This window comes from Podarcis tiliguerta (assembly GCF_965153285.1).
Source record: "Podarcis tiliguerta genome assembly, chromosome: 7".
Lineage (NCBI taxonomy): Eukaryota > Metazoa > Chordata > Lepidosauria > Squamata > Lacertidae > Podarcis > Podarcis tiliguerta.
Genome location: NC_139540.1, coordinates 69,515,892 through 69,804,249, shown reverse-complemented (window position 1 = coordinate 69,804,249; position 288,358 = coordinate 69,515,892). Strand labels below are relative to the sequence as shown.

The 288,358-nt window shown below is 43.3% G+C and overlaps 1 protein-coding gene across 23 annotated transcripts; it reads left to right on the top strand.

Annotated features, from left to right (window-relative positions):
- Positions 1 to 85,636: 85,636 nt before the first annotated feature.
- Positions 85,637 to 278,244, top strand: LOC310681635 (uncharacterized protein). Of its 23 annotated transcripts, XR_014513418.1 has the most exons (7): positions 85,641 to 85,697; positions 95,447 to 95,545; positions 139,655 to 139,772; positions 212,379 to 212,450; positions 248,695 to 248,948; positions 250,434 to 250,636; positions 259,751 to 260,061. XR_014513418.1 is itself a non-coding variant. In XM_083449721.1 (5 exons), exons 1-4 carry the CDS (start codon positions 129,856 to 129,858, stop codon positions 276,722 to 276,724), a joined length of 330 nt encoding a protein of 109 aa, XP_083305847.1. In that variant the 5' UTR covers positions 129,805 to 129,855; the 3' UTR covers positions 276,725 to 276,757; positions 277,918 to 278,244. The 23 variants fall into 23 exon arrangements, 2 of the variants coding, with proteins under 2 accessions (XP_083305847.1, XP_083305848.1); XR_014513417.1 differs by lacking the exon at positions 250,434 to 250,636; XR_014513420.1 differs by lacking the exon at positions 250,434 to 250,636 and having other exon boundaries at positions 139,655 to 139,777.
- Positions 278,245 to 288,358: the final 10,114 nt, after the last annotated feature.

The following is a 288,358-nucleotide window of genomic DNA, read 5'->3' as shown; positions in this document are numbered from 1 at the left end:
ATTTTACTATCTGATTGGTGCAGGTGCCTCAGAAACAATAGCCAACAACTGCATCGGATGTTCAGCTTCTGAAAAATGTTCGAAAATCAGAATACTTACCTCCAGCTTTTTGACATTTGAGAACCAAGGCATTTGAGAACCAAGGCACCACTGTATATTTCTGGCTTTTTAAATGTATTTCCTTTAGTATAGAGCCGATGAGGAAAGCCTACCTTCAGAAGAAAAGAGGGCTAATGGTTATTTTCAAAGAACTGGGCTAATTCAAGGAGGACAAGACTATCAACATCAATTTGCTCAAATAGTTGGAACGATCCATCCTCATTGTTAATCTGTCAATTAACTTGTAACCGGTAGAGACACAGAGTGAATGATAAACTGAGTGCTAGATTAGTATTCAGTCCCGTCGATGCTTTCTTAAGTATCTAGATCAGGATGCTGTTGGAGGAGAAAGGCACAGTTCTTGAGAATGAACTGTGTCTCAACCAGCAGCACATGCATACTGAACTGAATCTTATGCTGATCTCATGCTCCAGCTCCATTAATTGTGGTGCTTGCGGAAGGTATTTCTCATCCATTATTCAAAAGAGGGAAAATGTTCAGGTCTTTCTTTCAAATAAAAATTAATAATGATTTCCAGAAAATGAAGAGAGTAACATGACAGTAATTATTATGTCCGGTATGAATCGTGTGATGAACACTAGATGCACACATTTGGTACAATGGATAACAAACACAATTTCTAGCATTGTTCTTTTGCATCATCTCTTTTCCGGTTATTCTCTTTTGCTCCCTGCAACAGAATTTTAACATACACTGAAAGAGCAGACCAAACAGTATCAAACTTGTTTTATCACTTTCTTGTATTTTTATATATGATGGCTGACCTATTCATTGTCTGATCTGCCAAGTGGCAGAGCAGTCCTTTATGACATTCATGTTTGGTTTAGATCCTGACTTTGCTTCCTATGAATGGGGACTATTTCCATCTGCGAAATGTTTTTGATCCATTGGAGGAATCCTTGTGGTAAAAGGAGGGAAGAAGAGGGAAGAAGAAATATTTGTCGATTCCTTCCTCCATCTGAAGCCCTCTATGACCTCAATATGTCTGCTCCTGAGGTTCAGGAGACCTTTCAGAACAGCATAGGTTCAAGGGGTTGTAGGGGGAAACTGGCAAGCATTTATTTCCTCCTCTCCCCCCCCCCCTTCTGCCACTGAGAGCATCTTGAGCAGAATTTCATTTTAAGGGAAGGGAAGCCTTTGGTGCAACCCAGTGTCTCTGATCTTGAAATGGATTCCTTTTGTCCATTGTGCCCCAATAGTTATTGACACTGTGATGAAACTAGACATCATAGTGGTGTCAGGGAATGGTCTGAAGACGAGGCCTGGGGAATGCATTCTATGGTCGACCAGCTTCTCTCTGATGGAGAGCTGGATGGAGAAGAGTCATCCACATTGTCCACAGCATGTTCAGAAGCAGAGAGAGAGACTGAAGCTGAACAGCTTAGGGAGGAGTTACCCAGTTTTGAGATAATGACAAGAGAACCAGAAGGGAGGGGACAGCTAGTTGAGATGTCTCTTGAGAGTGTGGGGGACCCCCCCCCCCAGTATAGACTTGGAGGTCCAAACGTATCAGAGAGCCAAGGAGTCAGAAGGAGGAAGGAGCTTCCCATTGGTGCCCAAAATGTTGCGGAAGTTGGAAGTCGGATTAGACTAGCCAACTGCCCTCCTTGCGGAGACCTGTGTGTTTGTGCTCACAACATGATGCTGTAATAAAAGGACTATAAATCTATCAACCGCTCGTTAATTCTTATCTGTGAAGTTACTGAAGGGAGGGGAGGACTCTCCACTCCTGACAAGTGGAAACACAGCTGCCATTAAAAATGACAGCCCAATTTCTCACACTTACTCTTTCCTCAGTAACAACTAATAAAATATCTGTTGATAAGAGTGCAAGAAGAGCTCTTTTGTAGAAGATGCAAACACCCTGTACTCACAGTGGCCAACCAGATCTCTATGGGAAGACTGTAAGCAGGACCTGGGTGCAAGAGGCAGAAGATATCTATCATGACCATTAACCAGTGATAGATGACACAGAGTTAATATTGTATGGTGGTAGTCAGTCCCATGTCTGGCTAATGGTACCCTGACTATTTGCAGTTGAATGTTACAAATCAGCAAGAGTGTGGCCAGTTGCAAAGTTGTCTTCACATTTCTCTGCAAGGTTGCCAATCAGGTTTTGCTGCAAATCAGATTGGGTGTTTTGAAGAAGCCTTCAGAATTTAATTTTCCGCTCAGAAGAGATTATCTATCCTACTTATTTCTTCACCACAGGACACTGGAGCAAATGACATTTTTATATTCTAGATGGCAGAAGGTGGGTTCAAATATTATTTGGCAAGCATGATAAAAAAAATGATTTGATTTATGTGGTCTATCCATCTAGGGAGTCAGACACTGGACAAATACTTCAAGATAATGTTTTGAGGTGTCAAATTCACTGTAAAAGCAAACAGAGAGGTTGCAACTGTTGAATAGGGTAGTTCACCTATGGGAGAAATGTTTCTCCAGATGGTGATATGTTATGATACAAAATGCCCTGACAAATACTGCAAACTGAAAAGAAAAGCAGAATGTGGTGGAATTCAGTACAGTATATTCTAACAGAAAGCAAAAGCCAATGTAGATTTTTCTTGTAGAAGAAAATATTTAATTAACAGGAAATAACATCTTGTTTTAAGACAAAGTTTAGGGTTGCCATATTTTAAAGAGCAAAAAAGAGGACACATTTGCCCACTTCTACTTTTAACTATAGGGATGCGGGTGGCGCTGTGGGTAAAAGCCTCAGCGCCTAGGGCTTGCTGATCGAAAGGTCGGCGGTTCGAATCCCCGCGGCGGGGTGCGCTCCCGTCGCTCGGTCCCAGCGCCTGCCAACCTAGCAGTTCGAAAGCACTCCTGGGTGCAAGTAGACAAATAGGGACCGCTTACTAGCGGGAAGGTAAACGGCGTTTCCGTGTGCGGCTCTGGCTCGCCAGAGCAGCGATGTCACGCTGGCCACGTGACCCGGAAGTGTCTCCGGACAGCGCTGGCCCCCGGCCTCTTGAGTGAGATGGGCGCACAACCCTAGAGTCTGTCAAGACTGGCCCGTACGGGCAGGGGTACCTTTACCTTTACCTTTACTTTTAACTATAGGGATGCGGGTGGCGTTGTGGGTTAAACCACTGAGCCTAGGGCTTGCCGATCAGAAGGTCAGCGATTTGAATCCCCAAGACTGGGTGAGCTCCCGTTGCTTGGTCCCTGCTCCTGCCAACCTAGCAGTTCAAAAGCACACCAAAGTGCAAGTAGATAAATAGGTACCACTCCAGTGTGAAGGTAAACGGTGTTTCCATGCGCTGCTCTGGTTCGCCAGAAGCAGCTTAGTCATGCTGGCCACATGACCTGGAAGCTGTACGCCGGCTCCCTCAGCCAATAAAGCGAGATGAGCACCGCAAGCCCAGAGTCGGTCACGACTGGACCTAATGGTCGGGGTCCCTTTACCTTTTACTTTTAACTATGGATCACTATGTTGACTCTCATTTTACATACCCATGAGAAAGAGAATGCATCCTGGGGAAAAAGGAAATATGGTAAGCCTAACAATGTTTGACTTTTAAATAACTGGGTCAACTGTTAGAATATATTGGCTGAGTATTTAAAAGCTTTTTTTTTTAAAAAAAAAAAAAAGCTTTTCTGGAATGAGTAAGAGAGAGGGTTTTTTCCTTTTCTTTTCAATATGTGTGAATCTCAGGAATAAAGGGGAAAGATAGCAAGTGCCTACCTATTTAGTCTTCCTTGTTGCTAATAGCATGAATTGGGGTTTGTTTATGAAACATTCATATCCCTATGGAGAGCTCAGGAAAAAAGCCAGCAATCATCAAGTGCTATAGGGCCATAAACTGTCTCAAGCTTTGTGCAAGCCTAACCATAATCTAAAATAAATTTCCCATGACCAATAAGTGCTGTCTCCAAATTGTGCCTGTATCCAAATGAGCCAGCAAAACTAATAAGCCAAAATATAGCTATTTTTGTTTCTGTTAGAATAATGAATGATGCCCATACTGTGTTTATATCTTGTGCTTCTCCCGTCTATAAAATCAGGGATGAATTAAAGCCTCAAGATAAATATTTTATCAATCGGATAACCAAGCTTTGCAAATGTTTCTGCTATAATCCAGCTACATTATCACATGTGTAATTTGCGAACTGAAGATCCAGAAATACTTAGTCCCTTACCTTTTGTTTGTTTGTAAAATTTCCTGTGCTCACCCTTTTTTTTCATCCTCTCACTTTCACTTCTCCTGCATGTATCTCTCTTTCATGCACACAGGTCAGATTTAGGTTTGATGAGGCCCTAAGCTACTGAAGGTAATGGGGCCCTTTACTGTATATGCCCGGCTGTCCTTTATCAACAACAAATTGTCACTGTTTTTTGTGTTAAATATATGCTGTATGGTAATTTATGGACCTAATAGGTATCTAAAGCCATTTGCACATGTTGCCATGCAACCAGTCCATGCAGAATGTAGGCACCCTAAATATAGAAATGAGCAAACCAGTGATATTTTAGGGAGCAGGCTAGCAGGCGGGGCCCATTACTTACATCATAGGAGCCTACACCACATAAAACACTGTTGCCGTATGTAGGTTTTATTTTATTTGTTTTTTATCTTATATTTTGGAAATGTACATCCAGTTTTTTTCCTTTAATTTTTTGGGGGGCCCCCAGGAGAGTGGGGCCCTAAGCTATACCTTGTTTAACTTATACGTAAATCTGGCACTGTGCACACCCTTCACACATTAAGTCAAGCAATTTCAGTGTGATGTTGCAGGCTACTCCCTTCTTTGCAACCCTTCCCGAAACAACTCCATCTGGTTTCTAAATCTAATGTGTTGGCAGATTTCTCTAAAAATGTATGAGCAGCAGCAATGTTTGCAAACATTCCATAGCACCTCAGCAGCTGAGCCAGTGGCTAGGGAGGGTTCACTGCATAAGACAGAAGAGAGAGTGCTGATAACCAATTGATATGGAAGCTTCCAAGAATGCAGACTGTATTTAGCTCAATTCACTTCTCTCATATATTTATTTGACTTTTGAACTAAGTTCTTCTGCATATCTACATAGGGCATATTTATTTATTTATTTTTATTGCAAAACAGTTTACTGCAACGACCAAAAGAAAGAAAGAAAAGAACAGCACATCAGTAACAACTACACACACTCTAACAACAAATCTTCTAACTTCACACACCCTTTTGACTTCCGATTCACCTTATTGTGCTTTCTACATATTCTTAGCCTATATGCACTTCCTGTTGTATCTATTGCATATCACAAAGAAATTTTTAAGTTTCTAGCATTCCTTAATATTCAAGATTTGATCTAAACCTGTCAGGAGATCTGCATTTTCACAATATTGTTTTATATATTCCTTAAGTACTATCCATTCTTTACTCACTTGCTGATTATGTTTCCTCTTACTCCCCCAGTCATTTTTGCAATTTCCAAGTACAGCGGTACCTCAGGTTAGACGCTTCAGGTTACAGATGCCTCAGGTTACAGACTCCGCTAACCCAGAAATAGTACCTCAGGTTAAGAACTTTGCTTCAGGATGAGAACAGAAATTGTGCAGCAGCGGTGCGGCGGCATTGGGGGCCCCATTAGCTAAAGTGGTACCTCAGGTTAAGAACAGTTTCAGGTTAAGAACAGACCTTCGGAACGAATTAAGTTCTTAACCCAAGGTACACTGTACATAGTACATATTTTAATTTGATTCATCTGTGGCAGACCCCGATTTGAGGAATCTCCTCTATATGAAAGTGGATCTAGCCAGAGGTGTAGCGTGGAGGGGCTGTTACCCTGGACACAGGTTTTTTTTTGGGGGGGCACATTCCTCACAATGTCCTGCCAGCCTGCAGGGTGAGTAAGGGGAAGTCCCTAAGTCACCAAGGGTTTGAGACTCATCAACTAACTTTACCTGGTTTAGCTGGTCAGTCAAAGCTGTTTCCCAGGGTGTGGCTACTGTTGAATGCTGACAGCTTCTAGGAGCCACAAATGAGAGCTGAGCACAGGGTGAGGCACTCAGTATTGCCCCTCCCCTAACTCCTAAAAACATTATGTTTTTAGCACCACAATATTGCATAAAATGAGCAAAACTGCAGAGAAACAGGTAATTTTCAGCAGTACAGATGGGTACGGTACTGCCATTCTAAATGAGCATCCATCTTTCCTTTCGTTGTAGATGGATTCTACAACATCAGGCTTTTTGTAAAAGCTGTATTCTGCAGGGCTCTGGAAAATCTTTGGTTAGGTGCATCCTTTGCTAATTTGCCGTTAGTGCAGATAAAAGAAAGAAATGAATAGTATACGGCAGTAACATCTAGCTCTCTTCATTCTCCATCTATGGTTCTTTAGGCTTGGGGAAATTACACTTTAGTTATCTTGTGACTCCATCTGCTTCTAGTGTAGTGATGTAGCTTGAATTGCTGCTTTTTTAAAGGTTTCTTTACCTGTTCAAACTGAAATGGATATCTTGCCAGAGTAAATGAGTCAATTCTGTACTGGACAGTCTTCAAGGCAGCCAAAAATGCCTCTCTGATGATGACGATTTGTAAGCGCTATCCTGAAGTTTTTTGTTTATTTTTCTCTGCAAAGGGTAGGAAACTGGTTGCTCCAACCCTTAATTTTTTGCAGGCGAAGGTTGTTCCCTCCATGCAGGGACGTCCAACTCCCAAGAGACTGCAATCTACTCCCGGGAAAAAGAACTGGCAGTGATCTACCCATGGGGGGAGGGGCAGACCGAAGTTGTTGAGCTTTTTAAAGAACTTTTAGAAGTTGTTTACCTTTTTTAAACAGTAAGTGTGCAGAATAATTTTAAATCGCTCACCAACAACGCTATGGCTAACGGACGGACGCAGCACTACAGCAGACAACAATGGAACACACAATGAACGTGATGCATGGAAAGACAGAGGGGAGTGGAAACATGAACAATGAACAATGAGAGCCATAAGGCAACTGCGATCAACTGCAATCATCCAGGGATCGACCTGTCGATCACAGTCAACTTTTTGGACACCCCTGCAATCAATTACTGTATTTGTTCAGGTATTCTGTTGCAAGTTGAATGTTTTGGGGAAGATAAGTTCATGAAGCTGCAATGCAGGACGAATCACCAGCTCAATCAGGACCATCAAAGATTCTTCAGGTTCAAGAAAGTTTCCGTGGGACGTGCTATGATGAATCATGCGTATTGTACAGAAAGCCAAAGTTCACTTTCTCAGGATTGCAGAAATAAGTTGGAAGGAGAAAAGCAGAGGAAGGGATTTCCGAAATCTGAGTGCTGTTGTAGGGATGACAAGTGGTCTGGTCCCCTCCCAATATTTCAGACACTGATGAGCGATCAATGGACTAGGGACCCCTGCTATAGGGTATAGAGCTTTAGGGTCTCCGCTGATCCTTAGTTCAGAAATTGATGAGGGTTTGGAATTCCTCTCTAAATAAATAATTGGCCTTGCTTGCTATTATTCCTACTGCATATGTCTGTGCAGAAGTATGTTGGTCTTCTGTCCAAATAGAATACACAGTGCTTTTTTCTAGGGGGACGCAGGGGAACACGTACCCCTAAACATTTTGTGAATCTTTGTACTTTTGTCCATTTACTGTAATTATTCTTCCCGATTTGAACTATAAAATGGTGATTTTATTGAGTCAAAATGATAGTACCCCTAAGCATTTTTTTTAAGAGGGAGAAAAAAGCACTGAGAATACAATTCCAGCTCTTAAAATTACATAATGGAATGCTAACTCTGCCATCTTCGTGTTTGGTTCCTATAGCTTATGGCTCACTTTTCCATAGCAACTCACTGATTTATATACACCTGTTAGAGAATGTGATAGTAGCTGACTGTGATCCAATCAATGTCTTAATCGCAGTCAAAATTTCCTGCGTATGAGACAGCTTCTGTGAACAACATGTTAAGTATCCATTCTACAAGATTTCTTAGGTTGTACCCACTTATTAGGACAGCCCATCAGAAAGCTATCTAGTCAGTTGTTTTGGCTGCACATAGAATTGCTCTTAAAAAAATAAAGACTTAATGTTATGCCCTCTGCCTTTCTGGGTGACTGTTATTAAAAAAACCCAACTATCCTTGCAACAGCATTTCTGTGTGTTTAGTAAAATAGCTATAGAGAATATTGTCCACATTATTAACCAGTGTCCTTTATATAAAGATCCTCATGAAAATAACTACTTGAGTTTAGCACAGGAATAATTTTGTTTAAACAAAATGAGTTTTGTGTGCTTTTTGCTATTAGACAAGGAGAATTATGTCACCTGCATGTTTCTCTATTTGCACAGGCAGCTAGAAAGTTAAGAGCCAAATTTGTAGCTCAGCTCTGATGGTCGTCTACCTTTGTCATGGCTTATAGCTAAGAAAATAAATTTGCAGCTACCACTACTCTTGTTTGGCTCACTGGGAAGGGCTGTGTGAGTGTGTGTTGAAGGCACTAGCCTACTCTGTACAAAGGCAACCTGCATATTCATCACTGCATCCATTCTCGCCTCTTTCCCTGCCCACCACTGTTATGCCCCCCCAAGAAGGTTTCCCAGAAGGAAATGTGGCCCTTCGTCTGAAAAATGCTCCCTATACCTGCCTTACGTGCATTAAAACAACACCTTAAAATAATTATTAATATTTATTGTCGGTGATAGCACCTTTCCAACAGGATTTAGGAGTTGGCCACACAGTCTTTGTGACATGCTGGTGGGGTGGATGCGCATATCTGTAGGAGCGTCTCCACCCCCATTGTTCTACCCAGACACTGAGATCCAGCGCCAAAGACCTTCTGGCAGTTCCCTCACTGCAAGAAGCCAAGTTACAGGGAGCCAGGCAGAGGGCCTTCTCTGTAGTGGCACCCGCCCCGTGGAACACTCTCCCACCAGATGTCAAAGAGAACAACAACTACCAGACTTTTAGAAGACATCTGAAGGCAGCCCTGTTTAGGGAAGCTTTTAATGTTTGACGGACTACTGTATTTTAATATTTTGTTGGAAGCTGCCCAGAGTGGCTGGAGAAGCCCAGCCAGATAGGCAGGGTATAAATAACAAATAATAATAATAATAATAATTATTATTATTATTATTAGGCATGGAGGGAGTCTTGCATAGGATGCAACAGGGCAGACAAACGCCCTTCCAATTGGTCCAGTCGCATGACTGTTGCTTCCTCCTGATGCTGCCCTGCCAGCATGGGCTGGAAAAGTCACATGAGGAGGCAGCATGGCAGACATGTGCCCTTCCAATCAGTCTGAGTGGAAGCATTCATGCCTGTTGTGGCCTCCTCATGCTCTGCCAGCCCCATGCTGCTTGGCGAGGCTGGGATGTGGGATTGGATTCACAATGCAGCTTGGGGCTGGCAGGGGTGGTGTGAGGAACAAAATGTGCCCTTGGAAAAAACTGTGCCCAGGGCAACAGCCCCCCCTCACCTTGCCCATTCTACACCTCAGCATTTGATGTTGTGGAGCATGAGCAACCCACTCTGTCCCAAAGAGTTTAATATTCAGCCACATTTTGCTTCTTATTTCACCCTCCCCCCCCCCCCAAAGTTGGAGTGCTGAAATAAAACATCTAAACCAACTTGGAGGTGGGTACATCAATTGTAAGGAAGCTTGTGATCTAGGAAGTGAATTGTGCATTAGAAGTATTCTAAACCATGCGGGGAGAAAAGGAAAGACCTCTGACACACAGATTATAGGCAAGAACTGAAGGCTACAGGAACTCTTGGAATATTCAGCATAATGCCAACAAACTGTGACTTCAAACATGTTCCTTTGACATGCAGAAAGCTAATCTCTCTTTCTTAAAAAATAAAATAAAATCCTCATTTCTTTTCTATAACAAACAGCAAGCAAAAAGATCATGTTCTTCAGTTTTGCATAGGTGGGAAGTGCAATAATGATGGTCTGAGCCCTAAGAGGATTAGACCTGCATAAAAATCCATGGAGATTCTCTTATTTTGAACAGCTGGCTTCTTTTCTGTTTGCCAGGAAGAATAGTCAAGACCACCAAATGTAGATAAACAGATTATATTGATGAAGTATAACAACTTGAGGATCAGCAAAACAAATTAACTAGTCAGATTCAACCAATGTAACCAAATCCAATTTAGTTTGGACAAGTGTTTATAATACATGGGGTAATTTATATCCCAGTCATTTGGGCAAGTTAACAGCCACACACTGTGTGCATGCAGCAGGGTTTCCTAAAATTCCCTCATCCCCTCTGCATACACCTTGGGTGTAAGCATCCAACAGATAAACTGTGGCCCCTTTAGTCAACGTTCATCCCAATGTGTCCATCAGGCTAAAGGGCACCCCCAGCTCCTGCAGACCATGACTGAAGACAGTGACTAAGGGATGCCCACAATTCAACACTGCTTCAGGGTTCCATTCTTCCTGCAATCTTCTCACCTCCCTAGACTACATGCTGGTTAGCCAGACTGAAGGAACAGCACTCAGACAGACAAACATCACCCAACTGCGTGCGGTAGGAGAAAAGATCCAACACCAAGCGAGGTCTCCCAAAAGAATTCCTACTCAGCCCCTAGAGAACTGACAACTAGCTTGTAGGCCCATACCGTGAAAGAGTTTGGAGCCAAATAAAGGGGTAGAGCCAGCTTAAATAGCCTGTCACCACATCTCCGCCTTGGATGAAATCACCCTCAGGCCATAATGTTCTCTCCTAGGGAGATACCATCTTTCCTCGACTTCCAAGGAAGAAGAGGTGTGTGAAATTCATCTAGCCCCCCTCCCCCATAAACGGAGAGGATGGCATTGTTGCAATAACACGTATTTTCTCATTGTAATACATCATGCTGCACCAGACTGAGAGCTCCCTGAGAGTTCTGCATATAGTCCCCGGAAATGATTGCACTGGGACCACCAGCTCTAATGATGGGCCCTATGAATTTGAAAACTGACCATGCAATTCTGCACACATCTACTCAGTGGTGTAGCATGGGGGGTGCAGGGGGGGCCAGCCGCACCGGGCGCAACATCTGGGGGGGGGCGCTCGCACTCGCAGCTCTCTGCCCCTACCTGGCTCACTCACTCTCTCTCACTGCAGTGCTGGTTGTGCGAATCCGATCCGAGCCGCCGGGTCGCCGCCCGCTGTGGAGGGGAGGGTGCCAGGCGTGTGGTGCGGAGAGAGAGCGAGGGACTATCTGGGGGAGGGACAGTGCAGCGGGGTGGGGCGCAAATTACTTGCCTTGCCCGGGGTTAGGGGGCGCAAATTACTTGCCTTGCCCTGGGTGCTGACAACCCACGCTACGCCACTGCATCTACTCAGAAGTCAGTTGTGCTCAGGGGTGCCAATTTGAATGAAATATCGGGGGGGGGAGTAAGTCTCACCCCACATAATCACAAGACACACTCCATTTGAATGGCAATGCCCATTATATTAGTGGGGGGCAGGCCTATTTTGTTGAGGGGTTGAAGAGACCTCGGACCTAGGAGTTGGCTCCTATGATTGAACTGAGTTCAATGGGTGTTACTTTCAGTTAAGTGTGTCCAGGATTGCATCCATGTTCAGGGATGCAGGAGAGGATATATTGACTGATTACATCCTTATCCAACTTGTGCTAACAAGTTCCCCAAATATCAGCAGAGTAAGACATTCCCCTTTATTTAAGTTCGTGTGCTCAGGTTCACTAGAACCTCTATAATAATCACTCTGGTAATTTCCCCTTTGTTCCCTCTTAAAATAGAAGACACGACACAGTCCTTTACAAAAGTATAAAAAGAGTTTACTCACATTCTGTTCACAATCGGATCCCAGGAGGCAGACAGCTTAATAAAGTAATATACATTTAAATCTACCTTATAAGAAGATAGTCCCTTTGTCCTCTCTTGGCTGGGAGCCAAGAGGGCATCTTTAGCAGATGTTGCTGCTTCGAAGGAAGAGAAGAGAGAGAGAGATGACTGCCCCTGCCCTGTGCTTTTGTCATTACCTGCACAGGTGAGGCCACACCCACCTCTAGTCACATGCGGAGGAAGTCTGTCCCAGGACGTTTACCTGCTGGCTGGACAAACATCCCTCCCCATGTCTAAACATGTACACTCTAGGAATATTGTAATTGACTGCTCCTGTGTTTTACATCCTACAATCCCAAGGCTGCAGTGCAATGTACACTCACTGGGAAGATTTAAGACCCAGGAATGCACTGTACTGCATTCCTCCCTCTGAGACAATGGTAGAATCTACACACACATATGGCTGCTTAATGTGTGCTCTTTAAGCAAAGCAAGCACTTGCACTGCACTTCATACCTGCAACATAAAGCGAATTGGGTTTCATCCTTATTGATTTCTATGGGATTAGGTACACTTAACTATGGATGGGCCATAATGCACAAAGCAGCACAAATTATTTGCAAGGTGATGCACGGTTCCTTGACCTGTGTATTGAAGCCCCCTTCATAATGTTTGCATGCAAAGTGGCATGATGGGATTAAAGGGACAGTGGGAGCACACCTCTGGCAACATCCTTGAGGTCATGTGGTTTTCTTCACCTCCAGCATCCATGCATAAGGTGTTCCTGTTTGAGCTGCAGTGGCCTCCAAGTATAAACTTGTCCAGGAGATGGAACACAATGCCTTCAACCACATGAAGGGGGATACATAGCTTTAGCAGAGTGACATGGTAATATTAATTGGGCTATGGTCTATGGCAGAGCTAAGTGCCTCATAAGCTTCTTGGGGCTTCCTAGGATTTTATGCCTGGCTCCTGAATTGCAAAATGAATGAATAAATAGAAATCATTCTGTTTACTCTGGGGAATAGCTGTCCATTACAAGCAATGTTTGTAAGAGTGCCCTGGCGTATTATCTTTTAAAGCTAAAGTGATTCATCCAGGAGTATGCATAAGTGATAATTGTGCCATTCTCTCCAATCCATTTTATATTAGAAAGCGCAGTGTAGTGCGGGAAAATTGTGCAAGTGAATAATTAATTAGTTGGCATACTTTGGTCTGTTCCCTTCAATTTTATATTTTATACACCTTCCTGACCAGCGTAACTTATCTCAGTTTATTAAGCTGAGAAATGCACAAGCATTACGCCTTGTGCAACCATATCACTTCTCATTTCTTGGCGTGCTGCAGCTGAAGATTTATAGGGCTAATTAACCATGGATTCTCATTACAGTCAAATGGGGAAACTATGGTTATGAGAATTGGGACAAACCAGGGTCTGAAAACACAGTGCAAAGAGTTTCATCTACATGGGACATTCTGAACTTCATTCTTAGAAAGTCCCAAGTGAGTGATCTAACAGGCCCTATACAATACAATAGGTTGGTGTGATGGGATGAAGAGCTGCTTGTGTGTAAATTGCAATCCCTCAGAGTTTGAACCGCTTCTCAAACCTCTGCCTGTGACGGAGCCCCTCCAGCATGGCTGCGTCAGTCGCTAGCAGAATCCGAAAGTGGCTGCTTTCGGAAACGTTTCCAACATAAAAGCTCCTTAACGGAAACACGTCTTCTGGACTCTCTGCGTGACAGTTTCCGCCGAGGAACGGGTGTTCCTATAGGGGGCCCTGAGACTTCCCCACTGTTTTCACTGGAAGCATCTCTGAGCCATTCCTCCGACTCCCCTTCCCTTGACGTTCCTGTTCGCCCCCTACTGGTTCCCTCTTCAGGTGTCAAGTCTCTCTCTACCTCAGAGAGCCTTGGCACCTCCTGTCCTGCCGATGGCAGTTCCCTGACATCCACCTCCCCTCCAGGGCCCCCTTCACCCCCTCCCGTCTCCTCCCCTACGGGTTGTGAGGAGGTAAAACCCCGGAAAGAACCTTCCTCATCGTCTGAAGTTTCGAACACCTTTCTCCACTCGTTGTGGTTCCTAGTCTCTCGGTACTCCTCGTCATCTGAGTCCGTTCCTTCTTCCAACTCCGACTCCGCGAATCCTTCCAGTTCCTCTTCCTCGTCTGTGGTGCCGAAATACTCCCTTCTAAACCTTGCTACCGGCTGTGGTTTCCGCGGGAATCTTTGGTGGAACGTTTCTGTTAAAACCTCGTCATTGACCTCCTCTGCAGTCACCCAGGTGTTTTCTGACTCCGGTTCCCCTTCCCACGCCACTAAATACTCCACCTGATTGCCCTTCCACCTGGAATCGAGGATTTCCGCTACATGGTTACTGCTTTCCCTCTCCTCCAAGACCGGTCCCCTGGTGTGCTCCTCTTCACCTCCCCCCTTGTACGGTGACAGTAATGACCTGTGGAACACTGGATGCAATTTCATGTGGTTGGGTAACCGGAGTTTGAAAGCCACTGGGTTGACCTGCTGAATGACCTCAAAGGGTCCCAATCTCTTGGGTCTTAATTTCTTACAACCCCCTTTGAACGGCAACCCTTGGGTGGACAACCACACCTGATCCCCCACCCTTATGGTTTCACCTTCCCTCCTGCTCTTGTCTGCCTGCTTCTTATATTGAGCCTTGGCCCTTTCTAAGTTGAGCTGAAGCTGACGATGGATCGCTTCCATCTCTTCTACAAACTGTTCGGCCGCTGGGACGCTCCATCTCTCGCCCCCCTCCCCCGGGAATGCCCTGGGGTGACACCCGTAATTGGCCAAAAAGGGGCTCATCCCTGCGGACACATGCTCCGCATTGTTGTAGGCAAATTCTGCCAGCGCCAGCTTTTCGACCCAATCATTCCCTCTGTCATTGACATAGCACCTCAGATATTGTTGGAGGATGCCATTTGCTCTTTCCGCCTGCCCATTGGTTTCAGGATGCCGGGCCGTCGAAAAATTGACTTCCACGTGCAGCAAGCTCATGAGCTTCCTCCAGAACCTGGAAGTAAATTGTTTCCCGCGGTCCGAGACAACCCTCAAGGGGGCGCCATGCAGCCGGAAGACGTGTTCTACAAACAACTTCGCTGTTTCTTCCGCTGTGACTGCATGTGAACATGCTACAAAGTGGCACATCTTAGTTAACAGGTCCACTACTACCATGATGGCCGTCTTCCCTTTGGATTTGGGCAGATCCGTCATAAAATCTATTGATACCGCCTCCCAAGGCCGTTCTGGCGTGGGTAGTGGTTCCAATAACCCTGCCGGCGCCCTTCTTTCCCCCTTGGCCCTCTGGCATTGGTCACACCCTCTTACATACTCCTTTACATCTTCCCTCACCTTGGGCCACCAAAACTCCCTGGTGACCATCCACATGGTCTTGTGTTGTCCAAAATGTCCCGCCGTGGGACTATCATGCAACTGCTTGAGTACCCTCCCTCTCAATTCACCTTCTGGTATATACAGTGCCCCTTTGTAATACAATGCCCCATTTCTTTCTTCAAAACCCTCCGGGCTCTCACCCTCTCCCCTGAGGCCTCTGAGCTTATTTTGGGCATATTCGTCAGTTTCCGTTTCTTCTACCAGCTCTCGTCTCCCCACCAGCGCCGCCCCACACACCCAGCGGTCCTCAGGAATGACATGTCTTTCTTCGCTTGCCCCCTCCCCTTCCAAGTACTCTGGTTTGCGTGAGAGAGCGTCCGCCCTGACGTTCTCTGGGCCTGGTACATAACAAATCTCAAAGTGGAATTTGGAAAATTCCTGTGCCCATCTCACTTGCCGTTGGTTGAGTACTCGAGCTGTTCTCCAATACTCCAAATTCTTGTGGTCGGTGCACACTTGCACCTTGTGTTGTGCCCCAATCAATAAATGTCTCCACCTCCGGAACGCTTCGTGAATGGCAAGTAGTTCCCTGTCATACACCGTGTAGTTCCGCTCGGACTTATTCAGCTTCCTCGAGAAAAAGGCACACGGTCTCCACCCTGACGTATTTCTTCCCGGCTGAAGAAGCACAGCCCCCACCGCTCTGTCTGACGCGTCTGTCTCCACCCTCATGGGCTTCTGTAGGTCCACATGCAGAAGTTGTTCTTCCGAAGCGAAAGCCCTTTTCAGTTCTTCAAAAGCTCTCTCCGCCTCCGCCGTCCAAACAAATTTCTTCTTGCTACTGAGGCAGTCGGTGATGGGCGCCGTCAAGTGTGCAAAATTCTTGATGAACTTCCGATAAAAGTTCCCAAACCCCAGGAATCTTTGCACATCCTTCTTGGTTTTCGGTGTCTTCCATTCCAGCACCGCCTGGACCTTGCCTGGATCCATGGCCAATCCTTGGTCTGACAGGCGGTACCCCAGGAATTCCACCTCCTTGGCATGAAACTGGCACTTCTCCAGTTTCACCCACAGCTGATTGGCTTGCAGCCGGCCCAACACTTCTCTCACGTCCCTCACATGCTGCTCTTCATTTTCCGAATACACCAACACGTCATCCAAAAAGGCCACACAATTCTTGTAGAGCAACGGCCCCAGGACGTGGTTGATGAAAGCTTGAAAACATGCGGAGCCGGCTTGGAGACCGAAGGGCATTACGAGGTATTCAAATGCTCCCAAAGGGGTGAACATGGTGGTCTTCCATTCATCCCCCTTCCTTATTCGTATCAGATTATACGCCCCCCGCAGGTCCAGTTTTGTAAAAATCTTCCCCTTCCTCACCCTGGTCAGAATGTCATCAATTCGGGGCATAGGAAAGGCCAGGGGTTCCGACACGGCGTTCAGGGCCCTGAAATCCACTACAAGTCTCGGCTTATCTGTGTTTTTTTTGTCCACAAAAAACACTGGGCTGCCCCCCACCGCTCGGGACTCTCTGATGAAACCCCTCTTCAGGTTTTTGTCAATGAACTCCCTCAGCTCCTGCATCTCCCTGTCTGACATGGCGTACAGCTTGCCCACTGGGAGTTGAGCCCCCGGGAGTAGGTTGATTTGACAGTCAAAGGGTCTATGCGGCGGCAGTTTGTCCGCTTCTCTTTCGCTGAATACGTTGCTCAGATCTGCATATTGCGGAGGCACCTCCCCTTGCTTCATTACCTCCATCCCAGCTAAGGTGATCTTGGCTCCCCCTGGATCCTTCCCCTGCTTGCAGTGTTCCAGGCAATGCGCCGACCCAAAGGAGACCACCCTCTGGTGCCATCCCACTAGAGGATCGTGAAGTGCCAGCCAGCTCATCCCCAAAATAATGGGAGCTCCTCCCAATGTGGCCACATTAAACGCTATCCTCTCGGTGTGTCTTGCCACCCTCATTATCATGGGAACAGTCTGTTGGTTCACTTCTCCTCCCAACAGCTCTCTGCCGTCAATCGTGGTTACCTGCAGGGGTTTACTTAAGGGGAGGGTTTGTATCTGGTGCTCAGCTGCGAACTCCTTACTCATGAAATTACAGGAGCTGCCTGAATCCAGCAGGGCTTTGATCTGTAGGGGGTGTCCATTTGGCAGCTCTAGCAACACCTCTATCACTAGAGCAGGCCTGGGAGGTTCTGGTGCGGGCACTCTCACTGCTTTTGAGCCTGGCTGCTGTGCCCCGACGGTGGCAGCCAGGCGTTGGCTTTTACCTGCTCTGTGCTTTCCTCCTCCTCTCCCCCAACAGCTCCTGCCATGCCTTGCCATTCCTTTCTCCGTGGACAGACTCTGGCAAAGTGTCCTGGCTGTTGGCAGAGATAGCATTTTTTCCCGCCCTTTCCCTCTTTCTTCCGCCCTTCACCGATGTTTGAAACTGTGCGCGCACGCGCTGTTCCCACTTCCATCGGCTCTGCCGGCGGGAAAGGCTGCTCTGGAATGTCTGGAATGCGGAGCTCCCTCCAACGTTCTCCTTTCCCCTCCCGCTTCTCCAAAGCCCTCGCCTCCTGGCGCGCTCCAATGGCTAGCGCGGCTTTAGTCAGCTGGTCCATAGACTCTGCTCTGGGGTTCCGGGAAAGTTCATCTTTCAAGGACGAAGACAGACCCTCTTCAAAAAGCATTTGAATGGGCTCAGAAGCCAAGTCCCACCCCAATCGATGAATCAACATAGTGAACTCAGTCCAGTACTCACGGACAGTCCGGTTTCCCTGTTTGCAAGCCATTAACTGCCTTCGCACTCCTCCCTGCTCAATGTCACTGGAAAACATCAGGTCCATGGCACGAAAAAACTTCATCGCGTCCTTTAGGATCTCATTATTTGCTGCCATCAAGGGTCTAACCCAGTCCTTCGCCCCTGATTCGAGGTGGCTAATTACAAAAGCCACTCGCGATTCCTCATCAGGGAAGTCATCGAATTGCAGATTGAGAGCATATTGCATCTCTGTCCTAAAGGCATGGTAGTTCCTGGGGTCCCCCCCAAATTTCTGCACCAATCCTGGCATCTTTCTGTTGAGTGGGGTGGCTTTCTCCCTCCCCCTCTCTGCATCCTGAGCCCTCCTTTCTTCCAGCCTCGCCGTCTGCAAGGCAAGCTGGATTTCCAACGTCCTATACCTTTCCTCCAGGCTTGGACCTCCAGCTGCCCCTCCGGTTCCTGCTGGTTCGCTCATGATGCCTCTCCCTGGCACAAGCTAGCTGTCGATGACTTTCGGATTGCTGTGATGGGATGAAGAGCTGCTTGTGTGTAAATTGCAATCCCTCAGAGTTTGAACCGCTTCTCAAACCTCTGCCTGTGACGGAGCCCCTCCAGCATGGCTGCGTCAGTCGCTAGCAGAATCCGAAAGTGGCTGCTTTCGGAAACGTTTCCAACATAAAAGCTCCTTAACGGAAACACGTCTTCTGGACTCTCTGCGTGACAGTTTCCGCCGAGGAACGGGTGTTCCTATAGGGGGCCCTGAGACTTCCCCACTGTTTTCACTGGAAGCATCTCTGAGCCATTCCTCCGACTCCCCTTCCCTTGACGTTCCTGTTCGCCCCCTACTGGTTCCCTCTTCAGGTGTCAAGTCTCTCTCTACCTCAGAGAGCCTTGGCACCTCCTGTCCTGCCGATGGCAGTTCCCTGACAGTTGGTTTCCTACTAATTTAGGTGGATTGGTTCCTTTTTCTGCTAAATTGCAAATAAATAAATAAATAAATAAATAAGGCTGTGCTCAATGACTTTTTAATGGTAATGTGACTGAATAGATAATTTTGATTGGATGGCTTCAAGGTTTTGAGCTTTTTTTGACGTTTAGATATTTTGCCAAGGAACAGAAGAGATTAAAAAGTAAGTAAGGTTTGGTAGGGGAAGGGGTGCTCATTTTTTATTTCAGTCCTGACTGTTTGCCTATACTTTCCAGAATTTTAGAATATATTTTTTCCTGTTGGGTGCCCACCATTTCCTTGAGTTATTTCTACCTTGGTAAAAATATTGCTAAAGCTAGTTTCTCATTCTGGATTTCTGGTGAGGTGTGGGTGGGGAACTAGCATACAAACATTTGCAAAAACCAATGGTATTCATCAGCTCAGCCAGAACATCAATCAAGGCAGGCATTTGTAAAAATAATATAGCTATGCATATATGCTCTTGTAATTGATTTATATGCTTCCATCTCACATGGCTCTCTACACTTGTATTTCCACTGCACTTACCTGCTGGTCTCTCACAGATGAATCGTGACTATGTCTGTTTTGACAAATGTAGTTGTGGCATATTAAAGTAGATTTTGGAATATAAATACAGTAACTTGGCTCAGGCGGGCCCCTTCGCCTCTAAGAGTAGCTTGCCGCTAACAATGAATCACCAGCTGTTGTGTGTGGGTTCTGCTGAGTCTTTAAAATTGTGTGTCGCAAAAAGGTGATGATTTGGTCCCTCAGCACAAGTCCGCTCACCCTTTCAGGTGAGGCGGCATTGCGGGATGGCAGGGGCTCATCACATGGGTTTTGTTTTACTTAATTGAAGGTTACAGCTTCTTCCTTAAACATTCAAATAAACTGCATCTTTCTCTCTTTCCAGTCCTTGCTCTCAGCCTTCTGTACAATGTCAGTGTTTGTAAAAGGCAAAAAAAAGAAGGAAAGGGTTCTGACCTCCCTTTTTCTCTTCAGTCTCCTTGTCGGCACAAAAAGAGTCCACGAGAATATCCTTGCAGAGTTTTATTAAAAGTCCTTGTGCAAAACACGACTGAATAACTATACACACCAGCACCAACCAACCAACCCAAACACCAGCCTCAACACAAACTAACATTTCTCACTTATATATACAACTTGCTGCAGGCTGCTGAGTCATGCTGACCCAGCTTTATTCGCATTAAAGAAACAGCGGCCATTTTAGCCGTGACACCCCTTCTGTTTCTTAAATGCGAAAAACCCCAACAGAAACAATACATACAATACATTATATACATAAACCCAGTTTTGTCATCAATTCATTATGACATGTTGCTGGCAAAGGCTTGGTAAACAAATCAGCAATATTATCTTGTGATTGACAATACTCCAGTTTGATTACCCCATTCTGTACACAATCTCTCACATTCGCATGACGGATAGCAATATGTTTTGATGCAGATTTCATTATTTCCGAGCCCGCTAATGCAATGCACGATTGGCTATCTTCATACACTTGGATAGGCAAATCTACTTTACAATCTAGATCTTTTAGTATCTGTATAAACCACATGATTTCGTTGCATGCTAGCGATAGGCTCCCATATTCTGCCTCACAGGATGAGGTCGCAACAAATCCTTGTTTCTTTGACCTCCAACCAATTATGGAATTGGCAAACATCATAACCATTCCACTTGTAGATTTTCTGGTAGCTACACAGCTTCCCCAGTCCGCATCAACAAACACTTCTAGTTTTTCATCTTGTGTACTAGATATCTTCAAACATGCATTTAATGTCCCCTTTAGATATCTGATAAGCCTTTTCAAAGCACACCAATCAGCAGTACTGGGTTTAGATACACGTTGGCTCAGAACATTTGTAGCACATGCAATGTCTGGCCTTGACCACTGACTTAAATACAACAGTGATCCTATTTTTGAGTGATACAACTCAGGCTGATCAAATTCATCATCACATACTGTCTTTGGGAAATCTGGTGTCATGGGAGTCTGAACTGGCTTGCAGTTTTCCATGCCAAACTGCTCTATCAAATGAAGAATTTTCTCTTTCTGGCTCAATAGGAAGCTTCCATCTGCTTCCTGCCTTACTTCTACTCCCAAGTAATTGCTTACAGGCCCTAAGGCTTTAAGCTTAAACCTCTTTTCCAGTTGGCTTGTGAGCTTCTGGATCTCATCTGTGGAACTCCCTGCTACAAGCAAATCATCAACAAAGACTAAGAGCATTAGATATTTGTTGCCTGTCCCCTTGGTGTACAGGCATGGATCAGCCACACTCCTTTTAAAACCAAGTTTTACAAGGGCTTCATTTAAACACTGGTTCCAACACCTTCCACTTTGTTTGAGACCATAAACAGCCTTTTTCAAATGCCAGACTGCACCATTCTCCTCTTCAAACCCAGGGGGTTGTCTCATTAACACTTCATGGTCTAAATTTGCATGCAGATATGCAGCATCAACATCAAAATGGTGCACTGCTAGTTGTCTTACAGCAGCAATGGAAAGCATTAAACGAAAAGTTTCACTCTTTACAGTGGGAGAAAACACTTCATCATAACTCTCCCCTTTAATCTGAGTGAACCCTCTGGCTACTAATCTGGCTCGAAAACGTGGTTCCCCAGATGCAAGGGTTTTCCTTTTGTAAACCCACTTGCATGACACCACTCTGCCACCAGGTGGCGGCATTATGACCTCAAACACTTTGTTACGTTTGAAAGAGTCCATTTCTTCTTTCATGGCTTGTTCCCACAAAGCACGTTCCCCAGGGGGTAAGTCTAAGACTTCATTATAACTTTGTGGTTCCACACAACTCACATTGCATACTCTCACTCCTCCTAGGGTCAAACGCTGAGGAGGTACGCCCTTGTTTGAACGTTGGGAGCGCCTAGGCAGAACTACTTCTTCTTCCCCCCTTATCTCTGTCTCTTCTTCCTCTTCCTCTAGAGAAGAAGTATTATCTATTGCCACATCTTTTGGGGAAATCTGTGCCTCCTCCTCATCCTGCTCCTGTGTTGCCAATGACTGAGAAGAAGCCTCTTCTCTTACTTGCAGGGGCAGTAGGCAATCTGGGTTGGCATGGATCGCAGTCCATCTGTCCTGGTCAGCGAAGTCTGCACTTCGTGACAGAACCACGCGTCCTGGGCATAAATTGAAACGCCACCCTTTGCCATAGGACTGATATCCCACAAACCGCAGTTTCTGCGCTCTAGCGCCCCCTTTCTGGCGCTGAGCTTTGGGAATATTTACATGTGCCCAAGAACCCCAATTATGGAGCATTTTCCACTCTGGTTCTTTCCCAAACAATACACGATAAGGAATATCTTTTATAGAGCTAGACCAGGTTCTATTAATCAAAAAGTTTGCTGTGAGAAAAGCCTCGCCCCACAGCCTATGGTTGTGACCCAATCCTGCATCCACTAGCAGGCAGTCCTTTACTGACTGTATTACAGCCCCACGTCTTTCACACAGACCATTTTCAGCAGGGCTATAAGGGTTAGTCAAACGATGGGTGATCCCCTTACGTCGCAGCCATGCCCCAAATTGTTTGTTCAGAAATTCTCCGCCCCTATCTGTTTGCAACTGCACAACAGGGCGAGTGAAGAGCTTTTCAGCTTGGGCAACCCATTCTCTGAATGTGGGGAAACACTCAGATTTCTGCTTTAACAAAAACAACCAACTAAAACGTGATTTATCATCTATTACCAGAAAAGCATATCTGGCGCCCCCTTCAGTCTTCTGTGGAAAAGGGCCTATCACATCACAATGGACAAGTTCTAAAACCTCTTTAGATACTCTGTCACTTTTAGAAGCCACAGGCTTCCTCTTAGATTTGGCCATTTTACATACATTGCAATCTAGGAAACAGTCACAGCTATTTACCTTTAGATTCTTGCACACCTTTTGCATCTCTGAAAGCACACGGAAATTGGCGTGACCCAGTTTTCTGTGCAGTTCATGTACACACCCCTTATGAACTGGCAAATTATCCTGAACCACCTGGGCTGCTTTAACAGGCTTGTCCTGCATTACATATAACCCATTTTCCAACTTTGCATGGCCACATACCTGAGTTCCATTCTTTATCAGACAGCCATCCTGCGTGAACTTAACACTATACCCTGCATTAATCAAACAGCTTACAGACAGCAAACAATAGTCCAAACTGCTGACAAACAGAGTCTCTGGCAGAGTAGTGTTCAAGCACTGCAGGAAACATGTTCCCTGGCCATCAATCTTGCTTCCACGACCATCAGCAAGATAGATTGAGTCTTTTCCATCAGCTGGCTTCTCCAGGGTCTTAAAGTCCTCCCGACTGTTGCAGATAATCCTGCTGCTGCCAGAGTCCAGCAACCATGTTCCTCGAGGTATCTTCCTCTCCTCCCGAGAAAATGCAGACACAAACTGAGCAGAACGCGTGTTCTTCTTCCCTGAAGAGAACCCCTTCTGCTTACATTTCTGCGTCGATTGCTGTCTCTGCTCCACGTCGTCTCCTGGAAGTCTTGCCCTGCATTGATGTTGGAGATGCCCGGGTTGGTTGCATCTATAGCACCTCCTCACCGCCATGGCCAAGTCCAAACCTTGGTGTTGCTCCATTGGCAGATTCTGCTGCTGGCCCCCTCGGCTGTAACTCCTTCGCTCTTGGAGTTCAACCTGTTTATCTGACCTTCTTTCTGCTTCTTCGGTCAATCTGCCAACCACATACTCAAGGGTCAGATCTCGGGGGCGCATACTCTCCATGCTGTTAATCACAGGCAATCAGCTTTCAGGCAAACTTGAAAGGATAATGTAGGTTTGGTCAGTCTCATCATAACGCTTACCTCTCTGCTGTAGTTGAAGAAACAGAGATTTCAGCGTTTGAAGATGAGTTGCCAAACTCTCACCTTCTTTCATAACAGTCCTGAACAGCCTTCTGGTCAGAGAAATGATAGTTCCAGAAGTTTCTCTGACATGCATTGCCCTTAATAAATTCCAGCACTCAAACGCTGTGCTGGCATTTGCTACATGCAGTAACTGAGAGTTGCTCAAACACAGCATAATTTGGGCACGAGCCCTTTCATCTAGCCGTTTTTTCTCAGCACAGTCCTGTCTCAAAACCTCAGTTTCAACACAGTCCCATAGTCCATCTCTCCTTAACAACTGCTGCATTTTAATTGACCAGCTCAGCCAGTTGCTTTCTGAGAGAAGTTCAAAAGGGATGCCTCCCCCAATATTTACAACTTGGGGAGACTGGAAATCTGCCATCTCTGCTGGTGCTTGCTGAGCCCCTTCTGTGGGGCCTCCAGCAATCTCTCCTGACTCTCTCTTTAGAGTCCAACTGGATGGTCCTGGCTGGCACTCACCGGCTTCTAGCTGCTGCCTCTGTTGACCCTCAGGTCCTGCCTGGCTCTGCAACTGGTGTAGCCGCTCTGTGAGTCGCCTACTGTGGTCCTCTAGCAGTTCAAACTGTTCCAGTAGCCGACGCTGAGTGCTTTCCTGATCCTCAGATCCTAGCCGCTCCAGCGTCGCTGCAGACAGTTACAGCTTGCCACCAACTGCTCCAACGCACGGCCACTGGCTCCATACACCACCAGGACTCACCAGCTCCCTGTTCAGATGCTGTCAGTCGTTTTGCACTCTGCACATGCTCAGAAACACTGGGCCCATAACCTGTCACTCTGCTTGTAAAAAAAGCAAAAAAGCAAAAAAAGAAGGAAAGGGTTCTGACCTCCCTTTTTCTCTTCAGTCTCCTTGTCGGCACAAAAAGAGTCCACGAGAATATCCTTGCAGAGTTTTATTAAAAGTCCTTGTGCAAAACACGACTGAATAACTATACACACCAGCACCAACCAACCAACCCAAACACCAGCCTCAACACAAACTAACATTTCTCACTTATATATACAACTTGCTGCAGGCTGCTGAGTCATGCTGACCCAGCTTTATTCGCATTAAAGAAACAGCGGCCATTTTAGCCGTGACATACAATACCCAGCCAGGCCATGCAGCTCCTTCTGAGAGGTTTCCACATTTTCCTTCTGGCAGACTTCTCCTTACCTCTTCTTTGGGAGAACATCAACTTCTGTACTTCTTTCTGCCACTTACATTCACAGAGAATCATTAGCTCACCTCTCCTCTATTGTGTTTAGAGAGAGAGAGTTATCTAACACTTTCTCTTCTTCAGTGTTCATGGAGATGCAGCCATTGCAGTGAAGTCCCTCACACGCAAAACAATAAGAAGAATGTAATGTGATACCCTTCATGTGACCCAAATGAACCAATCACGTGAGAGATACTGGGGAACATTCCAGAATTAAACACAGCAATGCATTTGAACATTCCCAATTTCAGTCAATGAAGCCACTACACTTAACCTGCTGATGGCCAGAGATTGGTAGGAATTGCAGTCTAATGGCATCTGGCGGACCACCAGGTTGAGAAAGGCTGGACTAATTTGACAGACACTTGGGCAAAGGCATTTTAACTGGAGATAGAACCATGCTCCAGCCCTGAATTAGACCTCTTTCCCACAAACAACCAAGCACTGGAGATGCACTGAGTATGAGCAGCCTGAAGGCATGCTAAAGCATGCGAAGATGCTCTCTCGATCCCCTTGCCAATCAACGTCATGCTGTTTTACTTTCCCCCTGCAACTGATCTTACAAGCTAAGGGGTCGGGAAGGTGAAGTTTGAGCAGCTCCTGTCAGCTATCCTGGACTCCCCTCTTTAAGAGTTGCAACTCCCTACATGATTTATCATGCTTGAATAGGGCCCTAAATATTCCACGCTATTAAGGAGGCAAATGATAATAGGCTAGTCATTGGCGGTGAATGTCAAGCCGAGTGGAGCGTGGCTGTCAGCGATGTCAATCTACCCCCTCACCACATGCTCCCTGCTTTGCCATTAAGCTGGGATTCCCTGCCTTGACATGTCAATTCAGACCGCATTAATAGCAGTGTTGGAGCTCCCTTAAATTGCCTGCCCCGGCACCAAGCAGATAAATTACAAGGGCAAAATAACCTGCCACTGGACCAATTCTCTGAGTCTGAAAGATAACCACTATCATAGGGATGGAAACAGGGTATAAAAACAGTTTAACATTCTTGGGAAACTTCACCTGTTTTCTTCCTTTTTAGCCTTGAGGTAGCTATATATTTGCATGTGTGTATTGCGTGCTGAGGTCCCCAAAACACCCTAACCCAATAACTCACACTTCACACATTATTTTTGTTTAAGGTTTTTGGCATAATTTTGGCCACAACTTTATTATCATACAAATTGTGAGTGGTTGCTTAGGCATTGGTTATGACTAGCTGTCCCCCCCGCCTTGGGGACAGCACTGACACCCGGACTCCGGCGGGAGCCAGTGTGGAGGAACAGGACCCAGGGATTACTGGAGCTGCGCCACAGACCCTCAGTACCATCCCTGCCTGCTCCCAGGAGCATACTCGGCCCGCACCCTGCACCAAGGGTTTGGACGAGGGGGATGGTAAGCCCCTGAATTCCTTTAACGGAATTCCCGTGCAGCAGCATTGGAGGGGTAGGCACAGCCAATCCACACCCCTCCACCAACCAATTTGAACCAATGCCTAACCGCCAACCTTACAAGTTGTGACGATTTGCTACACAGTAGGCAAAACCCGATTGGCACACACTAATCAGCCAAAAGGTAAATTCCTACCAGGCCCCCACACCAATGCAGGCGACCCCTAGACAGGCAGTAGCAAGGTCAAGGCGCAAGCCCAATCAAGGGAGGGCGGGCGGGTGATCCGGTGTCCACAGCGAAAGAGAAAGAGAAATGCAGTGCACCCTGCTTAAATAAGCACTGATCCCACCCCTAAATTTGCAACATCAAATTTACCCCAGTAACATCAACTGCCAATCAAGTTCCAACCCTTTGAAACTAGCCTGCCTGATAACCCTGGGTGCTTTGTCTGGCCCCATCCGCAACACATGCTCTCCTTTATTGAGAACATGCTTTGTGCTTAGACTACCAGCAACTTTTACCCTTTCAAGCTAGTTCCATCAGTAATATGGTAGCGGATGATATATTTTGTTCCACAGTTCATTCAGCCTGCTTCTACTGAAACAGCATTCCACAACTTAGGGCCTTTAGATCAGGGGTCAGCAACCTTTTTCAGCCGTGGGCCGGTCTACTGTCCCTCACACCATGTGGGGGGCCGGACTATATTTTGGAAAAAAAAATGAATGAATGAATTCCTATGCTCCACAAATAACCCAGAGATGCATTTTAAATACAGTGGTGCCTAGGGTTTAGAACTTAATTCGTTCTGGTGGTCCGTTCTTAACCGGAAACTGTTCTTAACCTAAGGTACCACTTTAGCTAATGGGGCCTCCCGCTGTCACCGCACAATTTTTGTTCTCATCCTGAAGCAAAGTTCTTAACCTGAGGTACTATTTCTGGGTTAGCAGAGTCTGTAACCTGAAGTGTCTGTAACCCTAGGTACCACTGTAAAAGGACACATTCTACTCATGTAAAAACACGCTGATTCATGGACTGTCCGTGGGCCGGATTGAGAAGGCGATTGGGCTGCATCTAGCCCCCCGGGCCTTAGGTTGCCTGCCCCTGTTTTAGATAGCTGGTACTGCAACTCCCATTCTCTCTGGCTATTGGGCCATGTGGCTGGGATGGTACCAGGTTAGATAGGGTTGCATTAAATGCACCATAAAATGTCAGTTGCATATCACCAATTCAGATGAATGAGCAGTTTAGGCTGGTTATTGTCCCACTAAGTTCAGTCTGCCAACCCACACCTGCTTGCCTCCCCCCCCCCCCTAAACAGTGCTGCCTTTGTAGAACTGTCCATTTCAGATTTAACACCAATTCCCCATATCTCAGCCCTGTAGAGCATTTGATTTTAGAAACAAAGATCTCAATAGCTGGGTTGATTAACTGCCCGCCCTTTAAATGGAAGAACATATATAGCTGCCCAGTAGAACCACCAGATATTAGCTTGCTTCCAGATGGGGTTTCCATGATGACTTTCCATCCAGATATTTAAATCTGGGTACTTCCTCTAGGGTGTGACCCTCTAGAGTCCAACTGGACGTGGTAGTCCTCTCGCCAAACACAGTGACCTTGGTTTCCTTGAAGAACTCAACAAGGAAGAGGAAATAGTTGATTCTGCATCACTGGCTTTTCATACCCTCCTTCCACCCTACTAGCCCCAATGGGCACCGGCCATCACTGTCAGTAAGCCATTTTAGTTTGGACTAATAACAGAACTGATTGATATCATTTATGATGATGATGATGATGATGATGATGATGCAGCAAAACATCAACATCACAGGAAGGCACAAGACATGTGAATGGTGGCCTGGAAGGCACAAATTCACAGCTCCAGGCCATTACCATTCGTTTGGAGGGAGAAATTTTGGTTGGCTTGCATATGTTACATATTTTGCGTTCTCATTTTGTGTTTTTATGTCATGAACCACCCTGTGATCATCAGATGAAGGGCGGTATACAAAATAAAGAATTAAATAAATGCCTCAATTTGTCTAAGGGGTTGTTCATAAAATAGAGGGAAAATAGCATGTCAGAATTGGCTTTCAGTGCTCAGCAGATAACAAACATAAGGAGCTGCTCTCCATCCTCAGACATGATTCAGGTGCTATAGGAAATGAAGCTTGGATGCGTGTTATATCTGCCTATTTGCTTTTCATAATTCCCCTATTTGGAGAAGGAAATGCGCGAGCTCCAAATCTTGGCAGACCCCCCATCACACCAGAAGAAGGAAAAATGGTTTTTGCGCTGTGTGTCCTGAGAAGCAAAAGTTGCCTGCAAATAGTCTTTAAACAGAAGCCACTGGCAAAATGATACTTTTTAAAAGGGGTGTGTGTGAATTCTAGATTCTATTCTGAGGATTAGCACTACAGATTGGTAGTGAAAACAGATATGTGCCATTGGTGTATATAGATATGTTTTAAGGTGCATGCTTCCAAGTAGTACTTTTTTCTGAGGCAGTGGAAAATTGATTTTGAATCTGCTCCAGGGAAGCCAGATGGCATCACAGCATGAATCCTGTGCCTTAGTAGAAGACTATGGTACAATCCCAAATCGTTGACATCTACTGTGAAGGGGGTGTTAAAACTGGGTCAGTATAAGATGCTGCTACATTTTCTTTTTAATGGCTCTCCTCTCACATTGTGCTTTAAAGGACGGCCTGAACTTATCCTTGCATTCCCATCATTATTACAAAGAGTGTTTTCTGAACCTTTGATAGACTCTCCTTGCCCACAGCCATGAGAGCTAGCAACCTGAACTTGAGGTTTTCATGGTTCTTGACTCTGTACATCCATATGCTGAAAACTTAGTTTTGTATATACAGGTGGTGGAACTAGTACAATCAATATAACAGTGCTTGCCATTTTTAGGGAAAACATGGGTAGGGCATAGGTTGTTTTGGAAGATCCGGATATCTGCAGCTGGGGTATTGCCAGCCATTCCTGAAATCATTGCTGTCCATTGTAATTTGCTGTTTTAATTGATGCATTAAAGTGAGATTTAATTAAGTTTACACGGCATGCACTGAACAACAATTAGGAAGTGAGAATCAAGTTTGAATGAGAAAAACCCAGGAGGTTCTTGATGTACTGTTTTCACATTTTAGAATGCAATGCATTGGAATGCTGTGCAGATGACAGAATTGGCCTGGTTTCAAAGTACAAACCATTAGTGCAATTATGGGATAGATGAGACTGGAGACATCTAGACCTCTCTCTTGGATGTGCTTGGGACTTTATTATGAATTTAGTTTATGAGCTTAGAATAAGTGCTTGTGGCTTAAGTGCTGTTTTATTTCAAGTATCAAAATCCTGTTTGATGTTTCGCCTGTATGCACTTACTGCCGTTAAGGATCCACTTAGCATACATACAACTTCTTAAAACCATTTTCATTTTTTTTCTCCCAAATGCAGGTATTTTGGCTTATGGTGTTTGCTACACATTTTGTGAATTAATTCAACAGAGCATATTCTGTGCTCCTCCCACTTTAATATTGGAGATATTGTCAGGATCAGGCATTAATAAGCATAAGAAAGCAAATGTAAGGGGAACCCGCTAGCTAGTAGAGCTGTGCGTGCTCCCTTGCCTTGATCCTATTTACAATCTGATCTGGTGATCCACCCTGAGATGATTTGGGGTTGACCCAACCTGACTCAGATCCAGGCCCTAAACATAATGGGGAATTTGCACAGTCATGCAATGCAGTGCGGCAGGTGAAGGGGAGAGGAGACGTGCCCCTCCTCTCACCTCCCAACCATAGGTTAAGATAGGGTGTGCTGAAAAACTCCAGGCATGCCTGGAAGAAGCGGACCATTTGGATCCCTTCCAGTCGGGATTCAGGTCTCATCATGGGACTGAAACTGCCTTGGTCACACTGGTCGATGATCTCTGGCAGGCTAGGGACAAAGGTGAAAGCTGTTTCCTACTTCTGCTGGATCTCTCAGCGGCTTTTGATACCATCAACCATAACATCCTTCTGGACCATCTAGAGGGGCTGGGAGCTGGGGGCACTGTTATACAGTGGTTCTGCTCCTTCCTTCTGGGCCGTGTTCAGAAAGTGGTGGTGAGGGATGAGTGTTCAGCTCTGGGCTCTCACTTGTGGGGTACCTCAGGGTTCTGTCCTCTCCCCCATGCTTTTCAACATTTACATGCAGCTGCCGGGAGAGATCATCAGGCAGGTTGGGCTGGGTGTTCATCAATATGCGGATGATACCCAGCTCTACCTCTTTCAAATCAGAACGAGTGAAGGCGGTGAAGGTCCTGTGTGAGTGTCTGGAGGCGGTTGGAGGATGGATGGAGGCTAACAGATTGAGGTTGAATCCTGACAAGAAAGAAGTACTGTTTTGGGGGGACAGGAGGCAGGCAGGTGTGGAGGACTCCCTGGTCCTGAATGGGGTAACTGTGCCCCTGAAGGACCAGGTGCATAGCCTGGGAGTCATTTTGGACTCGCAGCTGTCCATGGAGGCACAGGTCAATTATGTGTCCAGGGCAGCTGTTTACCAGTTCCATCTGGTATGCAGGCTGAGACCCTATCTGCCCATGGACTGTCTTGCCAGAGTGGTGCATGCTCTGGTTATCTCTCACTTGGACTGCAGCAATGCACTCTGTGTGGGGCTACATTTGAAGGTGACCCAGAAACTACAACTAATCCAGAATGCGGCAGCTAGACTGGTGACTGGGAGAGGCTGCCGAGACCACATAACACGAGCCTATATTGGCTCCCAGTACGTTTCCAAGCACAATTCAAAGTGTTGGTGCTGACCTCTTCTCTGCCAACTACATGTTTAATCAGGGTTTAATATTCTGGTTAAGCATCCTCACTGACAGTCCATCCTTCTTTTGACAGCCTTGGATTGCTCCAGGTGGGCACAATTCAACCTGGGGAAATCCATGGCTGCCTCAACCCAATCTGCCTGAAACCCAGGTTGACCTGAATTTCATTCAGCATATTGTTTCTAGCCAGATGCAGTGCACAGCCTTACTAACTAAACCTGTCCCTACCAATGGCATGAGGGGCAGCCAGAACCTTTCGTGGCCATGCACTTTTGCATTTAGGGCTCCTTCACTGTTGGTGGTGTGGGGCAGGGACCCCCTTCTGTATGCTCTTAGTGCATTGTACTGTCGAGCCCTAACTGTCTGAAGCCCTCCAGTGTTCCTGATCATTCGGATTCCTGCTGCTCAAGATGCTGGGAATTGAGACACAAATGATGTACTCAACCAAGCTGCAGCTAATGCCCCCAGCTGGACCAGTGTTTTAGAAAACTTCAACTTCATTCCACAGAATCATCTTAGCACAATCTGTGCATGAGCCATTCTAAGAAAGAAAGAAAGAAAGAAAGAAAGAAAGAAAGAAAGAAAGAAAGAACCTTTTCATGTGCATTGGAAGAAGTTTTGTTACAAAAGCAAGTCCATGCACCACGTTAGAACTGACCTCCAATTTTACCCCCGAACTATGCAGAAGTCACAATGCTAAAACCATCAACAAAACAGCAATAGTAAATGTGTTGCATGCAGATGCACAGAATAGATTACACAGAAAATGATATTGTTCTCATTATTCCTTTCTCTTCATCCCAGGAAGGATGCCTAGGTGCTAGATCTGACTCAGATAAACCAGGTGAGAATGGCTTTTGTGCCAAAGATTCGCAGGGAAATGTAGTCAGGTTTAGAATTCCCCTTAGAGAATCCTTAGCTCCTCCCTCCTCCTTTATATTAAGTATGTGATATGGTTATCCCCAACCTCAATTTGAGGTTTTGCTTTAGGAAAATGACATGACTTAAGCATGTGTGTTAATCTCCTTTCCCCTTTCTCTCTCCTATCTGCCCCGATTTCAACTCTGGTTTGGTCTGTCCTGTGAATCTAAGAGCTAAAGTTCACATGACATTAGCCATGCTAATGACATTAGCACATGACATTAGCATGCATTCCTTGTAAAATGTAAATAGCACCTAGAGATCATGTCTGGAACCACAATACACAGTGGCTTTATCATTTTTTCCCCCTTTTGCTGTGATGAAAATCCCTCATCCCACCATATCTGGTTTCTATTTCATATGTGAGGGAAGTTCTCTTTGGTGCCAGAGGGGGGTTGTCACCAGGACCATTGCACAGGAGGAAAGGATTAGTCTTCCTTCCCCACCTCCAAGTTATACAATGGCCAACCAGCAGGTTAAGAAAGGATTTTCATTGGACCACAATGGAGATGGAAGAGGTTAAGGCCTTCTTCCTACATACTGTCATTCCAATCTGAATTGGGTGATATTTATACTTATAAAAAGATTCATTCACATGTTTAAATGACTCCTCGCTGTGGTCAGATATGATTAAGAATTAAATTTAAAACTTTGCGATGCATTGCAGGCTAAAGAGTTGGATCAAGCTTATCATTACTGAATAAATTGTTCATAGATGTTAGTAAAATATTTTCTTTTTGCTGCCTTTTTAACTGTGTGAGACAGGTTGTGTAGAAATGGGCAAAGGAATTGTTTTAGACATTCATTTGTTCCTTATTAAATAGGCCACAGGAAGCCTTGAAGTTACAGAAAAAGTGTTTTGAATGCTAATTTGACTTTCCTTTCCCACGGCACATTGGAGCTAAGGGTCAAGGCACGAAAAAATATCTAAACCCAAATATTTTATCATACAAACAGCTGTAAATGGATAATTTATAGCATGTGGTTTGACCCACTCAGCTAATAATGATGATTGCCAAATGATTTAGCTGAAAGAACTCTTCCCATCTGCTCAGTCAACAGATGTGACTTGGGTGTGTTGGCACCTGGACTGAATGAGTAATAGTTAAAAACTCTCTCATTTGTCCCAATAACAAGAGATGAGCAAGTTGATGACATTGAAAGTGTATCGGAAGGACTCAACCTGTACAGATGTGCTTGGCAGCATTTCACAGAAGTTGGTAAAGATCATGCTATCTGGCCTGCTTGGCTGAAGATGGTGCCAGGTGGGATAAAATCGGAACTCTGGGCTCTTTTCTTTGCAGAACAGCTCAAGGAGGTTGGAATACAGTCAAGCGCAGTGCAAAGCTAATTGTGGCCATTTTTCAACCACTCTGAAAAATGTGAGAAAGGGATAGAGACATTTTTAAGCTTGTCCTTTGTAGATGCATACACTGATTCCAGCAAGAGCATTTTTGGGACTACAATTCCCATCATCCCTGACCACTGGTCCTGTTAGCTAGGGATGATGGGAGTTGTATTCCCAAAATAGCTGGAGGGCTGAGTTTGGGGATGCCTGATATAGCGTATGTGTTGGGTTTTGTGTCAGCATCAACTGGGTAGGTTCTATTTCTATTCATTTATTACATTTCCTTGGTAGTGAGATGTATCAGGGGGTAGAATATGGTTAGTTGTCTGTGGTTGGCTACAGTGGGGTTTGTTTGTATTTGTGGAGGAAGGGCTTGTTGGGTCAGGTAAACCAGATTGATTTGTATGCTGTTGGTGGATTCTTGTTGTCATCTTGTCAGGCTGTGTATGTGATAAAGAGGAACCATACTGGAGTGAAGGCATCCTCTTCTATTTGTCCCCAAGTCAGTTTCAGTTTATTGGTTAGCTTTTCTAGGAAGGCTGTTTCCCATACAATTTGATACCATTGTTGTTGTTGTTTAGTCGTTCAGTCGTGTCCGACTCTTCATGACCCCATGGACCAGAGCACGCCAGGCACTCCTGTCTTCCACTGCCACCCGCAGTTTGGTCAGGTTCATGTTTGTAGCTTCGAGAACACTGTCTAACCATCTCATCCTCTGTCGTCCCCTTCTCCTTGTGCCCTCCATCTTTCCCAGCATCAAGGTCTTTTCCAAGGAATCTTCTCTTCTAATGAGGTGGCCAAAGTATTGGAGCCTCAGCTTCACGATCTGTCCTTCCAGTGAGCACTCAGGGCTGATTTCCTTAAGAATGGATGCGTTTGATCTTCTTGCAGTCCATGGGTCTCTCAAGAGTCTCCTCCAGCACCATAATTCAAAAGTGTCAATTCTTCGGCGATCAGCCTTCTTTATGGTCCAGCTCTCACTTCCATACATCACTACTGGGAAAACCATAGCTTTTACTATACGGACCTTTGTTGGCAAGGTGATGTCTCTACTTTTTAAAATGCTGTCTAGGTTTGTTATTGCTTTCCTCCCAAGAAGCAGGCGTCTCTTAATTTCGTGGCTGCTGTCACCATCTGCAGTGATCATGGAGCCCAAGAAAGTATTTATTCCTGACAGGTCCCTCCAGTGTTTGGCTATGAGGCTTCTGGCTGCTGAGAGTAGGTGGATTATAAGCTCTCTATGATGTGAGTGGCCATTATGATCTTGGAAGATGTTCAGTAGGGCCAATTCTGCGGAGAGTTCTAATACCTGCTTAGTTATTTTGCATATCTCTTGTAGGACTGCTGTCCAGAAGAGTTGGATTTTAGGACATTCCCACCACATGTGGAGGTATGTTGTTTGTGGACTTGACCTGACTTTGACTCACCTTCACCAGATATTGCCTGTTATCCCTGAGAGCCCCCAGCTCTGAAGAAAATGAATAGGAACACAGGAAGCTGCCTTATACTGTGTCAGATCATTGGTGAATCTGGCTTAGTATTGCCTACATTTAGTGGCAACAGCTCTCCAGGATTTCCATAAAGAGTCTCTCTCAGCCCTACCTATAGATTCCAGGGATTGTTCCTAGGACCTTCTGCTTGCAAGGCAGATTCTCTGCCAATGAACTATGGTCCTTCCTCTATAAACTAGTAGGGGCTGCATAGTATCTTGTGGATAGGCATGGAAAACCACCACCTTGATGGAATCCAAAACAGGAGCATTTGATCATTGCAACTGAACTGTTGATATTTATTATGGGCATTTAGTAGACAGAAACATTATTGATCGTAAAATCCTATGCATATTTACTCAGAAATGACAACCAATACAAGCTTTTTCTCTGAGAAGCATACATAAAATTGCACCCCCAATCATTTTTTCCTAATGACATATTTTATAGATTCTGAGCCTAAAAGCTGGTAGGTACAGACTACATATATTTCAGGCATGTCCAATGAGTTGATCAAGATTGATCAGTCGATTGTGTCCCTCCCTCTTCCAGAGACGTGCCTAAAGGGCTGTTTCGATGCCACGCACACACACATGCACACCCAGTTGGGGAAAGCAGGCACCATGTGTGCCCCCCCGCACCCATCCCTGGATGACAGATCACTGCCAGTTTTTTATATTAGATCATTGATCACATCCTACTTCAATTTGGACATGCCTGATATATTTGGTCCAGGGATGCAGCCGCAAAAGGGAGACAGGAACAGTTGTTGTGAAGAGGAAGAAAATGCCATTTGTGTTTTAGACTGATGCCCCTGCCAGTGTCATGCTTAGGATTGCACCTCTTCCTTCCCATTTTTGTGTTAATTGGAAAAAAGTAGGATTTTCACTGTGCCTTGTGTAGGAAAGAACTAAAATGTATTGTAATTGTTATGGGCATTTTAATGCATTGGGATGTTGTTTAGCCTGTGCTGAGTTTATTGTGTGGCAAGGTCCCCAGACCAGCCCCTCTTTAAATAAATTCACACGGACACAGAATATTTAGTTTAAGGTTATTGGCAAAAAAAATTAGGCCACAATTTTATTGAATTACAAAAATGTGAGTGGTATTGGCTTAGGCATTGGCTTAGACTATATCAGACTCCTGCCCCCTTTGCAGGAAGTCAATAAGGGTAAACCACCCACAGAGGAAGCCACATCGGAGGAACCCACCTGCAGCTTTCATCGGTGTCCCCAGAGGCCTGGCATGGCCCTAGCCCCTCAAGCGGACTTCGGACAGGAACCAGGCCCTGGATTCCTTTAACGGAATACCCTTGGTCACTGGAGGGGCAGGCGATGGCTGTCCTTCCCTCCCCCACAAGTCAATGAGCCAGTGCCTAACCGCCAAACCTTACAATGTTGTGACGATTGCTAAGAGGTAGGTAAAAACTAAGTGGCCAGTGCCAACTTGCCAAATGGAAAAAAATTCTACCTGCCCCCTGTCCCAAGACAAGCAACCAGCCAACGTCCAAAGCAAGGCCAAAGAACACATAAAATTACAGGGTGGGAGGGCGGGTGTTCGGCAGCGTGACACAGGTGCTTAGCACACGTCACACTGCCCCTTTTAAACCCCCCACAATCACCCCGCTCAAAATGATTGGCCAATAGACCTGGGGTGATTGTGGTGCCATCCTGGCATGAAAGCGTTGCTCTGCCCATGCCAGGGTGGGGAGAGGAACCGGGTTGGGGGCCTGCCAGCAACCAGGACCATTCTAAAGATGATCCCACTTCAAGTAAATATGTTCATATGGAATTGCCATTGTTCCAAAGGTTGCATAATTATTCCAATCATACTTTTTGGAACGTGGCCTCTGATGACAATTTATACTTAAATAGAAACTCTCTAAGGGTTTGGTGTGGTTTTTAAGGGTGGGTGGGTGATGTGTTTTATTCATCCTCACCCTTGCAACCTATATGCATAAAATACATTTCCAAATATAGCTTCCCATATCTGCAGATATATTTAATGCATTCTGAAAGGGACAAAAAGAATAGATTTTTGAAGAGATAAATATAACAGGAGGCAGATGCAATGGAAAATAATTTGATTAAGTGAGAGCTGAAGAGTCACACTTTTTAAAACATGTGCATCGCTGGGAAAGTCTCAGTTGTACATAAGCCACATGTGCAGATGACGGCATGATCTTAAGGAGTAAAGTAACAGCTCTGATTCATAATAAATCTTCCCAAAGGTACATCTGTGCATCTGTTATGTGCTAAATCAGATTTAGAAACACACTTTTGTATGTATGGTTGGATGTGAGTAGCAATATCAAATCTGATAAAGCCACTACATAAAAATAGCTTTGTGAAGGAGGTGTAACAAATAATAATGCTTGTTTGAATTTTATTATAATATCCATAAATGCCCCATCTAAGGAAATTGTTGAAAGCTATGTATTTTCACTTTATGTGTTTGGCTGTCAGAGGATCCTGAGGCCCCCTTGGGCTTAGAAAAAGCAACATTTGTTTAACAGATTTGTGCACCAGATTTGGCTAAATCATAAACCAAATTGACCAAGTCTGTGTACTGTCTAGGTCAAGTTGAAGTGGATACAATTTCCTACAGAGCAGATGGAGTAGCCCCAAATCGATTTGTAGAGACTAGTGCCAATCTGTAGCTCAATACAGGCTCTCAGAAAGCCAGACAGTCTCTGAAATGTTGCATTTATGTTATTATTTAAAGCAACCGTGGTTTTGTTAATAAGAGATCTTGCACAAAGCCGGTATATTAAAAATAAAAGTAAACATTACTCTGTGAAAATCTGGTATACAGTGGTACCTCGGGTTAAGTACTTAATTTGTTCCGGAGGTCCGTTCTTAACCTGAAACTGTTCTTAACCTGAAGCACCACTTTAGCTAATAGAGCCTCCTGCTGCTGCCGCGCCGCCGGAGCACGATTTCTGTTCTCATCCTGAAGCAAAGTTCTTAACCCGAGGTACTATTTCTGGGTTAGCGGAGTCTGTAACCTGAAGCGTATGTAACCTGAAGCATATGTTACCCGAGGTATCACTGTACTGAAAAACATGCATTTAATAATAATAATAATAATAATAATAATAATAATAATAATAATGTTCTTGTATACAAATAATCAAATTCTTGCATAAATGTCCATAATGGACCTGATGTTTCTTGAGCTTTTAGGGTGGGTGGGGCAGTATTGATGGAGTCTTGGGTACAACAACTCACAGTGCAACTATATGCCGTCAAGTTCTGTTCACTATTGTGGACAGGAAACACCAAAATTGAAAGTGCTCATTTATGAAGGCACAGTGAGCACTTTGGCCTGAATGCTCTGGTGTGGACAAACCTGTCAATTAGTGGAGTTTCCAAGGCAGTTTAGAAAAACAAAGATGCAAGGCATTAATAAGATTTAATAAATAACATCTTTACAAGTGTGCAGCTTCTCTATATAGCTTTTCTGCCCCAGGACTCAAAGCAAAATAATAGGAAAAGAAAAGAAGATCAAAAAGGGCCATAATACTACCTGATTTTCCCCGCACCAGTCATTTGGTACTCTGAAGGATATCCTGTGTGACTGTATGCAAAGAACCCTCAACTCTGCTCTTAATCATTCTCTTTCAATCCTGATTTAGGGAAGTTTTTAATATGTGACATTTTAGTGTATTTTTCATCTTTGTTGGAAGCCGCCCAGAGTGGCTGGGGAAACCCAGCCAGATGGGCGGGGTACAAATAATAAATTATTATTATTATTATTATTATTTAATTTTCCACAATATTGTTTGGAGAAGGAGAAGGAAGTCATAAGTACACACACTGCATTCCTTGATTGACAGGGCCATTCACAATCTGCTAAACTGCTTAGCTGATTATATCATGAAGTTTTCTTTCTGGCAACCAAAGTAATAAAGCATGTCCAAACAGTAATTGTTTCTCACGAAATGCAATTGTTTATGTGCCCCTTAATTAGATAAAAATAATCAGATAACCATAATTACAAGCAAATTGCACACTGAACACAGGTTAAGTATATCTTACGCTAATTAATATATTTCTCTTTTGTTAAAACTGGGATGGCTTGTTTTGCGGGAAACTTTGGAACCTGATATCAGGCAGCCAGGAAATCATAAGAACATCTCATGATGTAACAACAACAACAGCAACAGATAATGATGATGATGATGATGATGATGATGATGATGATGGAACATTGGCCCAGCAAGAACTTTGGTAAACTGAAGAGATATATCACCATTGTTATTTGTTGACATCAAACTGGATCTGAAATACTAGCACAGTTACTGGACTTCGGACAACTTGCTATGACCTTAGCCATGGCATTATAACATTATTATTATTATTATTTATTTCATTTATGAATCACTTTCTTCAGAAGCAATTTCACAAAGTGTGTTCTCCCTCATGGGGAGCACGAGCTGTGGTTGGGGCTGACAAGACACCTCACTGTTGCTAGGCAAATGGTTTGGCCATCTTTTAAGCAGGGGCGGGCTGTTACTGGGGAAATCTAGATGTTGCCATTTGTTGATTGAGAGCCCTATTTGTTAAATACAATGCACGCAGTGACGAACTTCCTCTTTTCGCTGTGTGCTTCGGATCACCCGCCCTCCCTTCCCTAATGTTAGGCTGTTTGCTTGACCTTGCTATGCCTGTCATGGGGTCGTCTGCTTTGGGGCAGGGGCCCGGTAGGAATTTTGTCTATTTGGCTGATTAGTGTGTGCCACTTGGTTTTTGCCTACTGCGTAGCAAATCGTCACAACTTGTAAGGTTGCGATTAGGCATTGGTCTGGGAATTGGTTGGTGGAGGGGTATGGATTTGGCTGTGCCTGCCCCTCCAAAATGCTGCTGCTGCTTCAAGGGTTTTCCGTTAAGGGAACCCAGGGGCTCCCCATGCTTTTGTCCGAAACCCCCTGGCAAGAGGCTAGGGCCATGCAAGCCCCTGGGAGCTTTCTGGGGAGAGGTGAGGCATGGTTCCCAGTCCTGTCTCTCTCCCCAGGTGACTTAACCTTTCTGACTTCACGGGGGGTGCGAATGTCAGAGCTGTCCCCGTGCGGGGTCAGTTAGTGCTACCAATGCTTAAGCAACCACTCACATTGCTGTAATTTGAATAAAGTTGTGGCCAAAATTATGCCAAAAACCTTAAACAAAAATTAAGTGTCAATTGTGTTTTTCTTTGGGGGTGTCTTGGGGACCTCGACGCGCAATGTAATAAAAACCATTAAGATACAGTAGATCACTTTACGCACTGATCCAGTTAACCATATCCAAATGGGGTACGAGCCACATTGCTGGGGAATGTCCTTGGGCATTTGGGACAGGCATGTAGGAAGAGGCTGATCACCACTGAAATTATCCATTTTCTCCCTTTTAGGTCTTGGACGAGAAAACAGCAAACTGTAAGAAATGTTAATGCAAATTGCCTGCGATTTCCGAACAAAGCCCCAAAGAACTATAGACTCCTGAGGTATGACTAAAATAGATGGTGTTTTCAGTTTACCTTTCTTTTGTAGGCTGTTCAACTCTAGATCTCTAAGGCCCCTACTGTTTACAGAATGACAGGTAATTTGTCATAGATGAGCAAACATTAGCATTGCTGGTACTCAAGGGTTGTTTCTTAGGTCGGCTGCATTTGCTTCTTACTGGTAGTGAATCTTTTCTCTTTTTTTTCATATGTTTGTACAGACTTTCAAGTAACAACTGCTCTGGTTACATAGACTTGTCCTTCCTTTCAATCCTGCTTTCACTTTAAGGTGTGTGAAAGAGGGGAGGGTGGATTTCAGCAATGCAATAGAAAAGAGTTTGGGAGGAGAATTATGACGGAATTATTGGAGATGTTTCTTCGGAGCGCATGACTTGTCTGAGAGGAGTTCTACTTACCCAGGCTGCGTGTAACAGAACACTTCAACTCCCATCTTGATCATTGTAGCTGTATGGTAGTTAAAAGTTACATCAAGCATTTCCCTGAAGCAATTATTGTTGGAACCCTTTAACACATCCATCTTCAGCCCTGGTGCTTGCAAAATCTGGTTGTGTATTAGACAGAAACCTCCTGTAGGGCAGCCAGATGTTTTCCACTGGGGCAAGCTTCCCATATGTACTCCATTTTAGCCAAGTAAACTGATATGATGTTTGTTTATTCCTGCTGACAGGAGCCTGTTTGAAACTGTCTGTCTTGGGAATGGCTGATGGAAGTGGGGCACAGGAGATTATGAATATTAATCTTGTTCCCCTTGAGTCATTTACACATTGCCATCCTTCATTTGTGTGCGTAAGAGGACGAGATTCTGTCGCACTCTCCCAATATTTTGTTACACTGTAGAGTGACCAAGAATCAAGAGCCAGGGTAGGCCTATATTGATGAAATTGTGGGATTATACAGGTAGAGACAGACCACATCTTAATTGCTGTGTAAAACATGTTTCCTAAATCAAGGCTGTTATCAAGTGCACTCCTTTATTTTCACTTATATAAAGACACCGCCCCTATATATATATATATATGCTTGTAACTGGATTAGATCTGAAATTGCTTTAGTTGATTTTGTACATAACATTGTTTTAATTGCTTGTATATATGAGATTGTATTTTATATCCATGATTATTTTTATGGTTGATGTTCTTAATGTTAAATCACTTTGAGATATTTTATAGGAAGCGATTCCTAAAAGAAACAATTAAATTAATAAATACACATGTGAAATTTGAGATGGAATAGTCTGCATAGGAGGACTGTACCACTTCAATTATACATGTTCCAATAAGCCTTTGTGTGGCAGAGCTAAGCTTAACATGTTAAGGGGTTTGTTAGCTTTTTCTTTTACCTGAAATTCTGAAGTGTAAATGCAGTGAGGTTGTTTGAAAAACATATTTTTTATAAAGGCACTTTGGAAGCAATCCTGTAGGAAGTTATGTCTGGATGAATGGTTAAGATCCACTGGACCCCCAGCTGTTATTTAAGGGAGCACAAAAACTGACATAAAGCAAAGTGGTGCAAAATGGAAAATGAGCCTTTAAAATAGTGTTTGGTTTGCACCCCCTTTTTGCACTAAAGCAAAGATTCACACTGGTGTTGAGGATATGAAAGCTGCACTGGAAATCTCCCAGCTAGGCCACAGATATGCTGGATTTTAATCTGATGATTCTTGTGGATCTTTCGGTAGGATTGCTCCCTTGCTTTTTACCTCTGTCATGTTTAGGCTGGCTCAGTCAGCAACAGCAGTGCCGCCAAACTGAGTTTGGATCAGTCGTAACCTTATGCCAGATAATTTACACTGCCATGTTTTGCACCAGCTTCTTTTGCACACCAATACTCCTTTATTAGAGAGCCAGGACTTGCTGTGACTGGAGAGGGGGAAGAAATCCAATCCAATTTGCATTTAAAGGCAAACCTACCTAATTCACACTTTCTAAACAATATGTGAACCGAAACACAGGTGTCCTTTAAAATTTACACTTCTGCAAGTTTTGCTGTGTGGTTTTCCAGCCCAGTAATGTTTGCAAAAATGTGTGTATTTGCTGATATGTGCTTTAAAAATATATTAGTGAAAATAGCCTGCAAAATGCATTATAGAGTCGTATCTTGGAAGCCAAATGCCTTGGTTCCCAAACAAATCGGCTCCCAAACGATCAAAACCCGGAAGTGAGTGTTCTGGTGTTTGAACGATTTTTGGAAGCTGAATGTCTGGCATGGCTTCTGCGGCTTCCAGTTGGCTGCAGTATGCTCCTGCAGCCCATCGGAAGCCATGCTTTGGTTTTTGAACAGTTCTGGGAGTTGAACGGACTCCCGGAACACATTATGTTCAAAAACCAAGCCACCACTGTATAAGGAAAGTCGCTTTGCAAAAATGGCTCCATTAGGCAAATATGCCTACAGTGCGAGAAGTGCAGTAAAAAATACTGCTGAATTTTCATGAGGACTTGCTGGTTTTATTTTTAAAAAATACCAAATCTAATGTGAAAAACTGCAGTGGGGGGAGGGATGAGAAACTGAGAAAAATTGATAGATTTGTCTATCAGTAGCTGTGACTCCCTATATGAGTGGGCATTGAGTGGCAAATCTGAGTATTTTGTCCTTCTTAGGGTCACATGTTGCAAAACAAAAACCCTGTGATTTTTCAATTGACTTACCTAAGATCCAGGACAAGGCGCCACCTTTTGGAAATTCTCCCCTTCTAACTCACTTGGCAGAAGCCTGTAGTTTGATATTCTTCTTTCTATTCCAGATAGTGAACTGGAAGGGGAATTTTTCTTTCCTTTCCTTTATCTTTATCTCTCAAATGGGATGTGGAGTGCAGTGACTTTAGAGGAGAATTGCTTCCTTTTGTGGTACCATGCCGCTCAACTGCTGCTTGAAATGAAGAGGGAATGGTGTGTGTGTGTGTGTGTGTGTGTGTGAAAACCATGAAAATAAAGCTCTTGGCATTCAAAAGCCTGCAAAAATTAACTTGAAGTCAGCTTGAAGAGACGAGCCTTACTCTCTGAAAAATAATAAGAATGCTCGAGATGTGCTGCAAAAGTCTTTCTTGAAGCTCTAAATTGGACAGTTCCCTGAGTATAATGAAAGCTGAGCAAGCAGTCAAGTTTGTAATGCCCCGAATTTTAATGAAAATGGGAGAAAATGATGTGAAGAGGGGTTGGAGAGGAGTGGGGGCGAGGTTTATGGCATTTATCTCCCTTCTTTGCTAAAAATGTAACAAGAAATAGTTTCAGATGAGAAGCTTCAAAGAATGTTGCTTGCACAAGCCCACCAATACTTAGATGGACAAGAATGAAGTGTTAGGCAAGGATGATTCATTTGTGCCATTTTTATCGTGTCCCTCTTCCAGGCAGCCTTTGGGGGGGGGAGGGGGGGTCACACATCCATGTTCATACCTTGTTTCATATGAAGTGATTGTCTGCATTCATGAATGAATCAGAACAGACCTATAATTACAAATGTTGGCATCTGTTTGTCTCAGGAGACAATGGAGTGTGAGCCTTTGGGGGTGAAGTCAGTGTCAGCTACAGCCGTATAGACTAATATGGGAGAGAATGATTCAGATGCAAGATAGCAGTTTTTCTCTCTATATTCTTCATGTGGTCATTCCTCCTTTGGTCACTGTTATGGGTGAAAGACCTGATTGTCTGTCTCAGCATCCCCACAGCAATACGATTCTCAAGACCACTGGTAGTTAAGTCAAATTCAGACCAATCTAGTTTTGTAGCACAGAAGTGACTCCAGAAATCCTAAAGCTTGCATATTCAGCACGCAGACAGAGACAGATCCAATCAAGGCATTGCAATACCTATTTTCTCTGTTGTGTTTCTTTGGCACAATTCGGCAACTGCTCTTTTCTTGCCAAAAACATTGAGTTGGGTTCCTTGATGTAGTTGACTAAAAAGAGTAATTTCAGCTAGAAGCAGCATGAAGATCCATGGATGATAAATGAGACAAAATATTGCTGCTATTTACAGAATCTGCTCATTAAGTCTGAAGCAACGAGGGCTTAATGGTCTTACCTTGGCATGTGCCTAGGTGAACCAGCTGCCTGGAAAGCCTCAGCATTGTGCACCTGTTCAGAAATCATTATGCCTCCTCCAAAGTCTTGTCAGAGTTTATTGGCTTTATATTGATATTCTCTCTTTATCAAAGCACAGTAAAAAATAAAGTGTAATGGAAATGACCTGGGTCCATGAAGAAAACTTGGAACAAACGGTCATGCTTGTGGCGTATTCTCCTCCCTCTCTTGTAATCGGTACCATGTTAACCCATGTTATAATGTGTTATATTAAGTGTTCTCTACCGCGTATCCACATCAATGGTTGGGGAAATTATTGATAGCATTACTGGGGAGCAAATGTGCTAGCAGAGAGGAGTAGAACTTGGCACTGTTCTACATGATCATAGAAATAAATTGCCAAAATTGTTGTGCCATGATTGCTAGCACAAGAGTGAGCTTGTTTTTCGATATCTGAATATTTTGTATCATGTAGCCTTGGGGTTGTTGTTGTTTAGTCGTTTAGTCGTGTCCGACTATTCGTGACGCCATGGACCAGCGCACACCAGGCACTCCTGTCTTCCACTGCCTCCCGCAGTTTGGTCAAACTCATGCTGGTAGCTTCAAGAACACTATCCAACCATCTCGTCCTCTGTCGTCCCCTTCTCCTTGTGCCTTCGGTCTTTCCCAACATCAGGGTCTTTTCCAGGAAGTCTTCTCTTCTCATGAGGTGGCCAAAGTATTGGAGCCTCAGCTTCACGATCTGTCCTTCCAGTGAGCACTCAGGGCTGATTTCCTTCAGAATGGATACGTTTAATCTTCTTGCAGTCCATGGGACTCTCAAGAGTCTCCTCCAGCACCATAATTCAAAAGCATCAATTCTTCGGCAATCAGCATTCTTTATGGTCCAGCTCTCACTTCCATACATCACTACTGGGAAAACCATAGCTTTAACTATACGGACCTTTGTCAGCAAGGTGATATCTCTGCTTTTTACCAGTATCCCTGCCAAGAAAACTTCATGGGCAAAAACAACAGCCTTGGGGGTACTAACACATATTTTCCCATTGCATAATTCTGTGATAGACTGTGGAGCTTGAAATGTATTTAATTATTAAGAAATTTATACCCTACCTTTCCATTAAGATGTATAAGTGTCATGCTCCAACACCTTTTTGGCAGGGCCATCCCAGAGAAGAACTTGGTTGCTGGTCCCAGTGCTGAGCAAGTACTAGGGGGAGTCGGCAGAAAGCAATAATCATCCCAGGAAAATCACCCAGGAAGATACCTTGCTTGAAGAAGGCACATATTTTGAGAAAACATTGCATGATGGGTCATCTCATCCCCTTCTCTATAAAACCAGCAGTTCACCCCTTTGATCAGTTGCAGCATACCCAGCAATGGAGTCACATTTAGAAACCTTAAGTCAACTTGCCCGTGAAGTAAACTTGATTTTCAAGTGCTCCAGATAAGAGTTCTGATGACAGGCCAGGAAGGGGTGAGGCATTAATTATAAAGCTGATAATTGGAAACCTAACTACTGCTGAAGCAAAATCTATCTTGCAGTGCTCCTTATAACTCGTTGGACAGCTCCCCTGCTAATCCAAACATCCTTATAATAGGACATTTGTTGCTGTATAAAATAATGTAAAAGAGGCAAAAACATAGCCCCAACTCTATATTCACACAGCATGTTATATATATCCTTTTGAAGCTGTTCAGAATTGGCATCCCACCCTCTATGATATGTAAAAACAGAACTGGGGCCTATATAAATCCATCATAATTCTAAGAATGAAACAAACACAATCAGAAATTTATCAGATGGTCCCCGCCCCCAATGAAGATTGAGACTACAATTCTAGACACATTACCTAAGAGTAAGGAGGACTTACTTCTGACTAAACATGCATAGGGCATTAATGGGGAAGTTTTATCTGATCATTTCTTATGAATGCTAATTGGCTAAGGTAAAAGGTGAAGGGAAAGGGAAAGGACCCCTGGACAGTTAAGTCCAGTCAAAGGCGACTATGGGGTTGTGGTGCTCATCTCGCTTTCAGGCCGAGGGAGCTGGTGTTTGTCCACAGACAGCTTTCCGGGTCATGTGGCCAGCAGGACTAAACTGCTTCTGGCGCAACGGAACACCGTGACGGAAAACAGAGCGCACGGAAACACTGTTTGCCTTCCTGCCACAGCAGGACCTATTTATCTATTTACACTGGGATGGTTTCAAACTGCTAGGTTGGCAGAAACTGGGACAGAGCAATGGGAGCTCAACCCGTTGCACAGATCCAAACTGCTGACCTTCCGATCGGGAAGCCCAAGAGGCTCAGTGGTTCAGATCACCGTGCCACCCATGTCACTTGTTGATTGAGTATGGGGAAGAAAGATAGGAGAGTCATTCTTCAGGACAGCATGAGCCAAAATCTGTTCTTGCTATACAGGAGGGGAGAAGAAGGGGACTGGATGATACACAGAATAACCCTTCACTCTCTCTCTCTCACACAGCACCACGCAGGACAGTCCTCACTGCTCCATTTTGCTACCACTCAGGACAGTCCTCACTGCTCCATTTTGCTTTAGCTTCTTCTGGCCCTGTTCCTTCAACTTTCAGCATGCTGCCATGTAAGGGAAAGGTGGAAGGAGGGTGGAATAAGAGGAAAATTCCCCTCTGACCTGTCAGCTAACAGCTGAAGCACACAGGAGAGAAGAGAAAGATATTTTTTTACAGTAGTGGGGTGCTGAGCAGAGGAGCCAAATTGCTCCATTTCAAATTACTCGCCCAGTGCATTTTAAAGCCATCCAAGTTATTGGCAATCACTAAACCTTGTGGGAATGAATTCCATAGTTTAACTATACAGTGTCTGAAGAAGCAATGTATTTCATCTCTCCTGGATCTTTCAACATTCAGTTTTATTGTGTATCTCTAGGTTCCAATATTATGAGAGGAGAATAACTCCTTATTCGCTTTCTTCACATTGATCAGTACACAATGTTCTCTATGTGACAATTAACAATTTTCGCTAGCATTTAAAAGAATATGTCACATAGAAGAGGCATTTCAGATTCATGAGTTCCTTGAAGGAAAGGTGGACTAGAAATATTATAAAATAATATAAATACAAAACATTGTTTCTCCTGCCTTGCTGTTCACTTTTAATTTCTCGTCTCTGCTGTGCCATTTTATATCTGGCAGTATCTCTCTGTTTGTTTCTGCACTTATTTTTCCTCACAAATAGACAAGCAGTGATATGGAGTTTTTGTAGATGTTGGTTAAATAATAAAAATAAAAAAGCAACCCATAAAATGGACGGGGAAGAAGCTTTTATAAGCACTCTATCTTTTCTGAAAAGGGATAAAGATTGAGATCTCAGTCTGAGGCTTCCACATTTTATGTCATGTGCAGTACAGAAAGATCTGGCTCTGCTGGTCTCCTAGAAATTGGAAATTCTTTGCATATTCAGTATTGTCCGGGTGGATGAAGTGAATTTTGCAAAGTGATTGGCCTACTGTAGTTCATGATCCTAACACCTATTAGAGTTGCACTTTTGAATTACAGGGACATTCCCAATACAGTTCTGGAAACCTGACAATAGAATCATCGTCTGAGCTCCTTTGGTCCTTTTGAGGTGCCCCAGTACCTTCTCTTAGCACCTTTATGGCACTCAGGCAATACTTACAAGCTTTTGGGCAGAATTCGCCCCACCAAGAGGTAATTTCAGGGATTGGAATCAAAAGGTATGGTGGAGATTGCTTCCCATTTCTCCTGTAGCTGACAGGTAGGTAAGTTTGAATTAGAGCTGAGCTATGAGGGAGATAACAAGGCAGAGACTGGTGAACTGCCAAGTTATGAAGTGTTAGAAGAAGCGTGGGGGAGGGAAAATGGTCCAGTCAGTAGACACTTCATTAGACAGCATAGATCAGGCACATCCAACTCTATAGAGACTGCGATCTACTCCCAGTATAATTAAACTACAGTGATCTACACATTGTCATTGCCCAGAGTTGTTGAGGGTTGTTTTTTTTTTGGAAAGGGTTGCATAAAATCGCTCACCCAACAGTCTGCAGCCATCCCTCCTTCCCCAACTTAGCCACCAATGGAGGGAATATTAGAAACAATACAGCATCCGACATTTAAAACTTCCCTAAAGAGGGCTGCCTTCAGTTGTCTTTTAAAAGTAAAATAGTTGTTTATTGCCTTGACATCTGCTGGGAGGGCGTTCCACAGGGCAGGCACCACTACCGAGAAGGCCCTCTGCCTGGTTCCCTGTAACCTTGCTTCTTGCAATGAGGGAACCGCCAGAAGGCCCTCAGTGCTGGATCTCAGTGTCTAGGCTGAACGATGGGGGTGGAGCCGCTCCTTCAGGTATACAGGACCGAGGCCATTTAGGGCTTTAAAGGTCAGCACCAACACTTTGAATTGTGCTCAGAAATGTACTGGGAGCCAATGCAGATCTCTCCGAACCGGTGTTATGTGGAACTCAGTTGTGGGGAGTTCTGGCTGGATAAAAGCCCTGTGTTCAGGTATGAAGGGGGTTCATGAGGTGCTCTGTTTGGCTCAGAGGCACCAAGATGTCTCCTGCTGTCTCAGTTTGTAGAGGTGAAGTAACTCCTGTGGGGAAGCCTCTGGTTGGGTACAGTGTCTTCTGCCTCTCCAAAGGCCTTTGTCTCTCTGAATATCTTCACTTTGTTTGATGCATTTGTAAAGAAATAAGACAAGTGCCAAGCTACCAAGATGCAGGAATTTCACCTTGTCTTCTACTTCTGCAAGCAATTGCTGAAGTCTTGATGAGTTTAAAATAGTTTCACCTTTTACGGCTGGAGGCCGGTAAATAACTGCAAGCCATTAGTGACGAGAGAGTACTTTCTTGCACACACACACACAAAAAAAAAACAACCCAAGCCGCTACATTTAGCACTAAGGATCCTTCCTTTGAGTGGCAGTGGAGATGGAAGTCTAATGATAATTTTCAAAACAAAACAAAAAAGGTAGCTTCAAAGAGCCACTTAAGGCTGCTAAGTGACAAGCTTACTTACTGATCACATCCTTTAGCACCACCCTATTACTTTTACAAGCAGGGAACCAGATAAAAGCTTAATGTATATCCCAAATAAGGGAAGTCAAAGGAACTGTTGCCCATTACTTTGCTGAAAGTAAAGGAAGCACATAATATTAGCCTGCTGTTTTAAGCCAGTAGTAAGGAATTGTTTAATTACAGCAAACAGTTCAATAGCAATTTGCTTGAAAACACGGGTGTGAGTCTCCACCACAAATCTTGCCACTGCCGTGAGCTCCTTCATCCATTGCGTGGACAGGCAGAGTCCCCCAAACCCTGGGCGGCCCCATGTGGAATAACGACTCAAGACAATGTGCTATGGGATTAAAATTGGCCACAACTTTATTATGTTTATTATATACTGGGGATCTGGGAACATCAGGGTTATCCAGTGTATGGGGGGGGGGATGGGCTGGCTCTGGAAAACATATGTTCAAGCAGAGAGAGCCCGCCCCCGTTATGCCGCCATCGCAGGGGAGAGCAATGACAACCTCTAGGCGTATGGCCAAAGCCTCCCCTCAAACAACCCCTTTAACAGGGACCCCTGGTATCACCGCTGCAAAGAGGGGGTGGGTCACTGCCACATGCCCACCCCCATTTAGGGAAGATAGACTAAAGGATTCCCCCCAAGGCTTGATACCGCCAAAGTTGTGACGTTTTGCTATGGGAAAGCCAAACCTGCCAATGCAAGAGAATTCAACAGCGACTTTGATGTAGCAGCACCTGTGTACCTGTGGAGAAAAGGTTAACCTGCAAAAGAAGTCTTAACTGAGGGTGGGTAGGGTGGGAGAAGCTCTGGAGCCAACTGATGATTCCCAGGTAAGATCCTCCCCCTATTGTGTGGGCAAGGTGGTCCTCCCCCTACCTGGCTCGATCACCTTGGCAACACCTCACCAGGCGGGATTGGGCAACTGACTGAGGTAGGCGGATACCTCCAGGTATCCCACCTGGGGGAGGCAAAGCCAAGCCTGTGCTAATGTTGCCACATAGGGTCCAGGGGGCTGCGCACGACCATGCAAAGGGCGCCCCCCATTTAATGTGGGGAGCGGTCATTCTTCTTGCTGCAGCAGCCAGCAGCTTCAAGATGGAGGCAGCAATGAAACCAATCTAACCTTATCATTTATGGTGAGGATGACTAATCTAATTACATGGAGCACTTTGAACACTCAAAAGGGATGCATGGAATCCACTCTTAGTATGAATGCATTATCATTTCAATAGTCTCTTTTCCTTCCCCCTCCCTGCAGAAAACATAGAAACCCTCTACAATGCTGGAATCTCAGCTAAAGCATCCATGACAGATGGCCATCCAACCTTTCTTTAAAACCTCCAAGGAAGGTGAACCCACAACCTTGAAAAGCTGAAATATCAACCCTTAATTTGGATTTGAATGGTAGCAGCTTACGGGCTAAATTTTACTCCTATCGATTTCTGTGCTGTAATATTAAGATTATTTTATTTTATTCATTTTACCACCCTATACTCGGAGGTCTCAGGGTGGTTCACATAACAAAATCAAAATTTGAAACCACAAAATATAGAATCAAAATAAAAACAACAACCCAATAATACCCACCCCCCCATCAAATCAACCAAGGTAAAGGTAAAGGTACCCCTGCCCGTACGGGCCAGTCTTGACAGACTCTAGGGTTGTGCGCTCATCTCACTCTATAGGCCGGGAGCCAGCACTGTCCGCAGACACTTCCGGGTCACGTGGCCAGAGTGACAAGCTGCATCTGGCGAGCCAGCACAGCACACGGAACGCCGTTTACCTTCCCGCTGGTAAACGGTCCCTATTTATCTACTTGCACCCGAAGGTGCTTTCAAACTGCTAGGTTGGCAGGCGCTGGGACTGAACGACGGGAGCGCACCCCGCCGCGGGGATTCGAACCACCGACCTTTCGATTGGCAAGTCCTAGGCACTGAGGCTTTAACCCACAGCGCCACCCGCGTCCCATAAATCAACCAAAGGCCTGGTTAAAAAGGAACGTTTTTGCCTGGTGCCTATTCTGAACAGAATAGAAGGTAAGAGGTTGGAGGGGCACTGAATTTTGGCCTGGCACAGCTTTGCCTTTGTTCATCTACCCCCACCAAACCTTACAATACTCACCAATTTCATAGGCTGCAAATGGGATAGCAAGTTTGTTTGTTTTTTGGCTCTGCTCTAATGAACAGGCATTTCAGATGGCAGGAAATAAGGGAAAAGAACCACAGCAGGTGGGCATGAGATAAAAGGGGAAGGGATATCTTATTTATCTTTTCCTTCCCCTCCTTCTAATTGTGGAAAATGCACTGAAGCAGCATCCATCTGTGTGTATTTTAAAGGAGACTGAATGAAAAATTTGCACACAAGCCCTTTGTACTTGGCAAGCATCCACACCCATACAAAGAGAAAGGAGAGGAGTGATCCAATTAGAATTTTGCAGTGTCCTGTGTTCAGAGGAATGCTTCATCAGAGGGTCGCTTTTATGAAGAATCATGTTCACGTTCTGCTAGGGATGGTTGAATCTGTCATTTTTCAATCCGCTCAGTTTCAGATCCTCCCCCCCATCTTAAACTAAATTATGCAGCAACTTGTGATTATGATTCTTTTGAAATGCAAACTATTCAGCATTTTATCCCAATATACACACTTTTGTATGCAGTTCTGAGAAATAGAACCCTTTCTTGGCAAACAGTTTCCTCTAATACAATGCATTTTTGTGATATCTCCACCAATATAGTGGTACCTTGGGTTAAGTACTTAATTCGTTCCGGAGGTCCATACTTAGCCTGAAACTGTTCTTAACCTGAAGCACCACTTTAGCTAATGGGGCCTCCCGCTGCCGCCACACCACCAGAGCCCGATTTCTGTTCTTATCCTGAAGCAAAGTTCTTAACCTGAAGCACTATTTCCGGCTTAGGGGAGTGTGTAACCTGAAGCGTATGTAACCCGAGGTACCACTGTATATGCATTTATCTGTAGACTTTACCCAAATACATGCATTTTTTTCACACACTGCTTGACTGAAGAAGTGCATTGCAGAATTCAGAAAAATGTGGATTTTGGAGGGTGGCTGTGTTTCAGTTTGCATACTGAAAATGTAGGTAGATACGCTGTTAAATGTGAACTGAATCAAATGTCTCATCCATCCCTACTTGCTGCCAATGTCTGTTGCTTGGATTTTGCATTCAAACTGTTGTTGCTCTCCTAAAAATTAAAGAGCGAATGTGACTCTTTGTAAGGTTTTGAAAATACCTGCACCACTCGAGGACTTCCATCAGAGAGCTGGGGTGTGGCTGTGGACTGCTTTTGAGTTTTGCTGCTATTTGACGTCTGTGTAAAATAGCTGAGAGGGAGAAAGATAGAGGAAAATGACCTCAACTGCAAAGTTTTTAAGCATTTCCTTCTGAGCAACCTTGCCGGGGGTGGGCACATGCCAGTGGTAGGTGGGGCCAGAGGTTGAGCTTTGAGGCCCCCTTGAAATAACTTCACACTGACACTTTAGTTTAATTTTTGGACAAATTTTGGCCACAACTTTATTTAATATAACCATGTGAGCAGTATTGGCTTAGGCATTGGCTCCAAACTAAAACTGACTCCACCTTTCTGATTGGTAGTCTAAAAGGGTAAACCAAACATGGGAACTGTTACGATATGAGAGCAACGCAGCTGCAAACTGGCAGCTTGGTGAAAACATCACATGATGTGACTAGTCCTGGGAAAGAATGTAACAAGCAGTTCTTATCAGGACGGTTCTCAGGGATTTGCTCTGAGTGTAATATGAGACCTTCCGTTTGCGCATGTGAAGGAAGTTTGAGTCACTTGCTTGCTGAAGACTGAACTGTTTGGTCATGTTTTCTGTAGTGCTGCAAAGTCAGAAATAAAGAGATGTAAAAGGATTTCTGACTATCTCCTTTCTCTTGCCGGTATGCAAGGAGGGAGGGGGTGTGCATTTTCCACGCTGGGAAATGTCGCCTATCAAAATCTCCCTGCTCTGTCCAGGATGATGATGAAGAAGAAGAGTTTGGATTTGATATCCCGCCTTTCACTCCCCTTCAGGAGTCTCAAAGCGGCTAACAATCTCATTTCCCTTCCTCCCCCACAACAAACACTCTGTGAGGTGAGTGGGGCTGAGAGACTTCAAAGAAGTGTGACTGGCCCAAGGTCACCCAGCAGCTGCATGTGGAGGAGCGGAGACACGAACCCGGTTCCCCAGATTATGTGACTACCGCTCTTAACCACTACACCACACTGGCTCTCACAATGTCAGCCAGAGGAAGATTACCAGTAGACAAGCTCCGAGAGGAGGGAGTGGGGCCAGCCTCTCTGGAGGGGGCTTGTTTTCCAACAGGAACAACATCGATAAAGACCAACCGAAGCTCACCCCGGGGTTGCTGTGATCCTGGCATGGCCCTAGCCCCTCAAGCGGACCGGGCGAGATCCAGGACTCCCAGATTCCTTTACTGGAATACCCTGTTCCTGGAGGGGCAGGTGACGGCCACACCTCCTCTTCCCTACATTTCAATGAGCCAATGCCTAACCGCCACCTTACAAGTAGTGATGATTGCTGAGGGGGTAGGCGAAAACCAAGTGGCTAAAGCCAATCTGCCAAATGGAAAAATTCCAGCCCCTGTTCCAAAACAGGCAACCCAAACCAAAGCAAAACTTCCTAACACAAGGGCAGGGCGGGTGTTCGGCAGCTTGAAGCAAGCGTCCCCAATTACGTCGCGCTGCCGTTCTTAACAGCCCCTGGGATCATGCCACCCCCAGGGGATTGGCCCCCAGACAGCCTGGCGTGATCCCAGGGCTATGGCTAGGGCTTGGATCTCACTACTCCCTCTAAATTAACCCTTGGTGTGCCCTGAGTGCCCGTGGGCATCCAGAACCCTCAATTAGAAGGATCCCATTAAACGTAGATGGGCAATTTTACCTTTGTGCTGTTGGGCTAGTTTGTACACACATCCATCCAGACCAACCAGAGGAACGATCAGAGGTCAGAGGTAAATCCTAGCCAGGCATAGATGCTTGGGGTGCAATGCAGAGTAAACGGGGTGTGTTTGTTTTGAGGACAGTTCTGCAGAAAGGTCCAGAGGGTGAGTTTTTGCACCCTAATATGCACCCTTGCTTGAGAGTTAGTACCACCGAATTCAACAAGGCTTGTTTCTGAGTACACAGAATCTTGGCTCCTGATACTGGAGACACCAATACAGTGGTACCTCGGGTTACATATGCCTCAGGTTACATATGCTTCAGGTTATAGAACTTCCACTAACCCAGAAATAGTGCTTCAGGTTAAGAACTTTGCTTCAGGATGAGAACAGAAATTGTGCTCCAGTGGCGCAGCAGGAGGAGGAGGCTAAAGTGGTGCTTCAGGTTAAGAACAGTTTCAGGTTAAGTACAGACCTCCAGAACGAATTAAGTACTTAACCAGAGGTACCACTGTAGTTGTTTTGTGTGTTTTCTAACCTTGGTAGCTTTATTTTTTAGAAAAAGTTTTCCATCACCTCTTCCGGTACGTCTTCTGGTTTACTATTGTTTAGTCGTTCAGTCGTGTCCGACTTTTTGTGACCCCATGGACCAGAGCACGCCAGGCACTTCTGTCTTCCACTGCCACCCGCAGTTTGGTCAGATTCATGTTTGTAGCTTCGAGAACACTGTCTAACCATCTCGTCCTCTGTCATCCTCTTCTCCTTGTGCCCTCCATCTTTCCCAACATCAGGGTCTTTTCAAGGGAGTCTTCTCTTCTCATGAGGTGGCCAAAGTATTGGAGCCTCAGCTTCACGATCTGTCCTTCCAGTGAGCACTCAGGGCTGATTTCCTTAAGAATGGATGTGTTTGATCTTCTTGCAGTCCATGGGACTCTCAAGAGTTTACTATAGAGGTCCGAATAGAATTTTAGGAACTTAGTATATGCCAAAGGTCAGGGCTGACCCACCTTAATGATCAACCAGCATACATACCCAGTGTCTTTGCCAAACCAGCTTACATCTTTAGTTAATAAAGTTGTGGCTAAATTCAACCCAATTCGGATGTTATGCATCTTATTTATACTCTGGGCTGGCCTCATGATGAGTCACTCGCTTCCTGTACCTGAGCCCACAAGTCCAGTTTCTCAGGAGACTTTTCGCACCTTGTGAACCCTCTTAAATGGTGGGTTTCTGGAAAAGAGCTTTTGCTTCTCTTAACTTTGAACAATAACTTGTGTTGAGGCTGGGAAATCCAGGTGGTGCTGAAGAAAACAGCAAATGAATACATATTTGCTGACTTCTTTTGTTTTCTGTTTTGCTTTTGAAACTCTTAATTGCTTACCATTTTAAAATGCAGGCATCTTTAAAATGTCTAAGCTCAATCTGTGCCTTTTGATTGTACTTCTCAAAGCTGAGCTCCTGGATTGTGGGGAAGAATGTGCATTTAGCCATTTTTCAACAAAAAAATTATGTATTTTTAGGTTCTGATTATTATCAACTCATTTGAATTGAATAAATCTTGGAATCCAACGAACATCTCTTTATTAGGGTTAAAAGAGCCTCAGAGTTAAAGCAGTGCTTATTTCCCCACAGTGACAACAGGCATTGGAAATATTTGTACATATGCCATAGGAGTAAAAATGGTGAAGTCTGCTTTAGGAGTATTCCCTGTTTTATTTACAGTGGTACCTCGGGTTACATACGCTTCAGGTTACAGACTCCGCTAACCCAGAAATAATATCTCAGGTTAAAAACTTTGCTTCAGGATGAGAACAGAAATCATGCGGCAGCAGCAGCAGGAGGCCCCGTTCAGGTTAAGAACAGTTTCAGGTTAAGAACGGACCTCCAAAACAAATTAAGTACGTAACCAGAGGTACCACTGTATCCTTCTTCCTTGAGAAAGATGAGATGAAAGCTTCTGGTTTCCTTGCTCTTAACATCTCTCCCTCTCCATCTTATTCCTCAGAATTCTTGCCAGGGGGAGAGATCAATGTCCAAATGGGGAGATGCTGCAATTATTCAGATACTCTGCATCCCTAGAAATTCATTTAATTTCAAAGAGGGTTCAATCTTCCAAGGTCTTTCTCCCTCTCTCTCTCAGACTGGATCTACACTGATCTGTGAAAAGACTATTATTTATTTATTTATTTATTTATTTAAAAAAATAGTTCTCAGTGCAATTTCCCATTGATGACAGATCGCTGCTCTATAGCACCCTCTGGTGTCACATTTTTATAACACATTTTTTATGTTATCACTGATCAGTGTAGATTAGTGCTCCCCCCCCCCCCAAAAATGAGATTTTCCAGTTTGGATGAATTCACCATTTTCTTTACTAAAAAGCGTTATTAGCAAAGTATTCCTGAGTCCGGTGCAGAAAACTGCAGGGCCTTGGGAAAGCCTAACACGAATGAAAGGTGGCATTTGAAAGCCTCTCTCTTATTCTACAAACAGCTCAGATCAAAATAAAAGCTATGGGAGAACTCTTAGTTTTTTCCCCCTGGTTCCTTCCAGCCTTCCCCATCACCTTTACCAGCTACTTCCGATCACCAAATCCCTCCTTCCATTCCCTTGCAAAGTATGGCAGGAGCAGCGAGGTATGAGGAGTAGGAGAACAGTCTTCCATCTTTATTTACTTGGTGCAACAGTTAGTAGTGTTATCAAGTTAAAGTTAAAGGACCCCTGGATGGTTCAGTCCAGTCAATGGTGACTGTGGGGTTGTGGCGCTCATCCCACTTCAGGCCAAGGGAGCTGGCGTTCGTCCACAGACAGTTTTCTGGGTCATATGGCCAGCATGATTAAACCACTTCTGGTGCAATGAGACACCGTGATGGAAACCAGGGTGCACAGAAACGCTGTTTCCCTTCCTGCTGCCTCAGTACCTATTTATCTACTTGCACTGGTGTGCTTTCAAACTGCTAGGTTGGCAGGAGCTGGGACAGAGCCACAGGAGCTCACCCCATCACACGGATTCGAACCACCGACCTTATGATCGGGAAGCCCAAGAGGCTCAGTGGTTTAGACCACAGCACCACCTGCTCCCTAATTAGTAGTGTACTGGGGTGCAAAGCCCTAGGGTTTGGGAGACAAGCACAGGACAGGGTCATTTTCTTTTTTTCAAATTTTGAATTGGCTCTGAAACATGTTGAGTTCTTCTCTCTTATTTATTTTTTATTTATTTTAAAATATCATTTTCAAGTGATACAATGCTTGAGAGAGCAAACTTATCTCTAAAGGGAGAAAAGCAATATCTAAACCAGTGTGAGATTGAAACCTATCCCCAGTCTGTGGAACAAGTACATTAGATGCCATCCTAAGGGTTGTATCCAAAGCTAGTCCTTTTCAAAGTAGATCCATTGAAATTAATGGACATGATATGCGCACATTCATTTCACTGAGTCTACTCTGAGTACAACTTTACTGGATATAACCATTTCATTGAGTTCAAATCCAGATGTGTGTCTTTCCAAATGGAGGTCTTGGACTAACATTTCATTTCAACATAGCTTGTAACACAAAGTGCTCGTTTGTTTTAGGGCAAGCCTGCACGGACTTCTTTTTTTTTCATCTGATGTTTCCAATATGATACTTCAGGATAATGTCTGCTGTAGAGGTTTTGCCCAAGCTGCTGTTAAAATATTGATATTTTCCTTTTTCTCCCTATTTGTCAAAGTTTTTGTTGATGTTGCCTTTGTTTTATTCATTATGTATCATCATTCATTATTAAACTGGAGGAATTCTGAAGGAAGGGCAACAAAATGCTAAAAGGTTTTTTGAAAAATCATTTCCCACTGAGTTCAGAGAGAATGGAATTCGTAATGGCCTTAAGAAAGGATTACAAGGGAGGACACCACCTGTGTATAATTCGTAAAGATTGCAGCTAAGTATTTCCTTGGCTGAATTTCCTCTTTCCCTTTGTGCCATGGGAAATGAGCTTTAGAAAAGGACAGATAAGATAATGCTTGAGGAAATGCCATGCATTCTGCCAACCATATTCTGGTTGAAAAAGATTTGGAAGTACCGTATTTTTCGCTCTATAAGACGCACCAGACCATAAGACGCACCTAGTTTTTGGAGGAGGAAAACAAGAAAAAAAATATTCTGAATCACAGAAGCTAGAACAAGAGGGATCGCTGCACAGCGAAAGCAGTGATCCCTCTTGCTGTTCTGGCTTCTGGGATAGCTGCGCAGCCTGCATTCACTCCATAAGACGCGCACACATTTCCCCTTACTTTTTAGGAGGGAAAAAGTGAGTCTTATAGAGCAAAAAATACGGTATTTTTACCCCACCTGATGTTCTCAAGACACCTTTCAATGGACAAAATCCAGTGATGTCTGCCTGGAAATCCACCTATTCAATGGGATCTCTTATTTCCTTTCTCCCCAGTTGCAGTGAAATAATCTGGAGAAGTCCTCCTAGGGTGTTCCATAGTTATATCCATTTTGTCTTTACCTGAGCTAAGGCTATTCTCATAATGGCCCCACTACTTTGGAATACTGTGCCTACTGAAATCCACTAGACACCTCCAATTCTGATGTTTTGTCAGTTTGTTGAAAGGATTTCTGTTTTAGAGATTTGATTTAATGTTGGCCATTTGGTCTGTCTTTTATGCTTTTATAAGTTTGTGATATTCTGTTACTAACATAATCTTTTAAATAAATTGGTGGTTTGCAAATCCTTTTATAAATATATACAACAAATAGGGAAAAGTCTCGTTGCACAAGCTTGCACATGTGTCTACCAGTGTTTAGTTTATTAATTTTGCTTCTTTATGATTGACCTATGAGCCAATGGCTACTTTGTAGCAATATTTCCCTGTTCGGGTCACTTTAAGTCAATTATATCTGACATTCTAAGTCGCATGGGATTTGACGTGCAGAGTGCGAAGTCTCAGAAGTAACTTAAAGCAGACATTGTGGTCTGGCCACAGCACACCTGTTAATGGGCAATATATTTTATTCTCTCCCATAAGTGGCTGATAGCGGTTTCTCAGTCCAAGTTTTTTAGACAATACATTTCAGCTTGTCCCTGGTCACAGGGGAATGGCTTGCGGGAATTATATCGTGTCTTGGGCAGTGAGGGAGGGAAGGAATCTAATGTGAGAAATAGCCCTAAAAGCATTCTGGATCAAGGTAGAGTGACATTCTGAAAGATTTAATGTTTTCTTGCAGAACACAGACTGCATGTTGCTAAATTGGTTCTTTTCGAGAAGGAATTAAACAGGAGAATATGACACAAAGCCTGTGGGTCCCAGGCACATCAAAAGCCTAATTACAGCTTGCCAGTGCAATGCATTTCCCAAAAGAATCTTATGGCGCCTATATTGAACTGCCTGGGAAGAGAGAGAAAAAAATATGGGTCATGTCTCTAAAAATAAGATGGAAGCTCGGTACATATCAGAGGCTGGAGGTTAGGGCCTCTTCTGTGGGGGGTAGAATAATGGGAAGAATTCAACTGGTAATTTAATCCAGCTGAATGTGGATGTTTGAGAATGAGACAGAGGAAGTATCGAGAGCTACTTTGCAAGTAACTTTTTCTGACACTTGAGGCTGGAGCTACACATTTGGCCGACCCTAACGATGCAAACTGCATGGTGGGATATCACGTTGTGCTGTGCTTCCCTTCTCAACTTCATTAGCTGTTTTCTGCCGGGGTTGGAGAACCTTTGCAACACAGGGGTGCCACTCCAAGCATTTCTAAATTATGCAGGATTTCTAATTTTCTAAATTTTGCATTTCTAAATGATGCAGGAAGAAAAGAAAGAGATGTTGGCTTAGACTCACTGGCAGAGCTTGAGTAAACAATCACAATTGTATATAATAAAAAATAAGATTATATGTATTGGGGAAATTTTGGGAAAACAATACACAGGGTGAAAAATATGGAAATAAAACAAAATGGGAGTATGAGAGAAATCCAGGGGGGGGGGGGGATATGGAAAACTGTTAGAGAAATATTGTTAGAGGATGTATATATGGAAAAAACAATAAAAACTTTTTTTAAAAAAAAAAGAGAGAGAGAGATGCCGGCATAGCTGCTGCTTTTTATGGCCATTGTAAATAGGCTGCAACATCTATTTCCAACCTAAGGTTAGGCCCATGAACAGGACATTAATAAAAACAAAATATTTTGGAACTTGCTTTGGGTGGTGAATCAGTTCAGTTTGGCACTTTGGACTGACATTTTGCTTTGGTTGGTATGCAGAAGCTCCGCTTCCTCGTTTGCTACGATGGGGAAATCAACAACGGTCCATAACCAGAACTGATGAAATTTGCAGGTATATTGGCTTTGTTTCATGGGCGTAACAAGGATTTACCGTATTTTTTGCTCTATAAGACTCACTTTTTCCCTCCTAAAAAGTAAGGGGAAATGTGTGTGCGTCTTATGGAGCGAATGCAGGCTGCGCAGCTATCCCAGAAGCCAGAACAGCAAGAGGGATCGCTGATTTTGCTGCGCAGCAATCCCTCTTGTTGTTCTGACTTCTGAGATTCAGATTTTTTTTTTTCTTGTTTTCCTCCTCCAAAAACTAGGTGCGTCTTATGGTCTGGTGCGTCTTATAGAGCGAAAAATACGGTATGTTGGGGAGGAGCAGGACACCCACTTGCCATTATACCCTGTCTGGTTCTGTCTAACAGATTTGGAATGAAACAACAGTTATTTTAAATTACTTTCTTTTGACCCAAGTGCTCAGAAAAATCTGTCAAGATCTTTCTACAATTTCTACTTTTAGTTCAGTATTTCTATTTATTTACTTGATTTAGGGAGGTCAGCTGCCCCCCTGCCGCCTGGCTATGTCCATGATTCTTTTGAAGGGAAAGAACATGGCAATTTGTGTGTGTGTAGCCTTTAAAGATTTGCATGGGGGGGGGGAGAGATGCCCTTCCATCTCTGTGTTTTTGTGGGCAATCTGTATGAACTTAGATATTCCCTAAGTACATTCCTTGCAAAACTTCAGAGGAATGAATGCAGGGATTAAGGAGTTATGATGACCTCACAAGATCTGAAGCCTCCTGCAATAAGCATACAAAAATACACAACATTAGGGGGAATTGCTTACACGAAATGTGTGTATTAGGCAAAATTGCATTGGGAATTGGTGATGAATTTTCTTTAGAGATAAGCACAAACAAACAGATATGAATTGAACTTAAGCCTAGAAAAACGGGAACCTGAGAGGAAGTGAAACTGATTGATTTTTCCATCCCTACTGAGCTATCCCCAGAATTAGGTTTGTCTGCCCCACTCTTTTCTTGTCCATGAGAGATAGCGGACATACTCTGTCCCATTAGAAACAAGTAGTGCAGCACTGAGGTTAATTCTGAGTGCAGGAATGGTTCTCTGTTTATTCTGAGGCAAGTTTTGTTAGTTTAGGCTAATTTGGGCATATTTATTCTACCTTAGAATAATGTCTCAGCTACTTCCCACTATTGATAAAATATATTATACACAACAGGGTTCTGAATTAGAAACTGAGCACACCATCATGCAACCTAATAGCGTGCATTTTGAAAACAAAGTTTGCTATAAGCTAGACTTCCATCCGGTACCTGCTGAGTCTTCCTCTAGCTTCCTCCATTTCCCTGGAAAAGCTGACGTTGCTAACAGCAATCTAGGGCATATTGTTTAAGCAAGTTGTGTTGGTGTAAGCAGTAGCAGAGCAATTATGGGATCCTTAGTGCAAGGCTTGGCAGGAGGAGATAAGCTCTGGAGCGCGATGGCCTGATTCTCCTTTCCCTTTCTGCAATGTAAATTTCTATTCAGCTCTGGAGGTTTGCATAGGATTTAAAAGCCGACGTATGCAAGTGGAGAGCAGGGAATGGATGATTATGTGCTTTAAAATGGAGCAAGCAGCAAATGCTTAAAAATCGTGGCATGGAGTGGACAGGACAGGCAATGGTTGAGATTCACTCCACTCTGTCATCCATCCATATTGGTGGTAACAGGTAGCTTCACCAGGTTTAATGGAGTATTGGGCTTGACACCCTCTGAACAGCACTCCTTAGCATAGCTGTCAAGCGTCCCTTATTTGGAGGGACATTCCCTTATCCCAGCACCATGTCCCGCTGCTGTCCCTTATTGATGGATGTCCCTTAAATTTCCCGGGTTTCAAAGAAAGCATCTCCTCTCCCTCCCTCCCTGCCAGCCAGGGAGGAGGAAGGCTCCAACCGTGTGGCTTGGCTGCCTGGCCCACCCCCCTCCGGCCTCCTCTCACCAGCCTCAGCCCCTGGGAGCCCCTCCCTGCCAGAACTGGTGGGAGCTTCAGGCCCTTCCGCCGCCATCCTCCTTGCGGCTGCCGAATTGAGCGTCTCTGCCTGGGGCCTCCCCTCTGCCAGTTGTCGCTGCTTCCGTTCCCCCTAGGCCATACTGCAGCTGTGCCACCGAAGGACCTGGATGAGATGGGCAGCCTGGCATGGCCCGCAATCGCTTCTCCCATAGATTTGTAGTGGTAGACTAGCATAGATGGCCTGATCTGCGGGTTTACTTTGGGCACTATTCCCCCCCTTCCTCCTGCCCCACCTGATGGAATTGAGAGCTGCAGATGGAGCACGAGAGAAAAGATACAGAACTGAAGCAGCATCTTCGTAGCTTGGACTTCGTTTTCCACAAAAAGTGGTTGCTGCTTGTAGTTATTTAATTGCAGTGTTTCATCAGCTGGTGTCTTGAGCAGCAACCTCTGGAAACGAAGGGCTAAAAAGCGGTGCTGCTCTCCAAAATTATCTGGTCCCTTTTAACTTCGTATTTTAGCTGGTCGACTAAAATTTTAGCTGCTGGTCCCTTATTTTCAAGGCTGCTGGTCCCTTATTTTCAAATCTGTAAGTTGACAGCTATGCTCCTTAGTATGCCCCACAAGCTTACCAAGACCTCAGGTAATAATGGGAACAGGCGGTAGTGCTGGAAGCAGTGGCTGCAGATAACAGACCCTCCTTCAGTCAAACACTATAAAGGGAAATTCTGGGTGAGACTGCTGCTGCCACCATCCTATCATGGGCGAGGAGTTGGCTTCACCAGCAGAGCAGCAGCCTAAAGGAGCAGAAGAACTGACTCCACCTGCTGCTGATCAGCCTTGCTCCTGATGAGAACCAGCTGTCTCCAGCTTTGTTCAGCAGGGTTTCCAATCTCAGTCAGTTGCTGGAAACAACATTTGTCCTTCCTGGCCAGACCTTGTTGCTTCTTGAGACCTTGGACTTTCTTGACCCCTAGATTGTCTGACTACATGAACTGACATACTCCTGATCACTGGACTGGACCTTGCCTATGGACTCTGCCTCCAGGCAAGTACCCCTCTGAGCCTTGGCTGGCTGGTTGGCTGGCTTCTCCCTACTGGGCTCTGCCATGGTTGGCAGCCCAGGACTATGACACATCCCTATTTAATAAACCTCCTTGTCCCCAGAGTCTATGGGTCCTGACTCAAATGTGTACATCACTTATGGGGCCTAGAAGCATTGGGAATAAAGATGGCAGTAGTAGCTACTTGACCTGCCCTCCCTTTTTTTGTATAGCACCAGGTCATTTTTTTAAGGACTTAAGGGGGAAGATGGAGGCAGCTGAATTGGGCCTTGGTGTTTGTCCCATCATAGCTTCTCTATGTTCATTTTTTGTCATGTCACCACAACTCATTCTCACATACATCACAGTGTAGGTCTGAAGAGGAAGTGGAGCTGACAGAAGAGTGGGATATAAATGCAATTTTGGAAAGTCGTTTGCTAAGTATTTGGTTACCTCTTATGATATTGTAACCAAATTTTGTCCCATGATTCCTGAGATTAAAGAGCATGGGTGGGTTTTGTTTTTTGGTCTGTTAGGGGATACAGTGAGGCACCATTTTGAATCCACATGGCTGGCAGAACCTTTCAAAACTACCCTGAATTTAGTCACTGATTTTAAAACTGTACTGGTCTTGGGGGTTTCTTGATAATTCCCATGCAATGCTGGTTACGAGGTTGCTTAGTAAGTAAATAATAATATATGTTTGTATTTCTCTCATCAAATGTAGAAATGGTTAAGAATGGGTGGTTTGTGCCCGCACATTATGCAGAGACTAGACTGTTAACAGACATTTTGAGTGGAATGCCACATTTTGTAGTGGCAATAAGACTGATTTACAGAAAGATTGCTTTGCAACTGTCTAAAGGTTGAAAAGTGAAGTGTTTGTAAGCAAATTGTATGGTTGCCTTTAAAAGCTATTTGCTCGGGGGAGATATATTTGATTTTGCCGTATATCTTCCTTTTGCACAGGCATTTCTTCACCAGTCCATTATAGGGTTTCAGGTCCATTTGCATTTTGCTAATGTGTTTCTGATACTTAATCCCCACAAGCTATAAAAAAGGACAATTCACTTTGACTGAAATTCTCTATGAGATTGGCTACTTGGGAAACTTTGTCTTGGAAAAGACAAAGATTTAGCTCCAGTTATCTTAGGCTGATGTCAGTAGACCTTGAGCCTTAGTTTAGCCTATTAATTTAATCTTAATTTATAATTTGGGGGCAATTAATAAGCCTGTGCTGCATGACGAATCAAAACTTGGCTGACATTTTGATACATTTGAAAGGCAAATGTTGAACCTGTCTATTAAAAGAAAAACAGAAGTCTGGATTTCTGCCATATATATTTAACCTGCAGTGCACATAGGAGTCATCCATTGTGTTTTGAGTCCATACTTACAGCTGATTAGAAAAAGGGGAATGTCCTTGGAATTGTCAGTTCATGCTTTAAGTCCCCCTGTGAGAAGAAATGTAAGTGATTTTTTAAAAAGGCACATGAGCATTTTAGGTGGATTCCGGAACAGTAGCCAGACATCTTGGCTTGATTTACATGACAGCTCTTGTCAGGGAAGAGCCCAAAGAGAGAGGGGACATGTTGGCAAAGGATGCACATGAGGCCCAGGGAAAGAAGACAGTGATTTGTGGGGTTTTGTGGCACCTGTGTAGCAGTTGCCAGGGGTGGTGGATGCAGGGAGAGTCAGGAGGAAGAGACCGGGCAGCTAGACTTGGGAACAGGAGACAGTAGAAGAGCTGCAGGGGAGTTAAGAGGCTGGAGAACCTAGAAAGAGTTGCATCTTTGGAATCCCATCAGTTGCCCCCGCCCTCCGCTGTCTCCATTTTCAAGGAGGGGTGTGGCGATCACACAGGGTCCCCGGACGTTTGACGGTCTGTTGATCCCTGTGCCACCACTGTGATTGCTTCCCCACTGCCACCAACCTGTTTCTCTCAGATACACACAGAGTCCAGACAGTTAACATTAATTAAATAAGCAAGTTTATTTTATAAGCATTAAGGTTATGGTTTCAGATAATTTTTCTTGTCAGTTTCTTAATCTTAGTTTCTTTACTGACCTATACCTTCCTAATAACATCTGATTATCCCAACTGTCTATCTGACTCCTCCTAACAGTTTCTCTCACTCTCTCACATCAAAACTAGACCAACCCACAGACCTATCCTCCCTCTTCCTTCTCCAACTCCCAACTGACTTCCCAACAACTCCAACTCTAACTCTAACTCCTCCCCTTGGGTTCCCACTGGCCAATCACTTCCCACTCATTTAACCCTTTCCTTATGACCCACCTAGGAGGGCAAACGCCACAAGGGGCTTAAAGCAATGGGAGCAACTGGAGCTGCCATTGGAGAGGAGCCGTCACGTGTTTAAAAGGAGTTTAAGAAAGCAGGAAGGGGCAGGGCCACAATATTGCTCCAACTGTCCAAGACAGAGCACAGGTCTGCAGCTAGGGCTTCTACACGTTTTTCTTCCTCCCTGAAAACTCATTCTTTAAAGCTGAATTGGAGCAAATGGCAATATGCGGGGGACCCACATTGCTGTTTGTGAAGCTTCAGTAGAGGGGCTAAGTGTGGATAAGCCGCTAGTTAGTAGTCAGTGTCATGTGTATCACTTGCATCCATTTGCTCATCCTCATTGGGTGTACTCGAGACAGCTCTACAGGAGGCATAGGCAAACTTGGCCCTCCAGATGTTTTGGGACTACAATTCCCATCATCCCTGACCACACGTCCTGTTAGTTAGGTATGGTGGGAGTTGTAGTCCCAAAACATCTGGAGGGCCAAGTTTGCCTATGCCTGCTCTACAGAATGGCTCAATCTTCTCTTGTGACCAGCTCCCTGCTGGTAGCATCTGAAGATGATGATGAAGATGACACATTACATGGGTACTGTAAGTAATTCCTAAACTTCCCTCTGAACTTCAGCTGCTGGAAAATACAGTACAGTAGAATCCCACACTGCAGGGGCAGAAAACCTCAGGCCTGAAGTGATGGGAAGCTTGTGTGTTCAGGAGAAACAAGAAAAGGAAACAGGCTTTGAGCATGATCTTCAAGCCAAGAGAGCGGGCTGAAACTCCACTTCCTGAATTATGTACTCCGGAATACTGTGTTTTGTTTCTTCTGTCAGACGTTTAACAATGGGAGTGTATCTATATGCCAATGAAATCACCAACAGCAATAAATGATGCTAGCTGCACAGAGAAGCAATCTCCATATCTTGTCTCGGCAGCAGTTTAACCTGTGTCAGGGATAAGTGTGCCCATTTATGTGTCAAGATTGACTTAGAGAAGCATGGCACCTCAAGTATAAAATCTAATCAATTAGCCTTTAAGTTATAAGCTGGTTACAGTGGTACCTCGGGTTACAGACCCTTCAGGTTACAGACTCCGCTAACCCAGAAATAGTACCTCGGGTTAAGAACTTTGCTTCAGGATGAGAACAGAAATTGTGCAGCGGTGGCACGGCAGCAGCAGCGGGAGACCCCATTAGCTAAAGTGGTACCTCAGGTTAAGAACAGTTTCAGGTTAAGAACAGACCTCCAGAACAAATTAAGTTCTTAACCTGAGGTACCACTGTATCTTATGATTGTGAAATGTAAATCCATATTAAGACCCAGCATGGCTGGGTGTTTGTGTGTGTGTGATAGTTTCCTGAAAGTTCACAAACTGGAAAAAAAACTTATGTATGCCCTGAAGAGATGCATTGTGTTTTAACACACCAGCAACCAGGGTTATGATCATTCCAGTAATGAAGGCACAGATTGGTGAACCAACCTTAATTAAGTGTTAATTAGTATTGAAAAGGAAATGTTTAGTTTCCGCATTCCTTTGAGCAACATTGTAAATATTTTAAATAAATAGATATAATACAGACTGCCTCTCATTAAAATAATACCAAAGCAGTATAGCATAGGACAATTCAATATGCAATCAAAACAATCCTATTAAAAGAGTGTATCACAATTACTCTAGCAGGGAATTGTTCAACTGGTGTCACGGGCCGAAGAAAGCATGAGTAAACAGATATTTTTCAACAGCTGTCAAGACTTGGTGGAACGCTCTGTCACAAGAGACCAGGACCCTGCGGGATTTGACATCTTTCCACAGGGCCTGCAAGACGGAGCTGTTCTGCCTGGCCTTTGGCTTAGACTCACTCTGACCCCTTATATGGGATTTGGCATAAAAAAAATTTCCTTGCCTTTTTTGCTGGCCCATGTAGGACCAGCATGGATAGCTTGCTTGGGTGAATATCTGATGTTTCCTCCCTTTATGGTCTTGATTTATGGGCTACACTAAAATGAGGCTGCATTTTAAGCTGTATTTTAAGCCGTATTTTATTTATTTTTGTTTTTTTCTATTATGTTTTATTGTAATTTATATTTGGTGTTAGCTGCCCTGAGCCTGGCCCTGGCCAGTGAGGGCAGGGTATAAATTAATTATTATTATTATTATTATTATTATTATGAACTGAACAGACTAGGTGATTGTAAAACCTTGATGCAGTGATCACTCCACAGACTGAAGTGGAGAAGACACTCCTGTAAGTTGCTACGATGTGAGCCTATACACATCATGGCATAACTAATAGGGCCCCCTCCTAAGATCTTAGTGAATAGGCAGCTCTATATAGGAGAAGCCATTCTTAGAGATGAACTGGTATTAAATCACATAGGGCTTTAAAGGTTAAGCTAGTAACAAGAACTTAAACTTGTATTAGTAGTAGATTGGCAGTCAGTATACTAATTCCTTTAACACAGGTGTAACAGGTGTGCAGGGACGTGGGTGGTGCTGTGAGTAAAAGCCTCAGCGCCTAGGGCTTGCCGATCGAAAGGTCGGCGGTTCGAATCCCCGCGGCGGGGTGCGCTCCCGTTGTTCGGTCCCAGCGCCTGCCAACCTAGCAGTTCGAAAGCACTCCCGGGTGCAAGTAGATAAATAGGGACCGCTTACCAGCGGGAAGGTAAACGGCGTTTCTGTGTGCGGCTCTGGCTCGCCAGAGCAGCGATGTCACGCTGGCCACGTGACCCGGAAGTGTCTCCGGACAGCGCTGGCCCCCGGCCTCTTGAGTGAGATGGGCGCACAACCCTAGAGTCTGTCAAGACTGGCCCGTATGGGCAGGGGTACCTTTACCTTTAACAGGTGTGCAGTGGGCTTTTCCATTTGAGGTGTTTCCAATGTCTACTTATACGCATCATTTGAGCTGGCATATTGAGGAACTCCTTGATGGAGGGGATCCCCCGGGCACAGCTGGGGCAGGTGGGGGGGGTGTTGCATTGTTCAACTCAATTGCAAGGGATGTCTTTAATTGTCGGTTTACAGTTTAATCTTTGTTGTTAGCTGCCTTGAGCTCTTTGGAGATTAGGTAGGAGAGATGTTCTAGATAATAAACCAATAGCCATGGAAACAGAATTCATGTTCAGACATACACTTGAATTTTAAAGGTAGAGCATACCAGGGATACACACACACAGAGAGAGATACCCTTCCTTTAACATCCCATGGGCAAAGAGGATGTTTAAGCATATTTGGTTGAACAGAATTTAAAAGCTCCCCAAGATTGGGAATGCTGACAAGGTCTGGAGAGGACCTTAAGCTCTTGAGGACATTGGGAACAAGGGCTTGCATGCACACCCTTTCCATATTTTAGGTGTAGGGAACCTTTGGCTCTCCAGATCATAGAATCATAGAATCATAGAGTTGGAAGAGACCACAAGGGCCATCGAGTCCAACCCCCTGCCAAGCAGGAACCACCATCAGACCACTCCTGACATATGGTTGTCAAGCCTCCACTTAAAGACCTCCAAAGAAGGAGACTCCACCACACTCCTTGGCAGCAAATTCCACTGTCGAACAGCTCTTACTGTCAGAAAGTTCCTCCTAATGTTTAGGTGGAATCTTCTTTCTTGTAGTTTGGATCCATTGCTCCGTGTCCGCTTCTCTGGAGCAGCAGAAAACAACCTTTCTCTCTCCTCTATGTTGCTGAACTGCAACTCTTGTCATCACTGCCAATTGGCCATACCTGCTAGGACCAATGGAAGTTCCAGTTCAGTCACATCTGGAGGGCCAAAGGTTCACCACTGTTGCTATATTTTCAACCTTTGTATGCTCAGGCAAATCACCATGTTCAAAAATGGTGTGCAAAAAGCTTATCCATGGGCTTTGTCCCAGGACAAGGTATTAAATCTGGAAGGCAACCTGTGTTTCTCTTTTGCCTAATGCTGCCTTGGGCATACAGTTTGAGTAAAGACATATTGACCCTGAAACTCTATAGCTGATCTGAATGTGGGTGGAATTTTCATAATCCTGTGACAGATCAACTTTGAAAATGTAGCTGAGTCCCAGGAGCAAGGTCAAACAGGAGATGGTCATCACTATCACATCCTGCTTGTAAGCTTTTCTGAGACATCTTGCTGACCGCTGTTGGCAACAGAATGACTTGACCTTGACCATGAAAGCTGCTCTTATGATTTTTTGGGCATCTTTGTGTGACATCTATAACATGTAAACCAAACCTTCTCAGCCTTTTCAGAGAGTAACATTCTAATCTGAAAGCACTTTCTCAATAAGGATGACCTGTGTAATTGTTGCAGTTGTAGTCTTTTCAAAACCTTTTCTTAGTCATCGACTCCGTTCATGGCCAGTGTTGCTTGTATTGCACAGATGAACACATTGACTCAAGCCCTGCAAGGAGGGGGGATACAGATGTGTCCTTGATTTTAACCCTGTGTGATGCATTTGTTCATCTGTCAGTGCACTGAATGCTTTCTTCTTAGGCTAGCACTTGCTCTTTCTGAGCAAAAGCTATAATTTGCTGATCTGCTCCGCAGAGGTTTGTGTATGTAGCTACACTAGCTCTGTGTTTAATGACACTTGTATAATTGGAGACATATGGAATCTTAATGAAGAGTGGGGACTAATTGCCTGGAGTATGCTCTTTCTCCAGTCAAGAATTTGTAAAGTGTGTATTTTCTTCCCCTTGTGAACTCTCTTTGGCTGTAAAACAGACTTTCAGGGATCATCTTTTGTTCAATGAAAAATCAGGCTATCTCGTTTTTGTGCTGACTGATGCAATGCAATTTGTCCTCCTAATGTTTGCAATGAAGAACTGAAGGGTATTTTCAAACAGGTTGCAATTAGATCAAAACCATCCAGACTGAAGTCTGATATGCAAACTCTCCTGGTAGTGTTTATGCTCAGCTTGGTGATTTTTGTCAGCTCATTCTGATGAGTGGCAATGACCCAAATATGTTCTGGGTCAGCTAGACTGCATTTTGGTTGGATTTAGTGTGTTGAGCCAGCAGCCCTGGTATTCTTGACCTAGCAGTCTGCCATGCATTTCTAAAAGAACCCCAAAACATCACTCAGTGGCACAGCGTGGGTTGCCAGGGCCATGCGGAGGGGGGAGGGAGGGAAACAGAGTATGCATGCACATTCAACTGCCTATCAGAGCACATGTCACCCAGGAGATCACAGCCACAGATAAGAGTCATTCTGTTTCCCTGGTTCAACAGAGTCCAGCAATGGATGTGTGCGGCTGTATTGAGGCAACACTGGGTGTTGAAATTTTGCACCCTAACAATTTTCATGCTACTTGAACCCTTTGAATTGCTTCTTCTGGTTGGTTGGTTGGCACAGTGTAGATGCTAAGAAGGTTTGGGATACTCCGGGATCTTTGTCATTAGAGGCTCAAGTAGCCTCAGTGGCAATGAATACATTTTATGAGCATTGGTGAATTCATCTAGGGATGAGTTAAATTCCACGCTCACTTTGGCTGGTAAGGAAATTCTTTTCCCCACTAGTGTAAACATTGAATATAGTGGTGTTTTAGTAGAGCATGAGATGTTTGAGCCCCACAACCTGCATTGCAGAGAGCCGGACTAGAGAACTCTTGTGGTTACTTCCAACGCGACAATTCTAATGATTCTATGAAGCCTGAGACAGAATTATAACATGTGATAAATATTTTATTCATAACATTTTGTGAATTTTAAAATGCCTTACAACTGTTTTATGGATCAATCTTAAGCATGGAAAGCCAGAGTACATTTACAACAGCTAAAGTTAAGTTGGTGTAACGGACAACAGATCAATTATGAGCTTATAACTCATAACTGCTGCCTCCTGTGTTGTTTTTGTTGTGTTTGCAGCACTGAAGTGACCTCACCAGGGTGCCAACCTGGGTAGTGCGCATGGCGGTTCTGGGTTGCCCAGATGAGAGGACCCCACTCTTGGCCTCACTGATGTGGTCAGATTAGAGCAGAGCAGTATGTTTGGCTCCAGCAGGAGTTGCCAGAAGGAGGTTTACAAGGTACCATCCAACCATCTTAGGAAGGCCACTATGGATTTGTTTAGGGTTTATGCCAGGCTTCCTCAACCTTGGCCCTCCAGATGTTTTGAGACTGCAGTTCCCATCATCCCTGACCACTGGTCCTGCTAGCTAGGGATCATGGGAGTTGTAGGCCAAAAACATCTGGAGGGCCGAGGTTGAGGACGCCTGGTTTACGCCTTACCCTTTTCTTCTCCTGAAGATATCCTGAAAAGCAACTAAGCTTTAGGATCATAATCTTCTTCCCCTAGATGTGTTACTATCCCATGTTGATGAGCCCCATCTGCCCTTCATTTCTCTCTACAGCACATGCACAAACCACCTTCTTGACTGTTGTATGTACTTATTTGTCTCATCCGCTCAATCTGCCGGATTCTGTCTTTGCATGGAGGGGAAGTCCATAAATCACTGAGGGTTTGAGACCCATAACTACTCTAACCTGGTTCAGATGGCCAGGTGAAACCATTTCTCAGGATGTGGCTGCTGTCACACGCTGATAGCTTCTAGGAGAGCTGAGTGCTCAGTGGGGACAAAAGGTGGACAAACTACCCCAGAAGGAGCACAATGTGTCTCCCCACCAGAGGTACTACCACTCCCCTAACACTCCATACATCCCATGAGAGAGTAACACTGGTGAATTTACAGCTAAACCAGGGTTGATGACTTATACCAATGTGATGGGCTCATCTAGGAATCTGGAGATCCACCACATCCTAAATTGCTCAAACTGGTGGATCTAGGATTTTGTTTTGTTTTTTCGTATGCTGTGTGTGAATGTTCTGAAAGAACTATTTCTCTCCCCCCCTCCCGCTGCTGTGTATTTCTGTTGTACAGATAAAGGGATAGAGTATTGGTTGTTGAAAATGGTGGTGAGATGCAGTTTTACACTGGGTTAAAACTGCAGCATCTCACCACCATTTCCAACAACCAATACTCTATCCCTTATCTGAAAAAACAAAACAAAACCCTAGATCCACCAGTTTGAGCAATTTAGGGTGTAAAAGAGAAAAGAAGAGAGAAAGAAATTCTTGGAAAAGCCCAGCTGTAGATACTTTTCCCATGTCATCAAAATGAAGTGTGACACTATCAAAATAAACGTTGAAAATGCACATAAGATTATAAATTCAGTCTATAGACTGCCTGACAGGATGAACTGTTCAAGTGTTAAACTGGAGGCCAACCTCTGTTTGCCTTTCTACGTGACTTTGCCCTTGAGCACACTGTTTAAAGAAAGGTGAATTGACTCAGAAGCTCTTTAGTTAAACTAAGCATGGAGCCTTAATCCTGTAGCCAATCGACTTCAAAAATGTATCTGAATTCTGGGGCTGGTACTTTGAGCACATCAGTCATACTCCCTAAATCTTTTCTGGCCTGATAGGTTACAATATTTTCACAGCCAGGTCAAGCTTTTTCTCTCTTTTTTTAATCCTTGGATCAGAAAAGGCCATACCAAAAAAAGAGTTTCTCCTAAATATAGCTTGTCTTCCTGATTGCTCGGAATAAATCTAGCTGCTGCATTTAGTCATGTGTAGCTGCAAGCTTACCTTCTTTATATATTTGGCCCAAGATAATTTCCTAGAGAAATGCTTTTCAGACTTTCAGCCTTCCGGATAACCTTTTGACATGGATTTAGCTGCAGTGGAAATGCTGTGCATCTGCCCTGTAGGCTACTATCATTGTAGAAGATCCTGGAGTACAGTCTAGTGCACAGACATGGTTCACAGAGGATGCTGAGAGAGATTATTGAGCATAGCCATCATCATGCATAAAAAGGCAAACCTTACCCATGCTACCTAAATGACTGGCACTCTCATGTTGAAACAAGGCTGGATTTGCTCCTGATTCTGTTTCACCAGGCTTCCCCCCACCCCAGATATCAATATGTTGAGCACATGAAGGAAACATACAGTTCTGTGAACATCCCAGTTACATGGAATGTGTACATTTGAGCCAGGGCCGTCTTAAGCTTATGTGAAGAACCAGTGAAGGTGGTGAAGGTCCTGTGTGAGTGCCTGGAGGCAGTTGGAGGATGGATGGCGGCTAACAGATTGAGGTTGAATCCTGACAAGACAGAAGTACTGTTTGGGGGGACAGGGGACAGGCGGGTGTGGGGAATTCCCTGGTCCTGAATGGGGTAACTGTGTCCCTGAAGGACCAAGTGCGCAGCCTAGGAGTCATTTTGGACTCACAGCTGTCCATGGAGGCACTGGTTAATTCTGTGTCCAGGGCAGCTGTCTACCAGCTCCACCTGGTACGCAGGCTAAGACCCAACCTGCCCGCGGACTGTCTCACCAGAGTGGTGCATGCTCTAGTTATCTCCTGCTTGGACTACTGCAACATGCTCTACGTGGGGCAACCTTTGAAGGTGACCCAGAAATTGCAATTAATCCAGAATGTGGCAGCTAGACTGGTGACTGGGAGTGGCCTCCGGGAGCACATAACACCAGTTCTGAGAGATCTGCATTGGCTCCCAGTACATTTCTGAGCACAATTCAAAGTGTTGGTGCTGACCTTTAAAGCCCTAAATGGCCTCTGTCCTGTATACCTGAAGGAGTGTCTCCACCCCCATCGTTCAGCCTGGACACTGAGATCCAGCGCTGAGGGCCTTCTGGTGGTTCCCTCATTGCGAGAAGTGAGGTTACAGGGAACCAGACAGAGGGCCTTCTCGGTAGTGGTGCCCACCCTGTAGAACACCCTCCCTCCAGATGTGAAGGAAATAAGCAGCTATCCTATATTTAAAAGACATCTGAAGTCTTTAATATGGGCAGGGTATAAATAATATATTATTATTATTATTATTATTATTATGTGGTGCCGGGGTGCAAAGATCTGCCCTCCCCAGGTTGCCCAGTCCCAGGCACACAGGAGGGCAGAGCCGCCCGCCCGCCTCAGCGTCTTGCTGGCTCGGTCACCCCCGAATTTGCTGCAGCGCTCCGACCGACAGGCGGGCTCTTCCCTGGACTCAACTCTCGGACCCCGGACTCTTGGCCTGGCACCCCTGAGAGCCCGGCACCCGGATGCCCTGCACCCCAAGTGCCTATGGGTAAGACGGCCCTTATTTGAGCAGGTGCTCTCACACAGTGGAACCTTTTCAGAGGTGTCCACTCAGTCTGTGGATGTCAAGGAATGGGACTAGCATGGTTTTATGACACTGAGGTGGAGGCCAGCCATGCAGCCCCACTCTTGCCGCAACATGCGAGAGCTCTGCACAGGAGTATTGCACAAACATGGATCATATCTGGCCTAGAAAACAAATCATCCTTTCACTGCAGCTACAGGCTGCAGAGGAAGATGAGGACTGTTGGACAAGCTGTCTTCCAGGGAAGTTTTTTTGTTGCTGTCCTTTTTCACTGAGGAACCCTTGCTAATATTCCAAAGAGGTGTGCAAGTTTGAAAAAAAATGACAGCAATGCCTTAGAGTTGTCCAATGATGGAACAGACCTGGAATATTGGTACCACGTTGTGTGGGAAATGGGCCAATTGGAAAAAAATAATGAGTCATGAGGGTCATGAGAAGCTGAAATATGAGGGATTTGTTTTGACTTTAGAGTTTAGAGTTTATTCACACTTACCTTTCCTCTGTGCTTTATAGCTCCAAGCACACTTTTAATTTCCTCCTTAGATTTCCGTGTGGAGATTTGCTCTTTAAATCTGAATCAGAGCAAACAACAATTCATGGAAAACCTGAATTTGTGCCGATTGAGCTCCAAAGTGTGGAAAGTGCCCTGGAAAGAATGGGGCAAAAGTTAAGTGTGGATAGACCCTTTGTAGATTGCACTAAATAGAAAAGGAACAGACAAAGACCACCATCAGCATTCAAGGAGATCTGGTTGATTTATTATGATCCCTTTACTCATTGCACCCAGTTGGCAGTACAGAAGGTTCCACTATTGACTATAGTCAACAATGCTTGCAACATTTTTATGAATGGTGGTATAATCTCTTAACCCTGTGAGGGGTGGGGAAGGACTTTACCTGGCTAACACTTTCATTTTTTCGTTTTTCAAAAAATGAGATTTTTATATGTTGCTTCAGCTTTGTCAATATCTATCTAGCTGGTTGCAATGTATTATCTAAAAGAGCAGGCCAATGATCTATCAGGAGTAATTTCAGCCTCTCTGGGATTAAAGGCAAAAATGCAGTGAGATGTTCCATAAATTGAAAAGTGACGCTCGCACATTTTTCTCTTCTACTTCCCTGTCACTGTCTCTCGCCTCCCCTTCCTGAAGGCAGCCCTGTTTATGGAAGTATTCAATATTTGATGAATTATTGTATTTTAATCTTTTGTTGAAAGCTGCCCAGATTGGCTGGGGAAACCCAGCCAGATGGGCGGGTTTTGAAAAAATATATTATTATTATTATTATTATTACTACTACTATTACTTATTATTATTATTATTCCTCCACGTTGATATACTGTAGGACAGACATAGGCAACCTTGGCCCTCCAGATGTGTTGGGACTACAACTCCCATGATCCCTAGCTAACAGGAGTAGTGGTCAGGGATGATGGGAATTGTAATACCAAAACATCTTGAGGGCTGAGGTTGCCTATGCCTGCTGTAGGATGCCTATCCTCTCTGAACCTGTAAAGTATTGCTAGGGGCAGGGGGTAGCACCACCAAGCCTGATCATCTTAACATAGAGAACCTAAAAGTCGCAAGGCATTTGTCCCACCCACCCACAGAAATATGATAAAAAGGCATTGCAATATTAACAGAACAATAATATCTGTATCAAATTTCTAAATACATTTGACCATTACAGAAATTTCATTCATTCATTCAGCCCTTATTGGCATAATTACAAAATTTAATTTAAGGTCATACCCATTTAATATTCTCTGTCAGGGGCATCCAATGTGTATATATAAATTTTATTAAATTTTCTGTTTTACAATTTAAAGTACTTACTTTGCATCATTAAAATATCAATGACTTCCCTTCTTCTCTTTCCCTAGTTCATGTTACATATCATAAATCCCTGCATATTTTACAGAAACTATACCATTCAGCATTCCATTATTACATCCATCATAACTTATTTACACTGTTGAATTTATCTTATTGCTGCCAGCATTTTCAGCTGTACAGTTATTTCCCATATATTCAATAAATGTTTTCCAATCTTCTCTAAATGTATGCTCTTCTTGTTCTCTTATTCTATATTAAGTCTGCAAGCTGTGCATATTCTGTCAACTTAAGTTGCCATTCATCTTTGTTTGGGACCTCGCTCATTTTCCATTTTGGGGCTAACAAAACATGGGCCACAGTAGTGGCATACATAAATAACCTTTTTTGGCACCTGGGAATTTCAGTCTGAATTATCCCCGACAGAAAGGACTCTGGGTTTTTTGGCAAAGTGCTTTTAAACATTCCCCCCCCCCAATTCATTAGGGATCATTTCCCAATACTCTTTTACCCTTTTACAAGTCCACCACATATGAAAGAAGGTTCCGTCCACCTCTTTGCATCTCCAGCACTGATCTGATTCAGTCTTATACATCTTAGCAAGCCTAGTTGGAGTTAAACACCATCTGTAAATCATTTTCAAGTAGTTCTCCTTCAAAGAATAACATGCTGTGAACTTCAAATCACTTTTCCAGAGTTTTTCCCCAGAGGTTAAAATCTATATTGTGTCCTATATTTATTGCCGAGTGTGTCATTGAGGCTTTAACAAGCTCGTATTTTATTTCACACTGGTAACAGAAGGGGAAGCCAATTTGACGCCTTCCAGAAGTCTCCAGCTCCCATCAATCTCGTCCTCCAGAGCCAGTAGCTATGGATGATGGGACTTGTAGGCCAACAACAACTGAAGGCACCATATTGCCTGATCTTCAGACAACTTGTCCTTGTACTCGCCTCTTAAGGATCTGCAACATATTTTGTGAAGATGTGAAGACGTGAGGGAGGAGTGGGATTGTGTCAGCCACCACCAAGATTGCTTACACCCTCAGACATGTGTTTACAAGTAGTGTGAAGGGAGCACATGCATGTTGGGTAGGCATATTTTGTATAAGGGAGAATACGCTCAGCCAGGCTTTCTACACGTAGAGTGGCCAAGGCATGGCCATTTCCACACAGTAGTCTCCTCCACACTAACAGCAGGTGTGTGGCAGGAGGGAATGGCTAGCTACCACAATCCATCTTCCCTCTCACAATTTCATTGAATGAATGGACATGAGTCTGAAGAGAGCTTATTGTAAAAAGGAAAAGAAGAAAAGGTTCCGGCAGCAGAAGCAAATATGTCTTTCAAAAACTTTGCTAAATTTATCAGTCCTCTTGTTCAAACAAAATAGAAATTTGATTAGTTGGATGCAACCTTAATTTGTGTGGCGTGCTTTGCCTATTCCATTGAGTTAGCCTGTTTTAATTGAACTAATTCAAGCACATTTAGATGTGGTTAAACAAGCCGATCAAACAAATTAAGCAAAGTCACATTTTTCGTGCCCATCCAGATTCAAAGTTAACTATTGGAAACAAACAATCAAGCTTGAGAGAGAAATTTCAAGTGAAGGGGGGGAAATGGAAAATGGAATACAAGCTTCATGATCACACACATACAATCCCAAAATGGAAGAATCATCTTCCTCTCACTCCTATCAATATACATTTCCCAATGGACAGGAAGTAATGCCCTCTTCTTTATTGACTTGTGGTGTTTGAACGTGGTTATCAACTTTGGTTTGAATATTGCGAAGTAATACAACTTTACTACTTGAGTTAATATTTTGCTTGAATATGCCCCCAAGTGATAAGATCTGGTATTCCTCAAACCCGAGAAAATTAGCAGTCCTTGACACACTAGCACTATGTGGCTGTAACTCTAGGCCAGGTGTGGAAAACTTTTGGCCCTCTAAATGCTTCTGAACTACAGCTCCCATCATCCCCATCAAATAGCCATGCATGATGGGGATGCTGGAAGTTGTAGTTATCACAATACACAAAGCACAACTGTAACATTTTATTGGTTATTTCTTAATGTAAAGGTCTAGCCCAGTATGTGCAACATATACAATTCATATGTACGGTTTATAACCTATGAGACTAATTCCAATATTAATATATTTCTTCTTATCTTTTCTTATTGTTTCTTATTGTAATAATAATAATAATAATAATAATAATAATAATAATAATAATAATAATTTTATTTATACCCCTCCCTCTCTGGCCAGAGCCAGGCTCAGGGCAGCTAACACCAATAAAATTACAATAAAACATAATGGGGGGGGGGGCAAATTTATTAAAATACAGGTTAAAAAACAATTTAAAATGCAGCCTCATTTTAATAGTAGTCCATAAATCAAAACCATAAGGGGAGGGAAACATAAGGGTCACACTGAGTCCAAACCAAAGGCCAGGCAGAACAGCTCTGTCTTGCAGGCCCTGCGGAAAGATGTCAAGTCCCACAGGGCCCTAGTCTCTTGTGACAGAGTGTTCCACCAAGTTGGGGCCAGCACTGAAAAGGCCCTGGGCTTAGTTGACTGCTGGCACAAGCTGGCTGGTGCAGGTATAAACTGCTAACTTGGGCAGAACAAGGTTTCCCCTTGTTTCACCCCGTAGGGCTTCCTCAGCTGATATTAGATCTATACAATATAAATAAGAATCTGATTCCACAGATGTTTTGCTCTAGGCCAGGCATGGCCAAACTTGGCCCTCCAGCTGTTTTGGGACTACAATTCCCAGTGGAACCAGATGCCTGCTCTAGGCTATGCATAGTGGAAGATCAGGACCACATCTGCGCAGGTCCATATGGCATTTTCACAATGGAAATCCAATTTGAATAAGAGTCCCCAAAGGGCCAAGACTGAGAAATTTTGCTGCCTGAGACACAGCAGCAAGTGTTGTCATTCCCTCCCCCTCCCCCAAGCTAAGACGGCCACCAATTTTGCACCCGTGGTTGAAAATCCAGTAAGTGCCTTCCCACCAATCAGTAAATATACCATCACAATAAATAACAAATTGTTGCCCTTTCATGTCAACCAAAATCAACTGTCTGAGGCGGATGGAGTTTGTTCGCTTATTCCGAAACTGGAACACAACCCAAGGAAGAGTGACTGAACTTTTCTATCTCCTTAAGACTTTTGATGTGTTTAAAAAAGGATCAATGGTTTCAATTTAGTTGGTACAGGACAGGGGACTCAATTAAAACAAACCAAATGCAGAGCAGCTGGAAGTAATTATCAAACTGGTCAATAGTCTCAAGACTGCAGTGTGTGGACTAAAAGGGAATTAAGAATCATTCTAGTTCAAGATGAATGGGCTGGCTGTAAGGAAATGCTACTTGTCATATGTTCAAAGGCAATTTCTTCTGCAGTGAGTTACTGGCATGGTCCTTGATATTTAGTCTTGGAAATGCCTGTCTGATATCTTCAGAGTATACTGAGGACTATTCAGATGAGTAATTGATATCTAAAATAGTTATGGATATGAGGCACCCCCCCAAAAAAAAAAAAAACCCCACACCCAATGCCACCGAACCTGAAGATTTTTGGTGTCAAACTTGTCACCAACTTAGAGTCATGTGAAACAAAAGCTGAGCCAATTTTTTTTTTCTTAAATGGAGGAGGGAAACGAAACCCTTCTATTCATTTTTTCATTTCCTCATCTTTCACAATTGCAGAGGTGATACCACACCCATTTACTATTCCTAGATGTGAACCACATGTGAACCAAGTATTAATTTATTTGATATAAATCATTCATTTTAAAGTTAAGTTTTATTATGAGTTTTTGTAATGCATCAGATTATTGTAAGATTGTGTTCTTTGTTGTTTATTTGGAATTGTCCTTAAATGTTTTTATTACTGATGTGTGTGAGGGCTTTTCTTTTTCTTTTCGTGAAATCACTTGGTGATGTTTTATGGGAAGCAATTCATAAATGGAATTAATTAGTTAAAAGAGGTGTCAGGATTGTAGCCTAGCAAACTTGGGGTTTGGGGGACGGGTCTTCTACCTCCCTTTAAAGAAGAATGTTCTTTTCCGCAATTGATCAATTTTATAAAGAATAATGATGGATTTTCCACATGAGGAGATTAATGGAGATTGGCTTCATCTTTCCATTTTGTTTTACCCAGCTCACTTTAAAGGAAGGCTGTTCATGTCAGTGTTCAATCAAACAACATAAGTTTGTTTTCATGGCTTGACAATATCCCCCTCAACACACACATACACAAACATGCTTTTGAGCACATTTTACTCACTAATTACTTTTGGCATCAGATCTATCACTGTGCCACTTAGGATGTACCTACAGATCTTGTTGTTTTATAAAAAGAACAGTACCCGTAGCCAATTTGTTATTAAATTGCCTTATCTTCAGAATTACATATATAATTATGCAAGACACAACTCAATAAATTTCATTATTAAGTATGCTTTCCCTCCCCTAAGACTTGTTGTGGCAATAAGCGTTTTCATCGCCAAGTGGCAAAATGCCCAGGCTAATTTGTATTTGAAGGCCAAGACTGGGATGTTTTCTGTTCCCCCCCGCCCTTTCATCATGCAGTCACAATCACAGGTGCACAGAATGCTATTTGCAGACCCACACCTAGTGCCTTCATCCCACCCCCACAAGCAAAGACATTAAGCAATGCAAGATGGAGCAAACTTGACACAACTTATTTCTGGGGTTTGAAAATTGGCCCACAACATTCTTGATTACAGATGTTGGTGGGCTTTGGCTCAGGCACTGGGTATGTATTGATGATCAGTCTCCTGGCAGAAGGCTGAAGTTAGGACAGGGTCATGCCTGGGATATGGACCACCTCAAGATGCAGGTCAACTAAGGTGGTCCAGCTCAGACTGCTGCTGGAAGCTCTAGGGCCCATTTGCACCACACTTGGTTTCTGGACAAAGGCTTCCACTCAGACCCCTCTATTGGGGTACCCTGAGATCATACCTGCTTGAGGTTGGAGTGATGCACCAATTTGCCCTGAACCTGGGATTGGACTAAGGATTTCATCCAATGCCTTATCCATCTCTTGCAGGCTCTCCAGCCAACCAACCTATAGCTGCTAAGCAGTGGCTTGTGATGATTCCCCCCCCCCCTTTTTGTAGAAGAATACAGCCAGCTTGTGAGTGTTATAGGGAAGGGGCGACCTTGCGTGCATGACATCACAACGCCACACACCTCCCTCTCTCAGCTGAGCAGAAGCTTCCCAGGCTTTGGGAAGGAGGTGTCTGTCATTGAAATTCTACTCAATATTGATCCAGAGTAGATTCCATTGTATAGTTAGCAGAGTAGAAACTTAAACACGTTGCAGGATTCCCCCCAAAATAGACCAGAGCCAGTTATATTTCATCCAGCAGAGCTTTACTGCTACTGAAGGCAAATGAGCATAATGGTCACAAATCCAATACATTCAGGATTGGCACAGTCCATAAGAAATCCAGTTGCAGCAGACTTAAACTTACAATAAGTCTAAACTTTAACTCTATACAGTGGTACCTCAGTTTACGAACAGTCCTGTTTATGAACTATTCAGTTTACGAACTCCGTAAAACTGGAAGTAGTGTTCCGGTTTGCAAACTTTACCTCGGTATATGAACGGAAGCCAAACACTGGAAGGGCACTGGCGGTGGGAGGCCTCATTAGGGAAAGCGTGCCTCGGTTTAAGTGCGCTGTGGTTTAAGAACGGACTTCAGGAATGGATTAAGTTCGTAAACCAAGGTACCACTGTATACAGAACACCACACCAGAATGAAAAAGGATAGAAAGAGAAAGTGAAACCCAGCCTCCTTCTGGCCTTACTTTTATAGTCAGCATAACCTTGACAGAAGAGATAACAGAACCAGTTTAAACTTGCTATACTCAGCTTCTCTGAAGGAGTAACCCAAACATCATGCTGACAGGATGCTGGAGCCCTGCTGCCTACTTCCCAAACCTGCACGGACTTTGGGAAGGTGGTGGGAGGGCTCTTGGACCTCTGGGACTAGCCTAGTCCCCCATGTCAACTGACCACACGCCACTGGCTGCAACCAATCCTCCAATCCTCCTTTCTCCCCATGCACATCAAGTAGTCAGCTCTCGTTTCCCCCCGGAGACAAATGTACGCCGTCAGGCCTGTTAAAGTCTCTTTTGTCAAACAGCCTGCCTGGGTACAGAATGACCCGGCCACCTAAGCACTCCATCACTCGCCACAACACTTTGTTCTCTTTCCAGAGAGTGTGATTGATGTGGGCTGGTTCTTTCAACGCCTCGTCACTGTTGCCACAGCAGGAGTTCTGACCATATTATTTTGAGGTTGGCTTGCGCTGTACACAGTTTCTCAAGGTTGGAAATCACCACCAGGATAAGATCAATGTCATTCCGGGTGAGCAATTTTTTAAAATTTATTTTTTGCCCAGCTTTCAGACTTAACACACCAGGGGAACCATGTCTTGCCAGGCTGTGCTCCAGTTTTGAGATATGGGCAGCCCACTGCAAGCTGTGCTTGCCCCTCCATGTGATCACACAAACATGCTCTGAGCACATTTTACTCACTAATTACTTTTGGCATCAGATCTATCACTGTGCCACTTAGGATGTACCTACAGATCTTGTTTTACAAAAAGAATGGCACCCGTAGCCAATTTGTTATTAAATTGCCATATCTTCAAAATTACACATGTAATTATGCAAGACACAACTCAATAAATTCCATTATTAAGTGTGTTTTTCCTCCCCAAAGACTAGTTGTGGCAATAAGCATTTCCGTAGCCAAGTGGCAAAATGCCCAGGCAAATTTGTATCTGAAGGCCAAGAATGGGATGTTTTCAATTCTGCTCCCCCTTTCATCATGCAGTTGCCATCACAGCTGCCCATAGTGCTTTGTGTGAACCAGTGTGGTTCCCTGCGCATGTTTTTGGACTACAACTCCCATAATCTCTGACTATATTTACCTTGCTGGCTGGGGCATACAGGAGCTCAATGTGAGGCCGAGATACATATACATCTATTATTATCACCAGATCTTACAACCCAGTATTTCTTATATTTGTGCTTATCAAAACTAGCCTAATACATGTTTAGATACTGTAAACAATTCTTTTTTTTACAAAAAAGATGTTTTAAATAGAAAAAACCCTCACAAAAATATCTATTTTTGAGAGGTTCCGAATAGCAGGAGGTTTCAAACCCCTTCATTTACATAAGCACCCAGGTTTGTAATCAGTATCAGGCTATAGAATTTTCCTCTTCTTCTATCAGTTTCATTAATGTTGTGTGTGCATAAAAGTCACATCTCTGAAGTAAAGCTGTAACCATTTTTTGCTATGTGAAATCCAAGGATCACAACACTTTAGCCTGACAGCTTGAAGAGTATATATGTTTGAGGCCATATCATAGATCATCTTCCATTAGTTTGGAACGAGTGGGCAGGGCAATAGAACAAGACAGAAGAAAGATTAATTAAAGCCATGCTTTGTAATTAAACTACCCACAGACTATTCCAGAAAGCAGACGCAACTGAATTAAATCATATTATTAATGCAATTTTAAAGACAAAGTGATGGAAAGTTGCTTACGGAATGCCAGCGAAGCTTGTCTTTTTGATTACTTTTGAACTGAGATGTTTTTAAATGCTTTTCAAGATGTATAGGATAGGGCGGGTACAATGCAGCCCATTTTTCCCTTACTGTATTGTTTTTCTGTGGTTTTATGTTCTTGTTACAGTCCCTTCCTTGGTGTTCCACAGAGCCCATCACGTTCTCTGTTTTACTCCCAACTTTCTGAACTGTCATAATGAATTTTTCTCTCACTGGATCTTCACTTTTTCCAGGTTGTATGAGAAGGGGATATCAATCTAATTGCAATGCAGAATTACCAAAAAGGTCAACCTGTTCCATTATCCTTTTGGCATGTAATTTATAAACCTCATTTTTTATGAAACAGACAATAAAATGAATGAAAATAACTTTACTGCTTCTGCAATCCGCTCAGTCCTGGGATAGCTTTATCCAGGTCTTTCACACTGATAAATTCCACAGCAGACATGAAGGCAGACATTAAACTGGGGAGAGGAACCTCATGCCTGAGGAGCCAAATTCAGCCTTCTAATCTGACTCCTGGCTCGCTCCTCCTCCTTCATAAAAATGTATACCACCCTATACCCATAGATCAGTTGAGGGATCTGGGTATGTTTAACCCAGGAAAGAGGAGATCAAGATAGCCATCTTCACCTACCTAAAGGGCTATCACATGGAAGATGGAGCAAGCTTGATTTCCCCTGCACTGGAGGGTAAGACCCAAACCAATGGATTCAAATTACAAGAAAGGAGATTCGGACTAAACATCAGGAAAAACTTTCTGACAGTAAGAGCAGTTAGACAGTGGAATGGACTCCCCTGGAAGGTGGTGGACTCTCCTTTCTTGGAGGTTTATGAGTAGCGGTTGGATGGCCATCTGTCATGGATGCTTTAGTTGAGATTCCTGCATTACAGGGGCTTGGCCTAGATGACCCGAGGCCTTCCCTTCCAGCTCTGTAATTCTATGATTCAAATGTAGTTGGCATGGAGATAGCCTGAGGTGAATATAAACATCACATTCTGATGGCATGAATGATGTCACAAACTGGACAAACTGCAAGACTTGGCAAAGTGAGAGTCAACAGTAGGACTGAGTCTGGACACTGTGAAGGCTGGTCTCCAAGACAGGTAATGATAAGTATTGGTTTATAGGAGCTGTGAAAAGTTTATACTTTCTTGTAAAGGTCTTTTCTGACTAGATGTCATCATACTGAGATCATTCTAAGCTGCGTACCTTTATCTCCAGAAATATCCATGTTGCCTGTAAATGGCCCTGATACGCCAAGGGCAACATTGCAATTTGTATCTGCTTACCTCAATTTACATGGATAAATGAGAAATTCTTACCAGTTATGCATACCCGTGCAAGATGCCTGGATAATGCAATATGCCATTATCTCCTGCATAATCTGGTCATCCCAGGTGCATCCTGATTTAACCTTCTTGGAGCCCTGACAGAAAAGCTGAGACACAGCCACCACTAGAAGTCACATCAGCATGTTTTGCATGTTCAGATCCAGAGACCTCCCCCCTAAATAAACACACATTTGACTCAGATTTTAGTTTTGGGTTTTTGGCAGAATTTAGGCCACAACTTTATTGATTACAGAAAGTGAGTGGTGCATAGGCTCTGGTTTGACTAGCTCCCTGCACCCTTGCAGGTAGCGCTGACCCAGAGCTCTATCATAGGTCAGCCAAGGGTGAACACCTGAGGTAGGTGGAAAGCCCAGGAACAGACTATGTCCACTCCCCAGATCCTCCCCTGGACTCAGGCATGGGCACAACCCCCTCTTGGGGGTTGACCAAACCAAGTTGAGTCCCTGGATTCCTTTAACGGAATACCCTTCACATAGGGATAGCGAGACAGTTCTCCCATCTCTATCACCTGAACCAGTGCCTATCTGCAACCTTGTGGATGATACAAGTTGTGATGATTTGCTATGCGGCAGGTGAAACCCAAAGGGCAACAGCCAATCAGCCAAGTGGGGAAAATTCCTTCCGGTTCCCTGTCCCAACGACAGACGACACACGGCGGCATAGCAAGGTCAAGCACAAAATGCTCTAAATATAGGGAGAGGTGGGTAGGTGTTCCGATGCACGAGCCAAAAGAGGAAACTCTGGGCCATGTGCATAGGTATATATACGTCCCTTGGTCCGTTAGACAGCTCCCCATTGACCAGATTAAACCCAGCAACGAGGGACCTACCAATCGGGTGTTGTAGTTGTCCAATATACCCACCCACAACCAGGAGGTCAGTCTCCAGGTGTTACTGCAACACATGCCCTCTTTTAGGGAGGACACGCTTTAGCATAATTACTAGCAGGTGTGAGGTGCCTTGGGCTTAGAAGCTCTATGTGCCCCTCCAGGGCTCCCTATCTGGCTCTTGCCATTTTCCCCAGGCCACAACCCCTCTTCCCAGACCACACTCTTCCCAAGCCCTGGCATGCACTCTCCTTGAGTGTTTCTGCCAAATTCAAATGTGTCCTTGAACTCTGATTCCCTTGATGAAGGATAGAGAGGGGCATGTGTTTGTGGAACCTAGCCTACTGCACCAAGGTCAAAATTGCTTTGGTAGTCTTAGGCCTTCTCAGTGATTCTAGAGCTTACTCTCCACCTCATATTTGATGGTTCTTCTGTGCAATGCAAGGCAACCAATTCTTAATGCCTGGAAGGAAATTTTCCAACTTTCTGGAACAGATTGGAGGTCAGGATGAGGCTCTGAAGGAAGAGAGGGTCACTGAAAATTGCTGCCCTCCTTGTCCTTCTTATGAATTCCCTTTTGTCAGTGGACAGTCACCACTGGATATCGACACAGAATTTATTTCACTGATAGCCAGGTGCTTCGAGTTTGTGTTTTTTTTCAAGGCCTCTTTCAGTATTAATTTGAATCTGCCCTCCTGCAGTTTTTGCAATTCCGGTGCGGGGGGGATCACATCATGTGCTACCCACAATTTCATGGTACGAGTGAACTTCTGAGACATTCTATGCTAGGAAAAGAAATCTTAAGAGTTGTTCTTCACATCATTCAAACCACCATTCAAATAGCCGTTCTCATACATCGGGGTGGGGAACCTTTTTAGCGTGACGGCTGTGTTCTTGTCTGGAAAACTTTCCAGAGCTGGGTGGGGCTGGAGGCAAAAGTAGCCAGAGCAAATTTTTACTTATGTTCAGTGATCTACTTTCTACACATACACAAACACACCCCTTTCCTCCATACAGACAAACAAGAAGCATTATCAGAATTGACGAACACATTTCAGCTGGGGCATAAGCCAATGGAGGGGGGGGGGCGGGCAGCTGCCCCCCGTCAAGTAAATAAATAAAAATACTTAACAAAAGTAGAAATAATCAGAATATTTGAAATTGAAATGCTCACATTTGAAGGCAGCCCTGTTTAGGGAAGTTTTTAATGTTGATGTTTTATCATGTTGTTAATATGTTGGGAGCTCCAGGTAGCTGGGGAGGCCTGGCCAGATTGGCAGGGTATAATAATAAATTATTTTTATTTTTATTTTTATTTTTATTATTTTATCACAAAGAGTATTAATAGAGCTGAACGTAGCAGACCTAGTAAAAGAAGCAAAACTCTCTTACCCTACCACAAAAAAGGCTCTGCTCATCTCTCTTACTCAGCTATTTACCACTTGTACCCTGGAGCAATCATTCAGTACCTTGCAGAGAGTTAAGACCTGGCTAATGTTGACAATGACAGGAGCATCTCAATGGGCTATGCTTACTGAGTGTGCGCAGGAAAACTGCATTGGGAGAAAATGGAGAAATTTGACTGCTGAAAAGGTTTTTAGCAAATCCAAGAAAACTTGTTTTAGTTTAGATTTAAAATAAAATGAGAAAAGGTGTGTCCTTTGTATTTTCCAAAATATACTCATTAACCATAGGGGACGCGGGTGGCACTGTGGGTTAAACCACAGAGCCTAGGGTTTTGCCTATCAGAAGGTCGGCGGTTTGAATCCCTACGATGGGGTGAGCTCCCATTGCTCAGTCCCAGTTCCTGCCAACCTAGCAGTTCGAAAGCACATCAAAGTGCAAGTAGATAAATAGGTATCGTTCCGGCGGGAAGGTAAACGGTGTTTCCGTACGCTGCTCTGGTTTGCCAGAAGCGGCTTAGTCATGCTGGCCACATGACCCGGAAGCTGTTCGCCGGCTCCCTCAGCCAATAAAGCGAGATGAGCGCCACAACCTCAGAGTCGTCCACGACTGGAGCTAATGGTCAGGTGTCCTATTATGTATTAAAGTTGCAGTTCTCACTCAGGGCCACCAGTATGTAAATGAAGGATTGAAAACTGTCCCTCCTGATTGGTTAGCTAGTTGTGAGTTGTTACTGTTTCAAGTTACTTAGTATTATATAAAGCAGCCAGCTAGGCTGCAGTCAGTCTGATTCCAGGAGCAGTTCTAACTGCTGCAATAAAGAGGTGTGAATCCAACAGAGCTGTGTCCTTCGTCCATCCTTTTCCACTATTCAACAGGTCCCTTTACGTTTACCTTTACTCGTTAACCACACGAAAGGTACTCCCTAGTGTTATTATTTTTAACTCTCAAGTTTTCAAATGTCTGAAGGTTTTGACAGATTTATTCTGAGCACTTGGGGTCAAAAGAAAGTAATTTAAAACAATTGTCATTGAGACATTTCATTCCGAGCCTGTTTGACGGAGCCAGACAGGATGATGGCAGGTGGGTGTCCTCAATCCTCGCTATGCCCATGGGCATAAACACTCCGGGAAAGTGTGAAGCAGAGCAAGTAAGGTGTGGGGCTTGGGGATAGGGGTGTGTGATATGGAAAGTGTCCTGAGGACCAGGCAGAGCAGATGGGAGGTTACAGTTGGTCTCTGGGCCTGAGGTTCCCTACCCCGCCATACATTCTTAAAACTGGGGAGTCGTGCTATTGAATATAAGCACCAATTCTTCAAGAAGGTAACACACTACATTTGTATATGTGCCAACAAACACATATACATCAGCGTTCTCATATACACACAACAATGTAGGTTTGTGGGTATACGGAACTGAGTAGGAAGCTAAGAAGCTTTCTCCGGTAACTCTGAGAACATGTCTTGTTAGTCTTCTTGATACCCATAATGTAAATCCAACAGTTCCCTCACCCTGCTTTTCTGGCCAAGCAGCAACCCCTGAGAACATGTTCTGTACGTCCACCATCATATAAAACAGCCACACACAATAACAATCCAATTGTTTTTCCTCTGAGGAGCCCTTAGGCAAGGCTATGTATCCCACAGTTTGCTTCAGTCTTCTGTTTGCTTTCAGTATAGTTCTGTTTCTAAGTACCCTCTTTGTTCCTGTCCTCTTGTTTTGATCTCCGTGTCCATTTCCCCACCACCTTCAGTTGTGCTGGAATTCAACTTTGACTTCAACATTTTTGTTTCCAGAAAATAGAGTTGGCCCTTGTCTTGGGGGTGTCATAAAAAGACAGCAAATTTTTAGCTGTTTGATTCATATTTATTGTGTTTTTTGTCCCAAGAAGAGATACTTATGGGTAGGGCTTTATCGTTTCCACTGGAACTCATTGGAACTAAGTTCTAGCACCTTTCAGGTGGCCACCATTGTCATTATAAGAGAAAGCGTGTTCTTCTTCATGGAGAGCACGTGTTGCGGTGGGGGCTGACAAGACACTCCAAAGTTGTGGGGCGGGCTAGTTGATCATTTGCCACTGTTGTGATTGGGCTTCCCTTGTTGTTGGGAAGAAGTTAATGTTGCCATTTTGTGATTGACAGCCAGAAATGTTAAAACTCCCTGCACGAAGCGTAGAGCTTGCTCTTTTCACTCCGTGCATCAGCGTGCCTGTCCCTCCCTCCCTATATTTAGGGTTGTTTGCATTGACCTTGCTATGCCTGTCATGGGGTCGTCTGCTCTTGGGGCAGGGGCCTGGTAGGAATTTTGTCCATCTGGCTGATTGGCTGAGGCCATTTGGTTTTTGCCTACTGCATAGCAAATCGTCACAACTTGTAAGGTTGCGGTTAGGCATTGATTTATGGTTTGGTTGGTTGAGGTGCATGGATTGGCTGTGCCTGCCCCTCTAATGCTGCTGCTGCAAGGGATTCCGTTAAAGGAATACAGGGGCTCACCATTGCTTTTGTCTGAACCCTGTCAAGAGGCTAGGGCCACGCAACAGTCCCTGGTTGCATTTGGGGAGGGCTCAGGGCAGGTTACCTGCCCTGTCACTACCCCCAAATGTATTCCCCTTTTCTGACTTTCGCAGGCTTGTGAAATGTCAAGTCTGTCCCCCATTGGGGGGGGGCAGATAGTCACAACCAATGCCTAAGCAACCACTCACATGTTTGTATTTAATAAAGTTGTGGCCAAATAATTATGCCAAAAACCTTAAACAAAATTATGTGTGGTGTGTGAGTTATTTGGGGTGGCTTGGGGACCTCGACACGCAACAAGGGAGGCGTTCATGGTGACTTTCGACACCTATTTTTCTAGAAAAATAGCACTGCTTGGAATCTCCATCTCAGTTACCAAAAAGATTGGTTAGCAGCCTTGTGTACAAAACAACTTGAGTTCGTATGTTTGTGTGTCCTTTGCACCCAGTAGAGGCTGATCTATCAGGGCAAATGAGGCAACTGCTTTTCCAGCCTCAGTTTGCCCTCAGTCAGACCCCACTTGCTCATCTTCTTAGTTACAACCAATCCAGGGTATGGCACTGCCTGCCAGATTCCTCTTCCTCCATCTCAGTGTTGCCCTTGTAGAATTTAGCAGGGAAGAGGATAGGAACAAAATCAGAATTACAGTGGTGCCCCGCAAGACGAATGCCTCGCAAGATGGAAAACCCGCAAGACGAAAGGGTTTTCCGTTTTCAGAGGTGCTTCGCAGGACGAATTTCTCTATGGGCTTGCTTCGCAAGACGAAAATGTCTTGCGATTCTTGAGGTTTTTTTCCGCTCCCCAACCCCTTTCTCTAAAGCGCTAAGCTGCTAATAGCCTTTTAGCAGCTAATCTGCTAATCCCTTAAGCCTTTAATAGCCATTAATAGCCCTTAAACTGCTAATAGCGCTAATAGCGCTAATCCGCTAATGGGCTTGCTTCGCAAAACGAAAAAACCGCAGTACGAAGAGACTCGCGGAACGGATTCTTTTCGTCTTGCGAGGCACCACTGTAGTTGGTTCTGCCTGTCATTGGCTCTGGCTTCACCTACTTTCGGCACGCATGCTTTCCGCCCTGCTAGCAGTGTTAGAAACTCACACATATAAGTTAGGTGCCAAATGGCTCCTTAAACCAGGGTTGCAGGCAGCCAAATGCATTATAATCTGTATATAAATCCAGGATCAGTCCATGAGGTCAGATTGTTTTAAAATGCAACCTGCACAATTTCCTTCTCCATTCCTAATCTTTACAATATGAAATGTGGTTTTATTCAAATCCACCTAGATGTAACAGTGGGCACTTTGGCACACCGTAGCTTGGAAAGCCATTGAATTATTGTAGGATAAATCTTGCCCCCGACTTTTGCCACTGCAAAGTTTCATTTTAGAAAGGAAGCTAATCAAAACAGTGTTTCAGAGAATCCTTTTCAATTTATTTGAAGCCTAATCTTGACTAATGTACATCATGCTTCTTCCACTCTGTTTCCCCCCCCCCTTTCCCCCCAAAAAATAACTCCTTAGAGAGTTCTGGTTTTTGCATTAGAATCCTGAAAGCCAGCAGATCCATGCTGCTATCAATTTTCAGTCAGGTAATTGTAATTGTAAGGTTCAAATGAAAAAGACAGTACTCTGGGCCTTATCGTCTTGGCAGTTGCTCCTTCCTTGCTATAAACTGGCATATCCAGTGTAGGATAGGGACGACCTGAAATAACCTTTCCTTTGTGCCACCTTGTTCAGAGTAAGCAATATGGACAATTTTGGAGGTGGGGAGCGAGGTGGGGATCTGACTTTCAGCACAGCTCTTCCAAGACACAGCTATCAGCTGCCATTTTATTTTCCATAACCCCCTTTGAAAGCCTACCTCATAGCATCGTTCCCAAGGAATTTATGGGAAATAAATATGACCATTCTACCATTGCCATTACAAAACAGAGAGGTGTGCAGGTCATTCTGAAACATCTCTTTCAGCCTGGGCTTGACAATTGACTCCTTCAACAACCCAATACTATATCTCTACAAACTTAATGACCCCAGCCTTTCTCTCAATTGATCTGATCATAAAATGGGTTCTCTGTTTCATTTCTTTTGCTGCTATCTCTTATTTATTAAAAAGAAAGAAAAACAAGGTAGGCTAGATCTTTCTTCCACTATCTTCAATAGCTGTTTCATCGTAAACTTCATTGAGATTGGGTTTTGGCCCTATGCAATTCTTTACATCTCTCCCCTCTCTTTCCTATCACTATTTTTAGAACCCAGTTCTGTGGTGGATAGGTTTTCAAGGCAGCATGTAATGTTGTTTAGCTTTGGAATGCAGTATCATTTCATGTATACTTAGTCCACACCTACACACACTTGAAAAGAGTAAGTAGAGAGCATGCCTTATCGAAAGCTTACTAATGAGGTCTTTTGATACAATACTCCAGATGTTCACATTTTGAAGTGGTTCAAAGAACTCATTAAGTCACACCAATTAGCAGAAAAATACAGCAAATGTGAGATAACTGAATGAAATAAACTGAATGTTTTCCCCCTATATTAAGGATTGCTAGACATCCCCCCCCCCCCCCCGTTTACTAGCCCATCTGCAAGAAGAAGAAAAAGTAAATGGAAAATGTGAGCCCAGCAGTTGCAGCTTTCTTCAATAGGAGATAATTAAGGCTGCAATTCTACAAAGGCTTACCTGTAGTAAGTCCCATTGGATTGCTGTATCTAATAGGGCCTATGCTCAAGACACATAATTATACACCTAACCTTGAATCACTATGTTGATGAATTCCGTTGGACTTACATGGTTACTGCTGCTGACACCCCAGGTTATTACTGCCCAAGCTGCTGCTGCTCAGAATGTTGTGTAAAAAACATGCTGGCTGCTGATGTCCAATATCTATTCCCCCTCCCCCCCCCCAAGTTTTTCTCCTTTCCCACATCTCTCTGCTTTAAGAGGCAAATGTACTGTGCTGTGTTGCAGACACAGTTGATGATGAGCTGCAATGATGCTTCACTGCTTGGCCTACTGCCCTTCCTAAATCTCTGACTGAACCCTTTACTTTTTTGATCGCCAGATTGACAACATGCTTAAATATTTTGTATAAAATAGAAACATAACACAACTAAACATTATTTTGATTGCCGTCTATTGACTGATGCCAGTTTTGTACCCTTGCCCAGATTGCACCCATATTGAGTGCTGCTGTTTGCTCCAAGTCAATCACACGGCTGTATTTCTGTTCCAGTTAGGGACATGGAAAAGCAATTTGCAATAGTCCTCTGTTTGGAAAATTAACAGGGACTCTTGCATTTCTTTTTCCTTGGATGCCTGGATTTATTTATTTTTAAGGAAACAGAATGTGCTGGATCCAGACTTAGAATAAATCAAGACGGTTTTTGCAGATTCCTCCTCCTCTGTGCAGCCCCCTTTGACCCCAAAAGAGTGATTCTGGAGTACTAGGAGAGGACTGGCAAAGTGAGACTCAGTGAAGATTCTTCTAGCAGGGAGATTTTCTGGACCTCAATCTCTTCAGCAAAGGGAGTGAGTCCTTCTGTTTGAGGTGGGGCAAGTCCCCATCCAGATCCCATTGTAATCATCTACTTTCTGAACAGGGGTCATTGACAGTGTGGAGGTGGGTTAATATAAAGAGTTACAGAATTCAAAATGTTCACGTATTTAACTTGGGGGAGAGCCATAGCTCAGTGGTATGAAGAAGGTCTTGCGTTCAGTCTTCAGCTTCTCCACATAAGATTGGGAGAGAAACCCTCTCTGAAACCCTGGACAGCTGCTACCAGTCAGTGTAGACAACACCCAGGGAGATGTGTGAAGGGTCTAACTTAGACTAAGGCAGCTAGGTCCTTCCAATCAGTGGCGTAGCGTGGGGGGTGCAGGGGGGGCCGGCAGCACCGGGCGCAACATCTGGGGGGGGCACTCGCACTCGCAGTGCTAAAATCAGTGCTAAAATCCACGGGTTAGGGGGTGCAAATTACTTGCCTTGCCCTGGGTGCTGACAACCCACGCTACGCCACTGCTTCCAATAAGTTGCCATGGAGAAGAGTTCGCATCACCGGAGCATTTAACTAATTCATTAATCCAGTTAGCTGCAAACCCTAATATACAGTTGCATGCATCTACATATAAACAGGTCTCCTGACTTAATTTTGCTGTGAAACATTGGAGGAGCATGCATTCTTGAATGGAATCCTGAAATGAAGCATTAATACAAAGGATGACAAAACACACAGGATATTCACCTTCAAAATGGAATTTGTAAGCAAATAATATGGAGTCACACATGGCAGTCATTCCATCAGGCTATAGCAGAGTGGGAGACATGACTACAATGTCCTTTCATGAGCTTAGCTGAGAGACCAGGAACTTCTGGCTCCCTCTTTGCATGAATTTCCCTGCCATTGCAGTTGGCCATTACAATAACTCTGTACTAAAACAAGGGGTGAAATTTGTTTGGTTTTTTTCCCTCCTCCTCACCCTTCCTGATCACTTTACCTTTTGCGCTGTGCTTTTTAGATTCTAAGCCTTTAGGTTGGGACTGTCTTGTTAATAAAGTTAACAGAATGCCCTGGGAGGACTTATTATTTTATTTTTATTTTGTTGAAGAGTGGGGCAAAAAATGCTTCAGCTAGCTAAATAAATTCATCTGCCTTCTACAGCACAGTTTCATTTTGTCATAAAGCACCACAAAAATAACACACATTCCGTTTCCTGTTTCTCTACAAAAGGGACAAATAATTCAGTTTTGTTTCTTTCAGTGGCTGCTATGGCATTACGATCTACCTGAAGTGGCTGGATTAGGTCAAGAGTCTCAAAAGTAACAATAGCTTTGGAAAACTCTATTGCATATGAAAAGGGTATTGAGATGGCTAGAGAATCTCTGCTAGCTGAGGGTAGGCGAACAATGTTTTTAGCAGCATACAGCTCCTCTCATCTCACACTTGTAAGCTACGAAGGTCTTGTGGAATCTCACAGCTATAGCTCCATCAAGAAAGTAGGTTTTTCTATTTGTGTATGGTTTGAAGTGCTGAAACACACACAAAAGCATGACTGACGCCCAGATCTGGGACTCACTGACATTGTTTCCTTCATATTTTCTACAAAGAATGCTTGCTTCTCATCTATTTTCATATCTTGACAGTTCCTAGAAAGGGTTCTGCTACTAAAAATATTCTGGTATCTTTACTCGGGAAAGGAATGTCAGTTTGCATTTCTTAGTACAGAAAGTATTGATCTGATGTGTAGAGATCTTTCCAATTCTAATTAATTCAAGAGGGTTCTAGAAGTTTCTCTGTGTGAAAGAAACAAGCAGAAGGTTTGTGATGTTTGGGTTATTCCTTCTGAGAAGGTGAGTACAGCAGGTTTAAACTCGTTTGGTTTGGTTTGGTTTTTAGATGAAGGGAACGCAGTGGATGTAGCCTACCTTGATTTCAGCAAGGCATTTGACAAGGTGCCCCATGATATTCTTGTAAAGAAGCTGGTAAAATGCGGTCTTGACTATGCTACCACTCAGTGGATTTGTAACTGGCTGACTGACCGGACCCAAAGGGTGCTCATCAATGGTTCCTCTTCATCCTGGAGAAGAGTGACTAGTGGGGTGCCACAGGGTTCTGTCTTGGGCCCGGTCTTATTCAACATCTTTATCAACGACTTGGAGGATGGACTCAAGGGCATCCTGATCAAATTTGCAGATGACACCAAACTGGGAGGGGTGGCAAACACCCCAGAGGACAGGATCACACTTCAAAACGACCTTGACAGATTAGAGAACTGGGCCAAAACAAACAAGATGAACTTTAACAGGCAGAAATGTAAAGTATTGCACTTGGGCAAAAAAAATGAGAGGCACAAATACAAGATGGGTGACACCTGGCTTGAGAGCAGTACATGTGAAAAGGATCTAGGAGTCTTGGTTGACCACAAACTTGACATGAGCCAACAGTGTGACGCGGCAGCTAAAAAAGCCAATGCAATTCTGGGCTGCATCAATAGGAGTATAGCATCTAGATCAAGGGAAGTAATAGTGCCACTGTATTCTGCTCTGGTCAGACCTCACCTGGAGTACTGTGTCCAGTTCTGGGCACCACAGTTCAAGAAGGACACTGACAAGCTGGAACGTGTCCAGAGGAGGGCAACCAAAATGGTCAAAGGCCTGGAAACGATGCCTTATGAGGAACGTCTAAGGGAGCTGGGCATGTTTAGCCTGGAGAAGAGGAGGTTAAGGGGTGATATGATAGCCATGTTCAAATATATGAAGGGATGTCACATGGAGGAGGGAGAAAGGTTGTTTTCTGCTGCTCCAGAGAAGCGGACACGGAGCAATGGATCCAAACTACAAGAAAGAAGATTCCACCTAAACATGAGGAAGAACTTCCTGACAGTAAGAGCTGTTCGACAGTGGAATTTGCTGCCAAGGAGTGTGGTGGAGTCTCCTTCTTTGGAGGTCTTTAAGCAGAGGCTTGACAACCATATGTCAGGAGTGCTCTGATGGTGTTTCCTGCTTGGCAGGGGGTTGGACTCGATGGCCCTTGTGGTCTCTTCCAACTCTATGATTCTATGATTCTCATTTTTCCACATCTGTTCACATTTCCCCCCCTTTTAAATCTTCATGGAAATTTGCCAACATTATAGTGTGCATTTCTACTAATAGACACATCCAGTATAGTTTAATATACACATTTATTGCAAAAATACCCCTAATACTCATTTCAGGAATATATAAAATAATCATCATCTTCATCCTGTCTTTATTTCTCAGTTCATAGAGCATGAGACTCTTGATCTCATTCATGACCATTTAATTGTTTAATGGTGAATTTTTGACAAAATAGAGAGGTAATGTTGTTGTTGTTGTCGTCGTCATCATCATCATCAAAGATGCTGGAGGAAATGATTTACAATAGGACCCACAAAGCAGGGGAGGGAACAATAGTTGTAAGATGGACACGTGACTGTAAAATTTTAATTTGAAAAACCAAATAAATAAATTTTTAAAAATTAATAATCTCAGGTTCATCAGTTCAAGCCCCACGTTGGGCAAAAGATTCCTGCATTGCTGGGGGTTGGACCAGATGACTCCTGTGGTCTCCTCCAATCCTATAATTCTGATTCCCAAGTAATCCACTGGAATTAATGGGCCCGTTAGACACATCCATTTATTTCTGTGTGTCTGTTCTGTATCAGACTAACATTGAATACAACCTGCTGCTGAGATTTGGAAAAAACACACAGGCCTTTTCTGCTGTGGTTCCCTGCTTGTGGAATGCTCTCCTCAGGGAGGCCTGCCTTCCTGCCAACATCATTTACTTATCCTTAGGCAACATGAAAAAACATTGTTTTTTTCACAGGCATTTGGCTTTTAGTTATCTGTGGCCTCCTTGAGTGGGAGGGACTTTTTAATCCAGTTTTTTAATGATAGAATTGTCTTTTAGAATTTTCTTTGTTTTCTTTTATGTTGGTTTTATGTAAGTGTTTGTTTGTTTGTTTATACATGATAAGTCACTTTGAGTTACCCAGGAAAAGGAGCGACCCGTAAATCTTATAATAAATAAATAAGATCCAGCACAGAAATTGGTGTAGGTCCATATAGCATTGTATAGTCAAGGAGCCTTTGCTGGTCAACAGAATAAGTCTGTGCCTTGGAGTAGAGGACTAAACTTGTTCTTCCTGGCATCCTGGTAATTCTGTGCTTTGCTGCTAGAATAATCTGGTACATGGCCCAAACGTGAATATAACTTGAATGCTTGTATGAAAAGGAGGGCCTTGGGGATGCATTGATGGGGTTAGATTAAAGGTAAGCATTTTCAATTTCAGAACTTGGCAAGATTTGGTTACGCTGGCAACCACACTGTAGGGACAAAGTGTAAATTATGCTTGAGAGTTCATCCGATTTTCAAACCTATCATAGTCATAAAGGCAGGAATCCCCACGACGGGGTTAGCTCCTGTCAACATAGCAGTTTCAAAGCATGCCAGTGCAAGTTGATAAATAATTACCGCTATGGTGGGAAGGTAAATGGCATTTCCGTGCGCTCTGGTTTCCGTCACGGTGTCCCGTTGTGCCAGAAATGGTTTAGTCATGCTGGCCACATGTCCCACATGTCTGCGGACAAACGCCGGCTCCCTCGGCCTGAAAGCGAGATGAGCGCCACACCCCATAGTCGCCTTAGACTGGACTTAACCATCCAGGGGTCCTTTACCTTTTTACCTTTTAAAAGCAGGAGACTCAAGAGGTTTTCTTTCCCTAGAAAAATTGGGAAGATGAGCGTCTTGATTCTGATCTTTATCTTGAATGACAGGTTGCCCTGTCTTACAATTTGCATGCAGCAATGCATGAAGAGTGTTTTGTAGTGCTAGATTAGTTTTTCTTTTTAACGGCTCATTTTAAAGGGTGTTCATTGTGTCATTGTGTAAGGGTGTTCAGCTACGGTGTTCTGATCAAGACAATAACATGGAAATCACCCGGAGAGGAATTTTCACAGGATCTACTCTCATCATACAGAAGCACCATAGGACTTTGGAGCAAAGGGTCTCAGACCTTCTTTGACTTTGCCCACACCTCTTATTTCCAGCTTGTGATCACTGATTCTCTTTGGAAAGAGTCCTTTGATTTGTTCATTTCTATTTTTGAAATTCTACTAGTGGAATATATGTGCATTCCATTTTGAAGTTTCAGTATTAGTCCTTCTTTAGGAAAAAAGGTAGAATACTGTTTAGTTTCAGCCTAGATTGTTCATTCACATTACTGTATTGGCTCAAATATAAGCCACCCCCTCCCCCAATTCTGACCATGAAAAGTTAAAGTGCTGCTTAAATTCTCGACCTTACAAAAATTGGCTTTTATGATATCGCTGCTGAAACGGACATACGGTCAAACTGAACAAGTGTGAATGCGTGCAGAATTTTAAGGGAGTGACTTATATTCGGGTATTGTCTTTTGTTCTCTCCCCCCCCCCCCCGAATTTTAAAGGTACAGTTTATATTTGGGTGCAGCTTATATTCAGGCCAATAAGGTATTGGGGGGGGGGGTAGTTATACAGTGGCGAATGAGAGTCATCATAATTTGTGGAAGTACTATTTTATTGCAAGAACAGAACCTTTTAAAATTCAGTTTCTCTTTTTTTGCAGCTTCAGAAACAAAATAAAACCACAGTTCTGCATCTTGTTACTGTGTGTGTAGAATGTTATGGACTATGATGGAATCATGATTGTGTAGGGTTAATGTTTGGTGTAAGGGGCCATTTAGGTTCATTTAGGAGTGAGTTAATCTTGATAACCCCCCTCTCTGGACCCAGATGATGGTTTGGTTGCTACGCAACTGCTATGGCTCCCCGGCCCTTCCACCCACCTGCAGTCCTATGGTTTCATTTGTGTCTGGGTCCAATTTGCTGAATCAATTAGCATCATCCTTTCTTCCTCTTTTTCTGGAGTTGGCACCAGACTGGGGAAGGGTGATCAAGAGAATGATTGAACAGTAGACATTGTGCTTTTTCCTTTCTTGCTGCATAGTGGTATTCGGAGTTGAGGTTTTTATGTTCATTTATTGCCATGTACAGGTAGACTTATTGAGACAATTGCTTTAGGGTTGTAGTAATCTCTCTCTCTCTCTCTCTCTCTCTCTCTCACACACACACACACACACACACACACGGAGGGGGGTGTTCCCCCAGTTTCTTTGTTTTCAGAAGATAAGGAGTACTTCTCAACACATTTATAACAATACATATTTGGAATCAACAGGCATGAATTACCTCTGTGCTGGGTGTCTTCTCATATATATCTAAATGTATATCTACCTCTGGGTGGATTTACATGGGGGGGGGGGGAACCACACGCTATAAATCTGAAATTGGATTGTTATAACAGAAGAAGAAAAAAACCCTATGGAAATTCATGTAGAAAAACTTTCTGCTCTCTGGTGCCATCTGGTGTTGTATATTCATAAAATATCCAAATTGTTGTTTCTGAGTCCTCTATCTATCTATCTCTCTATATATACCTATCTACCTACCTATCTGCCTGGTTTGTTTTATTGGAGAGGACAGCTTTTGTTTGTTTTCTGCTCCAAATAAAATTATAGGATCAAACCAGAAATAAACTCCAGTTTCTTCCCACCTTTTAAAGGGGAAAGGAGTCCCTTTGAACATAAGAAGAGATGTGCTAAATCAGACCAAAGATCCATCTAGTTCATTCTCTTTCCCATAGTGATGCATACAGAAAGCCAATACACAGAGGTTTAAGCTGCTGCTGCTTTATCCCACAGGCTATTCTGAGGTAGTCTGTCTCTCAATCTGGAGGTCCCATATAAGATTTTTATGCATTTAATTCTTCTTGTTTAAAAAGAAGTGTGCTTGTTTATCTGCACTTAATAATATAGAGGAGAGCCCATAGATCTGTAAGAGAGCATGTTTCACATACAGATGTCTAGAAGTTAAATTCTCAGATTCCCTGGAAGTAAGGCTGATTAAAAAAACCAACTACTATGGATTTGAGACCTTGGACAGTGAGTTGTAGACTAGAGAGTTGTAGACTAGAAAGAGTCCAGTTCTTACAGGATTAAGGCAGCAGCTATACTGCATTGCTTAAATTCCTAACAACTTTGCAACTTAGCTCAACCTACTGTGGCACTGTGGGTTAAAGCCTCAGCGCCTAGGGCTTGCCAATCATAAGGTCGGCGGTTCGAATCCCCGCAGTGGGGTGCGCTCCCGCTGTTTGGTCCCAGCGCCTGCCAACCTAGCAGTTCGAAAGCACTCTCGGGTGCAAGTAGATAAATAGGGACCGCTTACTAGCGGGAAGGTAAACGGTGTTTCCGTGTGCGGCTCTGGCTCGCCAGAGCAGCGATGTCACACTGGCCACGTGACCCGGAAGTGTCTTCGGACAGCGCTGGCCCCCGGCCTCTTTGAGTGAGATGGGCGCACAACCCTAGAGTCTGTCAAGACTGGCCCGTACGGGCAGGGGTACCTTACTGTGCCCCCTGGATCCATCTACTGTTAATTCCATTTACTGTGACCCCACTTTTTACTGTTGCCACCTTTCTTTCTGCCCTGCTGATATAAATGGGTGCCAGAAGCCTCCTTGTTTGGTAACAAAAGGTTTATCTTTTTAAAAACAAAACAAAACAAAAAACCCCAAGGAAACCTGATGCCCTCTTTGAATTAAATTGAATTGAATTGGAAAAAAACAACAACCAAAAAACCCCCCACTGTATCCAAGGCACAGGTTGAGTCAAATGAATGCTTTAGTTGGAGCCAAAATGACAAAAGACCAGTGACTGGGCTGTCTGTTGCCATATTTGTGCTTTTATTTAAAATCTTCATAATGACAGTAATTGCTGGTTCATTTATAAAAGCAGCGTCTGAGTGCTTTCTGATTATGTGGGATGCTTGCAGATATGAATAAGGTTGATGGACATGCTGTTCTTTAACATTTTATTCTCCTCTTCCCATGTATTTGTCATATTTGTGAAATACAGTGGTACCTCGGGTTAAGAACTTAATTCATTCTGGAGGTCTGTTCTTAACCTGAAACTGTTCTTAACCTGAGGTAACACTTTAGCTGTCGCACAATTTCTGTTCTCATCCTGAAGCAAAGTTCTTAACCCGAGGTATATTTCTGGGTTAGCAGAGTTTGTAACCTGAAGTGTCTGTAACCTGAAGTGTCTGTAACCTGGGGTACCACTGTAATGCCAGAGGCAATCCAATGGCAGGATCCGCTGGGAGGATGCAGTGAATCTCTGGCTCAGCCACAGATGCAATGGAGTAACTTGCTCATCCCAGCTCAGTGTAGCAGGCTGGTGTAGGTCTTGTTGATTACTTGTTGATACTCAAAGCTTGATCAGTTATTTATTGTCTCTCGTTCCCTCGCCTCTTTCTGTGCCCCTACCCCTTCTCAACTGAATATGTGATGAACTTTCCCTGTGCCCCCTCCCCATACCCAAAATCTTCTGTGGAGGGTTGCCCAACCATCTAGAGCTGATTTTGAGGGCATACACAGTTCTGGAGGGGAGATGAGATGAGGGGAAAGTTCCATTCCACTAGCATATGTCATAAGGGTTAGCATTCAACAACATTTGATGCCACCATTTCCCATTGCCTATGTTGAAGATTCAGGTCTACACTGAATCTTTAATGTTTCATTCCATTAAATTCCTGCTGCATCATCATATTCTTTCTCCATCAGTTGAAGCTCCCCCAAAAGTTGTCTGTATTCCATACTGGAGCATACCTTCAGAAGAAAAGAAAAAGAAGCACCCCAAAACACTTCCTACAGTGGTACCTTGGTTCCCGAATGACTTAGTTGTCGAACAAATCAGCTCTCAAACACGGCAAGCCTGGAAGTGTTCCAGTTTGTGAATGTTTTTCGGAAGCCAAACATCTGCTGCTTACGCCGCTTCCTATTGAGTGCAGGAAGCTCCTGCAGCCAATCAGAAGCTGCGTCTTGGTTTTCGAATGGTTTCAGGAGTCGAACGGACTCCCAGAATGGATTAAGTTCGAGAACCAAGGTACCACTGTATATAAACTTATTTGCTGGTGCATCAAAATTTCAGATGGTTCTTCATAAAGTCTGCTGTGCTGAAATCTGTGTCGCTGGCTTACTGTTTATTCCCTCTCCACATGCACATGTATTTTACTAAGGTGGCAGAAAACAAAACAAAAAAACCCCAGCCTGGATTACAGAAATGCTAATTACCTCTGTATAATTGGAATGACTGATTGTATCTGCGTCGCTTCAAAGCTTGCCGGCTTCTTAGAAGAAAATAATAAGAGAGTGTATTCTGGCAGTGATTGTTTCAAAATGGTGCAGGCTGTTTAGGCTGGCAATTGCTGTGCCTTTAAGACTGGAATTACTGCAGGTTAAATTGTATCTTAAAATGCTGACAATTAAATGGAAAACTTTTATAGCTGGCAATGAAAAATTACATGGAATTATTCAAGGGGCTTAAAAAAAAAGATAACTTAAAAAAAATGCCTAGGAGAAGATCTATTTGAAATTTTGCCATTTTCTACATCCTCCTAGGACCTTTTTTTTTTTTTTTTTTTACCTCTCTCTGTAATCAATGAGAGGATTTTCATATACTTGTTGTTGTTGTTTAGTCGTTCAGTCGTGTCCGACTCTTTGTGACCCCATGGACCAGAGCACGCCAGGCACTTCTGTCTTCCACTGCCACCCGCAGTTTGATCAGATTCATGTTTGTAGCTTCGAGAACACTGTCCAACCATCTCGTCCTCTGTCGTCCCCTTCTCCTTGTGCCCTCCATCTTTCCCAACATCAAGGTCTTTTCCAGTGAGTCTTCTCTTCTCATGAGGTGGCCAAAGTATTGGAGCCTCAGCTTCACAATCTGTCCTTCCAGTGAGCACTCAGGGCTGATTTCCTTAAGAATGGATGCGTTTGATCTTCTTGCAGTCCATGGGACTCTCAAGAGTCTCCTCCAGCACCATAATTCAAAAGCGTCAATTCTTCGGCGATCAGCCTTCTTTATGGTCCAGCTCTCACTTCCATACATCACTACTGGGAAAACCATAGCTTTTACTATACGGACCTTTGTTGGCAAGGTGATGTCTCTACTTTTTAGAATGCTATCTAGGTTTGCCATTGCTTTCCTCCCTAGAAGCAGGCGTCTCTTAATTTCGTGGCTGCTGTCACCATCTGCAGTGATCATGGAACCCAAGAAAGTAAAATCTCTCACTGCCTCCATTTCCTCCCCTTCTATTTGCCAGGAGGTGATGGGACCAGTGGCCATGATCTTCGTTTTTTTGATGTTGAGCTTCAGACCATATTTTGTGCTCTCCTCTTTCACCCTCAATAAAAGGTTTTTTAATTCCTCCTCACTTTCTGCCATCAAGGTTGTGTCATCTGCATATCTGAGGTTGTTGATATTTCTTCCAGCAATCTTAATTCCGGCTAGGGATTCATCCAGCCCAGCCTTTCGCATGATGAATTCTGCATATAAGTTAAATAAGCAGGGAGACAAAATACAGCCTTGTCGTACTCCTTTCCCAATTTTGAACCAATCAGTTGTTCCATATCCAGTTCTAACTGTAGCTTTTTGTCCCACATAGAGATTTCTCAGGAGACAGATGAGGTGATCAGGCACTCCCATTTCTTTAAGAACTTGCCATAGTTTGCTGTGATCGACACAGTCAAAGGCTTTTGCATAGTCAATGAAGCAGAAGTAGATGTCTTTCTGGAACTCTCTAGCTTTCTCCATAATCCAGCGCATGTTTGCAATTTGGTCTCTGGTTCCTCTGCCTCTTCTAAATCCAGCTTGCACTTCTGGGAGTTCTCGGTCCACATACTGCTTGAGCCTTCCTTGAAGAATTTTAAGCATAACCTTGCTAGCGTGTGAAATGAGTGCAATTGTGCGGTAGTTGGAGCATTCTTTAGCACTGCCCTTCTTTGGGATTGGGATGTAGACTGACCTTCTCCAATCTTCTGGCCACTGCTGAGTTTTCCAAACTTGCTGGCATATTGAGTGTAGCACCTTAACAGCATCATCTTTTAAAATTTTAAATAGTTCAGCTGGAATACCATCACTTCCACTGGCCTTGTTATTTGCAATGCTTTCTAAGGCCCATTTGACTTCACTCTCCAGGATGTCTGGCTCAAGGTCAGCAACCACACTACCTGGGGAGTACGAGAAATCCATATCTTTCTGATATAATTCCTCTGTGTATTCTTGCCACCTCTTCTTGATGTTTTCTGCTTCTGTTAGGTCCTTACCACTTTTGTCCTTTATTATGGTAATCTTTGAACGAAATGTTCCTTTCATATCTCCAATTTTCTTGAACAGATCTCTGGTTCTTCCCATTCTGTTGTTTTCCTCTATTTCTTTGCATTGCTCATTTAAGAAGGCCTTCTTGTCTCTCCTTGCTATTTTTTGGAATTCTGCATTCAATTTCCTGTATCTTTCTCTATCTCCCTCGCATTTTGCTTGCCTTCTCTCCTCCGCTATTTGTAAGGCCTCATTGGACAGCCACTTTGCTTTCTTGCATTTCCTTTTCATTGGGATGGTTTTCGTTGCTGCCTCCTGTATAATGTTTCGAGCCTCCATCCATAGTTCTTCGGGCACTCTGTCCAGCAATTCTAAATCCTTAAACCTGTTCCTCACTTCCACTGTGTATTCATAAGGGATTTGGTTTAGATTGTATCTTACCGGCCCAGTGGTTTTTCCTACTTTCTTCAGTTTAAGCTTGAATTTTGCTATAAGAAGCTGATGATCTGAGCCACAGTCAGCTCCAGGTCTTGTTTTTGCTGACTGTATAGAGCTTCTCCATCTTTGGCTGCAGAGAATATAATCAATCTGATTTCGATGATGCCCATCTGGTGATGTCCATGTGTAGAGTCGTCTCTTGTGTTGTTGGAAAAGAGTGTTTGTGATGACCAGCTTGTTCTCTTGACAGAACTCTATTAGTCTTTGCCCTGCTTCGTTTTGAATTCCAAGACCAAATTTGCCAGTTGTTCCTTTTATCTCTTGATTCCCTACTTTAGCATTCCAATCCCCTATAATGAGAAGAACATCCTTCTTTGGTGTCACTTCTATAAGCTGTTGTAAGTCTTCATAGAATTGGTCAATTTCAGTTTCTTCAGCACCAGTAGTTGGTGCATAAACTTGGATTACTGTGATGTTAAAAGGTCTGCCTTGGATTCGTATCGAGATCATTCTATCATTTTTGATATTGCATCCCAGTACAGCTTTTGCCACTCTTTTGTTGACTATGAGGGCCACTCCATTTCTTTTACGGGTTTCTTGCCCACAGTAGTAGATATGATAGTCATCCGAACTGAATTCGCCCATTCCCGTCCATTTTAGTTCACTGATGCCCAAGATGTCAATGTTTATTCTTGCCATCTCATTTTTGACCACATCCAACTTACCCAGGTTCATGGTTCTTACATTCCAGGTTCCTATGCAATATTTTTCTTTACAGCATTGGACTTTCCTTTCGCTTCCATGCATATCCGCAACTGAGCGTCCTTTCGGCTTTGGCCCAGCCGCTTCATCAGCTCTGGATCTACTTGTACTTGTCCTCCGCTCTTCCCCAGTAGCATGTTGGACGCCTTCCGACCTGAGGGGCTCATCTTCCAGCGTCATAACTTTTATATACCTGTTGTCTTTGTCCATGGAGTTTTCTTGGCAGGGATACTGGAGTGGCTTGCCGATTCCTACTCCAGGTGGATCACGTTTGGTCAAAACTCTCCACTATGACCTGTTCATCTTGGGTGCCCTGCTCGGCATAGTTCATAGCTTCTCTGAGTTCTTCAAGCCCCTTCGCCACGGCAAGGCAGTGATCCATGAAGGGGATCATATACTTAGGCAGGTTTAAAATCAGGCCTCTGAAATGTTTCTATGGTGACTGAGTAATGTTGCACTGGGAATCGAAGTTGGATTATCGTTTTAGGCAAGTAATAGAAGAAGTGACCCATTCACTTTGAGGGTCCATTTAACCTAAAAGTCAATTATAAACACATAGGGTTTTTTAAAAAGGAAGAAAAGGAAGCTATTATAGGCAGCCCACATACCTGTTCTTTAAATGCCTTTCTGAAAGTCTTTTTAAAAAACAAAACAAAACTCGATTTTATTTTATTGCACCTCAACGTTTTGTTTTCCTTAAATCCAACGGCAAATCTAGTCACAAATCTTACCAAACGTATGGAGCATTTTGCCAACACCAATCCAAGACTCCTAATATGATGGCCAGTGTCAGCCAGAAGCTAAAGGCAGCTACAGGAGTATTAAGGGGACTTTATGGGCAGGATCCTACCAGGAATGTGTTGAAGAGCACTGAGAAATTCCTTGAGCTTCAGCGAAACACTTTTAGCTTCTCTCATAATTTCTTAATTTGCTTGAGAAGATTCACCTCCCAAAGTTTGCTACCTGTGGGAAACTAATGACTGCTCTTTTCTGAAATTCTAAGAGCTATAAAACACCTTGGGCCTGATGAAATTTGACCTTAGCACTTCTCAGAAACTGCTATAGGCTGCCAACTTTATAAATTAGGAGGTTTGAGATATCAGAATAGACACATGTGTCTCATGTTGTCATGACACTGAAGCACTAAAGTTTCCCAAAATTAATTCAGTGCATGATGTTTTGTTTCATAATTACAATTCGCAGAATGTGTCCTTCTGATTCCGCTTAGCTCTCCATCTTCCTCATTCAATTCTTTCTCATTCCCTAAGGTGTCGCGCACATCTGTGCAACTTTCTACGGTCTCCCCTAGCTTTCTCCTGCCAACACCTTGAGAAAGTGTTTTTGTGAGCTGAGTTTTTTTTTTCCTCTCTCTCTCCTCGTGATTTGAAAGGTCAATACAGAAATGTCTGCAGCTGTGAAGCATGGGAAGATGGAAGCCATATGAAACAAGAGTTCTTCTGAAATTGACTGACAGGCCTTGTGGATAATGATCCACATCCCACAGTGCTAATGGTTGTGTTCCTTTGGTTTAAAGCAAAGCCAAAGAAAACAGGCCCAGTATTGTAATGTATGAGTTCATTTAGGTCACACGGCAAGAGCAGAAAGATCAAGGGCTTCTTTGCAGCCTTTATAACTTAGGTGCGCAAAATGATGATTGAATAGACCTGTGCTTTTATTTTTCCGCCACGGATGCCAATATGTGAAAAAAGGACTTGCACAGCTCCCTTGTGACCCCATGACATGTAGAGAAACCCCGTGCATCTTTTAAGTGGTCAGGAGGTAGCCTTCAGTTAGGCATGCCAGGCAATTCTGTTGAAAACAAAAAACATAGGTGAACATTTCTGATGTATACTTACTCATTTCTTGTTCAGAATGGAAATCAATCCAACAAACACAATTGGTATTCACTGCTGTTGTCACCTTCAGTCTGCAAATAGTATGTAATTGATTTTGTTTCTTACGTCATCCTGTTTGAGATCTGTTTCCTTTGCCCCACCGAGGGCAGCAAAAAACCAATATTTTTGAATTGATGAAGGATGAACTGCAGCAGAATGGCTGACTCTGAGGTTGTGGCACTTATCTCACTTTATTGTCTGAGGGAGCCGGCGTACAGCTTCCGGGTCATGTGGCCAGCATGACTAAACCGCTTCTGGTGAACCAGAGCAGCGCACGGAAACGCCGTTTACTTTCCCGCCAGAGTGGTACCTATTTATCTACTTGCACTTTGACGTGCCTTCGAACTGCTAGGTTGGCAGGAGAGCAGAATGGAAACAGTGCTGCTAATTTCAACATAGTCACTTACAGTTCCCCATACAGTGATACCTCGGGTTACGTACGCTTCAGGTTGCAGATTCCGCTAACCCAGAAATAATACCTTGGGTTAATAACTTTGCTTCAGGATGAGAAGAGTAATCGCACGACAGAGGCACGGCGGCATCGGGAGGCCCCATTAGCTAAAGTGGTACTTCAGGCTAAGAACAGTTTCAGGTTAAGAACGGACCTTCAGAACGAATTAAGTTCTTAACCCGAGGTACCACTGTACTTAGCTGGAGCACAATGAATGGTGCAAAATAATCAAACAAATCCTTCTGCTTGTTTTCATCATATAATCAGATCTTAGCTAAACTTTTGCAACAAATTCCAATTAGGCAAATTTGCTTGAGGGTCCCACCTCCCCAGTTCATTTATAAGGTAAAGGGACCCCTGACCATAAGGTCCAGTCATGGCCGACTCTGGGGTTGCGGCGCTCATCTCGCTTTACTGGCTGAGGGAGCCGGCGTACAGCTTCTGGGTCATGTGACCAGCATGACTCAGCCTCTTCTGGTGAACCAGAGCAGCGCACGGAAACGCCATTTACCTTCCCGCCAGAGCGGTACCTATTTATCTACTTGCACTTTTTCGAACTGCTAGGTTGGCAAGTTTATCTCCTCCGACTTTAAAAGTGCAAGCCTTTGGCTGTCCACTCAGAAGTTAAGTTCCACTGAGTCAATAGGAACTAGAAGTGTAGTCAAAAACAGGTTTACTGAGAAGTAAATTGTGTTGAATTCATTAGGACTTAGAACAAGTGGGTTGGGATTGGCACTTGAGGCTGCATTCCTACATGCACTTACTAGGGAGTAAATTCTCTTGAGTGCAGTGGAAGCTGCATTTAACAAGCATGTATATTACTGCATTGTTGCTTTCTGGTAAGTAGAGGATTGCAGCCTATAACTAGTTTTGAATATGGTTGGATAAATCTTGCCCCTGAATGGTAAGGAGTTCATTTTGCTAACCAAGTGAAACATAAGGCAGGATTCCTGCATCTTTATTACTTGTGTAGAAGAGGGAAGTTCTGCAGAAGTCTATATTTGCGAAGTAGTCCTCATAAATTCCTTTTAAAATGTTGTTTAAATTGATTAATACAGCTACAGGACTGTGTGTGTGTGTGTGTGTGTGTGTGTGTGCTGCAAATGACAAAGGAAAGTGCATATGGTCAAAGATTGTCATGGAATTTATCATTCCAAAACGTTGCCCCATAGTCCATTTTTGTATGAATTTGTTCTGTATCGTCCTTCCTTCTCAAATTTGGAGATGATATCCTAGTTTCAATGAAGTCACAGTGACCCAGATTCTACAAAATCAATCTGACTAAGGCAGAGAAATAGATGTTGTCTAGTAAGAAGTAATAGGCATCATGCTCACTGTTATTAACCAGTGCTGTGTCCCACATTTTTTGGCTCCATCAAAAAAAAATATTCAAAACTTATCAAAAGGGAGAAAAAAATTGTCAAATTTCCTTGGGTAGGGTGCAATGTTTCTGTTGTGCTTTCCTAACTTTCAAGATAGCCCAGGGATATTTGTGTGAATGCTTTCTTTAATTCTACAACAACAACAACAGCAGCAGCAGCAGCAGCAGCAAAACTTCCCAAAAAACATCACACAAAAACGCCTCTCTTTTGGCCTACACTCTGCAGCCTTCCCAGGTACTGTTACTTCCCGTAAATGCCATGACATCGCGAACTGGGTTTTCCTATAAACATAGGAAGCTGGGGAGGCTGTCTATTGTGTAACTAACACCACATATATTAAGTCTTTGTACAGTGGTGCCTCGCAAGACGAAATTAATTTGTTCTGCGAGTTTTTTCGTTCTACGAGTTTTTTCGTCTTGCGAAGCACCAATGTGTATTGACGGTTTCCCATAGGAATGCATTGGCGGTTAAAAAAAAAAAAGGCACAAGACGTTTCGTCTTGCGAAGCAAGCCCATAGGGAAATCCGTCTTGCGAAGCAACTCAGAAAACGAAAAACTCTTTCGTCTTGCGAGTTTTTCGTCTTCCGAGGCATTCGTCTTGCGAGGTACCACTGTATTTTTACAAGAAATCCATGTGGAAGGAAAGCCAAGCATTTTTCTTTTAAAAATAAAATCAGGAAGGGAACCAATATCAGATGTCCTGTAGTCAGCCTCCCCAGCCTCCATTAAAATCAAATGAAGACATATTGAGGCAATTTTCCCTCATGTTCCTTTTTCAAATCAGGAAATGTGGGCACACAGAGAGGTTGGATAGCATTGGAGAAATGCTTGATGACACACCTACCCACCCACACCACAGTTATACCACAATGATAAAGTAAGGTGAATCCCACAAACTCCAGAAATGCTAATGAAATTCTAAAGCACCTGAGAGAGAGATGGAAAAAATGAAAGCCTCTTCCACAGTACAGTTGTACCTTGGAAGTTGAACAGAATCCATTCCAGAAGTCTTTTTGACATACAAAATGTCCGAAAACTGAATCACGGCTTCTGATTGGCTACAGGAAGCTTCTGCAGCCAATCAGAAGCCGCGGAAGCCCCATTAGATGTTTGGGTTCCGCAAACCAGAACAATCACTTCTGGGTTTGAGGTGTTTGGGAGCCAAAACGTCTGAGTTCCGGGGCGTTTGGGATCCACGATATGACTGCTGAAGGAAATTTCTGAGAAATTGGAGGATAGCAGTACTTAAACAAACTGGATACAATGTTTTGTAAGGGCAGGGGAAAGTGTTCTTGTCTTCACATCCTGCTTGTGGACTTCTCATAGGCACCTGATAGGTCACCGCAACATCTAGAGGGATGGAGATTCGAAGATCCTGACCTAGGAACAGTCTGTGCTAACCTCATCTTGTGTTCTTATGCCATTTTTAACCCAACCTTCATAATCTGATCCCACACTGGGTTCCAAGATCATTTAAAATAATTTAAAACAAACAAGAATCCAGACAAAATAAGAACAGGTTATGTTTTGGAGTCTGTGGGCGGGTGGAAGGGAACCATAAAACATTGTTCTATCATTGTGGTGTCCAGTAGGCTAGAATGTACTAGAAATCAGGATGCATCCTTTGGGCCATGAAAACAATCCAAACTATATTGCCATTTTTTCAACACAATCTTTCAAAAACCATTCCACTCCTCCTACTGCAACGTAGGCTGCCATTTCATATCACAGTGAACAAAAATAATGCTAATAGAGATTGCTGTATCCAATATGGTAGCACAAAATCATTCATGATTTTAAGGTGCTAAATTCTGTTCCTGAAAGTAGACGTTCATGAAATATGAAAGACTCCAGGTAGAGGAAAAGGTTACAATGCAGGCCAAGAAATAGCCGCAAATAGAGGGAAAGGTGTTGGAAGACTCATTTAAAACTGTTGGGAATTTGAGGTGAGTACCCACGCAGTGGCAGTTGTCCCTAGTTCCACTCACCACACAGAAGCAGCTTAAGGTACAAAAGAGATTACTGCTGTAGAAGCTAAGGCTTCGGTAATACAGTTCCAGATGTTGATATATGTATACAGCTTGTAGGCTTTGCAGACACAGATACATACAAGCACAAAGGATCTGTTGTTCCAACTTCAAGGCATAACACAGACTCCGACTCACAGACAGGCTCACTGACTGACGTGCCTTAATCACTTACGCATATAGTCATACCTTGGTTGTCGAACGGAATCCGTTCCAGAAGTCTGTTTGGCTTCCGAAAACATTTGACAACCAAGGCACTGCTTCTGGTGACAGCAGGAGCTTCCTGCACTCAACCGGAGGCCGTGGAAGCCCTGTCAGACGTTCGGCTTCCAAAGAACGTTCACAAACCAGAACACTCACTTCTGTGTTTGCGGTGTTTGGGAGCCCATACATTCGAGTCGCAAGGCATTCAAGATCCAAGGTATGACTGTATAGCCATCACTGGGCTATTGCCACAGCAACTGGCTTGGCTGATGATGTACCTCTTGGCTTATATAATATATGGAGTAATTTGTGCTCATGAAGGAAATTGCCCCCTTCCTCCATGTCCAGTTCCTTCAACAAAAACTTCTTTTCCTATCACTGACTGTATTACTTGAGGATTCAACATATTTTTAGAGTGATTTAGGTTGCTTTATTCCTCAAAATATTTTTTATGTTAATCTTGGCATGACATTGTTGTGTGGCTTCTTCTTTTTTTTAAAAAAAGAATCACTATTGTACCATTGTACTCTTTAAAAAGGATACATTTTCATTCCCACACTTTGAGAGAAATCTTTTTATTCTGAATAATAAATTGAGGGAATCAATTACTTCTGAATGCATAAGAACATAATTTTGCCTTTACAGATAATGAACTGAATAGAGATGAAACTGAAAACGAATCCATTACTAATAATGAAGATGAGAATGCAGCAGAACTATGTACCTCCTTTTGTGGCGAGGCATTGTATAAATCATGGGTTAGAAAAATGGAGAATCAAGGACACTGAACAGAAATGTATGCCTCTGTTGTAATATATGAAGGGAGGATTTGAGAGCTGACATTGTTAATATTACTTATGTAGCTGTAAAAGAAATTAAACAGCCCACTCTCCACTGAAGGACCTTGACGCAAGTAACAAATTGTGAATTGCTGCATTCAAAACACTGCAAAAGCATCCATTAAATTACGTTGGCACATGTACACTTCCTATTAAAATGTCAATAGAAAATAGGCTTAATGGTACTGCACTGTAGAGAATATTCAAGTCTATAATCCAGGCAAAATATTTTCAGAGTGTTTTTGTTATTTCTCGAGTTTCTAACTCCCTCTAGCTAAGGGCCTTTTGAATCATTACTCCACACACATTTGTTACTTCCATGTGTGATGGGAATGAAAGTGGGTTTCAGGCTCATTTGCTTCCCTTGCTTGGAGATCAGGAACCTGACCACCCACCAGATGTTGATGGGCTACAACTCCCATCCTGACTATTGGCCATTTTGTCTGGGGTTGATGAAAGTTCTAATCCAACATCTGGAGGGCCACAATTTTCCCATCCTTGGCTTTGTTCTTCCTCTGCCTGTCCTTCACTCCACTTACCAATGTAGCTTGCTTCCTTCTTCTTTGGCAATCACTCATAGCCAAGTAAGATTGTCTTCCATAAACATGGTTTTAACAGTGAGTACGTAAGTGACTGTGGAGGCCAATTCTGGATCTACACATCCTTCCACAATGGGGATGTATGTTTCCGGGTGGGAGTTGATTACAGTGAGGGGTAGCCAAGCGTGCCTTTCTCTTAGCATGTTTCTCCCTTTCATCCTGAGTCCGAGCGTCTTCAAAGCCCATGACAACATTTGGAGCACTTGCAGGCCAGTGTTTCCCAGTTGTTGGTGTTTATACTACATTTTTTTAAGATTTGCATTGAGAGAGTCTTTAAACCTCTTTTGTTGAGCACCAGCATTACACTTTCCATTTTAAAGTTCAGAGTAGTTGCTTTGGAAGACAATAATCAGGCATCCGAACAACATGACCAGTCTAGTGAAGTTGATGTTGAAGAATCATTGCCTTCACAGTGGTGATCTTTGCTTCTTCCAGTACACTGATATTAGTTTGCCTGTCTTCCCAAATGATGTGTCAATTTTTTGGGGGGACACTGTTGATGGAATCTTTTGAGGAGTTGGAGATGGCGTTTATAAGTGGCAATGTAGCACCCCAACACTGGCTCTCCTTATCCCTGGATAGGGGGGTTTGGCCACTATTATTCAGGCACTTATAACTTCCCAAGTCAATTACTGTATTGCAATGATGATGATTTGAGAACTGCCACTGGTGCAAAATGCACCAAATAAAATTGTAGGGAATGTTTTGATACCCTATTGGTTCAACTGTGCTTCATTGCCTACAGTGGTACCTCGGGTTACAAACTTAATTCGTTCTGGAGGTCCGTTCTTAGTGTGGTGTAGTGGTTAAGAGCTCATAATCTGGTGAACCGGGTTCGTGTCTCCTCTCCTCCACATGTAGCTGCTGGGTGACCTTGGGCTAGTCACACTTCTCTGAAGTCTCTCAGCCCCACTCACCTCACAGAGTGTTTGTTGTGGGGGAGGAAGGGAAAGGAGAATGTGAGCCGCTTTGAGACTCCTTCGGGTAGTGATAAAGCGGGATATCAAATCCAAACTCTTCTTCTTCTTCTGAGGTACCACTTTAGCTAATGGGGCTTCCCACTGTCACTGCACAATTTCTGTTCTCATCCTGGGGCAAAGGTCTTAACCTTTGAGGTACTACTTCCGGGTTAGTGGAGTCTGTAACCCGAAGTGTTTGTAACCCGAGGTGTTTGTAACCTGAGGTACCACTGTATTTGCTTATGGGCTCAATTCAAGATGTTGGTCCTCACCACCTTTAAAACTTTCAGTTTCTTGGGCTCACCTATCTAAAAAAGTGTCTGATCATACATGAATCAGTTCATGCATTGTGATTGGTGGGAGGCATCCTGTTCCACCTTGCACTTGGGATCCTTTTGGCTTTGTGGCAGTCACTGAAAACTTTGAAACTTTGCTGATCCAATATACTGCAGCTTGTTTAGTACAGACTGAGGCCAGACACACAGAACATATCTCACCTGTCAGGGAACTGCCAACAGTACTGGAGGGGGAGCGCAAAATCCAGAGGGATTCCAGAGAGCGTCCAGGGATCAGGAGCAGCCCATCTTCTGGGGAAGAGAATCAGCATAGCACCAGTGGAGAAGGGGGACAGGTGGGGGAAGCAGCGAGGCGGTCCCATGACTCCTTGCCTGGGACCAGTGGGGAAAGTAGGGGTCCTCCGTTGCCCTCCCTGCACAGAAGGCTTTCGCGCAGAGAGGGTAGGCAAAGACTAGGCGTCAAAGAACTTCTTTGCTGGATGAAGTTTAAGAAACGCCCACTGACGGATTCTGCCAGCGATTGAGACAGCCTCGGGTGAGTGGCTGTCCGGACAGAAGAGGTTCACTTTGGCAGCCCAGCCAGGTGTTTGCACCCAGCCAGGGAGATAGGCACCTGCTTACGCACGAGCAACCCCTTAGAACCATTGCATCACCCATCTGCACTGACACCTCCTTTACTTCTGAGTGAGGATGGATCTGTCCCTTTTGGTTCTCTCAGGGTTGAGCCAGGTGCTGACCTGAAATAGAGCAGGACTCTTCATATCACAATCAGATGAGCTGAACCACATCCTGAAGGGACTTTGAAGAGCAATACCGGGACTCCTAGACATACCCCACTATAGTATTTGTAGACAAAAACAGTATCCTTCGTTCAGTCCATGATGGTTTCTCAGCGGATATTTGCTTATTAGCTAAAATGCAAAGGAATGCCAGAGCATTGTCTTATAAAATTATGCTGTTTGGAACAAAGTTAGCTTTCAGTCTATTGAGAGCGAAATCTTGGCATCAAAACAGATGCTTACTTCAGAAATTTGGCTATTTGTAGACCAACATTTTTCAGAGACCTTGTTATAGCCAAGGAGTTCACATTATGTACAGTTGTTTATGTAGGAAGATTTTGCATCTCTTAAGTCTGTAAAGATACCACCTTGGTGTAATTTACTTAAACATAATCCAGGCCCAGTGGACTACTCATTTAAAATAAATAAGTTTTGTTTCAGGAAGGAACTCACTTTTGCTAGGTTCCAATTAACGCCTCTTTAGCAAAGATAACATACAACCTTTGCCTCTGCTGTTGTGGATTAGATAAGGCAGAGGATCTTCCTCATTATCTCTTTAATTATTTCTTGACCCAAGATATTAGGGGGGGGGGGGGACTGATCAGTTTAAAATTGGTATCAATAGGTCAGTGTGCCAAAGATAGATTTCTCCTTTGCGATAATAATATTAAGATACTGAGAGCTGTTTCTAATTTCTTAAAGGCATCGGTTAACACAAAAGCCAAATTTTATGAGGCAAAAATTACAATTTGTATTGGAGAAGCATAATCATTTCAATTCTTTTCATTCTATTTTTGCATGTTTTATTAGTTATGACTAATAGTTACTTATAAAAAACTAAAGCTGGAAATTGGCCTGAAAGAATTTTAAACCTCAGTACAAATGGATTTAGTAATTTTATTCGGTGGGTTGACTGACATGCTTTAAACAATTTCAATTGATTTATGCTTAACTTTGATTTTATTTCTCATCACATTTATCCCCTGTTTTATATTGTTATGACCAAAGATTATAAGCAGTAAAGTTAAATTGAACTATATTTATTTACTGTATTTGTTTTTGTTTACTGTCATATACGAACTGCTCTGGGGGTTCTTCCATGGCTGAAGAGCAGGATAGAAATATATAAAATAAGTGCACATGAAATAATATTGACTAGAGCAGCTTTCCCCAGCTTGGGGCACTCCAAACCTTGTTGGATTCCAGTTCCCATCAGTCCCAGCCAGCATGGCAAACAGCCAGGAATTATTGGAGCCATAGGCTGAAAATCTGGTGGGTACCAGATTCCGGTAGGTAGCCGTGTTGGTCTGAAACAGTTGAAATATTCTTCAGATACACTAAAACAGAAGTCACCAGACCCTTATATATAGTGGGAGGGTGGGGTGGGGTTTTTCTCAGGAGGGTAGTAGGAGATGAGTGTAGAGGTGGCTACCAAGTTGGGGAAGGTTGTATGAAGCAAGACCTTCTCTCTTTTGGTACCCGTTATTTGAAATATAGTGTTGGCATCCATCTGTATCAGGAAACAATGGAAGAGTGTGCCTTGGGGGGGTCAAACTGTTGAAAGGTTACAGCGCCTGCTGTGGCTGTAGAGAACAATGTGGGAGAGACGTATGTTGTTGCAGTTAGGGCATATGAAGGCTTGCAGTTGTGCCGCTGCAGATGCACCATAGTGTTTCTACTCTCTGTGCTCCTCCGAGGGGTCATGTCTCCTCTGGTCACTACTACGGATACACAACTTGAATGCCTATCCCCAAGCAAGGCATGGCAAGGGTGATGTTGCCAGCCTTCAGGTCACATTTGCCGAAACCTTCGTTTTCACTGGCACATTGTCTCACAATCCGCTGGAGATCACTCCTTGCCTTAATGAGCATTTGTTGTTGTTGTTTAGTCGTGTAGTCGTGTCCGACTCTTCATGACCCCATGGACCAGAGCACGCCAGGCACTCCTGTCTTCCACTGCCTCCCGCAGTTTGGTCAAACTCATGCTGGTAGCTTCAAGAACACTATCCAACCATCTCGTCCTCTGTCATCCCCTTCTCCTTGTGCCCTCCATCTTTCCCAACATCAGGGTCTTTTCCAGGGAGTCTTCTCTTCTCATGAGATAGCCAAAGTATTGGAGTCTCAGCTTCAGGATCTGTCCTTCCAGTGAGCACTCAGGGCTGATTTCCTTCAGAATGGATAGGTTTGATCTTCTTGCAGAGCATGGGACTCTCAAGAGTCTCCTCCAGCACCATAATTCAAAAGCATCAATTCTTCGGCGATCAGCCTTCTTTATGGTCCAGCTCTCACTTCCATACATCACTACTGGGAAAACCATAGCTTTAACTATACAGACCTTTGTTGGCAAGGTGATGTCTCTGCTTTTTAAGATGCTGTCTAGGTTTGTCATTGTTAATGAGCATAGCAAGTGTCTTTTTGCAGGGTGCATGCTACCTTAGTTCTCAAACCTAATCCGTTCCAGAAGTCCGTTCCAAAACCAAAGCGTTCCAGAACCAAGGCACACTTTCCCATAGAAAGGAATGCAAAATGGATTAATCCATTCCAGGCTTTTAAAAGCAACCCCTAAAACAGCAATTAACATGAATTTGCTTTCTAACGAGGCCATTGATTCATGAAATGAAAGCAATGATCAATGTACTGTACTATAAAATAAATAAGACAGTATTGTAGATGATAAAAAATAAAATGAATATTTTTTTTCTTCCCAGCACTGATGATAATCATTGTTTGGATGGGGGTTTTTTTAATCCATTTCTGCTGTCACACAATCAATCAATCAGCATCTGAACTGGGTTCCACACAGTCACAAAAACAAATTAACCAAAAAGGCCTCAAAAACAAAAAACGGCAAATAAATAGCAAAAACAAACGTGTCAAACTTCATCCATTCCAGAAGTCCGTTTTACTTCTGAAATGTTTGAAAACCAAGGTGCGGCTTCTGATTGGTGCAGGTGCCCCAGAAACAATAGCTGACAGCCGCATCAGACGTTCGGCTTCCGAAAAATGTTTGAAAACCGGAACACTAACTTCTGGGTTTTTGGCATTTGAGAACCAAGGTACCACTGTAGTTCAGAAGAGCCTCACACTTTGCAATGCCTTTTGTGCTGGTCTCACACCAGTTGGGGGACTGTTGCTCTGTTTTGTCAAAGGAGGACATAGCTGTTTTGTACATTGCCTCTTTGATGTGGTTCCACCTTGCTCTGATGCTATCTCAGGGGAGATCAGTAGAGCATGTTTGATGGACTCAGAGAAGTATTCACAAAGTTCAAGTTCTGGCTGTTCTGGCAGTGTTGATGTGAGGGCACACTTTATGCTTTGTGCTATGGACCCTCTGTCTGGAGATAGATCTTGCACGCCACCAGGGAGTGCTCTGTGTCAGTAGTGCCAACTTGGAAGTAGGTTGGGAATAACTTAAGATATTTTCTCATTATTTGAAATAAGAGCTTTGTTTGTTGGACAGTATTCTGAATGGGGTCAGCATGCTTCATCTCTTTATGCCCTTTCCTAATGGTAAATACATATTTCAAGAGCTTTTTAGGTTGCAATCTGTTGCTATCCAGGAGTGTTTCATTCCCGCTGGGTATTGGTATTAAGAGTTTTATTTTTTAAGCATTTTATGGTTTATTGGACTATTTATTAGGAAAGATGTCTCACCAGAATTTTTTATGAATAAGTAAGCTTCTAAGGGAAAAGAGAAAAAACTACTATCCAGAGTAAGAGGAAATCCTGCATTAAAAAAACAGCCATACTTGTGGGTTTAGGTTGGAGCTAATATTTGCTGTAAAGGAAAGTGCAGCATTTGGAATTAAGGCACTGACATTCCTCAGTCCCTTTGCCTTGTTTGTTGAACACTTGAATGATGGAATTTGTCTCTGTGATATCCAATTTCCTACCACTTCAGTGACTTTATCTCTGTCTCAGTTCCAGGACATAATTCAAAATGGATAATGATGAATACAAGTATTTTAATTGTGCCTATTTCAATGGGAATTTGCCATGGTAACCTAGCACATGAAGACATTTCTCTATTTCTGTATTCGGAACGAGGTTTAACGATTCAGTGTTAGACGGTCACACAATCATATTAGCATAGCAGTCTGAAATGATACAGCACAGTAGCAAATAAATGAGATGGGCTGCTCAGTTGTGTACAGAAGCCCTTAGCAGGGAAGAATTAGAGGTCTGGGCTCCATGAGAATAACAGCTGCTGCACTCAGCTTGTCCCCTGCACTCTTACATACCCGGGACCGAGGGATGTAGATACTGGGAAAGGGCATTAGGATCCTAACCATCTTCCATTTTTGAACTGAAATGGTGAGCAAATGTTTGGGCCAATCTTTTACTCTTCTGCTTCTGTAATTATCACTGCCTGTAAAGCAGACACCCGACTCCTTCTTGTTGTCACTTCATGCTACTTATATTCTTTGATAAATGGGTTGATTGTTTGTGCGTTTCAAATCCCTTCCCTTCCCTTTACGTTATTTCTACATTCTAAGATTGGGAGCAGTTAGCCTCCAATTAATAATGTGACTGGGGAAAAATCCAACACAACCTGTCTCATGTATTGAGGAGATCCAACGGGGGGGGGGGGGGGGGAGGGGAAGACACTGTTTCTGATGCAGAAGTGAAGCCAAGATTTTAAGTAGAAGCAAAATGCACAAATAATGTTTCATCATGAGAATCATTAAGGTCCTAGCTACCATCCATGCAGTTGTTGAACCACTGAATTACAAACAATAACTTTTAGCATTATTGAGTATGTTATGTTACTTTGCAGCAACTGTCATGAGATGTCTCCTTTTTTAAAAAAGAACAAAACAAAAACCTAAGACCAAAGTGGGATCAATCTATCTCTGATATCTGATTAGTAAAGTACTTTTTACATATTTGGGAGGCTTTATTTCCCCTTCAGAAATGTCAGTTAATATTTGCTACATATATCTGGAAAACATCAATTAGACATGTATAGCTAAATAGTGAGCTAATGTGCTGTGAACTGGAGGGATTGTGTTCAAAAAGAAAGTATCTTTAGACAGTTTATAATGACAAAAAAAAATAAAAAAATCAACACAATCCATAAAGCAGAAAATCAAAAATGGACATTTGCAAAACATTTCAGGCTTGCAACAATATGCCAGGTTAGGACTACAGTATGTGGATATGTGTGTGTGCCGGTATATGTATATTTATATGTATATATGTGTGTCTGGGGCAAGTTGGAGTTAAAAACAACAACCACCCAAAAACACTCCCAGACAGTTAAAGTGCTTATAAAATGGCGGGGGCGGGGGGGGGGGGAGAGTCTGACACTATATAAAGAAAACACTGAGGGGAATGGAGGAGAGGAACTAGAGTTTGCTCCTCGGGAAAGACTCCTCCTGAAATATTCCCATGAAGGACTTTGCTACCCTGAGAGCCAAGAGAGAGAGGGGAAGGCATGCAATTTGGAATGATCTATGGCCAAGAGAGTGGGACACAGGTGGCGCTGTGCTCTAAACCACTGATCCTAGGGCTTGCTGATCAGAAGGTTATCGGTTCGAATCCCTGCGACGGGGTGAGCTCCTGTTGTTCGGTCCCAGCTCCTGCCAACCTAGCAGTTTGAAAGCACATCAAAGTGCAAGTAGATAAATAGGCACCGCTCCGGTGGGAAGGTAAACATTTCCATGCACTGCTCTGGTTTTGCCAGAAGCGGCTTAGTCATGCTGGACACATGACCCAGAAAAACTGTCTGTGGACAAACGTTGGCTCCCTCAGCCAGTAAAGCAAGATGAACGCCGCAACCCCAGAGTCGTTTGTGACTGGACAAAGCGTGTTCTCCTTCAGGGAGAGCACGTGTTGCGGTGGGGTCTACTGAGCCACCCCTCTGTTACCAGGCAAGGTCTCTAAAGATGGCCTGGGGCAGTGATTGGTTCACTGGGTTGCTGGGGTAAAAGTTATGTTGCAATTTTGGTGGGAGGGGTAAAAAGGTTTAAATACTCTGCACGCAGCCTTGTACTTTCTCTTTTGCTGCGTGCAACGGATCACCCGCCCACCCGCCCTAGAGTAAGGGGTTGTTGCGTTGACCTTGCTATTGCCTGTCATGGGGTCGTCTGCCTTTGAGCAGGGGCCTGGTAGGAATTTTTCCACCTGGCAAATTGGCTGGCTGGGTGGTTTTTGCCTACTACGTAGCAAATCGTCACAACTTGTAAGGTTGTGGTTAGGCATTGGTTATAAATCTGGTGGAGGAGGGGTCAGGATAGGCTGTGCCTGCCCCTCCATGGTTGCTGCGGAAAGGGAATTCCGTTGGAGGAGGGGTCAGGATAGGCTGTGCCTGCCCCTCCATGGTTGCTGCGGAAAGGGAATTCCGTTAAAGGAATCCTGGGGCTTGCCATCTTTTCGTCCAATCCCTGGAATGGGACTAGGGCCGGCAAGCCTTCGGGGAGCAGGCGGGTGAGAGTTGAGGGTCTGTGTCTCAGCTCCAATTCCTCCCCGACTTGCTTTCCCCCGCACTGTCTTTCGGTGGTGCCCGGAAGTCAGTTCTGTCCCCAGGCGGGGGGACAGATAGTCTTAACCAATGCCTAAACAACCACTCACGGTTTGTATTTGAATAAAGTTGTGGCCAAAATCATGCCAAAAATCTTAAACAAAAATTATGTGTCTGTTGTGAGTTATTTGGGGGGTGGATTGGGGACCTCGACACGCAACTGTCAGGGGTCCTTTACCTTTATGGCCAAGAGAGAGTTGAGAAAAGTAAAGAGGAGGATGGAGAGAAAAGCAGAATGTGGGTGAAAATGAGTTGCAAAAAAGCAGGAAGTAGGAGGCATGGGGATGGAGTTGAAGATGAAGATGAAGGCAAGGGCATGAAAAAGATCTGAAGAGTAGGGGGGGATGATGGTTTCATAGATCAGCAGAAGATGAAAAGGTGCTTAGTAGTTGTATGGGCGGGGAGGAAGTTTACCATGATTCAGGGCTGCCATACGTCTGGATTTTCCCAGACATTACTGGGATTTCAAAGGCAGAATTGATGTCTGGGATGAATTTCTGAAAGGCAGCACTTTGTCCTGGATCTTAGACAAGTCAATCAAATGTTCTTTTTGGCAATAGGGTGGGTTTACAACAATTTTGGTGGTTTCCTTTTTTAAAAAAAAAGTTCAACAATTTTCAGGGTGTCCTGGTTTTTAATTCTTGAAATATGGCAACTCCACCGTGGGAGTGCTTTGTTTACAAGCCCAGTTGCACAAAGCGTGTTCTCACTAAAGGAGAGCACGTGTTGCGGCTGGGACCAGACAAGCACCCTGTAATTGCCAGGCAGAATTGAAGAAAGGGGCCTGGCGTGGATTGGATGTGTTGTTGCTGGGGCAATTTGTATGTTGCCAATTTGGGGGTGGGATCAGAGGATATTTAAGTAAGGCCCACAGCAAGTTGCTTTCTCTTTCGCTGTGGGCATCGGATCACCCGCCCGCCCTCCCTTGTTTGGGCTTGCACCTTGACCTTGCTATGCCTGTCATGGGGTCATTCGCTTTGATGCGGGGGCCCGGTAGGAATTTTTCCATTTGGCTGATTAGTGTGTGCCATCTGGTTTTCGCCTACTGCGTAGCAAATTGTCACAACTTGTAAGGTTGGTGGTTAGGCATTGGTTTAAATTGGTTGGTGGAGGGGTATGGATTGGCTGTGCCTGCCCCTCCAGAGCTGCTGCTGCACGGGAATTCCGTTAAAGGAATTCAGGGGCTTACCATCCTTTCGTCCAAATCCCTGGAATCGGGTTTGGGCCGCGTATGCCCCTAGGAGCATGCGGGGAGAAGCTGAGGGTCTGTGTCGCAGCTCCAGTTATCCCTGATCTTGTTCCTCCACACTGTCTTCCGCTGGAATCCAGGAGTCAGTGCTGTCCCCAAAGGCTGGGGGGGGGGGGCAGCTAGTCATAACCAATGCCTAAGCAACCACTCACAATTTGTATGTTGAATAAAGTTGTGGCCAAAATTATGCCAAAAACCTTAAACAAAAATTAATGTGTGAGTTATTGGGCTAGGGGTGTTTGGGGGATCTCAGCACGCAAAAAAGTGGGCAGGAGGCATGTACATGGGGGTGAAAACAAGGGTGAAAAGTGAGGCTGTAGAACAGAAGAGTAAAATGGCTTCAGAAATGGGTTTGGGAAGGTGAATAGCAAGCATAATTGCCTGGTGTGGGAAGGGGACTTTCTAGGGGTCTAAGGGCAGGGGGAATGGCAGAGGGTTTGTTAAATGGAGCAAGCAGAGGCACAGCCTCTAGTCTATATACTGTAGACACACACACACAACATATCATAACTTCAACACCTCTGAAAATAAATAAATGTGCTACCACTCTGAATAAATTAATATCTAAATATATGGGTTAACATTTTGAGCAAATGCAGGGCTAATTCATTTTTGTTTTGTTTATGACACTCTAATCAAAACGAGATCAATGGAACTGTGGTTGCCATAGTGGTATGGATGTCAAAATGTTCATGCATTCATTAGATTTCAAGAAACAACATGTTTTCTGGGATAAGTAATTAGAGGTACCTAATCTTTCCGACTGAAAACTCATCAAACTATGTGGTTTGCGTGTGTGCGTGTGTGTGTGTGTGTGTGTGTGTGTTGAACATAAAAATTGAGCAAAAAATATTTTTTTTTAAAAAAAATTGAAAGTGAGTCCTTGCTCAGATCCAATTCCTTGTTCTCCCTCTCTCTTGAAATCAAGGCAGAATGGAAGCTCACAAAACAATGTGACACACACACAAAAATAAAAATAAAAAAATGTAATGAGATGTAGAGAAGAATTTAATATTGAACAAATCCCAAGAAGCACAGAATGGTTTGTCTTCTTAGAATAAAACTTCATCCACAATTCCCTTGATGAAAAGCCAGTAGGTTTGAAACTTGCTGGGTTTTGTTCTACATCAATAAATTCTTCACTGCATTCCATCATGGATTATTCTGCTCTTTGGGGGGAAAGTAACTGACAGCACAATCTTATACATGCATACTCAGAATTAAGTTGTATTTAGTTTATTGGGATGATTCCCTGGTAAGTGGGTATAGGATTGCAGCTGGAGACTCCCTTCCTTTGGGAGAATGGAGAGGTTAAGAATGTTGATGTTTATTTATTTGCCTTTTGTAAAATAGAAAGTGAAAAATGAAGATTATGCAAAAATGGTGGGGAATGCCTCCATGCGATTCATGCATGGGTTGCTTCAACACATCAGAAACAAGCACTAGGGTAACTCTCAGAACCGTCTCCAAAAAAAGGTCATTAGATCCAGTACCATGTAGAAAATGAAACTCTTTATTAGCACAAACTATGTGAAAATAATAAAATGGTAACACTTCCACTCTCATACTGTGCATTTCGAAAGCCATTTGTGTGCAGTTATGTGTTCACAGTAAAGACATGTGAAGGGCAGCTGAGCCAGACACGTAAGCCCCAGTTCCAAAGACTCTAAATCTATGGGGAACTTTCATGTGTTGAATGTGGAAGTCCCAAGGAGGCTTCTGATTGCTTTTAGCTGAACAAACTTAGAAGCCTCCACAAGATTGGAGAATTTGCATTATCAGGGCTTGCAGTCCTGCAAAGCCTTGCTGCTCCAGACATCATGCTCCCCAGTCGGGGGGGGGGGGGGTTCCTAAGACTTAGATCACATAGGGTGAGCCCCCCACAGGGACCACCATCTGAGGGAGCGTCCTCAGCCCTGGCTCCACCTGGGCACGTGGACATGACCACTCCCCCCAGATACCTTTAACGCAGTGTTTCTCAACCTTGGGTCCCCAGATGTTGTTGGACTACAACTCCCACCATCCCTGAGCCCTGGCCTTGCTAGCTAGGGATGATGGGTTGTAGTTCAACAACATCTGGGGACCCAAGGTTGAGAAAGGATGCTAACGGGATACCCAGCATTTGGAGGGGTAGGTGGAGACTACAACCTCCCCTCCATCCAAGACAAAGGATTGCCCAATGCCCAACCACCACTTGAGCAGAATGCTCACTGCCAGACCACTCACACCTGCATCCATCCACAATGTCTACTAACCAAATATCATTTCCTGTTGAGGAAAGGTGAAAACCATCAGGTCTAAAGAGAGATACTTCCGAGAATGTAATATTGGGGTGCTGAATCACCCAGCCAACCCATTGCAGTATGCAGCGCCTTACTGCGCGGTTGATTCCCACAGGGTTAGGGTTGCGTCATAGACATCTCTCAAGCATATCGGACCAGCTGAGACATATGGTGGAGCATAAATTGTGCAGCGCCTGCAAGTCCTCAGTTATATATATATATTTAAGAATAATTTATTATTAACCGACCAATCACATCAAATCAAACCAAATTACATAAATTCCAAATTACACAGCCGAATTTTAATTTTTTGTTGGGGGTACCCATATTTCAAGTTCTGAAGGGGATCCAATCAACTTCTTGCTTCTTACTGCTGTTTTAATGGCCACAAATCTAACCTTATGATGTTCACAGTACTATCCAGTCCTTTCTTATTGTTTTTCCACATCTCTTGTTGTTATTTTCATATATTTTTCCTTTATCTTTGTGACCTCTGATAATCTCGGCAAGCTGGTTAGAACAGTTTGTAATCCTGCGTGGATTTTTTATTATTATTATCCAGTAGTCATATCCAGACGTTTTCCATATAACATCACTTCCATATATCAAAACAGTCTTAGCGTCATTAATCTTCACCAATCTGCCTCCTTTCTCAAAACCTCTGAGGAGATTCACTAGGAATGCAGTCTGAAAATAAGTCTGTTCTTCCTCCCGGCTATAAATCCTTTGGCAAGATGGCGACTCCGAATTAATTGCTGCGCCATTCCCAAAAGCTCTTATTGCTTCTCGATCTCCATTAAGCATACTTTTGGTTAAAGTTTATCTCCACACAGACTTTAATCATCCTGCTTGGGTCAGTTCAACCGACGATTCTAATGAGGAGGGGTTCTTGTAAATCACATAGAAGGAAAGTAAAAAAGGTCCCCCCCCCCCATTCAGTCCCGTTGTCAACATACCCAGCCTTTGGTGTATCTTCATCATAAAATATTCCTGTTTCTCCAACCCGTCGTCTTCTTTCGCAGAGGTCACTTAAATTAGCAGACTTCACTCCCCTTCTTCACTTGAAATATGTGCATTTGCTTCTTTTGTAATTAATTATTCCAAATTGCTGCAACTAGTGCGCGATCAGAGACAGCATCCAGGAGAGCCGAGGTCCACACGGGGGCATTCTGCCTAGGGCCCTCACCCCCTTTTTTCAAATTAGGGGGTGATTTATGGGCACAGCAGGCAAGGGCAGTGTTCCCCATTTCCTTGGGGCAACAAGGGAGGCTGCCTACACCCACAACAGCCTCTTAATTACCCTGTGTGGGTCGGAGAGATGGTATTGTCGGCCATCTTCCAATGTGTCCCCTAGTGGCCCCCTGCAAGTCCTCAATTATAGCCCACGTTAAGTCAATTCCCTTGCATTGGCCCAAATCTCCCCCCCCCAACTGAATAATCAGGGCGTCCGGGGGCCCTTTGTGACACCCCAATAACTCCATTTTGTATGGGTCTTTGGACCATAATAAAGAATGTTTGTGTGTTTTGGGAGGTGATACAAATCCTTCCAGGCACTTAGGGTGGCATTCAAGCCAGTGTGGTGTAGTGGTTAAGAGCAGTAGACTCGTAATCTGGGGAACCAGGTTCACGTCTCCGCTCCTCCACATGCAGCTGCTAGGTGACCTTGGGCTAGTCTCACTTCTTGAAGTCTCTCAGCCCCACTCACCTCACAGAGTGTTTGTTGTGGGGGAGGAAGGGAAAGGAGAACGTTAGCCGCTTTCAGACTCCTTCGGGTGGTGATAAAGCGGGATATCAAATCCAAACTCCAAACTCTTCACAACTCTGAAACTTAGGCTGATGGTGAATTGTCAAACCAGGGATCTTCACAGAGGACTCATGATTTTAACCCACGGTATGCTGCACCCTAGTCTATTTAATATCACCCCAAACTCTGGAAAGAAGGCATAGAAGTCCGGTAAGGGTGGGCACAACCTTTCCCCATAGGGCTTTTAATCACACTAGAAAAATTGTGACAGCAGAGACCCCTTTTAAACCAAGGCTAGACACTTTTCAGTTTAGTTTGGCACCAAGGACTGCAGTGCTTTGCTGTTCACCCCTTTGCAAGTGGGGGGGGGGGCAAAACAACTCAGCTTTTCCCTTGTGCCCTTCTTGGTCCCACCCATGTGAGCTTATTGTATTTGTCAATAGGGACTTGACCTCTTTGACCACAGGATGCACTGCAAGGCCCAGATGTTACCGGGTGGCTCTGGGTACAGGAGGTTGGTTGGGGGAAAAGAAAGCCTTGCATGAGCAGAGTTCCACTCAACTCTCTCTCTGGATCTTTCCCAATATGTTTTCCAATGTAGATTACTTGTAGCTAGATGGAGCTTCCCTATATAGACACCGGATACATGAGAGTACTTGAAATTCAGGCAATTTACGTTTAATGTTGTCCAGCAGAGCGCCTGCTGAATTCTGATTCATCTGTAATTTATTATTTAATCTCAGGATGAAACGCTGTGGAGAGAGAAAAAAGTTGCATCCAAAATGTTACTCCGTTTCAAAATTAGCCATCTGCCCAGTTGTATGAGCTCAGCCTTTTCCAGTTCCAAAACAACCCATTCTTAATTAAGGTCTGCTCAGAAATAACCTGTGTGAAAGGTGTTCCTGAACTCTTTGTATAATGCTCAATGATACTGATCCCAGCAGACCTTGCCAATTTACCTGTCACAAATCAAACTCTCCAAGTGTCCCTGTTTTCCAGGGACAGTCCCAGATTTACAGAAGCTGTCCAGGTTTCTGATTTGATCCTGGAATGTCCCACTTTTCCTTAGGACATCTCTGTTTCCATAACAGATATGTTGGAGGGTATGGAGTCATGTGACCCCCCGAGCCAAGGAGATAAGTAACTATACAACCTTTAGAAAGCATCTGAAGGCAGCCCTGTATAGGGAAGTTTTTAATGTTTTTTAAAATGTTTTTAAATATGTTAGAAGCCACCCAAAGTGGCTGTGGCAACCCAGTCAGATGACTGGGATATAAGGAATAAAATGATGATGATTGTTATTATTAATACTATTATGGAATAAAGGTAAAGGGACCCTTGACCATTACGTCCAGTCGTGACCAACTCTGGGGTTGTGGCGCTCATCTTGCTTTATTGGCCGAGGGAGCCGACGTATAGCTTCCAGGTCATGTGGCACGCATGACTAAGCCGCTTCTGGCAAACCAGAGCAGCACATGGAAACACCGTTTACCTTTCCGCCAGAGTGGTACCTATTTATCTCCTTGCACTTTGACGTGCTTTCGAACAGCTAGGTTGGCAGGAGCAGGGACCGAGCAACGGGAGCTCATCCTGTCACAGGGATTCGAACTGCCGGTCTTCTGATCGGCAAGTCCTAGGCTCTGTGGTTTAACCCACAGCGCCACCCGCATCCCTAATATTATGGAATAGAACGTCCCTATTTTATCAGAGAAATGTTGGAGGGTATGAATGCTATTTCATCTTATCAAATATGCAGTAGTAGAGAACCATTACTGTGCACAATGAAATCATACCATGCATGCCCTTTCCCCATCCACTGGGTTCACAAGGGAGTCAATTTAAAGTGATTGTCAACACCACCAAACATCAGTGGAGTTTTGCCCATTGATTGTTTTCATTTGTGCTCTCACCACAGCATGGTCTGATTACTGTATAAAGCACTATTATGAAGTTGTATTTTTTAATACTGCATGTTTTATCAATGGGCCTGCAGCAATGTCAAAACCATTAGTGTCCTGTTCTCCAAACTATGGAGAGAATGCCTAGGATACGAGAGGACGAGGTACATAGATTTCAGAACTGGTTTACATCACAGTGCAAGCAACAGAAACAGCTGCATTTAAAAGCAGTCAGGGTGTCTCATGTGATGGTAGTGACACTTTAATTAGAACTCAGATGTAAGAAGATGTGGAAGAGTCACAGGACGCCGTTTCCCGCCTCCCCTTCCTTGTCTGCCATTGTTCTTCTCGTTTCACGAATTTGCTACTTGGTAACGAACTGAAATTTAATATGTCGTTTTCCATATTTCCACCTAGGACTGGCATAAATATGGTACCCTGTTTCCATTTAATGAATAGGTTTCTAGGAATGATTGCAATTTCTTTTATGCGATTAGAGAATTGGCGGCCATGTAAATGATAGTGCCATTCCCCATTTATGACGTGCCAATTTTCTGCAAGCATAGAAAAATCTGGGCCATTTGCTAGTAATAGAGTGATTTGCTAATTAACATTAGAGCTCTCTATTGCCATTCCCTAAGTGGCTAAACAACAAATGGCTATATAATTTATTATTATGTAAAATCCATCCAGCCCCCCACCTCCCAGCCCAACCTTTCCTTTTACTCAAAATGTATTTATGTTGACAGGATCGTCAATGATTTCCAAGAAATCTACCCAATGAAACAAAGCTGTTTTCCCTGTGTTGATAATATGGGCACAGTTCAGCCAAAGTTAAGCATTTATGCATTTTGTTAATTTCAATAGGAAAGTTAAGCATTTGCTTCGCTTCCTCCTGCTGAAATGACACAATGAGATTGGATATGTACATTTTGAGGACTATGGGGTGAAATAATAGTGAATGGATTATCCCGTTTTCTTCTGCCTTTTTGTTTATAAGTCTTTTGGGTGGTCTTCCCCCTGTAATTCGCTTGATTTCCTCCCCCTCTGTATAACTCTTGCTAAATAATTTTGTTTCCAAAACAGCAATATAAGCTCTGCTTTCTTCATGCTTTCATTCATTTCAATGTTTACAGCCCCACTGTTCCACTGAAAAATGTCCACCATTACAAAAAAATTAAAAATAAGAAGAAATAGTTTATGACAGAAATGAAATGGTGCTTTAAAAAAACTAAGTCACAAAGGAAAGCCAGGAGTTAACAGGCAACAGCTATGAAATCAGGCAAAATACTTTCTTTGGGAGCAATCCTATATGCAAGACACTGGCATAAAGCAATACAGTGTGAATTAAGGCAGCATAAAATTACACTAGATCCCAACTCTGCCAAGCAATGGGACTATTGAGCTTGGACTAAGCTAGCAAAGAGAACATGTATTTAAATTTGTGTTTGCATTTTCTGCTGGCTTAATTTATGCTGGGTTGCCAGGTCATGCAACTGTTCTGGCTGGGATCAGAATCCATGCTACATCCCCAGTCCCTATTCCCACCATGGCCACATTCCCAGAAACCTCCTTTTCAGGGATTAAATTTGGGTCGTAGCTGATCTGGAATGGGAAAAATATACTGCTGTATCTCCTCCTGAGCTGAGCATGGAGGAGTGAAGCCGGTGAGCCTGGTTATACTGGGAGATCCACTGGATTCTAACCCCATTCTTCCCAGTGGACCTTGCTGCCATAAAGTTGCAAGGATTACCTGTTTGCCAAAGCAAGCAAGTAGAGAGGTGGAATATGTTATTCACAACTGAGTCCCAATTCATTGTTCAAGTACAACTCCCATGATCCCCAGAAACCTTAGCTCAAAGATGATGAGAGTTGTACTCCAGCAAAATCTGGGCACACATTGTTGAAAGACAGAAAAAAGGCAGACAAATGGGTCTCCATGGGGAGACATAGTGAATTGAGCAGAACAGACTCCTCCAAATCTATGATTTCATGAGACCTTATCTGCCTGCAGACTGTCTCGCCAGAGTGGTGCATGCTCTGGTTATCTCCCGCTTGGACTACTGCAATGGCTCTATGTGGGGCTACCTTTGAAGGTGACCTGGAAACTACAACTAATCCAGAATGCGGCAGCTAAACTGGTGACTGGGAGCGGCCGCCGAGACCATATAACACCAGTCCTGAAAGACCTACATTGGCTCCCAGTACGTTTCCAAGCACAATTCAAAGTGTTGGTGCTGACCTTTAAAGCCCTAAATGGCCTCGGTCCAGTATATCTGAAGGAGCGTCTCTACCTCCATCGTTCTGCCCGGACACTGAGGTCCAGCTCCGAGGGCCTTCTGGCGGTTCCCTCACTGTGAGAGGCCAAGTTACAGGGAACCAGGCAGAGGGCCTTCTCGGTAGTGGCGCCCGCCCTGTGGAATGCCCTCCCATCAAATGTCAAAGCGATAAACAACTACCTGACATTCAGAAGACATCTGAAGGCAGCCCTGTTCAGGGAAGTTTTTAATATGTGACATTTTAGTGTATTTTTCATCTTTGTTGGAAGCCGCCCAGAGTGGCTGGGGAGACCCAGCCAGATGGGCGGGGTACAAATAATAAATTATTATTATTATTATTATTATTATTATTATTATTATTATTATTATTATTTTATGATAACGTCTCTTGGAAGTGTGATACAGAATAAGAGAAAGCAAAGGCACAGAAAACCAGTGATGAAGTGCTATGAGCAATATGCTAAGCTGTCTACCATCAAGAGTATGTGCAGCTCTTCTTTGTACAAATGCCAGGTGGCCAACAATTTAGGCAAGAGCAGACTCTACTCATTTAAAGTATATTTTGGAAATTGCTGCTATGCCTATTGGACTTTTTTCCTGCTCCGTGCTATATAGAATTGGGTAATAAGCAACTCTGGGAAGCAGCTTGTCAATATGTTTTAGACTATTATTATTATTTTCCAGAGCTGAGCTCTGCTTTGACCTTGAATAAGTGTCAAGTGAGGGGTTGGGTAGAATCCAGAAGGGACCTGCGACTAATTAGAAATACCAATTTCCCCCCTTAGTATCCACACTTGAGAACAGTACATTTTAGAGCTGTTTTTCCGATCAACTCCCAACAGCTTCCTTTAAAAAAATGCCTTTATTGAGCTGTTTTTCCAGGTGATGGCTGTCTTGAATGGCCACCGCAACAAGGTGCCATAAGCAGAGAAACTTTATATTGGTGGTCAGCCTCAGGTGAAAGACATCACATTATCTGTTAGCCTGACTCAACCAAGAGATCGCTTTCTGAAACCTTTGCTCATAAAAGTACACCCTGGCATAAATGGTTTGGTTTCTTTTGAGTGGCAATAATAGCTTTGTAACACAGAGAGTAGCCCTCTGTGGACGGGCTGGGGTGTGTGTGTGGAAATAATCAGAGAAAAGTTATACAAAATTGCTATAAATTGTTGCAGCGATTCAGAGGTTTGATCTGAAAACAAGCTGGGTTCGAGTTTGCTGGTGTCTCTGGTAACCTTTCTCTGGATGTTGGCTCATGGTACAGATATATGAGCTATATTGTTTTCTTGTACTGTTGCTGGGGGTTTGTCATGGCATTTGGTTAGAAAAATAAACTTGTTTGCTTGATTGATTATTATAGCATTGATTGTCATATTTGTACTATTGGCATCCAATTACAATTTTCTGTTCTTGATCTTTCATCATTGCCCATTTTCTAATATTCTTATTTGTAGCTTCTTAGCTACCCACGCATCTTAAGTTAGGCAAGATGACATTCCTCATTTTTCATTGTCTCCTCTTTCATATATTTCTCTCCCTTTTTTCTTGGCTGTTTATAGCGTCTCTGTTACTTTTGGCAAATGTGGATGTTCTATTTGATTCTTCTCTCATTCCCTCCCATATTTTTATGTTGCTAAACATTGAAATTTTCAACTTTTAGGGCCACATCTACACATATATTTAAAGCAGCGTGATACTACTTTATCACTTATTGCTCCCACCCCCCATCATGGGAAATGTAGTTTATTATGGAGGTTGAAAACTGTTCACAGACTCCTATTGCCCTCACAAAGCTACAATTCTCAGAGTGCTTCAATAATCAACCCCTCTTCCCAGGATATTCTGGTATAACAATGCTCTAAATGTATGGTGTGGGTGTGCTCAAAAACTTTATAAAATCCATTTTTATATTTCTATACTTTGAGTTTCATCTTCATTAACATCCGTTTTCCTTTTGCTACTACTTCCATCTTGTCATTGATGTCTAGCTGTGCAGGTTTACTAAGACATAAGCCGCATTGTGTTCAGGCAAAGTGTGCTTAGGATTGCCATAATAATAGCAATTGTTGTTGTTGTTTACATAGCTGTCAACTTTTCCCTTTTCTTGCGAGGAATCCTATTCGGAATAAGGGAATTTCCCTTAAAAAAAGGGGAAAGTTGACAGCTATGGTTGTTTATCCGCAGCCACTCAGGGTGGCTTCCAGCAGAATATAAAAACATAACAAAACAGCAAATGTTAAAAACTTCCTGTTACAGGGCTGCCTACAGACGTCTTCTAAAAATTGTGTAATCCTTTATCTTCTGTATTATTATCACTTTCACATAACTGTTCACCTTAACATTTTAATGCCCTAAATTTGATCTCATTATTCATCTTCTCTCTCTGTTCTCTGATGTTTTATCATTTTGGCAATTAGCTCAAGATTCTCTTATTAATTTTGATGCATTCATTCTACCTTCCCTTGTCATTTTTTTTACTTAAATGCTACTCTCCCCCTCAATCCTTGAGTTTCTCTAATTATTTTCAGTTTTTCAAAGCCTATCCTAATCATTTCATTTACAAAACTGAGTTATTGTAGGTGTTTCAACAGATAATAAACATAATCTTCAAATTATTTTAAGTTTTTCAAACCACGTTTTAATAATTTCATTTCCAGCACTCAGTTGTTGTAGGTGTTTTAGCAGTTAATAAACATCATCTCCTAGGGGTGTTAAATGATTAAGTGATTAAGAGCATAGTATATGTGGAGTGTAGTGAGCTTTTTTTTGGGGGGGGGGGAATGCCTATAAATATCAATAATGATGTTTACCAGAAGATGGTATACCATTATGTGACAACATTGGTTTTCCATCCTCTTCCCCTTCAACAACCAGAATTTCATGGCCACTGAGCTTGCTAAGTCATCACTGGGTTATTTTGATGTTTTCTCCCTACTAGGAGGATCATCTTCACTTTATATTTCTGCAGTACTGGGGTTTCCACAAACTTAGATACAGTGGTACCTCGGGTTACATATGCTTCAGGTTACATACACTTCAGGTTACAGATTCCGCTAACCCAGAAATAGTACCTCGGGTTAAGAACTTTGCTTCAGGATGAGAACAGAAATCATGCTCCGGTGGCACGGCAGCAGCAGGAGGCCCCATTAGCTAAAGTGGTGCTTCAGGTTAAGAACAGTTTCAGGTTAAGAACGGACCTCCGGAACAAATTAAGTACTTAACCCGAGGTACCACTGTACTGCTATTTGGGGTCAGGATTCACATTTGGATAATTGACTCCAGTGTCCGTATATATGAGGGATATGGAGCCTTTCAGAGCCCAAGTTTCCTTCTAGCCAACAATCTGAGGGCCACATGACATTGGTGGGTATGGCCAGAGACAAAAGTGGGTAGGGCAATGGGAAGTACATTTTACCTATATACAACAGACTAGTTTCTGCACATCCTCAAACATCCTTCTCTATCCTCCTCCCAAGCCTGCAAGAAGCTCTATCAGAGTTTAAGGACACATTCCAGTGTCCTACCAGGAGGGTGCAAAACAAGGACAGTGAAAGATGCAGCTTGGGGAGTTAGGGATGTGTCTGGGAAGAGACCTGAGGGCCAGGAAATGAGTGTGAGCGGACGTTGTTTGATGACCAGTGTTGAATGCCTTCAATGGCTTATCACATGGGTATCCTGCTCGCTGGTGTGAGATGTACCGCTGTCTGATTTATAATGAGTGAAAGACGATCCTATTCAAACACATGACTTGCTCTACTGACCAGCTATGAAAAGGCAATTTTTCCCAATTCAAAATTTGGGCTATTACCGCCAAGTAAGTGCCATTTTGTAATTAGTAGCTATAGCTGTGCCCATTCTCCTTTGGCCTTTGATGATCACAATTCTTCATAGCCCGTTTCACTGACATCCATGCTCATTAGTAATCATTTTAATATCTAGTTTAAATTGAATTGGTTATGCAACTCCTGTATTTGAGTCTTCCTTTCCTCTGCTTTATTATCCTCTAGTTCTTCTTCCAGAGATTTAAGGCAGACTATTTAGATCTCATCTAATGGTGACCTTTCTCTGTATTATGAATGCTCCACTACGTCCCATCGTACATTTCAGTATTCACAAAGCTATGGGTTACTGTGCTTCTAAATATCGAAATAATCTGCCTTTAGAAACGAATTTTGTACAGGGATAAGCAGTGAGCGTAAAGATGGATGACTTTATTTACTCGCATTTGTGTACATTGGGCTATCATTTACAAATGAGTAAATGAGACGTGTAAAAAACACACAGGCAAATTCAAATAGTAACCAGATCCAATGCTGTGTTGCACTTGGTCAAGTTCACCAAAATCAATGAGTTCAAATAAGTTTAACCCTTTTACAGCCCACTCAACTTGGCTCCCATAGCATTTCAGGGAGGCAGTGGGTGCCTTTTTTGTGTTTCAGAGGTGCTTATGTGCTGATTCTTTCTGGCTACTATGCATGTTCATTCCCGAGTGGTCGCTGCATCCCTAGCTAGTTCACTGTTTCTACGTCCTGGATAAGTAATATTTAAAGAAGTAACATGCTTTAATGGTTAGAATGTTGCACTAAGACTGGGCATCTTACTTTTGGGGAAAAGAAGAATAAATTATGGTCATATACTAGCCCAATACAAAATTCCCCTGATTATTAGAAATCACATTTCCTCCTCCCTGTAAAAGGTGTTTACCTTTAAGATACAGTACCAAAAATGAACCTCTCCAGCTATATAACAGATGATTTGGACTGAAATGCTGAATTTAGGCTAAGCTAATATTTGATCAAAATGTAATGTGCTCTTTCAAATTAAAATTGAATTACAAGATAGATTTCAAGGGGGGAGGGAATCCTTCTGACAAGGTCAAGAATGAATTCTGCAGTCCATGAAAATTTGTGCCACATCAAATTAGGTGTTCTTACAGTATCCCACCCTTTCTTATGCATACAGTTAATATGCCTGCTTTATGGCATGGTTCTATTATTCTCTCTGTTCTCAGTTCGAGTCTCCATGTCCTTGTGTAGACATAGCAAAATGGTACCACCCGTACAAAAGACAGCTGTATTGGTGGGCTTGGGGTAACCCCCAAGTTTACAGAATAGGCTACAATTCTCCAAGGGGTACCAAAACAGTTTTGTGTAGACTCAGGTCCCATCTACACTATACTGTACATTTAATTTTAAAGCACTCTTACACCACTGTAAACAGACATGACTTCAGCCAAAGTATCCCAGGAACTGTAGGGTTTGGTGGTGGTGGTGTTTTTAAGAGTGCTAAGAGTTGTTAGATGACCCCTATTTTCCCTACAGAGTTAGAATTTCCAGAGTGGTTTAACAAATGAACCCTATATGTATATTTAAAGTGATTTTTTTTTTATTTATTTTTTTTGCGTTTTCACAAATAAAAAGAACAAGTAAAGGTAAAAAGGAGAAAAATGAAAAAGTCCCTTCTTCTCCTTTTCTGGTATCTTTTCTTTTCCTTCTCTTCTGCATATTCTAAGTTACCAAGTTCTACTCTTTTTACTGATTAATTAAGTCTTGCTAAACTGTTCACTTGTTTATCTGATTTTTAAAATGCTCTGCAAATATTTTCCAATCCTTTTTATATTATTGGTCATCTTGTTCTCCTATCTTACTAGGTAGACCTGCTAGCTCTGCATATTTCCAACAACTTAAAGTGACATTCTCTCTTGGTCAGTACTACTTGTTGGGATACTGTCAGGGAGACAAAGTCCATCATGACTCCACGTCGTCTCCGGACATCCATTGATGTCCCGTAGACAGTATCAGCAATTAGCGACACGAGCTCCAGAAATAGCTTGCCACATTCCAGAGCCGTACACGCTCTATCAGCAGATAATGCACAGCGAAAGATGCAGTCAGGAGAGCATTATTTACAAGTTTATTTCTGCATTGATCAGAACAAAGAAAAACATGACTGCCTGCTTCAGAGTTCCGGCAGAGAGAGAGAGAAACGAAAGCAAAGACACAACAGAAACATCCTGTGATAACAGGAAATACGCAGACTCTGTGACTCAAAGCCTGCTCCCTTTTAAGGTGGAATGGAAATATCCTAACACTACTTGCTGCCGTAGTGACATACATTTGTATACATATTTAGACATATATTTACACACACACACACACACACACACACGACTTACGTTGTTACTATTCCCAGAACAAAAGCTTCTGGTTTCTTGGAATTCAATTTTATTTTGAAGGAGCACATTACATTATGATCTAATATTAGCTTATTTCTAATAATCAAGGGAATTTTGTACTGGGTTAGCACATCACCATAATTGATTCCCCTTCCCCCCAACAGCAAGATACTATGGACTTGTCTACATTGGTGAAGAAAAAAGAGTTTTAGTTGCGTTGTATATGCAATATAACACTGTGACACCAGATGGTGCTGTGGAGTCCTGTCTTTCCCTATCAGATTTTCCTATATGAATGTACAATGCATTTAACTGAATCACTTCTTTGACATGTCTAAATCTAGCCCCAGTCCTTGTACAACATTCTAACTATTAAAGCACCCTACAACTCCCATCAACCCCAGTATACCTGAAGGAGCATCCCCACCCCCATTGTTCAACCCGGACACTGAGGTCCAGCACCAAGGGCCTTCTGGCAGTTCCCTCACTGCAAGAAGTGAAGTTACAGGAAACCAGGCAGAGGGCCTTCTCTGTAGTGGCGCCCGCCCTGTGGAATGCCCTCCCATCAGATGTCAAGAGAATCAACGACTATCTGACTTTTAGAAGACAGCTGAAGGGAACCCTATTAGGGAAGTTTTTAATGTTTAATGTTTTATTGTGTTTTTAATATCTTGCTGTGAGCCACCCAGATGGGCAGGGTAATAATAATAATAATAATAATAATAATAATTTATTTATACCCTCCCTGGCCAAGACCAGGCTCAGGATGGCTAACGCCAAATATAAAATACAATAAAAACATTAAACAAACAAACGAACAGTTTATTAAAATATACGTTAGAATACAGCTTAAAATACAGCTTAAAATGTAGCCTCATTGTAGTGGTAGCCCATAGATCAGATTATTATTATTATTACTCACAATGGATGATGCTTAGAGATTGTGAGAGTTATCATTCAGCAGCTTATGGAGGGTCGCAGACCCTCTGTTCCTCAGTAACAATCACCACCACCACCCAACGTTCTTTGGCTGATGTGCTTGTGCCTCTATATCTTTATATAGTGACAAACATACCGTGATCAACAAAGTGATCAACATTTTACCTTTTACCCATATAGTGATGATCAGCTGGGACCCACTGATCTAGGGGGATTCATCTACTTGTGGGTCACAAATAGTTGCACAATTGCAGATGCTGCCATGGGTGGGGAATTATCCAATTCTTGTGTCGCTTGGATGCACACACTCTTGCACACGAAGGTTGGTTTGAACATCACGCCCAGTTCGACGCAGAATAAATCTTCCTTCTTCTTCGCTCAAATATATGTATGTCATTGAAAAGTGGGGAGGGGGGAGCCTAGCTGTTTGCTTTGTTCTGGACTTGTGATATGCTTGGAATGAATTACTTAATATCGAACTATTGGGACTAAGACGCATGTGGTACCATCTGCCTGATTTGTTTCCTTTCACTCCAGGGACAGAGCAAGTCTAAAGCTGCAGTGAGAGATAGCCAATACAAGGCTCGGCCAGCTATCAATTCCCTGCCACAGGTGTTGATGTGGATAAAGCCTCTCTGCGGCCTACTCTCCAAATGTAAGGTAACTTAACTTTGAAGTATCGAAATCTGCTTCCCTCCCTGTGCTTGCTGCAGCTTCGAGCTATTTCCGTTGTCTGGCTTAGGGCACAGGACCGTGGAGTTCTTTGGAAGTACAGTGGTACCTCAGGTTAAGTACTTAATTCGTTCTGGAGGTCCGTACTTAACCTGAAACTGTTCTTAACCTGAAGCACCACTTTAGCTAATGGGGCCTCCTCCTGCTGTCACCGCGCCGCCAGAGCACGATTTCTGTTCTCATCCTGAAACAAAGTTCTTAACCTGAAGCACTATTTCTGGGTTAGCGGAGTCTGTAACCTGAAACATATGTAACCTGAAGCGTATGTAACCCGAGGTACCACTGTATATCAGAATGTTCCTCAGTAAGATCAGGAGCATGGATGTAATCAGGGGAGGGCTGCCCCCCCCCAAAAAAAATCAAGTAAAAAAATTATACTTAACTAAAAGTAGACATTGTACAAAGATTTTGACAGATTTTTCTGAGCACTTGGGGGGGGGGTCAAAAGAAAATAATTTAAAGCAACCTGTTGGAACGTCACATTTTGAATGAGGATGATGACAGGTGGGTGTTCGCACTCCCCACAACATAAATCCTAGGTGCTTCCATGTTCAACAGTGGAGGAAAAGTTGTCCAAAATCTTAGATTGATTGAGATCTCAGTTCTGCAGAGAGGTAAATACCTTGGAGTACGCAGGAGGATGTGGGAGAATAGCCAGCGGCCTCCCACAGCACTGAGGTGCTCAGACTAAAGGATCAAACTGGGAGCTTTATATGAAGGAGTGGCATAACATTGGCTTTCTGGAACCATCTGAACAGAAGGATTCTGAACTGTCATCATGTCCTGGCTTACCTCCTCTGTGCAGTGGTTCCAATACCTTGTTACAAATGTAATTCTTAAATGACCAGATCACCTGGTTTAGCTTCAGAGAACCTGGCACCAGAAATGTGCAATTCTGTATGTCTATTGAGGGAAGGGGGGGAATCCATTTGAGGTCAATGGAACTTACTCCCAGTCCAAGTGGTTGCATGGCAAGACCCTGAAGCCAACCCTCCATTAGCATAAAGAAATTCACACAGACACAGAATTTTTGTTTAAGGTTACTGGGCAAATTTTTTGGCCACAACTTTATTGATTACAGGAAATGTGAGCGGTATTGGCTTAGGCGTTGGCAAGACTATATCTGTCTCCTGCCCCCTTTGCAGGAAGTCTGTAAGGGTAAACCACCCAAAGGGAAACTGCTTCGGGGGAACCCGCCTGCATCTCCCCCGATGTTCCCAGAGGCCTGGCATGGCCCTAGCCCCTCAAGAGGACTTCGGACAAGATCCAGGCTCTGGATTCCTTTAACGGAATATCCTTGAAATGGAGGGGCAGACAATGGCTGACCTCCCCTCCCCCACTCAACAATAAGCCAATGCCTAACTGCCAAACCTTACAAAGTTGTGACAATTGCTAAGGGGTAGGCAAAAGCCAAGTGGCCCGTGCCAATTCGCCAAATGGAAAAATTCCTACCCGGTCCCTGACCCAAGATGGGCAACCAACCGAAGTCCAAAGCGAGGCCAAAGGACACTTAAATTAAAGGGAGGGTGGGCGAGTGTTCGGCAGCGTGAAGCAGGTGCTTGGCAGGTGAGAATTCTACCACTGAACAACCAATGCAGATGGCATCATTTTTTGTCCTGTTCTGTGACCATAATAAAGTTCATTCAGGTGCTTGGCACACGTCACACTGCCACTTTTATACATTCCCCCCATGATCACCCATTCAAATTGATTGGGCAATAGCCCTGGGTGATCATAGTGCCACCCTGGCGTGAGGGTGATGGCTCTACCCACGCCAGGGTGGGGGAGACCAGGTTGAGGGCCTGCCCGCAACCAGGACCATCTATTAAGATGATCCCACTTATAGGACAAAAGCAAAGGACCCCTGGATGGTTAAGTCCAGTCAAAGGCAACTATGGGGTGTGGAACCCATCTCGCTTCAAGCTGAGGGAGCTGGCATTTGTCCACAGACAGATTTCTGGGTCAGGTGGCCAGCATCACTAAACCGCTACTGGCACAATGCAACACCGTGACAGAAACCAGAGCGCACGGAAATGCCGTTTATCTTCATGCCACAGTGGTACCTATTTATCTACTGATATGCTTTCGAACTGCTAGGCTGGCAGAAGCTGGAGCGGAGCAATGGGAGCTCACCCCATTGCATGGATTCGAACAGCCAACCTTCCAAGGCTTGGTGGTTTAGATCACACCCTAACATATGTAATGTTTGTAGCCTTAGTGATAACAAAGGGTGCTTCAGCAAACTTGTCGGCTTGATTTCGGACCCATACACCATATTCCGGAAATGTAGAAACTTTTCCCCAAGCTGTGCTTTGTTTGAGTTACTGTCTGTGGAAAAATCAATCAATCAGCCAATGCTTGTGGAAGCCAGTCAGATGTTTTAAAGAGAGGAGGATGATACTGCTTTAAATGTATAGCACATACAGTGGTACCTCCCAAGACGAATGCCTTGCAAGACGAAAAACTTGCAAGACGAAAGAGTTTTTCGTTTTCTGAGTTGCTTCGCAAGACGGATTTCCCTATGGGCTTGCTTTGCAAGACGAAAACGTCTTGCGCCTTTTTTTAAAACCCGCCAATGCATTCCTATGGGAAACTGTCAATACACAGTGGTGCTTCGCAAGATGAAAAAATTCACAAGACGAAAAAACTTGCAGAACGAATTAATTTCGTCTTGCGAGGCACCACTGTATAGAGTCTTGTAAGGACGTGCAAATGTTGGTGGGTGGGATATCACCACAGCTGCCCTCTACTCCAAAAGCAAAAACAAAACAAAATGACTAAAAATTGGAAGGTGTACCCATGCTTTCTATGTTTTCTCACTTGATCTAAACATCATGGATAATAACTGTGCTTTCATTGTGACTTGTTTGTTTGCTTGTTTGCTTGCTTGCTTGTTTTAAAAAATGGAAAAGACTCCTGCAACATATACCTCACTGCCAAGTATCGTTGGGAAGAATTGTTCAGATTCTCTCCCTTAGCAGCCACAAGGAAGTTCTTGAGGGGTGTGTGTGGTGCAGTTACTTAACTTAAGAAGCTAAGTTTGGCGTCTTTATTCTGCTCCCACGTTACGAGAGATAGCTTTTTAAATGAAAAGTTAAGACTTTGAAAGCAGCCAAGATTTTCTGTCGAGTGGGATGGGAAGACCCGTGGGAAAACTGATTATAAAACTTTGACGGCATTTGCTGCTGAAGGCACTGGAAATATCTTGAAGTCATTATCGATGCTGTGCGAGGGCTATGCGCAGGAGAGGGTGAAATTGTTTTAATGAGTTTTGAACTCATCTGGATGGCACCAGTACTATTTAATATTCATTTGCCAGAGTGGGCTTTGTGAACCTCACACTGCTGAATTTTCAAAATCGCCCAAGGGAATGTCCTAGGGGAAAGAGATGCTAGCTTTTCCCTGGGATACTCCCTATATTCCCAGTGTGTTCTTTTCTTTTTTGCCTTTTTTATACTATGTTTGTATAAGGACTTCGGTGTGGCATATATCTATCCTCTCATCCTCCCATATTATCAATGTAAGAGGGAGGTCAGATGAAGAGAGGATCACTTACCTAAGGACACCCAGCAAGCTTCATAGCTGATCAGGGATTTGAACCTGAGTTCTAGATTAACTCTATATTCAATACACCAGTGGTCGCAACCTGTTGGAGCCATTGGGCACACTTCGAATATGGATGAAGTGCTGTGGGTGCCAGTCACAAAATGGCTACCCCAGGGTGTGTGGCATAACACAAAATGGCCACAACATCTAAAGGAACAGTAAATAATGGATCACAAAATATGCTGGGCATGTCCCCACCCTCAGCCAATTTTCCTCTAATCAGAGCAGAAGGGAGGGAGGGATGGTGTCCAGTTCTGGCCCTTTCAAATGCCATGTTTTAGGGAGTATGTTCAATGTAGGAGAGGCCAAGCCAGTGCAAAAAGGAATGGAATAAGGAGAATAAACAGTCCCTTGTGCATTGCAGACTGCTTAGAGGACATTTATGGAGACCTTTTGTGGGTGCCACAGAAGGGAGTTGATGTTACACGGTAATCTGCAAAGTGCCATGTTGTTTGTAGTTGTGTATTCCTGCATGGAGCCATGAGTGTACAGAGAAACTACATGCAGCGAGGATGCTAAATGACAAGTCAGGGAGTACAGCTTAGTAGCAGGGAATGTGCCTTGTGTACAGATGACTCTCCATTTGGATCCCGGAATCTCCTGTAAAAAAGAGTGACGGAATGGGTGAAGAGGAAAAACCTCATACTGAGATACCAGCTGCTGAAAACAGCCAGAGGGGAGACTGCTGTTGTGCTCAGGTCTTACTTCAGGGTTCCTTATGGGCTTCTGAGAACAGGATGCTAGGCTAAATGTGCCATTGGCTTAACTCAACAGGCTCCAAAGTGTGTTTTCATTAATAGAGAGCATGTGTTGTGGTGGGGTCTGGAAGGCCACCCCTCTGTTGCTGGGTGGGTTAGTTTGGATGACCATCTGCAGTGATTTGGAGGTTGGGTTGTCGGGCAAATTTTAGTGTTGCCATTTAGGGCGTTGGACCAAAGATTATAAAATGAAGTCGCACAGCTCTGACTAGGCACTTTTGCTGCGTACACCGGATCACCCGCCCACCCTCCCTGAAATGAGGGTTATTTCGCTTGACCTTGCTATACCTGTCATGAGGTCACCTACTTTGGGGGCAGGGGCCTGGTAGGAATTTTGTCCAATTGGCTGATTGGCTGGTGCCATTTGGTTTTTGCCTACTGCATAGCAAATTGTCACAACTTGTAAGGTTGCGGTTAGGCATTGGTTAAAAAATTGGTTGGTGGAGGGGTAAGGATTGGCGGTGCCTGCCCCTCCAATGCTGCTGTGGAAAGGGAATTCCATTAAAGGAATCCAGGGGCTTGCCATTCTTTCGTCTGTACCCCTGAAGGGGGCTTAGGGCCGTGCAAGCCCCAGGGAGCGGGGGGGGGGGGTGAGGGTCTGGTGCCCAGCTCCATGCTCTCCCCAATATTGTTTTCCCTTACTGGCTTTCGCTGGAATCCGGAAGTCAGTTCTGTCCCTGGGCGTGGGGATAGACAGTCATAACCAATGCCTAAGCAACCACTCACATTTATGTATTTTAATAAAGTTGTGACCAAAATTATGCCAAAAACCTTAAACTGTGGAGGCCGGGCATAGGCATCATGACTAGTAGCCATTAATAGCCTCGTCCTCCATGAATTTGTCTAATCCTCTTTTAAAGTTGTTGGTCTGTGGGAGCAATTTCCACCGCTTAACTATATTCAGCATAAAGAAGTACTCTATCTGTCCTGAGCTTTCTAACATTCAGCTTCATTGCCTGCCCATTAGGTCAAGAGAGGAAGGAAAACTTTTTTCTCATGCCATGTGTAATTTTATAAACTTCTGTCATGTCACCTCTTGCTTGCCTTGTCTCTAAACTAAAAATTCTCAAAATCTGAAACTTTTCCTCACGGAGTTTCACTCCATCCCTTTGATCATTCTGGTTGGACTTGCGCTAATCTTTTCTGACTTCTATCATGTCACTTCTTACTTGCCTTGACTTTATGATATCTTTTTTTCAGGTAGGGAGATCAGAATTATACACAGTATTTAAAATGTGGTCTCGCCATAGATTTGGATAATGGCTTGAAGTTAGCGGCATCTTTCCTAATGATTCGCAGGATTTCCCTTTTTCACACTGGGTCAATATCTTCATCGTGCTGTCCTCTATGATCCCAAAGCTTTATTTCTGGTCAGTTGCTGGCGGTGAATAAATCATGTGCATTTATGTTAACTTGAGGTTTTTTGCCCCAACATACTGTATTTTTCACCCTATAGGACACACTTTTTCCCCTCCAAAAATGAAGGGGAAATCTGGGTGCGTCCTATGGGGCGAATGCAGGCTTTCGCTGAAGCTTGGAGAGCGAGAAGGGTCGGTGCGCACCAACCCCTCTCGCTCTCCAGGCTTCAGGAAGACATCTGCAGCCTAGGCAGCCCTGCGGGAGGTCCCACAGGGATGTCTAGGCTGCGGATAGCAGCCTGCTTCCCGGAGTGTCGGGAGCCCTGAAAGCAGAGCGCCCAGTGCTTCAGGAACACATCCGCAGCCTAGGCTGTGGATAGCAGCCTGCCACCTGGCGCGCAGGGCACCCTGAAGCAAAGCGCCCCACGCGCCAGACAGACATCCGCAGTGTGGGGAGCCCTGCAGGAGTTCCCCGCAGGGCTCCCCACGCTGCGGATAGCAGCCTGCTGACCGGCGGTGCCCCTCGCACCGGGCAGACATCGGCCAGCCCCACAAGCTCGGGGGACAGCAGGGAGGCGCTGCGCTGCCATCCCGCTGTTCCTCAACCTGGTTCGGTTTCCCCAACCTGCTTTTGGGGGGGAAATAAAGGGGGGGAATTCCTTTATTCCCCCCCCCCAAAAAACTAGGTGTGTCCTATGGGACGGAGCGTCCTATGGGACGAAAAATACAGTATGTGACTTTACACTTGTTTACATTGAAATGCATTTGCCATTTCCCTTCCCTTTCTCTCAGCTTGGAGAGGTTCTTTTGGAGATCCTCATAATCTCTTTTTGTTTAGCAAGGGTGAGCAAAAAATAAGGCTAATGTGGTTGAGGAACCACATTTTACTTTTCTTCTCCACAGCTGAAGTTTGCTCACCAGTCACCATCTGTTTGTAATTACACTACAAGACAATAGAGTGAATCCACACACCCAGGAGAGAGAGAGAGAGAGTGCAATGCCAATGTTGCCCTTCCAGCAGTTTGCTGTTCTGCTCCACAACAAGCATTTGTGAAAATATTGCTAACAGTTGGTTTTGTACTTTGCAGCAAAACAAGCATGATGATTTCTTTTAAAGCCCAATGAGAGAGCACTTTGTCTTCAGAATACCACATCATCACATTTTTGCTTTCCACAACCAAAGGTGCTGAGCCCAAGAGCTATCCTCACACTTACCTTAGCCAATGCTGCTCCCATCCTTCAGTGGAGGTGAATTTGCAGCACCTCAACTCCCCTCAAGGGTGGTGCTGTGGGTTAAACCACAGAGCCTAGGAGTTGCCGAACAGAAGGTTGGTGGTTCGAATCCCCGCAACAGGGTGAGCTCCTGTTGCTCGGTCCCAGCTCCTGCCAACCTAGAAGTTCGAAAGCACACCAGTGCAAGTAGATAAATAGGTACCGCTCCCGCAGGAAGGTAAACGGCGTTTCCGTGTGCTGCTCTGGTTCGCCAGAAGCGGCTTAGTCATGCTGGCCACATGACCCGGAAGCTCTACACCGGCTCCCTCGGCCAGTAAAGTGAGATGAGCGCCGCAACCCCAGAGTCGGCCATGACTGGACCTAATGGTCAGGGGTCCCTTTACCTTTATTATATAGGACCTTAGCACATTGTGACTGAATGCCAGGTAAGGTAGAAGGCATTATTTAGGTGAAAAATCTTCAACCAACCTTCCCCAAATCTGAAGGCATATGAGGTAATCACTCCACCATCTTTACCAGAAGTAAATTAATCCATAATTTGGGTATCCATGTGCTGCTAAAACAGTCATGACTTAGGTCTGTGGAGAGTCTTTTAATGTGTCTCCAGTGCTAAGAGTTTCTCAGATGAAAAGAACAACCCAGAGCACTTCTTGGTCTGCCCTTATATCCTATCTTGGTGCATGGGGAGCATTGCTAAGAGACTACTTGTCCTTGTCCTTTGCCATTGCTATTGTGATGACACTTAAGGGTAGCACCAGCCTTTCTCCAATATGTCGGATGCTGTTTGCTGGGATTTTTTAAACATAAATCATATTTAATTATCAAATTCTCTAGCAGTTCCAAGGAAGCTAAATCACAGGTTTGTGTGGGTGCTTCAAAATACGTACCTAAATAACCTCATCCTTGTGATTCCAGTAGGAAAACACTAAAATACATATAGGAAGGAAATCTAAATAATAGAAATGCTTTTAAGTAGACCAAAGGAAAAATAGAAGAATCCATTGCTGTACTGAAGCACACTTATTTCGTTCCATTTGCTACTGTTTTTATGAAGCCATTTCCGAAAGTCATTTTGACATTCTCTTTGAATGCTTCACGGTATTCAGTCCCCTGCTATGGCATGTTTCTGCTTAGTTCCAGCCAGCCGTTCAGAGAGCCCTTATCTCATTGCATCTCTGAAATAGCATGTAGGAGCTGTAGGGCTTGCCTTTTATGTTCAGCACGATAAGAAGGGCAAAGCACCACGGAAGCTTTTGTACCCTAAATCTTTCTCCTTTCATTAAGGGGGAAAAATCTGTCTCCTTCTTTATCTGCACTTCACCATTCTCTGAGAGAGAGACAAGTGTGATTGTCTGACATTCAAGTTGATTTCCCCACCCCTAAGAGCCTAGCATCCCCAGGACTGTCCATGCTTCTGAACTCTTTGTAATAATGACTCAGGATTTGTGGTATCAGAAGTGACAATGATGGGCCCTCCTAGCGTTCCTAATTTCCAGGGACAGTGCCGGATCTACAGAAGCCATCCCGGTTTCTGATTTGATTCCAGAATGTCCCACTTTTGCTAAGGACGTCTCTATTTTCATCAGAAAAATGTTGGACGGTATGGTAGGACATCCCTATTTTCATCAAAGAAATGTTGAGCTAAGGAGATAAGTAACTATACAACTGTTAGAAGACATCTGAAGGCAGCACTGTATAGGGAAGGTGTGGTTTTTTTAGTGTTTTATTATTTTTTTATATATTTTGGAAGTTGCTCAGAGTGGCTGGGGCAACTGAGTCAAATGGGTGGAGTATAGATAATCATGTTGTTGTTGTTGTTGTTGTTGTTGAATAGGACATCCCTTTTTTCATCTGCACAGCCCCATGCCACAAAGTCTATGCCTATCACCCATATCACACATTAGGGTATATATAAATATATTGGCGGCTCTATATACATGACATGGGGCTGTTCTTTTCTGCCATACAGGTGACCTGGAGAATACTAGAAGGGTGTTCTAAGTCCGGGCTTGGGCCAAGCAACAGCTATGGTTAGGCAAAGAATTATAGACACCGAGAGACAACAGGACTGTTTAAGGTGCTCCGATTACAAAATTGTAGAAATCACTAGCTATATAGCTGCTCCAGCAGCATACCTCTTTTTTTCTTGTATCCAAAAATGCAAGAAGGGCTTTTAAATTTGCCAGAAGCTCGGCTCTGCCCTCGCCGGTCTTGGAAGGATCCCATATGACCAGAGAATTTGTGCCCGTCCATTGGGGGATATAGGAAGCCCTGAACACATATTTTTTAGATGTCCCTTTTACGATGAGGCATGTAGAGAAATCATTGACTCCCTGCTGGCGAGGCTTGCTGACCTCCCGGTAAAGCAAAAATTCAATCTTCTGTTAGGCAAAGACCACAAGACGACCCAGATTGCGGCCAGATTCTGCGCATAGATCTCTAGGCACAGACCATCCCCTGATTCAATCTAGTTTGTTAAGAAAATTCCCCAACTCGGATCCATGGGCGACTCTGGGTCATTTCTCTAAGGTAGTCTATCTTAAAGTTTTTATGTGTTTATACGCCTATCACACTTTTAAACTAAAAATCCATTGTTGTATATTGTTTTAAATGTTTGTTTTGCTATTGGGATTGTAGTTCCATTTGTGTTTCACAAGCTGGTCTCTGACCGTAATAAATTTCATGTTCATGTACTAGAAGGGTGAGGTTGGGGCTTGAGCCATTTACAGTAAATAAATCTTCAGAGCCTGATTTGGAGGCTCAGCCTATCAATGACGTTCATGGCTACAACCCACCTTTAAGGATGAAAACAGCAGAAAGTGAGTGGTCTAGTGTTGCCTGCTAGCCTTCATTTTAAGAGCAGTACCAGATTTACATATAAGCTAAACAAGCTATAGCTTAGGGCCCTGCTCTCTTGGGGGCCCCCAAAAAATTGAAGGAGAAAACAAACCTGGTTGTGCATTTCCAAAATATAAGATAAAAAACAAATAAAATAAAATACAGCAGCAATGTTTTATGTTGTGTAGGCGCCTATGATGTAGGTAATGGGCTCCACCTGCTAGCCTGCTCCCTAAAATATCACTGGTTTGCTCATTTCTGTATATAGGGTGCCTACCTTCTGCATGGACTGGTTGCCTGGCAACATGGGCAAATGGCTTTAGATACCTATTAGGTCTATAAAATACCATATAGCATATATTCAACACAAAAAAGCAACAATTTGTTGTTGACAAAGGACAGCTGGACATCTAAAGAGCCCCATTACCTTCAGTAGCTTAGGGCCTCATCAAACCGAAATCTGGCCCTGTTTAAGAGTCATGGCCCAATACCTAATACTGTTGAATATTTTGAAAGTTTACAAAGGTAAAATTGGGATCACTTGTCCCGCCCACTATTTTTATCTCTGGCCCCACCCATCACTCTCATGAGGCACCTAGATATTTGTCCAGGGGCTAAGAAAATGTTCTACAGCCCTGCCCTAATATAAAGACATTGGAACATGACTGCTCCACAGAATCCACACAATATCCATTTCTAAAGAGAAATAATTACTTTTCTTCCCATTTTGACCCTGCAACCTCTATCTACTGGGTTATTTTCAAAACTAAAGTAAGGATAAAGCAGATAAAGGGTCACTATTTATTATAAAATAAAGGGAGTTAATCGGCTTCTCTAAATTAAACCTACAGGAAGATGCATTTAAGTATCCCAACTGTGAATTTCAGGAAGAGCATTGCAAATCATGCTGGATTTTTATTTGAAGAAAATAAGTAAAATGCGTACATAGAGGTATGAAATCATTGACAAGGTTAGTCCTTCCCTGCCTGCTACTGAGCAAACAAATGGGAGTATAGGGCTCCCCTACGTCCAAAAGCTTTGCCCACCCCCTCAATAGCTCAACTGCTTTTACTTGAGTAGTTGTAAGAAAGATGGATGAATCCATCCATTTCCAGCCTGTGATAATTTTGTATTTAACTATATCTTCTCCATAATTACGTTCCATTCAATTTATTCATTAAATTCTTTTTTAAAAAAGCTTTTCAAAATACAAATTACAAACATAAGAAGAAGCCTACTGGATGAGACCAGTGCTCTTTATAGTCCTATATCCTGTTTTTCACAGTAGCCAACCAATTGTGTATATTTAAATTGTCCAGAACATTCAGAGAACTGCAAAATCCAATTTGTAGCTGTTTTGATCCACACAAGTTTATCTATATCTGTTAAGGGTAGCATAAATTGAGTGGTTAATCTGGGCAAATGAGCACATTATCCAGTTTCCAAGAAACATCCCCCCCCCCTCCATTCTTGTTTAGAAGTGTTTGATCCAGTCCAGTCCAGTGCTTCTGGCCCACTGCCTAATCTTGTTGTTGCTTAGTCATTTAGTTGTATCTGACTCTTCGTGACCCCATGGACCAGAGCATGCCAGGCACTCCTGTCTTCCACTCCCGCAGTTTGGTCAAACTCATGCTGGTAGCTTCAAGAACACTATCCAATCATCTCGTCCTCTGTCATCCCCTTCTCCTTGTGCCCTCCATCTTTCCCAACATCAGGGGATTTTCCAGGAAGTCTTCTCTTCTCATGAGGTGGCCAAAGTATTGGAGTCTCAGCTTCAGGATCTGTCCTCCAGTGAGCACTCAGGGCTGATTTCCTTCAGAATGGATAGGTTTGATCTTCTTGTAGTTCATGGGACTCTCAATATTCTCCTCCATCACCATAATTCAAATGTATCAATTCTTCGGTGATCAGCCTTCTTTATGGTCCAGCTCTCACTTCCATGCATCACTACTGGGAAAACCATAGCTTTAACCATACAGACCTTTGTTGGCAAGGTGATGTGTGGTGTAGTGGTTAAGAGTGGTAGTCTCGTAATCTGGGGAACCGGGTTCGCGTCTCCGCTCCTCCACATGTAGCTGCTGGGTGACCTTGGGCTAGTCACACTTCTCTGAAGTCTCTCAGCCCAACTCACCTCACAGAGTGTTTGTTGTGGGGGGGAGGGAAAGGAGAATGTTAGCCGCTTTGAGACTCCTTCGGGTAGTGATAAAGCGGGATATCAAATCCAAACTTCTTCTTCTCTTCTTCTGCTTTTTAAGATGCTGTCTAGTTTTGTCATTGCTTTTCTCCCAAGAAGCAGGCATCTTTTAATTCCATGACTGCTGTCACCTAATCTTACCCAACCCCAATATGCCCTCCCACTGGTCAACCAAGCAGCAAGAAGAAGAAAGAGGGGCTTCAGATAAACATAAGTTGTCCTCCCCCCCCCCCCACCGCCCAAAACCAAGTTCTGTTCCTTTTTTACCATTCCCGGCTGCTCCACAGTTAGCTGAGCAGTGCAAGTAGGATTTTATGGAGAAGAAAGTTTTAAACCTCCCAGCCCCTCATACAATACAGATGGAAACTCCTGTCCCCCATACGGCTATTAAGTTTAGGGGGAAGGCTGTTGGAGATTACGCATAATAGCCAGCAAATGTATATAATTCAGTCCCATTTCCCAAGACCTGTTGGAGATTATGTATAATGACTGGGAAATGTGGACAATAACCTCTTCATGGAAGGGTTAGGCACACATTCTCCCTGAGGCCTGGTGAATGTGCACAGTAGCTGGTTTACTTTTCTTCGAAAGAGCTCAGGACAGCATACAACATTTTCTTCTCAATCTTATCCATAAAAAGAAAAGAAAAGAATGAATGATTTTTTAAAAAAATTGTCAATGTGTGTGGCATTTCCATTTTGAGCTAATTTTTGCAAAGTCAAGATTTTCACCTCATGGCATAAGTGTGCTTTGGTCCCAGTTCAGATTCTTGTCCAACTTGCTTTTGCTGATAACGCTGACTGTCTCTCAAAGGCTGGCCAAATACTCTTCCAACTCCAAATTCACCTCAGTGTGCAACATCTGGTAGAACAACTCCCTTCCCTTATTGTTCTCACATGTTCCTGGTAACAACTCATAACAGTTCTCTCGCTTTGTTAGAAAAAACTCAGCTGTGGTTGCAAATAAAATGTTCATGACTCTCGGATCCCGGCCTTAAGGCATATGTGTATGTACTGCTTTGACTCCATCCATTCCACTTGGGTTAGAGCACATAGATGAAATTCTGCTCAGAAAGTAGTGTTCACAGGATCTGGAGCATGAAATGTTTTATAATGAAACTCTTATCAGCGTTAAATTTGTGCTTAGACTGACCTATCTCTGTCTACCATCCAATCATAAAAGTGCGGGCTTTTTTGTTTTTGTTCACAGGCCTTTCTTAAAGGGAAGAAGCAACATCACAAACAATTTAATGCAGAACAGAAAAAAATAATTTGCCGAAAAGTTAACACTTCCAGTGGAAATAGAAGATAAAAAATGCGCTCCATTGGCAATGGCAACAAACAGATGCTTCTTTCCCTTTAGATCTCTTTGTTCCGCTAAAGCTCATACATTCTTGCTGTCTGTACCGATTAATCATCAGAAGTGAATAACAGGCCCATTTCAATAAAAATCCAATATACAAAACAAATCACAGTTACGTAGCTGCCTATATGCAGGAGCTCCTTAATTTGACAACCATTGTGCGGCTCTATGTTCCATTTAATTAAAAGCTTAGTCAAACAGATCTGATTTCAGTTCAGTCAAAATTGCTATTTTGTATTGATGTATTTGATTTTTTAAGGGTATAATGAAGACGGGGTGCATAGTTGCTAAATGGCTTAAGCTTGATGAGCTCAATCAGAACTTCAGCATTACTAACAAAATAATATTCCTCTATCTTGCTGTCCAGAGAAGTCGATAAGAAATTATGCAAATAACACAGGCTTGAGCTGAAATGGAAATCATGCTGTAGCATATTAGTAGCGACAACAGCAATTTCCTTAGCTCCATTTGTGAAACATCCCCCCCCACTTGAAAAAGTGCTTTTGGCAATTTTGTAGCAGCAAAAGGCTGGGCCAGATATGCACATTCATCACAGGATGGCTTCAGCATCACGTGGTGACTTCAGTGTTAAAGGCAGAAATTTGAATGTTATCCATCAATTCAAGCACATCGTTTTCTTCAATGCAATTAAGTTCACAAATTCTATGACCGATCCCTTCAGAAGATTTGCTCCTAATTGTCCTCACAGCAACTCAAGTGGGGGTGCTCACATACCTACACGCTCCTGGGCAATATACTTGCCCCATCCTTAAGAAATAAAAAAAACTAATACAGTTGTACCTTCAAAGTTGAACAGAATCCATTCTGGAAGTCAGTTCGACTTCCAAAACCAAATCATGGCTTCTGATTGACTGCAGGAAGCTCCTGAAGCCAATCAGAAGCTTTAGAAGTCCCATCAGATGTTTGAGTTCCAAAAGAAAATTTGCAAACCAGAACAATCACTTCCGGGGTTGCGGTATTCGGGAACCAAAATGTATGCGTTCCAGGGCGTTTGACAAACAAGGTATGACTGTATAAGGAATATCTGAGATGCACATGATAGACTCCCTGAAGCCCTTGAGATTGCTACAATCCAGCAACAATGGGTCATCCACCGAGACTAGGCAACCCTAATGTTCCATCTCTGAAACTCAGTAGGTGTAGACACTCTTTGGAGAGAAGACTTCCTGCCCTTCTTCACCAATACACATTGCCCTGAGATTCTTTAAGGAAGGGTGAGATAAAATGTGACTATTCAATAAAACACTTGCAGAAAGGATCTAAGGGAGCCTTCAGAGTGGTGTTTAATTGCAAGTGTATTCTGAAACATGTCCCTTGACATAATAATGGTGCATTAGTGATGGATTTGCTCTGCTTTGGTTTGTTCTGCAATGCTTTCCCAGTGCTACCACATTATTGCTCTCCGGAGAGGGGCTGTGGAGCAGCAGGAGGACAAAAATAAATCAAAACTTTTGTGGTATAAAAAGTTATGCAATTTCAGCAGGAAACTATGGAATATGCATTGATTGGAAAGGAAGCAGGGTGACAGCCCCAACACTTTCACAGGTGCAAATATTATTCAAAGTGAGATCATGTATGACTGCCCAGATAGCGTTGTGAGCACAAATCATCATGAAAGCATAATAAAAAGGACATCAGTAGGGACCTTAAGGCAGTCTATAAGTTTTTCTGCTTAGTGAGTGAGTAGGAATTGCCATCAGGCTAGCAGAAGCCTAAGGGAGGTAATTCAGTGAATGCAATCCAGGATTAGAGGTTGGAAAATACAGAGACCAAGGCAATGGTACCAGTCTTCAAAAACAATTTATTTCATTTATGCAAGAGATCTCAGTCACACAACACATTCACACAAACTCTGCTGAAGTGTAGTTACCAATGATAAAAGGAGCAGGAGGCAGGGATCACCCTCTTAAATAAATATTTGCAAAGGCTTCATCACAGCAGTTCACAGAGATTTGCTCCCCCTCTTATACAGAAGCTGTAAGCATGCAGGACCTCTTTCACGTGGATACACAGCGAATGTCGAATGTACGACCATTTTCTACAAATCACATTCTACTAATGTTGAATGTGTGTCCATGTCAAATATGCACCCACTAGCAGATATAACGAGTGGGCACATAGGGGGGCATGGTCAGTGGTGAGTTCCCATCACTACCTCACAGGTTACCTGAACACAAAGGAGGTTTTGTGTGAATGGGACCAGTTTTCAGGAGAAACAGGAAGTGAGAGGGCACAAGTGTTTCCTGTTTGCTTTACAACACGGCCACATTCAAAACTGCTGTGTAGCTGTGTGCCCAGTAAAGTTGTGTCATTATTAAAGGCTTCTGTGATCTCTTGAGTCTTGAGGGCAATATCATAGCAGCAATCTATGACAGCTGCAATTTCCTTTTTGCCCCCAGTTGACCAAACCAATTGAAGTGGTTTGAGGAAGGACATCAAATTACATTTCAGAGATGACTCTTACCCCCCAGGAGCCTGGCCAGATTTTACACATCCAGAAATCCATGTTGGTGCTGATGAGGGAAATGGAATTTGGGATTCTTTATTTCCCACCCACCACATAGTATGTGAGCAGAATCAGAAATAGCTTCCAGTATTTGTTCAATTCCCTATACAATTTCCACCTCTCGTTCTCCTTTTTAGCTTGGAGAATCCATATATACATTTACTTCATGTTTGATTTTCTTTCCCCATGCAGTTTCCTCACTTTCTGTACAATAATGTACTTTGTTTGATTAATGAAGGTGAAATTGCCTTAATTGACTCCATTTCAGATGTAAAGCTCTCATGGGATATATTTATGAGCTGCAAGCTCTTTTATGCAGCCTCATATCATGTTTCTACACTTAAAAGCTATCAGCATGGTTTTGGCATCAACTGTCATTTCCACTGAAGAGATGGCAGGAGAAAAATCAGTTCAGTGCAGACTGTTGCTAGGCTCCTATGAAGATAAACTTGTTCTGCTCTGGGTGCAGAGCAGCATAAACATGGAGGGAAGAGAAAGAGAGAGAGAGCTCTTGTCTTTCCTTTATAGCACTATGGGATAGAAAGAAAGGCATGTGAGTTGACTTAACAGAGAATATATTTTAAGGATAGGAAAACTATAAATTGATATGGTGACAGATCTTAGCACCTCTTAGATCGAAGGTGTTGTAGTACAACAAATTTCTAGAGGGTCACAGGTTAGCACCTCTGATTTAGAGTGTTGAAATGACTTTGCATAAAGTAAAGGGTAAAGGGACCCCTGACCATTAGGTCCAGTTGCGGACGACTCTGGGGTTGCGGTGCTCATCTCGCTTTATTGGCCGAGGGAACCAGTGTACAGCTTCCGGGTCATGTGGCCAGCATGACTAAGCTGCTTCTGGCGAACCAGAGCAGCACGTGGAAAGGCCGTTTACCTTTCTACCGGAGCGGTACCTATTTATCTACTTGCACTTTGTGCTTTCGAACTGCTAGGTGGGCAGGAGCAGGGACCGAGCAACGGGAGCTCACCCCATCGCGGGGATTCAAACCACCGACTTTCTGATCGGCAAGCCCTGGGCTCTGTGGTTTAACCGACAGCACCACCCATGTCCCATTTGCATATAGTAATTTCTTACAATCCCTACAACTGTGTAAGGTAGTTCAGCATTGTTATCCACATATTGAGGATGAAGGAGAGTTTCTTGCCTAAGGCTAGTTGGGATCATAGCTGTCAATGTTTCCCTTTTTCAAAAGGAAAATTCCCTTATTCCGAATAGGATTCCTCCCAAGAAAAGGGAAAAGTTGACAGCTATGGTTGGGATATTGGGTGGGATTTCAGTCTCTACCAGTGTAATTCTATACAAGTCTGCTCAGAAGACCCAAAGTAATAGATTTTTTCCACTCCCCATCACACAAAATTTGAGGATAATCTTCATGGATCTTCTCTCTAAAGCCTGGTAAAAATGTAGGTGAAAAGTATACAGGATGCAGAAAAAAATGTTAGCAATATTCATTGTGTGAGGATTAAAATATTGTTAGCACTTTTCGTCGTAAAAGAAGAACTATGCTATCACTCTGATTGTCATATCAATGTCAGCTCCAAGTGGAAATGCCGCTTTGGGTACAGGCTGTGTGCAATTGTTACAATTAAAGCCCTGCTATTTTAAATATAAAGAATGGGTATAATCAAATGATCAGTTTAAAGCCTGCCAGCAGCTAGCCGGGGTACCTGCTATATGATATTAAATTAATTTGAATCAAAGCTTTTGCAGAGCCAGAAACTGTTGGATCTTCAGTTTGATATGATCTAATGTGTGAATGCCAAAAGCTTGACTTGGTGTGCTGTTAGAGCAGGAATTAATTGATGCTGATACAGATTATATGGGAGCACACAAAAAGAGGAGGAATGGACAATCTTTCTCAATAATAGATTGATGTTGTGCAGGTGTATAATTGTATCTGGCATCCTGGCTTAGTGATGAGGATTGTTCTTGGTTCATGCTTGCTTGCAGCCATTTTAGATTAAGTGCAATTATGGAGTGTACATCAGATGGAAATGTTAACATAAGGTCTAATTCTGCTGCCTTTTCTCCAATTCACTTCAATTGGTTCGGTCAGCTAAAGCAAGATAAATGGGCAAAAAGATAATAAGAAGTGAGTAAGCATGGAGCAGGGTTGTAAATACTGAGGACTCCTTCACACATTATGTTTTTCTTCTACGCTTAAATATAGGAATCAAGTTAGGAAAATGATATGCAAATTTTTTTACCGAGGAGCATGGAAAAATGTACATGTTTATTTCGATGTCATTTGAAATGTATCATTCACTAACTGAGCAGATGTTTCACCAAACAGCTTGGGGTGAAGACAGAGGCAAAGTTGGTGTTGAGCAGTTCCAAATTCTCTCTGTCACCCAATAGTATTTCTACATCTTCTCCACATAGAGGACTTACTACTTGTTTGTACTTCGTTTTCCTTTGAACCTAGCCAAATAAACTTTTTGACAATTATTTTTAACCTCTCTTGCAAACCTGAGCTCATTCTGAGCTTTGGCCCACCTGGACTTCTGCCTGCAACTATTGACTACTTGTGTATACTTTTCTTTCCCCTTTGTTCTATTTCTTATATTGGTCTCTTTAGGTGTCTCCCACTTTTCCTTCTTGTTGGAATTGTCTGCATTTGTGCCTTCAACATATCACCTTTAAGCAGTGCTTTTTTCTAGGAAACTAAGTGCCTGTACTCACCAAGAAGTTGTTGCAGTGTCACACTTTTTAACAACAAAAAGAGGTGCCGGTACTTTGTACCCTTGAGTACCCCCTGGGGAAAAAGCACTGCCTTTAAGAAACTCCCATCCATCTTGGATTCCCTTCCCCTTTCTGACTGTCGGATCTCACCCAGTTGTTCTTGAAGCTATTTGAAATCAGCCTTATTAAAGTCCAGGGTGCGTGTCGAACTACACTTAGCTTTCCCTTTTCTCTGTATCGTGAAACGCAAGAGAACATGATCAATTCCTCCCAAAGTACTTCCGGTACTTCCACTTTGTAAATCGATTCCTCATGGTCCAAGATAGATGATCCCCTTGTTCCACCTTCTTGGAAATGAAATTCTGTATTAGGCAATGGAGGAATTTGTTGGACCTAACATTATTGGCAGAGCTTGAGTTCCAAGAAATATTGGGTAGTAAGTCTCCCACGATTACTATGGCTCTCCTTTTTGAATTTTTTGTGATCTGTTGTAGAAAGGCATAACATCCAAGTATTCAAACTGACTTGGAGGTCTATAGGAGTCACCCACAGTAAAGTCACTGTTGTTTCCCTTACCATTTTTAACCATACTTTACTCTGCCTTCAATGCTCCAGGTCATGGATCTCTTCCCAAATGGACACATCCTTTGCATATAATGCTACTCCTCCTCCCTTCCTGTTTGGTCTATTCCTTTTGAATGGTTAACTCAACAGTAAGGCTGCAATCCTATACACACTAACAAACTCACCTGTTAATTGGGTCTTATTTGTTAGTTGCATAGGATTGCACCGCAAGTTGCATTTTGTTAAGCGGCACCTAGGAAATTGTGTTTAGGATTGCAGAGTAAATGGGAGATTTCTTTCAAAAGAACATCTGTAACCAGCAGTAATGAAGCATTGTGTTACGTTTACTTGGGACTGTTATCGATCAGCTCCTTAAGCCGGTGCTACTCACAGAACTGGCTGCAGGGAGCCCATTAACCTTGCTCTTCTAAGGCCCCCCTTGGTGCTGGTCGATTCTGATTTTGGTTGATAGTCCTAATGGAGTTGGATGTTCTCTTTCTATAAAGGACTTTTCCATGTACTGTCACGGCACATTAAAGGAACTTGTTTTTTTGTTTACATAACACTGATGATATTAAGGTACGCATAGGCAAGATAATAACATTAAGGTTGTAAACCATCCATATTTTATTTACTGGTGACAAAGACGTACTGTAGGGTTGTGCAGCAAGATTCAGCTTGAACCTCAATTCATTGTTGCTCTTGTTTAAAAAGTCTACCTTAATTCGAAGCACTTGGAGGCAGTGCCGTAGCTTGGGTTGTCAGCACCCGGGGCAAGGCAAGTAATTTGCACCCCCTAACCCTGGGCAAGGCAAGTAATTTGTGCCCCCCCCCGCTGCACTGTCCCTCCCCCAGATAGTCCCTCGCTCTCTCTCCGCACCGCACCACACGCCTGGCACCCTCCCCTCCACAGTGGGCGGCGACCCGGCGGCTCGGATCGGATTTGCACAGCCAGCACTGCAGTGAGAGAGAGTGAGTGAGCCAGGTAGGGGCAGAGAGCTGCGAGTGCGAGCATGCCCCCCCCCAGATGTTGTGCCCGGTGCGGCCGGCCCCCCTTGCACCCCCCACGCTACGCCACTGCTTGGAGGGGCTGCCCTATTTATCACGGAATCCGAGACCAAATTCATTTTAGAAAAATGACGTGTCATCCCCTGTCCTGTTACTATGGGGATAGTCAGTAACTTTCCCCACTTTTTCTAAAGGAAGCTTACAAAATATTTTAAATGCAATAAAATGCACACTGATACAATAGTATTTATCGCTTAATATTTTAAATCTCTGACTACAATTGGCATATATGATTTCCTTCCAATAAATGCCTTCTACAGTCAGCACCTTGAATCCCTAATGCCTCCATTTTGGAATGTTTCGGCTCCCAAACGCCAAAAACCCAGAATTAAATTCTCCGGTTTTCAAATGTTTTTTGGAAGCTGAATATCCGAAGCGGCTTCTGCTTGAGTGTAGGAAGCTACTGTAACCAATAGGAAGACACACCTCAGCAGGAAAGCAGCAGAAATATAGATGTATGGACTCCAGCCAATCGAGAAGCATGGGTACCCCCCACAAAAATTTATAATCCGGAAAATAATTGGATTTTATGATGTGGATTGATATAATTTGGACTAGTCGGTATGATATGTGTAATTTGGTAATTCGGTAAATGGAAACTTAATAAAAATCATTTTTTAAAAAAAGAAAAAAGGAAGACACACCTCGGTTGTCAAACACGTTGGAAGTCGAATGGGCTTCCGGAATGGATTACATTCAACAGCCGAGGTTTGACTGCATACTTATTACTGGGTGGGTGGACAGGTCTTTCCTGTCCAGTGTGGTGTAGTGGTTAAGAGCGGTAGTCTCGTAATCTGGGGAACCGGGTTCGATTCCCCGCTCCTCCACATGCAGCTGCTGGGTGACCTTGGGCCAGTCACACTTCTTTGAAGTCTCTCAGCCCCACTCACCTCACAGAGTGTTTGTTGTGGGGGAGGAAGGGAAAGGAGAATGTTAGCCGCTTTGAGACTCCTGAAGGGGAGTGAAAGGCGGGATATCAAATCCAAACTCTTCTTCTTCTTCTTCTTCCTGAAGTAACCGAGTGATAATAGCAGCTATTCTTAAAAAAATAATTTTGTGTTGCTTTATAGGGATGTGATATCTACTTGTTACTTTGCACGATAACCCACTCTGGTCATTGAAATGGATAACCTGCAGCCATAATGTCCCAGCCAGGTGGGCGGGGTACAAATAATAAATTATTATATTATTATTTTAGTGATGTGTTTTCCATCAGCCTACTAGGTGGAGAAACAACAAATTGAACACTTTGCCATAATAAAAAGAAGGTGCTTGATATTTTGCTTGGTAACATCCACAACACACATCTAAAGAACATTTAATATGCATGTTTTCCCCTTCCCACAAGAATTATGGGAGCTTTAACTTCTTAAGGATGCTGAGAATTTTAGCTCCATGAGGGGTAGATGATGATGATTAGAATTTGTATACTGCCATATACCCACAGGTCTCAGTTTCACATATTCGTTGAGGGAAGCTAAGTGTTTTAAATGTATAGAAATACCTCCGTGAATGTCCGCCTTGTCTAGCATCCATTCCGGCGAATGTTCGCGGCAAACCCAGAAGTACCGGAACGGGTTACTTCCGGGTTTGCTGCTCATGCATGCGCAGACATGGCGCTTTGCCCTGTCCTTTTTGGCTAGAGGTCGGAGCTCTGGAACGGATCCCAGTCGCAAAACAAGGTACGAGGCTAGGGCTTGCTGATCAGAAGGTTGGCGGTTCGAATCCCCGTGACGGGGTGAGCTCCCGTTGCTCCGTCCCTGCTCCTGCCAACCTAGCAGTTCAAAAGCACGTCAAAGTGCAAGTAGATAAATAGGTACCACTCTGGCGGGAAGGTAAACGGCGTTTCTGCTCTGGTTCACCAGAAGCAGCTTAGTCATGCTGGCCACATGGCCTGGAAGCTGTACGCCGGCTCCCTCGGCCAATAAAGTGAGATGAGCACCGCAACCCCAGAGTTGGCCACGACTGGACCTAATGGTCAGGGGTCCCTTTACCTTTTATCTAAAAGGAGGAGATAGAACTATGCATGCTGCCTTGAGCTCATTGAATGAAATGCCAAATGTAAATGAAATAAATGCATAAATAAAATGATAGCACTGAACATCTGTAGAATGCTTTCAGTTGTTTAAAGTGCTCTGCATGTTTCATCCTTACAACAAGCCTGCAAGGCTTGCCAATATTTCCAGCTACCATATATTACAGTCAGGGTGAGGGGGCACTGAAAGGGGATGGCTTGTCATTGGCTTGTCTCAGATGGCCTAGGGTTGTATCTAATGCTAATCCCACTCAAAGTTATGCACATGACCAACAGGTTCATTAACTTGCATGTTTCTACTCTGCGTGTGGCTACTGTTAAATACAACCCCTAGTGGATTCATGGTAGAGGAGTGATTTAAAGCAGTGACATCCTGATTACCTTGTTAGCAACTAAGGAATAAATATAAGTGGAATAATAAAAATAGGAGGTGCTGGCTTTTTGCAAGAAAATAGAGGGCATTTTCTTTTGGATCAGGTTGCTAACATCAAGGGATGTTGTAATATGTCAAGCTTGATGCATCTGATCTAATGGTGGTGATGCTAATTAAAAACGCAAAGCAGTAAGTTGCTATCAAACGTATGATACTTGATCCGGTGACAAATTCTTGAAAGATAATTTACTTTTTCTAATTAGCTGGGCTCCCAATTTTTTAATTACAAAATGTAATGCCAGATTTGGAAGAGGGAAAGAAATGGAGGTGCACAGGGCTCTAATTTGATTTACCATATCACAATATCTAATTATGGTGTGTATCTATTAACATATTTGCATCTGAATTTTACAATTGGATCATCATGCTTCTGACCCATGTATTGGGTCAAAGACTTACACATTTTTCTATGAATAATCTGGCCCTATTAACTATCAAATTCTGTCTGAGGACATCTCTATCACCAGGGACAAAAGAACTCAGACAGAAACTTATTCTTAGCTGTCAATGGGTGTTTGCATAAAATCAAGATGCTATGGATGTTGCACGAGTATGGTGCTACAATTAAATCTGAAGCCTAAAGTTTCAGTGTCTCTTCCCATTTCTTTTTTTGAGTCAGGCTTTTTAGATTCATAGAATCACAGAACCGTAGAGTTGGAAGGGACCCGGAGGGTCATCTAGTCCCACCCTCTGCAATGCAGGAATCAACTAAAGAGTCCATGATAGATGGTGTCAAAGGGCTGTCAGGAATGCAGGTTCATCCACCGGTCAGAAAGAGGAGACACGCAGTGCAATCAAGTTTAATTTACAAAAAGCAAAAACACAAGAGTTCATCTAGGCTTATATGCCCTAGTTCAGTGATTGTCAAACTTGGCCCTCCAGCTGTTTTGGGACTACAGTCCCCATCATCCCTGACCACTGGTCCTGTTAGCTAGGGATGATGGGAGTTGTAGTCCCAAAACAGCTGGAAGGCCAAGTTTGGCCATCACTGCCCTAGTTGAAGATGTTGCTGGGACTGGCCTCTGGCCACTCCCTCCCACTCTGGCCCTCTCCCAATGGACTCATCCCAAGCAGCCACAAACTCTGGTGAGGGTGAGGGATCCACCTCTGGGCCTGCCTGGCCAATTGCTCAGCAGCATGCAAGGCTCTTCATGATCTGGGTATCAGTGGAGGAGGAGAGATGGCTGAAGAGGGGCTGTCCAGCTGTTGGGCAACTGAAGCAGCATCTGGCTCCTGCTTGTCAAAGTCTGTGCTCACACTGCAACCCTTGGCACGCTACCCTGTCCTGGAACTGCTTTCACTTAGACCTCCTGCTTCCATCACCTCTCAGCTTGTTCCTTCCACAGACCAATCCTCAGTGTCCCACCACCACTGTCCTGGGTCTAAGTCTTCTTCCTCTGTGCCATCCTGGGGGGGGGGGGGTGTTCTTGGGCTGGTGCAGGCAAAGGCAAACTTGGCCCTCCAGATGTTTTGGGACTACAACTCCCATCATCACTACCTAACAGGACCAGTGGTCAGGAATGATGGGAGCTGTAGTCCCAAAACATCTAGAGGGCCAAGTTTGCCTATGCCTGGGCTAGTGTCTCCAACCACACTCCATCATCCAGGTGGACCCTGACAGATGGCCATCTGAGAAACCTCCAATGAGAGTCCACCACCTTCAAAGGCATGTGGGCAGAGGCAGGTGGGTACACTTGCCCCATGGTTTGGAGGGCTAAGCTATCTGGGGACCCCCACTAGCAGCCTGCATGACTTACACTGTCATGCCAAGAATGCCTCATGCCTCCCAGCCAACCACAGACTTAATGGGCAAAACGGCCATGGATGAAACTCTCATGCCTGTCTGTACACACTGCAAGGTTTCAACAGCAAGTGTCAGGTTGCCAGGCAAGGCTTCCCTTCCCCCTATCTAAAGCAGTCTTTTGCAGCAACAGAGAGGCTCATTGAACACAGCACAAACATTCAGTGTCCGTTCTCACTGTGCAGGTGCTCCCGGTTGAGTTCCTCCCACCTCCCTCTAATTACGTCTGTCTTCCCGTCTCCTCACCACATGATCTCTTCACCTCTGAGCCTTCTGAGAGGCTACACTATCCAGATGCCTGGCTCTCGGGCTCATGGGCTGCACACTTTCTAGCGAGGGAGATTCAACAAGCTCTCTCTCTTCCTGTTCCTCTCCCCTTGGTTGCTCTTCTCCCAGCTCAGCACAACTATAAGTTTCCGAGCAGTGCTCTTTTCCTCAGACTCAGCCCTCCAGATTTTTTGGCCTACAACTCCCATGATCCCCAGCTAGCAGGACCAGTGGTCGGGGATGATGGGAATTGTAGTCTCAAAACATGTGGAGGACCGAGTTTGAGGAAGCCTGCTCTAGGTCAATACTATCCTCCTGCTCCAGAGATGCTTCAGGATCAGGCCCTTGCACAGAAGGAGAGAGGCAGGCTCCCACCATTCTTCCTCAGGGCAATACCCTTCAGTCTGATTCCTGACCATAACCTGTGTGTACTGTGTACTGGTGCACAATGCTAAGTTAATTTAGCCAGTGGCGCTGCAATGGCATGTCTCATGGACTGTGAATCTGTTGGAGCCACATATCTGGTACCAGACCTTGAGTTAGAATGAGGCATGTAGAATTAGTTTTGCAAGATAGCTGAGAATAACAATAAATACCCCGCCCATCTAGCCGGGCCTCCCCAGCCACTCTGAGCAGCTTCCAATAGAATATTAAAAATACAATAAAACATTAAACATTAAAAACTCCCCTAAACAGGGCTGCCTTCAGAAGTGCATGACAGATACATGATAGATTAGTGTAGAATTGAACAGTGCATAAAATGTTTTTAAACTTTCTTTCTTTCTTCTCTCTAACAAGATTCCCACTTAACAAGACAAGCTCTGCATGGGCCTTGCTGTTTTTGGTTTGGTGAATCTCAAATTGTGAAGGCTAGTTAGATTAGAACAGGGGTCTGCAACCCGCGGCTCCGGAGCCGCATGTGGCTCTTTTACACCTTTGCTGCGACTCCGGGGCGGATACTAGCGAGGGGAGGAGGTGCATTGTGCGCCCCATCACTCCCCACTGTGGCGGGCGCTGTACTGGCTGTGACGTCGCATGGGGGCGGTGCGTGCATTAGTCACGCACCGTCCCAACGTCACCTTCCCACCCGCTGTCAGATAGGAGGGCAGCGGCGCACATGCTTTAAATGTCGCAATGGTTTTGTGGCTCCCAGGTTTTTTTTTCTTCGGAAACAGGTCCAAGTGGCTCTTTTTGTCTTAAAGATTGCAGACTCCTGGATTAGAACATTGTACAACTGGCCTCTCAAGTGAGAAGGTGGCATAAGGGCATCACACCAAGTTTCTCCAAGAGGATCACATGCTTTCCAACAATTTCTTTGGGGTTAAGGTTACCAGTGTGAGTAGCATAGTTTTTCCCAACCCCCCCTCCCTTGCCCCCTTGCTGTTGTTTCAAATGGCAGCAACTGCATTAGCAATCCAATCACCATTTATATCAACAATACCCTGCCCCTAGTGCCATTATTGGGCGTGGAAAGCAGGGGCTGTCACCCCCCCCCCCAAAATGGAGAGTATTGTGAGAAAATTCTGCAAAGTGTCCTTCTTTGGGGGTGAAGGGATAGGGGTGAATGAGAGAAATGAACATCTCAGAATTTTCTCAGAAAAAAAGTATTCTGATGAACTTAGGCTTAGTTCTACTTCAGATACAGTTGGACACTTCTGGTCAACCTTTAGAAATAGCCAAGACTTTTCAATTTCCTGTGCATGGTGGCATTGAAATGAAAATACAGGTTTTTTTCTGCTCAGAACCAGGTGTTAAAATAGAAAATGGGGAATTCCCTCAGCTTCCTCAAACATGATACCCTCCAGATGTGTTGTGCTACAACTCCCATCAGCTTCACGCAGCATGGCTGATCATCAGGGATTATAAAGTTTTTTATCCAAGACAACTGGAAGACAGCAGACAATTTCCCTGCTGCATTGATTATTGCATGTTCAAAATGCTGAACAGAAAAGCTGTACTAATGCCCCCCTCTTCTCCCAGTTATCATCAAGTCATAGAAATGAGTTCTGTTGTGTCAGTTATTAGGTAAAGGTAAAGGTATCCCTGCCCGTACGGGCCAGTCTTGACAGACTCTAGGGTTGTGCGCCCATCTCACTCAAGAGGCCGGGGTCCAGCGCTGTCTGGAGACACTTCCGGGTTATGTGGCCAGCGTGACATCGCTGCTCTGGCGAGCCAGAGCTGCACACGGAAATGCCGTTTACCTTCCCGCTAGTAAGCGGTCCCTATTTATCTACTTGCACCCGGGAGTGCTTTCGAACTGCTAAGTTGGCAGGCGCTGGGACCGAACAAAGGAAGTGTACCCTGCCACGGGGATTCGAACCGCCGACCTTTCGATCGGCAAGCCCTAGGCGCTGAGGCTTTTACCCACAGCGCCACCCACGTCCCATGTCAGTTATTAAGGTGCCAATAAACTGAATTAATCTAACTGTGCAGGCACGCAGCCCAAATCTGGGAAAGGCTACTTTGTCTTTAAACTGCTGCAGAGGGGGGAATTAGAGATTTTTAAAGAAAAATGAGATGCAAAACAAGTTGCATATTCGTATGGGCATGTTTCAGTGGGAAAAACATGAAATATACACCCAACACTGAAACATCAGTTTCATTCACTTGTGCTAGCCCTATGAACAGTCCTTGTTAATCTGTCAGAAGCCTTTAGATCCCAGCAGTTGGAGAGTCATGCTATTACTGACCATTCATTTTGTATTTCTGCCATTTCTTGACTACTAATGGGGTTCTACCAATGCGTTGGTGTGAATTTGAGGTTTCAGCAGGGCCGGCAATTGAGATCGGAGTGCAATGCTGGTGGTGCACATTTAGGGGTCAATGTATAATAAAATTTCATGAAACATATAAACATTTGCCTTTTTTCTTTTCTGCTGATCTGCAGCAATGGACAACATTGGATACTGTAAACTGCAATCTGCCTGTTTAGATATTTCACACCTGTCAATCAGAACCTCCCTCCCTGTCAGATGATAACATTGCTCAATAAGTAGTGAATTTAGTGGGTTTCCAATTTTCTGTCCTCGGGAACCATAGGAAATTGTCTGCCAGCAACCTTCTGTGTATCCTCTGTGGAACCCTTGCGTGCCATACAACTCTGCAGGATAGAGTACAAATTCAGAATACAATCGTACCTTGGAAGTTGAACAGAATCAGTTCCGGAAGTCCATTCAACTTCTAAAACATTCGAAAACCAAATTGCAGCTTCTGATTGGCTGCAGGAAGGAAACTTCAGAAAACTAAAGGAGAAACCACAAGGGATCCTCTCAATCATGGGGAACCTTCAGAATTGAGTACTTTGTAATAACTTCCTGTGGGAATTGCTCTTAAAGATTATCTATAGGAAGCTTGATTAAATGGCAAGAAAGTTGTTGTTCATTTCCCAAATGCACAGGGAGATTCTGGAAGTAATATTCTATTTCCCACCCTAAATAATACAGCAGCTGCAAATGAGATCTACATTGTTATAAATGATCACTTTTGTCACCCATTAGGTGGCACACACGCAACTTTAATATAATTCAAACTGAGCGGCATAATTATTTGATGAAACCAATCTCCATTGCTTATCTCATCCCCTAATTATAATGTATTAGTTTTACTCGTGATTATGGCAGGATTAGTTTATCCAAGCAAGAAATCAATAATTCAAACCAATAATTAAATTTCATGAGAAAGTTCCATATAAACGGGGACACCATGGTTAGTCACTTGCTGTCTTTAGTTAATGTCTCTCCCTGGGTATGGGGCAACCATCAGAAAAAATATATAAATGAAGACAAGTGACTAATAAGTTACATCTGGGAAGTGGGCAAAGCAAAGTTCAAAAATCATGGAACATTCGGTATCTGTTAACATACTGTGCCTCTCCATCTCATGCCCCCACTCAGTTTTTGTAATGTGTGGCAGAGATGGCTCAGCGCTTGCAGTAGATCATGATTTGAGGTAAAAATAATAAACTAGGATTATAGGAAGCTGTCTCATACTAAGCCAAATTGCTGGTCCATCTAGTGCAGTGTTTCCCAACCTTGGGCCTCCAGCTTTTCTCGAACTACAATTCCCATCATCCCTGACCACTGGTCTTGCTAGCTGAGGATTATGGGAGTTGTAGTCCAAAAACAGCTGGAGGCCCAAGGTTGGGAAATGCTGATCTAGTGTGTTATAGTCTAGACTTACTCAGAGAAGCATCCCATGGTTTCAGGCAGCATTATTTCTCTGCTCTACTTGGAGATGTCAGAGACTCAACCTGGGACCTTACCCGTGCAAGGTAAACATTCTAGCACTGAGATACAAGCACTTAATGCAGGGGTTGCCAGCCTTTTTAGACCCATGGGCTCATTTGCAAATCCGAGAAATTGTCATGGTCCACCATACAGATACATAAAACCAGTGCTTTTTTTCTTTAAACAAAGTTTAGGGATACAGTGGTACCTCAGGTTAAGAACTTAATTCATTCTGGAGGTCTGTTCTTAACCTGAAACTGTTCTTAACCTGAGGTACCACTTTAGCTAATGGGGCCTCCCATTGCTGCCGTGCGATTTCTGTTCTCATCCTGAGGTAAAGTTCTCAAGCTGAGGTACTGTTTCTGGGTTAGTGGAGTCTGTAACCTGAAGCGTCTGTAACCTGAAGCGTCTGTAACCTGAGGTACCACTGTACTGTCATTTTGATTCAAGAAAATTACTGGGAAATGAAGCCACCATCAGAGGTGGTAACAATGAAACTGACCAATCACCATGCTAGATTCCAACTCCTACTTCACACATTAAACACTCGCTTCCGTCTGAGACTCAGGAAACACTGTGACAGGAAATGAGGCCGCCATCGGGGATAGCAATGGAACTGACGATTCATCATGCTAGAGAAGAAACTAAAAATCTTAATTTTTTTAGTTTCTTCTCCCCTTAGATTCACAAAATGTTTAAAGGGATGCGTACCCTTGTGTCCCCCCCCCAGGAAAAAAAAAGCAGTGCACACAACACAACCAAGCACACACCACAGCCTATTCTATGCCCTACAGCAAAAGACATATTTCAATTTCAGATGGAGGAAGAATGGAAAGGAATGGAAATGAAAATGGCCTTTCTGAGCATACTGCAGTTCATGTCAGTGTCACATCTTTTCATTCATACACCTGTTCCACCCTATCTTCACATTAATCTGTAACAACAACAACAACAACACAACTGAAACAGTCACATTTAAATATATAGTTACATTATTATGAAAGGAGCAAAAATATTTTATCTCTATGTGTGCATTTCTAATCATACTTTACATACACATTTTAGGGCATAAAGCATACTACTATATTTCCTTGAGCCAAGAACAATATATTGCCTGATTCATATATTGCGGACCCATTTGCAGTGATCTACCCCACACCCCAGGGAGCAAGGCTTGAGCCAAGAAAGGGGGGAAACTGAACAAGACAATGTTCTGGGGTTTAAAAATTTGCCACAACTGTATTGATTCCAGATGTAGGTTAGATTTGGCTTCAGCATTGGGTGTATATCCCTCACAACCCCCCTGGTGGAGGGCTATCACATGACAGGGCAAGCCTGGGATTTATGGGTCATCTGAAAGCTGCAAGTCTATACATATGACCCTCCTAAGCCACTGAAGGAAGCTTTATGGTCCATCTGCCACATGCCTTGACTTTTGGACAGAGACGTCCTACTAGACTCCTCTAATGGGGTACCTTTTAGAATTCCTGCTCCATGATTGCAGTCATGGGATTTTTGTCTATCACATGATGTTTTGACTCCACAGAGTGGGAAGTGACGGAGACAGGATGTTTGTGTTACTGTGTTCTGTGAAGTGGGACTGTTGTCCTTTGTTTGTGTGTGTGTGTTTTGCTATCTGATGCTAGAGAGAGAGAGCCATGTTGCAGTGCTCTCTGTGTTTATATGTAAATAAAGTAGATTAGCCAAAATGCTGAGTTGCTGAGGTCTGTTACGCATGTTGTGCAAACTCTGCGGATCCCTAAGTGTGCCGGTGTCAGTTGGCATCGGTTGCTGTGATGTTCGGGCTGAAGAAAGCTTTTGAAGCTCCTGAACGATTGACCAGGAGGGAGAGAAAGTGCCATTCGGGTATGTGTCTCTGCCAGGGTCCTACTCGAGTGTAGGCTGAACTCCTGACAGTACCCTGTTGCCGCACAGTTCTGGGAAAGGAGTGACACACCACTTCACACAAACACGGCATGTTGTTAGACTAGAAGGATTCCACCAACGTTGTGACTATTGCTGTGGGGAAGACAAAACCTCCAAACGGGGCCAATCTGTTGGGAGGAAAATTCATTCCCAGCTCTGAAAACCAGCACCCATTATTGAACCACAACAAAGCCAATGAACACAGTGCCCTAGAAGGAAAAGGTTAGCATACATAAACCAGCAACATCATTGAAGGGGGGGAGGGTACAGAGAGTTGTTTTTTGGCTGAACACAGTCCTTGGGGTCGGCCGCAGTCAGCCTTTATAGGGTCCCAGCCCTGGATTCAAATAAACCAATGGTGTGATAGCCCACCAATCTCCAACAGCAGGCCTGGGAATTCCCAATGGCTGGTTGCCTAGCCCTGACATTGCTCCCTAGGGGAAGGGGTCTGGCATGACAGGCTGCAACAGCCACAACAGCCGCTCATCCTGTGACTGGATAAGCAACCATTTTGGTTTGTTTAAAATTGTTTCATTGAAGTTTAATGTTGCTGTAACTCACCCCGGGACCTTATGGTGAAAGGTTGGACGGGAATTTCTTAAATAAATAAAATCAATAAGATGGTGGCTAGTTAGGCCCAAAGGACGGAAAAAGTATTTCTTGTGTTTTTCCCCTTTTCTGAAATTCTTTAAAGATAGGCTTGTGTTGCAGGTTTCTGTCTCACTGCATTCACAGGGTAATGCAATATTTACCATAACATGTCATTCTTATTGCAAGTATCTATGGAAACTAACTAAAATGGTAATATCAAAATTCTTTAGCATTACACATAGATACATACACACACAGAGAGAAAAATCATTTGGATTACTGAGAGGAAACTTCTAGCGCTTTAGGCTTTGGCACGGTAATTTAGAATTTAGAGAGAATTCTCTGCATGTTTTATTGAAATGCTCAGAACTGTCTGCCTTATTGTATGAAGACAAAAAAACTCCCAGGCACCTCTGAGACTACCCAGCCGTCTTACAACTGAATCTACAAAGCTATTGTAGTGATTGCAGAGTAAGCAGCAGTTTCATTGTTTTGTTGAAGCGCTCAGAACTGTTTTGTCTCCTGTCAGGGGCAATAGTTGAGCTCCGCCAGCGAGCGAGGCAGACTCGGCCCCTAGCCAAAAGTCTGGCGTGGAATTTAGGATGACTGGGACACTTGCTCCCAAGTGCAGCTTGGACAGAGACCCAAAATGGAGTACAAAGCTGTCAAAAGAATGCTAAATTGCATCAAGCTTTCTTGTCAGTTTTGCAACATTAAAGCATGTTTGCAAAATGGTATATGAAGATCTAGATGAAGCCAATAAAGTAAGCATTTACAAATAAACAGTGTCCTTATTTTCCAGGGACAGTCTTAAATTTACATATGCTGTACCGGTTTCTGATTTGATCCTGGAATGTCCTGCTTTTCCTTAGGACATCCCTATTTTCATCAAAGAAATGTTGGAGGGTATGGAATAGGACATCCCTATTTTCACTGGATAAATTTTGGAGGGTGTGGTACCTCAGGAGAAAATATTATTATTACTGCTGCTACTACTACTATGCATTATATCTATTCATCACTTTCCACACACACAAAAAGAGTCTCAAAGAGACTTACAACTTATGTTGTAGCATAACATTCATGTATGAGAATGGCATTAGAATAACATCCCCCAAAGTGCTCATCCATCATTGCCTGTAAAGAAGAAAAATCCTACCCACCCCACGACAAAATGAGCATCCCTCTTTAATTAGACCCTTCTTCCCACTTCTGTTCTCCTAAGTAACTTGGGGAGATAATGCCACTGTAGTATGTTAAACACTGAACTGTATCCATTTGGTGCACACACACACACACACACACAATTTTGTAGGCCACATCCTTTTTCAAGGGGGGGGGTATTCTCTTTCAGACAATGGCAAAATTCTGGGCCTAGGTGGTCTGTTTCAGAGGTTTTCAGCTGCCTCTGAAGTGAAACAGCTCTGCTTCCAAGCAGATCAAAGCAAAGCAGACTGATCTTGAAGCTTCAGATCTGATATATTTCTGAATCTCCCACAGGCAAGCTTTCCATACAAGGAAAACGTCGGGCAACAAGGAGAGAGAAAGGAGGAGGAGGTGTGCTGTTGTGATTGACAGATGTAGCTTCCAAACCGTAAGCTTCTACTTTTAACTTACAGCCATAGTTAGATGTTCCTAAAGAAGATGAGAGTGCCGTAGAGCTAAAAATCCTGAGAGCCTCACATCCACCCCTTTATTCAGAGGAGATATGATGGTTCGCTTAATTCTAATTAGCAGGTTTGGGCACTCTGCTCAGTGGCAAGCCTTCTTTATACAATAAAAAAGTATTGATCCCATTCTCTTGCTTCCGTTTGAAACCCAATGATCCATTTTACCTCTCAGCTGCCTCTCATATGTTTCCTGCTGCTGTTGGCTCACCACTGGGTACTAGACCCAGATAACTCAGGGTCCTAGCTCTCCTCTTCTCCACAATCTTTCTCCCTTGCTTCAGTCTCTTTTGGGAAAGTAGTTCCCATACCTCCTCCATTTGCCTTTTCTTCCTCTGTTAGGTGGGCCTGCTGTTTATGCTACCTGCCAAAGAGGTGGCTGGAATGTACTGTGGCGTTTGTCCTCCTAGGTGGGTCATAAGGAAAGGGTTAAATGAGTGGGAAGTGATTGGCCAGTGGGAACCCAAGGGGAGGAGTTAGAGTTGGAGTGTTTTGGGAGTCAGTTGGGAGTTGGAGAAGGAAGAGGGAGGATAAGTCTGTAGGTTGGTCTAGTTTTGATGTGAAAGAGTGAGAGAATCTGTTAGGAGGAGTCAGATAGACAGTTGGGATAATCAGTTAGAAGTTAATAGGAAGGTATAGGATAGAAACTAAGGATAAGAAACTGACAAGAAAAATTATCGGAAACTATAACCTTGTTCCTGCTTATAAAATAAACTTGATTATTTGTTTTAATGTTAACAACTGTCTGGACTCAGTGTGTACCTGAGAGAAACGGGTTGGTGGCAGCGGGGAAGTGATCATAGTAGTGGTACAGGGATCAATAGACCGTCAAACGTCCAGGGACCCTGTGTGATCGCCACATGCACCAACCAGCTGTGATGTATCACTTCCACAATGACCATGTTTACTTCCACTCAGGCTTATTGTGAGGTTTAGGTGTCAGTCTCCTCCTCATACATGGTGCTTTGTGAGGGACATCGGATGAACTTGTCAGAAACTGTTCGAGTGTTCTGCATCGCTCTTTGTGACAGCCTCTGTGGCAGGAAACAGCAATGCTCAGGGCTTCCAGGAATGACTTGTGGGCCACCAACAAGTGGGAGATGTCTGGTGTCCAGTTGCCACGTTTAGTGGGTGGTTGACACCAACTTCCCAAGGCAATATGGAATGTGGGTTTCCATTGAACCCTGGCAACCCGAGTCAAGGTCCCCCAGCACTTCCCCCCTAGAGGACAGGGCATCATTTTCCTGCTAAATGTGGCTTCCAAAAAAATTGCCCCTGTCTTTCTGGTGTTTAAATTCCACGAGCATGTTAGGTCACGATCCTATGGTTCTTTTGAGGGTGTCTGAGGGTCAGGCACAGGATTTTACATATTGCCAGAGGTATACCCTTAGAGAGAGGGGACCAAGCTTAGATTCACCTTCCCAGGCAGTACTGAAGGACACTATTCACCCTTGGCTGTTGACGCTTCTCTGGCAGAAAGGGAAGACTGTGTGTTTGATACTTCATAGGAGAAACTTTGGTTCTGCTGATTCCAAATTCTCCTGTTTTCTTGGTATGCACCCAACTGGAGAAAAAACCACAGTGGGAGGCTAACACCAACGCCTGCTTCTTGGGAGAAAAGCAATGACAAACCTAGACAGCATCTTAAAAAGCAGAGACATCACCTTACCAACAAAGGTCCGTATAGTTAAAGCTATGGTTTTCCCAGTAGTGATGTATGGAAGTGAGAGCTAGACCATAAAGAAGGCTGATCACCGAAGAATTGATGCTTTTGAATTATGGTGCTGGAGGAGACTCTTGAGAGTCCCATGGGCTGCAAGAAGATCAAACCTCTCCATTCTTAAGGAAATCAGCCCTGAGTGCTTACTGGAAGGACAGATCCTGAAGCTGAGACTCCAATACTTTGGCCACCTCATGAGAAGAGAAGACTCCCTGGAAAACCCCCTGATGTTGGGAAAGATGGAGGGCACATGGAGAAGGGGATGACAGAGGACGAGATGGTTGGATAGTGTTCTTGAAGCTACCAGCATGAGTTTGACCAAACTGCGGGAGTGGAAGACAGGAGGGCCTGGCATGCTCTGGTCCATGGGGTCACGAAGAGTCGGACACGACTAAACGACTAAACAACAACAAACAACAACTCCCCAGTCAGGGATGTAGAGTTCCATCAAATCTCCACATCCATCAAGTAGTCCTTGTCATGTCTTGGTGCAGGTGTAGTTATACAGGGAAATCTTTTATTTAATGCTGACGGAAGAAGGAGAATTGTGCCCTCTTCCAACTTTTGCCTGACAGATGCAAGTGTATCAAGGCTTTGGATCTGGTAGTTCATTCACCTTTGAGTCTTGCTCACTCAGCCTGCTATGATTTCCCTGTTAGCGAACGGAAAAGTGGGGCTGAAGTACGTAAACAAAATGTGAACTTTTATTATAAGACTCTGTCCTACAATTCCCCTCTCCACCGGAGAAGATGATAACCTTCATTTCCTGTTAGATACATAGCCAGAGGAACTGCTGGCAGCCTTAAGAGTGATCTCTCAATACACTGTGCAGACTTTCAGTCCTCGTCTTCCTTCCGTGTTGCTGAACAATCCTTTGGAACTGTAATGTATTGTGTGTAAACATTTATTTATTTTTACAAAATGTTACAGGAAATCTGTTTGCTTTTTTTTTCATTCACACCTGGAAAAAATGTATTTCAAAGAAAACTGTGTGGTGCTTACATGAGAAATGCTGGCAATAAAATTTGCAAATAAAATAAAATAAAATAACATCCCGCAAGAAACAACACCCACAAATGATTTCCATTTTGATTGCACCAGGTAGTTACTCACCTGGAGCACCCCCAGCAGAGACGCCTGCTTGGTATTCAGCTTTGTAATATGCTTTCAGAGGATTCTCATTGCATAATCTGTAGTGTGTGCTTTATATAATGCTGAGCCTGCGGCTTTTCCTGTGGCTTGAATGTTGATTTAGGAGAATAGATAGCACAAAGCATTACTATTAACAGCCTGGATCTGTTCAGTCATTCTTTGGAGGTTACGAAATGCCATGTGTTGCCTTTCATTTTTTATTTTAATTGATGGATTGAGATTTGGAACCATGGCACTGGGTCAGAGTTTCAAAGAAATCCGTTTCTCACAAAAGTTGCTTTGCAAAGAGGACCACAAAAGCCACCTGTGGGGGGGGGGGGGAGGATGAACAGCCCATATCAGATACTTTCAAAAAAAATCATTTCATTTATGAATCACTGCTTATGAAGCATCTTAAAGTGATCTACGGTATAATAGAAACATAGAAAACAATTACTTATAAAAACAATTAAAAGAACAACCATATTGCAATATTTGGAGAAATGCAAATTTCAAAGGATAGCTCTGTTTTTGTTGGCATATTGTTTGGGAAAACGTGAATTAGGTAGCCTCACCTTGAAATGTGAGCTGAGTCAAATGTCGCCATCGCTCTTAGTGTCACATCTGCTTGGTCCAGATGGACCAAGCATATCCTCTCCCCATCTCTAGGAAAACCTTTTCTTATGGAATATCCACTTCTCCCACCGTATCCAAAATTAACCTCGCAGGCATTCTTTATATCAGGGTTTCCCAAACTTGAATCTCCAGGTGTTTGGACTACAATTCCTGTCATCCCTGACCACTGGTGTTGCTAGCTAGGGATGATGGGAGTTGTAGTCCAAAACATCTGGAGACCCAAGTTTGGGAAACTCTGCTCTGTAGCAAGGCTCTGGCTTTGACGACTGGCAAACTAAGATGAATTCTAAACAAAGGAAATAATGGAAAAATGTATACACTGTCTATAAAAAAAAACATATGAAATGTCCTGCTGGATCAAACCAAAATCCTATCTAGCCCAGCATTCTGTTTGGGGTTTTTTGTTTTGTTTTAAATTTATTTGGTTTTTCAAATTAAATTTTACACTCACATGTCCAACTTACAACATAAATACAAGATTCCAAGGAATCTCCAGGGCTTCCCTCCTCCCCTTTGGGGGTCTTATTGTTAATCATTTCCTCCTGCATCTTTTGTGATAATCCAAAATCTTTTACCTCTCCATTGTGTCCAAAATTCATCATTAAACTAAAGGTGATATTCCAATCCTACTAACAATTTTAACTGTTTACAATGTTTTTTTTAAAGATAAGTTATAAATTTTCCCCATTCCTTATTAAATTTTTGGTCTTCCTGTTTTCTGGTTCTTCCGGTCATTTTGGCCATTTCGGCATAATTCATCAACTTTTCTGCCATTCTTCTCTGGTAGGGATTTTATCTTCCTTCCATCTCTGGACATCTGTGCAGTCTTAGACATAAATAGTCTTATCTGCTCCTTTGGGATTTTGGCACCTAGAATTCCTAAAAGGAAGGCTTTGAGTTTTTTAGAAAATATTTTAAACATTTTTTCAACTCATTATACAGTGGTACCTCAGGTTACATACGCTTCAGGTTACAGACTCCGCTAACCCAGAAATAGTGCTTCAGGTTAAGAACTTTGCTTCAGGATAAGAACAGAAATCGTGCAGTGGTGGTGCAGCGGCAGCAGGAGGCCCCATTAGCTAAAGTGGTGCTTCAGGTTAAGAACAGTTTTATGTTAAGAACGGACCTCCAGAACAAATTAAGTACTTAACCCGAGGTACCACTCTATATCATTTCCCAAAATTATTTTACTACCATACATTTCTACCACATATGATTAAAGGTGCCTTCTTTTCCCTTACATTTCCAGCATACATTTGACCCCATTTCATACATTTTTGCTAATTTACTAGGAGTTAAATACCAATGATACATCATCGTTCTGTTCTCACAGTGGCCAACATGATGCCTCTGGGAAGACCTGAAGCAGAAATGGATATCTGAGGCCCTTCTCTAGGTCTGTCCTCTGTGTGAGGTTTGGAGAGTGACAATGAAAAGACCCTTTTCAGTTGTTGCTCCCGACCTTGTTAGGATATTAATGTTCCGTTCCACCTTAAGAGGAACAGATGTGTGGATTGTTGTATGTTACGTGTCTGTTTACTTCCAGCACAGCCTGCTGGGAACTTCCATCGTGTATAGCATTTCCTTATGCTCTTTGCTTGGACATGAAGGGGAGCAGACATGTTTTTCCTTTGTCCCGATGCTGAATAAAATGCTTGGGCAGCCTCTCTCTGCCCTTCCGTTGCAAAGAGTTCTTATCTCTGCTGGTTTCGTGCCCAGCTTCTGACAGCTTCTGGAGCGTTGCAGATACATGCTGATCCAAGGACCGGAGTTCACCCGGCTGCTGGCCGGTGGTCTGGAGCCAGCTGGGGGGGCCTGCCAATTGCCCCCGTTTCCTTGGATGCATCCCAACAGACCTGTGCAACACTCTCCCCAGTGAGGTCCACCTAACACCTTCACTGACACCTTTTTTGGTACTGTCGATCAGAAGGTCGGCGGTTCGAATCCCTGCAATGGGGTGAGCTCCCGTTGCTCAGTCCCAGCTCCTGCCAACCTAGCAGTTCGAAAGCACGTCAAAGTGCAAGTAGATAAGTAGGTACCGCTCCGGCGGGAAGGTAAACGGCGTTTCTGTGCGCTGCTCTGGTTCACCAGAAGTGGCTAAGTCATGCTGGCCACATGACCCGGAAGCTGTAGCGAGATGAGTGCTGCAACCCCAGAGTTGTCCATGACTGGACCTAACGGTAAGGGTTCCCTTTACCTTTACCTAAAATTCGCCCCTTTCCCCATGCCTTTGAGGGACTGAGTTGATTGTGTTTTGTTGTTTGTGTGCTGCCAAGGCTTTCTGTCACATTTCGGTGAGGTTGTTTCAAATTATAACAATGTTAATGCTTTGTATTATTTTCTTTTAAGGTAGGATGAATCTATGTTTTTCTTTCTAAACATAAGTCACTTGGAGACCTCCCTGGGTAACAAGCAACCAATCAATCCAATAAAAAAACTGCTATCCCATTCACAATCTTGTCAGACTGTGAATGTAAAGCCCTCTTTTTCCCCATCAAACTGGAACGTTGAAAAGAATCAAATACAAACAGCTTCATTACCATTGGCTGTGAAAGAGGGGGGAGCATTTTTTAAAACACAGTCATAAACACTTATCAGCAGCTAGACAAATTCAGGGTTACAAGTACTTCATTAAAATAAATGTTTGAAAGTACGCAGAGAGATGACAGCACACAATGTAATATAAATATGTCCGTTATGCAGCAAACGTACAAACAAAAGGATAATTAAACACAGGAGCCATATGCCTGTACATGCAGAACAGTCTGTGCAAAACAATTTAGAGAAAATGCATTAAAGCTCTCAGCCTCTTTCTTAGGACATGGTGCTTAACCTAACGTGCTAGAGTTACCTGTTTGACGCTAAAGAGTCTTCTTATTTTATTCCTTGTTGTTGTTTTTTAATCAAACCATCTTCTGATTGCTTAGGAAAGACAACATTTATACAAGCATGTAATGAACAAAAAGTACTTGACTGCTAAAATAACATACCCCCCCCCCAACATTCCTCACATAGAAATAGGGACATTTCTCACTGCCCCACAACTGGCCTGCTGGCTGTCTAATCACCAGCAGGAAGGCTAACCAACCCCTGCCATTCACCAGATCACTGCTGGGCCTGTGGTGAATGGACTAGGAGATTTAACTAGGACTAGCACAAGTGGTGCTGTGGTCTAAACCACAGAGCCTAGGGCTTGCAGATGAGAAGGTTGGCGGTTCAAATCCCTGCAGCGGGGTGAGCTCCTGTTGTTCAGTCCCAGCTCCTGCCCACCTAGCAGTTCGAAAGCACATCAAGTGCAAGTAGATAAATAGGTACCACTCCAGCGGGAAGGTAAATGGCATTCTGGCTTCTGTCCCCACAAGAAGCGGCTTAGTCATGCTGGCCCCATGACCCAGAGGCTGTCTGCGGACAAATGCCGTCTCCCTCAGCCTACTGAGTGAGATGAGCACGCAACCCCAGAGTCATCTGCGACTGGACGTAATGGTCAGGGGTACCTTTACCTTTTCTTTAGAAAATCGGATCTACCTATGAAGAAATGGCCCCAGGGCTCTGGTTGTTGGCGTCCATCTGTCTCAAGAGGCAGTGGAGTATGCCTCTGGTGGTGAAATCAAACCACTTTGTGCACAGCACCAAAGTGACCTCTCAGGGTACAAGCCTGGGCAATGTGTTTGGAAGCTCTGGGCTGCTCAGACAATATGGAAGGCAGAACAATATGTCTGGCAACAACTTGGCTACAGGCTACAATATGTCTGGCAACAACTTGGCTACAACTTGGCTCAAAGGAGATGAACAAGGCATCATCCAACCATCTTAGGGGCTCCACGCCAGATTTGGGTAGGGTTTACTCCTTAGCCCTGGCATAGGCAAACTCGGCCCTCCAGGTGTTTTTGGCCTACAACTCCCATGATCCCTAGCTGACAGGACCAGTAGTCAGGGATGGTGGGAATTGTAGTCTCAAAACATCTGGAAGGCCGAGTTTGCCTATGCCTGCCTTAGCCTTTCCTTCTCCCATAGATACTTCACAAGACAGCAGTGGTTTTCCTTCTCCTAGATGGGCTACCTTCCCAGGTTGATGAGCCCCATCTGCCCTTCCCTTCCCTCTACAGCACATACAGAAACTGCCTTCTTGACCGTTGGACCCACTATTGGCCTCGTCCATTCAATCCGCTGGAGCCTGTCTTTGCATGCAAGGGAAGTCTCTAACTCATTGAGGGTTTGAGACCCATTGGCTACCCTCACCTGGTGTAGTCAGCCCATTGAAGCCATTTCCAGGGTGTGGTCATTGTCACACTCTGACAGCTTCTAGGAACCACAGGTGTGAGCTGAGTGTGGTGTGGGGACTAAATTTGGACAAACTACTGCAGAAGGAGCACAATATGTCCCCCATCAGAGGTACTACCCTCTTCTAACGCACTATATAATCCCACTAGGGCAGGCATAAGCAGACTCGGCCCTCCAGATATTTTGGGACTATAATTCTCATCATCCCTGACCACTGGTCCTGTTAGCTAGGGATCATGGGAGTTTTACTGTAGTCCCAAAATATCTGGGGGGCCGAGTTTGCCTATGCCTGCACTAGGAATTATACCACGATATAGTCAATTTCCCTGTCGTAAATCACTTTACTGGAATGCCACTGTTTATTCACTTATTCACTGTTTCTAATGCAGAGATTCTATATTACTAAATTAATCTGTAATACATCACATTCAGCCTCAGCACACACTGTTGCAAAGCTATATAGAAATAATATTCTATACCTAGACTAACTTGCCTAATTTTTTGGGAGGTGACAACCATGGATTTTGCCTCTGGTGAAGGTTAAACACCGGTTTGCAAAAGTGTACTTAACTCATTATGTGCAAAATCCTGTCCAAGTCCATTCAGGTTTAAGTCCCATTTACTTCCATGGAATGGTTAGGCATATATTTGTGTCTTGTCCATGGAAATCAATGGAACTTAGATAGGTTTATCTTGGGCTGGAGGACTGTACCTATTTGCACAGCACCCTTGCTCAAATGAAGACATGTGAGGGCCCTTTGGATTTTCTGCCAGGCACAACAATATCTTCAGCGATTACATGTGAGGAGAAAGAGTTATTGGGAGAGCTTTTTTCCCCCAGCTGCAGCTCACCGGAACTCAGTTCTGATACCTCTCAGGTGGGCACCATTGCCTTTATAAGAGAACAAGGGAGGTGTTCATGGTGAGTTCCGGCACCTCTTTTTCTAGAAGAATAGTACTGGTTGTTGGAGATCTGTATTAGTAAAGAAATGACCTAAAATAATGTACAACTTTCACATCAAAAAGGCGGTAAAGGTTCATTTTCATAGAAATGTGTTTTCTTCTGTGGTGGTGATTTCAAATGGTACATGTTCCATACACTTCTTATCTGAAGTGATACAATGAAACCCTATAGTTGCCTTTACTCTACATTTTTTAAAGTGTTGTAAAACTATCTGATGCATAGACAAACACCTAGAAATAAAAGTAATTTAGATATGGAAGGGCATAAAAAGGGGAGGGGGAACTGCACTTTGATTATTACAAAAACTGTCTGCATTAAGACAAGGTTATAAATGACACGATCTTTTATAATTTCCTCTGCTGTGGTCAGTATGTTCAGTTCCAGTCTCTTGTAATACTTCTAAAGTTCAGATATAATTGATATGTAGGTTGGTGTGTTTCAGATGCAGGCAAATCATTTTGTGAAAACAGTTTGACACATAAATCATGGAAGGTTTTTAAAAAAGAGTGTTTATTTCATCATTTAATGGACTTTCCCCATATAATCTGATTGTTTTACTGTTATTTTTGAGGAAAATCCTCCCTTATATATGGCTTCTGTGAAGGTGATTATAAATATGCTAGCTCTCTAGGATGGCTTGTGAATGTATTGAAATCCATCTCTTTATCATCCCACTTACACTGCTTCTCCTGTCAGGATAGATCTACTTTGTACAAAATATGCAGAGTTGCTCTAAAAATGGCCCCTTTCCGTAATATCTAGTTCAACCCACCCCACAACCTGACACCATTATAACATGCATTTCTCTGCCCTCCCGGTGACAGTGGGGGGTGGAGACAAATGTCAGCATGATATCTGGAAGAGGAATAAGTTGAAATAAACATTAGTGTGGGAGAGAAGATTCATTCCAGGGCTGCCATTTAATCTGAGGAGCAAGGAGTGCTGTTGTGCAGTCTTTGTAACATTTGAGCCTTTGTCAATCTTGCTTTTCGCTCATTTCTCTTTTCTCCCTAGCTCCACCTCTCTTTGAAACTTCTGACTGAATTATTCCTATCTCACAATGAGCTTGGTTGCTGCTGAAAGTGGTTATGATGTCACAAATGGCCTTATAAGCATTTGGTCACATGCTTGGCAGTGATGGGAAAACCTTTGACGGTGAATTCTGAGGTCAATGAGGAATCTATGCAAAATCGAAACACAAGTACAGTGGTACCTCGGGTTAAAAACTTAATTCATTCTGGAGGTCTGTTCTTAACCTGAAACTGTTCTTAACCTGAGGTACCACTTTAGCTAATGGGGCCTCCCACTACCGCTACACAATTTCTGTTCTCATCCTGAAGCAAAGTTCTTAACCTGAGGTACTATTTCTGGGTTAGCGGAGTCTGTAACCTGAATCGTCTGTAACCCGAGGTACCACTGTAACATATGGCTTAAATAGCACAGGCTTCTGGATAGCATGAAGTTGGTTTAGTAGTTTCAAATCCTTCTGAAGGATGGAAGAATAAAGTTAAAGTATGCACAAATTAATGCTTGATAGGCTATTCAAGAGTGTCAGAGAAATATGTAGGGTGCATCTTTTTAGGTAACAAAGTTGCATTTGAATAGAGTTTCTCCATATGCTTTCAAAGTAGCATAAATTCTGTGCTCCTTTTTTTAAGAACAGAAGCTTTGTGTTGTATTAACATCTAGTGGAAAGAAAACATGCAGATCCACAAACATTAACAATAGTGATACAAACAGAAGGACATTTTGTATTCTTTGCACAGTTTCATCATACCCTCATTTCCAAGTGAGTTATGTGTTCAGCTGGGCAGATAAAATGCTGCATATTAACAACTATCCACTAACTGGTCAATTAATGTTCAACAGTAGTCAGTGGGGGGGGGGGGGGAATAAAAATAAAAATCAGTAGTACACACGCGCACACACACACACACACAAATATTCATACTCCCTTCTTCCCCAACAATTAGGCTTGAACGGAGGCTTCTATTGGTGTCAGTGGAAAGCTGTTTTTGAGTCTTATTGCCTGTATGTTTAATATTCAGCCTCAATATTCAGCATGAAGGGGTTAAGACCAGAGAGCAAACTGTCCTGCCAGACTTAGATAGGTCACACCTCCTCACCTTGGGATGGGCAGCTACCAAACTCTTTGTTTTCCCACTTTCCCCCATTTTTTTACCATGTGAATCCTTCCAGTAAAGAGGTCTAAGCTGGACACTCCAAGCTTAGACTATATGGCCTACGCAAGCTATCTTTGTCTTTCAATACAAATAATTTAGAAACACTTACCTTTTGGGAACATGCCTAAGTTTTGCCGTCTTTCTTTTCTTGCTGCTGTATTGAAAAGCACATGAATCTGACCTTTGAAGTGTTTGTAAGTAAACCAATTTTAACTTACCAAATGTGTGTGGAGCTTTGGAAGCAACTTAGAAGGGGCTATTTTAAATGTTTTGTCATGAAATTCTACTCAATATTGATCCAGAGTAGATTCCAATGTATAGTTAGCAGAGTAACAATTTAAACAGGTTGTAGGATTCCCAAAATTAGACCAGAGACAATATTTCATTCAGCAGAGTTTTACTGCTACTGAAGGCAAATGAGCATAATGGTCACAAATCCAATACATTCAGGATTGGCACTGACCATAAGAAATCCAGTTGCAGCAGACTTAACTTAAACTTACAATAACTTATAATAAATCTATACCTTAATGCTACAGTAGAACCTCTACTTACAAACGCCTCAGGTTACAAACACTTCAGGTTAAAAACTCTGCTAACCTGGAAATGTTACCTCGAGTTGAGAACTTTGTCCCAGGATGAGAATGGAAATCATGTACCAGCGGTGCAACAGCAGCAAGAGGCCCCATTAGCGAAAGGACACCTCTAGTTAAGAATGGTTTCAGGTTAAGAACGGACCTCCAGACCTAATTAAGTTTGTAACTAGAGGTACCACTGTATAGCATACTATGTACAGAACACCACACCAGAAGGAAGAGAGACAGAAAGAGAAACTCAGGTTCCTTCTGACCCTACTTTTATAGTCAGCATGACCTTGACAGAAGAGATAACAGAACCAGTTTAAGCCAGCTCTACTCAGCTTCTCTGAAGGAATAACCGAAACATCATGAACCTTCTGCTTGTTTCTTTCACACAGAGAAGCTTCCAGAACCCTCTTGAATTAAGTCAAATAGGAAAGATGTACATACCAAAGCAATACTTTCCGTATGAAGAAATGCAAACTGACATGTATAACAGTCTATATTTCCATACTTTACTTTGGTGCATTTTTTGTGATTTCAAATCTGTGTTCGGGATTTCTCACCAAAGAGTGCTTTCCCCAACCTGGATCTAGGCATCCAGGGAATTCTTTTATTTTACCATATCTGGTATTTTTCAACAAAATATAAAAAACCAGCATGGTGTGAATGTGATCTTCTTGGGGAATGCATTCACGGAGATTGAAATTCCTGAAAGCCTGTTTGAACAAGAAGGTCCTCATCTGTGGGTAGAGGGACAACAAGAAAGGAGCCAGTCTAGCTTCTCCAGATAGGGAGTTGCAGTCTGGGAGCAGCCACTGACAAGCAAATGAACAAACTCTTTGGAGTCTGGGGTAGAATCTCTTTCACTGCCTGAATGCCTACACCATAACCAGTTTCCCCAGGAATTTCCACAACTGATTTTAGTTTGTTTCTCAGACAGCCATTCTGTGCTTCTCGGTTGTCGCAGCAAACCAAACAATAAACAGCCATATTTCTAGGCTGGCAGCTGATTAATAAAGTAAGATGCTTCCTGAATAATTTGGGCAGTAGGGACAGGGGAGGGGGAAATTGCACAATATTATCTGTGAGCTGTGAGTCTATATCTTTGTTTCATTCTGCTGTGTTTTGATTGTACTTAGGAGTGTAAGTAGAGTTTCTGTACTGTGCTGTGTGAGGACTAAAAATGGAAGGTGTGGAAAGAAAAATGCAATCAGGCAAGGAAGATTAATTACTCCAGCTCGCACACTCAAATGATTTTCAAAAATCGTGGGACTCTTTCTGCCTCCACGTCATGAATATTAAATATGAGAAGCTACAGCCCTGGTATGTTACATCACTGCACCTCAGAAGTTCAACACTGCATTAAGATTTCTATTCTTGAACACACTGCTGTGAAACCTGGTTGCATAACAGCACACTATTTTTCTCATATATTAGCACATGGCAGGAGAAATGAGACTCAATGTGAGTTTTTTCCAGGAAGAAAGGGACGTGATTGCAAGGACTTATGCATTCTGTAAATAACTGAGTTGGGAGTGGGTGGGGATGTACTGTATTTTTTGCTCTATAAAACTCACTTTTTCCCTCCTAAAAAGTAAGGGGAAATGTGTGTGCGTCTTATGGAGCGAATGCAGGCTGCACAGCTATCCCAGAAGCCAGAACAGCAAGAGGGATTGCTGCTTTCACTGCGCAGCGATCCCTCTTGCTGTTCTGGCTTCTGAGATTCAGAATGTTTTTTTTTCTTGTTTTCCTCCTCCAAAAACTAGGTGCGTCTTGTGGTCTGGTGCATCTTATAGAGTGAAAAATACGGTATTTGGCCAACCTTATCAGTGGCACACTCCTCTGATTATGCTACACAGTAGCTCAATTGAACTCATGAAAGTGACCTTCACATGCATGTAACTACACAAATTTGAGGACTTCTAATGCAGATGGGAACCCAGATTGTGTGACGTTCTCCAACATTGCATTCTATAGTATTTCTTCTTCTGCAAGGAGGTAGAGTGTCTGATACTAAACTCTGTACCTCTCCCCGCTCTCCGTATCTCAGAAAGTTGCCTTTTCACCTCCTTCTGCTTTCGCCTGTTTATTCCACCACTGCAGTGGACCTCACCTCCCTCCAATTTTCCAGAGTTTTAGAGGGGGGAGGAGAGAAAGCTAGAGTCCTGTAACACGAGTAGAAATCTGTTCCATTCACAGACAGCATTGATGCAACCCTGTATTTTTAGTCCATCCTTCATTGCATAAACCATGGGCAGGTTATCATAACAATTTCAGATAGTTCAGAACTGAAAAAAATATATAGTATTAGAACTCAGGTCTTATCCAGACTTGCCTTTTGTTCCACACTTTCCAGTCCACACTTAAAAGCTCCATTTCTGAGCAAGGGCATAGCGGGGAAAGTGTTGGGGGGGGGGCTGTGGCCCCAGGCCCACAATTTTTGAGTGGGCACAGACCACGTGCCCCCCTGCAAACAACCCCAGTGCAGCCTGGCCCAGCTCAGTGTCCTCGCTGCCCACCAAGGTCCATGCCAGCTGGCCAAGCTCCCCTCTGAATGGGTGGCCAGGTGGCTCAGCATGGCCCCACTTCACTCCAGTGGGTTTGCTCCAGTGGCATCAGCTGTGAGGGCAAAGCTGGTGCCACCCTGCCCAGCACATGCACGCTCCCAGCCAGGCGCACACCTGTGTGCCTGTCCTGGGTTCAGGAAACCAACAGAATGCCACTGTGTCCGAGCATTATTTTCCCCTTACCCCAGAGCTTTCCCCACAAAAATCCTCTCTTTAGCACTCAGTCAGAGCAAACATCAGTTCGGGTTTCCCATGGGTTGCTGTTTGCTTTGATTGAGCTTTAAAGAGTGGGTTTTCACAGGGAAAGATCTGGAGCAAAAGGGGGGAGCGCTCGGACAAGGAGGTTTAAAGGACGGACTGTGCCTGGAAAGAGTAGAGGAAAGATAAGTGTAGATAAGCCCTCAGTGATAAAACACCCCACCCATCCCTAGAATTGCAGGGATAATCTGGTGAACCGGGTTCGCTTCCCCGCTCCTCCACATGCAGCTGCTGGGTGACCTTGGGCTAGTCACACTTCTCTGAAGTCTCTCAGCCTCACTCACCTCACAGAGTGTTTGTTGAGGGAGAGAAAGGGAAAGGAGATTGTTGGCCGCTTTGAGACTCCTTAAGGGGAGTGAAAGGTGGGATATCGTCCCTACTCTTCTTCTTCTGTCTTATTGGTCATTATGGGTCAAACTGAAGAGTTTGAATCCTGATTTGCCCAGAAGAGTGGGAGAGGCTGCAGAGGTCTGCATGATTGGCACTTAGGGACCGTTGTTGTTTCCTGGATTACTGGCTCCGCTTTCGCACTGCAACTTTGAAAGGGGGAATCTCTGGAGTTGGCAGGAGCACTGACATCAGGCTTTTCTTTGTCAGGCCTGTGCAGCTGTACACAATAAATAGCACTTGGCTGTTCATTTATCAAGGAGACAGTTTTGCGACTGACAGTGTTTCCAAGCTGGCTAATGCATGCTTGTTATCACAAAGGGTAACCCTGCAATTATGTAGGAGTGAACATAACACTGAATATCTTAGCTCGCTCTTTCTTCAGAAGTAAGGAAAAAGCTGCAAGCTTTTGTGCATTTCCCTAGGAGCTGGATTTAGGGGAGCATGACTGATTCAGTCATACTGCACTCAGGGGCGCTGTAGGGAACACCACAATTATTATTTAGACTGGAGTACAAGAGGCGAAAGGGGGGGGGACACACAAATTTTGGTGATGCTCAGGGCATATTTGAGATCCCAAGGTCCACCACTGTTCCATTAAATGCACTTACTTCTAAATAAATATAGTTGCATTAGAAGGTGCTGTTAGTGTGTAATGGAGAGGAACTTTAAACATACAGTTTCAAATGCTTTCTAATGCAGAAAGCACATTGAGTTTATCCAAATTTCACAATTTGGATATTTGACCTAATAATGGAATGTCAAGGACATAGCCGGGATTCTGCCCTCGCGAACAATGTCTGGGCGTAAAATTGCTTAATGTCTAGGAAAATCCGGGTGTTTGGCAGCCCATGTAGGAATTGTAGAATTTTGTGAATTTCCTTTAAAAGCTCAACAACTTTTCTTTCTGGATTTTCACTTTTTGAAATATGGCAATATTACATTCAAGTGGGTTTGGATGAAAGTAAGGTGGGAAACTAGTTGAACGGAATATGGTCATTGGACATGGCACTCTCAATGCCATGGAGGGCTTGTGGGACATGCTATATCATAGATTCTGAATTGTATGCCTGCTTTCTTTTCCATTGTTCAGCAGATTGGAGGCAAACCAATACCAAAGCATGGGAACTGAACATGTATTGTAAAGGTAATGGTAAAGGGACCCCTGACTGTTAAGTCCAGTCACAGACGACTCTGGGTTTGCAGCACTCATCTCGCTTTACTGGCCGAGGGAGCTGGTGTTTGTCCACAGATAGCTTCTGGGTCATGACTAAGCCGCTTCTGGCGAAACCAGAGCAGTGCACGGAAACACCTTTTACCTTCCCGCCAGAGCGGTACCTATTTATCTACTTGCACTTTGACGTGCTTTTGAACTGCTAGGTTGGCAGGAGCTGGGACCAAGCAATGGGAGCTCACCCCGTTGCAGGGATTCAAACTGCCGACATTCCGATCGGCAAGCCCTAGGCTCAGTGGTTTAGACCACAGTGCCACCTGCATCCCAGTGCATGCTAGGGAGACACTAATTAATAATGTGGACTTCACTCATAATATTATTTATCCCATATCTTCTTGGTAACAAGCAGCTGAATGTGTAGACTGCAATGCATTGCATATGAGGTGATGAAAGACTCTCTCTCGTGTGATATCTGAGATGGATCATGCATTCATGTAAGTCATCCAATGATGTTACATTCACTGCAAGTGAAGATATCTAAAGATATCATCACCCAATTTGGTGTGACAATTCCAGCAAGTGCCACTTGGGATGCCTCTGAAGATATTGTCACCTAACTCTGCATTGGGTTCCCGAGGGGGAAGCAACAATCTTCATCTATGTTTGGATTTGAGGTTCTATGTTCAGTTAAGATGGCAGACCAAATATACCATAATTAAGCTCTAGCATCCACCCTCCAACACTAAAAAAGAAATCATTTGTCCTGATCAGGTGTTTCCTGGGTCAGGTCAAAGTCCTGTGTGTGTGTGCATGTGTTGTGTGTGGGAACAGTCCAGAAACTCACAAATTACACTATCTATATTATATAAAAATTACTTTTCCTTCTTTCTTTCTTTCTTTCTTTCTTTCTTGTTTTTGTTTGTTTGTTTTTGTTTCTTTGGATTCCTGGGCAGCACCAGCAACTCGTCATCATTCATTCATTCACTCATTCACTCATGAATGAATAAATAAATAAATAAATAAATAACACGTACACTTGTGACATTTGGCCTAAGTTAGATGGCTTCATTTCTCATGATGCAGAATGTAGCTCAAGACCCAGTAATGCATTTTGTCAACAGTCGTGACTCTTTCCTGCTTCTCACATATATAAAGATTGAGCGGGTCATTAATCATCATCAGCAAGTCATTCACCTACATCATTTCTTATTTACAAGATTGTGGCATTTTTTCGGGAGGGGAGGTTGCGCCATTAATACTTTGTATTCTTTGATAAGCATAAAGATTGTACCTCAAACTGGTTCAGTAATGACCTTTGAAGGTAAAAGCAACCAAAATGCACTACAGTCCTCATAGGTCGCTCAGTGATTTACTTAGACAAATCAAACTCGGAGAGATAATTTTTCTTCATTGGGCTCTTTGGTTTATCCAGTTATCCTTTGCTCATTAATAGATAATAAACATGGTTGCCATTTTGTATAGGCTACGCAAAGATCCATCCAAAACCAAACAGTACAAAAGCAAGTACCTTTCTTAATTATTAAGGTTTTTCATAGCAGTTTTTGGTTTCCTTTTGGAATTCTTGAATTTATAGGAAAGTGGGAAGATTGTTGCTGGATCAGATAAAAAGGCCCAGTATCCTGTTGATAAAGTGGATATACTGGATAGATGCCCATGAGAAGCTCATAAGCAGGACTTAAGCACAACTTCACTCTTCCAATTTATGCTTCCCAGCAACAGGTGTTTCAGAGATGTACCACTTCTAATACAAAGCCAACATGGCCCCAAACTGATAATTGAGGATTCAACTTTTTACTTTCTTCCATTGTGAGAATCATAGAATTGTAGAGGTGGAAGATACCCTGAAAGTCCATTTGTTTTTATTCTTTGCTTCCAGTTCCTTAAACACTTACTGATCTACAAGAGGATTCCTCTCCTTTTATTCAATTATTGCTAACTTACTGCTAAGCAGTGCTTTCCCCCCTATAATAATAATAAAAATGTTTAGGGGTACTCTCATTTTGACTCAAGAAAATCACCATTTTATAGTTCAAATTGGGGAAAATACATACAGTAAATGGGCAAAAGTACAAAGAACATGCATTACCTCATATTACACAGCCCACAGCTCACAGTAACTTCCACATTGGCATGAGGTTGTGTGCACTAACATCTTCCCAATTCCTCTGCTTGCTGTTGGTGTCTGTCGCCAGATATAGTCCTTTCAAAAACCATGAATTTATATACAGTGGTACCTCGCAAGACGAATGCCTCGCAAGACGAAAAACTTGCAAGACGAAAGAGTTTTTTGTTTTTTGAATTTCCCTATGGGCTTGCTTCACAAGACGAAAACGTCTTGCGCCTTTTTCTTAAAACCGTCAACGCATTCCTATGGGAAACCGTGCTTCGCAAGATGAAAAATTCACAAGACGAAAAAATTCGCAGAACGAATTAATTTCGTCTTGCGAGGCACCACTGTACACCGAAGGCTTAAACAAACTCAAAGGAGGCCTACCAATTTTATAAGCATTAAGTTGGCTACAATGTTTAAATGCTCTTGTTGCAGTCAGTATTAAATTCATCTGAGAGAAGCCACGTCCACACTCACTTGTTGAAATTGGGATGTTCTTGATGGAATATTCTTTTTAAAAGGTACTCAGAAAAGTAGTTTTAGTTTCTTCTCCCGTTAGATTCACAAAATGTTTAGGGGTATGCGTACCCCAGCGTCCCTCCCAGAAAAAAAGCAATGCTGCAAAGTTTACCTAGGGTCTGCTTGATCACTGCTATCTATTGCCTGCTGGCACACTCAAAGAACATTAAAAGTTTAGTGAGATAGGACTTGCCATTGCAGAAACCATACTATGCTTCATCAAGGTTTGCTATTTGCTTTGTAGTTAAATCTTTAACAATGCTTACCACCAGTTTTCCTGGAACAAATGTTAAGCTAACTGGATTAGAATAGAAGATCAGCATTTTCACATTTGAGTTCTTTAATAACTCTTAGATGGATTTCCTATGATTATATAAAATGGTCAAGGTGTCCAGAATGGGGACTGATTGTCCTCGTTTGGGGGGGGGGTGTTGGAAACTCAATGTACAATTCAGTCCGAAACATTTTCCCTATGGTTAAAGTTAAAATAGCCCAAGAGAAACATTTTCATTACCTGTCATAAGGATCCATCTAAGCAAAAGTCAGTCACAGTCTTGACTGTTACTCAACAAACTCTTCCTGGACTTGGGACCTTTCCTGTTTGTGACATCATACACGACATCAGAATATTGTGTTTCCCAAGATACTTTGTGTCCATGCCAACAGAAGTAGCCAACAAACCTTAAAACTAGGTAACCTTAGACTATCTAGCAATTTTGATGTTCATTTTTGATCTGATTATTTCTGCTTGAAGAAGCGCTAATGGAAACCTTTGTCTGTTTCCATTATTTTAAACCCCAACCATGAGTTGATCCAAGTATAGTTTCACTTTTTGTGTGTATTCATCCTGTTGATTAGTTCCACTTTTATGAAAAAATATACCTGCGTAATTTTTGTTTTGTTCAGAAAAGCCTCATGGTGCTACGTCCTGATCTGAATATCTTACTCCCCTCCCCCCTAAGGTTTTTTTCACAGTTAGTTTTTTACATGGCCCGTTTTTTTTATGCTTGCATGAACTGGTCCACCACTTCTCTTGCCTGACGCTCTTGAATGCAGTGGCTTACAAATTCCCCACCACAACCTCTAAAATCACTGCTGAGAAGCAATAACTATATTTCTGCAGATTGATTGAAAACCTGACCAGGTGAACTTGCCCTCATTGTATCTTTCTTAAAAGGTCTTTAAGCATTGGCAACACCACACCACAATTAATCCATCTTTTACAGTCTTCATCTGATTTATTAGCCATTGTTTCTTTGTTTTGTTAGACGTTAGTTGTTGTTTTTTCCCTTGCCACAATTTGGTTGGAAATGGCATTGGGCAGGATCTCAGACATAAAAGGGGACCATAAGGTGGTGATGTATCAGCTCTAGTCCTCAGCATGGGTGGGTACTAGGCCTGATGTCACACTCCTCAGTTTGCCAGTGGGATCCCCAATTTGTCTGCAGGTATACTGGCATGGGTGATTTCTGAACTAAACACCTGAAGTTCAAAGGGACGTGGGTGGCGCTGTGGGTTAAACCACAGAGCCTGGGGCTTGCCGATCAGAAGGTCAGCGGTTCGAATCCCCGCAACGGGGTGAGCTCCCGTTGCTCGGTCCCAGCTCCTGCCAACCTAGCAGTTCGAAAGGACGTCAAAGTGCAAGTAGATAAATAGGTACCGCTCCGGCGGGAAGGTAAACGGCATTTGGTGTGCTGCTCTGGTTCACCAGAAGCGGCTTAGCCATGCTGGCCACATGACCTGGAAGCTGTACGCCGGCTCCCTCAGCCAATAAAGCGAGATGAGCGCCACAACCCCAGAGTCGGCCACAACTGGACCTAATGGTCAGAGGTCCCTTTACCTTTATCGGCAGAAGTCTAATCTTAATGAGTCATTAACTTGATCCTACCTGATAAGAGTTTACCTGCATGCATTCATTTTTTGCCACTCTCTATAGCCCAAATGTCAGAGAACTTTATACAGCTTTCCCCTCCATATAGGTAAGAGAGAAACGTTTTACTTGATGATCTTAACAGGGAGTGGCAGACAACAGAAATCTTGTGAGACCATGGTACTTTTACTGAGATGGAAGACATTGTAATACCTGGTGAAAATACCCTTTCTCCCCTCTGGCAAGTACACAGACATCATCTGGTAGCTGCTCATTTGCAGGCCAAAGAACTTAACTATACTTGAGAGAGAGAAGGCAAAGTAGCTCAGATAGCAGGAAGTGTCCAGTGTCCCAGTGCAGCTTATTAGCTGAGCTGTGTGTCTCTGAGGACTTCCTCTGGATTTAGACAGAGTGACTGCTGGTAGCTGAAATCTCCTTGCTAGGTAAGCAAGTCCCCTAATGAATGCGGAAAGCCTCTCCTGTGGCTTTGGCTGTTTGAATTGCAAATGAAGCTGTTGCTTGAAAAAAACACACAAAACCCCCCACTCTGCGTAAACAGGAGACACTTACCACCTGCATTATTTGTTTATATGATCTGACAAAGAGAGAGGGAGAGAGATGCAAATGATGCTGCAGGATACTCCTTGTAGATTAGCTTATTAATGTAGGGTGAGGGAGCAACCTGAGAGTTAAATGGCACTGCCTAGAGATGGTGGGTGGGAAACCTCTCTTAAAAATTAGGTGTGCCGAAATGGCAGCATATGCAGCTACAAAAGATAATTTGCATATTTTTTGATATTGTTGATTGCACATTATGTATCAGGTTCCCTTCTTAGGCTGCTCAACATCTGAGAAGAAGACAGGGAAGATGGGGAAGAAGCAATCTCTGCTCTCTCTCTCTCCTAAGAATAATACTACAGTGGTACCTCGGGTTAAGTACTTAATTTGTTGTGGAGGTCCGTTCTTAACCTGAAACTGTTCTTAACCTGAAGCACCACTTTAGCTAATGGGGCCGCCGCGCCGCCGGGGCACAATTTCTGTTCTCACCCTGAAGCAAAGTTCTGAACCTGAAGCACTATTTCTGGGTTAGCGGAGTCTGTAACCTGAAGCTTATGTAACCCGAGGTACCACTGTAATATTAATACTAATACTAATACCCTACGCATATGGCTGGGTTTCCCCAGCTACTCTGGACAGCTTACAGCACAAATAAAAACATAGTAAAATGCCAAGCATTAAAAACTTCCCTATACAGGGCTGCCTTCAGGGGTCTTCTAAAAGTTGTGTAATTCTTTATCTCCTTGACATCTGATGGGAGAGCGTTCCACAGGGAGGGCGCCACTACTGAGAAGGCCCTCTGCCTGGTTCCCTGTAACTTTGCTTCTCGCAGTGAAGGAACCAGCAGAAGGCCCTCAGAGGTGGACTTCTGTGTCCGGGCTGAACGATGGGGCTGGAGATGCTCCTTCAGGTATAAGTCAATCTTATTGCCATCCCTTTAACTAAACCCTGAAAGTCACCCCGAGAGTTGGGGGTATACCAGAAAGCAGTTCATGATGTGGCACTTGGTTTCAATGATATTCTTTGCCATTTCAGCATCTCCAAGAATTTTGAGATCTCTGCAGCAATGGCTAAATAAATAATAAATATTAGTGACTGAGGAGCATTTCATTTGGGGTCTGTATCTTAAAAAGTGAGCCTGCCTAGTTCACAAGTTTCTGGACTTCCACACAGATCAGAATATAGCTCACGGTCAATTGCATAGTTCACTGACTTTTGTCATACATTTTCAGTTCCAAAAACAAATGTGTATTTTAAGGAGGAACTGAATACTTTAAAAAATATGGATTTTAGGGGAAACAAAATGCTTAAATTTAAAACTTGATCATTATGTACATTTTTAAAAAAATACTCTCAGTCCACAGCATTAACTGACTTGCATGGGGGAATGCAAAGGAATCGTGATATCTTCTCACATTGTATCAGTTGACACATTTCATCCACAGGAAGGTCAGCAAATTTTGCGTTATCAAATGGTTGATGACATGCATATGTGAACCATCCATTCACGACAATTTGAAGAATATGTGCCCACTGGTAAGTTAGAGATGTGCTAAAACAGCCACATGGCTGCTTCAACATGGACTGGTTCATAAATATAGGGTTCACACTTTGTGACTGAAAGTACATGTTAACAGGCCGGCACAGATATACTACTAGCACACAAAGAACTTCATATCACCTCAGTCATGATTCACTCATTTCACACTTTTGTCTGCCAGTCGTCCACTTCACAGTAAGCAGGAACAGATAAATCAGGATTGACTCAACCCACACATTCAGCATAGAGTTTTGGTTTTATAATTCACTTTGACTTAAGTTAAATGCAATGAAGCAGGATTGGAAGTCAAACAATATGCAGTCTCTCTCTCTCTCTCTCTCTCTCTCTCTCTCTCTGTGACTAGTAAACATATCTCAAAGCTATCCTGGCAAATTAAATATGCCAAACTTTTAGTTTTACCCTCTCAAATCTCTTTTTGTGAGATGAAAATTTATTTTCTCGTTACCATTGTCCATTAATTTGCTGAGGGAAAAGATCTCTGCAAATGAACTTTAGATATATAGTTGGAGTAAATCCTCAGATAGCTCAGAAGTGGAAGAAAAAGGTGAAGCAGAGACAAGAATAAGGTTAAGGAGTACTCAAATGAGCTTAGAGGTGGCCCCTTAATCTCTTTTATTAGAGTGTGGACATTTAGCAGCATTTAAAACCCCTATAAACCAAAGGCATAAAATTAGACTTCTGAGTCATTTGGACATTTACTGTCGGAGAGCCAGATTTCAAACTATTCTTCTTCCTGAACTAGAGTTTCACTGCTGAGACCATGATGAACATATATGAGGTCTCATAGCTGCAGTTGTGAAAAAAGCTTCTGTCAGCATGAAATTCTAACTTCTCACTGGTGCAATTCTAACTTCTCATCATTTTGATGGCTGTACTAATATCTACTCTAGATTTCAGGCAGCAGCTGGGATTATATGGAGAACCTGCACCCTAGTGTACTTCTATTCCCCCTCCTCGTAATATCTCCATCTTTGCTGTCATACCCATAAAGGAGAAAGGGGAGATGGTTGATGCTCCTCTAGACCCCCTGCAATACAGAAATATTTTGCCCAACATGAGGCTTGAACCCATGACCCTAATATTAAGAGTCTCAGGCTCTACTGCCTGAGCCACAAGGCTATGATGTGCAAAATGTAAGGATGGGGGAGAAATTCAGCACAGCTCGCATTTAAGGATGAACCTAGCTTCATATTTTCCAAAACAATACACTAACTGGAACACAGCCATCTTTTTAAATTTACACTTCTTCAAATTTTGCAATGCCTTTCTCCAGGCAATATTTTTTAAAAGCATATACTGAGGTAAAGTGTGTTTAAAATGCATATTTGTGTGAAAATAAGATGCCAAAAATGCATTATAGTAAGGGAAATAGCTTTGCAAAAAAAGGGGGGGACACACCAAACCCTACATTAGGCAAAGTGTCATAAAAATGTGTTTATTAGGAGAATATTGCAATGAAATGCTGGTGGAATTCAGTTGGCCTTTTTTTTAAAAAAATGCAATCTGGTGTGGAAATGTGGAGTCGTGAATGTAAGTGTGGAGGAAATGGGAAACTGAGAGCAGTTTTATCTACCTCTAGCAAAGTACCACAGGTTTAGAGTGATGCAGATTATAGTAGCATTTCAGCATTTCCATACTACCCTGCAACACCTACAGGGATCCCAAATTATATCCTGAATTATTATGCTGGTGGTAGCAAGCTGCCACTTATTCATTCATCAGTTATCCCAAATTGCCCATGAGGTACATCTGGAGTGCCTGAAAGACACAGTTATGCCTTCCCTCCTATATGGGGAAAGTGTGTTACCAAAAAAATGAACTTTCCATTTTAGATGGAAAGCTGAAAAACGAGGCCTTTCCCTCCAGATGTTTATCAGATAGCTGTATTTTTGCTGTAAATTTAAAGGTTGGGGAAAGGCAGATTTTTGCCACTACTTCTTTTCTTTTTGCTTGAGAAAATGTAGGCTCCTTTTCACCTTCTTCCCTGTTTAGATAAACTGCAGAATTAGGCACCCTCAGCTTTCCATAATAATCCACTATCATTCCCTGTCAAAGCAAAGTGTAGTGGGCAACCGCTAATTTAATTTTCCTAAGTATTTGCCCATCTTCCAAATTCCTAAAGGCCAGCTCTAATGAAAACTCATTCAACCGAAGAAAAACTAATTCAACCATAAAACTGCATTTTCCCGTCCTATTAAAAACTGCCAAATTAATGTTAGTAGCAAAACAAACAGACAACAACAACCAAAAAACCTTGCTATTATCTGGCATTATTCTGCCAGTTTCAAATCCGGGCTTCTTTTCTCTTTTGAAGTGGTAGCAGAGTGACTTATTCAAGGGACCTTGCTATAGTGTATAGCTGTATTGGTTTTCCTTCTGCTAGTCCAGGCTTTTTATAGGAAGTGTGTGTTTTTGCCACCTAAGGACTACTTCCTTCATGCAAATTTCTTAGCTGAATGGATAAACTGTAACAAAGAAGAAAAAACTGGGAATAGGTTACACACACACACACACACACACAGAGAGAGAGAGAGAGAGAGAGAGAGAGAACGAACAAGAACACCTAATATTGACTCACCTATTATTTTTAGCCTGACCCTGACAGATTATCCTGAGAATCAAGTGATTGTGTCCCACCAAAATTAAAATGTTCTCCACCCATTGTAGATAAACCACATGCAGACTAATAAATATACATTTTTTTAATTTTTTTTTTAAAAAGCGTTAAAAGGGTGAGAAGCAAGCCTTACAAATCTGGATGTTTCATTTGCTCAGTGATATGTTCTGTATTTTAAAGTTATAGCTTTGAAATTTACTGACATATTTCTTTTGAATTTGGAAAGCTCCTTTAATGCTGGCATGCGTGTGTGCGTTTATATTTTTATTTCATGAACTGCGTTGACGAGATTTTTAACTTGTAAAAGGTGACCTGAAAATAACTTTTTCAGAAATTTCTTTTAAAAGAACAGGAAAAAGGCCTATCTTTTCTGAGAGTTTTCTTCTGGCTCATCCTGGTGATGTGTTTTGTCTGTGTTGTATACATACACATTGTATTTACATTGTCATCTGAGAACCACGCAAAACCGTGTTCTCAGAACCAGCCATGGTGGATATATTCAGCTCCTCCTCCTCCTCTAAAAATCAAACTCACCCAAGAATCAGAGAGAGTTTTACATGTGCACAGGGGACACCAATCACACACAAAAAATTGCAAGACGCAATCAAGTACCCATCAAACAAAAAAGGTTCTTGGCAATCAGTGAGAGCTTCTTTGAGAACTAGGGTAAATATGAATTAACTCTGTAATTCTACAAAGCAATTGGCTTTGAAATGCATGTAGTTTTGCAACCATCAATGGGCACTATACCGAAATTAAGGGGTTTAACATTGAAGAACGTTTGTGCATGTACCTAGAAAGCAGCATGCTTTGGGCATCTGAGCTGCTGAATGTTTTGTTTTAAAAAATAAAATGTAATTAGACTTCACTTCACAGATGAAATTCTTTTTAGAACTGTTCATAGCTGTCTTCAGTTGTATCCATTACACCTCATGGCTTTCTGTCCTTAACTTTACAAAGCTGGGATGCAATTATGACTGGAAGGCCCGAGGTGTCAGGAGTTGCTCTAGTCTAGCAAGACTCCAGCTCCCTCTTTGAGCTTCCACTATCTCAGCTGGCCTCCACTCACAACATTCTCCTGCCATATGAGAGAAGGCTCTCCTTGAGGTATCCTATGGATGGTAGACTATACCATCTGGAACTTTCAAGGTAAAGCTTCATGGACAAAAGGAAGTGCAGTACATAACTAATGCTTGGACTTGTTGCCACAAGGTCTGGTTATGGCCTCTATCTCAGATGTATATGGAGGGCTACCAGTCATGATGGCTATACACAGCCTCTAGATTTGAAGAAAGTACACCAGTTAATGCCAGCTGCTGAGGAATAATTGTTGGAGAGGGCTATTGACTTTTTGGGCTGTTTGAGGGTTGCTCAGATCTGTAAGAAGCGCAATATCTGTGTAGGTGGCCATTTGGCCTGATTCAACAGGGCTCATCTTATGTACCAATGATCTGGCCTAGTTGAACAATGACCTTGTCCTTAAATCTGATGTTACTGCTCCCATTGTTGCAACCAACAGAAATGTGAGCATCACTCTTTTTCCGTTTCTTCTCTCCACACCCCCACTCTCTCCTACAAGGATTTATAAGCCCACTAAGGGCAGATGAGTCTCACCCCATTAATTGCAATTCCTGCTGTCAAGTGCATGCCTTATGACTCTTTCAACAACTCCAGCCGCTCTGCTTTACAGTTGCAACTCTGTTGTTTTTCCTCTCTTGCTCTCAGTGTGTTTTATCTAATGATCATGCCTTGGGCAAAAACAGTAAAGTGTAAGAACAATGACCAGAGAAAATGGAGATTCTGAAAGCTTTGCGAGTGCCCACTTTCAAATGCCAGTAGTCCACACAAAAATCACTTCCCCTGCCCATGGCTTAGTGAAGAAATGTAGATTAATTTTGTCTGAGTGCCTTTATGCATTACGGGGCTGTGTTGTACTGGGGTGGGGTGAATGGGAAAAAATTCATTGTTTAGACACCTCTGGGTAGCAGTGATTATGCTCTGAGCAAAGAGAAGTTAACCTTGCGGCCATATTCTTACTGTCCATTGATCATGACTGAAATGCAAAGCGATTTGTTTTTCTTTTGTATGTTCTTGTCTCTGTGTAGAGTGCTAAGCCCCCTCTGGCAGCGCTTTCTCTCTGCCTGCTTTTTACTTTTACAAACCTTTAAGATTTGTGGACTAGATGAAAGAGATCAGAACTTTTGTGTGTGGTCAGCCAGTAGTCTTCTTGTGGTAAAAAAGTTGCTATTGGCTTCTGCTTTTTGGATGTTTCTCTACAATGAGGTCAGACAGCAGTAATTTTTGTCACTGTATGCAGATCATGGCAGATTTCTTATCTAACATTACAGAGAATCACTCTTCTGTCAATATATCTGAATGCTCTCACTTCACTGCAGGGTATATGGCACCACTGATAGTTATTTCAGAAAAATCTACTAGTCAGCATTTACATTAAAAAACCCCACCCACAAATTTACTTCATTTTTATCCTGTATACCAAGAAAGATATGTATGTGTGCTGGTGAGGGGATGTGCTACAAGATAAATCTAGCACAATATTGTGGGTTTATTTTTCAGATTTATTTCGGCAGTTTCTCACTTACTTCGGGAATAGCTAATGTGACAGCCACTAAATGTTTAGATGAGAACTCCCATCATCCCTTGCTGTTGGTGACATATGCTGGGGCTGATGGAAGTTGGAGTCCAGCAACATCTGGAGAACGTTTCATTGCTGTCCCTGACTTACTTTCAGATGTAAATGGCAAGCCACAAATAAATGGTTTGAGGGGAAACCCTATTGCACATTATCCATTATCAGTGTTTTCACTCTCCTTGCACAAATCATTCCCTTTTTTATTATTTCAGCGGGGCTGGATAAAAGAAAAAAGAAAAAGTTGGGCAACTTATCAGAGTCTTTGAGCATCAGTCTGTAAACACAAGCAAGCCATTATGCATGTATCTGTTGTTTCTTTCATCCAAAAATGCAGCATTAGAAAGAATTGTTCTCCACATGGTTTCCCATATTAGCTAAGCAGATTATTATCATCATCATCATCATCATCATCATCAATAATTTATACACCACCCATCTGACCAGGCCTCCCCAGCCACTCTGGGGGGCTTCCAAGAGGATATTAAAAACATGATAAAAGATAAAAGATCAACTATCAAAGACACTCATAAGCAGCACATGAGGACATTTGCTGACAGCCACTGTTGTTCCCCAGAAACTAGATGTGGAACAGAATATGTTCCATCCACATTTTTAAGTGAACCAGCCTAATTTGCACCACACCAACTAATACAAAAGCAGAACATAATTAGCATTCAGATTTCACACATCTCTGATCTTGTGATGTACTTATCAGCTCAAAAAACAAAACAAAACCCAAAATGCATTAAAATGTGTATTTTAAGCAGCTTGGATGTGGGAACTGGAACTCCTAAGTGGGAAAGATCCTTCAGCCCCACACGCCCCGTGGGGTCAGCCACCTGCCCTCAAGTGATCCATTTTACTTTGCCTGTATGGTTTGCAATCAAAGCATATGGGCAAAGAGACAACACTTTGCAAGTGGTAACAGTCAGTTGCATACCCTCCAACATCAGGGTGATCCAAATCGGAACACTCATTTATTATTGTTATTATCCTGAGCTCTCACGGGAGCCAGCTGACCCACGCCAGAGCATGAGACCAATGGCAAACATATTTTGGTCCATTGCTCTGGCATGACACAGCTGATTCAAAAAAAGAGCACCTTGGGGTCCCACACACTGCTGTGATCCAGCTTCTCATGCGAAAGCACCATACCAAAAATGGAGACATTATTCCAGGGTCCAATCAGAAGCCAGGAATGGTTTCTGTAATTCCAGGATGTATCCATTGGGATGGTTGAGCAGTATGCAGTTGGGCTCTGCAGGCACCAATGATGCTCTAATCAGCTGATAATTGGTGTTTCAAATACACACACACACACACACACACACACACGTATATACAGTGCTTTTTTCAAAAAAATAAATGTTTAGGGGTACTCTCATTTTCCTACTAATATTGAAATACTGCCCCTCAATGAGGCCAAACTTAGATTCACAAAATGTTTTGGGTATGCGTCCCACCAGAAAAATGCACTCTATATAAATTTTTATCAAATTTTCTAATTTACATTTCAAAATATTCATTTAAAGGTAAAGGTAAAGGGACCCCTGACCATTAGGTCCAGTCGTGACTGACTCAGGGGTTGTGGCGCTCATCTCACTCTATGGGCCGAGGGAGCCGGTGTTGGTCTGCAGACAGCTTCCGGGTCATGTGGCCAGCATGACTAAGCTGCTTCTGGCCAACCAGAGCAGCGCACGGAAATGCCGTTTACCTTCCCGCCAGAGCGGTTCCTATTTATCTACTTGCACTTTGATGTGCTTTCGAACTGCTAGGTTGGCATTCATTTAAACAACCTTAAATCAATGACTTCCCTTCCCTTCTTCTCTTTGCATGGTTCATTTTGCATACCATACACCCCTGCATATTTTACATGAACTAAACCATTCAGTGATCAATTGTTACATCCATCGAAACTTATATACACTGTTGAATTTATCTTAGTGCTACCAGTGTTTTTAAAGAAACACAATTTTCACCCATATCTTCAAAAAACATTTCCCAGTCTTCTTTAAACGTACATTCTTCTTGTTCTCTTATTCTATATGATAAATCTGAAAGCTTTGCGTATTCCATCAGTTTAAGTTGCCATTCTTCTTTGGTTGGGACCTCACTTGTTTTCCATTTTGGGGCTAACAAAGCACGGGCCGCAATAGTAGCATACATAAATAGTCTTTTTTGACACCTGGGAATTTCCCTCTGAATTATCCCCAACAAAAAGGACTCTGGTTTTTTGGAAAGGTACTTTAAAACATTTTTTTTTTCAATTCATTATATATTGTTTCCCCAACATTCTTTTACCCTTTTACAAGCCCACTAGGTGGTTGCAAATCCTTGTTCCTATTGAATCCTATGCAAATAACCAGCCCCATTCTGTTCCCCAAGCTACTTGCAGATACCTGAGCTTGAAACCTATCCCTCATGTCACACAAAGATTGCCTCCATATATCCCACCTAAAACTGAAAACCTTCCAACATTCAGAGTCCTCCCCACACCCACACTGAACTACACACATCCGACATCCCATGCTGAACATTCAGGTCAGATTTGGGGTTGGTGCAGGGAGCATACAGGGGGAGGAGAGAGATTTAGTGGGATTCAGCCCCTTTTCTCCCTGCTGAAATATGGGCTGGCATTCTGCTGGGTCTTCAAGACAAGCATTTTCTTGAACTTGAACTTTCTGACCTAGTTGCTTTACATGTTCCTTTAGCCTTTTTAATCATTATACTTTTGTTTTGTTGTATGTTTTAATTATAGGCAATGTTTTGACGTACTTTTGATTGTGCATCTTAATTATGTGCAGACATTTTATGATTGATTTTATACTTAGAAGCCACTTAGAGGACGTCTTGGCATGTAAGTGGTATATAAATTTGATGATATTGTTGATTATGAGGATCCTAGCCATATCAAAGCTGGCTGGGAGTGGAGAGAGATATTTTTCAATGGCAAGAGAATCTAAATTTACATTTCAAGGATTCAGCCATAACATTGAAGATAGGTTGTGAAAATGGGCATTGGGAGGCAATGGCTCAAGTTCAATATTTCCATGTGTCTGGGGTGGGGTGGGGTGTATTCATATATAGAGTTTTATCTAGTTATTTGTTTTTTTTAAAAAAAAGTGGTTTGATTTTTGTGAAGTTGAATAATTTGGGGGGGGACTACGTGGGGTGCTGCTGCACAAAACCAGGAAAATGCCCCACAATGTTTTGACATCTTTGATGTGTTTTTGTTGTTTTGGTTTTAGGCAATGTATAACAATGGCTAACAATGCATAGATTCAAGAACTGATGCCATGTGGAAGGCCTTAAGTTCTAAATAAATGGTGCTAGATCTTGCTTTTGTCTGGAAGTTGTGCTCCTTGCCTCTCACATCAAAGCCATTTCACCCATACATGTATATGTTAATGATTTTCAGAGGGGAGACCATTGCCCTTTACACATAATTTGAAGACACTCTGGCTTTTATTATAACTGTACTTAACTGCATTGGATTGTGATCATAGTGTTTTGTTTTCTTCAAGGTTATTAATTTCATCCCTTAGCACACTTGTAAAATTTATTGTATGGATTTCCTTTTAGAAGAAAGGATGAAAGACTTGGACGGATGGATATGACAAAGCTTTTTCGGAAACTAAAGACTGGCTGTTACCCTTGCAGATCTTAACACATTTTGATCCCGATTTGCCAATACAATTAATGCGTGATGCATTGTGAATCCCATGTGGGGTGAGAGCAGTCACATCCCACATTATGCTCACAGTAGAGGAAAAAACCAATTACCTTTGCTTCAAGGACACTGAGCAAAGGAGGAAGCAACTAAGCTAGAATCGAATGGGAAAATAACCATTATCCTTCAGAATGTGTAGGTTTCATCTGGACTTATATGGATGAGATTTCACACTTTTGGATGATCATCTCTCACTCAAATATTGGTTGGACCTTATTTGGCTATTCCATCACCTAGTAAATGGCAAATGTGAGCTGTTATCAATATTGATCCTTAGAAACAATGCTATACTAGATGGTTCATCAAAATTCAATTTGCCTTTCCAAAACTTAGAAGGAAATGTTAACTGGAGGAAACCTCTGCTTTTGGGGTAACTTGAAAAACCAAAAACTAATATTGCTTAATTCAGAATTATGAACCTATGTTCCATATGGGGGGAAATATGCTAAAAGCTGTGTGTGGGTTATACGTTTTCCCACAGAACTGCAGAATTACTTATCTCTAAATGTTAAGTGCCACATGTTTAATCAATTTAGGCTGTGCATTTAGTTGGAAATAGTGCTGTTGTTGATTTGCTTTTCCTGCTAGATAACTTAAGTTGCAGGACATAACTCCAATATTGACAATATTGCTGTAGTATTTCCATACCTAAGCATGATGGCACCTTGATGAATAACTAGGCGCCAGTGCCTGAGCACTCATTCATTCATTTTATTAAAATCTATCTGCCCTTCACCTAAGGATGTCAGGGCAGTTTGCAATATAAAAATACAAAAATACATTGCATAGTAACAAACAAGCCAATACCCCTTGCCCCACAGTTTAAAATGCCATAGATAATTTAATTAGCCATTCATAAAGCTTGCTGAAAACAGGGCGATTTCCAGCTCAGTTTTTGAAAGAGTCAGAGATCCAAGGCATGTCTGCTGTTTTCCTAGTAAGAATGGAGCTACCATGGAGGAATCTGGAGATATGTTGGGTAAATCTAATCTTGGTCCCATGTCAGATGAACTTCACCCCAAACTCCGAATGGATCCATGAGATTTACCACATTTATCCTCTAACGTAGCCCCACAGTTTACCATTAAAATGGTAGATCTCAGACACTATTAACATCTTTAAAACAGCTCTCCTCTTGGGATTTCAAGGGTAACAAACCATAGAATTGTAACTTCAAATATGGATTTTTAAAACTAAAAGGAGAGACAATCAACCTTTGTCTGAAAATGAAATGTGTTGTGCATTGTGATAACATCGCCACCGATGAAATTGGCTCACAGCAAGTAAACATTGTTCCTGGCTTTGCTGCAGTGGCATCACAACATTGCACGAGATGAGGCTTATATGCTCGCTGGATTTTAGGAGCAGACTGAATTTTACTCTCAATCACAATTCACTCTTGACTGTGAGGGTTTTGTCTTTGTTTCTTTGTTTTGTTAGACGTTAGTTGTTGTTTTTTTACCTTGCCACAATTTGGTTGGAAATGGCATTGGGCAGGATCTCAGACATAAAAGGGGATCATAAGGTGGTGATGTATCAGCTCTAGTCCTCAGCATGGGTGGGTACTAGGCCTGATGTCACACTCCTCAGGTTGCCAGTGGGATTCCCGATTTGTCTGCAGGTATACTGGCATTTCTGAACTAAACACCTGAAGTTCAAAGGGACGTGGGTGGCACTGTGGGTTAAACCACAGAGCCTAGGGCTTGATGATCAGAAGATCGGCGGTTCGAATTCCCGCGACAGGGTGAGCTCCCATCGCTCGGTCCCAGCTCCTGCCAACCTAGCAGTTTGAAAGCACGTCAAAGTGCAAATAGATAAATAGGTACCGTTCTGGCGGGAAGGTAAACGGCATTTCCATGCGCTGCTCTGGTTCGCCAGAAGCAGCTTAGTCATGCTGGCCACATGACCTGGAAGCTGTACGGCCAATAAAGCGAGATGAGCACCGCAACCCCAGAGTCGGCCACAACTGGACCTAATGGTCAGGGGTCCCTTTACCTATACTGGCAGGGTGATTGCTGAACTAAACACCTGAAGTTCAGTGTTGTGACAGATCCATGCCACAATGCCATGCCAACCCCACTTGTTTTGCTGTAATCAATGAAGTTGTGGCCTGCTTTAACCTGCAGATGTGTTTCTGATCATTTTGTTGCCCAACTCTCATCTCTGGGACAGCCTAATATACCTGCCCCACAAATAAATCTGTAGCTACTCTTTCAGAAAGCTGATTTGGGACAGATTGCATGTGAACCTAGAACAAGTGAACTCCTGTGATAACTTACTGGTGGTGGACACATTTTTGTAGTGCTTGGACTTAGCCTGTTGCTCCCAAAAGTTTGTTGCTTCGGGTGGTCCCTCTCCTTCCTTCGACAATTGGGATTTGACTCTGTATTAGCTATGGCAAAGCAAAGACCGTCCCCCATCCCCCCAGGATGTTTTGGTACACTCATGCATGAACATACCTGTCCACCTTATTCCTCGTGCATTTCCTATGATGATCCATTTCAATTAGCTGCTTATTTTCGGAGCTTGCTTGTAGTTAAACATCACGTGACTTCCATCTGGCCAGATTTAATGTGTTGTCTTCTCAATTGGTTTGGGGTAGATATGTCGATGTCCCTTTCTCCTTGAGGTTTTGTCCTTGTAATAACTAGGAGGTCAAATGTGTGAAACTGGTTTGTTTGCTTTGTCTTTTTTCTTCTTCTAAGTGCTGCAGTTCTTCAGCAAATGATTGCCTCTTTATTGGCCAAACTACCAGGGAGTTCAGCTCAGTTTTATGTGGAATATTTGCTGGGAGATAAAATCCCATGGGTGTCATTAGTAGAGGCCAAAAATTTAACAGTGACAGTGAGGCAATTAAATATCTGAAGCTGGAAGGATTATTTTTAGACGCTGCCTAGGCCATTTGTTATATTGTATACATGCATACTTAAGCCAGTAGCATTTATATATCTTGCTTTGTGGTTTGCTTTAAACTTATGATTATGTTACATTGTATGGTTTTATTCCTGGTCTTATGTTTGCTCTGTTGCCCATAATAAATAAATGATTACGATGAGTTAGCAAAACCCAGCCAAATAATAATAATAACAATAATAATAATATTTATATCTTGCCCATATGGCTGGGTTTCCCTAGCCACTCTGGGCGGCTTCCAACAGGATATGTAAAACATTAGAAAACATAAAACATTAAAAACTTCCCTAAACAGGGCAACCTTCAGATGTCTTCTAAAAGTCAGATAGTTGTTTATTTCCTTGACATCTGGTGGGAGGGCGTTCCACAGGGCAGGTGCCACTACCAACAAGGCCCTCCGTCTAGTACCCTGTCACCTCACTTTTCACAGTGAACAAACCTCTAAGAAGGCCCTCGGAGCTGGACTTCAGTGTCCAGGCTGAAAAATGGGGGTGGAGACACTCCTTCAGGTATACTGGACTGAGGCTGTTTAGGGCTTTAACGGTCAGCACTAACACTTTAACTTGTTCTCGAAAACATACTGGGAGCCAATGTTTGTCTTACATGGTCTTGTTGGCCACTCCCAGTCACCAGTCTAGCTGCTGCAGCATCACTAAGTCTTGTCAATTTCAACGGGAAAGAAAGTCAAGCAAACACATAATAATCTCATTGAACTCAGTGGATGTAAGTGTGATTGGATCTTACCTTACCCACGGGCCATAATCCAGTGTTAGAAGTCCTATTGAAATGAATGAAAAACTGAGCTGAAACAGAGAAATGTACACATTTTTGTGTGTGCAGTGATTTTTCAGGGAGTGTCTAGAGAAGTTGTAAAATGGCTTACAGGGAATGTCTCTGTTGCTGAAGCAACCCATTTGACACTACAGTGGTACCTCGGGTTAAGTACTTAATTCGTTCCGGAGGTCCGTACTTAACCTGAAACTGTTCTTAACCTGAAGCACCACTTTAGCTATTGGGGCCTCCTGCTGCTGCTATGCCGCCGGAGCACAATTTCTGTTCTCATCCTGAAGCAAAGTTCTTAACCTGAAGCACTATTTCTGGATTAGCGGAGTCTGTAACCTGAAGCGTATGTAACCTGAGGTACCACTGTATAATGAGTTGAAAAAATGTATGTAACCTGAGGTACCACTGTACCACTTTTGCTGCACTGAAACTGCTGTAACACGGAGTAGCAAAGTAGAAACCATCATGTATCCAACCCTGAGTTGGTTTCATAGTGCCATGATGTCATCACATTCACAATGTGATTCTTTGGATGGGACTGTATTGTGAAGAAGAAAGAAGCCTTATAAAGAAAGCTTTTTAATCAGTGGTAGGGAATCTCTATAGCTTCATTAGGCTTGGCTGTAGTTACAGTTTAGCTGGTAATGCTCCCCCCCCCCCCAAAGCACACCCAGCTTCCTCAAACCTGGCATCATACTTGATTGATATCATAGGTGGGGCAGATAAAGACATGGCTGCAAAGGAACAACTGGGAGCTTAAAGTGTACACCCAGTCATTCCTTTGCAAGCAGGGCTTCCTCAATGCAATGATCAGCACTGACCGGGGGTCCCTCTGGGATCAGCTGCAATAGGGATTTTCCCAATCAGGAACTTCCTAGTGCAGCCAATGGGGCTGTTTGTAACTGGTTGGAATACAACTGCCTGCAAATGAAGTTCAAGGTGCTGGCTTTCCGCTCTCATAAGCTGAACTTCAGTTGCAGGTACAGTGGTACCTCTGGTTACGTACTTAATTCGTTCCCGAGATCCGTTCTTAACCTGAAACTGTTCTTAACCTGAAGCACCACTTTAGCTAAGGGGGCCTCCTGCTGCTGCCGTGCCACTGCTGCACGATTTCTGTTCTTAACCCAAGGTACTATTTCTGTTCTAAGTTCTTAACCCAAGGTACTATTTCAAGGTTAGCGGAGTCTGTAACCTGAAGCGTATGTAACCTGAAGCATATGTAATTCGAGGTACCACTGTAGTTTGTATTCAGACTGCTTAGACTTCAGTGGAGATGGCTCTCCTTGTTGATGAGTTGGTTGTCATGAAGAGTCAACCAATAAACTTGCATTGCATCCAGTTTCTATTCAAATTACTTACAAATGGAGTTCAGAGGGGATGACTCTGAATCCCCTGACTGGTGAAATCCAGCTGATTGGTGGGAAAAGAGCCATTTGCTTTGAAAGAAAACACTCAATGTTGCGTTAGAAAATTGAGTCATTCTGGCTAAGTAAAAAGCCAAGGAGGAAAAAAACAAAAAACAAAAATTAGCTAAGTCTAAAGGCTAAGTGCGGGTTGCACTGTGGGTGCAGAGACTAGCACTTGTAGATCAGAAGGTCAGCAGTTCAAAACCCCCGACAGGGTGAGCTCTCATTGCTCAGTCCCTGCTCCTGCCAACCTAGCAGTTCGAAAGCACATCAAAGTGCAAGTAGATAGGTACTGCTCTGGTGGGTAGGTAAATGGTGTTTCTGTGCACTGCTCTGTTTTCACCAGAAGCACCTTAGTCATGCTGGCCACATGACCTGGAAGCTGTATGCCAGCTTCCTCAGCCAATAAAGCAAGATGAGTGCCGCAACCCCAGAGTCGTCCACGACTGGACCTAATGGTCAGGGGTCCTTTACCTTTAAAGGCTAAGTGCCCTGGGGTAATCTTGAGCATGTTTCTGGAAAATGTAATAACACTTGTTCAGTATACTGTTAACAGTTGCATCTCTGAAACTCGAGTTCCAGACAACAGGAAACTCTTTTAACTACAAAGTAACAGACAAAGCCTGAGGTTAAGCCGGATGTCAAAAGCTTGAAAGGCAAATCTGCAGAAACATTAGGTCATGCTCAATGCAAGTAGAAGAATGCAGGAAATTGGAAACGGCTTAGTGGGGACAGAGAAGGGCAGTGGAAATTTCCCCAAAATGCATAGTTAAGGTCCCTATCAAAGGTTATAATTGGGTTATACGTACTGCATAAAAGTGGGACAAACTAGGAAGGAACGGGGGCATCAGGAGGTTGCTTATGTGAAACTATAAAAACACATGCGTAATCTGTTATCAGGGTCTCTAGTCTGCACCATGAAGTGGATGAAACACCATTCTTGGACATGAATAAAATCCTCTTGCTTTGCTCCTTGTTGCCTAGTTATCGATTTCTGCTAGAGAATGAATGTCTAAGTGGCAAAGTTCCACAACAGTGCCGATCAGCTGATTTGTGCCGGCAGGTTTGGAAGTTGTCCCCTGAGACTGTAATGATGCTACGTGATTGACAGGTGGGTGGCCCTTCCTGCCAATCAGTGCTAGCCCATGGGAGATGTTGGGAAGGAAGGAAATGACCCACTTCAACAAACTTAGCTCTGTTAGTTTGTGGCCAGCCTGCTTTGTGCTTCCATAATTAAACTTTGCAGGGCTAGCCAAAGACATTTTTCTGCCTGAGGCAAAAGACTGGATGATGCCCACCCCTTCCATGTATAAAACCAATCAGAATGGCAGTTTCATATATTTCAGCTTTGGTTATGGAACAGCAGCATCAAATGCATCATTGACAGTAGGGTAATTTAAAGAGCCCAGGTCAGGTAACGTAGCTACACAGCTCTTATCTCCATCACCTTGTAGTTGGTCCCCCATCCCACATCCCAGCATCTGTCTCCTGAAGTAGCCACCTCATTCTACCTAATAGTAGGGCCAGACATGAAACTACATAAAGTTTAAAACTGAAATATTGTCAGACTTTTCTGTTACATGCCACCTTTTCTGCATTTCTTTGTGTTCTTTTATTAAACTTCATTTTTTATTTAAAAAATATATTACAAACATTCTATTAAATAAACATGTTTGCATTGATTCAGTCATCTGTGAAAAAGCAAACTTCTCTGTTTATTCCCAGTAGAATGTGGATCTAAATTCATATCTCCATCCAATTGCACCCCATTGAAGTCACAGTAACTTTTGCTATGGCTGGGGATTTATATTCCTCACACAGAACCTGTAGTTCTTCTCTGAAGCTGAAACTAGATAGGAGCCACATTCTTTCATTTTGGCTACAGATATCTTGCCATTATATTTTTCTTTTCTTTTTCTAAAATGACCATATTTTGTTTTAGGACTTAATATGAAACCTTTCCTTTATAAATAATTGGAACCTCTCAGACTTGACTTTTCCCACTCCAGGCCTTAGGAAAATAGGAAGCTGCCATATACTGAGTCAGACCATTGGTCCATCAAGCTCAGTGTTGTCTATGTTACATGGGACACAGGTGGCACTGTGGTCTAAACCACTGAGCCTCTTGGGCTTGCTGATCAGAAGGTTGGCGGTTCGAATCCCCATGATGGGGTGAGCTCCTGCTGCTATGTCCCAGCTCCTGCCAACCTAGCAGTTTGAAAGCACACCAGTGCAAGTAGATAAATTGGTACCATTGCGGTGGGAAGGTAAACAGCGTTTGCATGCACTATGGTTTCCGTCATGGTGTCCTGTTGCACCAGAAGCAGTTTAGTCATGCTGGCCACATGACCTGGACAGTTGTCTGTGGACAAACACTGGCTCCCTTGGCCTGAAAGCGAGATGAGCACTGCAACCCCATAGTAGCCTTTGACTGGACAACCCAGGGGTCCTTTACCTTTACCTTTTACCTGCCTATGCTAACTGGCAGCAGCTACCCAGGGCTTCAGTCAGAATTTTCTCTGAGTCCTACCTGGAGCCAGGGGTGTAGTATGGGTTGCCAGTAAATGTTGTGCTCCCCCGATGGACTTGGCAACGCTCAGTCCCTTCGCCAACCAGTGTCTAATCAAGGGGGTCTCTCCTTGCAAACTAGCCTAACCTGGGAGCAGAGTAACCACCTGAATATGACTTTTTAGTCTAGATATGCTAGTAATGAAGCCCATGAATCCAAAAAAAGTTGTTTGTTCTTTCCAGGTCTTCTGCTATTTGGACATGGCCATGGAGCCATGGGATGGTATCAGGCCTTTAATTTGAGCCAGAACGTGAGTTTAACCAAAAACCCTGCCTTTTGAGACCATGCTAAAGAAGAGAGTAGCTTTACACGTTTACAACGCTTGCAGGTTTTCCTCACCACTCAAACCAACTCCCTCACATATAGAATATTCAGACCTCAACGTTTTTAGAAATGGAGCACTCAGAAAACTGAGCTATGATTTGAACCAAACGACATGGTGAAGCCCTTCAAGGACTGCAAGTGGAGGGTTGCATGGCTGAATTCTTGCCCTCCTCCAACCTCAAAATAAATAAATAAAAATAAATTTTAAAATCTCATCTTGATTGGAGAAAATAACTCAGAGGGAAGAAAGGCTTGCGATTAGCATTTTCCTTTCTCTGCATGTCCGTGTTCACTTTTTAAAAGTTGTGCTTTGTTCTTAAGAATCTGTACCTGAGCACAGCACACACAGCGTGACAAGCTGCCCTCGGTGTCTCTCGTCATATTCTTCCTAGATATTGGCAATTACTGTTCCCTCTATTGCTGGGCGGGATCCAGAGAAGTGATATGTGTGCTCAGGAAAGGTACAGCTGGGCTTTGCTACTTGTTGTCCCTGCAGCAATTCCCAGTGCTGTTTAAAAATACGAAAATGCCTATCTCTTCAGCAGAGGGAAATGCTATACGGGGGGGAAATAGATGAATCTCAGGCTAAGCATGCCTTTTTCTCTTCCTCCTCGACAGACACACACACAGATGTGCATATCATGGATTTGGAGCCTGTCCCAGACTTTTAAGATTTAAATTGAAAGCTTAAGCTGGAACTGTTTAATTTGCTAGCTAAAGATCAAATTAGATCCAGGAGCAAAATGGTATGTGTGTATGAATATACATATATAACAGATGCAAGCCATGATGCTGAATTAAAATATAGATTCAGTCATCCTTCACAATATTTAGGGTTTTTTGTGTTCCCCTACGTGATTCTTGGGACGTAGGTGGCACTGTGGTCTAAACCACTGAGCCGAGGGCTTGCTGATTGGAAGGTTGGCGGTTCGAATCCCTACGACGGGGTGAGCTCCTGTTGCTCGGTCCCAGCTCCTGCCAACCTAGCAGTTCGAAAGCATGTCAAAAGTGCAAGAAGATAAATAGGTACCGCTCCGGCAGGAAGGTAAATGGCATTTCTGTGCGCTGCTCTGGTTTTGCCAGAAGCGGCTTTGTCATGCTGGCCACATGACCCGGAAAAACTGTCTGTGGACAAACTTCAGCTTCCTCGGCCAGTAAAGCGAGATGAGTGCCACAACCCCAGAGTCGTTCGTGACTGGACTTAACTGTCAGGGGTCCTTTGCCTTTTTTACATGACTCTTATTGTCTTTGTGTGTCATCTGCCAATCCTGCTGCTTCCTGTACCATATATTTAAACAACAACAACAACAACAACAACAACAACAACAACAACAACATAATAATAATAATAATAATAATAATAATAATAATAATAAACAGTAACAATATTAAAACTAATCAGTATTATTATCCAGTATTGTTACTATCCCATCCTCTATATTGGATTATACAGTCCTTGGAAGTAATAGGTTATATTATTATTTATAGAAATAATTTCCACTCACCCCCTCCAAGAGGTGGGCGGAGTTTGCAACACTGCACGGGCTTACCTGTCCAGGTGCCACCCACAGTGCTGCAGGGTGGCTGTCGCCCTGCCCCCATCTTGGTAGGATAGTGGGCTGCCGGCTGGGGATGGAGTGATACCCGAGAAAAGGGCCAATGCTCTTTGGCCCAGACTCACTTTGTTTTGCTTCCAGATGCACCCACCCAACCCTTCCTAAAATATAACATGGTCTTCTTTTGCAGGCTAACCTCTTGCTTCCTAAGTCAGTGGGCGCTGCTACGGTCATAAGATGGTTGCTATATTCAGATCCAGGAAGGAATTTCCCTGCATTGTCAGGTTTTGCCTTCCCCGTAGCAATTCGCCACGACTTTGGCGGTTTTAGACCTTGGCCGGTATCCTCAGAGGTCAGCAAACTTTTTCAGCAGGGGGCCGGTCCACTGTCCCTCAGACCTTGTGGGGGGCCGGACTATATTTTGGGGAAAACAAATGAACGAATTCCTATGCCCCACAAATAATCCAGAGATGCATTTTAAATAAAAGCACATATTCTTCTCATGTAAAAACACCTGGCAGGCCCCACAAATAACCCAGAGATGCAATTCAAATAAAAGGACACATTCTACTCATGTAAAAACATGCTGATTCCCGGACTGTCTGCGGGCCAGATTTAGAAGGTGATTGGGCCGGATCTGGCCCCGGGGCGTTAGTTTGCCTACCCATGATTTAACTGAACATTCATCACAACTTTGGCGGTTTGGGGCCTTGTTCGGTATCCTATAGTCTATCTTCGAGATGGGGGGTAACATCTTCAGGCACCCCCATGCAGCAGTGTTTGCAGGGCCCATTAAAGGGTTGATTGTGGGAGTCACTGGCCCTAGAGCGGTGGCATATAGGTCAAACTCCTGGCTTGGTGAAGTGGGAGGGCATGCTGTGTAAGTTCGTGCTTAACTGTCCCCTCCCACTGCTCCTGATTGCCCTGCACATCCTCAGTCCCTGTTGGGTTGAGACGAATACCTTCCAAGGCCTAAGCCAGGGTTTCTTACACCTGAAATTCAGTAAAGTTGTGGCCTAATTTAAACCCATAGATTGTTGTCATGTCTCATTTCTGGGGGGTAGGCTCCACGGACAGGGTTTATCGCGTGGACTCACAATTGGATGGCATTTAAAGGCTATTGTTCACAAATATTTAGACCTGAAAGAGTAAGAAACTTTCCAAATTGCAGACTAATAGAACTAGAAGCTTAGTCCCTGATTTGCTATCTTTCAATCTGCAGGGAATATCCCTGTAGGATATATACATATGCATAAAGATATTCCCACATCTGCAAAAATGAAAGCCAATTTTGTCCCCTCGACACTCTCTTGCCTTGCTTAGGCGCAGTCAGAACTAAATGAATAACTGCTTTCATTTAGCAGACTCAAAGATCATGTTTTCTGATGAACACAACCTCTTTGACTGTAAGAAATGGGGAGGGGGCCCCCCAAGCCTAGCAAAATGTATCCTAATAAATGGAATTGACTTGAATCCTCACTATAATCTTTGGGTAGTCCTTCAAGATAAAAACTGTGAAAATGACCTTTACTTTTATGCTTTTGTTGTGTTTTTAAAGTGCCCAGCTTGGATCATCATTTTTCTGCACTATTTATAATCCCTTTTTTATGGGAAAGCTGGCCTTTACAAAAATTGTAGATCTGGGCAGAATACAAATGCATAAGCAGATTCTTCCACTTAGCTAAAGAATTGAAGTAGTAAAAGGAATCGCGAGAACACCCCGAAAAAAGGGCAGATCTACTAAATGTTCATCATTCCGACCAGTAGTATTTATAAAGAACAGGGTGTTATTATGTTGATGACTCAAAAAGGAAAGGATGTTCCAAAAATAATCCTTGGCTTGAGTTATTTAACTCTTACCTGAGATTTCCCATCTCAGCAATGTGATAAAAGAAACATCAGAGGGATTCATATGACCGCCTATATATTCAGGCCACATACCCCACCATGTTCAGGGACCATGTCCTCTGCATTTCACTAATAGGTAAAGGTAAAAGTACCCCTGACCATTAGGTCCAGTCATGGCCGATTCTGGGGTTGTGGCGCTCATCTTGCTTTATTGGCTGAGGGAGCCGGCGTACAGCTTCCGGGTCATGTGGCCAGCATGACTAAGCCGCTTCTGGCAAACCAGAGCAGCGCACGGAAACACCGTTTACCTTCCCGCTGGAGCGGTACCTATTTATCTACTTGCACTTTGACGTGCTTTGGAACTGCTAGGTTGGCAGGAGCAGGGACCGAGCAACAGGAGCTCACCCCGTCGCGGGGATTCGAACCGCCGACCTTCTGGTCGGCAAGGCCTAGGCTCTGTGGTTTAACCAATAGCGCCATCCGCATCCCTCATTTCACCAATAGGGATAGATAAATCTTACAATTTTAGTGCTTCTTATTTTCCCCTCAGTCTTAAATTTAGTTGTTTTACAGTGGGAGCCTGATATCATCATATAGGCTCTCCATGTGTTTTGGAACCCTGGAAGACCAATAAATTGAGTTTAGGTGTTGATGAGATTGATATTCCAAACCAATGAATTATGAACTAATTGCAGACAAACAAAGAATCATAAACATTGATAACTGCAGTCAATCATTTCTCAGTGTTCCATCTCCATTTTCTAGTGATGACAGGTTGCAGTATCGCATTAAAGATGTGCAAATCTTTTGCCTGATTGGTTTGGTCAGAAACGTTTCCTGGTTCTCTTATGTATTATGTATTTTATTTGTACTTCTTTTGCTTGTCTAAATTCTTGGGGAATACAATACAATTCCACATGTGTCTCAGAAGAAAGCCCCATTGGGATCTTATGGTAAGGTAAGTGGGCAAAGGTTTGCAACCTTAGCAAAGAGGTTGAAAATATTAATAAATAAGTGTCCTGCTTTGGGACATTGAGTAGGTATATTCAGTGAAAACCTCAGGTAGTTTGAAAGTGGTAATAATTAGTTGGGTATGTCATGGTAGAACTGCTTTATCAACCATAGTTGCTCAGTTTTATTGACATAATTTGCCTAGTGGATTAAAATATATAGCTGATTTTATCTATAGGCACCTGATGCTTTTTAAAAATGGATACATTTAGAAATTTACAAACTGGGCACCATGGTATCAATATATTGATTCAAAGTTGTAAAAGGTGGATAATAATTAGGTTGCTTAAGCAATAATTTTACCACAGTCAATACCAAACCATGCTTTTGAGTACCACAGCAGAATATTAGAGGCCCTGCAGCTCTTTCCAAAGTTTTCCAGCAGAAATAGTTTGATTATAGACATGATGTAAGAATCTTCATTAAGGTAAAGGGGGGAAATGTGAGCTCCATGTGCTACAGGAGTGAAAAGGCCAAATTAAGGAGTCTGGAAATAAAATACCATATTGTCATTAAAAATAATAAATCAATAAATCAATAAAATCTATGGCCTGAGTCTATAGAATCACAGAGTGGCAGAGTTGAAGGGTCAGCTAGTCCAACCCCCTGCAATGCAGGAATCTGAAGTAAAGCATCCATGATAGTCAAGATATCCAATTTCTGCTGAAAAACCTCTGTAATGGTTCTAGGGGTTGCTCGTGCGTAAGTTGCCACCACTCCTGGCTAGGTTACCTGGTTGAACCCTTTCTGTCTGGACAGCCTCAAGTTCCGTGGCTGCCTCAGTCGCTGGCAGAATCTGTCAGTGGGCGTTTCTTGAACCTTTTCCAGCATAAAAGCTGTTTGACGCCCAGTCTTCTCCTACTCTCCCTGCGCGGAAGTCTTCTGCGCAGGGAGGGTGTGTCCGTACTCTCTCCGCTGGTCTCCGGCGAGGAGTCCTGGAGCCACCTCTCCGATTCCCCCATCTGCCCCCCTTCTCCACTGGTGTTACGCTGATTTCCTTCCCCAGCGGATGGGCTGCCTCTCTCCCTACTGGGACCCTCTCCGGCATCCCTCTGGAGCCTTCTCTCCGCCTCCAGCTCCAATGGCAGTTCCCTGACAACCTCCAAGGAAGAAGAGTTCACCACCTCCCAGATGAGTTTGTTCCACTGTCAAATAGCTCTTACTGTCAGAAAGTTCTTCCTGGTGTTTTGTTGTAATCTCCTTCCTTGAAACTAGAAGCTATTGGTTCAGGTCCTGACCTCTGGAGTAGGAGAAAACAAGCTTGCTCTATGTCCCATGGGACAGCCCTTTAGATATTTTGAGATGGCTATCATATCTCCTCTCAGTCTCCTCCTGATTTCTTTATGCTTTCAGAGAACTTTAGGAGATACGATGTTTTGTTTTGCTAAGCTGCCCCTGTCATGCATGTGAGCTTTCCAGAAGCAGATGTCCAAAGCAAGAGTGACTAACCTACTAAGCAACAAATACCACCATCACTGACCATTGGTCATTCTCTTTTTTATAATCTTTTTTATTCAGATTTACACTACACATTTAAATTCAAACATTAGACATCATCATCAACGTTTAGGATTCCCTGAATCCTTAGACTTCCCTCCACCCTTCCATGGTTTCCATTTTTGAACTGCATCATATATTTTCGCTAGTTCTCTTAAAATAATCCATTTTTACCTTAGTTTTTAGTACAAGCATTAGTCAAATCCTGCCAACGTTTTTAGTTGTTTACCGTGTTCCCTTAGGTAAATTGTAATTTCCCCCCATTCTTTATTAAAGTTTCTCCCTTCCTGGTTTCTGATTTTCCCGGTCATTTTTACCATTTTACCATTTCGGCGTAGTCCATCATCTTCATCAGGCATTCGTTTCTGGTTGGGACTTTATCTTCTTTCCATCACCATTGGTCATTCTCAGTAGTTATCCTGTGACCATACATGCCATCTATGTGGGGCTGTGGGTGCCCAGGCCCCACAAAAAAATCAGTGAAAGGGCTGCCCCCCACCCCAAAGTGTGGTGGCCAGCTTGCTGCGGGGTGACTTCGAGCACACATGGTGTGGTGACATCACACAGCCCCAGGCACCCTTTGTTGTGGAGGCAAGCTGACGACGCTATCTGTGACTCGGGGCTCTCCTCCCAAGTGAAGTTTATCAGGTTGCTGCTTTGGGTGAATTTCACACGAAAGTGTAAATATTTTATTTCAGTGGGTTTTCCATGTGTAACATTTGGCTCTGTTGTCGATAATGTATTTTCCTCTTTCTGCTTCCAGGTTTGTGTTTTACTTTGTTGTAACAGTAGGTTATATTTTGTCATAGATTTTAGAAATTGTTTGGTATAGTGGCATTTTTATGGATTCTATTATATGGCTTTATGGTTATCTTGTAAGCCAGTCTTGCTGCTCTTATTAGAAGAGCAGGATGCAAATATATTGTTGTTGTTATTATTTATTAGGGTGGGCTTCCTCAAGGATGAGTAATTCATCTTCTTTCCCTCAGCATTTGGGGCTTTTTTATCGAGGGAAAAGGCAACGCGATAGAAGCATATAAAATTAGACACGGCATTAGCATGAGAACTCAGAGTGAGTTAGTGAAGTTGAATGTTGGAGGATTCAGAACAGACTAAACAAAGAAATTCTTCTCAGAGTGCATAGTTAAACTATGAAATTCACTTCCATGGCAGGCAGTGACGACCACCAACTTGGATGGCTTTAAAGAAGGATTCGACAAATTTATGGAACCATGATAGGTACGTTGCACCTCTGCTGTCAGAGGCAGTATGCTGATGGTCAACAAAAGACGTTCAAAGACTCTCTCAAGACAAATCTTAAAAATGTAGTTTAAACACTGACAACTGGGAAACACTGGCCTGCTAGTTCTCCAACTGTAGAACAGCCTTTGCCAAAGGTGTCAGGGGGTTTGAAGATGCTCAAACTCAGGACGAGAGTGGAAAATGCAATAAGAGGAAGGCACTCTTGGCAAACCCTCACCATGATCAACTCCTGCCTGGAATCCTATGTCCACACTGTGGAAGGACTTGTGGATCTAGAATTGGCCTCCACAGTCACTTACAGACTCACTTTTAAAATTGTGTTTATGGAAGACAATCTTACTTGGCTACAAGTGATCGCCAAAGAAGAAAAGAAGAGCTTCTCAATACCAGTTCCTGAAAATGGCAGGAGGGGAGAATGCTGTTCCACTCAAGACTTGCTTGCAGGCTTTCCATAGGCATTGTATTGGCCAATGTGAGAACAGAATACTGGACTAGATAATCTATTGACCTAATCCAGCAGAGCTGGATTTTCTTATGTTCATCTGGCCTCCCTTGGTGCAGTTTGAGACAAGGCAGAAGGAAAATGACAGAACATGGCATATAAAAGCTTGTGTTTGTCTGTTTGTTTTAAAAAACACACCCTCCAAGGCATCCTCTATAACCCCCTGTGCTCGTTCTCTTGCAATTATGTTCTGGTTTAAGAGTGTGGATTCTTTTTGTGTGGCCTTAATCAGTTGTTTCCACTGCCACCTTATGTAGGGCCTGTACGGAAGGGTGGGGATGAGGGAATCATACTCAGATGAAATTAGCTGGAAAAGACAGTCAGCTCAGTTTTCTAATGCCCTGAAGCCTCCAATCATTAAGGAATTGTCAACATTGATCTGTACTGACTGAATAAGGTTTCTGCAACATGACTTAATAAGAAAGCTGTAACTATTTCCATTCTCCCTACTGTTATTTGTATCTCTGTGTGTTTTAAGATGGAGACAGACAATACTTCTTTCAGAGAGTTGAAACTGGCACAAGAGATGCTTTGTATCCTGTGGCCCCACAAACATATTTTTTTCTTTTGTTCCATTTCTCCTCTGCTCAAGGTTTTCAGAATGATGCACATGTCCTGAAAACCATTTCGAGCAATAGCCAAAGTGAGATGAATATAAATACCACAGCCATCTTTACCTCTTTGAAACCCCCTTCAGCACTCTGGAGTGGGCCACTGTTTCCAGCCTAAATTAGTACACAATAAAAAAGGTAAAGGTACCCCTGCCCGTACGGGCCAGTCGTGTCCGACTCTAGGGTTGTGCGCCCATCTCACTTAAGAGGCCGGGGGCCAGCGCTGTCCGGAGACACTTCCGGGTCACATGGCCAGCGTGACGAAGCTGCTCTGGCGAGCCAGCACCAGCACAGCACATGGAAACGCCGTTTACCTTCCCGCTATAACACGGTACCTATTTATCTACTTGCACTTAAGGGTGCTTTCGAACTGCTAGGTGGGCAGGAGATGGGACCGAAAGACAGGAGCTCACCCCACAGCGGGGATTCGAACCGCCGACCATGCGATCGGCAAGCCCTAGGCACTGAGGTTTTACCCATAGCGCCACCCGCGTCCCACAATATGGATGGGCAAATGATAACTCCTACCCCAGGTTTGATTCATGTTTGGAATAACCCAAATATTTCCCCTCCAGTGAAAATAGATTAAGTAAAGGTAAAGGGACCCCTGACCATTAGGTCCAGTCATGGCCAACTCTGGGGTTGCGGTGCTTATCTCGCTTTATTGGCCGAGGGAGCCGGCGTACAGCTTCTGGGTTATGTGGCCAGCATGACTAAGCCGCTTCTGGCTAACCAGAGCAGTGCACGGAAACGCTGTTTACCTTCCTGCCAGAGTGGTACCTATTTATCTACTTGCACTTTGACGTGCTTTCGAACTGCTAGGTTGGCAGGAGCTGGGACCGAGCAATGGGAGCTCGCCCCATCGCAGGGATTCGAACCGCCAACCTTCTGATCAGCAAGTCCTAGGCTCTGTGGTTTAACCCACAGCATCACTTGCGTCCCTGGAAATATATTGGTCCAATGAGCCAAACTTGACTCTTTCACATCCTCATGGGAGACATCATTGGGAGACATTGTTTAACCACCACCCCCTCACCCACCCATGAATATATGTTCTGACTGCTCTCTTTCCTTGTCACTGTAATGGGGACAGTGGGAGGGAGATGGGGGCAGATGGGAAGAGGGAGAGAGAGGGAGAGGGAGGGGAGAGCTCCTCCATCACTCCCTGATGATGCCATAGTAGTAACAAGAGAATCCTGGGTCAACAGGGTGCAAACATGTCTCAGGTTGCAATTGCATTAGAATGAGGGTGGAATTGAGGCTAAATTGAAACTTCCCCTGTACCTGTGTAACTATTGTTCAGACTTTGTGAGATTTGCTGGAGCCGGTCAGAACTAGTGTTCAAGTAGATCAAGAAACATTCTGAACAGGGAGACTAGGCCAGAGAAAATATTCATTTGCACTTTAAGTGGAACTTGTAGTTTTATAGCCAGAGAGATATGCTCGTCTCCATGTGAAATGCTCTCTCAAGCCCCATGAGTCCCAGAATTGATTGTGCATGAACCGGAGGGAGGGTTAGCTGGTGGAAGGGACAAAGTACCATAATAATAATCAGGATCAGTGATCAAAGGGTCAGTGGGAACCAAAACTGCCGGTAGAATTATAGCCTGTGGTCCCGAACAACTGAAAACCTTCTGCTGTTGGATGTGAATGACTAAGTCAACTAGCTATTTTGTCTATATTGTGAACTTACAATAAAAAAATGACTTTGGGGGGATAGTTGCAGGCATCTGGCTGGCCACTGAGATCAGGATGCTGAACAGAATGGGTCTTTGGTTTGAACCACCAGGGTTATTCTTAGGTTCCTATAAGTCACTGTGGTTTATATTCTGAAACAAAGAATGCAAATTTCAATGTCATCTCTAGTGATTTTTAGCACGTGTTTCCCAAATCCTGATTCTATTAAAATAGGGATTGCTAGACAATGATATGATAAGCTGCAAATGGATTGAGACTCCAGAAGTGCAATTAAGACTAGTATTGAAACAGTCTTGGAGGAAAGTAGAAACCTGAGTCATTTCTGTGTTCCTTTTTCCACTTTATTTATGTATTTCATAGAATCATAGAATTGTAAAGTTGGAAGGGACCCCGCGGGTCATCTGCTCAAACTACCTGTAATGCAGGAATCTCAACTAAAGCATAGTGGCCATACAACGTCTGCTGAAAAGCCTCTAATGAAGGAGAGGGAGTCTGTTCCACTGTCAAACAGCTCTTACCATCAGCAAAGTATTCCTGATGTTTTGCCGGAATCTCCTTTCCTGTAACTTGAAGTTTTTGGGTTAGGTCCTACCCTCCAGAGCTGGAGAAAACAAGCTTGCTCCATCCTCCATTTGACAGCCCTTGAGATATTTGAAGATGGCTACCATATTTGAAGATGGTACTGAAAGATCTTCATTGGCTCCCAGTACATTTCTGAGCACAATTCAAAGTGTTGGTGCTGACCTTTAAAGCCCTAAATAGCCTTGGTCCTGTATACCTGAAGGAGTGTCTCCACCCCCAACATCATGCCCGGACATTGAGGTCCAGCGCTGAGGGCCTTCTGGTGGTTCCCTCGCTGTGAGAAGTGAGGTTACAGGAACCAGGCAGAGGGCCTTCTAGGTCGTGGTGCCTGTCCTGTGGAATGCCCTCCCAGCAGATGTCAAGGCAATAAACAACTATTTTACTTTTAAAAGACAACTGAAGGCGGCCGTGTTTTGGGAAGTTTTTAATGCCTAGCGCTGTATTGTTTTGAATATTCGGTTGGAAGCCACCCAGAGTGGCTGGGGAAACCCAGCCAGATGGGCGGGGTATAAATAATAAATAATTATATTATTATCATCTCCTCTCAGTCTCCTCTTTACCAGGCTGAACCTACCCAATTCCCACAAATGTTCCTCATAAGGCTTGGTTTCCAGGCCCTTTATCATCTTGGTCACACTTCTCTGCACACATTCCATTTGATGTCCCTCCCCAGCTCTTGTGCCACCTTCCCAAAACTGGGTAAGTGATGTGTGTCAGCCTTTGGGAGGGAGGTGGAAGGGCTCTGGCAGGGTCTTAGAGCCCTCCCATCTCCTTCCCAAAGTTGGGCAAGCGCTAATGTTTAGTCATTTAGTCGTGTCCGACTCTTCGTGACCCCATGGACTAGAGCATGCCAGGCACTCCTGTCTTCCACTGCCTCCCGCAGTTTGGTCAAACTCATGCTGGTAGCTTCGAGAACAATGTCCAACCATCTCATCCTCCATCATCCCCTTCTCCTTGTGCCCTCCATCTTTCCCAACATCAGGGTCTTTTCCAGGGAGTCTTCTCTTCTCATGATGTGGCCAAAGTATTGGAGCCTCAGCTTCAGGATCTGTCCTTCCAGTGAGCACTCAGGGCTGATTTCCTTAAGGAAGAATAGGTTTGATCTTCTTGCAGTCCATGGGACTCTCAAGAGTCTCCTGCAGCACCATAATTCAAAAGCATCAACTCTTCAGCAATCAGCCTTCTTTATGATCCAGCTCTCACTTCCATACATCACTACTGGGAAAACTATAGCTTTAACTATACTGAGCTTTGTCGGCAAGGTGATGTCTGCTTTTTAAGATGAAGCGCTAACTAGGCATTTGGAAAGGAGGAGGAAGGACTCTAGGACCCTGTCACAGCCCTCACACCTCCCTCCCCAAGCAAGCACTTGCTAAGCTTTCGAAAAGAGTCAGGAAGGTGCCCTCCTCAGCTCAGTGCTCTGCGCAAGGAACAGGCTGTACTGCCCTAAGACTGCCTCTGCTGAGACATTTTTCAGAAAATCCAACAGTACGGATGGGGGGGGGGAGGCTCACTTTTCATATATAAGGCAAATAAAAACCAGTCTGTTTCAAATCATTAGTTTGGAAGATTCATACCTGCATTTTATGGCTTTAAAAGGTGTCCATTATTTCAAATGGGAAAGAAATAGAATTGGCACCAAATGTCACCCGACAGTGAAATTCATGTTGAATTTTGATATTGCACTGAGAAGTAAGTGCTGCAGGAATGACAGAGGAAGGCAAAATATTTTAAGAAGATTCTTTCTAGGTTTTGTTTTTCATTCGTCGTTTTTGGAGGGTGGAAAAGGATACCCCCACCCACCCAATTGCAGAGGCTTCTCTCTAGCACTACAATCCAGTAGCCATAGTGTGGTAACTACTTAAACATATAATGAAGAAGAGAGGGGAAAGTCTTGTTGCAGGAAAGCTAGCCTTGCTTTGTGCATTGGGGTGGGCTGTGATGGGGCAGGAGCCAATTCTACCATTCAGCTCATATGCCTCTTCAATATTCACACACAAAACTAGAAAACAGGAAGTAGGACACATATTAAAAATCAAGGTAACCCATTTAAAGATAAACACAATTGTGGAATGTCAAATCTCTTATATGTGAAGCTGAAGGCTGCATCTATAAACCACATTGTGTGCAAAGGTACTAGAAACCCGGGATAGTGTATGCATTATACGGAGATAGAGACTCTCATTCAATTCAGTGTTGAAGAACGGTCACAAATTGTTGTTTTTGGCACAAGTGGGCCAATAAGATGTGTGTATTCAGGAAACATTTCTATAACCAGATTCAAGCACCTACATTTCCCTTTGATTCAATGTATAAGGCAGCACAATATGGCTTGCTTTATTCAAAGCGAAGTGATACCATTCAGAGTTTTGTACAGTTTCACAATAATAGTTACCTGTCTTTTTCATGTCACAACTAAAGGTTTCATGGCTAAGTCTCTTCATTGTATCCCTGGAAAACAATGATTTAGAGAACCAGCCAAGAATCATCTCAATTCATTATTGTGTCACCTGCCAGAACGCAATCAGTTCTAAACAGAAAAGTAGGCTTCTGCAGTTTCCAATTTGCTGTTTTATTTGAGAGTTTCTGAACATGACATGCCTTAAACTAGAGAGACCAATGCTCTACCTAGTCTTATATTGACTATTTATTCCAGTGGCAGTGCTCTGTGATCTCCACCAGAGCTATTTCTCCTTACCTCTTAGTAGGACCTGGGGATGCTCAGTTTAATACAGTACAGGCAACTCACAACTTATGCCCATTTAACTTGTTACAGGTAGGTAGCCGTGTTGGTCTGCCGTAGTAGAAACAAAATAAAAAAATCCCTTCCAGTAGCACCTTAGAGACCAACTAAGTTAGTTTTTTGTATGAGCTTTCGTGTGCATTCACACTTCTTCAGATACCTTACACACTACTTCAGATACAGAAGTCACCAGACCCTTATATATAGTGAGAGGGTGGGTAGGGGTATTACTCAGAAGAGTGGTGGGAATGGGTGATTGGCTGATAGGTGTGGTAAACCTGTTGACGACTATTAACAACTGCAATGGTCTTACAAGAAAAAGCAAGGTGTGAGATGGCTAAAAATAGCTTTATCATGTATAATGAGATAAGTATCCAATGTCTCTATTCAGACCAGGTCTCTCCATGGTTTTAAGATTACTCAGCAATCCAGAGTGTGTATCTTCTCTTTCTTGCACAGAGCCCACAACAGAACATTATGCCAGCTATCTTTTGAGTGCAAAGTATGTTCTTTTCCACTGAGCTCTAATCTAGCACTAGAACAATATTATTCACTGTAATGTTTGGGAGAAATTCCTTGGCATTGAAATAGCTTGGAAATGCTTGTGAGGGATTTGGTAGTTTGGGTGAGGTATAAAGGGAGGGATTGGCATTGGCAAGGTTGACAAAGCATTAGGTTGGGGTTGGGAGGCAATGTGAGCAGAGGTGGCTGTGCAGTATAAATGCAGAGAAATTGGAGCCGGTGCAACATATATTTTTAAATACCGTATTTTTCACCCTATAGGACGCATTTTCCCCCCTCCAAAATCAAGGGGAAATGTGTGTGCATCCTATGGCGCGAATGCAGGCTTTCGCTGAAGCCTGGAGAGCAAGAGGGGTCGGTGCGCACCAACCCCTCTGGCTCTCCAGGCTTCACCACCTCTCCGCAAGCAGCGGGAGCCCGGCGCTGGGCTCCCGCTGCTTGCGGTGAGTTGCCTGCGCGCGCTGAGCTCAGTGTGTCCAGGCTTCGCGGACCTCTCCGCAAGAAGCGGGAGCCAGCACTGGGCTCCCGCTGCTTGTGGAGAGTTGCCTGCACACTGAAGCCTGCCCGCACTGAGCTCAGCGCGTCCAGGCTTTGCACACCTCTCAGCAAGCAGCGGGAGCCAGCACTGGGCTCCCACGGCTTGCAGAGAGCGGCCTGTTTGGGGGCTGGGGTTGGGGGAAGCTCGGGCTTCCCCTGCCCCAGCCCCGCGCCTGGGGGAAAAATAATTTCCCCCCCTTTATTTCCCCCCCAAAAAACTAGGTGCGCCTTATGGGACGGTGCGTCCTATAGGGTGAAAAATACGGTATCTTTTAAAAGTTATTATATCCCTATGTGAAGAGTCCATATATAGCAGGGATAGCTCAACAGACTTTTAATCTCAGGGTTATGGATTTCAGCCCCACATTGGGCAAAAAGATTTCTGCATTGCAGGGGGCTGGACTTTTGTGAATAAAATCTGATTGAAGATCATGTCTCGAGTCCTCTTCCTGACCTGTGGATGTACCTGCATTCCTGACAGCCCTTTGACACCATCTGCCATGGATTCCTTAGTTCATTCCTGCATTGCAGACGGTGGTTCTAGATGACCCTCAGGGTCCCTTCCAACTCTACAATTCTATGATTCTATGCATTTTCAAGCTTTCTTTCTCATAGTGCATCTTCATTATTCAAGGAAAGTAAGGGCCTGAACTATAGAACCACAGCTTAGACCAGGCTGCTAAGAGAGACTTCTCAGTATTTACACAGTTCTTTGTGGGGGGGGGGGGGAAATCCAATACCACTATATTGCTTGACTCTCTCACTTGGCAGTTCACCATCCTAAAGTTATTCAAAACACCAGCTTTCTGTTTTCCTTTTACTCTTTCAAAAATTGCTCCATAATAGGTGCCTAGCATATTTCACACCGCAGTAAGCACTCGCCCATACAGCCTCCACTCTTACGATCCTAGGTGACATTATTGCCTCATACAATTTCCACTGCTGGGGAGGTTATCACTTAATTAACCCTGATAATGTCAAAAGGGAAATGCATAAATGTCAAGCTATTTCCAAGCATTCTTTACTGGTCCTGGGAAGAACTGGTAATAGCATAGATTAAGATGGAACATAATATTTAAAAGTGCATTAAAAATAAACATCTGGTTTCTCTCCCTCACCACCCAAATGTGGCAGAAGCCTTTGCAGGCTTACCCTACAGATCCATCTAAAGAATGGCTAGCTGCCCCCACTGAGAAATCTTGAAATGGCATGGTTGTTTTTGTTTTGTTTTGTTTTTAAAAATAGCTATCTAATTGGAGCAGGGAGGAGAAATCCATTTCAGAAATGTTACTGTTAGAATGAGCAAAGGGTAACTCTGAAAGCCAAGGGCAATAATTTTAAGAAACTGAAGCGAACTCTTGTTTGGATGCAGTGGTGGAGAGAATCGTGTCCATTGTTGTTGTTGTTTAGTCGTTTAGTTGTGTCCGACTCTTCGTGACCCCATGGACCAGAGCACGACAGGCACTTCTGTCTTCCACTGCCTCCCGCAGTTTAGTCAAACTCATGCTGGTAACTTCGAGAACACTGTCCAACCATCTCGTCCTCCATCATCCCCTTCTCCTTGTGCCCTCCATCTTTCCCAACATCGGGGTCTTTTCCAGGGAGTCTTCTCTTCTCACGAGGTGGCCAAAGTATTGGAGCCTCAGCTTCAGGATCTGTCCTTTCAGTGAGCACTCAGGGCTGATTTCCTTCAGAATGGATAGGTTTGATCTTCTTGCAGTCCATAGGACTCTCAAGAGTACCCTCCAGCACCATAATTCAAAAGCATCAATTCTTTGGTGATCAGCCTTCTTTATGGTCCAGCTCTCACTTCCATACATCACTACTGGGAAAATTGGGTCCGTAGACTGAATCTAAATCCTGCTAAGAAAGAGACACTGAGCTGTTCCCAGGTTTAATAACTGGGGAGCCTGCCTGTTCTCTGAAAGAACAGGTATGCAGTTTCAGGTGCTCTTGGAACCATCTTTGGCCATGGAGAACTGGGGGGTCTCTGTGATAAAGACAGCCTAATCATTAGCTTCAGGTGGTGTGTCAACTGCACCCTTTTCCAGAACAGTTGTAATAATAGTAATAGTAATAGTAATAGTAATTTATTATTTGTACCCTGCCCATCTGGCTGGGTTTCCCCAGCCTCTCTGGGCAGCTTCCAACAAAGATTAAAAATACATTAAAATGTCACACATTAAAAACTTCCCTGAACAGGGCTGCCTTCAGATGTCTTCTAAATGTCAGGTAGTTGTTTGTCTCTTTGGCATCTGATGGGAGGGTGTTCCAGAGGGTGGGTGCCACTACCAAGAAGGCCCTCTGGCTGGTTCCCTGTAGCTTAGCTTCTCGCAGTGAGGGAACCGCCAGAAGGCCCTTGGCGCGGGACCTGAGTGTCCGGGCAGAACAGGGATAACCTGGACCCTGTGACACCTCTACAGAGGCTGTGCCCCCTTTCACTCTGCCCCTGCCCCTTCTTGGCTTCCTCCCTTTCTCTTACTTTCACCCACTGCCGGCGAAGCTATACTTCTAGAAGCTGTTGCCCCATTTCCAGAAGCCGGTGCCACTTCCAGAAGTGTGGTGCGGGCTTCTGGAAGTATTATGGAATGGTAGAGTTGGAAGGGACCCTGAGGGTCATCTAACCCAACCACCTGCAATGCAGGAAACTTTTGCCCAACTTTTCCCCGGGTGCTGCCAACCCACGGTACGCCACTGGCTAAACATGAGGCAAACCCACAACTCTTGAGATCAAGAGCCTCATGCTTTACTGCCTGAGCTATCCGAGAATGTAGGCCAGCTGGAAAGCCATGGCAGAAGGAGGAAGTAGAGTGGGAGACATGCAGGGGCAAGGTATGTTGGCATGTCTTTTGGAGTGTGCCAATGGAATTTTGTCACAGTATGGGAACATAAAACATGTGTGTTTTGGTTCTATGTGGGGTTGGGATCAGAAGCTGGGGTGGCTTCTGTAAATTCAGGATGTCCCACTTAAAACGAGACAGCTGTGTGGTATTCATTAGTAAGATCGCTTCTTACTAACCACTCAGAAGCCATTTTGGCATGTAAGTGTCATATACATTAAGGATAATGTATACTGCTTGTATTATTAGTGGATAAATTGGGAAGCATATTATGTTTGATTAACCTAATGCATTGTACACAGGGCTACTTTTGACACTTGTCCTAATTTTGTGATGGAGCTCTGCAAACAACGTATACAAATATGCATGTATTATGGCAAAGTGTACATAAAAATATTAGTAAAAAAAAAAAGACTAATGTGTTATATATGAGGGTTTTGCAAAAAAAAAAGTGTGTATTTGGAGAAGTACAGTAAAATGCTGATAAATTTTGGTGAGGACTGGGTTTTTTTATTGAAAACTGCTGCAGAAATGTGGAAAACTGAATTTGATTTTGGAAAAATGAGAAATTAACCATTTTGATCACCCCTACTCACCCAGAGTGTAGAACCATTAAAAAGTCCAGATATACAGGTGTTCCTGGGGGGGGGGGAGGTTGTGTAGTCTCATATACCCTCACATGGTGAGGATAATTCTATCCAGTCCCTTCTTGGTGTCCACGGATACTTGGGGGGAAAAAGATATGTAAATTAATCCATTAAGGAAAGCGGTTCTTTCAGAAACATATCAGCCCAAAACACATCACCGTCCTCACCCTGTTCATTTTGCTATGCATGCCTAAGAATTTTCTGCACAGCTTTCTTTCTATAAATTGTATGGGTTGGCACCTCATACAGTGACAGTTATACATGCTGCAGCTACAAGTTACATCACACGGCATTGTATTCATCATTTCCAAGGTTGACACCTCCTGTGACAATGAGTCAACTACTCTGGCTTCAGCAGTTTTTGCAATATGTAGAATGCTGTGCTCTTGTGTGCATTCCGCCTTTTTTTTTTCTTTATAGAGAGAGAGAGACTTTTTAATATTATCTATTGCTGCTGAACAGCTAGCCAATCTTGTTCTTGTCTACACGCGTTATAACCACTTTCTGATTAGCTGTGGATATGCAAATCACCTTTGCCATGAGAACCATTAGGAAGCTGATTTGTTCTCTTGGGGCTATCTAGACACTTTCAGTAATTTGATTTTTTAATGTTATCGAAATTGCTCAGGTGATAACTATGAAAACAGTGCACAGTCAGTCCCCCCTCCCCTCGGGATTCTATCCAGTTGATTGCCAAAGTTTGCTTTATTTATGCCACCAGCAAAATGGGGGGGGGGGGAATCTCTGCAGAGCACAATTTGAGGTCAGTGCACTTGCTGTGGCCCTTGATAATCTGGTGTCCAAAGTGATAGCCTTGTATTGGAGAGTAAACTCTGATTGCCATCTGCAACTTGAGCAGATTTTTTTCCTAGAATGCAGCGCTATGTTCAAAGCTTCAGATCTTCACACAAATGATTAAAGCTTGCAGGGTCCACACCCCCCCCCCCTCAGGGCTTAGGGTATGCAGTGCCAGATTCAAGGAGGAGCCACCCTTTCACATACACACAACCTTGTGCCAAGGCACCAGGTTGCCCCCAAGATTGACGCATGTGATGTCACACACAATTCATGTCGTCTGGAGGAGGCCGGGTGCTCTGGAGGAGCTGGCCGCTGAAGCTGTGATGCGCAATGCATGTGATGTCACTCATGTGTGCAACACACACCGGGACCCCTTCCAACAAATATTGAGGGGGTCAAAGAAACCTCTCCCCCCTAGAGTTGGCATGCCAGGCCTTGTGATGAAGGCAAGATGCTCAAGCTCCAAATGCTCTGACTCCCCTGTGTAACTCCTTCGTACGGTATCAATACTCAGGCACCATCACGAACAACTCAGGTTACCAGTGGTGGTGGGGAATGAGTCGCAGCAGGCAAGGATCAGTGGCGGAGGAAGCCTCTCTGGCACCTAGGGTAGGGCAAACTGCCCACAGGAAGGGACGGGACAGGGCACGCAGCACCCATTCCTGACCTCTCCGTTTTTGCTCACCTGCCTCCTTCCTGTCCTTTCTCCTGCCTGCCTGCCTGCCTGCCAGCCTGCTCCCTCCAGCCAGGAGCAGGGGTAATGGTGCGCTGCCCCCCACGACTCCAGACCCAGGGGGACAGGGCGATCTCACCCAGCAAGGGGGCATGATCCAGCCCGGCAGCCCGGCCGGGGGGTGAGCTCTGGCCCGGCGGCCGGGTGTAGGGTGTGCTCCGCTGCAGTGGCTAGCCCGAGGGGTGTGATCCGCCATCGTGGCCAGGCCAGGGGGTGCAATCTGGTGCAGTAGCCCAGCCAGGGGGTGTGATCCAGTGCAGCTGTGATCATGCTGGATAGGATTTTGTCAACCCCACCCCCTCAGGGATGGCACCCGGGGTGAACCACCCCCACTACACCCACCTTGCTCTGCCTCTGGCAAGGGTTTGCCCCAAATTGACGCCACCACAACACTGATGGTGGTTCTGCTTCTCAACCGGGGGCAGCTGCAACAGGGCACATTGTGGCAGCAGAGCAGGCAGGAAGATCACGGCCAGAGTGGTGGCAGCAGTAGGGCAAAGTGGCACTTCCTGTACCCCTCAAACAGCAAAATGGGATGCACTCCTGCCGACTGTTAGTCTAAAGCAGGACTGACCTTGCTGCTTCAGACTCCTTGGAGCAAGGGTGGAATCTGATAAATAAAATTTCATTAGACTGGTGGGGTTTTGCTCTTCCAAAACATCTTGCAGAAAGAGAGAGGACCAGGAGGATTATTATTGCTTCATTTTCTCCCCACCCTGCACACACACACTCCTTCAATCAAAATACAGGCGTGCATGCTGCTCCTGAGACATTTCTCTCCTAATCTCATCCTGCCTCTGTGATAGACAGAGCTATGAGCTCGTCTAATACTTGAATGTAATTTGTCTGGAAAATAATCACAAGCTCAAGGCAGAATGCCATTTGGACACCTGCTCCTGCCCCCAATAAAGAAGCCTGGTGTCTCCACTTCATGTCCAAGTGTTAGGATGGTATTATGTGGATGTTATCGAGGTGATATTAACTTCACTTGCAAAAAAACTGTAGATGTCAAGCAGAGATTAGCTGGGGTTAGGGGAATGCAGTGAATATCCATGACTTTCTGTTCCTGATGTGAAAACTGCATTTGCTGTCGCAGATAGGAATGTTAAGTGGGCAGCAAATTTCAAAAAACATAATATTCTAGCTGGGTTTTTTGCAAACTGGTGGGTGGGAGAGAAATCAAGCAGCATTGGGTGTACTTGATGTTTCACAGTTAAGCATGTGATGTGCAACAGTTAACCAGATCGGCATTATACTGTTTACAAGAATGCTTGCGTTCTCAGTGGGGCGCATAATGCACAGCTGAGTCTATTGCAGGTAATAACCTGAGCTGTGAGGTGCAGACCCAGAACTCTGTGGTGAAAACAGCATATCTGTAATTGAACATGCAGTGTCACAGTAAGATGGAAATATCTGTGGAAATGACAGACTTCAAATTCTGTAGTTGGCAATATTCTACTCTGGAAAAGACCAAAGGGAAAATGTTCAAGTAGCACCTAAAATCAGGCAATTGAGCGAGGAAATTTCTCCTGCTGGTAATTGCTATTAATTTCAAAGAAAACACTGTTGCAATCACAAATCAAATCAATTGCATGTCTAGCTTACAACTCTATATTTGACACACACCACCCAGTGATTGCCTAACATATATCAACTAGTCATATGACAGCTATTATCTATTATCTATTATCTATAATCCACCCAGGACCAGTTCCTAGCAGTGATGTGTTTAGGTATATTTTGACACCTTCCTGGACAATTTGGTTAATCTTTTCTTTAAAGTCAAGCTCGTGCTACAAAAGTCATACGTTTCTAATGAAACTAGAAAATGGTGTGGAATAGAACTTTGGTATTTGTTTGCAGCACACAGTCACATAATAAAGTTATTTAGAAAGGATATCTGTCTGCAGTTGTAAGAATCAGGGGAGACAAAATGAACTCAGATGCACTCAATTTGGATATATGCCATGTCCTTGGCATGGCAAAGGAGAAATGCCAAAATATTGCAGTGAATGACTTCTGAATGTATCCACATATTTTTCAACCACATACAGTGAAATTAAACTATAAATGAGGAATTCAACCTATAACAGCCTATGGGATTCCAAAAGCTATATCACGCCATAATAGAAAGTTAAACTATTGTTCTGGATACTGTGAGAAAATTTATGCCGCACTACTGATCCTTTCATTCTGGTGCTTATATTGTTCAGTATCTTTTATGCCCATTGATACATAGACCCTTTCAAGAGTAATGCTGCTCCGCAAACTTTTTACTTTGGGAAATATCTAGCTAGTTTTCAAGAGGAATTAGAGCACAGACTAAGCATTGTGAATAACTATAGGAAAATTAAGAGGCGAAGGATGGTCTGTGGTGACCATTATAAAAGCGACAATTCCTCTGGCGGTGCACATTAAAGGCATGCATTGTAGAGTGGAGTTAAATAATATCAATTTACACACTTTTAAAACTGGGTGTGCTAAGACCTAGATGATGTAGGAATGATAAAGCCAATTGCCCCCCCCCCCCCCGGAAGAGGAGGTGGGTGTCAAAAAGTGGGGGCAGTTCCACTATCGAAAGCATTTCTGCGCAATAGAACTTCCCCTCCCTCTTCTTGCATGCCCAATGTATGGTCCCTAAATCTGCTCTGGAAACCCCATAGAATATGTACTGGGCACATGAGAGGGGTGCAAAGACAGGAGAGGGAGTAGACAAGGATGCTGCAGAGCTAGCAAAACTGTTTGGTTGAATGCCAGCCATGGCTTTTTCTGTTGTGGCAGCCAATATCTAGAATTCCTTCCATCATGAGGTATACCAAGCAACTTCTTTGGTTTCTTTTCCATTCCAAGTGAAAAAACTGTGTGTGTGTATGCGCATGTGCGTGGGTGGGTCTATGCGTGTGTGCATGCCCCCTTTTAGTGTCTGGGTTTATATCTATCTCTGATTTCATTGTTCTACTGTGTGATGTTTTGTTGTGATCATTACAATGATTATTCTTTTTTTTTAAAAAAAAAATGGGACTTGCGTGTCGAGGTCCCCCAAACTACCCCTAAATAATTCACAATTCACACATAATTTTTGTTTAAGGTTTTTGGCATAATTTTGGCCACAACTTTATTAAAATACATAAATGTGAGTGGTTGCTTAGGCATTGGTTATGACTGTCTGTCCCCACACCCAGGGACAGAACTGACTTCTGGATTCCAGCGAAAACCAGTAAGGGAAAACAATATTGGGGAGAGCATGGAGCTGGGCACCAGACCCTCATCTGCCCCCCCCCCTCCACCGCATGCTCCCGGGGGCTTTTGCGGCTCTAAGCCCCATTCAGCGGTACGGACAAAAGAATGGCAAGCCCCTGGATTCCTTTAACAGAAATCCCTTGCAGCATTGGAGGGGCAGGCACCGCCAATCCTTACCCCTCCACCAACCAATTTTTTAACCAATGCCTAACCACAACCTTACAAGTTGTGACAATCTGCTACGCAGTAGGCAAAAACCAAATGACAGCAGCCAATCAGCCAAATGGACAAAATTCCTACCAGGCTCCTGCCCCAGAAGCAGACAACCCCATAGCATAGCAAGGTCAATGCAATAGCCCTAGATTAGGGAGGGTGGGCGGGTGATCCGATGCTCGCAGCAAAAGAGCCCAGTCAGTGCTGTGTGACTTGATTTTATAACCTTTGGTTGCCTCCTAAATGGCAACACCAAAATTTGCCCAGTAACCCAATCACCCAGTCACTGTGGATGGTCATCCATACTAACCCACCCAGCAACAGAGGGGTGGCCTGTCAGACTCCACTGCAACACGTGCTCTCTATGAAGGAGAACACGCTTTCTCAAAAGTGTAAGAGCACTGCTGAAAAGCAAGCTATAAGCATTCTAAATAAATAACTTATATAACACATGGGGGGCATGTGTGTATTAATTTGTGGTGTTGTTTTTAATGTAACGGAGGCAAGCTCTCAATCTTGGACTTCTGTTCTTTATCGTTACATAGTTTTTAATTGCTTCTGGCAAGAGTTTCACCTCGCTTTCCATGCTACCTATATCACATTTCGTAACATTCTGCAAGTGGCTTTAATTTGCTGAAGTCCTCACACTTTAAGGCAACTGACACCCACGATAACATATTTATTTCCACAACAGCTTCTTTTAAGCTTTCTAGTTATTATTTCAAGCACCGGCCACTTTTCTTTTCTTTTTAAGCACCAATATTTCTGAAGTCTTCTTTTCCTAAAAGGGACTGTCCCTCAACTAAAACCTCTCTAAGCACAATGTGTTCCTGAGGTTTTATAGGCAGCTTTTGTGTTTTATGTTCTGTGTGAACATCAACCCATTGCCTTTAAAAAAGCTATGGTAATGACTTCACTCCATAGCTCGCCAATATTCCTTCTAAACCTCTTACAGCCTGAAATGCCATATTTAAGGCTGACAGTGCATGAGGATCCCACTGTTCGTCATGAAAGGGGGTAAGTCTTTGCGTGCTGAGGTCCCCAAAACACCCATACCCCAATAACTCACACATCACACATAATTTTTGTTTAAGGTTTTTGGCATAATTTTGGCCACAACTTTATTAAAATACAAATTGTGAGTGGTTGCTTAGGCATTGGTTATGACTAGCTGCCCCCCCCCCCCCCGCCTTGGGGGACAGCACTGACTCCCGGATTCCAGCGGAAGCCAGTGTGGAGGAACAAGATCAGGGATAACTGGAGCTGCGACACAGACCCTCAGCTTCTCCCTGCATGCTCCCAGGAGCTTGCGCGGCCCGCACCCGATTCCAGGGGTTTGGACGAGACGATGGTAAGCCCCTGAATTCCTTTAACGGAATTCCTGTGCAGCAGCAGCATTGGAGGGGCAGGCACAGCCAATCCATACCCCTCCACCAACCAATTTAAACCAATGCCTAACCACCAACCTTACAAGTTGTGACGATTTGCTACGCAGTAGGCAAAAAACCTATTGGCACACACTAATCAGCCAAAAGGAAAAATTCCTACCAGGCCCCCGCACCAAGGCGGACGACCCCATGACAGGCATAGCAAGGTCAAAGCACAAGCCCAATCAAGGGAGGGCGGGTGGGTGATCCGGTGCCCACAGCGAAAGAGAAAGGAACATGCTGTGAGCCTTGTTTAAATAACCTCTGTTCCCACCCCTAAATTGGCAACATCAAATTTACCCCAGTAACACCAACCACCAATCCGATCCAAGCCCCTTCAATCTATCCTGCCTGACAACCATGGGGTGCTTTGCTCGGCCCCATCTGCAACACGTGTTCTCCTTTAATGAGAACACACTTTGCAGGACTGCCAACCAGAGGTGCCAGCATCTTGAGAGGATTAGGGGGCCCGATGTGATATCACATGATGTTGTGTGACATCCTTTGAATATTGAAAGACCTTTGGACTGAATTTCTCTGACAGACCACACTACCTGACACTTTTGTGATCTGATTTTCATGCTGCAGGAACTCGGCATCCTCTGGCAACCCTTCTTTTCCAGTTGGAAAATACAGCACCAACAAACACACGCACACATATGTATATTTGTACCATAAAGAATGTCACAGGAAAATAAAGCTTCATGGAAAAGAGTGAGCTGCTTTCATGACTCTTATATTTGACCATTGAATCCCATCTTTGGTTCCAGGATGCAGGGGGATGCAAAATGTCCTCCATTCAGACTGTCATCTTCTATGAATTGGAAGGGGGTAGAAATGGTGACACGGGTGGCGCTGTGTGTTAAACCACAGTGCCTAGGACTTGCCGATCAGAAGGTTGGCGGTTCGAATCCCCGCGACGGGGTGAGCTCCTGTTGCTCGGTCCCTGCTCCTGCCAACCTAGCAGTTCGAAAGTACGTTGAAAGTGCAAGTAGATAAATAGGTACCGCTCCGGTGGGAAGGTAAACGGTGTCTCCGTGTGCTGCTCTGGTTCGCCAGAAGCAGCTTAGTCATGCTGGCCACATGACCCGGAAGCTGTATGCCGGCTCCCTCGGCCAATAAAGCGGGATGAGCGCCGCAACCCCACCCCAGAGTTGGTCATGACTGGACCTAACGGTCAGGGGTCCCTTTACCTTTACTTAGAAATGGTAACAGTGGGGGAGCTGGCATATTCATCCCTGCAGCTCCCTTTCACGTGTTTACTGTCTGCAGATAATAATACCCAAAAAGGGTTGATATTTACCTGAATTTGATACTCTTGCTAATTTTTTATGGAACCTCTGTATTCCCTGGAATACGGTCTAAAAACCACTGCTTGAAAACTCAACTGCATTCAGTGTTAATTGTTAGCAGATCTCCTTTATATCAAAAGTTAATCAACGGTTGGGGTTTTTCTGGTTGAAAAGTGATTGTATATTTCTTGCCATAGTGATTTTATATACACAGTATATCTCATTTCAATCTATCAAAATGAAAACTCCAGCTATGAGTTCTATTGACTTGTTTGGATCTTTTGGTGGTTGATAAAAATAGACATGTTTTGAGCACTCTTCAGCATTATTCCTCTTGAGTGTCTTATTTGTTATTTGAGTTTCTCTGGCTAACGTGTGGCATATCTTTTAGTTATCCACAAGTCTTCGCTACAAATTATACATCAGGGAGTTAATATATCTGATTGAAGCCATAGAGGTTGTAGTAAACTTTTATGATTCTAGAAATTGTCACAAAGTGGAGGTCTATTTCATAATAAACAGCTTTGGTGCAGATGGGAGAGAAATTCGGCTCAGTTTGCATTTAAAGGGAAACCTAACTATTTCACACTTTCAAAAACATATGTGAACCAAACTTCAACTATCCTTTAAAATTCACTTCTCCATATTTTGTAATGCAGTTCTCTAGCCAAGAAATCTGTCCAAAAGTATATTGTACAGAATCCGAATAAGGTTTGCTTAAAGATGCATATATTTATGAAAATAACATACACAGATGCATCACATTAGGGAAAATGTGTATGTTAGGCAAAAGTTGCATACAAAAAAAAAAAATGTATATCAGGAGAAATCGGCACTAAAATCCTGACAAAGTTTCACAAGGACTAGTTTATTTAGAAATAAATAAATCACAAAAGGATGTAGAGATTTGGAGAGCTGAGTTTAGGGAATTTGAGGGAGCAATCCTATACACAAGAACCTGTTGAAAATCAAGCTGGTGTAAATTAAGCCCGTGAAAAGTTACTGCAGATCCAAACTCTGTTCAGCAGCAGAACTACTCCTGGCTGTGCTGGCCTAATGTTGGCAGAGAGAAACCCGGTTTTTAAACTAGTGCTGGAGTTACACCACCCTTTTTTCAGCTTAACTTAAGCTGGGTTGCTAGCCTTACATGACCGCGGTGAACTGGTTTAGGATCCAGCCTCAGTTCATCTTCTCTGGTCCCACCTGACTTACAGAACAGACCTTTTTCAGGGCTTATGCCATCTTAAAATCCACAAGGACTGGTTCAGCCACCTAGGTCCCCGCTGAGCTGGCGTAGGGGAGTTATGCTAGTTTATCTCTGGCTGATAAAATACTGTAAGGGAGTTAAGTCAGCATAGCCTGACTACATTGGGAAACTTCTGGCTCAGCTGGATCCTATTCTATTTATTCCAACAAATCTTGCTGTACAATTGCTCCTTTAGATTGGATAAATAAGAAACAGAGAAAACGAAGTGATCTCCCAGAGATTTGGAGAAATGGTGACTAAAGTGATAAATGAGGGTTTTCAATGAATCCATGAGCATATTTTTTATATTTAAAAATATGTGAAGTATAGTATTATTATTATTATTATTATTATTATTATTTTATTATTTGAATATAGTATGAAAAACGAAACCCAAATGCAGGTATTATGTCTTCTCACAATAGTGTGGATATTATATGCTAAAGGTGAGAAAGACAACAGAAAATTGACTGAAGTCAAATTGATTGGGAAGGTATTGGAAGAGCTGGAGATAATAAAACTAACTGATAATGAAACTGCAGGAAGAATATAAGGAAGCACTGATTGACTGAGAACCTATTACACTAGACAGCAGCTAGGGATTTCAGCAGGAGGGTTTGCAGACCCTGAGCAAAAATAGTTTTTTTATGCTCTCTGACTTGCTTGCAGGGCACGGGGGGGGGGGTCCACAAGGCCCACTCAGTACACCAGTACACTCTCGCAAGCTAGTGATGTTTGCATGTGAGTGGTTCCAAGGGTGTGGTCTGAGTATTTGGTTTGAGCGCAAAGAAACACCATTTACCTTCCTGCCACAATGGTACCTATTTGTCTACTTGCACTGGTATGCTTTCAAACTTCTAGGTTGGCAGAAGCTGGGACAGAGCAATGTGAGTACTCAGGGCTGATTTCCTTCAGAATGGATAGGTTTGATCTTCTTGCAGTCCATGGGACTCTCAAGAGTCTCCTCCAGCACCATAATTCAAAAAGCATCAATTCTTTGGTGGTCAGCCTTCTTTATGGTCCAGCTCTCACTTCCATACATCACTACTGGGAAAACCATAGCTTTAACTATACGGACCTTTGTTGGCAAGGTGATGTCTCTGCTTTTTAAGATGCTGTCTAGGTTTGTCATTGCTTTTCCCCCCAAGAAGCAGGCTTCTTTTAAACATGCATAAGCTTAAATGCGGGCAAAAAAATATAATATAATATAAATCCCTTAACCTACCCTCCCTGGTGTGAACAGATGTTTTAACTGAGCACTCTTCTAATTTTGCATGTGAACCACTTGTGAGCAGCTGGTGTGCGTTTGTTAAACAGTGATTTGCCTGTGCCTCTTGCCCTGCAGAGAAAAAAATAAAATGAAATACTGGAGGTGACAGATAAAGGTGTGAGAGTTCTTGACAGCTATATTGGGTGCCACAACGGAAATCCATGGAGGCTTCATTTAGCCTCTTGCCCACCAGCTGCCTTGTCGCAATATAGACCATCCTACTAGTCTTAGCTTTCAGTACGCAAGTTGATCATTCTGGGCTATTTGAAGAAGCTGCAAATGAAATTGCTGCTCAGAAGACCTCAATTTGGAATGAACTGGAGTAAGAGGCAGCAAGCAGTGTAAGACAAAGTATGTGGGCTTTTTGAAAGGACAAGTTGATCTACCTTTTGGCAATGATATTTTAAAATTTAATTCTTGAATGGTGACTTCTCAGAAATAGCATTCAAATGTTTCTATTATGAGAATAATCAGTTTTCCTTTACCCAGTCTCAGGTATCTTGGTGTCAAACTCTATGGCCTCTTTGCCCCTCAGAGTTAAAATATATTTATTTCCTCCAAGAAATACTTGAAATGTCTTCTGTTTATCACAAAGGCTTTAGCACACTGTTCACTTTACCCGGCACAATATTGGAATAAACCTCATCACAGGTGTATTATCTGTTTCCCAAATTCAGCATATTGGTTGTAAATGTCCTTTGACCCATGAAGGATTTCTAGCTCTGGCAATTACAGACTCGGGATCATTTCCCAAATTGAATAAATATGTGCAGGGTTGAGAGAGAATGGGGGAATTTATAAATCATAATGGAAATACCAAAATAAGCATTCATCCGGGTGTTGTTTATCTGCTTGGGAGGGGGAGGGGGGTTCTGCATATCCGAAGTATAATGGGACTTTGCTGAGAACTGTCTTTGAAGAATAATATGAATGCTCAAGTCATTTCGTTCCTCTGCCGAGTTCAGGGGGGAAATGTGCATGGTTATACTTGTTTATGCAAAGCACAAGGAAATAGAGCTACTTTTTCTCTGAAGGACTTTTAAATGATAAGTTATTGCGTAGCTCAGGAATTTACTGTCTTTCTGGTCCACCACAATGACAATCATAGAGCTATCTCACTCACCAGGGAACCCTTACGGGCTGTTGCGGAGAAAGCAGGTTTCTCTCAACAAACAATCATGTGGAATTTTGGGTGGATAGCTTGTCTAGCCAAGTGCACATATGCATACACAACTGACTTCCACAATCTTTCCACCCCAAAAAAGAAGGGAAAGATCACACTAACTGAGCAAATGCCCATAGGGATGAAAGCACACATCACATGTGACATTTTATGTACAGTGAAGGCAGACTGACTTTCTCACCACATCAATGTGATCCCCTCAGAACTGTCCTACGCATGTGTGCCACCTTGTCCCCACAATTTATGAAGCCAGGGCTGCGCAATGTCACCACACTGTGTATACACAGCCCACAGCATGCACATACAACATCCAGGAGTGTGCTTGCGCAGTGCGCACACGCACCACAACATGCTGACAACACTTGCACAGTGTGTGTGACCACATTGCCAGGACTGGGAAGTTTCAGTATAGTTATTGCACTTTTCAAAATATATGTCCTCAAATGAGTGTAATGATTAAGTGCTTTATTATTAAATATTTCTAGAGTGACTTTCAGGGTAAAGCCCTCCCATGGATTGCTGATCTTTTGTTTGGAAATCAGCTCATAATGAAAATCTTTTGAAGTATGTTAAGTGACTGATTATCCCAATCCATCAACCTCTTTGTTCTCCCAAAGTTACGTATTGAACTTCTATAGACCTCTGGTACATCATTTCCATGCTGTTGGTCAGCTAGCATTGGCCTTGTGAACCAATATTTATTGTAATTCTTTGCTAAGTGCATTTTGCATTTATTTATGCATAAAAATATATTATCATGTTGTTTTTAAGGAATAAACACTACTGTTCCTTGATTATGTTCCCCTCTTTGCATTTTAGTTATTTTTGGATAACATACTTATTGTTAAACAAACTACAGTGAGTTCCACAAAGTAGCATGCTGACATAAAAGCATTGCATCTTTCATTTTCTTATACACATGCGTTACAAAAGCAAACTATTCCAATCCAAAACTCTCTTTTTACTCCCCCCAGGAAATTTTATTTTATTTGATTCTCCCCCCCAAACAGAGCTATACCCCAAACCTTTTTGTATATTTACAGCAGAAAACCGGCTGTTGAGGGGTTTGAAAAGCACTCTGTTCACATCCGCACTATACATGCAAAGCATATCAATTATACCAATTTAACACACATGTCATCCCCCAAGGAATCATGGAAACTGTGGTTTGTTCAGGATGTTGAGAGTCCCCTATTCTCCCCACAGAGCTACAATTCTTAGAGTGGTTTTTGCCACTTTTCTGTGTGGTATTTTTCTGTGTGGTATTTTGCAATTTTGCCACTTTTCTGTGTGGTATTTATAACATATCAAGTGATCCCATTCAAATGTGCATATTTTCCATCATCCCTTGTTTGTGATAGATGAAATATGTTGGCAAAGTGCCTTCAAACCTAGATTTACAGGTATAGCTGTTGGATCACACAACACCAAATTTGCTCCCACATTTCAGCATGAGCAGAATTTGCTGAACTGGCCCCAAGAGTACTCTACATACATTCCACATCCTTCTCCCTGGTGCTGACAGTGGATCTTCTTTCTGGAGTGGCAAACAAAGATGGATTCCTGGCATTGAGAGCCACACAGAGCAAAGGTTCCATTTCTATAAGGATGGGGTTAAAATTACTTCCAGCACGGAAGAGTCTCTGAGGAACTCCAGAGAAGCCAAGAATGTCTCCCCAAATGCCTCTGTAAGCATCTTAGTACAGGTCAGGTTCACCAACCACACTGTGGGGTTTGCCGGCAGGCCTGAGCAGAAACTGAGCCAACTCTCCCTAGAGCCAGATGGTGAACATCATGGTAAATGTCACAGTTTTGTCACATGGTAAGTGTCACAGTTTTGTCACCAAATTAATCAACACGATCACTGGGATGTTTGCGCTAGCTCTTTCACTGCTGGTGGTTGAACTAGGCTTGTCCTACATCAGAAAAAAAATGTGACATGTCCTGGTTTGGGTTGTAAAAATGGCGTCGGGGGAATTTTGACGAATCGGCAAAGTCAGGGAAAATGTGGATGTATGGCAACATGATGGAAAACACACTAGAAACAGCTGCAAAAAGCTTAAAATTACTATTTTGGGGGAAGGTTTTTTGGGGAAGCTCAACAGTTTGGGTTTGTTCCCCCCAAAAATCTCAATTTTGGTTGCTTCCTTAAAAAAAAGGCTCAACAATTTTGCGGGTGTCAGGAATTATACTTTTTGAAATAAGGCAACCCTAGCTGAACTTACCTTATGCTGAAGGAGAAGAATGAGTGTATGAACATCTCAGCAAGAATTTGAGACAGGAGAAACTCGAGAGCAAGAAGAGAGAGACTACCTTGGGATATTCAGCCCAAAGTGTAGCCTTACAGCTAACCTGTGGTCTTTTAAAGCAGTGTGTGTGTGTGTGTGTGTGCTTAATGCCCCCCTTGGTTTTAATGAATGTGTGGGGTTATTGTTTGTTTTTTAAGGATGCTTTGAGTTGCGTGCAGCAAGAAAAAGCATCTAATAAATTCAATTAATACTACTAATAAAATAACACACATTGATAAACATACATGGCTTGGAATGGCAGTGGAGAGAATTCTGTCACCAAAGCAATTCTGAATCTCTCCCGAGTGTAACAGAATTTTGCCGCGTATTATAATACATCTTGATTCACATAATTAATAGTGTAACTGATCAGCATTTGCGAGGTGCTCCTGGTTTATGTGAGCAAAATAAGCAGTAATGCTTCCTCATAATTAACAGCGCGATGGTAACAGAAGCTCCATTTATAACTATTTTCTGGTAATAACATTTTACAAGTGCATATTGTTTCATTATGCAGCATAATAATTGCCTTTACGTACTTAATCAGTTCATTAAAAATCAGGTACCGTGCGTGGATATGTAATAAAGCCACGTCTCAAAGATATTAATGTAAAGCTGCCACTTTAAACAACTTGCTTTTCCCCCTTCAACACACACTTGGTGTGAGTGCTATTATCATGAAAATATATTAGCAGTACACAACACAATTAGTAATATGGAGCTGTTCCTTTAACTATGTGTATTTTGTGTGTGTGCCTGTGCTTTAGTGTCTATTCAAATCTGTTTTGATATGTCTATGCAAGAGCACACTGACTTGCTGCTTCATTATTATTTTTTTCCCAGACTCTTGTCAAGTACACTTAAATCAGCCTAATTGCTCACTGAACATCATTTTTACCCTCATTCATTTTAATGCACTTTTAATGAAGACAGACATTTTATTAAAAAGTAACTCCCTGGAATATATAATGTGACAGTGTATAGGAATTTTGTGGTATAAATGCATAAACATTTGTTAAAATTACAGGAACACTTGTGGGTTTACACGTATTAGTTTGGGTACAAAATATATGAGAAGCATATGAGAAGCATTCTAATGCTAACTACTGGTGCTGAGTTCAGAAGTCTACAAAAGTAGGTCTGATTTACCAAGGCATTGCTCCATGGGCTAGGATTGCAGGGAGAAAAAGATGTATGAACCAGAGGTATTTCAGATTGAGTTTTTCAGGCTCTTGTTGTTGGCATCTGTCTGTCTCAAGAGACAATGGAGTGTGCCTCCGGGGTGAAGTCAAACTGCTGTGTTAGCAGTATTCACTTGCCCTCCTCAAGTTGCAAGCCTGGGCAGTGTGTATGGAGGTCCTGGGCTGCCCAGAAAACAAGACCGCCTGCTATCTTGGCCTCACAGATGTGGTCCAAAGGAAAGCAATATTTTTGGCATGAGCTGGGCTGCAGGAGTTGCTGAAAGGAGGTGGATGTGGTACCAGCCAACCATCTTAGAGACTCCACTCTGGATTTGTGTAGGATTAACTCCTGACCCTTTCTTCTCCTGAAGATATCCCACAAGGCAGTTGAGATTTAGAATCAGAGTTTTCCTTTTCCTAGATGGGCTACCTTCCCAGGTCAACAAGCCCCATCTGCCCCTCACTTCCCTCTACAGCATGTGCAGAGACCGCCTCCTTGACTCTTGGAGCCACCATTGGTCAGTCCACTGGAGCCTGTATTTGTATGCAGGGGATAGACACATCCCAAACTGACCAAGGATTTAAGACCCATCAGCTACCCACACCTGGTTTAGCCAACCAGTCAAAGCTGTTCCCAGAGTGTGGCACTGTCACATGCTGACAGTTCTTGAAGCCACAGATAAGAGCAGAGTACTGGATGGAGGGAAAAGGCAGACAAATTACCCTAGAAGGAGCATGGAATGATCCACACCGGAGATACTACCCCCTCCCCTAACATCAAATACACCCCTTTTTTCAGGTTATGTACTGTAATTTTTTCAGGCTATGTACTTTTTTCAGGCTATGACTGTAATTGCCAGTATGCTTCAGAGGGAGAAAAAATGGTGGGAAATCTCTTTCTGAACCAGGTCATCATTAGAGATCTTTGAACTGATAGTTTTAATGTACCTGCAAAATATTACAAAATTCAATATGAAACTTTGTTTTTAAAATTCCAGAAATGAAATAATCCAATATGTGGTTGCTGTTGTGCATTATTATTTACATGTTCGAAGCTGCAGAATATTGTCCTAAATAATGGGAGCAGGGATCCATTGGGACTGGTGGGCTGAAAGGCAAGAAGGTTAACAGTAGGTGAAGCCAGAGCCAATGAGAGCCAGAGCCAACTAATTCTGGCTTTGCCCTCCTCCTCCTCCCTGTTGAGGTCTACAAAGTCAACACTGAGGACTAAGGAAGAGGAAGGTGACAACCAGCACCAGCACCACCCACTTTGGTTAGGGCTGGCTTAGGGCAGACTGATGTTGGAGCAATGCCCCTATTTACCTACGGACCAGTCTCCTCTGCTCCTAAACTAACATAGGTTTTCTATGGTTTCTCAGATCCTCTTGAAAAATAGAGGTACTCAAGGAGCAAGAGCCCAGAGGAAAAGAAAAAAGCTCTGTTGTTTAAATAAGAAATTGATGGACACTAGCCTAGACCAGATCCATGCATTATATATGGCTGGGAGCAGCTTTAGGGAACCAGCTAGCAACTATATAATGTCGAATGAGCATCTGTTTGGGATGATACATAGCATATCCTGTGATCACAATGGAATTTGCATTAGACAACCCTTGAAGCCTTCTCAGAGTTGTCTGGGTAGGTTTTGCAGTTCTCTCTCATTGTGCATCCATCTGGTCTAATTAGTTCCTCATCATTCACCATTCAAATCAGAGACCAGCTAGCTATTGTGCCTGGATCCAATCTAATTAGTGCTCATCAAGAGTTATCAAGAGTTTTTCCACATAAGCTACAGCACTAGCATACACCCTATTATTATTTTATAACCATTCATATCATGCAACGTGATCTGACAGAAATTAAGATTCTCTCAAAACATATGGCTGCTGGTGATGGCTACGGGCCACCCTGCCATGTGCCAGTCCCAAAGATATTTTGCTGTTGATTCACATTATCAGATGAAACACTGGCAACATCGTCTGCTTTATGACTTGCTTGGGATGATGTGGACTCCACTGTATTCCACCCCCCTAGACATACATACATCCTAAGGTCTTTCGCAACATGACTCTTAGTATGCCTTGAATGTCAAGCTTTGTCCTTACCCAAACTGACATCTTGTTTCTCAGCAGATTGTTCTCTATGGATATGCAGAGACATCTGCTTTCACTTCTGTTGGCCTTGCTGAGTCAACACACTAAGCACAAATTGAGGATTCTACTCATGTAATCGAGGAATGAATTTCAGTCAGGGTGTGCCACCAGAGCAAAATTTCAGAAAAGAGCTAGTTACTTTGAGGATCCACTTAGATCCACTCCTAAAAAAGAAGCAAGAGCATTTTCAGAAGTGATTTCAATAATGTATGGGAATACAGTTCATTCATAGTTGAGAAATGACTATCAGTCGGCAGTTCGAATCCCCACGGCGGGGTGCACTCCCATCATTCGGTCCCAGCGCCTGCCAACCTAGCAGTTCGAAAGCACCCCTGGGTGCAAGTAGATAAATAGGGACCGCTAACTGGCGGGAAGGTAAACGGCTTTCCGTGTGCTGCGCTGGCTCTCCAGATGCAGCTTGTCACGCTGGCCACGTGACCCAGAAGTGTCTGCGGACAGCGCTGGCTCCTGGCCTATAGAGTGAGATGAGCGCACAACCCTAGAGTCTGGCAAGACTGGCTTTACCTTTACCATATATATATATATATATATATATATATGCTTTCGTAGATTTTCACGGGTACAGGAATGCAGGTTTTGGTGTCCTCGGGTGTCTTCCCGTGTAAAAGTTGGGGTGTCTAGGCGACGTTTCGACGAGGTCTCACTCGTCATCTTCAGGCTGGTGCTTTCGGCTTCTTGTTACTGGAACAGAGCAGGATCTTAGTGTTTGAGTTCCTATAAATACTGTTGAGGAGGTGTGGTGTATAACCTCCAATGTTCTGGGCAGAGAGGAGGTTCCCAGGCTAGTGTGCCACAAAACCACAGCTCGCCCCTATACACGAAGCCAAGCCAGAGCACAACCAAGTGCAGTACAGCCATCTTCTCAGAAAAACTCTTCACAAAGTTCAAGAGTTCAAGACACGAAGGCTTTAGCAACTAATCCACACCTAATGACCCACCTAAGTGGGATTCAGGAAATCACTCAAGAAATCACTCAAGATATCCCTCAAGTAATTAAGGAACAAAAGAAGAAAAGGCACACTAGCCTGGGAACCTCCTCTCTGCCCAGAACATTGGAGGTTATACACCACACCTCCTCAACAGTATTTATAGGAACTCAAACACTAAGATCCTGCTCTGTTCCAGTAACAAGAAGCCGAAAGCACCAGCCTGAAGATGACGAGTGAGACCTCGTCGAAACGTCGCCTAGACACCCCAACTTTTACACGGGAAGACACCCGAGGACACCAAAACCTGCATATATATATATATATATATATCTCCTACCGGTAGTCAATGCAGCACCTTCAAGCTGTCTTTGGAGTCCAACTCACACCAGCCCCATCCTGCAGGACAAACATCAAGAAAGCATCATATGGGCTAAACTGTTTGTATTAGGGGATGCCCTGAATTAGAGGACCTTACACATTATACCTTACGCTGCCCCTTATATAATGAAGCAAGAGAATGGTTTTTGACACCTATAATGACAAGGTCCCCTGGCCATAATCCTTCTGACATAATTCTTTATCTCCTTGCAGACATAGGTAAGTATGTGACCTGGCGTGTAGCACTTTTTGCAACTGCCACCAGGAAAATTAGAAGAAATTATATAGCCGAGACAGCTATCAACTGTAAAGGAGATTAATTTATTTGACCCCATCTACACCAAACTTCATCTTTATCACTAAACCTTTAATATAATTGTTTCTTGTATTATTTAACATTACTTTTAATATATTAGTGGCCCCGCGGTGATTTTAGCTTATAAATGTTATTGTCTAATGTTTCAACTTGGATATTAAGGAGTTTCTATAGCTTTGTGCAGATTAGGCCATGTTTTGACAATACAAACGTTTTAAGTTTTTGTATCAAACTAGTATATATTTTATTGAATGACATTGTATACATTGCAGCAGCCTTTGGCTATAAACAATAAACTTGACTGACTGACTGACTGACATATTGGCCAAAGGTAAAGGTAAAGGGACCCCTGACCGTTAAGTCCGGCAGAGCCCATTTCACTTTAGTGGCTGAGGGAGCCGACGTTTGTCCTCAGAAAGCTTTCGGGTCATGTGGCCAGCATGACTAAGTCGCTTCTGGTGAACCAGAGCTGCACATGGAAACGCCGTTTACCTTCCTGCCAGAGTGGTACCTATTTATCTACTTGCACTTTGACATGCTTTTGAACTGCTAGGTTGGCAGGAGCAGGGACCGAGCAACAGGAGCTCACCCCATCACGGGGATTCGAACTGCCGACCTTCTGATCGACAAGCCCTAGGCTCTGTTGTTTAGATCACAGCGCCACCCGTGTCCCTTATCATATTGGCTACTTCTGCCCTAAAGCAAAGTAGATATTAAATGGAACAGGTATAGTGATGTGTGTTTTCCTGTTCCTTTGAGTAGATATGATCCTAGAGGTGTGCTGTACCAGTTAACAATGGTTATAAGAGATCACAACGCCAACAATCCAGCAAACTTTAGTTTAGCAAAATTAAGTCCCATCACCTTCAATAGGACTGTGTTATAAGACTGACTGGTTTTCATTTACGGGCTCCCAGCTCAACTTTCTGTTTGGTCAGTACCTGCATGCCTCCAGACCACCAGTCCTGATATCATACCTGACAGAGTGCATGATGGCTACATATCAAACATAAGACACACATGTGTGTGTTTTTAGTTGGCTTCCACTTTAAAACTCACATCAGTGGAATTTCATCACTTTTTGTTGTTTCTCTTAGTGTTCTTAGAGTTGTATATTGAAACTTATTAGCAGTTTTATATCTTCAGCCATATCAGCAATAAATTATACACTTTTTAAGGATGAAATGTAAGAGGCATAGCCATAACTGTGAATTGTATGCAGCTGGGAGCATAACCTGTAGATTTACTGCTATTTTGAATTGTTCTTTTTGCTTGAAATACTGGAAATGTAAGAGAATGATAATCACACTGGGTTACTACAATCTGCTTGTCAAAGGGTCATTTTAAAATATTTTAACTTGTTGACAGCCTTCTATTTTATGTTGCAGAAGTTACCATAAACAAGTTGATTAACAGCTCTTGGCAACATAACAGATCATCTTTATCCCTCTGCTGAGAATTATGTACCAACATTAAGTCTGGAACTCCATTGGCTCAATTGGTTGTGAATTATTCCCTCTTATGAGCCAGCTAAATCTATCTTATTTTTCTCTGGCAACTTAATACAGTCAGTTAATCAACAAAGATGGAGGTAGGAGGAAAGAAAAACCCATCCCCTAAAAAAATGCAATGGGAGATGCAAAATTAAGTGAGATTAATGGCAAATGCAACAAAAACTTTTTCTTTATTCTATATAGAAAGAAGCATCATTAATTTGCAATTCCGCCTCTCTCATACTACATAACGGAGTTTTATTTTCTATCACTGAAACTGTGATTACCCCAGACTTTCAAGTATTCAAACTGAATTCATGCATCTCACACCTTCATGTCATAGTTAAGTAGCTGCCTTATACCAAAATCAGACCTTCTACCTCAGTATTGTCTGCACTGACTTGCACTATCTTTTGGCATCCAAAATCCCATCATTACATTTGTTGCCCTTCCAGACATTGGGGCGAATTAAACTGAAGCTGGCCCAGATGTGGCCTGCAGCATGGTTGCCCTGATGATGGAGACACACTAAACCCAAAGGCTGCTATCCCAGCATAGGTCCAGGAGAGACTGAGAGATTTATACTTCTATAGCCAACCTGTGGGAGGCAGTGGAAGACAGAAGTGCCTGGGGTGCTCTGGTCCATGGGGTCACAAAGAGTCAGACATGACTAAACGACTAAACAAAAACAGCCAACTCCTTCTCTTCATAGTTATTAGCTGGGTTACAAGGTATACCTAGCCCCTTTCTGGCTTCTCCCTCATCCTCAGTAAGCAACTAATGTGGAGGTGTCCAATCAACTAGAAGTGTGCTCCCCTGTTGGCTCTGGATTTCCCAACAAGTCCACCACAACCCCTTCAGAGATGGTTGGGAAGATGTCTTTGAAACTGATTATCACATCAGCCTCTTCAGAATCCCTCACTGTGATGGGATCTCTCACAGAGTCCCATTGTCTTCTCCTCAGACCTATACAGGGCAACTCATACCAGCTACTTTTCATTGCCAGCCAGCTCAAGGAGTTGTGGGAATGGAGCTACCCTTAGGCCATGATAGATATGTCCTATCTAAGGCTGTCGAGTTAGGCTGTGATGAAGCAGGCAGTTGAAGAAAGAAGTTGAAGAAAGAAAGTTGAAGAAAGTAACTGGTCAGGTTATCACATGGCACACTACTGGGAGCCAGAGTCGAGTCACCAGCTAATATAGAAACAGGAGGTTCTCCCAGCTCTTAGGTTTGGAGGACACTTGTACTGGGAAGTGAAGTTAATGATGATTGTGTGGATTTTCACTGCAGATTTTTGATCAGTATTTTTTTGGGGGGAAAGACATTTTGGCCCTTAAGCACAATTGTTGCCTCATGTGGGAGTGATGTGAAAAAGAAAGGGAGTTGAGGAAAAAGCTAGGAGATTTGACTATGGAAACATTGTACTTAAATGATCATGCTGAAGAGAAAAGCACATTAATGTGACATTAGATTTCAAGCAATGCCTCCTCTTTCCAGTATCTCAAAAGGTCTGTCCTTTCTACCATCTAATTACAGAGATATGTATCTACATAATGACAGCCCATTATGAAGTTCCTGCTCAATTAAGATTTGGGTCTAGCTCTTCTGTCATAGGTGTAATGTGGTTTCCAGTTCTCTATGGGTCCATCACAGAATGCCCTACTAATTTTAGCACAGCAAGCTCGCATGAAAAGAGTTGATGGTTACTAGTAATTACAGCAAGGCATGGGGGGTACCAACATTTCTTCCATAAGAACTGGGGCTTGGTGATGAATTTTATCCTGTAAGATGTATGTGGCACATCTTATTCATCTTGATGCTGAAGTGACTCAACCGGTGGGGCAGAGTTGCAATCCTAGCAACACGGGGCTCCTGCTATGTGCCTCCTAAGCATCGATCTTCCCTTCTTCCCTCTCTCCTGGTAAGAAGCAGTAATTCCATGCATTGTTGCCACAGCCCACTGGACAAACATCTTCTGCCTAAATATATGCTTTCTGGTTTCAATCCTATACCTGATGTATGAAAGCCAAGTATGGAGGTCCTGTTTTTTGCCCTGTGAGTTTTTTTCAAGGGGGCTGGGAATTATAGCTCTGTGAAGGATTTCCTAACAACTCTCAGCACTTTTAATGTTCTACAGTTCCCAGGGAAGTTGAATCCCCGGGGGAGGGCAAGATGGCCACCGTGTAAGGTTCCTCTTCCCAGTTCTCTCCGACCTCTTCTCCCGATTTGGATTTTACAACCACTGGAGTAAGTCATTTACTTTAGTTTTGCATTTTGCTAGACAAGTAATTGCTGGACTCTCCACTGATGTGATGCCAGATTTTAATTAAGTCTGACGAAGGAGGATTGCTTTGGATTGATCTGGGGAAGCTGCTGTAGAAATGGCGACAAGGTAAGACGCATTTGCCGGAGTTCATCTCGAATCCTCCCTAAAATTTGTGTTGCGGCTCCCAGCCTTTCAAGTTCTTGCTGAAGGTTGCACCAGGGTGACGGAGCCCATACCAGGAGTTTACATTGCTGATAATCTACAAAGCCTGCATCGCAAATCAGCTTCAACGAGCAGATAACCGTACCCCTCGGCAGCCTTCGACACACTGGTTTTTTCGCCAGCCCACATTAGGTTGTTTTTCTATTTTTATTACCTTTTATTACCTTTTAACCACTGCTATTTTAAAAGACTCACAACGATGGGCCAAGGCAAACGCCTAAGGGACTGTGACGAGGCTCTGCCCTCCCCAAGAGCCAAACAATCTAAAACCGACCCCCCTGTGTCTGGCAAATGGAGTGTCCCCACTGATCACTGCTATAGGGTGAAAACTCAGAACCGTTTTCACCCTCTAATGTCACCAGAAACAACGTCAACACCAGAGGAATTACCTTTACTTTTACCCCAGACTACAGCTGTGGATGGCAAGCTCGGAGGAAGAGGGAGTGTCCCACTGGGGGTGGACGCCGGAGTCGAGGACTGCGCAAGACAAGAACAACACGAACATCTCCACCTTGTGGTCAGAACCCTTAACTGCATATTCAAGAAGATTGATGTGCTATCCTCCCAGCTATGTAACCTTGAACAGAAAATTGATAACCTCCGGCCAAAGTTCGAACCAACTGTAGCTACGGGGGAAATGAAGTGCCAGAGAACCTTATCCTCAACCAAAAAAGGAAGAGGGATCCCTAAATATAAACCAAATCCCGCACTGAAACATCAAGCATTGTCTCTGCAACCTAAGAAAATCTGCCTAAATATCGGGGTAGGGTCAGCAAGGTGGCTCACTCTGGATGGGGCCAAAAGGTATATAAGCAACCTACTAAACATAGAAACCACACAATGCGATCTCATTGCAGTATTACCTTTGAACCAGCACCTCAGGCAACAGAAAGTGATGCTTGCGTTTTACTCTCCAAGGATCCCCTCAGCTATCATCAGGCAGAAATCACTCTTGGCTAGGTACGATATCATCCCAACAAGAGTTTTTATGGATAGCATGATCCATCCCCTCCTACTTGCCGGTTACGACACGGAGCGGACCCGGTCGGAGAGGTTGGGAACACCTCGGGACATCGTGCCTCCTATTCCGGAGGATATCCATCCATCTCGAAACTGGACTTATTCCATGTCCCCACGAGCCTTAAAGGATCCCGCTGGCGCAAGTAGCTCTCTGACCCCACCGGAGGAAAGAGAGCTTTTAGCCACCTTTGGCGACCTTCCACCGAGGGAACAACAAGAAATAATTGATAGACTAGAAGTACTTAATTATCAGCTCATACACGTCCAGAAGAACGGAAAAGTCCTGTCCACTTCTCAGGATAACCTTGCCAGCTTTTCGGAGTCGTGCTTTAAGGAAGCAGGAAGTCTTCCATACCTCAGCCCAGCTCCTAAACCCATACCTCCCCCACTTGTGGGTAAATCCCACCGATGCTTGGCAGACTCAAGTTTTGCCACACAAGTTGGCCGCTCATCCCAACTCTTGATAAATTTTGATTCGCCCTCCAAGAGCCCTCCGCCGAAGAGTGTAACTCAGAGTGCCTCCCACCAAAACAATTCCTTACCATCTAATCCATCAATGCCGGAACTGGAGTCTTCATATTCCCCTGAGCGGCATAGACCCGTCATACAAACGGTACCTGCACGCCGAGCATCCCCAGCACCTTTGCTGGCAGCTGGCCAGGGGAGTGTTCCATCTACATCAAAAAATGGCGCGGATTTGACTGAAGATCCGGCCGGACATATAAACCAAATGGTTTCATCGGCGACCTTTAGACCTCGCGGTGGGGCAGTCTCAGCTAACCCCGTGGTGTTCCCCACTGAAGTGTCCGCCCTTGGGTTAGCTAACGGGAGACCCGTTCTGTCACCTCAGTCAGAATACCTCAATACCAACTTCAAGACCAGGACCCTTCAGCAGGTGCCTATGCAAAGTAAAATAACTGATTTCTTTGTGGGGCCTGCCCTGCCCCCAAAGGTCTCACATTCCTCCCCGAAATGACAGCGAATCGGACTCAACAGGAACTCCCCCCTATCAGTCCTGAGCTGGAACATTGCGGGCTGGAGGGGAAAAAAACTTGATCCAGAATTCCTGGAGTTTATTAACCCATTTCATATCATCTTGTTCCAAGAATCGTGGGAAGTAGAGAAAATTGTCCTAAATGGTTTTGAGCTTCTAGAACTCCCAGCCTGTCCCTCCCTGAAAGGAGGCCGCCCTAAAGGGGGCCTAATAATAGGCATCTCTCTCAACCTTCATTCTAAATTTTCTCTAGTACAGGCCTTACCCCCTTACGCCCTTACCGGGCTGATAGCGGGGGAAAAGATCTCACTCCTAGTTACAAATGTTTATTTGCCTCCTGGGGGTTCCTCTCTTGAACTGGGCTGTAAATGGGACTCGCTGGAAGATCATTTGCTCTCATGTTATGTTAAGTTTCCCAACACCCCGGCCATAATAGGTGGCGATTTTAATGCCCGTACAGCAGCAAACTGGGATTCGCTGACCAAAGCCAAATGGTGGGTTACCCCAAATCTTGATAATTATGATCTGGAACACATCATGAGGAGAACCTCTAAAGACCACAAAGTAAATGAGGCTGGAGTGCTCCTATATCAAATGGCCATCCGTTTAAATCTGGCCCCCTTAAATGGCGCTTGTCTCCCTGATATCCCAGGGGATTTCACTCACCTGAGCGTTAATTCAAACAGCGTCCTCGATTACCTGTTGGTCTCCAGGGATTTACTTAAGTGTATTTCCACCTTTAAGATTGAGAATGTACAATCTAGTGATCATCTCCCCCTGGTAGCCAAGTTTTCCCTGAACTGGCAGCCAGAGGCTGATAGACACACGACCCAGATGGTAACCAACGAATCCTTCCAAATAAGAGGAATCAAATGGTCGGAGACCCAGGCTCAAAGGTATCAGGAATTCTTTCAAAAAGAAATCCTTGGGCCTCATCCCAACATAGGCTCTGCCCCAGACGAGCATAGCTTAGTGTTGAATCGCTTCCACCATCATACGACTGTTCTTACGTCCTTCTTCAGGCTACCACCCAAAAATTTAAATCGTAACGAGTATACTCACGGTGCCCCCTGGTATAATTCTCAGTGTAAACAAGCAAGACAGCGCCTTCGTGCTATATATAATGTATATAAGACCTCCGATGCACCTACTCTGCCAGCTAGCTACGCACAAGCCAAGCAAGTTTATAAACGCACGCAAAAAATTGCCAAACGCGAGTGGCAACATAATCGTTGGCAGGCCCTGATTGCTGCTTCAAAACCACACAGATCCAGGGAATTCTGGTCCTTGATTAATAGAAGGGTGAGGATATACCCAAGGGCAGTCATCCCTGCACCGACATGGGAATTGTTCCTGAAGAAATGTTTCTCACAAGCAGATGCCCCCTCCGACCATCTGATGCACCTGTTTACCCATCTACCCATTTGGCCTCCCACCGATCCTGACGAAATAGTCAAGCTAATAGCCCAGCTGAAACCGGGCAAAGCCCCAGGGCCCGATCTGATCCCTGCCGATGCCATCAAACTACACCCAAAATGGTGGGCTGGCATCTTGGCCAAAACCTTCAACGCAATCAACGCCTCTGGTCACATCCCCAAAATATGGAAGGAGGCCATTATAGTACCAATCCATAAAAAAGGTTCTCCAACGGAGCCGGAAAATTACCGTAACATCAGCCTCCTTTCGATTATAGGGAAAATTTATGCCAGCTTCTTGCTGACTAAACTATTGCGTTGGGTAGATGAGACCAATCAGATTGGCCATGAACAAGCAGGGTTCAGAATTAAACGCTCTACAACCGATCATGCGATAGTGCTCTATCACCTAGCACGGAAGTACTCCTCCCCTCCGCGGGGCTACCTCTGTGCGGCCTTTTTAGATCTAAAGGCAGCCTTCGACAGCGTGCCTAGAAATATTCTTTGGGAGAAACTTGCGAAACAGGGCATTGATAGAAGACTCTTATGGCTTATAAGTCAACTCCACGAAGGTACCCTTGCCAGAGTGAGACTCACTCCTGCGGGCGACCTCACAAACCCGATACCAATAAACAAGGGAGTGTGCCAAGGTTGTATATTGGCTCCCTGCCTATTCAACCTATTCACCAGCGACATGCGAGCACCCCTAGTTAATTCATCTCCAAGTACACACGCGCCTAGACTAGCGGACTATCGTTGCCCACTCCTTTTATATGCGGACGACGCAGTACTCCTATCTTTTACACGTGTTGGACTAACCAGAGCTCTGAAGATCTTTGCCACGTATTGTCAACTCAACCAATTAACCATCAACTATGTCAAATCCAAGATTCTGATTTTCTCCAGAAGCCGGAGATTATATAAATGGAAGCTTGGCGGAGCAAAAATAGAGCAAGTCCTAAAATTCCAATACCTAGGAGTTATTTTTCAATACAATCTGGGGTGGAAAGCTCATATACAACACCTACTTAATAAGGCCAAAACTCTGTCATACGCGCTCCTCCGATTTTTCTTTTCGGATGGAGCATTGCATGTTCCCTCGGCCCTAAAGGTGTTCAAGGCAAAAGTGGTGGCTGTGCTCGCTTATGCTGCCCCGCTCTGGGCCGTGTTGACTGATCTTGCTCCCCTTGAGACTCTGCAAAACCAATTCCTACGCCGGCTCCTAATGCTTCCCCTGTGCGTAAGCAACGCAGCCATGCGACTAGAATTGAAGATCGCATCCTTAGAAACTTGTCTGTGGAAGCAAGTCTTCAATTACTGGTTATCACTGTGGCATAGATTACCAAACCATTACCTTATCCAATGCCTATGGCGAGATGAATTCTCTAGCCTTTGGTCTAGTAGAATTCATGCCAAACTCTTGAGTTATGGAATCTCTCCCGCAGATTCCCTAAAATTAGATCAAATCACAGCTCAAAGACTGATCCGCCAAAGACTGGATGACATCGACTTACAACGAAATTGTATGCTGGGGGGAGGTGTTTGTTCGCCCCAGAGCATTGGTATCACTTTAACTTACTGCGTCCCATCATACCTCTCCTCCCTTTCGACTGTTGCCCATAGACTGGCCTTCACCAAAGCGAGGTTTAACGTTTTTCCCTCCAATGTCCTGAGACATAGATTCTCAAAGGGCCAAGTCCCCGCCATGTGCGAATGTGATAAGGTGACGCCGGAGTCGCTCCAGCACATTATGTTTTCTTGCCCCTTGTTCAATGTGTTACGAGCAAATCTGCTGGGATCAATCATACAGAAACTAGCGGGTACCCCTCCAACATTCCACCTTGCCCAAATCTTGCAGGATAAGGATACCCATACGACCCTGAAAGTGGCTAGGTTCCTGGTCGCGGTCCTTACCCAAAAGCGACGCCAAGGAGCACTACAAGCTAATTAAGGCATAGGATGCCATTCTATCTTATAGTATTTTATTGTTATAGTGGTGTTTTAGCGGCTGTTTTCTTCTTTTTTTGTTCCTTTCCCTATTTTTTCTTTTCTTTCTTATTTTCTTTTTTCCCCACGTGCACAAGTTGTTATTTATGTTTTTTCTTGTATGGGCCTATGGCCGTAATAAATAAATTGTAATTGTTCCCAGGATTCTTTGGGACAATCCTGTTAAAGTGGCATAAGGTAAAGGTAAAGGGACCCCTGACCATTAGGTCCAGTCGTGACCGACTCTGGGGTTGCGGCGCTTATCTTGCTTTATTGGCCAAGGGAGTCGGCATGCAGCTTCCGGGTCATGTGGCCAGCATGACTAAGCCGCTTCTGGCGAACCAGAGCAGCGCACGGAAACGCCGTTTACCTTCCCACCAGAGTGGTACCTATTTATCTACTTGCACTTTGATGTGCTTTCTAACTGCTAGGTTGGCAGGAGCAGGGACTGAGCAACGGGAGCTCACCATGTCACGGGGATTCAAACTGCCAACCCTCTGATCAGTAAGTCCTAGGCTCCGTCGTTTAACCCACAGCGCCACCCGCATCCCAATGTTAAAGTGGCATAAGAGTGCTTTAAATGTATTGTGTCAAAAACCCAGTGCAGAGGAGATCTTTAACTTCAAGTTGGAAATGTCCATTCTTGTGCTTAAGCTCACTCTCCTTTTCTCTCCCCCCCCCCCTTCTTTGCAACAACTCTTCAAGCAGACAGCCATTAGCATATTGAGGCAGTTACTTCTGGATTACTTCCACATACAGTGGTACCTCGGGTTATAGACGCTTCAGGTTACAGATGCTTCAGGTTACAGACTCCGCTAACCCAGAAATAGTACCTCGGGTTAAGAACTTTGCTTCAGGATGAGAACAGAAATCGTGCAGCGGTGGTGCGGTGGCAGCGGGAGGCCCCATTAGCTAAAGTGGTACCTCAGGTTAAGAACAGTTTCAGGTTAAGAACGGACCTCCAGAATGAATTACGTTCTTAACCTGAGATACCACTGTATCTTTTTGCAGTTAATCGTCAACAAACTGTTAAGCTTGCCATTTTACCCTGGCAAACCCATGAAATCAGTTGTCTGCCCAATTTCCTCGGAAAGGTGGTTTTATCTGTACAAAATAATTCAAAGGAGTATGTTGGGGGGTGCGGAGGAGAGGGGCACTGAAAGACAATTTTCCTGTTTGCACATAAATAAGTCCTAACAAATCAATTTGGGTGACAAAATATATGTTACAGCAACACATCCTGTGGTTCATAGGGCATTGTACGGAGGTTTGTAACCCGGATATTTTGCTTTCATCACATTTTTAACAGACTGCGAAAGGTCATGTTTGCCTATTGATGTATCCTGCCACATGGGAAGAAAATGGTTACTGTCAACATCCCCAGAAGTGTGACTTGAAAGTTATGCATATCCAGTAAGTACATTAAATAACTGCCAGCTATATTGCAGTGAGATGGAGAAAGAATTTCCTCCTCATTCCCAATTTCAGCTGTCGTAAAAGAAACAAATTAGTGGATATAAAACCTTGAGGAAAGAAGAATAAAGAATATAGGATATGGACAACCACACACTTTCTCAGAGAATTGAAGCAGATGAATAATAATAAAAAATAATGCCCAAATGCCCGTGTTTGCTTTATGAGTAAACAACCCTTGCTCCCCAATCCACTCCTACTGGAATGTTTCCAGTAATGCAACAAGCCACATATTTCTGATTCTCGGCAAGGGTAAACCTTTTAGTATAAATAATAAGCAGCTTTAATATGAGGACAGGAGAATGGAGTTCAGTGCCACATAAAGTGGTAGCACTGGCACCATGGCAGCAGAGGGGAATCCTCCTCAGTAAAATAAGCTCAGATATTCTAATAAGGTTGGGAGATGACACTGGAAATGGTTTAGCGAAAGATGACCTTGGATCACCAAAGGGCCCTAATGGAATAATCAGGGTACTTTTTGAATGAATTCAATAATATTCAGTTGGGTAATATCAAACTTATTTGTTGGGATTTTTAGGGAGTTGAGGGAGGATTTTAATTTTACCTAATGTGGAAAGACTATGACCAAATAATGATGGGTTTTGGATGAGGACTATACCTAGGATGCGGGTGGCACTGTGGTCTAAACCACTGAGATTCTTGGGCTTGCCAGTCAGAAGGTTGGCAGTTCAAATCCCTGTGACGGAGTGAGCTCCCATTGCTTTTTCCCAGCTTCTGCCAATGTAGCAGTTCCAAAGCACACCAGTGCAAGCAGATAAATAGGTTCTGCTGTGACAGGGAGGTAAACGGCATTTCCATGCACTCTGGTTTCTGTCACAGTGTTCTGCTGTGCCAGAAGCAGCTTATCCCTGCTGGCCACATGACCTGGAAAGCTGTCAAACTCAGCCTGAAAGTGAGATGAGTGCCACAACCCCATAGTTGCCTTTGACTGGACTTAACCGTCCAGGGATCCTTTACCTTTTATACCTAGGAAACCTTGGTGCTCCCAGTGTTCTAAGGCCAGGTTTAGACATTCATAATAACAAAAGAACCTAAGCCTTCTGGGTCAGGCCACCTAGTCCTATGGGAAGCCTCCAAGCAAGTCCTAAGAGCAGCAGCACTCTTCCCTCCTATGATGTCCAGCCCATGGTCTTCAGAAGCATAATGCCTCCAAAAGTGGGAAAATAGCCCTTGATAGCAGTGCATCATTGATAGTCACCTTTTCCCGCCTGGTTCACCACTAACCATTGCAATTCTAGGTTTCCTAAAAGCTCTTCTTTCCCTTTACACCCTAAATGCAGCTACTAGATGCCTGGACAAATGTGTGTCCTGGACCTCTCTTTGTTTTTGTTGTTGTTGTTGTTTGTTTGTTTTTTGCAGTCAGGCAGTCATCATTTAAATTTCTCACAGTACCCTTGAATGAGGGTGTCAGGGGGCAGTCTGAGAAATATAGACGACAGCTGCTCCCTGAAAATTGGAGCTCACCTTGAGGTTGGGTATTTTGCTCTTTTTGAATTCTCCTGTTGTGTATATAAGTGCATGCCTGTAGATTAGGTCTGAGAAGGGCCAGCCCAGGACATTTGGGCACCTGAGGTGAAACACAAAATGCTGGTCCCCCATTAAAGATCCACATCAGGAATACAAGCGGGGAATAAAGATGTGCATCAGGAACAAAGGGGTCAGGGGCAAACTTTGGTAATCTTTCATAATATGGTGTCCTGTGGAAGCCCAAAATTTGGTGCCCCCCGAATAGATCTCAATTATGGATCTTCTTAATTTTGTGCCCCCTTAGCTGGATGCTCTGTGCAGGGAAACTGCTTGTACCTCCCAAAATCTGTCACCCAGGGGGTAAGTGAAAATCTACATCAGGAACAGGGGGTGGGTGGGAATCAAAACAACCTTACCTGATTGTTTATCTGGTTATATCAAAGACCATAATCGAAGTGAGGGTTGGTGCAGTGCCTCCTATTTGCTGAGAGGCAGTACATTGGAGTGGTGGCATTGGGTGGGGGTCTGCCAAGGAGACACCAGATCTAATGGGTGCTGCAGCCACTGCTGCTACCATGCAAGCAACAGTGGGAGATGCTTTCTTTGGAGGCCAAATCTGCCACCACTGTGGATCTGCCACCTGAGGCAGTCACCTTATCTTGCCTCGTGGGTGGGCCGGCCCCTAGGCCTGAGAGATTGCAAGGCAAGTAATTAGATAATCAGATAAGTCACACTCCTGAGCTGCTAACTGTTTAGATGCTGATGAATCAGAGACTTTTGAATTCCAGATGGCTGGAAGGCTCTTATTCACATGGTCAAATGAGTATCAGAACTAGACCTATATCTATTAAGAGTGTAGCATGAGAAATAATCCTTGACTTGCATACAGAAATACTTGGTTAAAGTGCATTTGATGAGGAGGCAATCCTCCATGGACAGGTGAAAACAGCTGGCTGGATCTTCTCTCACCCTACATGGTTTTCTCTGCAAAATATTGTGATTGTTTAACCATTTGTTAATTGGTAAATAGATGGTTTAAAGAACCATTGAGGGTTTTGTTTTTTCGTTTTCGTTTTCCAAAAAGATACATATAAGCAATTGTTGTAGTACCATTAGAGGCACGTCTGTAACATTATACTCTACTTATAAGCTCAGTGCATTAGTTCATATTTTTGTGGTGTTGTATAGTATGGGTAGAATGTTACAACTTTCATAACATATATCAGCTTAATTAATCTCTAACATTTGGCGGGAGAAATAAAAAGCTCCCATGTCATCAATTGAGTTCAGAGACACTCAGGGCCAGGGCACATAATCAGCAGCCTGGGAGCTATTTGGTTTCAAGATTGCTTCAGCCAAATGAAAGTCATTGCTCTCTATCTATCATGTTGTATTTAAAGAGCAAGTTGCTGAAAATACAATATTGGTAGCATTTGCCTGCGGCTACCGACGTAGCAATCACTTGAGAAATTCCTATGGATCGAGACCCGCTGAGCTAAACACATCCCACCAGTCATGCAGGACAGCTCTAACCCTGCCCTTTTTGGAGGGTGAGGGGTATTGTGGTTTGTTTGTTTGTTTGTTGCTGCCCACCCTTATGAGGAGAGTGGGGTGGTTTGAGCATGTGGAAGGCCACAAATTGTGGTTTGTGGGCTGCATTTGCCTTGGTGGATTCTATACTGTAGGCTGATCCACACCATAACTTTAAGTTGCATGGCTTCCCCGAAGAATATTGGGAACTGCAGTTTGTTGAACGTGCTAGGTATTGTAGCTCCGTAAGGGGTAAACTACAGTTCTTAGGATTCTTTGCGGGAAGCCATGCACTTCAAATGTGCTTTCAATGTACAGTGGGGGTGTGATCTGTGTTGTAAACAGACTCGAGGCAACTGCACTTTTCTCCTCTATGCCAGGATGGTAAGCAGGCATTGTGATTCCAAGCAAATGAGTTTCTTTGGAAAGGGTCCCTGCCCTTTAGATTCTCGCAAATATATTAGTTGGAGGGAAATGATGGCAAATTGATAAGGTTTTGACTGCTCCCAAACAGAATGGAACTGAGCAAAGGTTAGAGACAATAATGATTACAGGAAGGAAGGGCCCTGACAGAGTACAACGTGAAATGTCACACTACATTTCGTGATATCTTCATTTTAAAGTATGTGTGGTTATTTACCCCCCGTCTTTTTTAAAATACGGGCTTAACTATGTGTAATAAGACATACAAAAGTGAAGAGATTAAGTTTAACGAAAGCTGGCAGCGTATACTTATGGCCAAGCAGATAAGATAGAGGTGGGGGGGTATTTACTTTGGGCCTGTGTGCAATAATCATAGAAATGTGAATGAAATCAAAACACTCACATTTGTTTACTAATGTTGAGGCACTGTAGCCTAAGAAATATCGGGCTGGATCAGGCCAATGGGCTGGAAAACGTACGGAAAATGCCAGTTAACATGATCAAGGGGTCAGAGCAACTTTCCTTGCACAGGAAGGTGCAAACATTTGAGGTTTTCATAGAATCACAGAATTGCAGTGTTGGAAGGGACGTTCACGGTCATCTAGTCCAACCCCCTGCAATGTAGGAATCTCAACTAAAGCATCCATGGCCGTCCAACCTCTCCTTAAAAAAAATCCATATCTTCTCTCGGTCTCCTATTTTCCAGGCTAAATATACCCAGCTCCCTCAACCTTTGTAAATTCCCATTCTTTGTAACCTCGAGAAAATGAAAAATAATAATAATGAGGAATCAGTTGTTGTTTTTATCAGTAACAATGTGTTCCTCAAAGTAGTTGTATGGAATCGGCTTATCTCTTGCTACCTAAGGCCCTATCGTCACCATATGTTTAAAACAATGCCATAGCATGTTAAACAGGCATGGCTCCCTCTAAATATTTATGGAAACTGTAGTCTCCATAAACAACAACAACAACAACAACAACAACAAATTTTATTTATACCCTGCCCTCCTCAGCCAGGGCAGGGCTCAGGGCAGCTAAGACCAGTAAAATTACAGTAAAAACATAATGGGGGGGGGACCAATTTAAAATACAGGTTAAAATGCAATTTAAAATGCAGCCTCGTTTTAAAAGTAGCCCATAGATAAAAACCATTAGGGGATAGGGAAACATAAGGGTCAGACTGAGTCCAAACCAAAGGCCAGGTGAATAGCTCTGTCTGCAGGCCCTGCGGAAAGATGTCAAGTCCTGCAGGGCCCTAGTCTCTTGTGACAGTGTTCCACCAAGTCGGGGCCAGTACTGAAAAGGCACTGGCCCAAGTTGAGACCAATCTAACCAGTTTGCGGCTTGGACCTCCAAAATGTTGTCATTTGTGGACCTTAAGGTCCTCCGCAGGGCATACCAGGAGAGCAGGTCCCGTAGGTACGTGGGTCCTAGGCCACATAAGAGTTGAGAGTCCCCAATACCCTCACAGAGCTGCAATTCCCAAAGTAGTTTAAGAGTCTGACCACAAAAGGAATATAGGATGTGGGGTTTTTGAAAGGAGGGAGACTTCAAAAGCTAACACAGAGGTCTGCATGGTGATTTCTTTAAGGTGCATGTACATAGTTGAGCTGAGTGAGAGTCCTGAACATTGCGTGAAAAGAATAAAGGACTCAACAACCCTCTTCTGTCGTTGTTGTTTAGTCGTTTAGTCATGTCTGACTCTTCATGACCCCATGGACCAGAGCACGCCAGGCACTTCTGTCTTCCACTGCCTCCCACAGTTTGGTCAAACTCATGCTGGTAGCTTCGAGAATACTATCCAACCATCTCGTCCTCTGTCGTCCCCTTCTCCTTGTGCCCTCCATCTTTCCCAACATCAGGGTCTTTTCCAGTGAGTCTTCTCTTCTCATGAGGTGGCCAAAGTATTGGAGCCTCAGCTTCAGGATCTGTCCTTCCAGTGAGCACTCGGGGCTGATTTCCTTAAGAATGGAGAGGTTTGATCTTCTTGCAGTCCATGGGACTCTCAAGAGTCTCCTCCAGAACCATAATTCAAAAGCATCAATTCTTCGGCGACCAGCCTTCTTTATGGTCCAGCTCTCACTTCCATACATCACTACTGGGAAAACCATAGCTTTAACTATACGGACCTTTGTTGGCAAGGTGATGTCTCTGCTTTTTAAGATGCTCTCTTCTACCAAGTTCTACTTCTACCCTCTTCTACCAAGTTCCAAAGCCGTGATTCCTGGAGGATTCTTCCAATCCAAGAGTCAGCCATGTAATCTCCCTTCCCCATCTGAATGTTACTTCTACAGAAAGAAAGAGAAGAAGCATTGCCTCCTCTGCTGAAATCCGTAAAACTGTCCCTGGCAGCAAACCTCCGCGTAGCATTTTCAGAGAAAGGAGCAAAAGGCACAATAAATCAGCAAAGGCAAGACAAGTTGATTACAGCTAATGAAATGCACTAGCATGGTGTTTTGTGGTGAGCGTGTTCATTTCATTTTGGAAGAGTGATGATCAGGTACAGTTGGAAAATTATTAGTCTGCAACAGCACTACTGTTGCTGTTAAAACTAGGCTGTGCTTCTGCCTCATATACAAAACCAATGGGAAAGTGTGTGTGTGCCCAGTGTGTGCACAATGGATTTCTAAGAGCTTTATTATTTTTTCTATGGGAGAGATACTGTTCCAACTGAGTATAGTAGTACCTCAGGTTACATACGCTTCAGGTTACATATGCTTCAGGTTACATACGCTTCAGGTTACAGACTCCACTAACCCAGAAATAGTGCTTCAGATTAAGAACTGTGCTTCAGGATGAGAATAGAAATCGTGCTCCGGTGGTGGTGCAGCGGCAGCAGGAGGCCCCATTAGCTAAAGTGGTGCTTCAGGTTAAGTACAGTTTCAGGTTAAGAACGGACCTCCGGAAAGAATTAAGTACTTAACCCGAGGTACCACTGTACCACATTCTGTTATGAAGCAGAATGGAGATGGTCAGACTCAGTTTGCATGTAAAGTGATGTGAAACCGTCTCTCTATCTCTCTCATACCTTCCAACATTTCTCTGATGAAAATAGGGATGTCCCATTCCATAATGATAATTTTACTATTTATACCGCACACATCTTACTGGGTTGCCACAGCCACCCTGGGCAGCTTCCAACATATATAAAAACATAACAAAACATTAAACATAAAAACTTCTGATTGCCTTCAGATGGCTTAGGGTCTGGATAACTCCATACCCTCCAACCTTTTCCAATGAGAATAGGGACATCCTAAGGAAAAGTGGGACATTTTGGGATCAAATCAGAAACTGGGATGGCTTCTCTAAATCAGGGACACCCCTGGAAATTAACCCGAGGTACTATTTCTGGGTTAGCGGAGTCTGTAACCTGAAGCATATGTAACCCAAGGTACCACTGTATATATAAAGGAGGGACCAATAGGGTCTGACAGTGTACTGGCAGCAGGAAGATGGGACCATAATAATCAAAGGATATGAGATCCCAGAGTCAATGGAAAGCAGTGCTATTGATGAGATGCCCCAGAACATAATGACTTAGAACTCTGCTCTTCAGAGTGTGCAAAGTAGCTGACATTAGATCCCTGGATGGGATGGGGAACAGTGTTTTAAAAGTATTCATATACAGCGGTACCTTGGTTTACGAACTTAATCCGTTCCGGAAGTCCATTCTTAAATCAAAGCGTTCTTAAACCAAGGCATGCTTTCCCATAGCAGCAGGGGACTCAATTTACAAATGGAACACACTAAACCGGAAGCGGAACATGTTCTGCTTCCAAGGCAAAGTTTACAAACCAAAACACCTATTTCCGGGTTTGCAGTGTTCTTAATCCAAGTTGTTCATAAACTAAGCTGTTCTTAAACCAAGGTACCACTGTATTCTGTAATAATCATGGTACTATGCATACATCTATAGGGACACGGGTGTTGCTGTGGTCTAAATCACTAAGCCTCTTGGGCTTGCCAATCAGAAGGTCGGCAGTTCAAATCCCCGCAACAGGGGTGAGCTCCCATTGCTCTGTCCCAGCTCCTGCCAACCTAGCACTTCAAAAGCATACCAGCGCAAGTAGATAAATAGATACCTCTGTGGCGGGAAGGTAAATGGCATTTCTGTGCGTTCTGGCTTTCGTCACGGTTTTCCTTTGTGCCAGAAGTGGTTTAGTCCTGCTGGCCACATGACCTGGAAATCTGTCTGTGGACAAACGCCGGCTCCCTTGGCCTGAAAGTGGAGATGAGCACTGCAATTCCATAGTCATCTTTGACTAGACTTGACCATCCAGGGGTCCTTTACATTTTTTACTTTTTTTTTTTTTTTTTTTTTTTTTGCATAAATGTATAGGTGGTACTATTTTTAGCTTGTAATCCTGCCCGCATTTATCTGGCAAAATGTCCCATTGAAATAACTGGGAATTACTTTTGAATAGGCATGCATAGGATTGCACTCTGTGTGTGTGTGAGAGAGAGAGAGAGGGAGAGGGAGAGGGAGAGGGAGAGAGAGAGAGGGAGAGAGAGATGTAGTGGGGCTCTTGAACATAACCTGCATCTCCAACTGAATAAGTGGTATAGAAATTTAATGCCTTCTGTGTGAATTCTGCCTATATAAGCAGGCCTCTAGTCTTTTGGGATAAAGGTAAAGGTAAAGGGACCCCTGATCATTAGGTCCAGTCGTGACCGACTCTGGGGTTGCGGCGCTCATCTCGCTTTATTGGCCGAGGGAGCTGGCGTTTGTCCGCAGACAGCTTCCGGGTCATGTGGCCAGCATGACTAAGCCCTTCTGGCGAACCAGAGCAGTACATGGAAACGCCGTTTACCTTCCTGCTGGAGCAGTACCTATTTATCTACTTGCACTTTGACGTGCTTTCGAACTGCTAGGTTGGCAGGAGCAGGGACCGAACAGCAGGAGCTCACCCCATCATGGGATTCGAACTGCCGACCTTCTGAACGGCAAGTCCTAGGCTCTGTGGTTTAACCCATAGCACCACCCGCATCCCTGTCTTTTGGGATAGTTGTGGAGATATCTAACATGTGGCTTTTATAATATATTCACATGCTTTTTGCTCTGAGGAGTTTTAAAATACTCACTACACTTTTAATAACCTTTGCTCTTCAAAATACTTGCTAAGAGTTCAGGGTTACTAGGTAATGGCTAGTTTGGAAAGCTTGAACTAGTGGGCATGGACGGGTTTCACGATAAATTAATTTGAGGTTCCAAAAAACTTTTAACTTAAATTTGAAAAATGTCAGTACCAGAGAATATTTGAAGGATGGAGGACAAATAAAACCAACACAATTAACCTCCTGATTATAGGGTCTGGTCTTCCACTTAAAGTTAATGACTTTTACCTTTAGTCATCACAATTGGATCTAATACATTTTAAATGGGAGCAAGAAGTCAAATGAGTGTCCTCAAATTGCAACAATCATTTAAAGGCTATGAATGCAAGGAATATCAAATTGGTTTCCACGCAACTTCACATCTTGTAGTTTGAGGTTATGTGCCTTGTATTGATGATCTAACTAAGGTTCTTATTTGGCTGACAAATGGGTTTGCCTCCTTTTAAAAAGTATTCATTTGAGCTAGTCAGAAGATAAATGGCGGGCTGACGGCTTTGTGGTGCACATACCATTCTAAATATATCGGGGAACAAACACGTGCAGATTAAGGTCTTTCCATTGGTTTTATTAATTATTCTTGCTGACTTTACAGCATCTTTTGAAGCAATTTGGTCCCTTTGTCTTCTTGGATAAATGCTCAAAAGTAATCAATGCCTCTCCACTTAGTAAGAGAAAACATGGCTAAACAAGGTTGCAGAACTACTGTGCTTTCTTCCTTTCTAAAGCACTGCAAATTGTGGTTTCACGGTAGCTAAAAGTCAGGCAATATAGCTGGGGTCAGCAAACATTTTCAGCAGGGGGCCACTCCACTGTCCCTCAGACCTTGTGAGGGGCCGGACTATATTTTTTTGGGGAAATGAACGAATTCCTATGCCCCACAAATAACCCAGAGATGCATTTTAAATAAAAGCACACATTCTACTTGTGTAAAAACACCAGGCAGGTCCCACAAATAACTCTGAGATGCATTTTAAATAAAAGAACACATTCTACTCATGTAAAAACACACTGATTCCCGGACCATCCACAAGACAGATTTAGAAGGCAATTGGTCTAGATCCGGCCCCCGGGCCTAAGTTTGCCTACCCATGCAATATAGCAATGTATTCTGCAGAAAGTAAAATTAATCCAGCAGGTTTACATCAGCATAAAACTTTGAGGGAATACATTCCAGCACAGAGTGGAAGCACACCTAGGGAGCATTCTAGCATAAAGCAAGCTGGTGTAAGTCAAAGTTGTGTCAAGTTACTGTGGATCCTATCCCCGCCTGCAGCTATTTGGCATAAGACTGGCAGAGGGAAAACAAGCCTTTACAATTGACAAGTCACATGACCAAGTTGAAAAAGCTCAGAATCCAGCCTAAGTCTTCTGGTCCGACTCCTGAAATGCCCCTTTTGGGAGACTTACACTGGCCTCTCTCCCAGTAAGTGGCATCAGGACAAACTGCCAGGAGAATCATAATGGATCCAGTAATGGGAGTCATCCACCAGGTTGCCTTATATAGGAAAATTATTTGGGTAAATAGAAGGGCTGCCAACTGTTTTAGCACAAAAATAGAAATAAAAATCTGTCTTTCAGTATGGCAGGCTAAGGCAGTGCAGTAATGGCCAAACTTGGCCCTCCGGCTGTTTTGGGACTACAATTCCCATCATCCCTGACTACTGGTCCTGCTAGCTAGGGATGATGGGAGTTGTAGTCCCAAAACAGCTGGAGGGCCAAGTTTGGCCATCACTGTGCTAAGGCAATATAACAGTGCTTGCAGGAGATAAGTCCTTCCCTTCGTGACCATAATACAGGGGTCAGCAAACTTTTTCAGCAGGGGGCTGGTCCACTGTCCCTCAGACCTTGTGGGGGGCCAGACTATATTTTGAAAAAAAATAATAATAAAAAATGAACGAATTCCTATGTCCCACAAATAACCCAGAGATGCATTTTAAATAAAAGGACACATTCTACTTATGTAAAAACATGTTGATTCACAGACCGTCCGCGGGCTGGATTTAGAAGGCAATTGGGCCAGATCCGGCCCCTGGGCCTTAGTTTGTCTACCCATGCCTTAATAGCTAAATAACAATGAGAACTGAGTGGCATACAAGGTTATTCCACTTCCACTAGCTCTCACCTTGTTCCATACTGAGGGTGCCAGCAGTCGGGCAGGCTTTCATTTTGCTCTCTACTAACAACAAAGAATGATGTCATTTGTCAGTCACCTGAAAATCAATGCCTGCATAAAGGATTCATTTAAAACAGTTTTATGTGGAGTCATAGGTAGAAACATATTTACAACACTTTTACATCAGCCTTTGCCTTTGATGCTGCTTTACAAGTTTAAAGGGATTAATAAAGGGGATTATATCCACCTGCAAGTATATATAATGCTTGGCATGATGTATAAGCAGCTGGTGGATTCAAGAAACTATTCCCATGCCCCAGTTTCTTTGTACTTTCCCCCCCTCCTGATCAACCCATAGTGGGGCTCTCAACTGAAGTCCCCAAAAGGCAGCTTCAGAGGAATCCGCTGCATAGCAATTGTATTTTAAAATGATTGACTCCATAAGCTAACACAGAATTAAATGTTTTTCAGTGGTTAAGAGATAAGGAAATATTTTTGTAAGACCACAGTAAACTAGGGTTGCCATAGTTTGAAGAGCAAAAAAGAGGACACAATGACGGCCATTCAAAGCAAATAAATGTGATTTGTCTCACATTTTTCCCCCGAAGAAAGAGGATGTGTCCTGGAAAAAGAAGACACATGGCAACCCTGCAATAAACTGTTGCCCCTATTTCTTTTTTAAAAGGGGGAGTGCAGTTTGGAAAATAGTAGACTTTGAATTCAGCCTTAAGAGATCATATTATATAAGAGCACAAAATCAGTGCAAATATCATTGAGACTGATATTTACCATAATGAGTGGTATACTTGTATAAGGATGATATTTTTATTTCTTTGCTTGATAGATGAGCTAAATGTCCAGATGTCATTTGTTACTAAATCAGACAATCAGGGTAGTCTTCCTAAAGTTTATGTTAAAAAAAGAGAGAAAATGAGTTCTTTTGGAATGGTGAAAATGTTCTTAAGGGTAGGAATTGGGGGCAAGATTGGAAAGGAGGAGAATATATTGGCACGTCCTCACAAAGCTTTCCTGTTAATTGTATTACATATAACAAAAGCCCAGTTTCACTGAATTGTATTACATATAACAAAAGCCCAGTTTCACTGATAAATGAAATGGCTTGGGTACCAGCATTACAAAAAGAGTTATGCCAAGAAAATTATGTGGCACGTGAGAAGGAAGGAAGGGTAATGCCAGTTCTAAATGAGCTTTTACATCATGGGTCCAGCTTTTCAAAACCACAAAAAGTGTTTCAAGTCAGAACATCCCCCCTACCAATATACTCTCAAGTTTCAGAATCATCTGCCTCTGCTTCACAAATACGGAGGTTCATGTTATTTAACATTTGACCCTTGATTGTAGATCACAGGGTGAATGCCCTACAGTTTTGTGTTGTCATATGCTATTTGAAGTATTTTTTAAAACAACAACAGCAAAACGAAGAACAACAAATGAGATTCTCTCTACATAGGTAGCTTTCTTATCTTGAATAAACTCAAACTGGCACTAGCTGAAGGATGAATGAATCAGTCCATTTCAATTTCTCTCAGTAACTCATTGTTCCAATCTTAAGTTCAGTTGTCCACAATTTTGCATCAGTTTGTGAATTTGTGAAGTTCCTATGCAAAGTCAACCCAATACACAAACGTTTGTAGGCAATTTTCCCTAATATAACACATTTTCTGTACCTTCTTCTCGCTAATATGTGTAATTTGACTTTTTTTGTACACATTGCTCGGGCGGAGAACACCATTGCAAAAATTCAGAGACATGTGAATCACATGGAATGACTGTGTTTCAGAAAGTGCAATTAGAAAAGTTCTACTTTAAACATGAACAAAATTGAATTGGTGCTTTCTCTACACTAGATATCCTGGGAGATGGGTGGCTGCTGTAGCAAACAGAAGCCTCATTTTTTCCTCCTTATCTCCACCTCTTCCTTTTTCTTCTACTAATAATTAGTAATGTATAAAGTATAATATAATATTACCATGCTGCACACTTTCCCATGCCTGTTCCATTTCATTGGCTACTTCTGGTTAGGACGTGGAATTTTAAGGGGTCATGACATCACACACCCTACCTCATGCCAGAAAATAAAGGAGAAGGAGGCATTTACTCAGACGTAAGTCCCACCTAACTCAATGGACTTTATTCATAGGTGAGTGTGTATACGGTTGTAGCATTAATACTTTGTACAGTTGCTAGCACACAATAGGCATGAAATACTGTTGTAGCTTACAAGTACAGGCCTCAGCTCTTAGAAGGCAGGGATTGAATTGTGCTATTCTTCCAGAAGATGGTCTGGGTGCACATGAGGCCACTCCCTTGCTGAAGCTAAGCAGGTCTTGGTCTGGTTAGTGCCTGGATGGGTTACTGCTTGGGAACCACTGTACACCATCTTGGATTCCATGATAGGAAGAGTGGTCAGATAGAAATATAAGAAGGCAAATAAACACATTGGAGCAGTGTTCTTCAGCCTCGTGTCACCAAGTGGTCAGCTACAATTCCCATCATCCCTAACATTAGGTGAATTGGTGACTTAGATGATCAGACTCATAGACCAACAACATATGGTGATGAGAGGTTGAAGAACACTGCTCTAGAGTGCACCGGGAGTCACAATTCAGTCATTTTCTGTCTAGAGTTGCCTGCCTTTAATGCCTATAGGCAAGCCATCCATCCTACTGCTTCCTGCCCTATCTCCACTGTTGGACCAGTGTCAAGAGGGATGCTCCTGTTGCCATGAGTTCATACCCATGTTTTTCCCCAATCCACCAATGGCAACAGGAGATCCAGCTCCTCCTCCAACACCCCATTGTTTTACAGATGCAGTCATTGTGACAGATTTTGAAGACAGCCCCTAATAAGAACCAATTCAACAACAGCAATAGATGTACCATGTGACCACATGAGGATTTTGGAATGTTGGTCACCCTGGACATGTTGCAGGAACTATTATTGCTGCTCACATCAATCCCTGAATTATATATAGCAATATGAAAGTTTTCCCCCCATTTGTCAGATGGGGAAATCTTGAAATGATATGTGACAGATGAGTGGCAGGTAATGAAAGGGACCCAGTTATTCCTGAAGCCCCATCTGCTGGTGAGTGCTTTATTTGGTGTTTGTCTGAAGTGATCAGCTGTTCTTCTAGGCAGGGGAAAATATCACTGTTGCTTGTTTTCCCATGAACGATGGCAGGGATTTCAAGTTTATCTTCTGGATTAGCCATGTGCCAAACAGGCCATGAAAATGACTGGTTGTAAACTAAAAAGATAAGAAAGTCAGGGGAGCAGAAATTATTCATAGATCCATAAATAATCTTGTGTGGTGCCCCCAGATTCGTCAAGGGAGCTCAAAGAGAGATAAGACACATGCCGTACTTCTTCAGAGATACTGCTAACCCATAATTTACAGTTACAAGAATGAGTCCCTGTTCATGATTGCTTCGGTTCATGATTAACTGCAGTTTGCTGCAGCATCCAAACCCAGACAAGCTGTGGTTAATCTTCTGGACTATGGTTAGTGGAAGCATGACACACTAAACTGTGGTTAATCTAGAATAGAATATTCCGATCTCTTTGTAGCTACACAAGAAGTCACGGATGGAGAGGAGCATTTGAGCCCAGCAGGAGACTAGGCTCCTTCTTGCCCAAATGTAGTCACTGTAAATAATTTTAATGAAAATGGGGAAAACAGAACAATATAAAAAAAAGTAAGATCAGAATATTCCATGGATATAAGCAGTGTTTATCAATGATCTAAAGAAGTTTACCATTAGTTTTTGATGTGGGAAAATAATAAGACATTAGGGCCTGACAAGTCAGTCAATTTTGGTTTCCCTCAGTTTCCATTTTTTCCAGAGCTTTTTTTAAAACAAACAAACTCATCCATCAGCATTTCTGTGTGAATTTCCCCTACACATTTTTGTGCACAGTTTTGACTAATAAACAAGTTCTTGCAAGCAATTTCCCCTAATATAATTCGTTTTCTTTGTTTCGCTTTGAATTATTTTATATATTTGTACAAAGTTTCTTTCTGAATAATGGCCGTTGGCCATAATAAATACATTGATTGATTCATTTTTAAGTTATTTTATGCTGTATTAGAATTTGAAGATGTGCAAATTTCGAAAGAAAATTGTGTTAGTTTCTCGTAAAAATACAAAAACAAAATAGAATTATTCATTTCCCCCCACATCAACCCCTCCCTCTCTCTTTTTTTTCTGTGATCATCAAAAGAAACTGATGGGCTCCCCATAAGCTTTTTGCTCCCTACTTAACAGGGCATTTCGCTGTGAGGGTTCCATGCAGAAAGGAGACCTAACAAAACAGGTTACAGGTTTCATAATGAGCCATCTGCCAGAAGGGAGCAAGCTTTCTTTTTCTTTTTCTTTTTCTTTTTTTGCTCCTCACCCCTAGTTTGCAATATTTCTTCCTATGCCCCTTCTGGAGTGGTCATTCTTCAGTGTTTGCAGTGGCAGCAATGTGAAAATGAGTAGGAAGGGGAACTGAGCAAAGTGGCAAGAGGAGAATTGATCTCTTGTAACATTTTACCAGAAGAAAGTCAGCCATTCACCTATGAAAGAGATCAGGAAAACAATGAAGAAATAAATGCAGACTGGTTGAAAAGGAACAGGTCATAGCTGAATAGTGCTAGAGTTGAGATTCATATGCATGGCAAGAGTACCAGATACAACAACAGCCAATGAAGTCACCCAACTGTGAATGTTTTACATAGAAATTATCACTCACTTCTAGAAATCGAAAACTGTGTTTGCAAAGAGCAGGTGAAAGCTAATTTTGAATCATATTGTACCATTTTCAGCAAAACTGAAGATGACAAAGGGAAGTATGGGTCCCTCTGACTTGCCAGCCTCAAAAATACCAGTGAAATAATTGCTCCATTTCCAAGAGACACTTCGCATTATAATTAACCAGTAGTGATTTCTATTAAAAATGAATCATATTATTCTGTACTATAATCTGGCCTCCCACAGCTAGCATGACAGATGGTACATTTTGTAACATTATAAATATAAATGAGAGTGTTAATGCCACTGGGAATTAAAGTGTATAAAATAAGGTAAAGAAAATCATTTTTCCCCTGCAATATGTTTTCAAAAAGTCTATCTGCTGCAGATAGAGCAAAGCAAATATATTTCGATTTACTGTGGTTTTCTAAACCATAATTGCTAGAAGAGAAATAATCAGACCTTTGTGGTCACATCTTCTTATATAAAAATGTTTGCTTTCACTGCGTTGCTTGAAGATATTATAATATATAAAGCAAAAAACAACCGATGAACCAAAGTTCATATTTTGCTAATATTGTAGCATTTTGACCAGGCTAATCACTAACACTTGTTGCTCTGGGTACATTTGTGTAACAAATGGTTATGTAAAATTCAAGAAAATATATTACACCACTTCTAGCAATCATTGTTTGCTATGACGCCTACAGGTATTCTAGAACTGAAGTTTTGTATTGTTAAGTTGCAGCCTTATCTCTACCCAGAGTCAACCATCATGGATCAGAACAAAGAGCTATTGGTCCATATGCTACAGATCATCTCTTCACAGACTGGTCACCCAACATGCAGACCAAACACATACTTAAGGCACCAGCAAAGCAGAAGAACACACATACAAAGAGATTTACTTTTTTAAAAAAAGAATTTGACATTTGATATTTCAAAAAGAGCATCGAAGTGATCATCGTTTTTCTAACACTGAGGATTACTACCTGCTCCATAGAATACTCATTTTCTCAACAGAAAAGAATATTTTAAAAAAAAACCTTCAGAGAACAACAATGTATCAAGACAGACTCGATTTACTTTCCCTGCTGTGTGCAGAAATAGACATGCTTTGTTGAGTCAGCTTAGATGGATTTATCCAGAATTTTGCAATCAGAAAATCCAGAAAGAAGCTAATTTAATTTCAGCAGAAATGAACACTTTCTGTTATTGCAAAAAAAACTACTTTTAAATTTACAGTTTAGTATTGTTGTTACTTTGAATCATATACAGGGACAGTCACTCCAAGTGCCCCTATTTTCCAGAGACAGTCCTGGATTTATAGAAGCTGTCCTGGTCTCTGATTTGATGCTGGAATGTGCCACTTTCCTTTGATTGTCCCTATTTTCATCGGAGAAATGTTGGAGGGTATGGTAGAATGTCCCTAATAATAATAATAATAATAATAATAATAATAATAATAATAATACAGTAGTACCTTGGTTGTCAAACAGCATAGCTGTCAACTTTCAGATTTCAAAATAAGGGATCAGCAGCCTCTCCTGTCCCAGGGACAGTCTACGGGATATCTAACAATCCGGGATAGCAGGGGGAAGCAGCGGGAAACGGCGCTGGAACAAGGGAATTTCCCACACTAAAAAAGGGAAGGTTGACAGCTATGTAAAACAGACTCCCGGAACGGTTCTAAAACCAAGGTGTGACTTCCGATTGGCTGCAGGAGCTTCCTGTGCTCAATTGGAAGCCGTGGAAGCTGTGTCAGACGTTTGGCTTCCGAAAGACATTTGCAAACTGGAACATCACTTCCGAGTTTGCGGCATTCGGGAGCCAATTTGTTCAGGAGCCAAGCTGTTTGACAACTAAGGTACCACTGTAATGGAAAAAGCCACCCCTATTTTTATCAGAAAAATGTTGACGGGATCCGGGTGGCATAATCATTTCAGTGCTTAGGACCCCTAAATGTCTTAATTTGGCCCTGCTGATACCCTCCAGTTGTTTCGGACTATAAGTCCCATCATTCCTGACAACTGGCCATGCTGGCTGGGACTGATGGGAGTTACAGTCCAAAGCATTTGGAGGGCAGCCAAGGAAGGCTGCTGTGGATTGTAAACCCTATGAGAAACTGCCCTGCCATATTTTGTAGAGCACTTATTTACAGAACTGCCACCATGGTTCAGTATACACTAGATAGGCAATCGGCAGGATGACCAGCTCCAAACAGACTTCATATCCCCAAGAATCATGCTTGGTAAAGATGGATCTGGACTGAGATTTATGAAAAATGAAGTGGAACTTGGTGAATATAGGGAAGATTCAGTTAGCAGGGTGAGCATCCTCATGCCTTGCTACAAGAGGTTTTTGAACAACAGGTATGGCATTTTAGACATCCAGTGTACCAACTAAGGTCAAACATCTAGGTAGATAGTCTAGTTCATCTGAAGTATTTCCAGAACAGCTGGGGGAGTGTTTACTGATCTATTTTTTTATTTTATTTTTTGTATTCGGTTAGCAGTAACACGTAGAAGGCCTGAGAGACTCTGAAATTTGTCTCTGATTGGCTCTGGTTCCAGACTTCCAGTTTCCTGAGAGTTCCTAAAGGAGCGTCTCCACCCCCATCGTTCTGCCCGGATGCTGAGGTCCAGCGCCGAGGGCCTTCTGGTGGTTCCCTCATTGCGAGAAGCAAAGCTACAGTGAACCAGGCAGAGGGCCTTCTCGCTAGTGGCACCCGCCCTGTGGAACGCCCTTCCATCAGATGTCAAAGCGATAAACAACTACCTGACATTCAGAAGACATCTTAAGGCAGCCCTGTTCAGGGAAATTTTTAATGTGTGATATTTTAGTGTATTTTTGGTCTCTGTGGAAGCAACCCAGAGTGGCTGGGGAAACCCAGCCAGATTGGCGGGGTACAAATAATAAATTATTATTATTATTATTATTATTATTATTATTATTATGGCTCCTGAAGAGATGACCTCCATCCATTTTCTGCAGTTTCTCAAAGTTGCCTTTGGCAACATCAATAGAGTTATGACCAAAAGAGTTGCATTATGGAGAGAAACATGGTCTCCTTTTCATGAAATGGACTGAAATTCCATCCAGTTATGAAAGAAAAGTGTTTCATTACACTAAGTGGCCTCACATTGTGAAATGGACAATTTCCCCACCATGTAATGGGCAATTCCACATATACAGTAGGAGCTAACACAGGCAAGTGGGAATCTGAAACAAAGTGGGTCTGTAGTTTCGGGTGGTGAGGAAAAAAACAGAAGTTACCACTGAAGACAGGTTGCCCTGTTCTATCTTAGGCCTTACTTACATGTGAAAGCTGTTTTTCTTTCATTTCTATCTCAGCCCTTATCTCATTTTTGAACATTTAAAAAATACAGTGAATCTGCACAAGGCTTCTGAATACAATTGATTTGTCCAGGGAGGAGGTATGCGGGAAGTGTAAATAGATTGTGGCCTTTGTTCCAACCTAAGAGGTCTGGAGATTTTTTACTGGAATCCAAACCTGCCTGATTCTTTTAGTCCCACCTGCAGATAACACTGCAGCTTCGTGTATCTTCCTGTATTCAGCCCAACCTGCAACAAGGGGTCTCATACCACTGGACATCACTGTGAAGTAATTTCAAACCACTCAAAGCCTCACTAGCAGTATTTAGTGTGGAATAAACCACAGAACCACCGTATGCCTTTCTTTTACAGAAACAGCTACTTCCAATGGAATCTGGGGATAATGAACCACATTTGCTTTAGAATTTGCATTGGCCAGTTTTTGTTAAGAAAAGTTGACACTAGAGCTGAGTTGGAAAGGGCAGAGACTTTTTCATTTTTTCTTCAACATTTTAGAGGTTTTTTTTTAAAGGAGATGGGTGGAATTAGATGTGGGGCCCAATTCCAGCAATATTAAAATATTGGATTTCTCCATTGATTTCTAAGAGCAGCTCTTAGTTCTGTACATGAGGACATTTCTAAACAGCTTCTCAACATGAACCAGGAAGTGGCCCATTGAAACAACTGTGTCTGTCTGTCTGTCTGTCTGTCTGTCTGTCTGTCTGTCTCTGGCTGGCTGTCCTCCTTTTCCAGCCATTCTATGCTTCCTCCTACCCAGGTGTTTTCCCTCCCCCCACCCCATCCAACAGTCCATGCCTTTAAATTATTAGGGGGCTATTTCTGGGACTCACATCCCTAGTACTTTCCCCCTTCTGCTTCACTCTGCCCCATGGTAGGGTCGGTCCTAATCACAGGAAGACTTGAATTGGTATTCATGCAGAAATACTGTTGCTGCATTAATTTACACAGGAGAGAACAGTTATAGAATGGTATGTGCTTTGCTGAACCTATGCACAGACTTATTTCGCCTCTCTGCCAGCCCATGCCTGCACTAAATATCAGAGTTAAAGCCCTTAATGAAGGCCAAAATCACCCTGTAAGGCTTAATTACCAAGTAAAGCTAATCGTTTTGGGACCCTCCAATGGAAAAGTCAAAGGTATAAAACCGGGCTAAAGTTTCTTCTAAAAAAAGAAAAAAGAAATTGTGCTCCTAGGGCGAATGTAAGATTTATAATTGGAGTGCCTATCCTATTTAATTAGATAATTAGGGCACTAGTATTTGTGGAAATAGTCTGAACATTCTGGAAAGTCTACCAGCAATGCATGAATTATTCTAAATTCTGGCAGAGTTAGCTAATCTTGCTGAGTTGTTTGAACAACATGCTGGTTCATTAGAAGTGTGCAGGGATTGTCTTTCTCACTTTTATCTGACTTGAAAACTAATTAAAATTTACATGAATATTAAGTTTGTGAATTTAAAGTTAAGAAATGTAAATGAAGGTTGATTGAGGAACATTAATTTTGCCCTCCTGTGCATTCGCATAATAAAATCTTCCTTGAACGTATCTTATTTCTCAGGTATTACCATTTCCGTATTCCTGGGCCTCACCACTGCACCACTGGGATTCATATATATATATATATATATATATATATATATATATATATATGGCTAAGTATCCTATTGTATATGCCATTGACAGCATTACCAATAATGATCTACTGTGTCTATACACAGATGTGTGCATTGGTGTGCTTTATGTGAGAGGGGAGAGATGAAAAAAGTGCAAAAATGTTGTTAAATATAACATCAATGGCATGTGTGCATAATAACAGAAATTCACTGGGGCACATAGGGCAATTTCTAATCTATTTCTGTGGTGGTTACCCCCATTGTTGCATCATTTCTTTCTGATATGTGACAAGTTCTTAGAAAGTAAAATAAGGCACAACATTGTTTTGTGTAAGGTAGGGTTTATTTCAGGGTACAGTTGCCTAAGGCTGCTTCTCAAGAGTCTGTGTTGTTTTGTCTGCATCTGAAGCTAAATGTGTCTCTATGAGTTGCTTAAATGTTTTTAGAAATGCAAATGAGGTTGGGGCTATGGAGGGCTGAGACTAGGAGACTAATCATCTTCCCCCTTGTGATCTCCATCTTTTAATAACATGTGAATGAGGTGAAGCCACACAAGTGTTGGACCAGTGTCCAGAGGTTGGAATGGGCTGCATGAGGGTCAATGAAGTGAGAGTGAATCGTGACAAGATGAACGTACTGGGGCAGGTAATCCTTTGATGTGGAAACTCGTTGTATGATCTGTTCTTCATGGTGTTCCACTCCACTGAAGGAGTAGGTACTTCTCAAGCCATCACTATCGTTTTAAGACCCAGGCAGCTTCAGTGACTAGGAATGCCTATTATCATCCATGACTATTCCTGGTCCAGGATACTTTAGTCACAGTAACCCATACCTTGATAACTTCCCAGTTGGCTTCCCCTGAAAATAGTCTGGAAGCTACAGTGCTGAATGCAGCCGCTAAAATGCTAAGTGGTAGATTCAACTGCATCCATGACTTATCAATTTCATGAGAGCAACACCGATTGTCAACATGCTACTGGGCCCAAGTCAAGGTGTTGGTGTTAATTTATATAGCTCTAAATGGCCTGGGACCCAAATTCTACAAGGAGCATTTCTCCTTATATCAATCTGGGACATCAATCAAAGGACGTTAGATTGGGTGGATAGGCCCCTCTTGTTCTACCAGTCGTTTGGCATGTTGTGCAATAACATTAACTAGGGCTGTCTCAATAATGGCACCCCATTTATGGAACTCCCTTCCATTCCAGATGCATAGGACAATGTTTCAGTTCAACAATTTATATACAAATTGATTACAATAATCTCTAAGTAATCTCTGTTGAGGAGACTCAATACAATGTAAATGAGTTAAAACTATAAAATCAGAATCCAATTAGAAACTTCCTGAAATAAATGTCTTCTGTAGGTGCTGGAAGTTCAACCAGTAGGAAGTTCAACCTGTCTCTCCTCAGCTGGAAGGAAACCCCATAAAATAGAGCCACAATATTGAACACACAGCTCCTAGTGCATCCAAATCATGGGGGACTTCCATAGGTGCCAACTCCCTGGGGCCCTGGGATCTCAAATTCCCCATGAAGGGGCCGGGCACCCACAAAGTTTGATGCCAGGGCCATGCATGCTTCAAGGCACCCACAGCCCCGGGCATTCATGGTTGCGGGGCCAAGCTGAAGACCTCAGTGATCAAGCAAGGATATAAGACATATGAGGTAGTCTAGATCCAAATTGTCAACCTTTTTCCATTGTATTTTGTACATTACAAGTATTAGTCTAATCCTGCCATAGTTTTTAATTTACAGTGTTCTCTTCAATAAATTATATATTTCCCCCCATTCTTTCTTAAACTTCTTCTCATCCTGGTCTCTGATTCTTCCGGTCAGTTTTGCCATTTTGGCATAGTCCATCATCTTTCTTAGCTATTCTTCTCTGGTTGGAACTTTATCTTCTTTCTATCTCTGGGCCAGTAATATTCTTGCTGCTGTCATCGCATCCATAAATTTCTGCTCTTTCTGAATCTCTGTACCTAAAATGCCTAACAAAAATGCCTCTGTTTCTTTCACAGATGTTATTTTAAACATTTTCTTTAATTTATTATATATCATTTCCCAGAACGCTTTAGTTATCTTGCACATCTACCACATATGATAGAATGTGCTTTCTTTCTTTTTACATTTCCAACATACATTAGAAGCACTTCTATACATTTTTGCTAATTTTTACTGGTGTTAAACACCATCTATGCATCATTTTCAGATAGTTTTCCTTCAATGAACAACACGCTGTAAATTTTAAGTCTTCCTTCCATAATTTTTCCCAAAATAAAAGTTGGATAAAGCTAGCTTTTCGGGGACCACAAAGGCAACTATTAGAAAAGAGGAGAGCAAACAATTGCAATTTTCTACACAAAGAAATAGAATACTTTTAAATTATAGAGTCAATTAGTTTATGGGACAGATTTGCACCAGCAATGATGAAGTTCCCATCAGTCAAGTAATTTGTTCCACAATGTGTTTTGAAGATGTTCAGCAAAGAATGAGCTCATGCTGGCAGGAGGATTGGACTGATTGATCTAATAGGTCATTTAGCATTCTTCAACTCCACTACTATACTTATGCCTGTGCACGCATTGTTTTCTTTGTGCTGTTATTATATAAAACAAAACACAAGCTCTGATTGCTTGCCTGTGAAATGAGGGGTTTTGACATTGAAGAGAGCCTTATCCCAGTGATTGGCATTGCTTTGGAGTGAATTGAACGACATAGGATTTTCTGTGAAATCTTGACCGTGGATTAGGGCACTAAGGGGCCATGTTGTGGGGTGCCTTGAAACACCGGGTTTCAACCACCAAACATTGCAGGGGTCTTATCCCGAAATTTCGTGCTGCTTTGGAGTGAATCTGACGACGATGGATTTTCGGCGAAATTTTGACCTCGCGGGTTAGGGCATTTGGGGCTCATTTGGGGGGGGGGGGACTGTGAAACGTGGAGTTTTCAACACCAGACATTGCAGGGGGCCTTCACCTTGCATTTGGCCAGGCCATAGTTCATAGGCTCCTGACAGATTATTTGGTCTGGAGCCACAATGTGGAAATAAAGGATGAGATTGCCCACCAATCTCTCTACTATTACTCTACGAATCACTCTACTACCAAGCCCTCTACTATTCAAATTAGCCCCCAGTGTTTTTCTTGCAATCCTCTTCTCAATCTGCCATGGTTTTCGCCAAAATTCCAGTATCGCCCAATTCTCTCAAAAACAGTGCCAAACATTTGCAAATTGCCCCCTCCAGTGTTTTGCACCACATATGCCTGTCAGTATTGCATTCTCTCATTCCTGGATCAGGAGATCCCCTGTTTACATTCCTTACCATTGAATCTGTGGGAACAGAAGTAAGGCTTTTGAACTTATGTTCTTTGTACTCTGCTCTCTGACAGAGGAGATGTGTGTGTGTGTGAGAGAGATGCTGTTCACACTAGCCACGTTATTTTGTTTTAATTTGCTGTAAATAATAAATATTTCCGTGAGGCCACATTCCTACACAGCCTGACTTCCTGCTCAACTTTGCTAACACTTGCACACAGGTTCCACTGGATGTGTGTCGTAGAAGTCCTGTACGGAATAGCCCCCTCCAGAGGGGATGTACAGAAAATGTCATGTTTGTATATAGACCAAAAAATGAACCCTTGTGCCCTTACTCGCAGGTCACAGTGGTCACAGTTTTTGCCAAAATTCTGGCATCGTCCGATTCATTCGAAAATGGCAACATTTTGCACTGCATATGCTGTGTTTCTATGTAGACCAAAAAACGAGCCCTCAGTGCCAGTGGCATAGCGTGGGTTGTCAGCACCCGGGGCAAGGCAAGTAATTTGCGCCCCCTAACCCGGGGCAAGGCAAGTAATTTGCGCCCCCCCCCGCTGCACTGTCCCTCCCCCAGATAGTCCCTCGCTCTCTCTCCGCACCACACCGCACGCCTGGCACCCTCCCCTCCACAGTGGGCGGTGACCCGGCGGTTCAGATCGGATTCGCATAGCCAGCACTGCAGTGAGAGAGAGTGAGTGAGCCAGGTAGGGGCAGAGAGCTGCAAGTGTGAGCGCATGCCCCCAGATGTTGCGCCCGGTGCGGCCGGCCCCCACTGTACCCCCCACGCTACGCCACTGCTCAGTGCCCTTACACACGGGTTACAATTTTCACGAAAATTCTTACATTGTCTGTTTCTCTCGAAAATGGCACCAAACACCTGCAAGTTGTGCACTGTAAAGTTTGACGGCGCATTTCCAGGTAGGCCAAAAAAATAAGCCCTTGCACCTGTACTTAATGAAGCACAGTGGACCAACACCAGCTGATGACATGGCTCCCCAAATCAACACAGAATGTGGAAACTTCACACTGGACTTCAAGCATCTGGCATTGTTCCTCCAGACTCTGGTTCCTTGGTTTCCAAATGAGATGCAAAAGCTGCTCTCCTCAGAAAAGAGTTTTGAGGAGCCATGTCATCAACTGGTGTTGGTCCACTGTGCTTCATTAAGTCCAGGGTCAACGCAGCCATCTACCAGGAGATTTTGGAGCACTTCATGCTTCCTTCCGCAGACGAGCTTTATGGGGATGCTAACTTCATTTTCCAGCAGGACTTTGGCACCTGCTCACACTGCCAAAAGTACCAAAAGTACCAAAACCTGATTCAATGCCCATGGGATTGCTGTGCTTGATTGGCCAGCAATCTCGCCTGACCTGAACCCCATAGAGAATCTATGGGGCATTGGCAAGAGACAGATGAGAGACATGAGACTGAGCAATGCAGAAGAGCTAAAGGCTGCTATTGAAGCATCCTGGTCTTCCATAACACCTCAGCAGCGCCACAGGCTGATAGCATCCATGCCACGCCGCACTGAGGCAGTAATTGATGCAAAAGGGGCCAAAACCAAGTACTGAGTACATATGCATGCTTCGACTTCTCAGAGGTCCAATATTGCTCTATTTGCAGTCCTTGTTTTGCTGATTTCATTTAATATTCTAATTTTCTGAGATTGTTAATTTGGGGTTTTCATCAGCTGTACGCCATGATCATCACACTAACAAATAAAGGCTTGACATATTTCGCTTTGCATGTCATGAGTCTATCTCATATATTAATTTCACCTTTTAAGTTCAATTACTGACATAAATGAACTTTTCCACGATATTCTAATTTTCCGAGTTTCACCTGTATCCTTTTAAACAACATTTTCAAAGTGTGTTTCTCCCATATTTCCCCCCAGCTTTGATGTGATACCTTTCTTAACCCTTTACCACGGTCATTCTGATCTGAAGCACAACCTCTCATATCTGCTGTTTGCAGTGAGAAGAGAATGGGCTGTAAAATCGTTTTCCGTTCTCTTGTACATTGTGTATAATATACCCAAAAATAAAAAACTGTCATTGTTTTACTTTCATTACACATTGGGGGGGGGGGGGGGAGCTAGCTACCCAGTCAGCAGAAACAATTGTATTATTCATTGGGAGATTCTGATCCGCTGAAATGATTGATAGTATTGTGTCTTAAACTGCAGTGAAGAATATTTGTGTTTTCATTATTCAAATAAGCAAGGTTTTCTTGGTGGAGATCACCATGCAGTGTTTGAAGGCAAACAATACAAATAAAAAGAAACCCAAACATATTAATTTCCCATAGAGATGTTTACATTTGGATGGGAGCACAAAATGCTAGAAATTTAAAATTTAAAATTCCTGGTTTTGCATGATAGGCGTCAAAATAATCTCCCCTTTCAGAAGTGATTACAGTGTAAAGATGGGTTGCAGTCCTTTTCATGGTCCATTAAAGGCAATATGAATCTCCACAAAAACATTGGGCATGATCCAGCCACATACGAGTGCTTCTTAGGGTCTAACACAGCCTTCCCCAGCGTGGTGCTTTTCAGATCTTTTGGACTGCACCTCCAACCATCTCCAGCTATTTTCCATAGAATGATGGAAGTTGCAGTCTGATCTGACAGCACATTACATATACTACATTTAAAAAGTAAAAAATTCTGAAATATGCTTTTGTTAAGGGACACACCCACCCCAATTTAGGCAAGATTTTCCATGGAGGTCAGTGGAGTGTATCCCCTGATTTCTTTCTTTTTTATTATTATGCTTTATTATCCATAATTGCATCCATACATCAAAGACATATTACTATCTGTTAATCAAACTTATCAGAACAAAAATTCCAACAAAAGAATATAAGTTTTCCTAGTATAAATTTAGTACATAAATTTGACTTTTCAGCATCTTTTCACTCTAGTAAACCTATTGCCTAAACTTATCAATGTATTAATAAAAAATAATAATGTACGTGTGTATATATATCTATTTTTACCCTTTTAACCTTAATTATTTACAGGGTTTACTCAAAAGCTGCAACCAAATTTAGATTGCAACACTTATTCTTTAAATAACTCAGAGGTTCCCAGTTATCAATGAACTCCTGTTTTGGCTTGTCTTTGATCTTTTCCGAGAGACTATCTAATTCAGCATATTCTACCAGATTTAATAACCATTCTGATCTGGTGGGGATTTTGTCACTCTTCCAGTGTTTTGCTATTGAGTACTCTTGTGGCATACAGAAAGACTTTTCTTATCTTCCTGGCTATAGCTGGTCCTGTAACACCCAATAAAAATGATTCTGGGGTACGTGTTTTTAGAAAAGAGACATTTAACATTGTTTGGAGCTGAATATATCCAGTCAAGGAGGAGTCAATATGTTTTAAAAAGGGTTTTAGTTTTAGAGTTTACTAGATCTAATTCAAATTTGGAAATCTCCGTCGAGAATCCTTTCTTTTTATCACCCTTAAAGGTTTCAAATAATTGATGATATTGAAACCAATCCGAGACTTGGTCTCTTATTTCTTTGAATTTTTAAAATTTTAACTGGTTCTCTTCTTCTATTAATAATGATTTATAGACAGGCCAATTTCCGTTTGTGTTCTTCCTTTTAACGGCAAGTGCTTCAGTTGGCAAGATCCACCATCGCACCTTTGGTTCTAGAAGGTCTTTATACTTTTCCCAAACAGTGTAAAGGTATTTTCTGATGATGTGGTTCAAAAAGTTCTTATGAACTCTGACCTTTCTGTAGCCTAGGTACACATGCCAGCCAAACCTGCTGTTGTACCCCTCCAAGTCCAGCAGTTCTGAATTTTTGAGTGTGCACCACTCCTTTAGCCAGATGAGACATGCCACCTCACAATACAGTCTTAGATCTGGCAGGGAAAAGCCTCCTCTGTCCTTAATATCAATTAAGATTTGGTGTTTAATTCAAGGTCTTTCCCCCTGCCAGATAAATTTCGAAATACGCTGCTGCCTCTCCTTGAGACGGTCCATCCACCCAGTATTGGAACTGATTGGAATAGAAATAATAATTTGGGGAACACACTCATTTTTATAATTGAGATCCTTCTCATAAAATTTGGGCAAGATTTTCAGTGGAGGTAGGTGGAGTCTATCCCCTGATTTCTACATGGTCTTCGTGTTCTGAACTATCAGCTCCACTTTCAACCAACTGGCTTTTCCCGAATCATTCCTTGGTTTCTTTTCTTTCTTTCTTTTCCTTTTTTCTGTTCCCACAGAGTGTGGTGCAGGTGCAGTGTGTCTTAGCTTTCTGTATCTTTGGTTCATTCATCTCCTCCCGTCTAAATTACGCATGTGCATCCCAAAATCAAACTTACCCCACTATATCAAGAATATGTTTCTGTGGTGTTTTACTAATTTACAGGAGCACTTGTGGGCATCAGGATAATGTGGTGCTGGGCCAAAGTACTTAGCCTTGACATTTCGATAGATTTTTGGGAAGTGGGTGAGAGGTAAGAAATGAGTCAGGAATGTGATGATTTTTGAGGGAGTAGGGAGCGTAGCTTACCATTAAAAATGGGTTAGCATAATGTTTCTCCTCTTGCACACACAGACACATGCATGTTGCACATGCACGCACGTGCGTGCGCGCGCGCACACACACACACAGATTTGCAGCTACAGCAAACAGCACCAAAGAGGCCTTCAGCAGCCTATTGTTTTCCCTTTTAATTTGGAACAGAATATCCCAAACAGAATGCC

Bases quoted from the DNA above. Each gene is read 5' to 3' on its own strand.
- LOC310681635 (XM_083449721.1), top strand. From the start codon at position 129,856: ATGGAGAGAATGCCTAGGATACGAGAGGACGAG. The intron at 129,889-139,654 runs GTACATAGATTT...CTTTCACTCCAG, and splicing joins CTAGGATACGAGAGGACGAG to GGACAGAGCAAGTCTAAAGC. The intron at 139,778-259,750 runs GTAACTTAACTT...CATTTTTAACAG, and splicing joins GCCTACTCTCCAAATGTAAG to ACTGCGAAAGGTCATGTTTG.